Source organism: Plectropomus leopardus, chromosome 12 (assembly GCF_026936395.1).
Source record: "Plectropomus leopardus strain MGB_pleo_1.0 chromosome 12, ASM2693639v1, whole genome shotgun sequence".
In the NCBI taxonomy this organism is placed as follows: Eukaryota; Metazoa; Chordata; class Actinopteri; order Perciformes; family Serranidae; genus Plectropomus; species Plectropomus leopardus.
In genome coordinates, this window is record NC_142187.1 from 12,647,179 (window position 1) to 12,896,246 (window position 249,068).

Consider the following 249,068-nt stretch of genomic DNA (forward strand, 5'->3'; position numbering starts at 1 on the left):
GATTTTCATATAAAGGGAATTGGCTTTGGAATATAAGTGCAAAACATTGACCACATTTTTATAGAAAATACTATTAACAATAAAAGCAAGTATAGCAAATACCAAGACACATCAACCTAACCGACATTAAAATGAATAAATAAATAAATAAAAATACAGGCCCTTCAACATACCTGCATTAAAATGGCATATGCTCAATATTGTAAATATTGTACAAGGAATGTTCAAAAAATACTTTTAGGTGAAAAAAAAGTTGGTCTCTGCAGTGTAAAAAATAACTGATCTAATTCTTTCCCTTACGTTGTCAACATGTGACGATATCTCTGCCTGTCTCGTCAGAAACTTTAGAGGCAGTTGTGTCTGATGCTGGAGACAGGCATTGTGTTGTTTAGACTAGATGAAGAGGCAGAGTTTTGGCGAGTGTAACTGAATTTGAAAGTTCTTGAAGTAAAACTCCACTGCCACCACTGTTGTGCTGGGTTTTTTTTCCCCTGGTAACAGTATTTTAAATAAATGCATTTATTGTATGGCAACAGAAGAGTTATGAGTGTAAAATAGAGACTGACCTGAAAACACAGTTTAATTTAATTTAAATTTAATAATAAATAAATAAATTTAATAAATTTAATTTTAGTTAAATCTCAAAATCAGAAATATTATTTTACAAGAAATCAAGTTGCAATAAATGATCCTTGTTTTGCTCCCAGATATGAGTTATTGATGTAGACAGCTTTACTTCCCCATTCATCGATTATTTTAGATCAGGGTGATAATAGGTTAAAAATTATAGTCATCTATGCAATAGGCAGGTTTTCAATTATATTACTATTGTTGATCTTATGGATGGAATGTCAGTATGTTATGTAGTTTTGTATTTGTTTGTTTTTTTATTGAAGTGTTGAAGTGTTGAAAAGTGCAGCTACTGTTGTTACAGTTGCTAATGGGGATCTAAACAAACAGACAAAAAAACCCCCAAAAACCCTGATCTGATATCAGACGTAGGTTTAAGAACTTTTTATATATATATAGATAAACATCAGCCAATCAAAAAAAGTGGGTATTGTAGTAAGTGTTTTGTAGAAGTGGAATGTAACTAAGTACGCCATTTTTACTCAAAGTCTGTACCAAAATAAAAATGTTAGGCACAATACTTCCAGTAGCCTATTTCCATTTCATGCCACCTTATATTTCTACTCCACTGCAACTCAGAGGGATATTTCATACAAAACATAGCCTATATATAAATACTATAGTAGCCTATACTATAGTTATATATCACTGCAATGGCAATAGTAGCCTAATTTTAGAGAGGCGTTTTTTCTGCATTGATTTATTAAATGCTTAAAGTAATTCCCTAATTATAGTTACATATTTGTATTTCCTTCAGCCTGTTATTATGTTAACCAAAGATTTCGCTGTCCCAAGTCCTATTTTTAATGCAGTCTGGTTTATAAAGAGCAGTTTTCTGAATCCAAGATGAACTATGTTCATGAACTACTACATTGTCTTGTTATTGTCAAACATAGCATTAAGTTTAAGTTTTTGTGTCAGTAATAACATCAGGCTGGTGATAAATAGAATAAAATAGAACAGAATAAAACCTATTCTTTTTACACACAAACACACAGTGTGCTTGTCTCATGACATTATTGTCCTCCTACAGATATTAACGGTGGAATGAAATGTGAGCAATTTAGGTAAATTGAAGCAATCTTGTAAGAATGTGCATGTGAGAGCACACTTCCTTCTCGCTGTCTCTCGGATCATTTTTTTTTTTTTTACACGGATCCGAAACGCGTCGATTTACAACACTCAGTAAAAACAAACCGGTTGTCCGGGGTTACAGCTGCCGTTGCTAGGCAGCGCATACAAATAACCCCAGAGTCTGATGAGGCAGACTTCAGCATTGACAAATATTTAGTATTGTCTGGACCGTGTCGATAGTAACGCTGAGTGAGAGGCTTTAACATGAACATGACGAAATGTTTCTAGTAATAATACTTGTTGGGGGGTTTCCAGAAATAAATCCACTAACTTTCAGTTTAAACGTGTTGGTTAAAGTGAATTTAACATTAAAGGGGAACTAAGTGAATTTAAAGTTTAAAAGTAAAAATTTAAAAGTTTATACATGTTAAAGACAATACAAAAAATGTTTGTAAACAGCAATAACTCTCTCCCAAATCCAAAAACTGGAGTGCTAAAAGTGAGATTTTTAGATGCCACAGCCTATAAAGTCTGGAGCTGCTCTATTGATAATAAATGGTATCAATAACAATAACACTACAATAGAATAAAGCTCATTTGATTTTAAAAAAGAAAGAAAGAAAGAAAAACATTCTGTGGATCCAAAAAATTAGGCTCCCATTCATTTTCTATGGGGCATGGATGTATCAAGAGACCTAGGCTGCCTTCAGCCCCCATAAAATGTAGCAAAATATTTATTTAAACAGAAACAGTGGTGTCTTGGACACCTTGTTGCATTGTGCTGGCACACTGCCTTTTTAATACTGCTGGCTTTATCATTTTAATTTAAAGGGGCTTTATTGACATGGGAAAACTTGCGTCCACATTGCCAAAGCAAGTGTGAAATAAAAGCCAAAAATCTATGTACAATAAGTAAAGAATTTGGTTTTTATACATGTTGCTGTTTACTGAATACACCTCTGGCACATCCAGCAATGGCAGAAAACATACATCAAAGTCTGTTTCACACTGTTGCACATCGTTTTGAGGTAATATTGTTATATCCGGACACCATAGCAAAACAGTGCAAAATGTTGTGAGATTATTTATTCTGTTTCTTTTTTATTGGACAAAAAATGCAGGACATGTTGTTTTTTTTACCTTGACATGTTTCGACTGACAACTGCAGTCTTCTTCAGAAGTGAACTTGCTTTTGAACTCGCTTGATCTAAAATGTTTTGAAATTGAATGTGCCCCAGGAAGGCGGAACCCCGTTCAGAGATGCTCAGTGGCACATGTAGCTAAAAATGCCCAGTTTCTGTAGTATGAAAGTACCCACATCTTTCACATGGGGCCCATAGAGCAGGCACGCGGCAGACTTATGGCCACCGAGCGTGACCGAGTGCATCCAAGTCGCCAATATTTGCTGGCTGAGCAGCTGACTTCTGGTTACACGTTCCATTAACTTGAATGGGGATAAAATTACTAAATCTTATGGCTCTTTTAGACTTTCTGCACTAGTCTATACACTGTTTTAAACATGCCTCTTTCCCAATGTAAGTAAATAGAAAAAAGTTTTTTGGGCCCAATGCCATCAAGTGACAGACCCTGTTTGCAGTACCACTGTTTGGAGGCTATGAAAATTATCTTCAAAGCTTGGTGCTCTTCACAGGGGGCTGCTATGGAGCAGCTCCAGACCTCATAGGTCTAATTTCACAAGTTTGAGACTTACTTTTCTGGTTTCTGGCTTTGAGAGAGAGTGGCTCCTGTTAACAATTGTTAATTGAACTTAGGCAATGCAAATAACATATTTAGGTGGTGTTCCCCCTTTAAGTTTTGCAACAATTCTTAACTTTGCTCATGTCTCTTCATATTTTAGGGATTTAATTCTGGCTTGCCTCAGATTTGCATTAATTATAACAAAATTTACTAAATGTTTTCAGTTGTAGCCTACTGAATTAAAAAGGAGAGATTATAAAAAAAAATCCCAAATGTTTTTCCAAGTGTATGACAAGGTGTTACTAAATCACATTAGATGATAAAAAAAAAAAAAGTTCAATTTTATTTCCCATGACAGGGATGAATACAAAAAGTATCTTTCATGATTAATGCATAAAAATATATTGGCATATACATAGAAGAGCTTGGCCTGTATATTCATAAAAATCTACTTTTCACGATGCAGTCAGGTTAAAAATGTAGAAAACAAACGCAAGAAGTGTGTTTTTTTTTTTTTTGAAGGAGGGTAAACGTCTGCTGCACTGTATTGGGTGTGTTCAGGGTCCTGGGCTGCAGGCTGCAGGCTACAGGAGGAGGAGAATGGAGACAGATGTGAATATCGGTGCAGACATTTGATGCCTAATTTGGTTTGTTGGGCGGGGATCTGCTGCCCTGAGCTGCTGCTCAAGTCAAGGAGCTGAAGAGTTGCGATCTGCGATTCTCCATCGTTGGATGTCCCGGAGACACCAGAGACTATCCGCAGCCAAGTATCATAAAGGTAAGCAACTTTTACATCAAACATAGATAGTTCACAACCTCATGAGGTGATTTCGCGGTAAGGAAACGTGTTCTTGTGTGAGCTCGTGCGAGGAAAAAAGATTCAACTTGTTGCATCTTGCTTACCTGCATGCCTCACGGGGAGAATGTGAGATAATGAGCAGCTAGTGTGCGTCTATTCTTGTTGCATGTTAGAGGACATTTTACAAAAAATAAATCTTTAAAAAGAAAAAAAGTGTGGCATCTTGTGAGTCCACACTTTAAGATGTTTTTTATGTGTACATATAAAACAGAATTGAGAATAGAATGAGCACATAACAATGATAAAATAAAATAATAATAATAATAATAATAACTTTATAACACTTTTTGATTGGTTTATTTTTGTTGTAGTATTTTTGTGGCGAGATTTTAAAACATGAATCACTTGCACTATGTTTTCAAAAAAAGTACTGAAAAAAATAGTTTCCTGAAAAAATATCATTTTGGACATATATTTCTGTGTTTTGAGTCAGTGTCTGTTTAGTATAGGCTGTAGTGTGGTGTGTGTGGTGTGTGTGGTGGGAGTAGGGTGCGGCAGGCGGCACACCCACCTTCACTGTCAAATGAATGAACCTCTGCAGGGGCCTGAAACACAGCTGTCATGCTGGCACACACAGCTTTACAGGGACTTTTACTCTCTTTTTCTGGATTTTGGGTTATTCCTAAATTGTATTGAAGACACAGATTTAGATTCTCACCAACGACTACCTAATTTTTCTTAAATGCAGAACTGTATCCAAGTTTCCCTCTGTGTTGAGTATGTGTGATTGGTCTGAAAAAAGGTGATGACCCTCAAAAAATATTTTCTAGAGAGACATTTAGTATCTTTTGGTTGTTTACATGCTGTTTTTGACTGTTACCCAGTCTGACAAGAAAGGGAATATGCAGTAAATGCTGAATACTTGTTTTTTTTTGGGGGGGGGGGTGAAAAAGGTCAAATGTCAAGTTACATTTTTGCCCCAGCCTTCAAAAACACAACAGTCACACTCTAATATACTGACATGAAGCTATTATACACACACTGGGATGGTTTGCCCACAGAGATTGTCTTGTGCTCCAACACACGGGTCTCCTGTAAGTGGATTATGGGTGAAATCAAGTTAGTGATGTTGTGTCATGACAACCAAACAAGCAGCGCACATGACCTCTCTGCCTGAGAACACTTGTTTCCTGCACATCTTGGCTTTAAGGATTGTGTGTGTGTGTGTGTGTGTGTGTGTGTGTGTGTGTGTGTGTGTGTGTGTGTGTCCTGCTGTCTGTATGACTGTGACTGTGCAGAGGAGCATGATGCTGTCACATCCTGTTTGCTGTCCTGCTGCGAGCCTGATGTGTGAACCTATTTTCAGCGCCTCTTCCATTCGGGGAAGTGCCCCTGTTTGTGTGATGCTGTCGTGTTTTCCATGCTGTGCAGTGAAAAAGACACTTTCCACACTGTGCTCTCATTTCTTTTCTTTCTTTTTTTTGTCCTCCATTTGCCATTTTCCTCCGCCATTTCTTTCCTGACTTGATTCCATAAGCAGCAAAGTAATGGCGGCAGGAGGGGCGGGATTGATTTTTCCATTACGACCCCCTCCGTATACATTTATTTTGAGTGGTTTACATGAAGCATAATTGGTACCCTGACTTTAAAGCTGGAGTGGGAGTATTGAGCTGGGAGGGAGAAAGAGGACAACTGATGGAAAAGAGAGGGAGTAGCCGCCAAAATGAGACTATGAGGAGAGAAGGAAGGAAAGAGCTTGGCAAATATGACAAAGTTACCAGTTGTTCAGCAGCAGCCAGACTGCAACACATCTGGAACGCATCAGTAAGTTGGAAAATCTTACAAGAAATAAGGGAGGAGGACGGGGGGAGGGAGAGGAGTGGTGAAAGAGAGGGGCCCGGTGGTGACTCACATCTCTGCTATTCCACTCCATCACTGTGTTTAAACTATGTGTCCTTCTGTGGCCTGAGACACAGGGCTTCCCCCGTGTACCTCCCTCTTTTCACTCCCTTCCTTCCCCACCACTCCCTCTTGGCTTTAGTCATCCCACAGGACTTTTAGGGGTCTCTTTTTCCATTTCTCTCTCTTTTTTGTTCTATTCATACCTGGCCAGCAGTTCAGCTTTTTCACCTCCATAGCCTTGACTGTTTTATAGGGATTTAATGGGACTAATGTAAACGGGCCTTTTCTCCTTGTTTATAACTGTCTCTCTGTGTAAACTGGGAACAGGGAATGCAGTGCTTGTGGAGCCAAGTGGGTGATGGGTGTCAGGAGAGAGGACAGCCGGTCTGGTCAGAGAGGGTTTCTGCACTGTGAAAATGTGTCTCATTAGATGTGTCTTTGTGGCTGAAAACCTTGTTTTTCTGACAGTCTCAAAAGCATCATCTTGTTTTAAGACTTTTCTTGCAGCAAATAACAAAATATATATATATTGGTACTGGTGTTAAGTTCCGAAATATTTTGTCTAGAGTTTGATATCAGTAAATGAACAGCAGCAAACATCAGCTGTCATCAGTCACAGTCCCTCAAAATCACAGAGCTTTTTTTATATAGAAGCCATTATGCACCAGCATTCAATAGAATTCCACTGTAGAGGAGGAAGAGGATATCTGCACTAATAACAGCATCCTCATTAGACCACAGCACATGCAGCTGCACAACAGTTTGCACTTTGACTAATTTGCATCAATAGGAAAAAACCTTTACTGCAAAGGGGAAAAAAGATGAACGCAACAATCTCACATTTGCTCTTGTGTCTTTAGGGCTTGTTGAAAACATGAAATTACCCATCATTTTCGGAAAGCACGTTATGAAACCTGCAGTTGACTTGGGCGCCATTTTGTCAGATCTTTTGGAGCAAACGTGAGGCTGAAGGTGGAGTGAAACGAGCGATAAACAAGGTTTAGCGTCATATCCTAACTGACGACTGTGAATCAGGCAAATCAGCCAAAATGTGGGCTGAAAAGATCAGTTTAATTAGTGTTTCGGTGGTCAAAAATACTTTTGAAAATGTAACTTAAAAAGTAATTTTTCAAGCAAAAATGTTTTGGTTAAGCTTTGCACATGCAAGGATTTACAGTTTATTTCTGTTTTATCTCATTGTAACTCGGATATTTGTGATTTTGACCCCTTTTCCCTTTGTTTGACAGAGTCTAGAGTCTAGAAGTCTAGAAGATAATGTTTTACCCTATTTTTTTTTAAATTTTATCTTAATGTATTGTTGTCCCTCCTGCTCTTCTGATTAAGATACAACTGTCTAACATTGATCAGTAGACCCATGTGTTTAATTGTTTTAACTACTCATTCAAAGAAACTCTCTTTGGGGGTGATGAAGGGATTAAAGCAGCAAGACTGATCAGAATTGTATTGTATCAGATTGTATTGTTAATTGTCCTATCCAGAGATTCCTATTAACTGATTAGCCCACCCCAAAAACCATTGTTTTAGTCTGGCCTTTGATTCAGTGATATAAAAACCTTGTTCTGAATGTTGATCTTCAGATAGAATAAGACACCTTAGTTGTCAACTTCTGTCCCTACTGTACAGTGAATAAAACTAACCTGAACCAGCCACAGAATTGGACCTGAAAAAATATTCTTTTCTTCAACACAACCAATGAACAATAAATAAAATAATCAAAAAATAGGCAACGGACAAATGGAGCTGTGGCCAAAACACATTCCTCTGTAAGCTCTGTAAGTGAGATTGTGTAACTTTTAAAAGAGGAAATAGCACATTCATTCTCTTACAAAGAAACAGTTAATTTCATAAGCAATAAAACAAACCCTTACTCGACCTGCAGACTCATAGGGTGTGCCACTACACACTCACTATGCTTTGGTGTGACCAGTAGTGGCTTTCTGACTTTTTGAGTCATTCCCCTCTTCAGTTTACTCAATTTACAAAAGAACTTGACAAGATAGTTGAAGTGTAGCGCCCACTCTCTCGTTTCTCGCTGGCTAACACTGTTAGCTCTGTCAGTCTGTTGCCATTTTGTAGCACTGTTTATCGTGTTTGCACTGTTAGTTGCTAGTTGCCGGCTTTGCCATCTCCATGTTGAGAACATAGACTATAATGATGGACATAGCTACCATGATGTGATCTATTGATTTGTAGACTGTTGTTTTGAAGCCTTGAGTTAAGGCATTTGGGCTGCTGCCATCTTGTTTTTTTTGGAGCCAGAAGCAACCATATTTGGATGAAAGGGTAGAGCTGTGGCGGAGGAAGGGGTTGGATCTGACTGGAAATCTGACAGCATGTCACTCGAGCATAACTTTTTTTTTTTAAATTAAAAAAAAATTAAACGGCCGCACAGTTGTCATGAATATTAAGATTAGTAACACAGACCAAAACTTTTTTTTGCACTAGGCTGTAACCATGTTTATTTCTGCTGTAATGTTGGGCTTTTTAACATGGGTGTCTATGAGAATTTACTCCGTTTTTGACCCAGCCTCAAGTGGTCATTTGATGTACTGCAGTTTTTGGCACTTCCACATTGGCTTTATTTTTTAACCTTGGAGGTTGCCGCTTGTGTGAGAACCATGTCCAGTAAACTCGTACACTCTGAATTTTGTATACAGCCCCTTTAATACTCAAAAATATAATAGTTGGCGCTCTGAATTCATCTCTGACATGACATCTATCCAACTGAGCCCCACCCACTTCAAATAGCACTGAAAAACCAGCAGAAAGTCATGTGAAATAACTCAACTGTCTTAGCTTTGGTAGAAAAAAAGGCTCCTTAAGAAGCCCATTTCTTTTAGTAACAAAATGTTATCAGGGCATTAAAAATAAAGTTCAGGCAGTACTAGATTCCCAGGCCTGTTAGATTTCAGATTGTTTTGCAGTGTAGATAAAGTCCATGGGAGTGGGAGTGGATCAAGTGAAGAGGGCCATGTTTAGAGCAAGATGACAGACACACTGTGGGGTCGGCGAAGGTTGCAGCGCCACACCCGTCCGAGGACATGACAGTGGAGGAATGTCAGAGTGAAACAGTCTGCTCTCAGCACAGGAATGCTGTTGAGAAAGCAGTTTGGAGTTTGACACAGGGCAGAAAGAGCCAGAGAAGAGGAAAGGGAGTGTTTACTGGATGATTCGACCAGATGTATATGTGCTGTGACGAATGTGGCCACAGTGCAGTCATTTTTTGTGTTTTTAAATTGTGTTTTCATGGTTTCACTTGTTGTTGCAACCATTCATAAAAACACAATAACAGCATTGTATGTTTCAGAAAAGAGTGTGTAGGAGTGCAGAGCCTGTTGAAGCCCTTATGTGGTTGTATCATGTTCTTCATCCAAATACCATAAAAACTACATAAAATCTTGCTTACTGTTTTTTTCCCATGTTTTTTCTTCTTACAGCTCACTCTTCCATCTCTGAGTTGCTGATGGTAAAAATCTGAGGAGGTGACATCTAATAGGAAGAGACTTCTATCTCACAGTAACCATTCCAGTTTCTCACATCACCTACCACATCATGGCTATTGTCCTCCGCTCCAGCCCCCTCCTATGGACACGGCTGGCAGCATTGGTCTTCGCCTGCGTGGCCTTCTCTGTGGCCGTGCATGGAGGCCGACTCTACCACGGCACCGGAGACTGGTGCATCTTCTGCTGGGCCTTCAGCTTCGCCGGGACTCTGCTCGTCATCCTGGTGGAGCTGTTCGGCCTCCAGACCAGAGCCCCTGTTTCCTGGAAGAACTTCCCCATCACCTTCGCCTGCTACGCTGCCCTGCTCTGCCTGTCTGCCTCCATCATCTTCCCCCTCTACTTCCTCAAGGGCTCCACAGGCCAGAGTGAAGTCCGCGACTACCGCATTGTGGCGACCGTCTTTTCCTGCCTGGCCACTATCGCCTACATGACCGAGGTGAGCATCAGCAAGGCGCGCCCTGGTGAGGTGGCCGGCTACATGGCTACAGCTCCCGGCCTGCTAAAAGTCTGCGAGACCTTTGTGGCCTGCATCATCTTCGTCTTCATCAGCGACCCTGTGTTGTACGAACGTCACGATGCTCTCAAGTACTGCATGTCAGTCTACTGCATCTGCTTCATCCTGTCGGCGGCCATCATCCTGCTCTGCATAGGCGAGTGCACTGGGTGCCTCCCCTTCCCATTTGCACGCTTCCTGTCTGCCTACGCCCTCCTGGCAGTTGTTCTCTATCTGTCAGCGACCATTATCTGGCCCATCTTCAACTTTGATCCAAAGCACGGCGGCTCAAAAACTAGGCCCTACAACTGTAACACTGGGATGGGTCTGTGTGTGTGGGATAAGCTCATGGCGGTAGCTGTGCTCACTGCTGTCAACTTCATTCTTTACCTGGCTGATCTGATCTACTCTACCCGCCTGGTGTTTGTCAGTGCTTGAGGGAAGACTAAGAGTGTTGGGTGAGCAGTACGCTCCAAATAAAACTGATTTTGGCAAGTTTTCAAAGGTTAACAAACTGCTGTCAAATTCAATGCTGCAAGCAAAAACTAGTGTAATGATATTGTTTGTTAAAAGGTATCTGCACCAGCCGGAGGAGCTTTTGCATCATGATGGGAGTAGACTATAGACTTCTCCCACATCTGGTATGGTTTAAAGTAGTGTTTTATACTAGTGTGACTCTATTTGTTGCTTGACAAAAATTTAAGGATTTGATTTCACTCTAATTCTAGTATAAGAAGATGGTAGCCTGGAAGAAATAGAAATGGCCCAAAGTTAATGTATGACCCAGGATGACAACAGACACACTGCGGGCACTGGGGGAAGTAAATAAACATGGATTAACAAGTTCAGCTGGTCAACCCAAGTAATCAAAAGATAATCTTTTTAAATATCAAATGTCATGATATTTTTTTACCAAGAGCATCGATATTGATGTTGCGATGATATTGTTGGGTTGAGTAATGGTGCTTTCACAAAATATTTACACAATGACATTTTTGCTAGATAATCATTAATGTGGAAATTTTACTACTTCACTGTAATGCAGCCTTTTTAACCAGAAAAAGACAACACTTGTGATAATATCTCAAATCTATGATGATATGTTGTCTCATATCACAGTATTGATATATTATAAATATATTGCCCAGCCTAATTTTCCCCAGACTGTCAGTTTCACCTCTGCAAACCTGCCAAATTTGATTTTGTATGAAGTTTACTGCTTCGGATGATACAGAAAGAGAGGACGGAAAGTTGGAGGTCAATGGCTATGTTTACACGTACAACAATATTCCCTGAAATCACTATGGCTCTCTGTTCATGTGTTGGAGGACATACATGTCAAATCTTTCTTCCAGTGACCTGGATAGACTCTAATCTTGATTATGAGAGACCTGAATGTGATTGCTGGATCTTTTCATTGCCCACTGTAATACTCAACATGCAAAATTATTTCATGTATACAGAGATGTTATGGAGTAATCTATTAAAAGACCCCGAATACTATGTGCATGTAAACATAGTCTTGAATGGCAAATGAAGAAAAACCAAAGAAAATGGCGGCTTATTATTATTGTGTTTTTGTTGTGGCATAATGTATATGTCAGTGCTCTGCCTTAAGTTTGTCTTCAATTTGAAGGACAAAATGTAGAAAAACAATGAGCTGTAAGGAACCAGGATTAAGTTGACTGTTGGACAATATATTTGAATGTCAAACAATGGGAAATCTCAAACTTGGGTTTTGTTTTTTGAATATTTCATTAAAGGAATTGACACTTTTCCCACCATTCAGCTCAGCAGCTGATTAGCAGCTCAAATCATTCATGTCATTTTTACACAGCTCTGATGTTGTAAGATCTGAAATTGGCTAGAGCAAAATAGTTTACATGATGTTATCTTGAATGCAAAGCTAGCTTTTTGTATTGATATATGTGTATTTGTATCTGCAAGCTACAATCAATGGCAACAATATACAGTATATATGTGGAAAGAATATATGCAAGATTGTGGATGTAAAAACAAACAAACAAACATGTTTAAAGTGCACTTAATATTAGTATTTTCTATGTGTGTTTAAATTTCTGGTTTTACCCTTTCTGTCTCCAAGTATCAAAACGTTGATTAACACCACATTCACACTACTAAATTCTTGCACGTTGTTGATTGGGTCTATTGGTTTTACACTGCTGTAATAAATACTCTGAGAAAGAAACCAAAAACAGTGCTTCTCTCTCCCTCTCTCTCTCTAGATGATGTTAGTGTTATATTATTCAGCTTTTTTTATAGTCCACTGTTCATGTTTCAATTGTGCATACCACATCTGAGTTGTAGGAAAAAATAATCCAGTGTTTCAATAAAACCACATGTTAAATGGATGAGGGGGTGTGTGTGTGATTGCATTGTTTTACTTTTGGTTTCTTTAAAGGTGCTGTTTTACCAACTTTCATGATTTCTTTCTTTGTTTTTATCCATGCTAGTGGAGAAAGTTAGCTCTGTGGTCCACCACGCTGGTCCAGACTGAAATATCACAGCAATTATCAATTTGACTGCAATAAAATTTTGTAGACATTTATGGTCCTGAGAGGATGAATCTTAATAACTTTGTTGATATCCCCTGACTTTTCCCAAAATGCTACCATTAGATTGACAACTTTGGTTTTAAGGGAAATGGCTCAACAACTCTTGGATGGATTGCCAATTTATCAGGTGCAGGTATTCATGGTACCCAGTGGATGAAGCCTAAAGACTTGGGCAATACTCGTAGTTCCTATTATTAAGTAGCACCAGCATGTCAGTGTTGTTGTTTTTTTTCATCTAATAAAATACCCCAACATCTACTCTGTTAACTTGGTACAGACATTCATGGTTCCCAAACAATTTTCATCAACGACTTGATGTGATCTCGATTTCTCTTCACCGTGAGGAAAAAACAGTAGCTAGCACTAGCACAAGAGCTAAAACAAGTTTGTTTATTTCCTGCCTGGCACCAACAAGGCTAGTGGTCTGTTCACAGGATGACTGAACACCAAAGTGTCAAACCTACAACGTTGCAAGCTACCTTGTCACTGAGTCGCCACTGAAGTGCTGCTCAAGAGCTTGTTGATATAATTGTGTCGTGATTGGGAAATAGTGAAACAAAAACCTGATTGGTTTATGCTTCACTGCTTTATTGGAGTGCTGAAATAAGTCCAGCTCATCATGCATTGGTAGCATGTCACACTCATCACGCAGCAACAGGTGCCGGGCGTCAGTCTGTAGCTTCATGTCAGCAGCCTCTTTTTAAAATAACTTGGAGCATTTTGCCTTGTTACAATCATGCAGCACAAGAGATCTTTAATTGTCTTTAACTTTGCCATATACATGTAAAAACTTTCACAAGGGATATCAATGAACACACGTAAAAAGTGATGGTCAAAGTGCGTATTGTTTGAAAAGAAAGTAAACAGTATAAATCAGCATCTGCTCCATGCACACTATTTATACTTCCCTGTTTACTTTATCTCTCAACACACTTTCCCCACCTCCCCCCTTCACTGCCAGATCCCCTCCAGATCTCTGCAGATCCAAGTGCAACTTACAGGTCTCTGGAGCCATGACTGACAGGAGGAAAAGAGACAGTAATGACGCCCAGCCCGGACACAATGACATGTCACAGTGTTTATTTTGTTTAAGGAAAGGTTGCTACCTCTGGCATGGGAACACAGCTACTACAATAGCAAGCGCAGCCACAAGCAAGTCAGGGGTTAGTGTGCCTGGATCACATGACAGGAACACTATGACTCAACTTCATAACTATTCATGTGCAACAGAACTTGCAGAGTTGTTCTGGTTCACAAAGTTTGGATTAAGCGCTAAAAAATAGAAGGTGTTTTGACTCAGCTTAGGTTTTATTTATCATTGACTCTTTTCTTGCTTTTCTTTGGTCTTTGTGTACAAATGTAGTATCTTGCAATCCTTTGAAGGCTGGACACCTTTAAGGACACAGCACTTGAATTAAAAAGCTCAGGCTACATTTAATGAGCTTGTATACCCCTGGGTTTGAGTTTATGAGTTTGAAGGTGTTAAGCATTGGGATCTGGGAACTTGGAGGTTGACACCTTGAGCTCTTTGTCATGTTCTTCCGGCCATTTCTAGGACCATTGCAAATCTTGGGGTGGCACACCAAAACCAAAAGCCATAACTCAATTTCAGGAATTAAGTTGTTGAAGTATATGGGCTTGTTGATAATTGTCAATATGAGAGTTAAAAAATCGCATATTGATATAATTTCTTTTCTTATTCTAAAGTAATTATTAATAATTATCTGATGTGTATAGACTAATACCAGTCAACATTCTGAATTCCACAACAGCCCTGTTTAATGTGTACATGTTCGGGGATTCATTGTTCTTCAAATAAAAAGACTTATATAAAGCTATAATATGAATGAGTATATTGATTGTAAGGAACAAAACATTTACGGGGAGCAAGCCTTCTCAAGCTAAGGGGAGACTTGTGGGTACTCATAGAACGCATTTTCATTCAGATATCCTGAGGTGAGAGTTCAAGGTTGAAAATGACCATGCCAGTTGTTCCCTTTCCCAAAATTTAGCCTAACTTTGGAGTGTTATTTAGCCCCCTTACCAAAAAGCTATGCTGACATGCTTGGTACCAATGGATGCCTTAGGTTGTCTAGTTTCACAAGATACTTTGCACATAGAACATGAGCATACCACAGGCTCATGAAAAACAGTAATGTAGACCTCCAATTATTTTCACCAGGGGGAGCCACTGGGGGGAGGGGATACATTGTTTATGACAGGCGGGCCACGGCCCCCCGTGCCCTCCCCTTGGGGGCACCACTTCTCCCGGCTAGCTTTGTTTCTCTCGTGCAGTGAAAAAGTCTAGTTGAGTGTGGCCTTCCTACTCTCCTTAAGTAACTAAATTAATTCTTGGCCTTCCCACTCTGACCCATAAAAAGAACAAAGAGCGTAAGTCATCAGCACTACAATAGCTTTATACAAACTCAAATGAAAGAGGCCATAGAAAGAATTCTGTCTCAAACGCAGCGTCTTGTTTCGACTCTTAAAGCGGATGTGTCGTTCTCAACACAACCAAGAGTCAAGTGTGTAACAACAAGCAAATTTAAATGACAACACAATACTTAACTGAAAACATACGACATATTAAAATAGTCGCACAGATGTGCTGAGTGTTTGGAAAGGCTCACCATTCCTCCAGTGCTGAGGCTCATGTATCCTCATCTTCCCACAGATACTTACTTCCCTCTTCTCTCTCCAAACCACAAGAGTCTCAATGACAAACAGCTGTGCAAGCTGTTTTTGAGTAACAATTGGAGTTATTTTGTGGGGTTGTTCCATAATTTTATTTCAACACATTTGCGTCCTCTGACCCTACAGTGACTCTTGACTGTATAGTAAGTCATAGCTTCTAGTAAAAGGTTTCTTGTCATCCTTTTGTTTAAAAGGAGAACTTCATTGATTTTGCACATAAAATTCAGTTTTTATGTCATAGGGAGTACCGCTTAGTCTGTGTAACAAAAAGGCCTGGTTTTATTTGGGGTCATGAGCAGGACTATTTCTTGGTGGGGCAGAGACTTCCCCTCTGCTGGTTGCCACTTCACTTTGACATGGGAAGGAGGTTAATGCCCTAGCCAAGAATAAGTCGTGCATATAATCCCCCCTAAAAAATAAAAATAATTAATGAATAAAAAAATAAGTAAATAACACACTTTTGATATTGTACAAGCAAACAATATACAGTATGTAGTAATTAATACACTTTAGGGGTGCTAGTAGGTTAATTTTGTTACATTTGCACAGAGCCACGCTTAAAGTCTTTATGTTTGGTGTAACAAAATCTAAACGTGAACCATGATTTAATCAGGTTTAAAAGTTAATCCTTGTTGGTGCAATCTAGCTTATGTCATGTTAAATGTGATTTATTAAACAAAATTACATTCACCTCCATTTAATAATTGATGTTAAACTGATACATGTAGCAGTAGTATTATTATTAGTGTTGAAGCATTATATAACATTAAAATTATAATTAGAAGTATTAATATGAGCATAGCATAGAGTTAGCATAGCTTACAGCCTAAGTGTCAGCATCGGCAGCAGTAGGATATTATGGAGGCATTATGATGGTAAAACAGCCTGTAGCGTATCAAGTAGGCGGCAGTAGCCTGACTGCTCTGTATGATTCCCACATACCTCAGTGGCCCTATAGTTAGTTTCTCTTTTGGCACTGTAATGACTGAGGCTATGTTTACCCACATAATGGTCATTCTGTTTTCCCAAAGGTTCTTTGTGATCTAATACAGGCATTTCCATTAAGGGTCCACTTGGCTGTTGTTTCATGAACCTGTTTGTGTCAGTCAGGCTGGCTCAGAGCTCTCACTGTGTGATATCTGAGATTATACCTCCCCCTGGTGACACTCTGAGTGACTCAGTGTGACAAGATAAGTGGATGGAAGAGTGAGTTTTTTTGTTTTTTTTTCTAACTGTACTTGTTTCAAGTTATGAGAAATATTGTGGAGTAGTGTGTCCTTATCAGGGGTGTAGCACCAAATTCTAGGCCCTTTGCATGGGCAGTGTCTGTGGGCCCCCCACTCAAACCATGTCTCTCATCCATTATTCTTTTTTTTTCTTACAAAATCAGTCATACTTCTTTGTTTTGTTTGTTGTTTTGTTTTGTTCTCTTTTTTTGGAGCCCCATCTATGTTTTCTTGTGGAAAGACATGCCAGTGTACAGTATGTCAAGCAAACACTCAATAAAAGTTCTGTCTTCCAACTGACCACCACCACCACCATTGGGGCTCTGGGTAATCAGTCCCACTCTCCTCACCGCTATGAGGCCCTTGGTCCTGATGCAGGAAAAACTGCTAAAGGAGCCACTGAAACAAAATATTTTAGGTCATTTAGCAGCTAAAAGTCATGGTGACCTTGCTTGTCTATTCTTAAGCTGGGAAACTATGCTACATAGATATTATGGAAAATTAAGTTGTGTGTTGTCAAAATACAGAATATATAACTGCTAATTGGGACAGAGATTTTAAAAATCATGAACCAAAAATCACGTAAATGTGGCCAAACTTATGGGCTCCAAATAAGAGAAAGACTGTGCCTATTAGTAAAGAAAACTTAAATATTTGAATTATTACACCAGAGGACAGTTTCTAAATGAATAGAAAGTTGTATTTTTAAATGTTTTTACACTGTAGAAGTTTTTACATGAACAAAAACTTGACAGAAGAGGATGCCAACAATTGGTATCCAAAAATAACTAAAATCAAATTATTTTCAGCAGAGAGGAAAGTAAATGTCAGTGGTGCTTTGTGTTCGGAGTTTTCCGCTCTATTTTTTGCCACATTCACCTCTCTTAAACTTTCCACGTGTAACTACCTTTCCTGAGCTGCTGCCAGAGAGAAATAAAATAGGAGCTGCTGGAAAAGTGAATGTCATGAAGGAATTATGGCTCCAAATTCCAACAGTAAGTTCTTCTTAAAAGATGTTCAAAGTGCTACACCAACTATATCTACCCCTTAACATTAAGGCTTTTTTGGTCTCAAGCTCCCAACATGCCCATTTATGGTTACGCTGAACCATTTAGACCCATAAAACTGTCAAGAAAACCTATAATGTTACTTTAGTGTCTTTTTGTTGGGTTGCTGCATTTTTATTGCCTTTGCTGTTTGCAAAAATTAAACACTTTTTGTCCATCTCTCTTATAGCCATGGTCTTTTTAGTGGAGAAATAGCAGGAAATAAGACCTGTGAAGTTTTACAGCGGGAGGAGTGATTTCACAACAGTTGCTGATTTAGATTTGTTGAGGCATTTCTGGTCCTGAGCCCCCCCAGGTGGCACTGTTCTTCAAGACAAACCTGCTCTGCTTAGAGAGGATCTAACAAGCTATTTCTCATACAAACCTTTCAAACACGTTTTGACAGACACAGCCTGGTTACATCATCCTTAAATGAAGTCAAACTACCTTTTGTCTCAACAGTTAACACCAACCACAGGTTTAGCATCTGCTGAGGGCAGATGATTCAGAAACATTGAAGGTGATTTGTTAAAGTTTTTACCACTTTTTGTCATTTTCTTTGATGATAAGTCACAGCATTAAAGGTTCAGTGTGTAGCATTCAGGGGACATATTAGCAAAAATTGACCATATTAAGTATGTTTTTTTTAATGCATTATCACATGAAAATATGAATTGTGTTTTCATTTTCTTGGAATGAGCTGTTTATATCTACATAAGGGACCTTGTCTTCAAAGTTCACCATGTTGCAGGGCCATGTTTCTACTGCAGCCCAAAATGGACAAATCAAACACAGGCTCTAGATAGGGCTATATGCGGTATATAAAGTTCGTTACTGTAGTTAGCAGCCCCTCTGCAACAAGCAGTGGAACGGGAAAGCAGATTTTTAAACATGAAGCTGCTTTAGTTAGACCGTTCTCTCTCCACAGCACAATAATGCACAATGCAGATAATTTGGCTCCCAATAAAAACTTCCTGAAAATCCTGATCTTAAGTTATTACACATTAGCAGGTGCTGGGTGAGTGGCCTGTTTGCGAAATGCCAAACAGTACCGGAGAAACACTGATTTGTAACATAAAAATGCTTTATTTAGTCTTTTTACTAGTTTTAATGACTTGGTCCAGTTGTTTTGAAGAGTAAGAGACCTATGCGGATAACTCAGCTCCTGGTTAAAATCTCATTAACGTCTGGATCTTAACTTATCAGACCAAATGGTGAGCAAACATTAACATTAACATTTCTTACAAGCTAAACCATGTTTGAGAAACACTGATTTGTGGGGTGAAACTGCTTTATTCAGTGTTTTCAGTTTTAATCACCTGATTTGTTTGTTCTGGAGTAGAAGAGATAATTTGGCTCCTGGTAAAAACCTCCTGAACAACAAACACTGAAGGCATTCTAACCAGGAGTTGATGCTTGGCACATGGGAGACGTTTCATCTGGGTGCAATCTGCAGTCTTTACCAGAAGATGCCACTAAATCTTACATAGTCCTCCTTTAAACTACCATGCCAAAGGAAGGCATTGCAGAAATGCACAAATGAAAAAATCCCTTTTTATATATATTTATATAATAGAGCATCCTAAATCCTGCCACCATTACTCAGAAAATTTCATTTCAATCACATTCCGGATCCTAGCAGTGAAATGTGTCTTTACTGTAGGATAGATTAAGTTCCTGCTAATGCGATCTTAAAATAAAGACATAAGTGCCTCTCTTACAAAACATGTTTATATAGTTACATGGGATTGTAGAGATTATGACATAATATCTTATTAAACCATTTTGTTTTCCATAGTGCCTAAGCCTTTTTCCTTTGGTCCATCTATTCACCTTGTGTGAGTGTTCATTTTTTGAAAGAAAAACACAAGACACACCAAAACCAAGCACTTGTTTGTATAATTTATATTGAAAACATGTTTTCCCTTTATAAAACCACATAAAAACTGTTACCTGTGGTCATAATTACAACAGTGTCCTGGTTATCAAATCCTCCTGTCAATATCACATGAAACAGGAGCGATGCATCTTAATACCAAGTGCATAATGGATTTAAAATGAATATCAAACAGGAGGAAATGAGCTGCTCTGAGCTCAATTTGGCTGGTTGTCCATCTGTGAGCCTGACTGGTAAGACTGGATGTCCTCCCCGATGAACTCCGACACTGTGGAGGGAGGAGAGAAAATCACAATCCTGTTCATCATCCTTTTATCCACCTCTTATATCAATGTCATTGGTACAGTTTGTTTAGCTTTTTGCGAGAATTATACCGACTTGTAAAACTATATGTATAACCTTCAGCACAGTAGTTGCAACATCTCAATAACTTGTCTAAGATGATTTTCACAGTAGCTCAGCAGTGCAGTTTTTCTTTTTTTTTAAAAGACCTTTTGAGACAGGAAAGGTGGGACAGATAAGGGAAAATGACATGCAGCAAAGGGCCACAGGCCAGATTTGAACCCAGGCCATTGCAGGAGCCAAAGGCATATTGGGTGCAAACTCTACCCAGTGAGCTAGACATCACCCCAGTAATGCAGCTTTTCAAAGTTTCTTGCAGAAATGTTTACATTGTTGGCTGACTTACATCAGAAGTCTTCAATGCTGAACAGTTCAAAATTCAGTTGGAGATTGGGAACATTCAAAATGGGAGCAGCTGTTCAGTTTTTTAGTGTATGCCCCAAAACTGCAAGATAACGTCAGCTAATTTATTTTATCACCAATATATCCTTCTCAGTGTACATATTTCAAGAAAAATGCCAAAGATATGTTTGAGGTAGTTTTGAGTTCTTTACCAGAGAACACACATTTTCAACTTTTAGGATCCCACTCAGTGCATCTTATTTTTAAAAAAATGTAAGGGATCTTTATCAAATGTATTTGTTTACTTGTATCTATTGTTACCACAAGGAAGTTATGTTGTTAGTTCAGTTTGTTTGTGTGTTTGTCTGTTTGTCAGCAGGACTGCATAAAAACTACTGGCCCAGTTTTCACAAAACTTGGTGGTAGATTTTTTCTTTTCTTTTCTTTTTAAATTTATTTTTTGTGCCTTGAGCACCACATGCCGAGTGCCATTTAGTTCCATTATATTGGAGAGAAGACAGACATCTTTGCGGCTGATATCTCTAATACTCTTAGTCACACCAAAAACATTTATATTCATAGACAGCACTACAGGTAAGAGGAAAAATATGTATTTTTGACTTTGGGATGAACTGACCCTTTAATAAGAAAAAAAAACATAGGTTCATATATCATAATCAAATATCAAATTTGTTATTGGCTGTAATAACACTGTTTTTACCTAGGCTACACAATGCAGCATTCTGTCATTTTGTACTGAAGGGAAGAACGACTTATAATTAATATCACTTCAAGAATCATGAAATCAAAATAAAGACATAAGTCTTCACTGGTTGTTACTGGGAATTGGTTAAATTTATTCAGACATTAAGAGGGGTTATTTTCCAGGTGGATATCTGCATCTAAGGCTTCACTCCCAACTATGATGGCTGGCTCATGCTTGTAACAATTCAGCTCCACTCTGACCCTGAATTTAATCCCAAATTATGGGATTAAAATTGACATCTGTCAACTCTCTATTTGTTCAGACTTTAACATCATTGACAATGCTTGTGTTTTATAAGTGAAGTTGTTTTATAGTATGCAGTTAAATGGTAATGCAAGCAAATAATATGAACGGAAAAATAGAATTACGCTGTAATTACTCATTAAATTTTGGAACAGATCCTAAGGGGGGCAAGTACATAAAGTATTTTTTCACTTTTATCAACATTACAAGATAGGACATTCTCCGGAGGTCTACGCTCTAAAAGTGCCCTTCTAGTTTAAAACGATATACAGTGTGACTACCGGGACAGGTATGAGGTAAGTATGGAGAGCATTTCCAACTATCATCTAAAGCACCAATGAATGGAAATAATAATTCAATATCATTAAAAAACTAAATTATACATCCTAGTTTCTAAGCCTATGGAGTCTTCACAGACAGAAATTTGGCATTATCTTATCTACTCTAAAGCAATGCATTTAACCATTTATTTAGACAATTGCTGTCTACCTGTCAGTTTATCATTCAACACATTCATTCTGCCACTCATCCAAACATCCATACTGTACATAAAAACATTTCTTTATCACCTCTGTCCTTAAAATGTCTATGTTCTAGTCAATTAGTTCATCTTTTCATCAGATTATTGCACTCAATAAGATAAAGACAAAAGCAACTCACCTTCTTCAAATGTAATGTGGTGCATAGAAGAGCTGGTAAACTCTAGGGGGCACTCCTGGATCTTGGCATCCCTCTCTCCCCCATGTCCCATCCCCAGCACCCTTCCCTGGGGGTCCCAGCCCTCGTAATGGGAGTAGGGTGCCGGGCACATGTCCTGATATTGGCTGGGGTTGGAGGGAGGAGAGGGACACACCTCCTGAGGATAAGCAGAGTACTGGGGGTAGGGGGAGGTGGGGATGGGAGGCAGAGGGGAGGTCGAGATGGGACTGCCGGCAGGAAACGGGCTGAGAGAGGAGGAGTGGGAGGGAGAAGGTGAGGAGGAAAGGTACGGTGAGTCCAGCCACGGGGAAGGAGAGGGGGAGGGAGGCTGCGGGCCGCGGGGGTACAGGGGGGGAAGGAGCTCAGTGAAGCCCAGCTCCAGGTTCTCAAAGCTGGGTTGACGCTCAGATAGGGCTGCCCTGGACCCGCCGGGCTCCTCCACTGCAGCGTCGGGTTTGGAGCAGTACTCCTCATGGTAACCCATAGTGGGACAGGGAGGGGAGTAGGTGGAGGGGTAAGGGGGCAGGTGGAAGCCCAGGCCTCGATCATCAGCCATGGGGTCGCCTCTCGTGTGGAAGCCCCTGTCCATCCTGGGTTGACCCCCAACAGGACACACAGTCCCCCCATCCAGAGGCAGCACAGACGGCCGGGACAGCAACGGGTCCTCCTCTTTGAACATAACTGTGAGGAGGAACAGAAACAGTTTAACTAATATGTGTAATAACATCTTTATGTTTATTATTCAATGTTTTCTAAATAAACATTTAAAAAAAGGTTTTATGTTGTAGCTTTTTTAGTTTAATTCTGCTGCAAAGAAAGCTAGAAACACAGTTCTTTTTATTTAAAATGTATTATTTATTTTAAGAATTTTATATTCATGTAAATGTATGATTCAATTTTTATATTATAAGATTATAATTTTTTGGTTTTTTTAAAGACTGTTGTATGTGAAAACTATTTGTAGTAGAAAATCTCCTAATGAACATAAGGATGATAAATATTTATATAGACTCGTTATGATTCCATATTGAAACAAATCACGAGAAATGGGAATGAAATCCACAGCTGGAGACTTAAGTATTTGCAAGGGCTTGGATTTTGTTTCATCGCTGGGATGAGGCATATGAAACAGAAGGTTTGGGGGTCCTCCGCCAAAGAAATTTGAACATTTAACACTTAATTTTCTGCATTCTTGTGAATTTTCATACACCAATTTGTGCCTTTTTTTTTTTAGAATCATGTACAAAAGTCTTAATTCTCTTTGTCACAAACTGGCTCAGTTAATGTAATGTAGTGTAAAAAATGTATAATTTATTAAACTAAGATTAACTTAAATGGACAATGGAGTGTGTAGATCAGGTCAGTAATGGATGTGTGCCAAGTGTGCTGTGGAGGCTTTGAAGGCTCAAAACCAAAAACCAGGAATGCAGGGTGGATGTGTGCTGGAGGAAAAGAGATCAAGTTGCTACCTTGCTCATCTTTTATAGCCTGCAAGGCCCAGGTGAGCGTAATCAAGGTAACGACCCTCTCATGTCGGCCAGCTGTGTGGTGAGGTTGGTCAGGACAGCCTCCAAGACAGTGGGAGGGGTGTCACATCTTTCTTTATATATATATATATATATATATATATATATATATATGTGTGTGTGTGTGTGTGTGTATATATATATAATGATAAATATAACCTCCAACAGACAGAAGATAGACAGAGGTGAATACGGTGTGATTAGACACTCACTGGGGAGATATTTGAAGCAGTGAGTGCTGCTCCTTTTCCTCTTCCCATTGGAGACGTAAAGACTAACTGACACTGGCCGACTGACGGACAGGTCACTGTACGCCGGCACCCTCACACACAACAAACACTGTCGCAAAAAAGAGGTGTAGAAAAAAATTAGGTCAGATTGTTGCAGAGACTTTTTAAATTCCGATTTTTAGAACCTATATCCCAGACGTAAAATTACCTCATTGCTGTTGTCACGGTCGACATGAGCCTCCTCCTCCCACTGCAGTTTACCATCTAACATTTTAAAAACATTAGGGAGAATTAATTGTAATGTAGATACCCACACACAAACACACACACACACACACACACACACACACACACACACAGACCTACAATAATTTTCCACTGAATGCTGCACAACTGTGCAGTCTGTAAGTGCCAGACAGCTGTTACAAAGTGTTAACGGAAAGACAGAGGCCAGAACACAATGTATTGAGCTGTTGCTGAGCTAATAAATAAAATAGAGTATAACATTAGAATTATCGTCTGTATGCCAGTCAAGTTGCAATAACTGTTCAAAACCATGTCTGTCCACACTCATATGTAGCCATAACAGTTAACATGGCTTCAAATATGATACCAATTCTAAAACATGAATGCCTTACACACATATTCAACCCCACAACACAGAAGATCTACACAATCTGCACAATTTCAGGGTGGACATGCAAGATTAGTGTCACTAATTTGGTATCAGCAACAAATGTTTCCCCTTCTTTTTCTATGTTTGGCAATGAAAAGTGTTTTTGCAAACCTTACCTTTTCGATATAAAACATCATCACTTATCCTATGTGTGTGAAATTTTGTCGCATCTATATAAATTCTTGAGTTATTGCCAAAAACATGTAATGTAATGTAACAGTAGTAGTTCAGAATCTTTACTGGCTCTATATTATCCTGATCAAGGTATTAGAGACAAATGATCAGAAAAACATCATAAGAAACGATTTTGTCTCCTTGATGGACCTTTACCTGTCCCTCTCTCCATGAAAAGGACTCTGGAGATTGGCAGGAAGTTGGAGCCACTCAGCAGAAGCTCCTCTCCTCCCTCCACAGAGCAGGAAGTCAGACTGACAGACTCAATGACGGGCAGCTCCTGAGCTGAACGCTGGGCTGAGGCAGGGAGAGGCGGGCAAATTAAACCACTGATACTCCCAATTTATACCACAAATCTTACACACAACCTGCTTTTGGTAAGTATTATGCAAAGGGGTATTCTCTAGTTCATCTGCCCATTTACTTACAGCACTCGATGGCCAGGGAGGCTACCTGCAGAGCCAGGACTCGACCAGGCGGAGCTACAGGGGGCGCTAGAGGGAGGTGGGTACGAAACACCAAACGGACGCGAGTGTTCTTCCTTCCGACGTCTGTTTCTCCTTTCCTCAGCTCGATGTCAGAGTTCCTCAGCTTCAGAATCCCTGCACAGTCGATGCTATGACACAAACGTTTGTAAATTTATCCACCTAACACCGGTCCAGTAAAAGAAATCTAAATGATTATCCTGGCACTCAAGAATACACAAAATGACTTCTGCACTGTATAAACTGGAGTACACGGCTGAAAAACATGCACTAAAAAGTGGGCTTTAAGAGGAAAAGTCTCGTTAATACTCACAGTGCAGTCATGTTGTTCTCAGGGTTGAGGGGGATGTCCAGTAGTTTGGTCCCCGCCTGGACGCTTTCATGACTGGCAGTACCCACCATCTTCCCTGTCACCCTGAGAAAGCACAAGCAGCTGAGTTTAACAGCCTTACATTTAAAGTTGTTTACAGAATCAAAGTCCCATGATAGACTGAGGCTCTGTCCAAATTTGTGCGGATTAAGATTGACTGTGCTAGAAATTTATCAAGCAAGATTTTCTAAAATGTGCAGGCTACAGCACATAATAGTTTTGCCTGTTTTATTGAATTGTAAATTCGAATATCTTAGGATTTTGGATTTTAGGTCAAATAAAACAAGCCATTGGGCTCCGACATTATAGGAGCATTTTTTTCTTTCTTTTTTTTTTTTAATTTTTACTTTCTAGATCTGTAGAAGCCAGAATGTGTATTAAGTTGGGCTTATGGGCATGCACTGTAGCCATTTGGCTACCAAAGGACTTCATAGTGAGCATAATTGAATGAAACGGTTTTCGGTTTATGCATATATGAATTTATGAAACGAACAAATAATAATGTAGTAGAAAATTGCATAAATACATTGGAATACAGACAAATCATATGCTGTTAATGTCCCCCAAAAAATCTCATACGTAGATGCTGAAACCCTGAGCAAAATAACAGCCAACGCTAGGCCTCAAAGTAGTAACATGTCTTGGCCTTTAAAGATTTTACATCTTCACTACACTGATATTTTCGTCAATAACATGTTACATTGAGAACAAGTGGTGCAAGAAATTTCCTGGAGCAACACTAGAAGCAGCTGGTGGTCACTTATGCAATGGTTAAAGCCACAGTGGTCAGATGACGAATACACACAGTCCCTTGAATATTAATGTAGACTAGAGGGAGTGTGGTAATAAACTTGATTTTAAACAGAGATGCAGTTCAGTACCTGTGTATCTGATAGAAAGGATGTGGCCTGATCGATCGGTCGTCTGCTGTTCCGACGAAAACCTGAAGGGAGAGCGGCTTCCTCTCTGTGTAGCCGCACAGCTGTAGAGAGACACAGTGTGAAGGACGAGATCAAACTGTGATGAGGCCGACAGCGGTGAGCCACAACACGTGTCCTGAGACTTTGCTCCAGCGCTACGCAAACACAACATTCAAACTAAATTTCTACTTTAGCTTCACAAGAAATTACATTCTACAAAAGGACAGTTGCAGTTGTTAAAACTACCTCATTATAAAAGCAAATAAATTATGAGTATATAAGTTTGCAGCATTCCTAAGCAAGATGTGGTTTTGAGAAAAGCTAAGGAATCTGTGTCACTTAAAGCAGCTGCCTCAACCTGCAGTTTTGGGTTTCACCTTGACAATAGGATGTCCTGTTGGTGTGGCCTTGACAGCTCCTCTGCTCCCCTCTGTCTCATAGTGGGCTCTGTGGTGTGGTCGAGGCTGCACCTCAATTCGCAGCTCATACTGGTCAAACTGGGATGGCAGCGGCCAGTCGAGTGGCGGCAGAGCATTTGACCTACACATGGATTATATCAGTAAAACATTAAACACTTTTAGTTGCAGTAGATATTTAAAACAATGCTGAGATGCCAATGAATAAATACTTTGCAGACCAAATAATGAGATTTACATATAATTTACACACACAAACATGATAAACGCAAAACGGACTTGCAGAGACGAGCAAATGCTCAGTAATGTGGATAAAACTGATGTACTGAATGTTTATATATGACAGTTCATAGGGTATCAAGGCATATATTTCCATATTTTTATTTTGATCAAAAGACTTTTTTTTCATCTTAACTTTTCATTAAAGATAAATCATGAGTGGATTATTTAAATCAAGTTAATCTTTTTTTTCTTTCTTTCTTTCTTTCTTTTTTGCTGGAAAACATAAAACCACAGTGACATGCTGCAAGCAAATTTACTGTTGCATTCTCATACAACACTAAGCAGATGTTGTTAAACCCTGAATTATATTCTTAGAGCCAAGTGAGTGCACATATGATGCAGATTTGCAGAGTTCACACTATGTACTGCACAAATTTACTCAGACTCCGTGCATGCACTCACTGATTACTAGAGCCCCAGTAAAATTAATTAAAAGGGGACGTATGCCCATTTTAAAATTTCTACATATTATAGTCTGAGACGGCCCAAAATATTAGTAAAAAGGAAGAATTCTACTCCAAATCAAAAAACTAAAGTGATGAAACTCAAACTTGAGATGTCATAGAGTATAAAGTCTGTCAGTAGACAATGAATTGCAAAAGATGCTCTAGATCAGTGGTTCCCAGCTGGTCCACCCAAGGGGTCCACATTTTTCCCTTGTCATTAGTTCAAGCTCCACTCAATTTAATATATTCAATGTCATACGTGTGTTTAGCCATGTCATCGAGCTAGTTTGCTGTCTCTGTGATGTACATGTCTGTGATTCACTCATATTACAACAGGAATTCAAAATAAAAGCTCTGTGCTGGAAATTCAGTGTACTTCAAAATAAAGTGCGTTTTTTACAAATTTGATAGGTTTGCAAGTCACATGTGGTTGATTCAGAATGGACCTGTAACCCACTTTTGGACCATGACCCATCGGTTGGGAATCATTGCTCTAGATGGCAATCAAGAGTTTCAATTACAGATTTGCGAAAAAATTAAGCAGTATTTTTGAAATCTTGATAAAACACAATTTAGAAATGCTGCGTTTCTATTAAGTGATGTTATACGACTTCTCCTCTGGTGATAACATTCCAAGAAGCGTGGCAATGGATGTTCAAGACATTAGCAGGTTTATTTCTATTGCAGTCACCACACTACCCGTCATTATTTCCCATCGAAGGTGACGATAATGGAAAGGCAAGCCCCTTATACATGGGAGTGGCCACATATGAGGTATTTCTGGGAGGTGATAGATTTCTGGGAAGTGATTTCACAGAGGAACTGTGGATTCAAAAATTCCAGAATAACTGCCCAATTTATGACATGACATATGCAATGCAATAAGACCTCTTGCAGCGCCTGAGGCATCATGCTCGAAGGAGCCACTTCCTACCAACAAGCGCATAGCCATAGCATCATGTGACTTATAAAAGCAGAAAAAGGGTTTCCATTGCAGTTTTGCAAAAACTTTTTTGCAATAAACTGGTGTTTTTTCAAAATTGAAATAAATTGGTGTTTTTTCAAAATTGAAATAAATTGGTGTTTTTTCAAAATTGAAATAAATTGGTGTTTTTTCAAAATTGACGTGTTTCCATTAGGCGTATTTTATATTCACAATTTCAATTTACGCAATTTGAGAGTAAATGGAAACCCGTCTGCAGAGAGCAGCCAGGGGAACGATTGATTATAAAGGTACGTTTTCTGTTCTATTTCACACAGGCTCCACCCTCTACAGGACTCTTTAGGAAATACACTGCACGCATTCGCTTTAACAAAAAGAATAAACGTAGCTGGCCATTCAGGATGTGCCTATACCCAAATAACCCATTCATTGTCCATGGAGCAGCTCCAGACTTGTACTTGAGGACATCTCAAGTTGGACACTTTCCTCTCTGGTTTCTGGCTCTGGGAAAGAGTAGCTCATGTTCACAAATATTGATGAGACTTCTCTTGGCCTCCTTGACCATGGAAAGAATATACTGGAATTTTTAAACAAAGTGCTGTTCCCCTATTATTGATGAAATGTTCCAAATGCTGGTGTGAGCAAGCTCTCTGTGACCAGCCACAGCAGCTGTTGTTGTGGTGAAAAATCACATTTAAAAATTCATTAAAAGCATTTCTTCTTTTAATAGTAATGGAGAGACTATTTCTAAAAAGACACACTGGTAGTCACTTTTTTCAAAATTCAGTGTTTGTTTCTCTTTGTATTTGTATTTGTTATTAGGGTATCCTGTTAACATATCATCAGTACTGAACTTCAAACTGCAACTTTTGATGGATATTATCATGTACGTAGGTGGTGTGTATGCTTGCCTGAACAGAGGGCTGTGGGCACTGGCTCGGGTGCGGCCCCAGGCTAGAGCGGGGGGCACAGAGAGGTAGTCCATGCCCAGCGAAGGGGGCTCTCTCCTTGTGTGCTGGGTCTCTGGCAGCGGGCAGGGGGAGCTGTGGCCTGGAGCCTGCTCCTGATCCACCTCCCTGGGAGACAACTAGAACACATGGTTTACCACTTTAGTGCCAGACAACAAGCTTTAAAGAAACACCATGAAACCATGCTAACGTCTTCACCTGTTCCAACGACGTCTTCCTGGTTTTCTGTGGGATGCTGAGCTCACAGCTGCTGGGCGGAGCTTGAGACTGATTGGTGGAGTCTCCACCCTCAAGGTTACATCCCTGCAGTTCCTCTGAGTAACTACCCCTCCTTGAAGTACAAGGGGAGATCAGGGGAGAATTTCTACGCTTTTTACCCCCAGGGGACGTTGGCCTTGAGGATGGCGAGAGCCCAAAATTGATTGTAGCCTCGTTCAGCTCCTCCTCCTCCACCAGCAGGGAGTCGCAGCTGGAGGCGGGGCTGAGCCAGCCTCGGGAGGAGGGGCTAGAGCCAGGACTGGGGCTGTGGCTGAGGGAGCCCGGGCATCTGTCACGGTAAGTAAAGGGGTCCAGCAGGGGGAGGTAGAGGCGCTCTCGGTCCCACCCGCCACCGCCACCCATGTCCCAGTAACTAGAAATGGAGGGTGCTACGTCATCCTCAGGGGAGATGGTGGTGATCTGGATGCTTGGACACTCAACAACACGAGACTCTGAAACCTGAAGGGAGGAGGAGGGCCAACGAGAGACACCTTTAAAATTGTTTTGACACTCAGTCGATAACACAAGAAATGCCAAATATTTGCTTATTCAAGATTCTCAAATGTAAGTGTTTGCTGCCTTTTTCTGGTTTATGTTTGAGAGAGACAAAGGGGGGTCTCTCTCTCTCTCTTCCAAACACTTTCTGTCTGTGGTATACAAAAATGCAGTATGTATGGAGATCTCGGCACTGGTAAGATGGAGGGAAGTTTACCACAGTTCATTTACACATACTTTGCACATCGTTATGATACAAAGCTGGTTGAAAATTGGAAAGTATCCATTTAAGTTTTCAGGTGCAACACTTAGATTATGAGTGAACAGGACCTATAAACAGGTCATCTCACCTGTACAGAGCGTGCCGGCAAACTCTCATAGGTCCCACTGAATTCTCTGGTGGGGGCCCTCCGTGGAGGTGGGGAATGCATCCCAGCTCGCTGATTGGCCGAGGGTGGCGGGCTTGGGATGCTAATTGAGTGGTGGTTATCTGTAACTGATAGAAAGAATAATTAAACTAAATGTGTGAAGGCATGACAAATACTGGCAGCAAAAAGTAATTCAAGCAAAACCAGGTGGCAAATTCACAGGTTCAGAGCACAGAGTGAGCTCGTATGCCTTTGTTGGCAAAAGTATCAAAACTGTGGACAAAAGTTGGTCTTACTTGCTAGAAAATGCTGATTATGAAATGCTGCTTATAAAGAGTTTACGCTGTGTTCATTTTCCTAACACACACCTTCACTGCCACATGGCAACAATTTATCTTCTGGCTGCTTTCTAGTAAAAAACAACTCTTTTCTCTTTGGTTCAAACACACTTTCTTTTTATATCATATGTTGTGGGTTTTGGGGGTCATGTGACCTCCCATTAATCTTTTTTCACAACCTCAAAATGACAGTAAGCTCTCAGAGCATGCTGTTCTTTTGAATCAGGCACGAGAAATACTCATTACATGTCAATCAAAACACTGTAAACACATTTTGCGGTATGCAGAGATTCATTTTTTTATCATCAGCATGCCTACATCGTTCATTACACATCAATTTTCCTTAATTTACTGATCTGTAATTGATGCCATATGGAAAATGCATGCAACTGGGACTTTTCCTCAGGAAGTGCAGTTAAATGTCTTTGAAACAAGTGCAGTGTTTTGTCACTTCTAACACAGAGGAACTGTTTGACCGTTTGGGAAATATGATGGTTCACTTTCTTGCCGAGAGATGAAATTGATACTACTTTCAGATCTGTATGGAAAAAATAAAGCTGCAGCCGCTAGACGGATAGCGTAGCTTAGCATAAAGACTTGAAAGTGGAGGAAACAGTGAGCCTGGTTCTGTCCAAAAGTAACAAAATGCACCTAGCAACACTTTTAAAGTTACTAACTAACTATAACACATTAAATCTTATTTGTTTGATCTGTACAAAAACCAAAGTGTAAAAATGACACATGGGGTGGTTATATGCAAGGCTGATGAACTACTCTTTTAAATGAAACACATTTATCACAGTTATCTAAACTGTGTTTATTTTGTTATTCTTTAAAGGTTAGCTTCAGTATTTTCCAATGTGGGCCCTGTTTTACCATCTTTTGAGTCTAAGTAACTAATACGAAAAATTATTTTTGAAATTGGTCCAGTATTGAGTAAGAACACTGCTGCAGGCAGCGGCAAATAGGCTGCAATGTAACCACTTGGGTCAATTATGCACCAACAATTTACACTGAAAGTGCTTGTTTTTGCTACCGACAGGCTCAGATTATTATATAGGTGTCTGAAAACATTACGGAAAGGATCCCTACAGAGATAGACTTTTCTGTTATAGAATATGATCATTTTTGTTTACCAGGAACAACCCCAAAATTGCTAATGCTAAACCCACCAGACTTAAATAAACCGTTTTTTTAGAGTGTATAGAGCCAGCATATATTTACATCTAACTGTGTGAATTAAAGATTTATGTAAACCGAACCAACTTTGGTCATTGTTGGAACAGTGGAAAGACGAAAAAAGATGGCTTTTGTGAATTTTATTTTATTCCTGTCCTCTTTGAATAACTTGTGTCTAATTATGTTAATATCACTGTTGGGTTTTTTGGTTGTTGTTTTTCTATGGAGTCTGGCAGATTTAGCAACAGCGATTTTGGGTCTGTTTCTGGTTAAACTAAAAGGATCATACTATATAATAGAAGAGTCTATCTCTGTATGGTTCCTTTCCATTATGTTGTCAGACACTACGTAATTATCTGAGCCTGTCAGTGGCAAAACAAGCACTTTTTGTGGATATACATTAACGGTGTGTGATTGCCTGATAATTACATTGCAGCCAGTTTTGCAGCTGCAGGCTGCAGCAGTATTTCAATACTGGACCATTTTCAAAAACTGCTGATCCCATTAGTCATTTAAGCACAAAAACATGGGAGATTGGGTCCAGGTGAAAAGGTAGTAAAGTTACCCTTAAAGTGTTAGTCTTAATATTGTTATTTATTTCACCTTAAATAGCCAAAAACACTTTTATTCTACAGCAAGGCAACACAGAACATTGTAGTGAATGATTTTGCAATAGTAAATGATACCTTTCTAGAACTCTAACCAGACATGTCAAAAATGAAGATACAGTATTCTGTACATCAGATTAACAAAAATATAGGCTTGTGTCAGGAAAAAAACTACATGACAAAGCAGATTTGGTTTTATGTTCCATAATCTCACACAGACATATGGAAACAATTTACTTAACACCTTTATAAACTCTACTTGAGTGTGAAGAACTATTTCAATCCATGTTTACCATGTATTATAGTCATAAATAGTGCATTAAAGGGTGAAGTGGGAATTGTAACCAAACATTTGGCGCCCTGATCCAAATCTTACATGGCAGAAAGTCGCAAAACCAACTCTGATGCGAATCTCGGCTTTTCTGCATCTCCCTTTAAAAATTTCAGAGAACAAAACATTTCGTTCTTTTTGCCAACTAATCATCCAAATGAGGACACGACCTCTGAAGACCACAGTCCTCACCACAACATTTCCCCAGCGTGGTGTGGTCGGCCTCCACACGGAGCCAAACAGTAGTTACTCTGTAATGAACGAGGCTCCAACTGATCATTGTTGTGCTGCAGTGGCGGCGGGCCCTACGGGCAATTTTTGGGCAACGCCGACACAAAACAGCAACTGCCAACAAATTAAGACTCGGGGTGAAAAATCTCTTCAAATGTTTCCTGGCAACAGAAATATTTCCAAGTGGTTAAAGCTGCAGTGCTGAGGCAACTTCTCTTTTCACATGAAACAATGATTCAGATGTTTGTGTGCAGACCAGCAGAGAAGTTTATGAGGCACGAAAATGTACCTAAGACAATAAAGATCTAACAGATCTAATGTACTGTAATATTTTGTTCTGTGTCCTGAGTTGAACCTTGCAAAAAGTCAGTAGGAACCCCACAAGGGGTCACAGGATGATAAAAAGGAGATCGAAGTAAAATACATATATTTTTGCTACACTGAACAGAAATATTTACTGTAGTTTTTCAGACCTCCCTCAAGCTGTTTTTTTCTCGTAAAATAATTGATAATTTCACCTCCTCTGGATTCTTTTAACTTTTCAGCAAACAATAATGTATTTGTGTGCAGACCAGCAGAAGAGTTTAACCTTACCAAAGTTTACCTGACTGTTGTTGTACACCATCAGTTTGCCACTGTCTTTTGGGATGCCTTATCTTAAAGGGACAGTCAAGTCAAGTCAGTTTTATTTATATAGCCCATTATCACAAAACATGGTTTGCCTCAGAGGGCTTTACAGTGTACGACATCCCTCTGCCCTTAGACCCTCACATCACCCAAGGAAAAACTCCCCAAAAAGAACCCCTGTAACGGGAAAAAAAACAAACGGATTTTTCTTCTCACCTGTAGTGCTCTAAATGAGTCTAGATTGTTTTGGTGTGAGTTGTTGAGTTGTCAGCTGTAGAGATGTCTGCCTTCTCTCCAATATAATGGAACTAAATGGCACTTGACTTGTGGGGCTCCAAGTGCAAAATATGTATTAATAGGCATATATTTGAAAAAATCAACAGCATTGTCTCTTTCCAGAAATCACGACCTGCTTTCTTAAAATAATCCACAGACCACTTTGTGAACAGTTCCATGTAGGAATTATTTTCTATCAACTGAACAATACATGCATCTGTATCACCATGCAGAGGGAAGTGTGCATCTACTGCTTGCTGACTTAGCACCACTGAGCTAGCTAATATTACAGCTCAGCTGAGGAGAACGCCATTAACGTTTACATCTCGTGCTTTCACAAGCACTAGCCTCTCATCCATGAGTAGATACACGCTTCTTTCAGTGCAATTATACAGTTGGAGGCAGGGATGGAAATTAACTTTTTTGTACACCTGCCTACTGTATGTGGCTGGTTCACTCAAAAATCTACCAGCTGCTCAATAGATTACCATTGTTTTTTCGGCTTGTGAGTGAAGCAAATCTAGCAGCCACTTGCATATTTTACCAGCGTTTGGCTGGTGGCTGGTGCTAATTTCCAACCCTGGTTGGCAGGTACAGTTTGATAGAAAGAAAATAGTTCCTCCATGAAACTGCTCACAACAAGATCTGTAGATTATCTTGAGTGACCGGATCATGATTTCTGGAAAGAGACATTACTGTTGACTTTTTCAAATGTATTTATTTGGTGCTTTGAGCTCCACAAGCCAAGTTACAAAATTATGTAATTTTGATTTCAGGGTAAACTGTTATTCGGTCATATTTCATTTTGCAACCTGAGATGAACCTTTCAAAAGGAGTGAGGCTTCCCAACCTGGGGAGCATGACCCCTATAAGGTGTCACAGGATAAATCTGAGTGCTGAGATGATAAGAGAGCAGAACAGACATATTACTGCTTGAAAACTGTTTTTCTTTTTCAGACCTAACATAGATGTTTTTTTACTTGTGAATTACTGAATAATTTTAGCCATGGACAGTCTTTGGTTTGCGGACATGACATGACTTATCCACATTTACTGCAGTTTTTCCATCGTCATTATAAAAATCAGTGGCTCTGTTATAGATTACATTCATTAAGTCACGGCAAACTGCCAACTTCTTAGGACCACAACAGTATTTGGCCTCATGTTACCTCATATAAAACTGACTCCAATGAGCTCTACGCAGCGATATACAGATTATAAATTTGGAGACAATAAAGCACTTGATTGGTGTTCTGTACCCTCAGATGGAGATATTACATATTTCAAGAAAAATTGGAATCAGTACAGCTCTACATTTTACCTCTCCAAAAATCTAAAAGTTACTGAAATAAATAAGAGTGTTAGTTTAAGTAGAAATGTTTACTTGACCTGGTCACAACTGGTAGACATGTCAAACCTATGACATGGAACGGCAAGTCAACATTGTTCTGTCACAAGCCAAAAAAAGTTGTGCTCGACAGGTTTGCATGCTTTATCAAAGATATGGAGAGTTCAGGACATAAATCTGAACACCATGGGTGCCACCAAAGTTGACAAAACTCTCCTGTAACATTCTGAAAAGTAAAAACTTATCACCTTGAGTGAAGAATTGCTCTGTTTGTCCTGCAGTTCACTTCCATGCCTTGGGTGTGGTAATACAACTGTATGCCAGTGTGGGCGGGAAACAAATGAGAGTGGATGTGAGGATAGGAGGTGTGTGTGTTTGTGTGTTTGTGTGTGTGGAGTAAAAAATGGGGGGAGATGGAGGTTGAGTGAAAGAGGGAGGGAGGTGTGTATGTGGTGCCTGTTCAGTACACAGAGGTTGAGGTTCCTCCCCAGATGGCAGCTGTTAACTCTACTCACACGCACAGCTGATTGGAAACACATTGAGTCTGGGGCTGCACGCACACATGCGCAAACACACAAATACACGCACGCAACTGCACTCACTAACAGGCGTACAGTCAGATATGCACACAAAACACGCAAAAACAAATATACGAATGCTCACATGCTTACAGATAAAGGCACGCACACACATCACATGCAAGTTCAAACACACACACACACACACACACACACACACACACACACACACACACACACACACAGACACTTCACATGTTAACGCATACAGATGAAGGCCCTCATTGGAACATATGCAACATGCAGCTGTAAACACACACACACACACACACGCACGCACGCACGCAAACACACACACACGCACGCACGCACGCACGCACACACACACACACACACACACACACACACACACACACACACACACACACACACACACACACGCACGTTCCCATGCATTATAAGTCACACTGTCAGACCGCTCAGACTTCCTCGATCTACTGTGCTCCTTCACTTCAACGCATTCAAACTATCCAAGAAATGACTCTAACCCATGCTGCTGCTGCTGGAGGACTCCAGGTGCAGTAGGGCGCACTCACTCTCCTCCCCGGGAACGGAGCTCTCCGGCTCGGCTGTGCGCACCGGGGATGGCCCCTGGCTCTGCCGCGGCGGCGGGTCCTCCTCAAACACCAACTTGAACTCAAACTCGCCCTCCTCCCAGCCGGAGCCCGGCGCGGCCCCCATCGCCCTCCGGCAGCACGGACAGGATACAGATCGAGAGATACAATCTTATCTCCCTGCGTCGGATACAGCGGCGACTTTAAACGTCCTTGGTGCGCCTCGAGAAACACACTTTCCCCAAAGATATACCCCAAAAGTTTTTGTCTTTCTCCTATGTGCGTGCCATTGCGCAAATATCCCTCCTCTGGGAAGATTTTGATGTAACTTCAGCAACTTTTCCGAGCCACACGATGCTTCTTGCTCGGCAACTTTTTCAGCCTGGATGCCTTGCGGTCCAAATCTTCGCTCTGGATATCTCACAATCTTTTCCGAAACATATTTCCCACATTCAGCCGGGGTCTTTCATTCTAGCTCCATCGCCATCCTTGTAGCTTCTTCCTCCCCGTACAAGACGCAGAGAGGAGAAAAAAAAGTTTATCAAATATTTTTGTCGTCCTTTACCCTTAATTGCCTTTGGGTGGGTTTCCCAGCTCCAGTTGGTCCGTTACTCATTCCCCATAGGACCTTGTGCCTGTCAGTCATGAATCCCCCTGCCCAACCTCCCTCCTCTCCCCCCTCCTCCCCACTCACTCTGGAGGTTTCTCTTTTAGTCAAACTCACTCCACATTCACTTAAACATATCTCAACCCCCTAAATATGGCTTGCCTTTCCAGCTTAATTTTGGTTAACATCATCCACACATTATTTTCTTGCCTTTTTTCCCCTCTAGAATTATCACATCATCCTCAGCATCAATAACATTTTCTCACTTTTAAACCCCAAAACAATGTGCTTACTATTCCACTCATGAGCAAGACTCATGGCAAGCAGCTCGCTGTCTCCAAAACCTGCCATTGTAGGCCGGCTGCACGGCCACCAGGGCTGTGATGTTAACTGTCAGTTAGTGAACATAAGAGGGCCTATTTCCTGTGGCGATGAACACGACAGCCCCCCTTTTTTGGCTGTCACTCTTCCCTCTCCTCCCCCTTTCTTCTTTTTTTTCACTTTACCCCACTCCTCCTTCCTCTCCTCTCCCCACCAACTCCTCCTCGTCCCTCCTTTTCTCCAGTCTCCCCTCCCTCCCCTCTTCCTTTCTACCAAAGATCTGTTTCTCATTATCCTCTGTAGTCTGCTCTCTGTCTGAGTCAGGAGACGAAAAACTTAAATAAACACTCTCTCTGGCTCTCTCCGCCTCAGTCCAGCTCCTTAGTCCTCCCTCCCTCCTCCTCCTCCTCCCCTCTGTCCTCCTTCCTTGTCCTCCTCTGATTCTCACAATCATTATGGATGTTGTACTGGAGTGTAACTGGGGCTTCGCTCTCCCTGTCATCCTCTTGGGGTTGTGTGGGCAGGCCTTGGATCCTGAGCTTAACATGTTGCAGTCTGGTCAGAAGAGGCAAAAGTGCTATACCAGCAGGGCGAATGCAAGACTTTTTGGGGCCTAGAATCTGATAACTCATACCCATACCAAATCCCTGTGACACTATTATTGGGCTTTATAACAAAATTAAGGAGTGTATACATTTCCCTTAAATACCAGTCGTAAAAAATGAATCCAATGAGAGTTTTTTTCATATTCTGAGCGTTCAGTTTGTTTTGAGGCGCTGTGGTGGCTCAGGGATGTGAATTATTGCTTTGCAGTCTACAGTGCCAATGTGTTATACAGAAGGAGATGAAACACACTCCAGGAAGGCATATGCAGTTTTCTCATGCAGTGTGCATACTTTTCGTATATAAATCACGTAATCATGAGACAGTAATTTCGGAAAGACTGCAGTCACATCATCAGTGCATGATGTGAGTAAAGATGGAAGTATCACGAAGACCACAAGTCCACATAAGAAGGAGGGCTGGGGTGGTAGAGGGGTCAAACAACACAGGACTTCCCCCCAGGAGACTGGTGCTTGCCACTGCTTTAAACCAAGTGAGCTTTGAGTTATTCTAACCCTTTGAAACCTGGACTAACAACTGTTTTCTAGAGCTGTATTCAGAGGCCTTTCAAAAGCATTTAAATCTCTGAAAAATGAACAAATTGGTTCGATTTCTTTCCAAAACATAGGAGCAAAAGCAATCAGCTTTTTGGCAAGAAATGTGTAAAAGGTGAAAAATTAGAAAGAGTGAGAGAGAATTAATATACTTTTTCTTCAAAACATATAATTTATGATAATGATGGTGATTCTACTACTACTACTACTACTACTACTACTAATAATAATAATAATAATAATAAAAATAATAATCATCATCATCATCATTATCATCATTATTATTATTATTATGAGTATTTTCCCAGGTCGTTAGAGCTGTCACAGTGTTTCTTCTTCCAAACCTAACCTTTGTAACTTTACTTTCCGAAACCTAACCTTTGTAACTATACTTTCCTAACCTGAAGAAACCCAACCGTGTTTTTTTCCTAAACCTAACCATAGTGACTTAATATTAAGTATGTAATGTCTTTCGTGGGGCACCTTTCCAAAAGATGTCATACAAACTGTTGTATTAGAATACTTTGATTAGATATGAGCGTAAATAAGTGCTTCAACTTTTTAATCCTTTTTTTAATACTATATCTTTACATTTGAACTGTTATCTTTGAAATTGCTTTAATTGCTTATTCTGAGTATTGCTATTGCCTTTTAGACCATTCCCTTAACCTCAGCATTTCACTGCACATAGTGAAGTCAGTGAGTCAATGACAAATACATCTTTGAATCTTGAGACAGGATATTACAACTCTGGAAAGTTATTGCGACAATTATTTTTTATATCCCAACAATCACAAAGTAAACAAAACTGCAGCTTTCATGTTAACGGTGCCATTTACAAGCAATATGTGCCTGCATGCATTTGATTGAGCAACTTTCCTGGATTACATGGCACCGTGTTGTGGTAGAAGTTGAGTCAGCTTCAAGTTTTTTTTTCTGCTGGAGGGAAGTTGGTTTCCTAACTTTGTTACACAGTCTTAATGGTCTAAGCAAGCATACTGTGCATCATTGTTTTGGAAAAGTTAAAGCTTTCTCATCCACACTAAACTGCAAAGGCTGGCGTTTCAGATCTATCCACTCTGTTTTTGCATTGTTTTTGTGTGTGAATCATGTTTGTTTGTTTAGTGTGGAGGAAAAGTCAAAAAATAAAAAAATTAAATAAGTAAATGCAGTTTCAAGTTCTAGATTTAGCGTCATTGTCACTATTTAAATAAAGCTGCAATGATTAATTAATTAATTGATAAGTTGTTGGCTACTATATTGATTGCCAACTAATTTTAATAATCTATTAATTGGTTTGATTTTTTTTTTTTAAAGAAAAATAGTCAGAATTCTCTTATTCTAGCCTCTTTAATGTGAATATTTTCTGGTTTCTTTACTCCGTTGCAACAATCTGAAAATCTGATCGACATTATTATAGACCAAACAACTCATCTCGATTTCTAATAATCAACAGAATAATTGACAATGGAATTGTTAGCTGCAGGCCTATACGCAAAACAGAACCGCACGATGAAATGCAGTTGTAGCATGCCATGCTGCACACACAGGAAATGTATAAACTTTTTAAATATTGTTTCAGGGAATAAAACAATAAGACAGGGGAGAAAATAGAATCAAGTGTACATTTTTTTTGCTAAAGGAAGAAATAAAAAGGAAAACAAAATCATATTTACATGGAAGATATACAGTTACATATATACATATGATTAAAATATGTGTAATACCAGTGTCATGTTTAAGTTATTTTGAGATTTAGTCTTTGACTTGATCTAAGGCCACAGTAACTACAGTAGTCCTTAAATGGGAATCCTGAATTGTAGAAACTTGTTTTAACTATTTTAAGTGTCTACAAATGAAAATCGAATCAAATGAAAATCGCAGTAACTGGTTAGTAAAGCAGAACTACAGGCAGGTACTTTATCTGTGCACATGTCCGGTAGTTGAGGCACAGAGCCTTTCTAGAAATGGAAAGTTTTGGGGGTTGTGAAACTGTGGAGTTGAATGGCTAATAAATTGTTTAAAAGGAGTGCTGCAATGTGATGGATGAGTGCAACACACAGGAGGAACTGCTGAGTGTCAAGTTTATGAGAGGGGAAGAAAACCGGAGACTCCTGTGGACGTGTTGCCATCATGTGGTGAGAGACAGAACAATCTATGGACAGAACAGTTTCACTGTAATTTTCCTCAACAGTCATCTTTCACAGCCTGAGGATACAGAATATTGATATCACTGATAAAAATGTTTTTACAACTCGATCCCTGACACACTCATGTTCTGAGTCACAGAGACAGATTCAAATGATTTGTTGACTGATTGAGTCGATGGTTTATAAGATTGCAGGATTTACATTAAGGATATAGTGGTAGAAACACAATATAACATTCACAATATGTTTTAATTAGTTTATAATCCACTGAAAGTCAGAATCATGTTTTTGTTACTTTAGATCACAAATGCTGTCTTCTTCCAGGAAGTTTGCCATGTTGTTTCTATAGTGGCCAACAACAGACAAACCAAACATTGGATCTACAAATGACCATTTCGTGTTATCATGTTTTTGCATTTTCTTGTCAGCCGCCATTCTTCCCCTACATGCTTGGCACATGGGAGAAGTTTTGGTTGTCTGCAATTTACAGCCTCACCGCTAGATGTCACTAAAGACTACACACTCAAACTTTTAACCGAAGTAATTTTTATGGCGTTTAATATGATCAGTGGTGTTTAATATTACTTTACATATAAATAATGACAATATGCTCAAATGTTGAAGGTAGTATTGATTTAAATCTTTTTGCTCGATTGTTGTTTTTCTTTAAACAAATGAACAGTAAATATAATAGATTCATTTAAAAATAAAAAAATAAAGAGTAATGCAACTTGTAGCACTGATTAACAATACTACAAATATATAAGCACTGAGACAAAGATTTATACATCTAAACTGCCAGTATTGTCACTATTAAGATGATAAGAAATATTATAAAATATATGATAAGCATTTGATCAAATGATACAATGTATTTAAACAAAATGACTTGAACATAACCTATATATTAATGTTAATATTAAATATAAAAATTATATATTCCCGATGTAGTTGTTTAAGAATGAAAATTGAGTTGTTTAATTTCTACAGTCAAATATTAAAATAGTGATTGTAATTGGTGAAGGTTTTCTATAGAACCGTAAAGACCAATGGGCGACAGCTGTCAGACATGGAGACATTTCATCATATTCTACCTCAGCGTTGCTGTGAGGGGTAAGGTTGGATGAGGACCCAAATGCAGAACAAAAAGCAGACTGGTGCGCAAACAAAAAACGTGCATTTAATGCTGATGATGAAGTCCAGAAAAACAAAGAGGGTACCAAAAACACAAAGTACAGAAAAAAACGCAAATAAAAACAAAATAAACTGAAACAGACCAGGATAACAATTAAAGACTCGGGTGAAGGCGGCGGCAGCAACACGCAGGAAAACACAGGGTAGAATTACAGCAAAGGTAACACAAAGGGTAACAGGGCAGGACTACAGCAAGGATTATGGATGAACTGACAAGACGAACAAACGGGAACACACAGGTATATGTACACAGAGGGCACTAATCAAGACACTCACAGCTGAGGTAGGTGGACACAGTGAACTTGGAGAAAAAACAGTGGACAAATGAAGGTGAGGCAGGGAACACAAGGATGGAGCAAAAAAGACAAACAGGACAGGTATGCAGGGAAGACTAACGAGGAGGGACAAATGAGACTGACACAAGACAGGTGAAACTAATCAAGGAAACACAAAGACAGGGGGTAAAACTAGACATGACATGAGAATAGATACTGTAAAGATAAAGCTGGAAACAGAACACGAGTAACTGGAAAACATAAAACCCCAAAACAAAGTCCACAATATAACTCAAAACCTATAACCATGACAGTTGTCAGGTGAAAACCTCATAACTGTTTAACATTTTATAATAATGAATTATTCCATGGTTCTATATGTGTAATGACATTCAATTTAATATCACCTGAATTAATAACTATAACTGAGCTGATATGGAGACACCGAATCTTTAATATTTATTCTGTTGTAGTGATATGTTCTGTATGTGTGGGGTTTATGTGTGTGTGTGTGTGTGTGTGTGTGTGTGTGTGTGTGTGTGTGTGATGACTAAACAGACTTCATTCTTGGACTGTGACATTAATTGCTCAGAAAGTGAGCCACGCCCTTTTTACCTATAGAGACTTAATTTACAGGCGCCCTTAAACAAAGCAATAGGTTAAAATGTACAAGAGGAAAAAAGTGTCCTTTCTACAATAAGTAGAAAGAATATCCATCCATCCATCTATCCATCCATCCATTTTCAACTGTTATCTGGAGTGGGGTTACAGGGTCACAGAGAGATAGGGTTCGCAGGCTGACCGAGGCACTCCAGATATCCCTCTTTCCAGTTCCTTTTGGGCGATCCCCAGGGGTTACCTGACCAGATGAGACAAAGTAAAGCTATGGCCTGAAGGTTGGGAGTCGTGATGAATGATGAATGTAAGATGGGAAAAATGATAAAACATGAATCTGTTTTCATCATATCACAACTGTTTTCATCAAATACGCCTTAAATCAATCAAATCTCTTTACAATTTATCACATCTTACTTCCACCCCTCATAGTTTTGAAATACACTGATCAGCCAAAACATTAAAACCACTGGCAGATGAAGTGAATAACACTGATCATCTTGTCATAATGCAGTATTCTGCTGGGAAACCTCGGGTCCAGGCATTCATGTGGAGGTCTCCTGATACACTCTACCTACCCAAACACAGTTGCAGACTGAGTACCCCCCCTCATGGTAATGTCACATCCCAAAGGCAGTGGACCCCCAGCAGACCAATGCGCCATGCCATACCTCAAAAAATGCTAAAGAATGGCTTGAGGAATGTGACAAAGAGCTTAAGGCATTGACCTGGCCTCTAAATTTCCCAGATCCCAATCTCACTGAGAATTCATAAGACATACTAGTACCCAAACCTTGCAATCCACAGGACTCAAACGATTTGCCGCCAACGCCCCAGTGCCAGACACCACAGGAAACCCCCAGAGAACTTGCACCCATGCCTCAACAGGTCAGAGCTAAGTCTGATCCAAGCAGGCCCCACTGTGGATCAGGGGTACTTCTGGGGTAGCAGGACAGCCCACAGATATTCCATTAAATTGGGATGTAGGTGACTTGGAGACCAGGTCGATGCCTTGAGCTTTTTGTCCATTCTTGAACCGTGGCATGGTGTGTTGTCCTGCCAGGGGGGCCACTGCCTTCAGGAAGCACGTAGTACTTGGGCAGGGTAGAACATGTCAAGTGAATTCATCCACATGAATGCCGGTACCAAAGGTTTCCCAGTAAAACATTTCTTTGTAGCAACATGATCAATGTTATCACTTCATCTGTGAAAGGTTTTAATGTTTTGGCTGATCATTGTAGTTTTGGTGTTATGAAACACAGACCCCATTTATTTCAACTCATCAAGAATTTTCTTTGTTTTTGGGTTCTTAGTTCACAGTGGAGGAATGCAAGAAAGTTTTCCTCAGGAAATGATTGTAACATGGGGTGAATACTTGATACAAGAATGGTAATTTTGGTGGTGGAGTATTCCTTTAAATGCTTTGTTTCAGGAAAAAAAAGCCTCATTAGCCAGGTCCCAAAGTGATCTCCCCGAAGGGTAGTAAGCGTGGTCTGTGCTCTGCCTCTGACTAAACCCCCCCCCCCAGCCCTTTTACTTTTTCACCTCGCAAAATGCATGATGCAAGCTGAAAGTCTGTTCACTGATTTGGTCAAGACTGCAATTTCAATAATGACTGTGCAACAGAGTGCCACACAATGTTGTGCACATATTCATGGTACCCAGTGGATGACATGACTTATTGATCCATTAACTTTTTTATTAATGTCCAAATGCCTGCAAAACTAATGACATTGCCAGAGATGAGGATGTCACTTGAGGCAATCGATTAGATTTTACACCTTCTGAAGCCACAAAAGGCTTTAAACAACGTTCACATATGCAGAACTCTCCACCACATTTAAACACCTGTTTAGGCTGTACTTTGATTAATTGAAACATAGCTTTTAAATCAGGATTTCAAAGTGATAAACTGTTTGGTGTTTGGTGCTTAGTTCATTCTGGCTCAGTAACTAACAGGTAGCTATCACGTAGAGTCGTCTATTGGTGTTCAATGCAAAGTGCATAAATGTGAGCCATGATGTCACTGAACAAGGTTATGCATGTTCAGCAACCCCTCCCGAAATGGATAAAGTCTTCGTCTTTGGACTTCTTCTTGTGTCTCCTTTTTGTCTTTTCTGAAAAAGCAACATTCCTGTCAGAGTCAGAAACTTGTACAAACTGGTGAGTTTGAGTTTTGATGTGCGTGTGTGCTATCTGTATGCGTGTTTGCGCTTGTGTGCCCGACATTCATGACACAGGGAGCTTGTGCAAGAATTTGAATCACCTATACTCCCCTGTGTCTTAAGATTACGCAACATTTGACTCAGAGAGTGAACGAAATGGATACACGAATGTGCATTTTGATACATGACATTGTGACATGTTTTTTCGAAAAAAATGTGCGTTTGTTTATATCAAAAAAGACCCCTAATGCATATCAAAGATACATTCCACATGATTAGAAACTTATATGGAGCTGAACATACAACACTGGAGAAAGAGGGAGGGAGAGAGAGTTTTAAGAAAGGACACACCTCTGTGCCTCCCTCTCTCTAACCACAGCGTGTTACAGCCTGTAGGGCAGGATGTGATTCAGTTTATTATGAACAGAGCTAACAGAGACTGTCACATAGGGGAAACACTGTCAGACAGAGCGGAGAGCAGCAGAGGAATAATTGAATCTGACACAAACCATAGAGAGACATCAAGTCCTGGAAAGGTCAGTCACTTTTGAAGTGGAAAACTTGATTTAGGACTCTTACTAATATTTTCCTTCAGATTTCCTTACTAGCATCTGCCTCTTAGAATAATAATTTACTTTTCTTGACTTGATTATGTACACTTAGCAGATTTATTACAAACCTGTGAGTCATTATTTTAAAACTTTGGACTGCAAGATTGCTATTTCTTTATTGGCAAACAGTTTCTGGCAGGAGCAAGTAATTTGCTGTGTTGTGGTGATTTTCAGATTCTTTCAAAAGTCTATTCAGGTTTTGTTTTGTTGTTTTTGAACCTAAATAAAATAGTGATACAACTTTATTTATATAGCACTTTTCTTAAAAAGGGTACAAAGTGCTTTTCAGACGAGCAACAGATTAAAAACAAGGCAGCAAAAAACAACAAAAGCTTGACAGCTTAATATGCTCAAAAATCATGTCTTTGATGTACTTTACAGTGATAATAATTTGTGTTTTTCCATTGGCGGTTTCTCTTGCATATTATTTTACAGTTCTTTCTTCAGTCTGACAGTTGTTAAATGTTCTATCAAATGTTTTTTCTCCTTACACACACGTGCTCTGAAACACTTTAAATGCTGTGGGGAACCTTTTTATGCTTAAGAACCTCTCTTTGCTGTTTAAGGGAGAACAAATACATCTTTAGGTCACACCTTACAGAACTTTCCACACTTTAAATAACCTTTTTATGTCTAAAAGGGTTTTAAAAGTTTTAAAAGTTTTAAAGTTTTTTAAGAAATTTTTTTACATCAGTGTTTTCTTCAGAGCTGATGATTTAAGTGGAAAAGCATGGAAAACAAAAAAGAAAAAGAAAAGAAAAAAAACCAATCCAGATATTTTAAGAACCTTTTTTTTTTTTTTTTTTAATGTTTGTGATAGAACCAGTAAAAGCTCCTTGGGAATTATGTGCATGAACCTGTATTGGTTTTCTAAAGCTCTAAATTGCATGGGTTCTTCAGAAACCTCGAGATAGAAGGTTCTTTGTGGAACCTTGAAAGAAGAACCCTTAAAGGTTCACAAATAACCTAATCGGGTTCTTTAAACAACTTGAATATAAAAAAAAATAGCACTGCAACTTAAAAAGTGCATATTATTGCTTCAATATTGCTAACATAAAAACACAATCTTAATAGGCCAAATAGTGCCAAGAACAAGGCAATAAAATAGTTGCTGTACTGGAAACAATAGGCTGATGTGATAAATAAGGCCCTCAACAAAGTCTGTAGGTCTGTGCTTAAAAAAAGGGGGGTTTTTACAAACTTGAGGCATTCATGAGTCACTTGTGGTCCATTCAGAATGGACCCGCTTTTGGACTGCAACCCACAAATTGGGAACCACTGCCCTATAGCATCATCATGAAGTCTCACTTTTGGTTCTAACTTGAAACTTCAATTTTAAGGGTGTAGTGCAGTTTGTCCATTAAAGTTGTACTTCAACTGCAGCATAAGTTCATAATTTGCAGATGTTTGTGTTTTTATCTTAACTGACAGGCCAATTTTTTGTCTTTATGACACTTTATGACACCTGGTTTCATTAAAAACTTTAAACAGTTTTATTGTCTAAGAAACAATGTGATCACCTGCCAGCATCAGTTAATTGCTTAGACTCTGCTTTCTGTAGCATTTTTCCACTAGTGACGTAAGACTTTTGTTTACTCATTCCTTCTGGTTCACAGCCATCAGGGGAAAATAAACAGTTAGCTTTAGTGGGACCAGAACAAGGAAATTAGGACTTAATCAGAAAGTAAGGGCTTGATGTTGCGTTCTCACAAATGTGGTTTCGTGGCAATCATATCGTTTCTGAACCAATCAACCTCTCTCCATCCCACTCATGTTTAAAATCTCTTTTTAGTATATTAGTCCATAATGATAATCAGGGTTGGTCTGGGATCTTAAACTATCTTTTCCTTAAAGGTCAACCCTCTGTGACCTCTGCACTGGATGGCATCATTTTCCATGTGAAACGATAGTGAGAGAGAAAGGGACAAGACAAGACAGTAAAATTAAAGATTGTGTTGAAATACTGTTCTTCTCTGACGCAGTGCTTGTAGTGTTTGGCGTGTTTTAGCATGCTGCCTCTGAGCTAATTTGGCTACAGGGTCTGAATATTTTTTAGGCTGCGTCAGGGTGGCAGCCAGCCCCTAATTGTGAAAACAGCTTGTGCATCATTGGTGAATGATATTTTAAAATATTTTATCACCAGTTACTAATGCATTATTTTCTTCAGAACATCACTATCCAAATAAGGTGTCATTTGAAAGAACCACATTACCAGCACAGTATTTTGTAATGGTAACTTCTATCACCCTTTTCTATGTTTTTGGGTTGTCCATCTGTCCATCTGTCCATCTGTATGTTGGGCACATTCTTGTAAACGTAATATTTCAAGACACCTTGAGGTAATTTATTCAAATTTAACACAAACATTCACTTGGCCTCAAGGATGAACTAATTAGATTTTGGTGGTCAAAGGTCAAGGTCACAGAGACTTTGCATTTGTCTCATTCTTGTGAAAGAATGATATCTCAAGAGCACCTTGAGGGAATTTCTTAACTTTTCTTTCTTAATTTTCTTCATTTGTCACAAACATTCGCTTAGACTCAGTGATGAGCTGATAAGTATTTAGTGTTTAAAGGTCAGGGTCACTGTGATCATGCACCTTACATTTGTGAATGCAGTATCTAAAGATGGCCTCATGAATGAACTGATTGTCAAAGGTGGTTTGGACCATAACTCCAGAAGCCTGGGTGCCCACCTTGGACTTGTGATTGTATAGATCTTCTGTGCTGTCGGGGAAAATATGTATGCGAAGGATCCATGTTTTTACAGAAATGTGGTTGCAAACTGCAAGTGCAACTTGACTGTTGGCACGGAGGCATACAACCGTGTGGCATTATATGTAGCTTCCTCTTCAATCACCACAGTTAGCTTCCTTCAAGAGGAAGTTCAATTTTTACCACCTGGCATCACACACTTGGGTGGACATTTGTGAAAACCGTTTTATCGAAGGCTGACAAAAAAAACAAAAAGTGTATCAAAGCAGGTTGTTGAAAACTACAATAGCTATTTTCAGAAAGAACTCAAAAGAGATAACCATCTAATAATATGGAGATATACATTTAATAATAAGTTCTGTTCAGCATACTTCAGCTCAAATCTTATCAGTGTTGAAAGTAGGTCTACATCCGCTATTATTGTGCACTTTACGAAAAAAAAACATCCTGTATCTTTATGAGACAAAGTGTGCAGAAGACTGAAGTGAGAAAATGTCATTTGTGGCAACAAAGATTTCTATCTCTGCCCCAGTAACATTTAATAATTGACAATGATCAACAGATTGTTGACAGAGTGAGTATAAAGTATGCATGTACATGATTTTTTCTTGTAAAAAAAAAAAATCCACTATGTTTGTGTTATCTTTACCCAGAATTATTATATGGATATGTCTAAACAATGAAAAACTTTCCCAAGAGATACTAAAAAGTCATGAGAAAGGCATCCACAAGTTTGCTTGTCTCTATTTAGGGAAAATAAAACTTTAGGGTATTATATTTTTATTTTTGTCAAGACCCATGTCCAAAAACCATTTACCTTGTGCAAAGAGTAGTGATGGGTGAAAATGAACAAACTAAGTCAGAGTGCTCATTATGGCCCTAATTTTCCAACGCACTGTCACAGTAGAGTCCTGCTCATGCTGCCTGCTATGGTGAATGAAATAGAAGCTTTTAAATCTGGAGACCTCGGCCAGAACAAGGCCAATAGTGGATTCATGTGCTCGTTAATAGTCACTCCTCCAATTTTGGTGTGTTCACAAGCTTTAAGTTGTAATATGAAAACAACATTGATGCCACAAAGATATGTTGTATATGATTACACAGAGAACCTGTTGACAACAAACAGCAAAGGAAACTGATCAGGTGAGTCATGTGATGTAATCTGGAACTCATTTTCCAGCACAAGGCTGTGAGGCTAACTGTAGCCCTTTATATGCAGAGATTGCACTGTAGAGCAGCTAACAGGTCCTTGCTTTATGCCTCTGACATGACATCATTCTGCTCCAATGTGTGATTATAGACAGCATGCCAGCATTTTGGAAGCCTCTGTGACACAACAGCATCTGCCTCTAGTGTGACATACACCATATACCCTTTTTTTAAACATTAACAAGACACTAACAATCATTTATGGCCTCTTTTAAATGATGGCTGATCTTGTTCTCTGCTCAGAGATGTTTTCATCATTTTCCCAATACTCATTTCAACTTAATGCCCTTCACATTGCTCGAAAGACATTTTAAGGCCCTAACTTTGTCTCCTGTCCTTAGGATTAAAATTTCTACTATGACCACCGTCAGTTATCTGTCTTCCACTCCTGGCCCAAATAACCTCGAGGATGACAGCGTTGTGAGCAATGACATCTCCACCACCTTGGGTGCCCTCATCCTCGGCTTGGTCTTCCTCCTGGGCGTCCCTGGCAACCTCTTCATTGTCTGGAGCATCCTAGCTCGCATCCAACGACGCTCCGTCACCACCCTGCTCATCCTCAACCTGGCGTGTGCTGATGGCTTTCTCATGGCCCTCACCATCTTCTTCATTGTCTACCTGGCCAAGCAGACGTGGGTCTTTGGCGACGCCTTATGTAAAGGCCTGTTCTACCTGTGCAATTCCAACATGTACGCCTCCATCTTTCTGATCACGCTGATGAGTTTGCACAGACTGGTGGCTGTGGTGTTTTCGAGGAGAGTGTCCTCCAAGGTCAGCAGGAAGATTGTGAGGAGGGTGATTGTAGGCATGTGGGTGCTGGTGATGGTCATTTCTATCCCGTCACTGGTGTTTCGAGACGTCAGAGAGGACAAAGATGAGAAGAACAGAACAAGACTGGTGTGTGCACCCAATCACACACTGGCTCGACATGTAAGTAGACTAGGGCTGCTACTAACATTTCTTTTCACATCTGTATTTAATCTCATTATTTTATATTGTAATTCATCAAAAGCCCTTTGGACTCGTGCATATGGCCACCTGACAAATTCAACATCCACTTTTTGTTTTTTTACTTCTCTTTTGGTCTCCAGACTCGTCACAGCTTTTAGAGCTGGAATCAATGATAAACTAAAAATGTATACATATTGTGTAGGATTAAGGAGGATATATTAAAATAAATGGAAAAATAAAATAAGTATGTTTTCTTCAGTGTATAATGTGTTTTCGTTACCTTAGAATGTGCAGTTTATACCTACATAGAGAGAGGGTCCTTGTCCCTGGAGTCTGCCATGTTAATTCTACAGGAGCCCAGAATGGACAAACCAAGCACTGACTCTAGATATGGCTATTTAGATTTTGAAAGAGTAACTAAACCCCCAAATCAGTTTTTTTCACTTGAAAGGCAAAATCTTGTAAAGTCTTTCTGTTTTATGAATGAACACTCATGTTTTCTCATCTTGCTCTGTCCTGTTTTGTCAGGTTCTGTCATGTCTACTGTAAATCCATGTAATCATTACAGTGAACACAACTGTTTTCCCCTTGTGCAGGTGAGGTTTCAGTATGCCTTAGAGACAGTGGCAGGATTCATTCTTCCTTATGCAGTCATCATAACCAGCTACATCCTCATCCTGAGACGCCTGAGGCAGACCAAGTTCCGCCGAAAGGTCCGCAGCGAGAAACTCATTCTGGCCATTGTGGTGACATTTTGTCTTTTCTGGCTGCCGTACCATGTTATCAACATGATGCAGGTGTGTGAGGGCATTTTCACAGCATCACTTATCACTTGAAATACATTTCTGAGTTTGGAACAATTATCTGATCTTTTGAATAAACAATGAGAATGTTTTGGTCTGTCTAAGGTGGCAGCAGAGTGGTATCCGGAGGATTCACCTGTAAGAGAAAAGTGAGTAACTGAGGATTTTCACCAATTTCACCCAACCTCTCAAACAAAAGTATTTTTCGGTGAAATGTTCATTATTTATTAGAGCTGCACATAAGCAACAGCACTACATCACAAAGTAGTTTTTTGTGTATAATTGTGCTTTTTTTCCCAGAAATGTCAAAGTAAGGCACTAAACCCTAATAATCTAAAACCAGACATTAGATAAGGGTTTTGCCTGATGGCACATTTGAGAAAAGATGATTAATTTACATACATCTGATAAAACCAAAGATATTTTTTTTGACGATTTCTTTCAAGAAACTGCATTTCTTAGAGACTGCAATGCAATTTAAAAAAAAAAAAGTATATGAATCTATACTGTTGGTAATTAAAAGTTGTTTGTTTTTTCACAAAAAGATGGTTTCACAGACAATCAAAAAATAAGTAAAATAGCCATCAGAATAATTATTTTCTACGTTAAAAAGCCAGTACTGATAGATCATACGGTCTCTCTTTGTAGTGGTTTTGCATCTCTTGTTGTGTGTCTCTTAGTAGTTGTTTTTTTTCTGTAGCTTTGCAGTTGCTTTCAGTCTCTTTGTATTTTTTGTCACTTTTTTATGTTTTACGTCTTGTCATTGTGTCTTTTTGTAGTTTTTTGTGCTTCTTTGTATTTTTTTCCTTTGTAGTCAGTCTTTGTCTTTTGTAGTTGCTTTCTGTAGTCAGTTGCTTTGTGTTCCTTAGTATTTATTTTGTGTTTATTGTAATTTTGTCTCAATCATTTTGTTTCTTTGTAGTCAGTGTGTCTTTTGTAGTTGTTTTTTGCATGTTTGTAGTTTTCTGTATGTTTCATGTCTTTTTGTAGTCTGTGTGTGTCTCACTGTTGTTATTGTGTCTCTTTGCCGTAGTTTTGTGTTTATCTCCTTGTAGTTGCTTTTTGTATGTTTGTGTTTTTTTGTATTGTTGTTTCTTTGTAGTTGTCTGTGTCAGCTTGCAACTTTTTTTTGCATCTCTGGCTGTAAATGTTTTGTGTCTCTTTGTTGTTGAATTGTGTCTCCAGTGGTTACTTTTTTGTGTCTCATTTAAATCACTGCATTAGCGACCAGGGGGTCTGCTAATTAATTTCCATTTATTTCCTTATCGTATTTTATGTCAGTTAGTTTAAGAGGAGGATTTTTAAATTAAGCTGTCAAGAATGCTGCGAAACTCAAAGACTACTTTCTTTAAACATATGTTGTAGGTGTGATCTAAAATGTTCTATCTATCTGCAGTTTGGACTATATCACCAAATCCAGTCGCGCAGTGACTTCAGCTTTAGCTTTCATCAGCAGCTGTGCCAATCCCGTCCTCTACACTTTCGCCGGGAAGTCCTACATCAAGCAGAATGGCTTGTCCTTCATGGCTCGGCTATTTGAGGGCACATCATTAGACCATTCAGGGACCAAAAAGAGTAAAGACACTATGGGACTCAGTAATGTTGACTCCACAAACAGCACAGGACCTACAACATTACAAAATGGGAGATAAGCATTGAATGAACTTTGAGCATATGTAAGAGTGCTCTGAGAATTTGTTAAACCAAAAGCCCAGCTAGCAGCTTACCATCAGGTATTGTACTTTGTTGATTGTGTTGAAGAAAGTCTGACTGGAAGTCAGGGGTGCAGGAACAAGAAATTAAACTGTACCTGATATGTATACTAGAATTGTAAATATTTTTATAGCCCATTTTTATTTTGTCACATTTTGTAAAAGTTAGAGAATAACACTCAAAAGAAAAACAGCAACATGTACTTGAACATATTGTGAAAAAAATGTAATTTCTTAACTGGTGTCCCTTTATTTTATGTGCCCCATTTAGCATATATGATAAATGATACAAACATTGAAACATTTACAGCAACTACATTCCACTGAGTTATAAACCTCTTCAATGTGTTTATATAGACTTAAAAAGGGGTCTAAGATGTGGCCCATTTGGCCCTTCACACAAAATACATCCATTTCTACAGCTTAACCAACTCAGTGTTTATCTGGACAGAATCTGGTGCATGACCCTTATTTTTACTAGTAAAGAACTCAAACACACTTGCAATACTTGTGAAGGGCAGGTCACCTTTTCCTCTTAAAACATCTGGAGCTGGCACTGTTGCACCCTCCTCATCCAAGTTCTGACATGTTTGAAGAGTTTTGTACAAACTGCACCCAGATTGGGCCATCTATAATAAACCACATGAAAATGTGAAATCTTGACTCTACAGAGTGTGTCCCTTTGTCAATGTTTAGATGCGTATTAGTCTGTCAACTGTTTTTTTCCTCCCTTCACTTCTGCAATTACTTGACCGTTAACAGCATTTTCATTTGTTGCACAACAGTTCAGTTAGTCAAGTCTTAGTGTTATTGCACTGACAAATTGCTTCTGTAATGCTTCTGCATGGTACTATACATCATTATACACCTTTTCATATTTTAGAATATATTATTGTTCAGTAAAGTAAAAGTGTTTGGTACAAGACTTGAAGTTCTACAGACAAAAAATGTTGAACCACATGCATCATATTATATATTCATTTTTATTTCAGACAGCTTTTAAATCTTTGTAGACCACATCAAATATCCAGTTTTACACAGCTTAAAAAAAAAAAAAAAAAATACTGAAGATGTCATCAGGTGCCTATTTTTTCCAACATAGTAAACATTCTACAATACAGTTCAAGTTAGACACATGAAGCTTTATTAAAAGTGAATTTCAGAGTTTAAATGGTGTTGCACTATATCTATCTATCTATCTATCTATCTATCTATCTATCTATCTATCTATCTATCTATCTATCTATCTATCATGGGACATCCAGAAATTGATGCTGTATTTTCATTACCTGTAAAATAAAAAAAAAAAAATTTGGTGCTGATCGAGAATGTAGAGTGTACAATCATGTTAAACAGTAAATAGTAATGCACATCTTTCATGCATCAAACAATGAAGCAGATACTGACCTTATGAAAATGCATCCAAATCCAAGCTCTTATATCCTACAAAGAAAACACAACAGGTTAGACTTAAGTGTGCAACACAAAACATCCTCACTAGTGTCTGTACTGTCAAACCCATCAGTGCAGTGAAAGAATAATCATGAGGTTCAGGTGAAACACGGACTCACATGCAACTCATCATTAAGGTTTGACCACAGAATTAAAGCTTTGCATTAAAAAGGTGGTGCTTTTCTCAGATGCAGGTAGAAAAAAAAACAACCACAATACCCAGAATGCAATATGGCAGGATGATGGCAGTATGCAGAAGGTGCAAATGATTCCTAGCAATATTATGACACCACACTCCACTGCCAGATAAGTTGATAAATACTCAAACAAAACACTTTTTGAATAAATTCTCACTCCATTAAGATAATAATTTTTTTTTTCACAACACTGTTTAAAGGTTGAAAAATAACCCCTGAAACTCAGTCCTCAAAAAGGGGGTCCCCTTCTCCTGCAATTCCGAGAAGGTGGTCCTCAAAATTGTTTGATATTTTCTCCTTTCAAAAATTAAAATGTGTCTGAAAATACAAATAATTGAAGTTTCCTCTCATCTTACGAAAAAGCAAATACAGGTACAAAGACAGGTGCCGATATGGCCATCTGCCTGACTCCCTGCGCTTTCTCTTCAAAAATCAAAAGTCAAAAATGTTGAAGGCCATGCGTTATACTATTAAGCCTACCCTAATAAATATAAGCGGGATAAACAAAAGAGCACCTGCTGATATGACGTCTCTAAAATGATCCCACAGCTGCATCAACACCTCACAAAAACATGATAACCTTCATGAAAGTAGGATTTATTACATGACTTTTGCATTAATGTTAAATGTGCCGTACAAACAGGCGACTGAGTGCATGATCATGGTAAAATGATTGAGGCCTGCCAGGTGCACACAACTACTTTTCATTTTGTTAATGCACAATCCATGCAAAAATGCAGCACAGCGTGTCTTTAAGAAAAAAAGCAAGAGTTTAAAAACACGTGGTTAATAGTCAAGCTACTAATTAGGTCAGCGTCGATGTGAGCTATATACTGTCGGCCTAACTGCTCATTAGCGCAGACCATGCGGTCTGTTTGTAGCTACTGAAGCCACGATGCTAACAACGGCAATCTGTGCAGGAATAAACGCACCAAACTGCGACACACAGATACATAAACACACCAGCTGCGACATAAACAAGCTACTGTGATACAAAATGTGAACATTTACCGTCAATAAAGCTGCACGCAGGTTGTTTTTTGGCCCTGCGCCGTAGCATGTGTAACCTCCATCACCGCAACAAGGAAGAGAGACTGTTAATGAAGCTGAGGCTCAATTTATCGCCTCATCAAAACCACGTGTCTGCTGTCGGGACACAAACAGCTTCCGGGTCTGGCGCTGAAGGCTGAAAGAGAGCCAAAAGCATATTAAAAACACATGTTTCTAATAGTAAAGCATGATCGCACTAATGCATGAATATCATTCATTTTTTTTCCGCTGAAATATTGCAACGAACGAACATATGTCATTCATCCAGCAAAGGAGCATGGTTGTGCAAAACAAACATTATTATAAACTAATAAAATATAGAGAACAGAAATCAAATATAACAAGAAACTTGTACTTAACAATGACAGCAAACAAATGTTAAATCATTTTATCTAATAAAAGATTAAGTTAAAAAAAATCTTCTTGCTGTAATAGCAAACCCTGAGTTATCATTCTACAATTCTACAATTTCATTTAGCAGACGCTTTTATCCAAAGCGACGTACAACACAAGCAAGAATTTAGACTTAAGGAAAAAACCCTTAGTAAGTGCAAAAAGTGCTTCAGGTGTGATTGGTCACAGGTATTGCCGTCTAGTGGCAGAAGAAGTGCCGCACAGCCCCCCCCTTTTTTTTGGAAACCAGAGTAATAACCAGTAGTGATCTCCGCATCTGAGATTCAACAATCTCAGTATCACTACTTACGATGACAGTCAACATACAACATCACACAACTTTGTCAGTGCTAGATAATCATTAAGTGACTTATCATGTTTGTTATATTCTCTTTTTTGTTTATTTCTGCTGTTTATCCTCCCCATTTTATATCTATTGAGTGTTTTGTCTGTTACTATTTTGGTGGCTGAGTTTTCCCCTACAAATCAAATCAATAAGCTGACAAAAATCTATTAATGTGTGTACGAAAGTTTGTTCCTAAAACCAAATACTATGTTTTAATTAACAAGCCCCTGCATACCTGTCCATAGCTTGTAATAAAGAGTTCATTTTTTTTCATTTTCTTTTATTCTCCTTTACTGATCCACATATATTGCTCCTCTGTATTTTTTAGCCATCTAATGAACAATAGCAATAATTGACAATGACAACCAATATTTGCTCTCAGCAGATGACGCAAAAGTTGTGTGTGTGTGTGTGTGTGTGTGTGTGTGTGCAGCCTGTATAACTGCTGGTGACTGAATTCCACCTGTTCTTTAAAAATAGTTATTTTGAACTATAAAATGACGTATCTGCCGTGTACGGAAACCTTATTGGTCCAAAACAGGCGAGACACAAAAGTCACTGTCACTCGCAGAGTAACGGTGGTAAGGAAACAGTGTGACCTGCAGCGGCTTCGATTTGTGTCAGTCACACGGCGGCAACTGACCCACCATGAGAGTTTTAATAGGTATGCAAGTTATTTAACAATTAAAACTTTTTCAAATGTTGCTTCGGAAAGGTCAATGTGACATACACGTTACTAGCTAACTGCTAGCCAATGTTAGCGTTGCAGGCATAATTTGAGAATGAGTTGAGCAGGTATTAAGTAAGTTACGTGTGCTTAATGTTCGTCCATAAAGTCACAGTCAAAAGGCTTGCCAGCTACGTGATTAAACCCGGAGAACTGTCACTGTGCTGTTTAATTGTTATGCTAAGCTAAGTTTGCTAAAGTCCTGTTTTGTAAGCATGTATGTGGCGCATGCGCAGTGCGCACCATTCAGCGACCAGAAGCTTTTAGTGTGACAACCATAAAGTAATAACAACCCAATAAACTGTGTCAATACATTATTATGCAGCACAATAATTATTATGTATTAGTAACATTAGTTCAAATATGACCTAATCTGTCTTTTCTCTCATCCACAGTTATTATAACTGCCAAAAAATGCAATATGTTATTAATGAAAAGATAAGGTGATCAATGTAAACAAATACTTGTTGAGGGAACTCACCAAAAATCTTCATAGTACAGTGATGTTAGACCCTGACTTCCATAAAGTTTGTCATTCTCCCTTTCTGTTAATTACTTAATGCTTACCATACTCTCCAGTTTATATTTTTTGTATGTCTTGTTTGTAGTGTTTTTGATTTTTCTTTGATTATATTGGCAGCTGTTTTTTTTAAATTCCTGTAAAACCCCAAAACAGATGGGACAAACATTTATCTATGTGTGTATGAAAACTACCAATTGTGATAGTTGCACTAAAATGTAAAGATTTATTGTCGCATTCAAATCTTAGCCACACTGTCCTCACCCCCTTTCAAAACCAAACACCCTGTTTTATGTAACATTAAGTCCTCCTTTTATCCATGACTTGTAATAGAGAGTTATGCTTTTATTTTATTTTTATCATCCTATATAAATCCACATATTTACTCTAGTAATTCTCTAACTCTAGATACTCCAGCACTCCTGGAGCTACAGGGAAATGGCTTCTGTGTGCATCTGTGATTCATCTGCATAAATGTGCTTTTCTTCATATTTTTCTGCCTCTCAGGAGGAGGATCTGGCTTTGTAGGCCGTGAACTGACTCGCATGCTCAGGGACAAGGGTCATGAGGTCACAGTGATATCTCGCAAGCCTGGTCCAGGGAAGATAACATGGGTATGATCTCTGGTTAATGTGGAGTTGTAGTTCAACAGTCAGGACCAAGGTCATTTTTTAAACATGGGAAACTCCTAATTCATCACAGCATTTTTTTACTCTAATGTCTGTTGAATCTTTTTTACATCAGCTTTTTTGGTGCAGATTACTTATCTCTTTATAAACTTTTTTTCCTCTCTATGATTCTACAGGGTGAGTTAGAGTCTCATGGCCTCCCACCATGTGAGGGCGCTGTCAACCTGGCTGGAGAGAATCTGATGAACCCACTACGATGGTGAGCAATAAGTAAACAGCCTGAGTGACAGCTGCATACAGCCAAACTCTTTTCTCCAATCGCTAATACACTAAATAGCCAAAAGGTTTTCTGTAAACCCCTGTTCTAAAATGTGGTGTGTCACTGAGCTAGCTAGTTTTTCTTGATTTCAACTTTGTGGCGAAAATTTGGGGAAAGTTGTTTATCCTGTACTCAAAGCCAGGTCCACTAAGAAAAGGTTTTCCCAGTTTGGCATGGCAGAGCTTGACTGGCCTGCAGAAAGCACTGACCTCAACCCCATCCAGTGCTTTTGGGGATCACTGCGAGATAGAACTTATTGTCCAGCGTCAGACATTGACTTTTAATGCTCATGTGGTTAAATGGGAACAAATCCCTGATAATGAATTTTTTGTTCAGAATGAGGTTGCATGGGTTCTGGATTGCCACCTGATTTGTTTTATTTTTGGGTTTCAGGTGGAATGAAAGCTATAAAAAGGATTTGTTCTCCAGTCGTATCGACACTACAAAAACTTTGGCTCAAGCCATTGCTACCTCCTCCAGTCCCCCTCACTCCTGGGTTCTGGTTTCAGGTGTGGGTAAGTTTCTGCAGAAAAAAATCCTTAATATTCTAATAATTTGCTGCTAATGGCAAGTGATATGTACTGTGTATTTATTACTTTACTTATTTCTTTACTTTTTGACCCATAGCTTGTTACAGGCCCAGTCTGACAGCTGAGTATACAGAAGACAGTGACTGGACGCCATTTGACCTCCTCTCCAAACTTGTGAAAGAGTGGGAGGCTTCTGCACTTCTTCCTGAAAATGTGACTAAAACCACCAAACAAGTCGTCATCAGGCCTGGTATAAGAAACTCACATTTCGTTTGAAGTTACAGTAGAAAGTTTAATGTCCAGTAACCATGTATTTCAGCATCAGAAAGTTACATACAAATTGCTCTTGTGCAACAGATTTACCTTTTTTTCACAGAAGGACAATGACAATGAGAAATGTATTATAATAGTGAGTCAGTTTTTCTAGGGTTGGAGCACTTGCTCACTGCTGTTTGTGAACAGTTTCTACAGCATTTCCCAAAAAATAAGAGTGTATGTGTGGCATTGTTTTTCTTCTAAATACATTTGCATCCCTATTTGTCATTCAGTGTCCCCTCTCTAACTTCAGAGGTTTTTGTGGGTCCATGAACGCAGTGCAGGTTGAGCTCTCGATTAGTTATTTTTTTCCTCAGCAGCAGTTTTTCAGTTGTGGCGTGGATAATTGATCTGTTCCATTCACAGCTAATCTGATCAGATCAGATTGAGGGATAAGAGGAGTTTTTGAGTTAATGCAAAATTGAAAGAGTAACTAAAACCACTTTTAGCTTGAGTGTCTCCTCCCTGGCATGTGGAAAAAGTATCAAAAATGGGACGGGCGGTGGGGGCCTAAGACACACCCAGCCACCCGATCGTGCTGCCTCTTGATCCACAGCACCTCCTTGCCCCCTGCACATGCACAAAGAGAGGGGGAAGCGACAGGCATTACAGGTAACAAGTGGATCAGCAGTATAAGTAGCTGGGAGAACATCACTTGATTACCTTGAATAGCCAGGTTTCAACCTTTAGAGGGCTGTCACTATGCATATTTTATACACAATATGTAAAATTTTAATACTCTGCTCCATCTTTGCTCAGAGTGTGCTCTGCACTCCGACAGTATGATGCTATGAAAAAACAAATTACACACATAATCCTATTGCACTCCTGATGAATAGTCCAGCTAGAAAATAGAAATATCCATTTGTGACAGCAGATGTTTTAATCATGTTGGAACGCCACAAATAAATTAATGTGTGGGAAACCCTGTTATGCTCAGTTTCTAAATGTTAAGGTCTCACTACTGTTATGATGTTCTTTAAAATCAGATATTTATTTTGGTATACATGTTCCTGCACAGTCTTGGGTGATAAGTGAAGGTGTAAGACTGATTCATTTTATTTCTGTTTTTGCATTTGAAAGTAGGAGCTTTATATGCTGGTGAAAACTTTTATTTATCGTAAATCTTTCCTAGTACGGTTTTAAACATTAATTCCTCCCTCCCTCCACCAGGGGCAGTATTGGGCCGTGATGGTGGTGCCATGAAGCAAATGCTGCTCCCCTTTTGGCTTGGCCTTGGTGGCACTCTGGGGTCAGGAAGACAGCCGTTCCCCTGGATCCACGTCTCTGACCTGGCAGGAATTATTTCCCATGCCCTGGAGCCCTCTGCCGACACTCCCTCGCCAGCACCACAAGTGTTAAACGGAGTTGCACCTGCGCTGAACACCAACTATGAGTTCACTAAAGAACTGGGCCGGCTCCTGAGGAGGCCCACTATTTTTCCTGTGCCTAGCTTTGTCATGAACAGCCTACTGGGCTCTGAGAGGGCCGTGGTCCTCACACAGGGCCAGAAAGTCATACCAAAGAGGACTCAAGAGGCCGGATATGAGTACAAGTACCCAGACTTGACCTCAGCCCTGAAAGAGATTGTTGGGAGTTGAAAGCTGACCTTAAATATTCTGTGATTGTGTGTTTGTATTTAATGAATTACAATAATCAGAACTCAAGATCTCAAATGGGTCTGAGCACTGCTTGAAATATCACGTAAGACCAGTTTATGAATGCGGTTTACTGAGAGTTAGATTGTACTAAGCATTGAAATAGATCTGACAAATTAAGAATCAATGGAAGTGAATACAGGTGTGTACATCTAGGTTGCACTGGGATCTGATCTGATCTTCAGTCATTGATGGACTTCATAGCATAACAAAAATGGCAAATGAGTAAAATTTCAAGGTCCACATCAAGATGATCCACTTCTCTCAATGACCACAGATGTATACATAACAGGGATGATGTTTTTCCAGATCGTTAATTTTTACCTGAAGCACTAAAACAAGCAAGAGGAAATGTCTTATCATGCATTTTGTGACTTTTCAAATATCACATTACTGTCCAAATTGCAGCATGCTTGTTACATGAAGTGAACTATGATTTTGTTGAAGGTGGTGCACAATAAAGCTGGGTAAAGTACTTTTGTTGTGACATTTTATTGAAGTTATCAAAGCTTGTCAAATGACTCGGTAACAACTCCAGTAAGGAAACAAAGTTCTACTGAATGAAAAACTAGTGAGTCCTTTGTCAACAGGCTTATCTGAGTTTTAGGGTGTCTCCATTGTTTCAAAAGTCTAAAGAATGCATCTCTTCCTGGCTGAATAATCACTCTGAGTCACTCTGGACGTCGTCATCAACTCTTTCAATCACTGGCAGTTGATCTCCCCAGTCGCTGGTCCGGGCACAGCGGTACACATCTCTGATTGAAGGAGATGAAACACAATTTTCAGTCAAACTGAGAGATGCCACGATCTGAGGATGTGAACTGAACAACCAATGAGCTTAATCCAATAAAAGCAGCATCTGACTATAATGGTCAGAAGGACTGGGTATCAAAACTTTTTTGGCATGGAGTCAGAAATGCGTTTGTGACACCATTTATTAAAAATGACAATACTGCAAAAAATGGCATTGAATGTCTGATTTGTGGTCTTGTTTCCTTATTCTTTGATGCCAATTACAGACAATTTTATTTCAGAAAAGTTTTGCAGTGCTGCTTTTGTTTAAAAACATTTAACATTTCAGAAGTTTGGCTTATTTTGTTCAATTAAAATGTTATTTCCATTTTATATTTATGCACATTTATCTAAAAAAATACCTCCAATAATAAATACAACACATGTATCAGAAGCCCCTTTTAGGCTGCCTGTTCAAGGTGGGAATTTTGTGCTGTTATTTCGCCTTGCTGTTCTTTTTAAAAGGTACTATTGCCAAATGGGGGAATGTGCGTTCAATTTACCTCAAATCCAAATTTGCAGATTAGGATGATGTCAGATCAGAGTTGACTGCGGTCAAGGATAAGTCAGATAACCATGATGTTGTTACCATCAGTTGAGGACAATGCATTACGCTGTATTTTGCACATGCAAACACTGGAACATGTTCACAGATAGAAGCTGGACAGGACTGTGTGTAGGACTTTGTAAGTGAGACACAAATAGGTCTGAAGTGATAAAAAACAGTACAATACTTCAGTTTTCACTTTTGTTGATGTGCACAGCAACCATATTGGATTTTCAGGTAGGGGCTCTCCGACTTCCAGAATCTGTAATCTGACTTCAGAGAGTCCCATATGAAATTTCTGACCGGGACATCAGTATGGACGTCCTTGAGCAAATGGAATGCGCCAAAGTTTGTCTCGCCTTTAAGACAGCAGCGCAGGTGACAACAGCAGGAAATCGATGTCTCCGTAAAATGAACAGCTGCCAGGACGGGACCGTGGATGAGTGTAATGTTTTGATGATGTGCTATGTGTGTGAGACACTGCAGGGAGATCTAGAAAGCAGCTAGCAGCAGTTAACAACTAACTTGAAGAAGAATAGAAGTCGAAAATGTCCGTAAATTGAGGAGACAATGAGGTCCAAAAGCTTGTTACTCTCAGCAACTATATAACAGGGATGGTAAATGGTTGTAATTGCCATGTCATGCTATTGTTATGTTTTATAAAAATACTGCCGACGCATATGTCATACAGTATGTCACACTAGAGGATGGCACTGTTGTGTTTCATACTTGTGCTTCTGGGACGCTGCCATGCCATCTAAAAATCACACACTGGAGCAGTATGATGCTGCCGCTATGTGGTTGTGTGTAAAAAAAGCAAAGGTGTCTTAATGAAGGCACTTTGTTAGAGCCCTATTGTGTGATCTCTGTGTAAAATGGATTACAGGCAAGGTATGAAACACCTGCCACATGCCAAATACTGCTGCCTCTAATACTCCTCATACTGTCTCTTACAGCTCTTGAGCCACATTTCTGGGACAAATTAAACCCAAGCTTTGACTCCCACTTAGAAACTGTATCTGTAATGCAGGACCTTTACCTGCTGTGTTTTTTTGCTGTCACCACCATGTGTTGTAATTGTCCATCAGGGCAGCACATTCGACAGTGGACGTGTCTTGATCTGCGCTGCACTGGCGCGATCAGCCTGGCCCAGTTCACACCTTCTGTTTCTGCCTCCACTGCCTCTGTCCGAGTCACAATCAGATAGCTGAACTTCTCAATCTTCTGCTCACTGTGCTGAAAAATAAACACAGAAAAAGTTGGAATATACTTATGATTTGACTTCCTGGTTTTAAGTAGAAATTAATAAAATTTTTATAAATTTGTCAGCAACTCAGTTGTGATTAAGTTCCTGTTATTATTGTGTTTTGCACAATATCATCACCTCAATCAGTGATGATACTGTGGCTGAGCAAACACAGAAAGTAGCTCCACCTACAGATGCTTGACAAAATGACCGACTTGACACAAAAATATTAATTTAAGATTCACCTATTTGCTTTCTTGGAAATTTATATCAGTTGCAAGGTCTGTAAAAAGCTCACAAATTTAATTTGTGTTGAGATTTTTTGTTAAACTACTATTTTTGAGGTAAAGAGTGACCTTCCTTGCTCAACGTTTGACTTCTAGGACGTATACTGTCTATAGTGGGTAATCCAGAGATTAGTCTTACCCCGGGCAGAGGCAGAGGGTGGTACATCTGCTGGAAGTTGCAGGGTGTGATGGACTCACTGGTCAGTTTAGGACATGTCAGTTCATGAGGACACTGGGAAAAGAAAAAAAAATCTAGAAAAAATGCAAGAAGACTGAGACACAACTGGATAATGTACGGTATTATATTATAAACGAGCTTGGATTTAAATGTACCGGAGCAAACACTGACGGTGGCCTGGTGTCATGAACAGTCTTCTCTTGTTTCTGGAGATAAAGAACTGTAAGTCAACACTCTGCTTCTATTATTTGTGTCAAATAATTAACACAAAAGTACCTAACAAAATTCACCATGGAGATTTTAAAGTACCGTCTTATCTTGCTTTATTTGAATACCTTCAATAAAGTGTCTCTGGCCTCCATAAGCATCTGGTGGCCCTCTTTAGTCCCGTTTTCAACCAGCACCTATACAAAAAGAACATGTCAAAAACATAAACAAATGTAATATTAATATGATAGGGTTTCCTATAAGATAATATGATAAGCAAGCATTATAGTAATAGTAATTTATACACAAAAGATAGTACATGTCCACTGTGTTTGCAGTTTAAAGACGTAAACATCATCTTTAGGTGAAGTTCTGAAATGATTTCAACCAACCAGGTATGAGTTTGTCTTTCTCCACAGAGTTAACACCGCCTCCTCTCGATCCTTTGCGGTGAAAAGCTCTGATAGGGTGAAGGCTGAAGTCACCAAGTCAAACTGCACCTGAAGGGACAAGCGCATGACTGTGGTTGTGAACTTTTAAAAATAAAACTTTTAGTAATATTTGCAGAAACTGTCAGTATATTCACGTTAAAGTATATAAGACAGATAATCTGTGAAATAAATCATGTTGCTCTGCTCTCTCAAACTGCTGATCAAACGCGAGATTATGGATATGATTCTGTAACTGGATTTCCTGTTTCTCTCCTTAAATGTTTTCAGACATATATTTTAGTGTACTTTTTAGCTGTAACATGAGAAAGTTCTGGCAGGTGCTTGGTACTTTGGTTGACTGTGTCCAACATGGTTGGTCACAAACTTTTTCATTCCCCTAAATCTTCCACACTGCTTCTTTAAACATAACTGAACACAGACTGTGGTTTTCTGAAATAAAAACTGAGGGGTTTACCTTCGGGGAGACAGGGAGGAACTGTCTGAAATAGACATGTTTGATGTGAGGCTCAGCGTTTTCATCATCACCTGCTCCACAAACAAAAGACCATGTTGATATTCTGAACTTTTTGACCGAAGCCCGACAAAAAGGTTAGAAATCAAAACTGATATGGATGTTTGTGAGTGCACCTCTGAGAAGTCGCTCTGCCAGGATGTTCATCGGCCCAGAGCTGTCCACACACACCATCTCCTTCAGAGTGTCGCCCCAGCACGAGTGTGACGCCCTGTATGAGAAAGAGAGAGTTGGCAGTCTGGTAATTCACATGAAAACTCTCTTCAAGCTGCAGCAGTGTTTTACACTCACCAGACAACTGTTCCCAGGCCTGATCCAAAATCCAGGAGAGACTGAGGGGCAAAAGAGGGATCCCTCTTTTTTATCTGAAATGACGAAAAGGTAATTTAGGACAGAATAAGGCATCCGGCATGCTAACACTACCAGGGGTCATAACCCTCAGTAATAAAGGCATTTCTTCTGTTATCCTCCCTTGCTTTGCCACTATACGAATAAAAACATGTTTTTCGTGATCTGGGTTAACTGGCCCTGCTATTGTCACCTGATCTCCACCACTCATTCATTACCTCGTTTATAGCTCTCCTCACTGCTGCATAGCCCCCAGCCAGCCGAGCCGCCATGTACACCACACCTAACTCTTCATCATACCTGAAACACAGAGAGTGAGCTGTAATGAAACTCATCCACATCCTAAAATCTAACACCAGAAATCACTAAAAAGCTCCAGAAAGTCACTGCAGAAAGAGAGACAAACACTTTCACTACTCTTCTGGCTTTGTTCAGAGCTTGATATACCAACATAAAATGAAACACTGAAATTAAGTGTCTAAATGTTATCAGAATCAGAAATACTTTATTGATCCCCGAGGGGAAATTGCCTTTAGTTATATAAAGCTGGTGTCAATATGAAAAATGAGTTTCCAACATACATTTACCTCATATAAAAGGTTTATAATGTTAAATTTTAGTCTGCGTTGGCAAAAATAAGACTTGTATCTTAAGTCTTAAGTTGGGTCAATAATGCTCTTTCTTTTTGGATTTTGTAGGCTTAAACATGGATAAGTATGATCGGTAAGCTTACACCTTTCAAATGCATGGTGTGCATATGAAAGGCTTGTTTTCCTTCTGATCCATTAAGGTACACAATACTTTGATAATATTATTCTTATGTTTCAAAAGAAATTATGATTCTCATGGTTTGACTGACATCATACTGTATTTCTATATGCCATACATCTTAACAAAAGGAAAAAGAATGCTCTTTCTCCAACAGAAAGCGGTTAAATTACTTGAGATTGTTTCTGAGCACTCATCATTATATATTCAGATCAAAGAATATGTAGATAAAATTGTTGCTTTATAGGTTACTTCATGGGAGTCCAGTGATATGTGGTTCTTCTGAGCTCTGAAAGCACTTTCTTCCTGATGCGGTCTTCCAGGGCTTCTTCATCTATAACTGTAATATAAAGCACATTTACTTTCCTCAGATTGCTTCTTTATATAATGTCTTCACAGTTATTATGCATCAATTATGTTTTAAAATGTATGTGTCACCCACCTTCTCTCTTCTCCATTGCTTTCTCCCAAAGCTCTTTTTCCATGCTCAGAGCCTTCTTCCTCAGAGTCGAGTCCTCGGTGGCTCGTTTTCTGCTCCACAGGAAGTTTGTGAGGCTGCAAGTGCGGTCAGTCAGCCGAGGCACCTGAGCTCCTACAGGTGGAGGAATTGAGGAGTGGCATGGTGAAGCTACAGAAATATTTTGGAACTGAAAGGCACTTAACTCATAACTTAACATACTGTGAATAATCGACTGTGCAGCCATATGGAGCTCATCAGGTAGGCGCACAGTTTTCAGGTTGGTCACACCTGGGTGCTTCCTGTGTGGTTCTCGTTTTAGGATATCTACCTTGGACAGCGGGTGTGCAGCCATGCTCATTCCCTGAGGATGAAAAGGAAATATTTCTGTAACACCTCTTTACCAGCCTTCTGCTCATCTTTTAATAAAGCAAAAATAAGACAAGAAACTAGGACAAACAAACCATTTGATAGTTTAAGAGCCAATATTTTGGAAATTCATTTGAAATCTGTTGTCCATCTAAGCATTTTTTATTTCTGATTTCTTCACTAATTCACACACTCTGAACTTTTAATAATAAATTAATTCATCACCATATATGTATGATACATATATTGCATTAAATTATTTTATCTTTTTATTTGTCCTCCCCAACAAACATGTGTTGCATGAAGAGCATAGAGAGATCACAATTGCTAACACCAAATAACTAAAAGAAAGCATACCATAGTGTTTCAGAAGCTTGTTTGTTTTGGAGGATGTAGAGTTGTGTTAAGTGACAGAAGGACTGGATTCAGCACTTGCACAAAAGTTAAGGTATCTTTATTTAAAGGTTGTCCCACATTGTAAAAAGTCAGATTCATAGATTTCCTAGTGTAAAGCAGGTAAAGGTATTATAAAAGTACTGTAAGAGTATCAAAACACTCAATACAAAGAGAAATACACACAGTCTAAACTCAAAAACTGTGGCTTTAAACAAGCCGTCAGGATTTATGTGAATTTTAGATGTCACAAGTATACTATAAAGCACCCTCTGTAGAGGGTGAATAACAGGTAAGTGTAGGCAGAGTATGTGAAAAAAATAATGTGTTTTTAAACATTGAAGCATCCAGATATGCCCTAATAGAAACTCCAAACACAAGTATGAACCTGAAAATGAGCATAAAAGGGTACCTTTCACAATAAATTGTTTCAGACAGAAATTCTAACATTTTCTGCCCATAGAGGTGTTTGACGAAAACAAAAAATACCATACAGGCAATCTATCAGCATTATAGTAATATTTTATCAAATAACATCAAATAAATACTAATTTAAATGATATACAAATAGATTTCCGAGTCAAAAACTAGGCAACTGTTACATTGGAGAAAGTAACAGGGACTGAAGGAATGCGATAAATGAATATTTAGTTTACTCTTGACATTATCGAAGTACGCTTTTCTCTATTTTTTCTCAGTTCTGTTTTAACATCATGTCTTTCTGACCTCCATGCCAACGATGCTGCGTTCAATGACAGACAAACCGAACTCACCCTGCACATCATCCTCACAACAACCGCCCTCTGACAGAGGACACAGGCGCCGTAGCTCCGTGAAGCCATATCTTCCGCGACTGAACGTCGACTTCTTGTCTTTAAATGTCTTAGATTTTATTTTTTCATCTACATCTCCACAAGCATGGAGGCACATTAGGATTTTCTCACCGATCCTTCAACAAAATAATTCCGACCAACGGTTAACGCGGAACCGTTGTTCCCGTAGTTGTGTTCCTCACGGTAAAGACACACGCAGGAGGGCTCACTCTGCAGTTTTTTTCCAGTACAGTCCAACAGCTTCGATGTGGCTTATTTCTCAAAAATGTTCAGTTTTTCAACACGGCGCAAAAAGAAGTGAGCGTAGGCAAAAATATGAAATCAGAAGCTAAAGTCTATATATTTGTGATGAACTTTTTTTCAGGTTTTTGATAAATGTAATGTAGCGCGTGCGTTAGGCTCCAGTTTTAACGATGAGGTGATTCATCCTCACGCTTAACGACCTTTAGCGGCACCGGCTAGGAAACTAGGAAACAGTAGGTAGGGAAAGTTAACCGCCGTCATTTTGTCCCTTTATTATTCAGCCTACCTAGTTATTTTTTCCATTAACTACTATGAAGCGTACAAGAAAGTCAAAAAGTAAAAGTCAGAGTGCACAAGAAACCGAAGAAGTCCCGTCAAAAACAGGTTGGTTCTTGTTTCCCGCTGAAAGGTTAGCTTTACGTCACTGTAGCTAGCTGCTGTAGCGATGTCAGCTGAGGACATGTCCGGGCAGAGGAGAGCAGGGACTGTGTCTGAGCTCCATGCAGGATTTACTGTTGTTGCAAAGTGTTTAGAAAAACAGCTAACATTTTGCCGAGGGTGGCTTCTATATCTGTTACAAGTAAAACGTTTGTAAAACCTGTTGATGCTAACAACCATCAAACAAAAAGGCTGGTGTTGAATGCAAATTGTATTGTGTCTATAATTGTAAGTGGTTAAAAAGACCTATTTTGTTTCTACAATTCTACAATTTCATTTAGCAGACGCTTTTATCCAAAGCGACGTACAACACAAGCAAGAATTTAGACTTAAGGAAAAAACCCTTAGTAAGTGCAAAAAGTGCTTCAGGTGTGATTGGTCACAGGTATTGCCGTCTAGTGGCAGAAGAAGTGCCGCACAGTCCCCCCCTCTTGTTTTTTTTTTTTTTGGAAACCAAAGTAATAACCAGTAGCGATCTCCGCATCTGAGATTCAACAATCTCAGTATCACTACTTACGATGACAATCAACATACAACATCACACAACTTTGTCAGTGCTAGATAATCATTAGGTGCTGGGTTTTTCTAATAGAAATTGCACAGTAAAAATAATTTAGGGCAGCTGGTATCAGACAGTATTTAGCAATACATTGGTGCTACCATTGAAGTTATTCCAAACTTGCCCAAGTGATTGAAGACTATCTGGACATTTAGGCAAAGTTGCAAAAAAGTTTATTTTGGTTTTATTTCTTCTCTGCACCATTTGCTTGAGGTAAGCCAGGCTTTCTCACATTTTTTTCTGCAAGGACCTCTTTAAAATAGATTTTTTATGCAATGTTTAACTTAAATTCAGAATTTCATGGGGGAAAAATGCAATTTATAAACATAAAAAAGAACAATGTGAACTGATTCATCATTAACCTTCTATTTATTAATAATGTTAACTGTACAATTAAATTACAAGTTTGTCTTGATATGAAATGTTTTACTGGTACTTTAGGGATCAAGGGTTACGAAACAGAAATTTGTTCTCAGTATTTCAATAAAACTGCTAGAGGTTAAATATTACATTGAATATGTTGGTTCCTTGCTCTAATTGTCAGTTGTTGTATAACTGTACTACATGTATACTAGGGCTTCTTTGTGCTTTTATTTTTGTTCATGGTTAATTTAATCGCTGTTTGTGTAAAATTCAACAATCATTTTGTTTTTAAACCCTGTAAAGAATGACTAGGAAAGAACCTAAGTTCTGCAAATTCGAAGTGCTTTTTTTTTTTTTTTTACAATCAAAGCATTTCAATTGTTACTGCGTGTGTGTGCGTGCATGCGTACGTGTGTGTTATCAGTGTGGCAGTGGAAAGGAGATGAGGGACAGTGGGAGCCATACTCGCCCTCAGCCTGTGCCTTGTTGGACTCAGCCGTCTCTTCAGGAGACACCTCTGTCACTCTGTCTCTGGGCTCTGGGACGTCTTATGAAGTCGACCTAAAGAAGATGGTCCAGATTAATCCTGTCACCAAGTACAAGAGGAAGATTCGCTTCCAGACAGTAAAACCAGGTATGTGTTTTGCCATATTTGCCTGTTGGTCAGATTTATCATTCTCTCTGCTTGGGTCAGTGTCATTTTTATTTCATTTTTAGCGTCTTATTAGTTTACTCAGGGTGTTCTATAGCCAACAAATTTAACTTTATAAATAATGTCTCATTGTCCTATTTCATATTTTCTTGTTTTAATAGATTACCACTAGTTAGCACTTTGTAACTTTTTTTCAGGAAAGGCTTGATTTAGATGTTATTAGTCATAATCGTAATAGAAATATTATAGGAATGTTTAATTGTTTTTGCTCAGCTTTGAATTACCTATTTGTAAATTAAATGTTTCTTCTGTGTCTTTCTTTTTTTTAGAAAGTTTGGTTGACACTGATAACTTGACTGCTCAAAATGGGACGCCAGTTCAAGTTAAAGAGGAAGAGGAGGAGACCGAAAAGCAACCTGTAGCTAAGAGGAAGAGAGGGCAGAGCAAGAGTCAGACAAAAACTGAAGAAAAGCCAAAACAAGAAATAAAAACTGAAGGTAATGTGGATCTTATTGTCATAAATACTGTTGACGTTATGCTAGTAGAAAGGAGTATGGGGTTGTTAAGTTATTGAGGAACTGGTGATTCACAAAGTGTATTGACTATGGTTACATCATCAAGTAATTTCTGTTTTGCATGTCAGATGACCTCATTAATGGTTTATGTCTGATTTTTGGATGCTGAACAGAGGTTGTGAAGACGGTGGTCATGAAGGGAAAAGCTCCAGTGGACTCTGAATGTAAAGCCAAACTGGGAAAGGTACAGTATCTTTTAAGTAATCATATGTATGTGTTGTTAAATATTTGATTTTAAATCTATCAAAACTTTTTTTGGTTGCAGTTTAAACCATTGTATTATATAGTTATTTGTATTTTTTCTCTTGGGAGTTAATTTGTAATCATTATTAAGTAGTTTTTCTTTTACAAAACAGCCAAACTAAGACAAATTAACAATTAGTCAATTAATCATTTTTTATGATTTATTTATTGTTTCAGTAATTTTTAATGCAACAAATGTCAAATTGGCTTGTTCCAGATTCTTGCATATAAGGATCAAGCGCTTGTCTTTGTCTGTTTGCAGCTACTCATTTTGACATGTGCAGCTGCTGAGTAGTAGCTAATGGAGACCTGAAATAAAGAGTAAAGATGATGTGATAGTAAATTAAAAAAGTTCCAACTTTCTTACAGTTGACCAAACAAGCCAAACAGTCACTTTGGGTTCTGGGAATATGTAATGGGCATTTTATATTACTTTTTTTATGCATTTCACAGAAAAACAAATCATCAGATTAATCAATCATGAGAAAAAATGTTATCTGTATTCTGCAAACAGTATTTTTTGTTTTTTTGTTTCTTGTTTATCTAAAGTGCTTGTAGAGCATCTTTCACCTTTGTCCTGCAACAGTCTTATTGTTTAATCTGTGAACATGCAATTTGTTTCTTGTTTTCACACACACACACACACACACACACACACACACACACACACACAGAAAGGAATCTGAAGTTTACATGAACGATGTGATTTCAATTTCTGATATTAGTAACTGTTTTATTTCTGTTTTAGGCTCATGTTTACAATGAAGGAAATGATGTTTACGACGTGATGCTAAATCAGGTAATTAAAAAAAACAAAAACATTATATATATTTACTTGTTGACTCAAATGAATCTGCCAAATGAATTAAGGAAGATATCCTAAAATGTTGGCAGGGAATTTTCTTATACTCCAACCTAAAAGTGCTTTTTAATTAAAATGTAAAAGCTATCACTTTTATTTCTATATTGAATAATACTGACTAACTAAAATACTAACTGTAAATAGTTTAATAGACATTGAAATTACAACAAGTCCTGATGAATTTATAACAACATTTTTGTAACTACTACAACGTCCTGACTATTTTCACCTACACTGCCATGTGGATGTTTGATTTTTAATGATGGCTATAAACAGAAATCAAGTGTAGGTTGTAAAATTATATGAATTATATTTAAATTTTATGTTTAGGTATGTAGAAAAGTCAATTGATTTTTTTACGCTTCCAGCAAACGCCTCCTCTCTCCTTTGCAGACAAATCTCCAGTTTAACAACAACAAATACTACCTGATCCAGCTGCTGGAAGACGACAGCTCCAAGTCTTACAGTGTGTGGATGAGATGGGGCAGAGGTGAGTTTATGTGCCCATGATTCTAAACATATTTAACATATGTTTAAATGTTTGTAAGTAAGCTAGAAGTTAACACAAGCCTGCAGTGTAGAAGATAATTTCTAACATCTGAACTAACCAATTAAATATATTTTTTTGGTTTTGCCATTGATTTTTTTTTGGTTTCTTTTTTAAGTGGGAAAAGTGGGTCAAAACAGTTTGTCAGCATGTGGTGGAGACCTGCTGAAAGCCAAAGATATCTTCAAGAAAAAGTGAGATTGTGCAGTCAAATATATATTTTGTGATGTCTCATACTTAACTGAGTTTAGTAAGATGCTGAAACCTATTTGCTTTGCTGCAGGTTTTTAGACAAGACCAAGAATGAGTGGGAACACCGAGCAGGTTTTGAGAAAGTAGCTGGAAAATATGACATGGTGTTCATGGACTACAGCACGAATGAAAAGGCAAGGAACAAGACAAAGAACCAACAACTTATGTATCTCCCCACTATCATCTATCATTATAAACATCAATGTATTTCCCTGCTTTAGGAAGAGAACAAGACCACAATGGATGCTGCACCCAAAAAGTTGACCTCTAAGCTGGATGTTAAGGTCAAGTCACTCCTCGAGCTAATCTGTGACCTCAAAGCCATGGAAGAGTGTGTGCTAGAGATGAAGTTTGACACCCGAAAAGCTCCTCTTGGTCAGTTTGACAGAATCAAAATCACAACAGAAATGTACCAGAATGTGTCCTGGTACTCTTGTTGTAACATTCCCAGAAACTGATTTGATGTAGAGCACATGCAGCATTTAAATATTCAAGCTGCTACGATGTGATGCATTAAAACAAGTCCTCAAAACTCCCCTTTAGCTTCAATTGTGCCACTTGACTTATAAATAGATTCTGCTGGTGACAAATTGTTGTGCTTAATTTTCAAATTAAGTGTTTTTTTCTACCTGCAGGCAAGCTGACCTCAGAGCAGATCCGTGCAGGCTACACAGCACTGAAGAAAATAGAGGAGTGTTTGAAGAAGAAGGGCAGCAATCGTGAGCTGCTGGAAGCGTGTAACCAGTTTTACACCCGCATCCCTCATGACTTTGGGTAGGAAATATGTGGCTGTTCAGTGGGAGAGATGTGCAAATGCTGAATGATCAGGCAAGCATTGTATTGATCTGTGTTGCTCTAACTCCACAGGTTGAAAACTCCTCCAATAATTCGTACAGACGATGAGCTGAAGGAAAAAATTGCACTGTTAGAGGTAAAGAGGTTCTCCATTGATTGAGGGGTTAAAAAAAATTAAGTACATACTTAAATATCTGTGAAAAATGTTCTGTCCTTCGTATTTTTTCAGGCTCTGAGTGACATTCAGATCGCTGTGAAAATGGTTCAGTCTAGTGAAAACAATGATGAACATCCTCTGGACCGACAGTACTGCTCCCTCAAGTGCCAGCTGCAGCCTCTGGACTCCAGCAGCCACGAGTACACAGTCAGTGTTTTTCTTCTCATAGCTGTTTTAATGATAAAGGACAAGTTTATCAGCCTGGACCAACCCACACTGCTGCTACATTCATGAATGCAGTTTTTATGTGGTGCTAGGGCCGTGAGGATAACAGCATCACGTCTCTCCATTTATCCCATTCTCATTAGCGGGATATCTCATAAACACCTTAAGGGAATTCTTTCAAATTTGGCACAGATGCTCACTAGGACTCAGTGATGATCTGATTAGATTTTGGTGGTTAAGGTCACGGTCATTGTGACCTAGTGTCCATCTCATTTTCATGAACGCAGTATTTCAAGAATTTAATCTGTAACTGCAATTTAGTTTTTTTAAAAAAACTCAGCATAATTAATTAATTAAATAATACGCTACAATGCCTCTGTCTGCATCACCGCTCTGTCGCCTCGCTCACTTTCCTGCCCACAGCATCTAATTGGTTTCATGAGTCATAGCCTATCAAAACTAAAGTCTTCTGCGCCACAGATGTCACAGAAGGACATTGAAGATACTGCTCTAGTGAGGGATTGGACGTAAGACAGAAAAAATTACTGAAGTTGTGAAAGACTTGAGAGCACCCAGTGTTTCTGCTGGTAATGTTCTGCTGTTAGTAATAGTAGTTTCTGCATGTAACTTTAGTTGTGTGAGTACGAGACCTGCAAGAAAGGAAAAAGGGAGGGAGACAGTGCTTGGTTGCAGGTGAGAGATGAGACCAGATTATCAAAGTTACTAATAATGCAGTGAAGCGATGACACAGGCATTTCCTATGAAACCACGGTGAGAAGTTGCTTTTGGACTGTGGTAAGAATAGTAACAGTCCAATTAGAAAAGCCAGGACTAATGAATTCAAGTCAGTCAACACTCTTGGCCCATTGATATTCCCATACTAAGGTAATAGACTTATCAATTTGCTCTGGGTTAGTCAAATTGTACCAATAACATCAAATCATCCAAGGCAATGTAATATGATCCTCATATAAAATGTTGAACTTTAAATATTCAATTTTGTTGTAAAGCTTACATATTTTTCAGTTTGACTGAATATAAGCGCTAAAAGAAATTAAAATTCACTCCAAAATGTTTTTTAGAAGTGAGTTAGTGAAGTAATCTGGGTTATGGTGGCATGTAAAGATGTTTCAGCAGTTATGATGGAGGTGAATAGAAAAAGACTTTTCAGCTATCAGCTATACTTTATTTAAATCTATGTACATCTGTAGCTATTTTACCTGTAATATCAGTGGTATATCAAATAGCAACATTTTCTTTGTAAAGCTGATTTTCTTTACCAACTTCAAGCCATCATACAAGGAGGAAAGCAGTTTTCTTGTATTTATTTATTTTTCTATACAACACAAACACGGTCTGAAAAAATGGATCATACAAAATAGTAAACTCAGTGACACTTGAGCTACAATTACCTGAAGATAGTTTGTGCAGCTGGTTTCCATCTAAACTTTCCTGTTCTCTCCGTGTGAAGGTGATAGAAAAGTATCTACAGTCCACTCACGCTTCCACCCATCGTGACTACACCATGACTCTCCTTGACATCTTCTCAGTGGACAGAGACGGGGAGAGTAACAACTTCATCTCACAGTTACACAACAGGTAACACACAGTGGGCTCACTGTTTGGATAACTTGTCAATACACTTGTGGGCTTTAATAAATATCATTACTGCTTTATGTTGCCTCAGATGTCATACTGTATCTGCTGTGCTGCCTTGAAATCTGCATTGCTATAAAAAGGGTTCGCACAAGGGGCCTAAGGTTCTTGAGGTACTTGAATTTGGCACTAAGAAACTTAAGGACTGGAGTACCCTAAAAATCTGACATTTTTTAAATGGAAAAAAAGTATAAAATTGGTCGCTGTTAGCAGCTAACTCCGCTTGTTTATCGCTGAACCGCAGCATGCAGGCAGAGCGAGCCGCCAACAGACTTATCGCCTGTTGATCCCTGCAGGACTCCGCTAATATCTGTACTATCTCAATAGGGTTTATGGTTTGCAACACTGCTCTCTGCATTCTGTACGCAATTTTCTTGCAACAGATGGCTGGGGAGAAACACTCTCCAAAAAAACATCCTAAACATAAAAAAATTAGTGCCTGGAAAAAAAAATCCTAAATAAGACCTTGAATTTGACTTGTCGTTGTCTGTACAAACCCTTTATGAATACACACATAACCCAGTGTGTGTGTGTGTGTGTGTGTGTGTGTGTCTGTGTGTGTGTGTCTGTGTCTACCAGGACTCTGTTGTGGCACGGTTCCCGCCTTTCTAACTGGGTTGGCATCCTCAGTCAGGGGCTCCGAGTGGCCCCACCTGAAGCTCCTGTCACCGGTTACATGGTAGGCTGGAGGGATGCACAGACAAATACATGCATATATATTTTTTTTACTAAATTCTTTCTTTAAGTTTTTCTCAAACTTGAGTCATCTGCTTCAAAACAAAAGTCACAAGTCAAAAATAATAAAGTGAATACATGACATAAAATGCATTTTGGTATTTATTGAAATAGCTGACAGTTATTTAGGGGATTACACCCAACATTAACGCGGGATATAAGAACCACATGACACAATATTTAGAACAGAAACTGTTGTATTTGTAACTGATGATTATGCTTAACATTTTAATTACATTGTCTATGAACTCTTCAGTGTTTTTCAATGCAGCCCTATGTATTTTTTCCAATGATAAGAATGTCCTTGATTTTCTTTGATCCAGTTTGGAAAAGGTCTCTACTTTGCTGACATGTCATCAAAGAGTGCCAACTACTGCTTTGCTAATCAGAACAACCACGTGGGACTGTTGTTACTGTGTGAGGTGAGTTGATTCACTTTGTGTTGTAGCCAGATTAAATGAGAAAGCTGTGTGCACATCACAACCTATATTAAGACCAGGTGCGTGACAACAGACTCAACGAAGGGAAAAGTATAGTGTCTGCACTCTGGAGTTTAGCTCCTAAAAAATTTATTTGACTGAAAAAGGACCTAAGAACAAATTGTGCCTGCAGTGGTTGCTTACGGTCTGTGTATTTCAGACCCTGCAGAGATGCCAAAGCAAGTCCACATTAACAATAAAAACTACACGATTTGAACATCACAGTGCATGTTTGGCCCAGACGGGATTTAGCAGTGTTTCAGCGTCCATGCTTTGTGTCTCTGTGTGGTTACAGGTCGCTCTGGGAGACTGTAACGAGCTGCTGGATGCTGACTACGAGGCCGACAAACTGCCTGCTGGAAAACACAGCACCAAGGGCCTGGGACAGACCGGACCTGACCCCAAAAACTCCGTCACTCTGTTAGTCTGTCTCATTACACTGATACATTTCATACCGGCCAAACATTGATTAAATTGTGCTTTTTTTTATGCAACAAAAAATCATTACATTATCTGAGCAGGGGAAGTTTGTTAATTACATCAGTAGAGAAAATAAAGCAGGTTGATGAAGGCAGAGAACAATTTACCAAGAACAAGAATAAAAGCATCAATGATGTAATAATAACATTACAAGAAGTTGGTGATAAAGAATCTCTGTTGGTTTTAAATCAGCAACCTGCATATTCCTATAAATAGAAACTATTAGCTGAGATTTTTATAACTTAGCCAGTTCACTGATTACAGGATGGCAAAGCGACATGGAATGGCGTACACCTGCCTTACAATAATAACATGAAATGCCTCTTGGTAATTAGCCCACTGCCTCATTGCCCTTTCCACTGGATGGGAGGTATGCAGTGCTTCACAACATAATACATCCACTTTGGTTATATATTATTCTATAGTCCTCTTGCTATTCTGTGAAACCATCAGTGTTTTTTACAATAGTGCATCATTTAGCAGAGTAATACAAAAGCTCTAATATTCTATGCTCATGTAAACTGTAAGCTTTTTATATTAACTATATAGACTGATTTATTTAGGGTCATTTTCAAGCACTCCATAGAAATATCAGACAGTTTAACAACACAAAGAGGCAATTTGGAGTAAGACCAAACTGAAAAGTCAAAACACTAAATTCTGAACTCTTTTTGGTCTACAGTGACTCATACATTAAAAGACTGACCTCGTTTTACTCTCATTAGTTCTGCCTTCTCTCTCTCGCTCTGCTGCCTTGGCTCTCTGTAGATTTCACAGTCTGAAAAAAAAAGCGTTACAGAGCAGTCTTCTGAGCATGAAATGCACTGCTAATTTCATCTTGTGCCGTCCTTTAAATCCAAATCTGATCAACCTCAGTAGACTGTGCTGGTTGTTTTTAAGGGATAAAGCTAGAGCTGCAGTTAAGGGCAGATATTTTGTTAGTCATTTAGGTCATTTTGGTTTGGATTGTTACAGTCAGTGTTTTATAACCCAAACAATTAAAGAAATAATTGGCAGATTAAACAATTAATGGATGGACAGGGAATTATTTTTTATTGATTTTTCCATTTGAGTCATTTTTTAAGCAAATATTGCAAAATCTTGTGGTTCCAGTTTCTTCAGTGTAAATATTTGCTGGTTTCCTTTGTCTCCTACAATCGTAAACTGACCATCTTTTACATTTGGACTGATGTTCACACAAAACGGGGTATTTAGTGATGATGTCCTGGACACTGAGATAGGCCTTTTTTTTTTTTTTTTTTTTTTTTTTACCATTTTCTGGACCTGATGATTCAGTCAGTTAATGGTTAAAATAAGTGTTGATGTGATCAGTTGAAAAATGTTGTTAATTGCAGCTCCAAGTATGAATTATTACTTCTAAAGTATCATTTTTTCCATCAGATTTCTGACTTTCCTGGTGGTATTAAAATCACCAAGATGGCCTTTTGATAAACACACCTTTTCATTTTATTCCTCTTTCTTTTTCAGTGATGGTGTAACTGTGCCGATGGGGCCGGGGGTGAAGACTGGAGTGGGTAAAAGCAACAGTTATTCCCTCCTGTACAACGAGTTCATCGTTTACAACCCTGCACAGACTCGCATGAGGTACCTGCTGCGGATCAAGTTCAACTACTCTTCATTGTGGTGAGGCTGTGCAAAACGGTATGGGGTTGTGAAATCTGGAGACTTTGGGCGATTCACTCTCCACAAAGCACGGTGATACATCACATTTTAATTCTTCATGTACGGTTTGATACTGGTTCTTGGGGATAGGATGTTAAACCCAAACACACTGCTGTTACTGGGTGCATAACAGAAATGTTTACTTTCTTTGTGATGTAGAGCTGCAACAGTTAGTCGAGGGGAAACTATTTTACTAATAATTTAATAGTTTTTTAGTTCAGTGTCGAAAGTTGTTGCTGCTTTTCATCGTCATATCTGAAATCTTTGGGTTTTGGACTGTGGGTTGAAAAAGAATGAATTTTATTTCTTCACCTTGAGCTGTGGAAGATTCTGGCTGGTGTTTTTCACAGTTTTTTGACATTTTTATAGACAAAATGACTAATGGGTGGGAAAATAACTGGCATGTTAGTAGTTGCAGCTGTACAGTGATATCCACAGAGGGAGTTGATGGGTCCAGAGTTTATACAGCTCACTCAGTATGTTAATGCTTATCTGAATTTGAATTCAAGATAAACACCAACAAAACTTTTTTTCTACAGTGGGTTTTATTGGCTGTTTTATTTGTTGTGGGATAACTGTCGGGTCAAATGTTTCTGTTGGTTAACATGCACTGCAAAACAACAAATACAGTACATGTTCTTTTACACTAAATTTTGTTTATGTGGAACTTAAACAAAGACACGATTCTGTAAAAACACCGATAATCATTTTTTATTGTCACATAAAACAGGAGATAGAGTATATACTTGAAAACAGTAATATTAATAAAGGAAATTTTTTTTTCGTTCATCGAGTTTGGAGTGTATGTCTGTGTGTGTTTTGTGTGTATTTTGTGAACATAGTTTCACCTCCTCCCCAACAGGTAGAGGAAGATAAGGACTATGTCCAGGTAGATCATGAGAGCAGCATTGATGTATTTCTCCAGACGGTAGCTCATCGTCCCCATCATCAGCTGACAGTCCACCATCAGGAACTGAAGGGAGGAGGAAGAGTTAGGACAGGGTGAGAGAGAGCCATCTAATAACTAATAGTAAATTATGACAATTTATTTAAGGTGTTTGCCATGGAAGACCTTGTTACATGTTACAGTAAGAAAAGCTCAGGTGTAAATAATAAAATGAATGATAGCTGAATTCCACACCCTTCTTCACTCAGACTTGGTTGCCTTCACAATTCCTCTGTACTCTATGCTCACTTGCGTTCTCATGTGTTTTGCCTGATCAGATTTCTTTGCAAGCCTGTTGTTTAACTGTCATTACTATTCAACACCAGTTTTCTTGTGCTGTGTTCAGATGCCTCTCACAAGCTATTCGACCCTTTGAAACCTGAGCAAATTGGTATGAAAAGATTATTAGAAAATGATCCCCAAAATTGATTAAAAAATCTCCATAAAACTATAGAAGCAGAATAATTTTATACTTAAAATTATGTTATAGAAAAGTTATACAAAATATAGAATAAATACATTTTCTTTTATTTACAACACTTTCTCCCCAATAATTTTCTTCTTTGTGTTTGTATTTTACTCCCCCTTTTTTTTTTTTTTTTGGCTTATTTTGAAGTCATTTTCTTGTTTTGTTTTGTGTGGTTTTTTTGTGTGTGTGTGTTTTTTTTTTGCTTATATCTTGTTAATTTATTCATTGTGTTCTCCCCAGGTTTTTGAATTGAATCAAACCAATTTGCCTAGGTTTCAAATAGGTAATGAATCTAACAAAGAAACTTATTTTGCTGCTGTGCACTTGTTTGCTCTTGATAAAACAAAGTCATAAGTCTAAATGTAAACACAACCACACAGAGCTTCCTCTTCCTCATGGAAGAATTGTTCATCGCAGCAGAGGCAGACAGGCTCACTTACAACCCTGCTGAGCTGCTTGTGTTTCTGTGGAAAAACATGATGACTAGTGGTGGATGCTTTTACAAGGCATCAGTGACAGCACTGTTTCACCTACTGAGGTGATCCAGACAATAGCTACTTTATAGTCGGGGGAGTGCTGTATAAAGTATTATTATCATGTTCTTTTCTCACCTACCATTCAATACAGCAGAGCACCCAAACATCCATAGGAGATATTAGTTATGCAGGAGCAGTACAATGTGCAAGAACTCAAACATGATCACATCCACAGCCAGAATCAGCAGAACGCCATACCAAACAGTGAAATCATAAGTCTGCAAGAAAAAAAACAACACATCAGTACATGAATTAATATCATGAAACACTTAATGTTTGTATATATTACTGGAGCCACTCAGTCTGACCTGTGCAGTGAATGCAATGATAGCAACAGAAATAGCCAACGTTGCTCCTATAGTGATGATGACATCAGTGGTGTTGTGGAAGGAGGCAATAGTTCCCACCATGTATGACAAGCTCAGAGTGACCACAATCTGCAGGCACATCATTCAACAGATTAAACCTCTCCAACATCATCTGCAAAAGCTTTTGTCCTTAGTTTGCTTCATGGATAGCTTCACAGGTTTAACCTCTTATAACAGAGACAGATTCAGATTGTAGTCTTCTTTATAGTCGTTTATAGACGTATTAAGTGCATACACCTTTTATTTAACCAGAAACTGTGGTAGGCGTGCACTTTGGCCCTGTGCTGTGCTCTGCATAGTGCATTTGACATTCAAAATACAGGATGTCCTAATTTTAGATGCCACCAGAAGTGATGTACGTGTGAACACAACTTTGTATGAAACTGAGGGTTTCATTTGGACATAGTTAAAAATGTACCAGTGTCTCGGAGCCTATTAAAATATAAAGAGAGGTCTCAATGTTTTTTTTTTCATGACTACTTATTTTTGAGAAATGTGCTCTTAATTGAGTGACATTCAGCTGAGACAGCAGCAATATTTAACCTCTCTTCCCAGGATGTGACTGTATGACTTTGGGTGTTCAACAGCTCATATATATTTCCTTTTAACGTACTGATTGTTATATTGGTCTACTATTTAAATGTTTAGCTGTGTATTTTTCCTTATAGTTATCTGTGACAGTATCTGCATCGTGTAAAATCAGATTAGAATTCCTGTCAGACATTTGGGGTTTCATGCCCCTGTATTTGTGACTCACCAGGCCCACGATGTTCCAGGGCTGATGCTGACTGATGGATTTGCAGCAGCTGAGGGCGATGGCGACTATGATGAAGATGATGATGGAGCTGAAGTAAGTCCAGGGGTTGGTCTGCTCTGCCTTACCGTCAGAGAAGGTGAAAACGCACACCACACTGAAGGTGAACAGCAGCTGGAGAGTCAGCATGCTTAACACCTGCACAGGATGTAATGAAGAAAAAGTACTTTTAAAAATAAAGAGCAACTGATTTTACAGGTTTATGTAAATGTTTATTTTTTATTTTTGACCAGGACAGTCATGATCATTTACCATTTACAGATTTACAGATTAAGAAAGTAATTTCCCTTGTCCCAGCAGTCACTAAACTTCATTTAATTATGAGAAATTGCTTGATTAAATCACAGTAAATCACAGCTGTATCACCTCAACACAACTACTGCCATGGTTTTTTGGCCAGAATTTAGTTTTTTAAAAAAAAGCAAGTGAGCATAGCTGTTGAAATAGTTCCCTAAAAAGTAGTAGATATTAACAAAACCTGTTGAAAAATGAATGTCGTGTGGTCAAAAAACTAGCGTAATTATATACATTAATGTAGTTGATACTATTTCATAAGTGTAGTTCAAAGTCAAATCAAACATCAAAGTCATCACGGCACCAGCTATGAGTGTTTTGTTATTGTGATATGTGATTTTATGCTTTTCATTATTAACAGATTTAGCCAGAATTTGTGTAAAACAGGTTTTCCTAACCACTGAAAACAAAACAATTTGTATTTGCGGCTTCTTTTTACAGGTTGCTTATGTCTACAAGTCATTTTTCCTTCTTAAATTGATTTAATTTCGTAATTTTTAAAGGGTTTGAGGAGGTCACATTAGACCGAAATTTAGAGAATAGGAAAGATTGTGGCAAAGTTTGAAAGTAAACACATTGTAACATTTTTTTTTCTGCTTTCTTGTACTGCTAATCAATTTGTGATCGAGGGGTGTGCCATATCGTATTGCCATATATTTTTGTTGTACTATTTATATTTCATACAGAATCTGAATCTTACTCTTGGTTACTGTTCTTTACAAACCAGATAACTGTTAAATCATTCTTTTTCCGTTTTCATTGAATATTTAAAGGTGAACCTTTAACATTATGTTGACATAGAAAACTCTAACATTAATTCTGTTGCAATTGTATGTTCATTAAATTAATCATATTAATATTCTCAGTATTTTTGACGTAGCCCAAAGAATATCGTTATCACAAAGATTCCTTGAAATATCCTGATTTTATTTTAAGGCCCCACCCCTATTGCGATCCCTAAAGGTTTCACTTGCGACCCCTCAGGAGGGTCTCAATGGATAAAGTGTCCATGGCTAGTCTTACAAACCTTTTTAACAAACGGTCTTCTCACTGTCTTGCCATCACAAGAAGATGAGGCTATCGGAGGCGTTGTGTCCAACGAGGCTTGTGGGCTGATGTCCCAGCAAGACTCATATCCAGTGGTAGGCTGATAGAAGCAGCTTGTCTCTGTTCTGGATGTGAGGTAATTTGGTGGAGCTGCACAGTAGGGTGGAGGCTGCTCTCCTCTGTGGGAGTTTAAAGGTGGTGGTGCTGACATTGTGGAGGAATACTGTGAGCCATAAACAGAAGTTTAGCCAAATACAAAGATCAACTTACACAGAAAAGCAAGTAGGTGTAGGATTCTGTTTAGAAGCTGAAGTGGGAAGTTCTTGTTTCACTTAGGATTTAATTATTAACTTTGGTATCTGAACTAAAATGTCTGCTTCCTCAATATCCCTGTCTATCTCTGTTGTTGATTTAATCAAATGAAAAGCTGGTAATCTTTTGATATGTGCCAGCCAGCATGAAGGCCTACTGCGACATACCAATTTACAGGTTAAACCACCTCTATCACGCAGCTCACCCTCCTTTTGTTTCTTGTTTGTCTGGCATCTTGATGCTCCCATCAGATCTTGCTGCATTAGAATGGTATATAAAGACTGAAGTAAAATTTGAGCTGTTTGGCCACTCCTTATATATCCAGCAAACATTTGAGGAAAAACAAGTGTTGTGTAATGCTATTTAGTCTAAAAACTGTGGTCTTGGATTCTCCAATAGTCATTATATCACGTGATGTTATGTAAACCTACCTTGTTTTACCTCAACATATTTGGATAACCTGGTAATTGTTTTTTTAAGAATTGAACCATTAAGTACATGTTCATAGCATTCCACAGTGAATAGATGGATTTTTAAAAGGTTCATTGTTTAAGTTATACTTGCTCTACTTGCTTCCTTTTCAGTATAGATTGCTTAAAGAGTCTGTTCACCCAAACCACACACACAAAATCCAAGCTACCCATAGTGCAATCCAGTAATGAGTAATAATTAGTAGTAGTTATGTTTGGGTTTTTTAGGCAGAGAATCAGTATATGAATGAGTATATAATAGAGGAAGTAAATGGCATTTTTTTTGTGATTCGCGTAAAAGTAATTCAATTTTTCTTATTAAACATATACTGGTTGTCTCATTCAAAGTATCAGTAAATGCTACAAATATCAAAGTCAAGTCAGGCAGGATATTTGCTATCACTTTGTATGCAGAACAAGTTAAGAATAAATAATATAGTGAAGTAAATCCTTTGCTTACCTTTCTGATGGATTGCAGTTGTCTCTGACAGCACACAGTTCTGTCTGGAGAAGACACCACACTAAAATCATAACTTGTGTGACGGTGGGAATAAGTTACTCAGAGAACATGTGGTGTATTTTCACTTCCTGAAAGCATGACGTGAAGGAAAAAAAAATGTTCAATTCAAAGTCTACCATTCTGCCCTACAAGGCCAAAGTGCAGTAACTCCAAAAATGCCAAACTGAAAAAAACAGCTTTTTGTGTTTTTTTGTTTGCCAAATGTAAGTGTCAAATCATATTTAACTACCAAGTATATGATTTATTAGATGAGAGTGCAGTGAAATTCAAGCATATTGTAGTTGAACCTCAGGCTGTCCTTGGCAGATTTATGGCTGATACTGCACTTTGCCTTTGTTTTACTGCAGTATGATTATATAGCCATGAATTGATAAGTTGCAGTAAGTAAGAATTGTGGGAGGAATATCTTAGTTTTAATGTAATTAAGTGGACCAAAAAAGTCTATTCGAAATTGCTATTATTTTATAACTTGACACCAGTCTGTGTAATGCAGACGAGGGCAAATGCCCCTGGGAATTTCTGTTTAAAAATTTGAAAATCAAATCTTATAACAAAAAAAGGATGTCCCCTACAGTGCACAAAGTCTGTGGCAAACGAAGTCCATCCAGGTAAAATTACCTGCCATGCTCTCCTGTAACTGGTCAAAAGTGTTTTAAATCAAAGTTGTTTTTTAGTTTTTCAGTGTTATTCTTTAAAGAGTCTGTCAGTATCTTATGTGGTAGTTGCTTATTTTGGATTTTGGATTATCAGTGTCTGACTTCAACGACACAATGTTATGATTTGGAAGTTCTTATGCAGGTTTTACGTGAGTGTTTATACAGAATAAATACCCAAATTCTACAGATTGTGTCTTGCTTATGCTAAAAAACAGAAATTGTCTGCTTTTATTTGTTTTTGGATAGTTGTTTGCTAAAATGCCTGTGTTGGTTAACATACTTGGAAAAACAATAAATACACCAAAAATACTTTCTTTTAACAGACATTTTTGTTTATGTCAAACTCAGAGACAAGATTCTGTAAAAACACAGATAACCATTTGCTCATTGACACTTAAAATAGGAGTTACAGTTTCTACATAAAAACAATAATAAAAATCAAGGACACATAGTGTGAACAGTTTGGAGTGTAGGTTTATGTGTGTAAATGCATTTTGTGAACAGTTTCACCTCCTCCCCAGCAGGTAGAGGAAGATGAGGACTATATCCAGGTAGATCATGAGAGCAGCATTGATGTATTCCTCTGGATCCAGACGGTAGCTCATCATTCCCATCATCAGCTGACAGTCCACCATCAGGAACTGAAGGGAGGAGGACGAGTTAGGACAGGGTGAGAGAGAGCCACCAGATAACTGGCAGTACATTATGATGTATTTTATATGAGGCGTTAGTCATGGAAGACATTTGACTTCACTGCAGGAAAAGCTTGAATGTAGTGCATTTTGACATTAACTTCTTTGAAAACTTCTTGTTATTGAAGATTTTTTTTCTCTTGCTAAGTGAGCATTTCACTATTTCACAGCTTACAGGTTTATGATTTCACATAAAATGCTGCTGCAGAAGAGGCGTTGTGTGGCATTTGATGAAGAATTCTTCACATCTGTAGTGGCAGACAGGTTCACTTAGGAACCTGCAGAACAGTCTATTTCTGTCTCACGTCAGTAAAAGTAAATGATGACTGTTAGTGAATGCTTTTATAGAGTATCATTGATACAGCTGTTTTTAACCCACTGAAGTGACCAGGCTGCTTTATAGCTTTTGATAATAGCATTATTATCTTATACATTGTTCTTTTTTCCCCGTACCAGTGAATACAGCAGAGCACCCAGACATCCATAGGCAATATCAGTGATGTAGGAGTAGTAGAACGTGCAGAAGAACCCAAACATCATTAAATCCACAGCCAGAATCAGCAGAACACCGTACCAAACAGTGAAATCATAACGAGTCTGCAAAAAACACAAGAACACATTAGTGCATCAGTTAATTTCACAAGCTCATCTTTTGTCCATATTTTTCCTAATACCAGTAATTTTCAGCAAAATTTCCCTTTTTTAAAAAAAATCAAGGGAAGCTTATCACGTAAAAAAACAATAATCACGTAAATTAAATGAAATGTTGATCCATATACATAAAAATTAATTATAAAATTGATTTTAAATTTCATTTTTATATATCATGTAAACTGCACAGCCCACACTGAACCAATATAAACTGATGCATTTGAATATTTTTACTACATATATTTATATTTTTTTATTTTGGGATTTTTATCATTTATCTCCCTTTCTAATTCTTATTTTTACTTTGAATTTATTAACATTTCGTTTTGTCAGAATGAGTATAGCTCATCTGTGTGAAAGTCCACATTTATGATGTTACAAATGTTTAAACCCACTTCTGAACCTCATACTGTCTTTTTATTTTATACTTCAACTTACCTGTTGGAAAAGTGTAGATTACCCTAACTCATTCCAATAACAATATTCCTACCTCTGTATTTGATCTTATGTACAATATGCTACTTATATGCCTTTTTATGAGCAATGCTAAAATAAGAAAAAGATGATGTCCCAAAATCAGTCTGAGTTTTGGTCCAAATGTATCTTGCAAGGTCTTTAAAAGCATTGGATATAAGTGTCTGATACCTGTAGACACCCTGAATAATCTTTGACATTTTTTTCTTATCAATCAATCAATCGTATGAGCTCCCGTGGCATTCTGCCTCTTCTAATACTACTTTCTAGTGCTTGCAACACGTGTGACCCTGAAATCAAATGTGGATTTTCTTTACAAGAAATAGTTGACAGCTTTAAAACTGATATGTTGGGCAACTGAAAAGTCGGCACATTGCTTTGTTCAAAATTCCACAGCACAAGATGTCTGTATACAGGAAGCACTTTGAAATGCTTTGTTGTCTGACCTGTGCAGAGAATGCAATGATAGCGAAGGAAATGGCCAGCGTTGCTCCCATAGTGATGACCACAGCAGTGGTGTTGTGGAAAGAGGCAATAGTTCCCACCATGTATGAAAAGCTCAGAGTGACCACAACCTGCAGGCACAAAATTCAGTGATGAACATCACAATCCCATCAGCCCGATGGCCATAATAACTGTTGGCACTGTACGTTTCTGCAAACAAAAATTATCATGTAGATGCTGTGCTGAAACTTTAGGTTTCAACTTTCTGTTGTGAAAATGCTGTGGTTGATGTGTGGTTAAGTTCAAGCCCAGAGCAAACATTTGGCTCAGGTTAGGAAAATACGTTTTGCCTAACCTAAAATATCCAGTTAGATGCCACAAACAAAAAATACCAGCTTTTGTTGTTTGTTTGTTCTCAATTGGTGATCTGAGCATAGAAGCAATCTTGCCAATGTGTAACACCATCCCCCATCACCTTCTGCTGAAGTGAAACTCAGCTCACTGACATGTAATCTGAACTATGTCACTGAAGAAATGTTGATGGTGTGCAGAATTATACAATGCAATATATACAGAATCATACAATTTTTCTACCAGAAACCCTGATGGCCATGTACTCCTAAACCTGCTTTGTGCTATGCTCTGCATTGTGTGTTTAACAATCGGAATACATGAAGAACTTTTCCTAGTTGAACATGGCAACAAAACCTTACAATAAATGTAAACATGTGAACACACTTTTAAAGGAAATCAAGGTTTTCATTGGGAACAATAAAAAAATGTACCAATTCTCAGCCCCCATTTCAATGTAAAGGCCAAAATGTTTCGTCATTCATGTCTCTTGCGCTGGAATCACTGCAATATATCTGTTTTATGCACACATACTTTTTTGAGTAATAAGATCTAAAACTTTTGCTTCTACTTGGTTAGTTTCTTATAGTTCAAATTATTTCACTTCTCTTTCGAGGATTTGACTGTGTGACCTCTGCTGTTTCATATCCCAAATGTACTTCTTTTTTAACTACAAAGCTAAGATTTTTTTTAATCATATTTCAGGGTGAACTGCCCTTTTAGTCTATTATTTAAGTGTTTTATTGTATATTATGAATAAAGGTATCTGTGACATTATGTATAGTGTGTACAATGTATTTCCCCATCAGACATTTGGGGTTTGATGCTCCTGTATTTGTAACCCACCAGTCCCACGATGTTCCAAGGGTGACGTCGACTGAAGGACTTGCAGCAGCTGAGGGCGATGGCGACCACGATGAAGATAAAGAAGGAGCTGAGGTAAGCCCAGAGGTTGGTTTGCACTGCATCTTTGACTACGCTGGAGAAAGTGAACACACACACCACACTGAAGGTGAACAGCAGCTGGAGAGTCAGGATGCTGAACACCTGCACAGGGAGAAGGGAAGAACAGCAATCGATCTTACAGGTGTATATACACACGTGGACAAAATTGTTGGTACCCTTCGGTTAATGAAAGAAAAACTCACAATGGTCACAGAAATAACTTCAATCTGACAAAAGTTATAATAAATAAAAATTCTATGAAATTTAACCAATTAAAGTCAGACATTGCTTTTCAACCATGCTTCAACAGAATTGTTTAAAAAAATAAAATCATGAAACAGGCCTGGACAAAAATGATGGTACCCTTAACTTAATATTTTGTTGCACAACCTTTTGAGGCAATCACTGCAATCAAACGATTCCTGTAACTGTCAATGAGACTTCTGCACCTCTCAGCAGGTATTTTGGTCCACTCCTCATGAGCAAACTGCTCCAGTTGTCTCAGGTTTGAAGGGTGCCTTTTCCAGACGGCATGTTTCAGCTCTTTCCAAAGATGCTCAATAGGATTTAGGTCAGGGCTCATAGAAGGCCAGTTTAGAATAGTCCAATGTTTTCCTCTTAGCCATTCTTGGGTGTTTTTAGCTGTGTGTTTTGGGTCATTGTCCTGTTGCAAGACCCATGACCTGCGACTGAGACCGAGCTTTCTGACACTGGCCAGCACATTTCTCTCTAGAATCCCTTGATAGTCTTGAGATTTCATTGTACCCTGCACAGATTCAAGACACCCTGTGCCAGATGCAGCAAAGCAGCCCCAGAACATAACAGAGCCTCCTCCATGTTTCACAGTAGGGACAGTGTTCTTTTCTTGATATGCTTCATTTTTCCGTCTGTGAACATAGAGCTGATGTGCCTTGGCAAAAAGTTCCATTTTTGTCTCATCTGTCCATAGGACATTCTCCCAGAAGCTTTGTGGCTTGTCAACATGTAGTTTGGCAAATTCCAGTCTGGCTTTTTTATGATTTGTTTTCAACAATGGTGTCCTCCTTGGTCGTCTCCCATTAAGTCCACTTTGGCTCAAACAACGACGGATGGTGCGATCTGACACTGATGTTCCTTGAGCTTGAAGTTCACCTTTAATCTCCTTAGAAGTTTTTCTGGGCTCTTTTGTTACCATTCTTATTATCCGTCTCTTTGATTTGTCATCAATTTTCCTCCTGCGGCCACGTCCAGGGAGGTTGGCTACAGTCCCATGGATCTTAAATTTCTGAATAATATGTGCAACTGTAGTCACAGGAACATCAAGCTGCTTGGAGATGGTCTTATAGCCTTTACCTTTAACATGCTTGTCTATAATTTTCTTTCTAATCTCCTGAGACAACTCTTTCCTTTGCTTCCTCTGGTCCATGTTGAGTGTGGTACACACCATGTCACCAAACAGCACAGTGACTACCTGTAGCCCTATATATAGGCCCACTGACTGATTACAAGATTGTAGACACCTGTGATGCTAATTAGTGGACACACCTTGGATTAACATGTCCCTTTGGTCACATTATTTTCAGTCTTTTCTAGGGGTACCATCATTTTTGTCCAGGCCTGTTTCACGAGTTTATTTTTTTAAATAATTCTGTTGAAGCATGGTTGAAAAGCAATGTCTGACTTTGATTGGTTAAAATTCATAGAATTTTTATTTATTATTACTTTTGTCAGATTCAAGTTATTTCTGTGACCATTGTGAGTTTTTCTTTCATTAACCAAAGGGTACCAACAATTTTGTCCACGTGTGTACACGTCATTGTGCAAAGCTGCTTTGATTTTAAAAATCATGATCACTGATGATTTATAAAACAATATAAATGTTTATATGATTAGCAGTAATGCACAGATCTAGTTTAAAATCTGTACATAAAAAGAGATTTTGAAGCTTTCAGGGGGAGTTGGTCAAAAGAACTACTTGTTTAGGGAAGACGTCTGTCTCTCATTGCACCAGCCATGTTACAATTCTTTTATTGTGACTGTAAAATTAGACACTGAACCTCTACCTGCTTCCTCAGTCAATGATTTTTGAATCATGGTGATTTTATGCTATTTTAGAAATACTTGAAAAAATAACTAAATTTTGTATGAAAACAACTCATTTATTTCTGCTTTCTTATTCTGTTTATCATCTTGTACTTCATGAAAGTGCTCTTGAGGCCCAATAGGTGTGTAAAAGCTGGTGTAGGATAACATGCCCATGGCAAGAAATGAAGTCAAAGCCCAAAAGTTGAAAGTTAGAGACGTACTAACCTTTCTGACAAACGCTCTTCTCACTGCCTTGTCATCAAAAGAAGACGAGGCCATCAGTGGGGTTGTTTCGGACGAGACTTGTGGGATGATGTCCTGGAAAGACTCGTACCCAGTGGTAGGCTGATAGGTGCAGGTTGTCTCAATTTTGGGCGGAGAGTACGTTGTCGTTGCCTCAGAGTAGGGAGGGGGTTGCTCTCCTTTGTAGGAATATGACGGTGGTTGTGGTGGTGAGGATGCATTGTAACCAGGAGCCTCCTGTGTGTTACTGGGTGTGAGGGAGTCTGCCAAATCTGACATTGTTGGGGGAAACTGTGGGCCAAAAACAGAAGTTTATTCAAATATAGAAATCAACTTACACAGATGAGCAAGAGTACATCTGATGGAAAACATTATGTTTAGAAGCTTAACTGGGAAGTTTCTGTTTCACCTGTGATTTACTCACTAACTTTGGTGTCTGAATTGAAATTTCTGTCTCCAAATTTCCTGTCTAGCTATGTTGTCGGTTTAATTTAATGACACTCGGGTATTTTTCCAAATATCTACCCATCAGCACATACAGGGTTGCTTACATCAGATCTGGATTTTTCAAAACAACCAGATGTGCTGCTGACTTGTTGCCCAAGAATGGAAGTAAAACATGAGGTATGGGGCCACTTCCCTTACACTCAGCAAACATTGTGGGAAAAACAAATGTTGCATCAAAATTAATGAGGTCTTGGATTCTCCAACAGTCATAATATCCCTTAAAAACCTCTATATTTTTCTAAAGGTTGAATTTCCAAAGCATAAATTTATATCAACAAGACAATAACTTTTTTTTTTGTTGTTCAAAGCAGACATTTCAACTTGTCATGGTAGGAAAAGCAAAGGTGTTTCTAATGATAATAACAATGGCTCTGGAATGAGACCTAATCAGTGGTGGAAGAAGTACTCAGACCTTTTACTTAAGTAAAAATATGTAACAATAACAATGGCCTAAAAATACTACATTGGAAGTTTAAGTCCTGAATTTAAAACTTTACTTGTTGCTTTTTTTGTCTTCTATCACTGATACTCAAACCTCAGCAAATAAAGTCAAAACTACGGTATCTTCATGAGTAGATAATAGTAGGAGTGAACAGTCCCTTTAAAAATGTATTATTAACCAAGTGTTTGCTCTCTTGTTAAAAGTGCCATTAAATACTAAAGGCAAATAAAACAGCAGCAGAGTAAACGGCAGGATATTTGCTTTTACTTTACACACAGAACAAGTTGAGAATAAATTAAAGTGAGTAAAGTCGATGTTCTTCTTACCTTTTCTGCTGGGCTATAGCACAGTACCGCACAGTATTGTTTGAGGAACAGACCACGCTAAAAGCATACCTTCCGTGGTTTTGAGTGTCATTTATTCTATGAGACAGTGGCGTAAAGTTTCACTTCCTAACAGCATGACACAAAGTAAGAAAAAATCCCTGACAGCGAGGGCTCAGTGCAGAGATGAGAAACGCCTCTGTTGCGCCATATTTGGTCAGAGGTCATCATAGCGAGGTCTGGGGACCTCCAGGGGTCTCCATGTCAGTAATAGAGGGTCCATGAAAATATGACTGTCAAGACTTGAATACAATGGAAGTAAAGCCTACACATAAATTATGCTTATCATACTGCAACTTCCATTGTTCATGCTGAATGTCACTTTGTACCAGCTTAGTACGAAAACAAGGATGGGACAATTTAGGACACATTATTATCTCATTTACGTTTGGGAATACTTGACCTGAAAATGTTGGGTGTCAGCTGTTGCCTGGCAGAAAATGTAATTGCAGTAATATCTGTGCAGCCTGTTTCAAGACCTCTGAAGCGTTGCCACACATTTAAGATATTTTTTCTCATAATTTCAAAATAGAAATGAAACGAAATGACAATTCGGACTAATTACTGTGTCAGTTTGAGAGGTCTTTTTTGTTTGTGCCAACACAAAATAATTTATTTTAATTGAAAATTCAAGAGTAGGACTTGTAATCTAGCAGGATGGTAGTATTCACAAGTAAATACATATTTAAGATAAAGGTTTTGAAAGATTAACTACATTTCCCACAAGATTCACCCAGTGGCTCTACTGGAGCTTGTATTGGTACCACACAACCTTGGCCAGCAGGTGGAGTTTGAGCAATTGTCATGAAATAGTAGATGTTCAAAATCCCCTTTTCTTGTCCATGTTGGCTTAAAAGTTCAAATACCATGTACATTTTTAAACTTGGAAACAGAACTGCTGATTTCCAAAAAATCTCAATTCTAATCACACAAAAATGTACGTATATTTCAACACTGATGCGTATTTAAAGAAGAAGAAATCAAGTAAAACCAAATACACAATTAGTAGTGCATATTTTTAAAACTTGTCATTTAAAACTTAAAGAATGGTACAATATATGACTTAGAGCTAAAACGATTAGTCAATTGACTGAATGAAAAAAAATCGGTTGGTTGGTTCAAAAGATTTGTGCCATAATTTGGTAATGTTAAGAAAAATTTTAATTCTCTTATTATAATAAAAATTTTAAGGACTGTCCGTCCTGCTTCCAGTCTCACTGAATGGGACAAAAAAACAAAACAAAAAAACACAAACGCGTCATTAACACCAGTGGTGGAAGAAGTATTCGGATCCTTTACTCAGGGAAAAGTAACATTACCACAATATAAAAATCATGGTTAGTGTCCTCAGTCACAAGTCTCTCATTCAAAATCTTACTCGGGTAAAAGTACTGAAGTAATAGCATCAGAATAGAATTTAAAGTACCAAAAGTAAAAGTACTCATCATGTAAAGTGGCCCATTTTAGAATATATAATACTGGATTATAATCTGTGATATATTATAGTGTTCATCACTATAAAGATGCAGCAGGTGAAGGTGGATCTAGTTTTAATTTCTTAAATATTCTCCTGGGTTGCTTAATCTTGAATAATAAATCACATTAGTTAATTCATATTTTGTATTAATAAGTGAATGAGTTTCAAAGTGGTTAAAACTGTCAAATGTATTTAATGAGGTAAAAAGTAATATTTTTCTCTGAGATATAGTGGAGCCTAAATATAAAGTAGCAAGGAAATACTCAATTAAAGTACCTCAAAATTGTAATCAACTAAAGTAATTGAGTAAATTTACTTAGTTACATTCCACCACTGAACTGACACTTACAAACACAAAACAAGACATTCACAAAACATCTCTCACACATATTTATTGTAAAAAATACATATAAAAACAATTTCTGAGACATACAAAAGATCGGAGCTTAGAAACAGTATATTGAACAGACAAAGACCGAGCCATTTCTTGAATTGCATTACATATTTACAATTTAATAAATAAAATTCAATTAATTTTTTTCTTTTATATACCAGAGTAAAGGCAGATTGTCCATATCTTGGGGGTGCAGATACCGCTGTGGTGACTCTTTGAAAAACATTCTCATTTAAAACATTGACCTCAAAGCAAAGGGCAGACAGAAGGGGGGGGGTGTCAGTGCCCTGCGAGTCAAAACCAAGGAGTTAGGGACATTTATACAAAATAATGTCCTTGGTTGGAGAGGGGCTAATTTACACACAGAGCGTTTAGTTAGCATTGGTAAAGATTGAGGTATTGCACCGCACAGCTTAGAGGGGGGTAAGAAAGTAAATTAGAGTAATGTGGGGTTTTCAATTGTCTATTATTTATCGACAACGCAACCGCCACCAACACCCCCCCCCCATACTTCCAAACACACACACAAACACCCCCACCCCTCCCAGCCAAAGTATACATCATAACTTATCACCACAACAAATGTAACATCTAATGATCAATGCAGCTCGCCTACTGCACTCTCTCTCACACGATGCCCCCAAATGCACAGTCAGACTTTTGGCATTATTTTTCTTTTCTCCAATACAAAACATGAGAAACATGCACAGGGCTGCCCTCTAGTGGCCGGACAAGTTGTAGCACCTCAGACTGCAGAACATCAAGGAACAGGGAAAAAAAAGAGGCTGGGGTGAACAAACTAGCCAGTCGAAAACCTGCGCACTAGGCTGATCTCTAAAGTAGGGATGCACGATAATATCAGCATGTAATCAATATCAGCTGATAATGGCTTTAAAATGAATCGGAATCGGCCAACAAAGTTTTTCTTATTTTGTACAATTGATGAATACTACGCTGAAAATCATTGTAATTCGTGTCTCCACAATGACAGGAGTATGCATAATATGATGTTCTTTCCACCACAGAAGAGACTTGCTGATCACTAAAATCAGGTGGGAAAAACGTGGATATATCAATACTGGCATTGGTTATCAACCAAATAAGTTGTAATATATATTGGCATATCGGCAAACAATCCAGTATCGTGCATCCCTCCTCTTAACTGATCCATTGTGAGCGCAGAGATTCAAACACATGGAAAAGGCAGCAAAAGCAGTCACCTCATGTTTTTGTTCTTTCCCCGCGGCCTGTGTACAACCTGCATCAGACAGCATCTGTTGAGCAGCCCTTCTGTTGAGCTTACTTCAGCCCTAAAAACACTACAAATACTTGCTTGCACAAGAACCCCTTCACCAGGCAAAGGCAATCAACACACACAAAAGGCAAAAGAAAGCCATTTAACACATTTAGCAATAATTATGATCATAATGTGATATATCTAAAATCCTTGAAAAATAAGTGGGGGAAAGGGGTGGGGGCCAGTTATGTAATAATTAACCATCAGCTGTCCATAGCCTCCAGTGCTGGGGAGAGAGGCAGATGCCACATGGTGTAAATATGCCCCAGAAATACCGTCCCTTTATCCCTCCTCGATCTGGCATTGATGTAACCAGATGGCGAAACTGTCGCTTGGGGTTTAGTCCAAAAATCCGGAGTACACCCCCAGAGAGTGTTTGAGAATGAGGAGGGAGAGGGGGGGTGTAGTGGGACAATAATAAACCCCAAACTGCATTCAAAGTACACAGGACCACGTGAGCCGCCATGTTGCGTACCAGTGCCACGTGTAACCGGATGTTTGCCAACGTGACCGTTGTTAAAAACTAGCGTAAAAAAAAATAATAAAGAGGGTAACCCGCTTGACCAAGCAGACTTCTGGGCAATTTACAGTAACACAAACACACACAAAGTCACACTTTTTTGAATACACAGTCATGCTCATGTTCCTGGCCGTCATTTGAACACACACACCCACACACACACACACACACACACACACACACACACACACACACACACACACACACACACACACACACACACACACACACACACACACAACCTTATCCCAGACCTTATGTGAAATAAAATAAAATAAATCAGCCTTTAGGGACAAAAGTGCTCAAATTGGTGCCAACACCAGCGCTACTATGGCCCTATGAAATACCTACAACCATCCTAAACACTCAGCAAGTAGCAGCACATTAAACTCAGCACTAACTAACCGACTACAAAAAAACTGACCTACTCAGAAAAACAATTAGCCCCCAAAACTTCCCCTGAAATGTTTACAGGAAATAGAAAAAAAAGAAAACACCTAGTAGCGGCATACCCCATTCACCAAAAACAAGCCCTCAACCTCAAGCCGGTTCAAAATAAAGCAATGAGTTAACAGTTCACGCTTTCGGTGTGAGGTTGGTTCATTTGAGGTTCGCCGAGGAAAGAAAACATTCATTCGATTCATCCAATGTATGACATGGAACAATACTCTTTCTGCAAAATACTTGATAAAATGACCGATCCCATTTGGAGGGAGAAAAAATACACAGGAGAGGATCCAGAGTCACAGTTTAGACAACTTTTTTTGTGTTCCTCCTCGAGTTCAAGATCTTTCTGGGGCAAGCTCCATCGTTCTGGGATGGTAATGTTTATCTGAACTTTTTTTTTTTTTTTAAATACTTTCCACAGATTCAAGCCAAGCACGTAACATAGACAGGGAACTTCCTCCGCTTGTGTTCCAACAAGGGTCTCGACCAGAGGTCAGACAGAGACAGCGTGGCTGTTTTTGCTGTTGGAAATTGGCTTGAAATGCCCTAGACCAAGTTCAAATGGACCGATCCAAACGGAGAGCGTCGGGTTTCGCTAAATGCAGCTTCCTCCTAGGATCGTCTGTTCTCCGCTCAAATATAGCTTCAGGGATTGGGCTTTTATTTGTTCAGTTACACATTTTTATTGGGATTTTATTGGGATTCAGTGTAGTCTCCTGTAAGGACAGAAAAAAAACGTAGACATTAGACTAAGTAATGCATACTATAATGACTGTTCTACTGTTGCAAAATATATAAAACACAACATATCACACTTGTGAAAGAAAAACTTTAATATTAGTGAGTCTTGAGTACATACCTGAGTCGGGTTGGTCACTGTGCAGAATACATGTGACCCACAAGTCAATCAAAGGGATGTTCAGGGCAGCAGGGTTTCACCTTGGACCAGGAATCAATGCAGCTATTGGTAAAAAGGGACAGGCAGAGTCAGGGACACCAAGAAATTACATTTTGATTAGCTTATGTTAATGTGTCAGAACCTCTAAGGTGGGTTTTTAATGTGGCATTTCCCACAAGGCATTATCAACTTACTAATAGTGTGAAACCAAACTAAATGTAATCACTTAAGCAGGTTCTAAATAGAGCCTGAAAAATATATCAGCCAGACTATTTTTTGACCGATATCGGCACATTACAGATATACCTGTATCGGCTTACACGTTGTCTAATAGGCACGATATGAAGAGTTTATTTTTAACAGATCATATAATGCAGAAAAATATGCTTAGAGTAATTTAGCATTATCAAATTCCCAATTAGTTTTACTGTTTCAGTCCACTGATGTCATTTTAGATAATTAAGTTTATTGTTTAACTGTAAAATATCCTGCCTTTTTTTTTTTTTTCTTTTTCTTTTACAAATCTTTGTCACAAGTTTTTATACAAGTATATATAGTTTTTAATATGGAACTATTTTTATATCCAATTTATCATTAAGCTACAGTTGGTAACTTTTATAAATATGACCTTTTGTCATATTTGCTGCAACTACATCCATGGACTCTTATATGAGACTAATAGTCTGTAAAAAAAAAGATCATGTCCTTCTTCCTATTGCCTCTTATGGATTTTGCCAGAATCTACCACAGTGCACCAAAAACAACCAGCCAGAGCAAAGCTGTCAATCATGTCAGTCACTGCTCGTTAACTGCATCCTGACTGTCAAACTACGCAGCGCTGATCAAATATTAATCACAACTCATTGCTCATTGATACTGCATTGCCTATTTCTCGCCTCAAATATCTTCAGAAACATATTTTAGTGTACTGTTAACTGTAAAATGTAAAAGTGTGTGACCCCAGCTGCCATGTTGGAAACAGATGAGCAATGCACCAAGAGCCCCCCACTGGCCAGATCACCTTTCTTATTTAGCTAAACAGTACACTAAAATATGTTTCTGAAAACATTTGAGGCAAGAAATAGGCAATGCAGTAACAGAACCTTGATTCATATTTGACCAGCCAAGTTTGAAAGTTTGACTGAAGTTCAATAAGCCATGATTGACAGCTGCCTTAGAGACTCCTTAGCTCTGATTGGTTGTTTTCATTCATGTGCTGTAAGGCCATTAGAAACGAGAGAGAAGGCAGAGAAACTTTTTTTAGCTGTCTCATGCATTGCTGTGTCGATATAGATAAGCAAATATGAAAATAAATTATTTTTTATGAAAATCACTAGCTACAGCTTTAAAGTCAAAAGTTATTTTTCAAGCCAAAGTGACAAATATTTACCAGTTGTAGCGTCTCAAATATGACGATTTGCTGGATTTTCTTTTGTGTGTGTTAACCGAGTGTGTTTAGGTGTTGGACAGTTTATCTAATAAAATAAGCTATTTAAAGACATGACATTGTTGATTGCCCATCTAATTGTGAGAAAAAAAAATCAGGTTTCTTCCTAATCTCAGTTGCTTGACTGGGTGGAGCAGAAAGTAATTCGACAGCCAAACAGCCACACCTACAAACTGTGGCACAAAACTCAAAGTTTATATGTTCTATAACCAAAACAAAAGATAGAAATGTTGAGTTCTGTATCTGACATGATTTTTTTTTAATTTCAGCTTTCTCTCTGCTGATTATCCACAGTAAAACATTATTTTATGGTTGTCAGGCTAATTTAAGTATAGATTTTTAAATAAATAAGCACTTAAAACTGCTTGAACACAGAATGATGGGAAAAAAAAATACCAGGCGGGAGCTTCCCAATGATGCATTACCTAATCTTGGTAAATTTCAAGTCTAAGCAAGTCCAGTATCATTCTGTGCTTAAATTATGGGAAACAACTGGCTCCTTGTATGTTTGGAAAAACCAAAAGCGTTGAACATCGTTACAGTGCTTTGAATTTAGTAGCAAACAGGCTGAAACATGCGTTGTTCTTTAAAAACCTTTTTTTATGTACCAAAAGTGGCAAAGCCCTTATGAAACTCTGTGGTATATCTGTGACAACGTCTAATTATAATGCAATGATGTAGCGGTTATTTTCACAGGTGTTTAATATTTCTAGCAAATACTTACATCATGTGCTTTTAAAATAAACAGAGGCCTGAGCACACAAACTGTTTATCTTTTCTCTTGCAACATAAAATGAACAGCTTTTCGCTTGTATACTGCCATTTTATCTCATGTTCAAAACAATGATTCAGCTCAGCAGTAGTTGTTAAGAACATCATATCACAGAAAAGGACAATGGGTCTCTGATTATCAGAAATGTGAAGTGATGTGTGCACCAGGACAGAACAACCTTTCTTTCCTTATTTTTGAAAGTCCTAACCCCAGTTACCACATTTTTCAGATCTATAAAGCCAAACACATTTTTTTCTGACATATTCGAGCCGTTAAAAAATAAAATAAAATCTCATCAGCGCTCATTTGCATGTTTTACCCTCTTCAAATCTGAATGTCTGTATTTTATGATAATGCAAATACATTAACTGAACTTTGTTACCTCTTATGGTAGACGCAGAGGCAAGCCAGTCTGGCGATGGTCTCTCCCTGTAACAGATCCTCCAAACAGATGGAGCACTCTCCGCTGTCTTTACTGAGCACATCCGCTGTACACGTACACACACACAAACACACGCATAGCAACCATGAGTGTTTCCAGCCTTAAAAAACACAAGCGTCAGGCCATTTCTGTGACATGATACTTACTATTGTATGGTAGGGGAGGAGACGTGAGGCAGCTCAACAGGTGATCCTCGATCCGACCCCCCGGGAAGGGCTTTGAGCAGAAAGGACAGCGGATATCTGCACAGAGCAGAGACACAACAGAGCTGAGATTAACACACTGTGTCACAGCGAGACATAAATGATAGATGATGAGCACATCACATGGAGCACAAGTGCTTTGTTTGGACATCTAGATTACACAGGCTGACATGACGAACCAATGGGCAGACTGAAACACAATTGGTCAGTCGCTTCCCTGAGATAGTGTGAATGATGTGACCTCGCGTGTAACTGACCCAAAATAGTCTGAAACTTTATTTGAACAGTGACTAGGGGGGACAGTCACGGCCAGAGCTATCCGTGGATGGGACAGACACTGTGCCTTGCTGCCCTACATTCCCCTCCTCCATCTATGAGCTGCTGCCAGCAGTGAGCGGGCATGTGAAGTTGTGACCCATTTCCCTACACTTGCTAGAGGGCTGGCCTGGGAAACCCACCACAATGTTGTGTTTTGGCTCGGAATGCCATGTTTGCCATCACACCACCACCATCTCTGTAATTATCTAATGCCAACCAAGTCTGCATTTTCACTTCCTCTGCAAACTCATGTTCCCATTTTAATGCATTTTAACGAAAAGGTCGTTGTTTACTTAATGTTTTAGACTTGCCTGCTGCAGGATATGCCACTGACAACCACTGTCAACAGGCCTTGTGATGTGAAAGAGCTTGTATGTCACCACTTCCAGTTTTACGCCATAGCTCTGCTTCATACAATAGGGTCTCTGATGATTTTAGTCAGTATGCAAGCACGGGAAAAGAGATTATCTGTTCAGGAATGTAAATTCCCCAAATAATCCATTTTAATTTCAGACTGGGTAGAGTGAGGGTTGCACAATGAGATTTTTTAATGCAAAATCCATAGTGTGATTTAAGACTCTTTCAGTTTTTGTATATCATTGAAATGGTCTTAAATATATTTTCTAGACTTAAAGGCTGTTCTGGAGTGAAGTATTGAAAATTCTATAACTTTATTTTACTTTTATAGCTTTGTTAAGAGGACAGTTAATACTCCTGCCAACAACTAAACTATCATATCTATATTATTACTATTTTCTCTGAACATGTCATACTTTGAACTAAGGTTGCAATGGTATGAGATTTTAATGGCACAATGGCCATCTCACAAAGTATTGCGGTGTCACAATATCACGGTATTACAGAATGATTATCACTATCCGTTACAATAACCCTTAAAGGAATGAAAAAAAGGGCTTTTTAAAAGTAAAACAAATATTTATTTACTACAATTAAAAGGTGAAACAATTTTAAATGAGATTATGAGTAAGTGTCCCTTCTGAAAATAACTAAAATAAAGGTGAGATTATCCCTCCAGTTGCATTTTTTTCAATAGAGTATTTCAGCAAATGTACACGATATGATATCTGTCGATTTTCATATCAAGGTATACCTTAAAACCGGTATATTGTTGCATCCCTACAGCATACGTCTTGTGTTCTGTTACATACCAGGTATTTTTTGAGGCATCAATAGTCATACCCCAAATCACGTCACTTTTTCATGTGGCGGTATTGAGCAACACATCCATAAATTCCACGGAACTTCTGTTAAAAACGTCATGTGCCTGAATGTGTATGTGTGTTGGCTTGACAGTTAAAAAACGACAAGCCAACTACTTGTGGAAATCAGGTATTATAGCATGTGTTATTAATGCGGCATTACTTATTAAATCACATGTATAGAAAATACAACTGGGCTGTGTAATTATATTAACTTACTGCCATGACGGTTGTTAACACGGTATAGGCCGATCCACGCCTCTGACACTGGCCGCTGGTGCGTGCCTCGGACCCGGGCGGATCTTGCGCCCACGCTGCGGGCGGAAGAGTGCCGATTCCCGGGCAGCCGCTCGGAAAAAGTGCGGTGGGGCGTGCGGCCTGTCTCCTCCCCGGACTGATGTTCCGCTACGACAGGAGGCTCCGGGCTAATACTCCCATCTTCCTCAGGCTTCCCCTCGCTGTTGTTGTCATCCGCAGGTGACGCCTGGCTAATGGTAGAGGGGATGCTGTGGTGGTCAGCGGGGCTACCATCGGCGCTCGCCCCATGTTGCCCCAAGTCCGAGTCACTGCCCTCCTCCGATCGGCTCCGGTTGGCCTCCGTGTCCTCGAAGCTCCCTGAGAAGTCGACCATGAGACTGGTGGGCCTGGTACAGCGAGGTCGCCGATATGAATCCCGCTTTGTGCCATCTTTTCCGAAAGCAGAGGGAACCGGGTCTTCCTGTAGGCGACTTGCTCTCGTCCCCATCTCTAGCGAGCTAGCTAATTCAGCTGGCTAGCCGAGCTGCTTCCTCAAACGGACCACCACCGAATAAGGGGGGGCGAGTTAACCTCGAAACGACCCTTAAACTGTTAAATATTCGTCCGCAAACTTCAAATAATAACAACTGCCTGGCAACCGAATTAAATGAAAACGATATATGTAGTTCTGTGTTCCTTCTCTCTGCTCAGTTTGCCCCTACTGTCCACATTTTTCTTTCTTTTTTGATGTGCCCGTTCTCGCTGCTGCAGCGGAAATAGAGCGTTTGCGCTTCCTCCTTTGGAGCCATCCACAAACAGTTACGGTAGCGTCACCATGTCCCCCGAGTTGGTTGTAATGTAAACATTAAACAATATTTACGTGTTTATGTTGTGATTGTGTATTTCTTTTGGCTATTTTTGTTTTCTTCCCGTGCATTGCCGCCCGTATTCGACTTAATATTTGATTATTTTAGGATAGGCACCCGTATATATGCTATTACGGTAAAAAAGTACACAATAATACTGACCAATCAGCGTTCTCTCGCCAGCAGACAAGCAGCTGGTCGGATGAGGAAATTTACGGTAAATCCAGAGCAACATTTAGCTCAATAGATGTCAGGAATAGATGCTAACACTACAGTAAATCACACTGTAACCTTATACACAAGAGGACGCGTTTGTTCAAAGTCAACGTTCTGCCCGTGGAGTTAAATTGTGTTTCTCTCCGGTGAGTTTCCTGCGTATAATTTGGGCGTTCAGTGCCAACCACCACACCTATGTAAAACTCTTGAGTCATTATAATGAAGTAGGCCATTAGACACATTGACCAATGTTGATTAATGTCTCACTTCTGTTCAGTTTTGGCTATTAAATGCAGTGGCTTTCATTAATTGTAGTAGTGATATGTTTATCTTTATACCTGTTCCACACACAGTTTAGTTGTTTAGACGTGACATTTTTAATGAAAAAATTTAATATAGGCGTACTACTTTATTTAAACGAAGAGAGAGCTTGCACTGTACTGAAAACTTCACTCCGGACCAGCTTGAAAATGCTTGGTACCTATGTAACATTTTCTGGAAGGTGTAGTTTTAATTGAACTAAAGCTCAGTTTTTATTGTGCAGCAAACTTTTGCACTGCTTGCACTTCTCCAGAACCTAACTGCATTATACTGCTGCCTGAGGAATTTCTGATTATTATTGTAATTTACTAATTTTTGCACATTCTTTATGCAGTGAAACACTTGAAAAAAGTCTGGTGGGGCGTATGCAGAATGTTTCAGACTTTGTTCCCTTTTTATTGATGCTTTCAACCGAGCAACACACCCTTGACTACAGTAGTACAATGCTTGTTCAAACAGTTAATCAGGAATGCTGCTGAGTTGCTTGTCTCAATACTTGCTGCCATGTAAAGATTGAAAATGTTTGTGTTGTGACAGCCTTTGACCGTCTTATTGATGTGTGTCTGTGTAGGAATGAAGGCGTTAACTTTGCAGCAGGCAAATGTGGCCCAAGGAGAGCAGCAGCAGGTCACATGTGGGAGAAGTTTGTCTTCCAACTATGCTCCTCCAAGACTGGAGAATAAGTTCTTGGCTCAAACCTCCACACTGATGCCCAAGCCCTGCTCTCAGCTCCTAAACTTTGCAGCACAACCTTCCTCCTGCCCCTCTCTCCAGCCCTCCAGCCTGTCATCCACCTCATGCTCCCTTCTCTCTTCCGCTTCCCTCTCACCTTCCCTCACCTCTCCTCTCCTCAGCACAGAGAACAAGCTCCTAAGTGGCCATTTACCCAGTCTCTCTTTTTCCCTCACCTCCTCAACCTCTATCCCTAATGACTCTCTGCTCTCCACATCCCTGGCCAGCAGTGCTCTGCTCAATCGCTTTGCTCATCCTCCTTCATCCCTCCATCCTGCTCTTAGTGGAGAACAGCAGAGGGACCATGGAGGAGATGAAGGCAGAGAGGAAACATCTGAAGTGATGCAGTCCTGTTCTGAAGAAGCAAGTGTGGTACATGAAAGAGTTTTTAGACTCCTTTTCTTTTTGCAAAAACATGAAATGATCTCAGCTGCTAATACATTATTATTCAAAATATTTGATAAACACAATATTAGATGCATCCCTCTGGTGGTATTAATGTTTGAATGTAACTTCTTTTTCATCAGCAGTACTCTGAGGAAGATGATGTTTTGCATGAAGAGGAAGAGCTGGATGCTGAGACAACCATGGAATTACCTGTCCTGGAAACAGAGTTGTGCAACCAAGAACTTGAAGAAACTATGGTCATCACACAAGATGAGTTTGCTGAGATTGATGGAGGAAATGCAGATATTGAAGAAGAGCTGAAAGATAAAAAGGTAGGAGAGGTAGGGGAGGCTCTAAACTCTTCTGAGTTGTGAACACAGAATTCATTGTCTGTCTGTCTGTCTGGCTGTCTGTCCCTCAGTATCTTTTGCTGAACGTGGTGTGTTGCTCCCTGGTCAATAAGAGCACACCTCCAGGCCAGAAGGACTGGGACTCAGAGGAAAGTGTTTGGACCAAGATCATAAGCCTGGCAAAGGACATTTCTGTCTCTGATCCACAGTTTCTTCTCAAGGTGTGTGTACATGTCCGTAAAGAATATGTTCCTGAAGGCATTTCTATTTGTATCCTAAACTGGATTGAAGTCCCTAACCTTTCATTTTAAGTAAACTGGCATTATTTCAATCTTACTGGGACATGATGTTGCTATTATGGTCAACAAATCAATCAAAAAAACACTCAATACAATGCCAAAAATGCATGTATATACTGAAGCTTTTTTTCTTTACTGCCAGTCAAATCATTGTCAGTTGTCTCACTGTAAAGCCCCCTCAATGTATGTGAGGTACATCACAGCACATTTCATTATGTCTTTTATAGTTAAATTAACACAGTCCCTGAAAGGTTTCAATTTAGTGCAACTCCAGAAACATGACTGTGGTTCGCCTCTGGATTGTCACAGAGCCTCAACATGGTTCTTGTTTGTTTAACTGTCTGTCTTTGAGCTGGATGTTCTGAAGAACTGAGAACTGGGAAAATATGAATTTTTCAATTTCATTTGCAACATGGTATAGCCAACATGTGACCTTTTTGTATTGTTGTATGAGTATTTTTTTTTTTTGCCAGAGAAACAGGCCAGTGCAGTTCATTTTCAGACAGATAGTGCAGGATTATAATCATTTGTATCAGTCAAGTACAGTGTGCCTTTTCTTTCTTTTACCATTAAGGTCGCAGTTTACACTCGACAGGAGTTGAACATTCGCATCACAGCAAACTTCTTATTGGCTCTGGCTGCCAATCTGTCCTCCACCAAGCCACATGTCCGCAGATACTTCTGTGCTGCTGTACAGCTGCCGTCAGATTGGCTGGAAGTTGTCAGAATCTACAGCACAGTAAGTCTTTGTGAGCGCAGACTATGTGGTGAAATCTGGATGTGTCATTTCTGTCCAGTTTTTACATCACGTTTGTCTGTTTCTAGTGCTTCAGCCACTCCCTGCCAATGTGCCTGAAGAAGGCAATGGCGGACAAGTTCAAGCAGTTCAACGAGTATCAGCTGGCCAAATACAACACACGCAAACACCGCTGTAAGCACAACCGCAACAGGCGCAAAGCCAAGGTACAGAAGCATTCATATATGCCCCTTTTATTAAGTCCAATGTTAATACTAAGGTTAAACATGCACTGTTTTTGATTTTCAGAAACCGAATGATCAGCAGCTGAAAGAGTGGGCGAACCTTCTGAGATCAGATGCAACAATTCTGAAGAAGTTTGTAAGTCAATAAACCATGCTTTTTTATTGTCACTAAACAAGTATTTTGGTGTTTGGTGTGATGTTTTAACATTTTGAGTTGCTTGTATCTAACTAAGTGTTTTCTCAAAGGGTGGCTCCATCATTTTTTGTAGACCTTCATATTATTTTGTAGCTTTCCAGTAGTGTTCCTTACGTATTCATATCTGAAAATTCAGATTTTCATCTAAGTATGCTTGTTTTAGCGTCAAAATGTTATTTTTCCAAGCCATTTAAAAAACTTTTTTCCACCTGGCCTGATAAAGGATTCTTCATGATGAGAGCTGCTACATATAGACCCATGATCTGCAGTGAATGCCAACTTACTTTGGTTCCTAAAGTCCCCCAAATACCACAAACAAACTAAATGATTGAGTCAGCAGTAAACCAACAACTTCTGTGTGCTGAGAGGTAAAATTGGAGTTGGGTTGCTTTAAGGAGAGTGATGTAACTGCTTCAGTCCCCCATCTGAAAGGGGAGAAAGTAAAACAGTCTAAATATAGTGTACACTTATGCTGATATTGTTTTTTTTTAAGATGGTCCTTTTTTAGTTGGCTAAGACACATTTTGCTGCTGGCCCCCTCCACAGCCAACAGACTCCTTAAACAGACACAGCCTTTGAGTCTGATCGGTTAGTTTGTTTGTATAATTGTGTGACTTTCAGAATTGAACCAACACGGTGTCCCAAACAGTCCATTGCACAGTCTATTGCTTAGCCTCTGTATCTCAGAAATTCTGTCTGCTTCTTTGCGGTGGAAGTGAGCCGACTGCCGTCTACTATAGGTAATATACTGACTATAGATCTATTAACGTATAAGTGCAGTATTTTGTTGAATCTCAACATGTTTTTAGCTGGTTAAATAAAGGTTAAAGGCCTAATTAATGTCACTGCTTTTTGCTAACAGCTGAGTGGGAGTTCCCATTTGAATAAGACTGAAAAGAATGCAGATGGACACGCTCTTTAATTAATGTTTAGAGGTGGGGTTTTGTTACTTTTAGTTCACATCCTTCTCTTTTGTGTATACAGATATGGGTTGAGTACAGATTGTTGAATTAAAATGGCGAAAAAATATTCTGAACATCAAGACCCACCTTCTTGGTGTTATAGAAGAAACGATATCACAGCGGTAACTCGGGTTTGTGTGTGTGTGTGTGTGTGTGTGTGTGCGTGTGCGTGCAGTTGCAGGTAGAGGACAGAAAAGTGGTGGTGGATAAAAAACAGAGTGAGTTCAGTATAAAGAAGATGATCAAGAGGCTTCATATTAAAGAACCGGCTGAACATGTTATGGCCATTCTGGGGAAAAAGTAAGCCACACTTTCACACACTGATGACTCCCAGAGAGGCTCCTACAATACAGGGGTTTAGTATTACTTAAGTGGTTTTCAGACAAAGCCCATAAATAACATTCATATGCTATCTATTATTCATTCACTTTTTGAGAAAATTAAAATTTGAACAATAGTGAAGTTACCTGGATAAAAAAGATGATTACAGGGACACTTAAAGCTCAATATTTAGATGAAACTGAGAATTTACTGACATTTAGCTTTATATTCATTTATTGTTTGGACAATATGAACTCAGAGGTGTAATAGACAGAGGAGAATAAAGAGAAAAGGGTTATATTCAGTCTTAGACCTGACATGATATTGCTGTTGTCCCAAAGGCAAGTCATTTGCAAGTAAAATGTGGTTGTGTCGGTTCCAGGTATCCTGCTGACATGAAAGCGTTCACCAAGAGTGGAATAAAGGGCACATGGGACAGAGAGAAAGCCGGGAAGCGAATGAAGCTCAAAGAGCCGGAGACGTGGGAACGTCTGCTCAGCCTGGAGGGCAACAAGGCTGCCACCTGGGAGAAGCTCATAGGTCTGTTGAGTACACACAGACTGACAACTGTTTCCAAAATCACAAGCTGTTCCTTTAAAGCATGGGTCAGGTTAAACTGTATATATTTGTTGGAATATATATAACCTGTCGCTCAGTTATTTATTGTACACATACTTGGGGAAGCAGAACTTCAGATGCAGTGAAAGTGAAACTTAACCTTTCATTGGTCTTAAAGTTTTCTTTGATTCCTTCTGCAGCAGCTGCTCCTCTTGTCCATCGATCTGATTAGCTATGCTTGAAACAACAGATCAATTATCCACCCCACTACCTTACTCACTGTGTTCAGACCCACACAAAGACTTTAGAGAGGTGATACAGAATGACCCATAGGGATGGACACACATACAGATACACACACAGACAAGAACATACCATGTTTTGCAGTCACAGTAAGATGCTGTGTTCGACAGTAAGGGAGGGGTTATGCTGCTTAAAACCAATGCAAAACAAAACCAAAACAAATGTTGAAGACATAGTCAAAGTTTTTATGGAGCATTTTGAGGAGCGGGTGGGTTGACATTATATTGATATGGCACACTCGTCATATCAAAAAGGTTGCCAACCGCTGCTTTAATGACGTTTTGGTTTGCAGAGGGGTGGGGAGCTTCAGGAGCTGGCAGCCACTCCACTCACTGACCTCCAGGAAAATCTGCAAAGTATCATGTTAACTGATTATTCCTCTATTTGATTACAGTATCACCAGGTCCAAGTGCATGATGATGAGAAAAAGAACTGTCTATCATCACAGAAAAACATTCATCATTTGTTTCTAAGTACTGTTTGAGTTCACTGACCTACAATTTCCAATCTGGTCCAGAATTTCAATACATTTCTTTCAATTCAAAGCCCTTAATCAATCAAAAAACAGTTATTACATATTTCTTAAGCATGGATGAATATTAAGTTTAAACTTGTTATGCAATTCCAGTACAACAAAATTTACATGAGATTTTAGCTTCATCCCTATGTGCCAAAACACTGTATGCATACAACACACCTATAAATACTCAAAAAAAGTCCACAATCATACATATTGATGAACAGTGTCTCTACTGTGCAGACAATAAGTCTCTTCCATTCATGGCCATGCTGAGGAACCTGAGGAACATGATCACCAGAGGCATCAGTGAGGCTCATCACAAAAAGATCCTCAGCAGACTCACCAATAAGGTGAGATTCAACATGCAGCATGTACAGTACTAAATTCTCACTGGAAAGATGTCAGTACAGTCAGTTTACAGTTTGGTTTTTTATCACAGAAAGAGTCATATTTGTGTAAATCTGTTGGTTGTTATGTTTCTTTTGTAACTAAATTTATTAGGTTCTTTCTGTAAACTTGTGTTTTCGATGTGTTTACAGAAAGCAGTTATTCAGAGCCGTCAGTTTCCCATCAGATTCCTTGCTGCCTATAAAGTCATCATGGAGCTTAACACTGTGGGTGAGTTACATAAACACCAAGTGGCACTAAAACTCTTGACTGAAAGTTATATTGAAGAAACACATTTTTAAGACATGGTATTACGTTCCAGTTCCTCAGCGTTTGGGGGAAAAGGCTGAAAGTCTTTTTTGAATTTAGAACAAAAATGCAAAATGAATAGAACTGTATTGCATTGTCACAGATGTATGATTTCTGTTACTATTGTCCTTAAAGGAAGAGTCTTGTGATATGTTTTTTTAACTTATTGTCAACAAATCTCACACAAAGACTAATGATTATTTTCATTATCAGTTATTCTGATGAGTATTTTATTGATTAATTCAACAGTGACAAATGACCACCACAACATCCTACAACAAAAGGTTATGTCATCAAATGTCTAGTTTTTCCAACCAACAATCCAGAACCCCAAAATATTCATGTTATTAGCAACAAATAAAGATATTTAAAAGAAATGTCTATAATTTTTCTGTGCTACATTCATTTAAAAGGTTATAGAAATTAGTTTTAAGCTCCTCTAACACAGAATTTGAAGTCTCAAACTATAATTGGACTACTTTTATACAGCTACTTTACTGCTACTACTTTCAACCCTTGTAGCATCAGTACTATGTGCAAATAAAACTTGCTGTATTGTCCTGATTAATGAAATATGTTTATAAATTAACATATCCATCTAACCTCGTTTCATCAAGCGTACATCTGACGTACTGCAACAAAGAAAATGTACAGTGCCTCTTCTCTGCCTGTCTGTTATCCAGCCTCAGCATCAGAGCAAGCTCTCCCCCCTGTCAAAGAGATCCTGAAGGACATCCTGAGTAAGATCCCAAAGAGCAGGCGCTTCAAACGTCTGGAATGGGAGACAACGCCAAGGAGGAGAATAAGGGTGACGCTTGGAGTGCCGTTTATCTATCGACTATACCGAGCGAAGAAGGCCCAGCTCCTAAAGGCCAAGTATGAGAATGCCCTTTTAGTTTCATCTGATATTTTCTTAATTCATTACATTTTACATTAATACTTAGAATTGTTTTTGTTGTCTGTGGCTGATACAACACTGGGGGAAATATTTCTGGTGCACAGGAAGTAATAGAAGCAACAGCAGTTTGAAATAACATACAGTCTGAAAAGTGATGTTAGGATGTGCAAAAACATCACAACAAACCTTTACACCAAAGATGCAGCCAAGAAGAACTTTCTGAATTAATGTGTACAGTTTTTCGCCAAGATGGAATCATTTGTGTGCTTTGATCAGTTGAAATGACAAGGACAAATTGACTTTTGGATTTATTAAAACAGAAAAGCAAAGTCACTTATATAACGTAAGTGTTTCTTTGTCTGTGCATGTAGTCAGAGGCAGTACACTGTTGCTCTGTTGGAGCGTTACCGCAAAGCTCTGGAGACGGCTGTTCAGCTCTCCTGTCGTTACAATGTGCCCCCACTCCCTGGACGGACCATTATCTTCCTCAGCGCTAACATGAGGAGTGATCATGACTGGTGTAAGAGACAGGACTTCTGCCTTCCACCAGATACTGAGCAAAAGAACGATGAGGAGGAAGAAGAAGACGAAGAGAGTACAAAAAGAAGGAAGAAGAAGAAGCAGGAGGATCAGCTCACTCCTTCTGTAAGGGCCTGTTTTCTTCTGATTAGCAATAACCCAAATAAGTGACATTAATTACCTGACTCTGTCGTAATCACACAACACTTACACAGTTCCCTGCTGATTTTTATTCTCATTGTCTCAGATCACGGAGATGGCAGTTTTGCTCTCTCTGATGATTGGCAGCAGTGCGGAGGACTGTCAGCTCTGTTTAGTTTATTGGAGATACAGTGAAGAAGTCAAGCTGAAGTCTGATGTTCTCTTGGATAATGTCAGGAGTGTGATGAAGCAAATAAAGGTCAGAGCTATTTTCCATGGCACCTTTCTTGTGTTTTACATCATGAAAAGTTCTTTTTTTCCCCTTTAACATCTCATACCAGCATTAAATTTAACTTGCAGAGTGGTTAAAGTGAAGTACGTTCACAAAGAAATAAACTACACACTGTCAATGTAATAAGGATGAACACAACTGGATTATACTGCATTTCTGCATAAGTAGCATAACATAAGAGCTGTATTTGTGTTTATTGATTTTTGGCTGTCTATAAATACTTAAATACTTTTCTGTTACAGGAATATTTGCAACAGGACGATAGGGACAGCCATTGCTTCCCCAGAATGCTCACCAAAAAAAACAAGGTTTGGTTGTCTGTACACATGTACAGTCCAAGTTTTTTTTGTTTTTCTTTAAGTTTGTATATTGCTGTTATGTGCTGCATTGTACAAGTGCTTGCATAGTAAATGTTAACATGCTTAAAAGAGTGCAGCAAATAGACTTTTATGATTTTACAGTTAGTTAAGTGTTATAGGTGCTGTTAAGGAAGAATTGCTATGGTTTATAAAAAAAAAAAGTGGAGTTCATCAGTATGAAGCACCTAATAAAATTGACTTGGAATTAGGTATGAAAAGGTAAGTTGCTTTATTTTTAACTGAGGTCTCTTTCCATGATTTTGAGGTTTTACATCTAACACCAGTGATTTCAATAATACTACAGTACAAGCTAAAATAGTAGCACATAGACAGAACTTAAGAAGTTAACCTAACCCTTCTCTCTGCTGTTAAGTCTAATAAAAATTGTTAAGGTCTCTCTTCCTTTCTTCAACGTAACCACCCACCAAAAATAATCTTTGCACAAGTTTCAGAACTGCATCAACCTTTATAGCCCTGCCTTCCTGGCTTAGTTGTGACATAAAAGCTGGTCTGAAACTGACTGTTGTTCTGCAGTTTAATGACATTTGCTTAGCCACTACCTGAGTTTCAGGTACTTTACATCAGAGACACAATACGTTGACTAAAGGTCAAGTACTTAAGAAGTCAGTGTAAGATCCTTGTTCTCCTGATCTCACGTGTTATTGCATCTTAGGTGGACAACATCATCGTGCTGACTGACCACTGGGTCAATCATGAAATCGATTGGGCCATCAAAAACTACAGGACGGATGTGAACAACAAAGCGCTTGTGGTGCAAATCTTCCTGTCAGACCGGTAATGCTCCAGTTAGCTGCTGTTGCCGCTGGTACTTCTATATCTCACAGGCAGTACTGAAACCTAAAGTTGCAATCAAACCAGTCACTGGTGGACTTAATAAATTTACCAGCTCTGTTTTCTAACAACATTCTTTCAGCATAAACAGGTCCTTTTTAATATTTGTTTATTTGCATAGATGTACAGTAATGTAGTCATATTTATAACCACAAACAAAATTCGCCTAAATATAACTTTCTCCTGGTTTCTGTTTCCCTTCGTGTTTCTAACTTAAACACATTTATTGTTTGTTTCTCTACTTGCAGAGAGTCAGCGTTCATCAATGACAGGAATTCTGTGAATCTGTCAGGCTTCAGTGAACAGATGCTGAGGTAAAACGTGGTTGCTCTTTTTTTGTCCAAAAACAGGTAATTTATGTACTTGAAAGAAATGTTAAGCTCAATGACATTTTAAAGAAAACTCATTGCTTTTTGATTATTATATATTGATGATGGTAGGAGCTTTCCTGGAAAAAGTTACAGGAGAAGATGGATATCGTACTTATATCTCTCTGTTAAATATGAAAGCTGGAGCACAGTTTAGCATTAAGACTGGAAACGGGGAAATCAGCGAGCATGGCTCCACCTACAGAACCTCTAAAGCTCACTAACTAACATGTGACTTCGTTTTATCCATACAAAAACTGTGGGAAAAATAGAAGATGCATTCCCTGCAGAAAATGTGTGTGAATGCTGACCGCTGAAACAAATAACAAAGCATTACTATAAATTCAAAAGTTTAAAATGAATTGCCTGAAAAATATTAAAAAGGCTTAGAGCTGAAATACATTGCAAGAAAAGCTGAAAACTGTTAAAGAGTTTGGAGTTTGAAACTGATCAACCAAAAGGGCTAAAAAAGAAATGTGTTGTACTTTAAAGGCATGTAAAGTATTTAAAAGTAAAATGATCAATACAACTATAAATGCAACCTCTATTGATGGTTTCTGTAGCTAAAAATATACAGTAGTAGTTGATCGAAAAATGTACAGGAGAAGTAGAATTACTTTCTGATTGTCTGTTGATGAAAATGAGAAGAATTTCAAAGTGGAGTAGATTGAAGATTAATTTTTTTTTTCAACTCCGTGGAACTGTTTCGAAAAGGCTTTGATTTGGATTATATTGCCACTAGGGACTTTTATGTTGAAAGTTCAGCACAGACAAAGAGATCGACAGACAGCAGCACCAATCGATGGAAGTCTCATCAGCTGATCAGAATCGGCTGTGTGTCTTTATCCAGGGCATGAATAATTCAAGTTATTGTTCAGTTGCACTGCTGATAAAACACATGTATTACTTAAAGACACCCAAAGTCAAAAACTGTGGGTTGTATTGCTGAACCTTTAGCATCCCAGACTTTGCTGAAGATGAAGATTACATTTACCCTTCATCATGCTGCATCTTTTGAGTTGAAGGATGAGTTGATTAAAAACAGCAGCTACTATGAAGATTCCACAAGTTTCCCTGGTGAGGTTGCTGCTCGTAGCATTGTTCAGTTCCTGCAGTGCATTTTTTTAAAATTTGCATCAGAGTCTTGTGTCCTTATGGCTCCCAACAAGGTCCGCCCATCCCCTGCAACAGCTTGATCCTTACCAAGAAATAGCCTGTCATATAATCCCCCAGTAATTTTACACTTCAATTTCTGTGTGGAGTAAACAAATAAGATTTAACATGTAAATTAGTGGGCTTTAGAGGTGCTGCTTGGTGAATTTTGTTACATTTTGGACAGACCCAGGCCAGCTGTTTCCCTTTGTTTCCGGTCTTTATTCTAAACCAAACTAACCGGCTGCTGGTTGTAGCGTCATAATTATCTCACAGACATCTAACTCTTCCCAAGGAAGCAAATAAACATTTTCCATCATATCCAACTGTTTCTTCATCTGTGTGTCCAGGTTTGTGGCAGAACGAGGATCATCCAGGCTGCTGGACCATGTGGAGCATTTAGACAAACTGTACAATGTGCCGCCACTCCCTAAAGACCCTCAGACCACAAACAATGTCGTCCCTATACCAGCCAGCCCCAAGTTAAGGTGATTGAGAAGTTTTCTAACCTGAGAATACATCTTTTCTTTATTGTACCTCTTCTTAAATAACACTTTCTTCTGGCGTTAGGTGGCAAGGTGTTCGTGTGTTCATCTCCTCCACCTTCAGAGACATGCACGCTGAGCGTGACATCTTGGTGCGAAGCGTGTTCCCGGAGCTTCGCCGTCGTGCTGCAACACACTGCCTATACCTGCAGGAGGTGGAGCTGCGTTGGGGTGTGACGGAGGAGGAGTCGGGGCGGGCCACTGAGCTTTGCCTGTCAGAGGTGTGTCGCAGCCAGATGATGGTAGCGATCCTGGGCGAGAGGTACGGCCTTGTGCCTCCCAAACCTGTCCTCCCTGACCTGCCACAGCACAGCTGGGTAAGACTTGTTATTATAAGTTCATAAAGTTAACCATCTAATGACTACAGCTGTGGACACAATGTGCTCAGTGCTACTAAAATATATACAAATGAAGTTGTTATCTTTTATTCTGTGCAAGACCCTGTTTTATTGAGATTGGGATTTAAATTGTCTCCAGGCAAGTTCCTAATAAAACTCCCCATACTGCAGTGGGGTTTTTTTGGGGTTTTTTTTACAGTTATAATGTTATCCTCATGTTTATAAATAAAATTGAATAATTTAAGATCACTAAAAGTCAGTAAAATATAAAGTAGGATAAGATAAACAATTAAGATTGACATAAGAAAAATTTTCTTAACACAGTCTTGACTGGGCATTAAATAATCTGATATTTACTGTATTTCTAGGATTCAAATTTGGTCTATGAGAGTCTCCTAATGCATGGTATTGTCACTGAAATGTGTAAATAATCACCTGTGGCATCATAGTTCAATGAGAGAAAACAGTACAAGTATCCAGAAATATAAGTAGCAAAAGAGATTTTGTTCGGAGACCGAGTATTATTATTTAAAGGTTTAAATGTCACCGACTGGTGAAGTAAACATTGTGTTATTGTATATTTTGGTAATTTGTAATATGGTGTGTTGATAATCAAACTACCTTTAACAGTTCAAATTTAAAGAGAATGGTGTCTGTTGCAGCCATTAAATTTATAATGAGTGGACATTTACAAAAAACAAAATATATCAATTTTAGCATTAATTATTTTATCTCTGTATTCAGTTTTATATAGGTCAAAAAGATTTGCAGATCATTGCAATCTGTTTTTATTTACGTTTTACACAGTGTCCCTTTTGTTGTAATTGGGGTTGTAGATGAGAATTTAAATTTCAGATATTCTTTAAAATATTGAAAGAAAGCATTATAATTGTTTTGGGTTTTTTTTATCTCTGTGTGCAGCTGGCATCAGCCCCAGAAGGCCTGTCCATAACAGAGATGGAAATCCGTCAGTTCCAGGCTCTTTACCCAGAGACAGTGCGACAGCGAATGTTCTGCTACTTCAGAGATCCAAACATCACCAAGTAATCCATGCTCGCATTCAGTCATCACAATTTTTCTGATTTTTTTTTTTTGTATATTTTTTTAATTTAGTAAATCATTCAATCATCAAAATCATTTTAAAAAGAGGCGTAGGGTTTTTTGTTGAATATTTGTGATTCCATTCACTTGGTTTTTAATGTTATAATACTGCACAGTTTAATGGAAGTTTTTTGTGCTTTAAAGTCATTTTCCTCCGTTGTTTCTCAGATCAGTTCCAGTGGCTTGGAGATCTGACTTTGCTCCTGAATCAAAGGAGGCTGAGTCTAAAATGGCCTCTCTGAAGAGATGGATCCAGGCCAGTGAAGTCAAGGTCACTGAAAAGTTAGTCATCTCTTATATCCTTGCTGCCCTGAAGCTGTAGTCTTAACACAATAGTTCACCATACTTTTAATACTTATTATTTAAGACATTCATTTTAAAACTTGTAGCTGCTAGCTCTGTTTTTTCATTATTAAACACTGAAATACAATATGTTTTGAAAATCTGGCACATAGCTTTCTGAGATTTAATCACTAAAATATAATTTTGAGTGCCTCAGCTTGGCCTTCTTCTCTGTTTTTCTGTCATAGTTACTCATGTGAGTGGGGCAGCGTTGTGGATGGGAAACCATATCTAAAAAACCTTGAGGGTTTTGGAAGGATGGTGCTGGAAGACCTGTGGATGGCTGTAGTAAAGCAGTTTGTGAAAGTGAGTCTCTCTGATGATTAAATCATTTTCATTTCCAAACTCCTCATTAACCAGTAATAAGTATCTGAGCCAGTGGTGAAAGATGTGTTCAAATCATTAACTTAAGTAAAAGTAGCAATATCATACTACAAGTTTTTTTTTTACTAAAAGTGTAAGTGTAAGAGTGATAGTAACAAAATATACAGAAAGGACTCATTGTGCACAATGGTCAGTGTTCTATTATTATATGATTTTTATCATTATTAATAATGTCTTAATATGTTAATATTCTTCAGTTTTGTAGTTTGTTGAGAGGTGGAGCTATTTGTAATTGCTCATATACTGCATAGTATTTTAATCTGTAGTAATGCATCTATTATAAACTGATCCTTGTGTTTGGTATGTAAAATATTAATCTGAAATGTAACTTGTATCTAGAAGTCTTGAATAAATGTAGTGGAGTAGAAGTATGACATACCCTAAGACTGATATACTCAAGTAAAATTGCACTGAAGTACTTCACTTGTGTAAATCTTAGTTACTTTCCAACACTGTAAAACCACTGAATTTACAAAGCGTGAGGGGATTTTCTTTCTGTTCTCAACACTTTAAAGCAACCCTGAGCCTTAATGTATTTATTGGTATTATTTCAAACTAAAGAGCTATCCTGGGAAATTTACCAACACAGCTAACATACAGTAGAGAACAAGTAAATACATCATTCTCCATCTGGCAGGAGGATGAAGAAGCCGATGCTATTTCCGATGTGATGGAGCAGGAGGTGCACCAGGAAGCGCTGCAGAGGCAGTTCTTTGGCAGGGCGAAGCTGCTGTCCGCAGCTGTCGAGATGGTGGAACAGGCCCAGACCAAAGGGGGGGTGATGGTGGTGGAAGGAGGACCTGGAGAAGGCAAAACTGTCTTCATGGTAAAATTTTGATTTATGAAATTAGGAATTCTAAGCTAGTGATTAAACATGTACAATCAGATCAGTCATTTATTCATTGAAAAGTCAAGACATAAAAAAATCCTGCGACAGTGTATCTGAAGCCAAGATGACATCTCAAAATGCCAGATTTTGTCTGACCAACAGTCCAAAATCCAAAATTAAATTTACTGTTTTGTTAAACAGAGAAAACAGGAAAATCCTTACAACACATTTTTGACATTTTTACTATATTTTAAACCTGCCCTAATGGTAGGATGTGTCGCAGGACAGTCATGACCGTGGAACGCATCACATAATATCCTCAGATTAAGTTATTAATTTGCAGCACACTGATATTGGTTAAGCATCAGGATAGACTGATGTACTGTATATGAGAAAAAAAAGGTAATGCCTGCACACTTACTCCATGCCATACAAGTTTATTACAACGTTTCGATCCTTCTTGGATCTTCGTCAGGTCAAGTTACCTTTTTTCCTCATGAAAGTTTTTTGAAAACCTTGCACCTATGCAATGTGCGTATAGCTATCCTTTTTTTCAACTAGCCTGATGTAGAAACATTTTGTTCAGCCAGTTGTGTTTAAATGGAGGGACTCTGAACCATCTGTTGGAGAGTAGAAGTTGGTATTCTAGCAGAAATCTTGTTTCAAATACTTATTTCTCTCCACACAGGCCGCTCTTGCAGACACCCTCAGGACTGGAGTTAAATCCAGGAAAAACCTCGCCTGTGATGTCATCTCATACTCTACAGCTGCCAGCCAATCAGCACACTCTTTGGAAAACCTAGTCCGATGCCTCATTCAGTGGTTGAGGAAGCTGAAAGATACCGAGGAGGAATCACCTCTTCCCCATTCTTACAAGTAGCTAGATTTCCAACATTACTTTAAATAATTTACATGTGCATCATAATGTCAAGGCAACAGCTGTTGACTCTCCTTTAATTTTTTTTTCTTCAGAGATTTGCTGTCAGAGTTTCACTCCAGTTTGAGTAACATGAAGAAGGATAAACCTCTGGTGCTGCTAGTCGATGGGGTGGATCTTGTCCAGGATGGGAGAGGACAGCTTAGCTCTGATTGGATACCACAGCAGCTGCCACACGTCAGTTACATTTATGTTTCTTCAAACTGGCAAAATGTCGATGTTGATGAGTTCACATAATTAGGCCTAACTTTTGTTACAGCCCACCTTCAAGATGTACTTTTATAGTCCTGCCAGCATTAAATATGTAGCGTATCTACAATTTCAGAGCAGAATTTTTTAAATTTCAAAGTTGACAAGGTAACAACATAAAACATGTTTTGACGCAGGACAAAAAATGTACTGTCTACACTGGTTGCTTTGTTTAGTGTTTCATTTTGAAGTGTTGTGACAAAAAAACTTTTTTTTTTCTTGTCAGGGTGTTTGTTTGGTAGTGAGCATGACAACCAAAGCAGCATTGTTGCAAACCCTGGCCAAGAAGAAAAGCACTGTCCTGTTTGCCCTGGGACAGCTTACCATGCTGGACAGGAAAGAGATAGTTCAAAAGGGACTGGACACCTTCGGGAAGAAACTCAGTGACTCTGCATTCAATAATCAGGTTCCTCATAATATGGTTTATGCTGTTGACATAGCAGTTATCACATTTTTAGGGAACCCTGGCTGTTGTGAGTGTCCAAATTGTAGATCCGCAACAATTTGTGCAAGAGTGTTTAATGATTTGTTTATCTGTGTCTGCTCGTCCAGCTCCAGACACTAATTATGAAGAAGGGAGCAGCAAGTCCTCTCTACCTGCACCTGGCCTGTGAAGACTTAAGGAACTTTGCCTCCTTTGATAAGGTTTATTATTAATTTTTCAGAAACTTCCACAATGGTAACAAGGCGTGACTAATAGATCGTACAAATGGTTATTATGTAGATAAAGTATTCCTTTAACTTGGTGCATGTGCATTATCAACTTATGTAAACATGCTTTGTCTTTGTGACTTAGTTGAAGGAAAGCCTCCAGGGCTTGCCTCAGTCTCTGAGCCAGTTGGTTCAGTACAGCCTGGACCGACTCTGTTCGCAATACAGAGTTATGCCAGGACTCCGCTGGGCGCTGGCAACTCTCACTGTCAGCACCACTGGTAAGTTTTTATCTTTTATCATTATATAATTTTTACCATTATTTTTAAGTCTCATGGAGAGCTACGATGGGCAAATTGATAGGTGGTGCAATTTAAAGGGATTTTATAACCAAAGTGGTGATTTGTTAAACTGTCAACAGGCCTGAGGGAGAGAGACTTGTACTCTGTGCTGAACACATGCAATGACTTATCCTCACATGACGGACAAATCACATGGCAAAAAATGCTGCATCTGTCCAGGAAGCCCAAAGGACGCATTCCAATGGCCACTTTCACTCGTATTTTACAGAGTTTACAAAGGTATGAAACCCTATAACCGCAAATCCAAAAAGAAGGTATCCTCGGAAAATCTCCCCAGTTTATTTTGGTTGCTTGTTATAACTCATCTTTCATATGCTGATACAATGATCAAATCTTCTAAGTATTTTTGCACCTTTCAAGAAAAACAGTTTAGTGGGAGTGAAATTATACATAACAATCCTAACGGAGGAAGAGATATAAAACTTTTTGGATTCCTATGTGCAGTCTGGTTGATCCATCTCATTGCCATGGCACTGATGACCTGCTGGCTCTTACCAATCCGGAGGTGAGGAGGGCCTTTGAGGACTTTTTCCTCCAAACAGACAATGAAAAAACCAGAGCTCACCTTGTCCTGGCAGGTAAAGTGCACACAGTCTGTTTTAATACAGTATCAGTATAAGTCACTGTTTAGTTTAATTACTTTTTTTTATCGCTATACTTTGTCCCTGTACAGCACATCTGTGGACACTGGCCAACCCACATGGCACAGATACCTTCATTCACTGTGAGGCCAACTCTGTCATGCACCTGCCCTCCAACCTGGTTAGTCATCTCCCATCACCAGCCACAACATAAATACCTTACAACATGTGCAATGGTACTTTGGGGCTTTAATGTACAAGCTAAATAAGTGTCCCCTTAATTGATCAGAATTTTTTAGTCGGTAGACCTTTATAAGCTATGACTTAAACTTTGTATTTCTTATATCTTAATATTTATTTATTTATTGTATACTTGATTCTGCACATATATGCAGAATCTGTAGGCAATGAGACAAGATTTAATTTTGTAAGAGTTTTGGTTTCCATTTGTTGTCTGAATAGTATTGACCAATCATGTTTGAATGGCAGGTCAACAGTCTGCATGGAGAGGCGTAACGCAGTAGCTGAAATGCAATCTCGGAACCCATCGACCATTGTCAGAGTTTAGCAAGAGAATGTCAAGGTCATCAAAAGTGAAAATTAACTGTTCATATTGTTGGGTCTGAAAATCTGCCTTTGCTCACAAACTGCTCCTCTCATCCATCCATGTGATCCGATCAGCTGTGAACGGATCAACAGATCAATTATCCACCCCACGAGTCACAAACTAGTAGTCTCTTTCTATTTACTAGTAGTAAATAGAAAGAGATGATACAGATGGACACACGCATTAAAAAGACTGCAAAAACAAAATATAACACCCCCCATTCGTAGGCAGATATCACGTAATAGAAATTAGTCAAAATGATCTGCCTACGGAAAAGGAAGTCTTCGCTTGGATATCCTCTGGCTACACCAGATCTCAGAAATATTGGCCCTAATGTGATTTGGGCAGCTGTGGGTTGGGAGGTAGAGCTGATTGTTTACTCAATGGAAGGTTCCCTCCCCAGCTCCTCCAGTCTGCATGTCAAAGTGTCATTGGGCCAAACACTAGACCCCAAATTGCTCCTGATGGTTGTGCCACTGGTGTGTGGCCTGTGAATTGTATGGTAGCCTTGGCCACCAGTGTATAAATGTGCATGTGAATGGGTAAATGTTACTCTGTAGTGTAAAAGTGCTTTGAGTGGTCAGAAGACTAGAAAAGCGATATACAAGTGCAAGTCTATATACCATCCATTTACCCAAGCAGGCTATGATGGATATGACTGAGTTGGAGTTTTAGTTAAATCTAGCTTATCTCCTCTGACGTCCTAGTTTCTTCTCAGTTTAGGCCCCACACACGTGTCATTACGACTTTCTGGAGTTTAAAGAATTGTGATTTTTGAATGCATTTGAACAGTATTTGGGGCCAAAACAAAATGCTCAGTCAGGAAAATTAACTTTGACAGAGATTTGACACAAGTTGGTCTTAAAGTCAGTAACCACAGTTACAAATAATATTTGCTTGAGATTTTAACTCCTTGCTGCTTTTTTTTTGGTTTTGGTCAGATACAAAGTGGCCAGCTGGAGGTGCTTCAATCCCTGCTCTCTAGCTACTACTTCCTGTATGCTAACGTGCGCCACGGCCTCCTGCACCACCTCCTGGAGACCTACATCTTGTATGGTGAGTTTGCATGAAGGTACTGATGGTCTTTCAGCCTGCACTTGTTTTCCTATTCGCACCTGAATGTATTGGAATGCATTAATAGTAGAGTTACGTAATAAACCTTCCCTCGATAAATTATGCCTTTAGCAAAAACATCCTAATGTTCACATCTTGTGAAATTTTGCATTTCTTGTAGATAACAAGCAGAAGTCTGCACCCTCATGTAAGTGCTTAAAAATATGTAACTCACATATTGCTGCCAAGTGTGTCTCATTTCTTCTTCATTCAAGTTTCTTTTTGTGCTGTCAGCTGGCTTCCAGGGTCAACTAGAAGACTGCCGGACTTTCCTGCGGCGTCATGGCCCTCTGCTGTCCTCCTGGCCGGCTCTTTTCATTCAGCAAGCCCTCAACGAGCCTTCTGAGACCTCTGCTCACGCCTGGGCACAAGGCATGGTGGGAAAAGGAGGAGCCCACATAATTGAGTGGCTGAACAATGACAATCAGACTATTCAGGAGTCCAGGTAAGCAGGTTGTCTGCAAGGTTGTTATAAGAGGTGCATTAGAAGTGTTTTTGAAATCCACTGTTTGTAATTAAGAATTATTATTTTATCCATTTAGGCCAACAGTTTGTCTCTTTTTTTCAGTCAGATGTAAAATATCTTCCCTCTATGTGTAGTATTCAATTCAATATTGGTATATAGGAATGTGTCAATGGACTTGTGTGTTTCATTGCAGTGAGCTTGTGTCGACTTTCCCTTCTGAACCATCCTGTTTGGTTGTGAGCTCGGATGAAGAGCTGATGGTGGTTGGTACTGGACAAGGAATGCTGCATTTCATCAACACACTGACTGGACAGGTGCAAACAAATTTTTCAGTAGACATGGTCTTTTTTTTTTGTTTTACATCATCATGTTTTACATCGCATCACTTTTATGTAACGCACTTTGTGGTGTTAGGGGTGGTTTGGTTTCTATTTAGCCTAACAATCCTGACGAATTGTACACTTTATATGTTTAAACATTTAGGGCTTCTCCTTGAAAGTAAGAGATTCAAATCATCAGCTGGACACTGTCGTATACATTAAGTTGAGCAGTCTTTTTTTGGTTTGTTTTTTTGTTTTTGCTTGTCTTGGTGCTTTGCAGTATACTTCTGGGGACAATTTGATCTCCAGATTTTACTGCAGAGTGCGCACTATTAATGTTCACGAACCTCTTTGTTACAAGCTGCCGCAGACAAGATGCAGCTGCACAAAAGAGAGAAACTAAGGCTCTGAGATAACATTATTTTCTCTCCTCTGATTAGAAGTGGTGGATTTAAAGCTCACAGCTATGTAATATGACACAGATGTCACAATGAATGTCCCGCTGAACCCAGTTCAAATGTTATACAGAAAAATAAAACCAATCATCAAATATTCATATAGAACAGCCAAATCTTACTCGACTGACATATTTCTGAGTCCGGTATAGCACTATAAAAGTTATTTATTTTTAGTGCATTTACATGACCTCAAGAAATCAGGTTGCATAAGAAATCTGACAACACTTTTACATTTACTATTATAACTTTGTTACTAACAAACTCAAATGTACATGCAGCAGATTTCTTCCTGTACCCACCCTGATCTTTCCTTTTATGTTGGCATTCTGCTTTCACAGTGATGCTTTACTTGTCTGTCAGAAGTTTTAGGCACATGCACACACATAAAAAGCAGAGTAAAAACCCCAACAGAAATTTAGCTGGTATTTTTTATGATATGTTGTAAATCTGTGAGACATTATTGTTTAGTTGTCACACATACTCCAAAAACGCTTCATAATGTCTGATATGAACTCTCTCCTGTCCCAATGTGAACAGGAAGTGAAATCACTGGTGAGCAGTTGTGACGGCATCTCAAGCTGTGTCTTTCTTAAGGATGGACGTCTTGCTACCACCTCCTTTGATGGACGAATAGAGATCTGGGACATCGGGAGTGGCTGCAGGTGAGCGGTTTAAAGGAAAATATCTCAGACTGTATAAATCCCCTAATCCTGTCCTGATTTTCCTAAGATATAGTACAGGCCAATTATGTTTTAATTTACCTGGTCTGCTTGCAGGACTGCTCTTATTGAGGGCCACACTAATGCGATCACAGCAAGTGATATCACCGCAGACAGGAAGCACCTTGCAACGGTGTCTCTGGACTTCATGCTGAAAGTTAGTTTCAAACAAATAACATTCAGCTTTGCAGAATCAGTTCTTTGTTTTGTGTTGTTTGTGCTTCTTTACTCTGTATCTTTTTTTTATTTGGTATGTGTTCAAGGAAGACTAGAAACTATTTTCTTGCCCCTGATGGGGACCTGAATATCCATAATAGAATTACAGCTATCAAAATATGCTGCCAACTATTTTAGCATGAAATTTGAAATCTTACACATCACTTAACCAGTCAACATTATTCATCCTTCATTATGTTGAATATTTTTCTGCATTCCAGGTGTGGTCCTCTACCAAAGGTAATGAGGTAGCGGCCCTGCCCAGCTCCAGCCCTTTGAACTGTGTGACCTTTGACCCTGAGGGTCACTTGCTGGCTGCTGGTTGCTGGAATGGGAACGTGACTGTGTGGAACTGGCTCCAGAATAAAACACTAGCAGTGAGTTATCAAGATAGTTGTATAGAAAGCTAAGGTCGGTTAAATGCTCACTACTTCAAATTGAAAGTAATGATTCTGAAACTGTAACAGAAAATAATAAAGGAACAACATTTTAGGATTAACACTCTAAAGGAAAATTATTAAAATTATTAAAATCAAAGTCAATTGACAAGTCTTTGGGAATACTACTGCATATATAAAAACAGTTTTATAAAGAGGCCAATATTGGCCCATGACAGATATATTGGTATCAGCTTACAAGTTGTCCAATCTTCATGATATGAAAAGTACATTTTGAACAGAACATAAGGCAGATAAAGATACTTAAGAGTAATTTATAAATATTAAATTCCCAATTAAGTTTACTGTTTCAGTGCACCGATGTAATTTTTGACGATTACATTTTTTGCTAAACTGAAATATCTGAGGGATAATTGCATTGTATGAATGCATATTTACATTGTATCAGCTAATATAGCAATATCCAATTTTTTTCCTCCACGGTATTGTTATCAGTATTTGCACTAGCATTGACCCCAAAAAATCCAATATTGGTCGGGCTCTACATTGAAGTCCCAGAAGGAGCTCTGTAAAATCTGATAGTTGTCTCAAGTGACGCCACTTGAGTCAGCAGTTGGATCTAAAGCAGGCATGTCAAACTGGTCCACAGGGGGGCCGGTGTGGCTGCAGGTTTTGTTTCCAACCAAGTAGCAGCACACCAGACTTGACTCATTTAATCAACTGATCTCCGTCTTCAGACAGTTGATTGGTCAAACTGTGTGCTCTTGGTTGGTTGGCACAAAAACCTGCAGCCACACCGGCCCCCCTGTGGACCAGTTTGACATGCCTGATCTAAAGACTACAAGTTTAGCAATGAAAAAATCTGTGGGTGCGCAGTTAGAAAGAAATGAGCTTACCAGACCTCTGCAGCCCGCTCCTCATATCTCCTCATAGCTTTAAAAAGGTACTTGTTTGACTGTTTAGTCTACTCATCCTGTTTGTGTAATATTATGATGGTATGTGCATGATTTACATGTATTCAATCGGATGAAGCTAGTTATTGCATGGGATTACACAGTAGAGTGATACAGAAAATATGAGATAGGAGAATAGAGGAATATATATATGTATGTATATATATATATATATATATATATATATATATATATATATATATATATATATATATATATATATATATATATATATATATATATATATAAATATGACCAGTTTTTCTCTGTCTGTTCCCTCAGACCCTGTCTGGTCACCAGCGTTCAGTGCGTAGTCTTTCCTTCTCTCCCTCCTCCTCCATGCTCTGCTCCGGCTCTGTGTCTGGAGAGGTAAGGGTGTGGTCGGTGCCCACCTCCACCTGTGTGGGATGTTTCCAGGCTCACTGCGGAGCCACAGAGGCCCTCACTTTCCTGGATGAGGGGAGCAAACTGCTGAGCGCCGGCTCTGATCACATGGTGAGGCATGACTGTATCTACATACCTGAACCTGTATCAGCAAAATTAACCTTAGCTCTGCAGATCTGATTGGTGGGATTGTAGCGAAAGAAATACTCTTCTTCTTTACTGGCTAAATAACCATTTAACTAAAACAAACTACAAAAAAATGATGATATAGAACTTTCCCATGTGAAACGAATAGCCTCCTTTTTATGCCTCCACGGTAGCGACAGCCGTGGGCAGAGGTGTGTCTGTCTGTGTGTCCCATTCTTGTAAATGTGACATTGTAAGAATGCCTTGAGGGAATTTCCTCAAGTTTGGCTTGAATGTCAACTTGGATTCAACAATGTATACCGGTTAGAATTTAGTTGTCAAAGGTCAAGGTCAATGTGACCTTGTCTGTCTCATTTTTGTGAATGTGATTCAACCTTCTGTTAAACAGCTCCAGCTCTGGTCAGGTGGACTTGGACGTTCGGTCACTGCTTTAAAAAGTGATGAAGTAAGCTCCTCATTTATCTTCTTAACTTTCATAATGCCTATCTTTTCCATAGTCTGTGTGAAATGGAAGTGATGATATAGACATGATAGCTGCCATTTGATAAAAAAAACCCTTTTTTTTCCATCAGCATATAATTTTCTCTCTAAATCGATCCTGTCATTTGGTTTTTTTAGTGCGAGCAGGAGCCTCCTCGGAAGAAACGAAAGTCTGTAACATCTGATCCTGCTGCTCTGTGTGTGGCTGTTAATGGAGACTATGTTGCTGTGGGATACCATGGTGACGGCTTCAAACTCTTCAGTCTTGACTCAGGTGTGTTTGTATGCCAGGAATGTTAAAAAAAAATCTGATTTACTAAATTAACTAATTAATTAACAGAACAAATGTTATGCACGCAAATGAAGCCAAAAGAAAAATAAGTAACATGCAACCTTACAAACAAGTTTTTGTCTACATGGCTAAAGCCACATTATTATTCCGAAACATTAACATTTCACAGCATGCTCTTCTAGTTTCCTATTTTTTTTATTTAATTACTTTAATTTCCTAGATTGATATTGTGTATTTTCTCTCTTGATTGTGTGAACTTTAATTACTTACAGTTTCAACAACTTCTACCATCATATTCACAATTTTGCCTTCAGTTTTTTTGTGGCACGGTGATACAGTGACAAGCATTGTCACCTCACAGCAAGCGGGTCCCCAGTTCGAATCTGTTGTAGAGTTTGTATGTTCTCCCAGTATCAGTGTGGGTTTTCTCCAGGTTCTCTGGCTTCCTTCCACAGTCCAAACACATGCAGGTTGGGTTAATCGGTGACTCTAAATTGGCCGTAGGTGTGAATGTGAGTGTGAATGGTTGTCTGTCTCTGTCAGCTCCAGCCCCCCATGACCCCTAAGTGACTGAAAATAAATTAATGAATATTCTACTTAATCAGTTATCTACTGTATAGTCCTCTGTTTCTTCCCTCTAGTCTTTGAATATGAATATTGCACAAAATAAATAAAAATGTTAAAAAAAAATAACAAAATAGATCTGGTGAACAAACAAACCATGAATGTTTTTTTTTATTTTAATTGTAGGTGAGAGGATCTGGGAACCCGAGTTACTCACAGTGTCCGTACAGTGTCTGCTATGGGTCGTTTCGGAGGCAGAGGAGCTGCTGTTGTCTTCAGGAAGTGACAAACTTGTGAGAGTGTGGAAGAGAAAAGAAGAGGAGAAGGGACTCCTGGGAGGCCTGGAAATGAGCGGACTGTTTGGTGGGCAGCAAGGCGTCATCCAGGCATTGGCACAAAACTCCACATACCTGGCTACAGCTTCAGGTGAGTGTTGCTGATAGTTAAGCAAAACTAGTGACCACCTTGAGTGGGATCACACCAGTTGCAACGCTGATCTGCAACTTGAAACGAATGTTGGCCTGGGGCCTAAAGTGGAGGGGCATTGGCTCCTTTCCTACTTCCTGTACCCCTTACTTTCTGCCCTTGCTTGGACCACGCTCATAATCAAACTCAGCCCCTATTGTGATCTCAGCCATGCATCCGTAATGTTTTGTGATTGCATTTTGCACAGTTGTGACACTATCACATTGACAAAATCTGTCCCCAAATCTGAATTTTACCATGGCAACTCACACAGAGACTTACAAAGTGAAAATAATACCAGCCCCGCTGTCGAAGCTGGTAAACATCACTTAGCGTTTTACGTAAATGTACTTTAAATGTCATAATTGTTTCCACCGCAACATACTGTAATATGTTTCTCAGGTAGTCACTGATCCTGTCATCATTTTCCTTTGAATTAGATAACTTCACCATTGCTCTGTGGTTATTGAGCAATCTGGCCGTCGATCCCTGTGCTGAGCCTCATGATCTCCTAAGGGGCCACAGCGGAGGAGTCACATGTATAGCTTTTAGCCCTGATGGTGAACAGCTGCTGTCTGGAGGAAAAGATCAGGTACAATTTGTTTGTGCATGGTTTTGCTGTGTTGGTTGTAAGGTTGGATGATGTGAGACAATATCCACGGTAACTCTTTGTTTAGTATCACTCAGTGCAGCACTTCTTCATGGCAATATTGGATTTATGTAATGAAGTTTGTTAATAGGGTAAGCCTACAATAGTAATTTATGTATTTTTAGTTTATTCAACAACATTTTCTTAACTTATTTTCTTTAACTTAGTTTGTTAGATGCACTTGGCTAAAGCAAATTTTGGCTAATACAACAGTCCTGAAATAGATCCTACCTTCATGAAAGTAATAATGTTTAGTTTTTGTTTAAACTGTTATAAAGAGCTGTTGATTCGACTTTATGTTCAATATGAACAATGTTGTTTGTGGTGCTGTTAAACTCTGTCACATTATACAGAAAGGTGATTCTGTTATATAGCCTACCGTTGATAAAATGAGGTTAGGATTAGACAAAATAATATATGTTTCAGTTTAGCGCAGTACTGACAGGTTACTTTGTTTCAGGCCCTGATGGTGTGGGATGTGAGTTCATCTCCTGCTGTTCTCGCTAAGTCGCTCCCTCACTCTCACAAAGACTGGATCACCGGCTGTGTTTGGACTCAAGACTGTGTGGTAAATCTTCACTACATTAAAGAATAAAAGTAATCTGGCTTACAGGTCTGTCCCCAAAACTGAAATTTTATAAAAGTACATAAGAGCACATAATGAGAATGTTAGAATTTACCTTTGAATAATAGTAATTTTTACTGAATAGACATTGAACGCATCATAGTGTAACTCAATGCAACTTCCATCAGCAGTTAGTTCAGGCCAATAAGCTGATTTAAACACGGATTTGTTGTTCACAATGTAGCATTATCAAGGAAAAAATAGGATGGGTCGTCTGATGCGTAGATAGTAAGTTTACTGCGACCTTTTGACCTTTTGACATCCCGCGGAGGATCCCTGTTCATACTAAACAGGTTTTCTAATATCCCTGGGATGCTGTTAGTTTCGAGCCGTGCTTCTTAGCCTGTGCAAAACTGATGTCACTCAATAAAAGATACATCAGCCACTGCCATTAATAAAGGTCATCTCATTAGCAGAGAGGCCGATGGTAGTCAGTGAGGTGAATGTAACCCTGTCTTCATCAGCTTTCCTCTTCTTTTCTAGATCAGCTCTTCAAACGTCGGGAGGCTTTGTTTATGGGATCTGCAGGCAGGCCAGCGTCTCAGAGAAATCTCCTGGAGAAATCCTCTTACATCTGTCTGCTGTCTGGTGAGCAAATTGTACATTTATCTAGCAGAAAAAAACTGGATGTATTGTTTCCTGTCCCATGAAAAACCTTTATGAATTTAAGTGCTGTATCGATGGAGTGAATGAGCTCTGTGCTGTGTGTATGGGGTTGACATTTGACTGCAGGTCTGTCTTTGTTGTGTCTCTTGAGATTTGCATGTAGTAAACCCTCAGCCTCATTTGGGGATTTTAGTGTTAACATTGTGCTTCTGCGTACAGGGGCAGTATGTGATCGCTGGCTGTGCAGAGGGAGCGCTACATGTTTGGAACTGGGAAACAAACATAGAAATCTGCCACATTGCTGCACACAAGCAACGTATACACCACTGCAGTCTCCTCCCAAATACAGGTAAATGCCCCCGTGTATTTGTCTCTCCCCCTTTATGTCATATGGTACAAAATAATGAGTCATATTTTGATATTAATAGTTCTTTTTTGCTTTGTTTTTAAAGACAAGAACAAAGAAGACAACCCAGAAGAAATGACTGTTTTCACTGCGTCTGATGACGGCAGAGTGCAGCTCTGGAAACCACTACAGGTCCGTCAGTCAAAATTAAATGGAAAAGTGGTTTTAAATGTTTTTCCAATTTGAATGAAGTATTTAGTCATTTTAATGTATGACATTTTGTTCTAGTAATGCTCTTAGGATGTAGTCACATTTTCTTTGATTTCGTCTCATCTTCATCTCTACTCTAGCTGCAGATGACTTTTTTAGGGTTCTTAATCAAAAGGTGGACACTGTCCCTTATGTTTATGTTTCATGTCTCGTCTCTCACTCTCTGTATCCTCACGTACAGGTGGAGCACTTGGCCACCTTCCAGGGTCACAGCGGTGCAATATGTGGAGTTGTTTGCAAAGAAGGACTGCAAGAATTTCTCACTGTTTCCGAAGACTGTTCATTGCGATGCTGGATGTGGGCAACAGGTAATACTGTTGCCTTTTTCTTAAAACCTCTAAGAAACAGCACACAGCGCTAAAAATGAAAGGATAGTGGGTGGTAGGTACACTTCGTGTTAATTAGTCATATATTACATCTTTCTTCTCTGCTCTGCTCACTCACTGATCAGCTCTTAACTGCTTTCACTGTCAGTTTCTCTCTCTGACTTCCCCACACACTGCCTGCACACACACACACTCCACGATAAAGCGTCTTCCGTCAGATGGACATAACATCTCATGTGTTTGTCCCCGTATTGTTACTACTGTTATAACAGCACAGCCATACTGGCAGGTTTCCTTAAGTGTTACTGGGTGTTACGGTGGGAAAATAATGTTACTTTATGTTCCATGAATATAGATCCCTGCTCCCATTCGCATTCAACCTGCCCTCTCTTTCACTGCGTGCATTTTAGCGACCGCTGCAGTTTGTACTTTTTTGTTCATCTGGACAAACATGTCAGAGTAGATTCACAACGTCAATCATTCAATAATCAAATCACAATGTTTCAGGTCACCCACATGATGTGAAACCCCCTTCTTCTGTAGATATCCTAAGTAACAGTTGTCACCTGACACTGCTCTGTAAAGGAGACAATAACCTGGTTACCTGTAGGTTGGATCACTGTTACAATATGATGTACTGTATCGAATATATGATATGTGACCTTTATTGTGAAAACTGTCACTGCTGAACTCTGTGTTCTGTCTTTTCAGAAAGTGCTCCCAGTCTGAAAGGCCCAGTCACAGCTCTGTGCTTCACCCAGAGAGGTGATCTGCTTCTTGCTGGTTACGAGTCTGGTTTGGTGGAGCTATGGCAGAACCACACTGTAGTTGGCCACAAGCAGGTGAAAACATGCACAAGATAACAGGATGTATACTGGACAGGTATGTTTTTGTGTCTGTGTTAATCATGTCTGTTTGTGTGTGTCAGGCTTCAGACAGCACCGTCACAGCGATCTGCTCCATGCCAGATGATCAGTTTGCTGTCAGCTACACTAAGCTCGCTGTTGATGTGTGGAAGGTGGTGTGGAACCAACAACACAGCACTGCAAGGTAAACAACAGAAAAACAGTCACGCAATACAAAGTACTCTTTTTTAATCTTATTTTTTAAACCTTTATTTTTTTGAGAGGTCCATTTACATGCAAGTCCTAGGGAACAACATGAGAAAGCAACAGAATAAAACAATAAATACACTTACAGAAAGAAAGAAAGGACTCTTTATTGTCATTTGAGCCATGAAATATTTAAGAACAAAAAATAAGTACTCATGTTGTGGTGATCATTAAATAATAACATTATGATAAGAAGACACTGGGTTGGCAAACAAATAATTAAATAAATAAATAAAGTGAGCAATGCAGTATGTAATCAACAGTAAAATCTAAAAACAATGAACATGTATCAAAATGCCTTGAGGAATATAAAATATAGAATGCAATGTAAAATATAATTAAAATGGTATAATCACAATAAAATTCCACATTAATATAGCAGCAATTCAGGGTCAAAAGGGCAGTTCAAAAAGGCTGTTTTGTGTAGTTCATCAGTCTTACAGCATCTGGGATGAAGCTGTTGTTCAGCCTATTGGTGGCTGCACCAGTGCTGCACATCCTCCTGTTCCTAATAAATGTGATGGGAAAAATGCAAACACAAACTGAAAGTCATCAGCCTTTCTTGTTGTTCTAAATGTGAAAAAAGTAAGAAAGATATGTTTATTAGAGAGGGTTTTTTTTAATAAAAAGCAGAGGGCTATTCAACTGGTTTCAGTCTACCCTCACAGATAGATGGTACCAAATCCTAGGCACTGCTCCTGAAAGACTCTCTTTAAAACTCTGCACATACATCTTTCTGCACAGGTGAAGTAGCAATAAGCAAAACACATTTTGGGGTGTTTTTTTCCAGTTACAAAAGATATGAATAACTTCATATTTAAGCAATAAAACTCAAAGAGCTAAAAGTTACAAAAAGCACTATAATACACAACAACACGCTCCCTCCTGAGGGTTCGGGTGTGAGCCAAGGCTGGAATGATCTATTGTACTTTTTACTACAAACAGTTTGTGAGAGAAAAAAAAACTGTAGTAAGTTAAGTGTGGGATTGTCAGGTGTGATTCCACACATTAACCAGCTCCTGCTCTGTCCCATGTTTCTGTTGCTCCCAGCCTGGTGAAGGTAACTACCTACAAAGTGGAAGAATCAGTGGTCCGCCTCAACTACTGCTCTGTCCTGATGGGTGTGTCAGTTAACGGACTGATATTTGACATCACAGCAGATGAAGAAAACAAGTGGCGCCACCAAATCTCCAAGTAACACTACATATTATACAGTATATACAAAAATCTTTGTCCAGGTTTTTTTTTTCAGGGTTTAAGCGAATTGTTGGTTGATTGTTAGGTTTTTGAATTAAAGAGGAAAGTCACTCCTTTTGAACATGCCTGAAGTTTTCTTCATTATGTGAACTTAGTTTACATTGTGTTTTTTTGCTTGTTGAATTGAGACAGAGGAAATGCTAATAACAGCAAATCCATTTATAGTGGAAGTGAAGAGAATGTTTTTGAAACTGTGTAGTGTATTACTGGTTAATGTTTTTGTTAGTCTTGTAAGTATTTTAAATTAAACCTGGCTGCTGATATTTGTCACTTTTGAGATAATGTTGGGGTCACATCAGCCCTAAATGACTGCTCCTATGAGTTGAAAGTGGTATATACTGGTCATCGAATGCACCTTCATTTAACAAAACCACACAGGATCGCTGAATCCTGAAACTACTCTTTTCATATAGTTCATCTTATTTGTACAAATGGTGCTATTTATTTTTTTAGTTTCTTATTAAACCAACCATACAACTCTTTTTTTATTTGTGTTTAATTACAGCTGGCACGAATGTGTCCGAATTTTGGGGATGATCCGCAACGACGAGAAAAGCATGTGGCTGGTGGGCGAAGCAGACAGAAAAGTCAGAATTGGCTTTGTTGTGAGTTTTGCCCAACTTTTCTGGAAATAATACAAGCAATATTCTAAGAACACAAAAAACGTTTGTTATAGGGTTAGAGTTTCATAACAAGAAAATACATCATTATCAATTCAATAATACCACCTGGCAAAGAACAATTCTTTTTGGTTGTTTCCTACATTACAATTACAAATGAAGGCAAACCCCAGATTTGGTGTACCGCATACTTTATTTATAGTAAATGATGATTGTTGCCTCTTTCCTCAGTTTGCCCTGGGCCCCAAAAATAGTTTCAATTCAGCTTTCAGCTCAATGGATTTAGAGACTGACGAAGAGGAAAAGAAGAAAGGGAGCCTGATAACAGCTGGAACTCTGGACAAAGGTACTAACATCTACCATTAATACTTTTTGGACAGCAGCTGTTACAATTACCACTCTTACTGTAAGCATACTGCTACTTACCTGCATGCTAGCATTTTGTATGTTGGTTCATTGCATGATCATCCGACGTGTTGTACATTCTTTCAGAATTTGTCGTGTGTGGAGATATGAAAGGCAACATGTGGTTCAACCAGCCTTCAGAGTATTCCCCATGGAGCAGCAGAAAACCTGTAAGCACTGAGAGACTCTGCCACAGAACTAAAAAAAATATAGTGTATATTTTTATCTTACAACACCAATTCAACAACAAAAGTTGGAATACTGTGTGAAACGTGATTAAAAAGAATATGCAGTGATTTGCAAATCCTTTTTAACCTGCGTTCACTGAAAACAGTACAAAGACAAGTTGATGACCTTTATCATTTTTTGTCAAATATACACTTATTCTAAAATTGATGCCTGCATATTGTTCCACAAAAAGTTGGAACAACAAAAGACTGGGAAAGTTGTGCAGTTTTTCCAGGTCATTCTAAGGTTTTTTTTGTTTCATTTTGTTTTTTTCCTTTTTTTGTTTATTTATTTTTAAACTAATTTTCAGGTAATTTTCTTATATTTTGTACTTCTTTTTTTAATATTTTTTTGGTCATTTCTTTAATTGCTAAGCCAATTTTCTTAGATCTTAAAAGGGTAAAGTTACACTCTTGAACATATCATCTGTGGATTCCAGTGATACCAACAAGACCTACATTAAACAAAAAAAGTAAATGAACAACTATAGTAACTCTTTTTAGTGAGGTATTGCATCTACTTTAACAACTGCTGCAACACTGATCATTGATCATCAGCTTGTAAAATGTCACAAAATAGAGAAAAATGCCCATCACAATTTCCAAGGGCCAAAGGTGACATCTACAGATGACTTGCTTTGACCAACCAGCATTCCAAAACCCAAATTTTTCGTTAACAATGAAGGACAACAAAGAAAAGCCGAAGATCCTCACATTCAAGAAGCTGGAACCATCAGAAGTTTTAAATTTTACTCAATAAATCATTAATCAATTTTCGTAATAGCTTTTGTTTAATTTTCTCTTTCAGGTGTAAAAGTAAAAATTTATATCTTAGGTGATTGCAAAAAGAAAACAGGCATCTGACTGCCAGTTACCAGCAGCTGTGTATTTTGGCAGATAAAATAAAGGCAAACATTATTCATAATTTGCTGTTGCTGTAAGCCAGAGCTTTACTTTGTTTTTAATGATGACATTGATGTTTTATCCCCAGGTTCATACTGACAGAATCAGTGTGCTGAAAGTCACTGACAGCACCATCATCTCAGCCTCCTACGACAGGACGGTGAAGTTGTGGGACAGAAACACCAAGAAACAGGTACGACAGAGTCTCAAGAAAACAATTTGAAATTTTTGGAAATTACACTTACTTGCTTTCTGGTAGATATTTGGATGACAAGATCTTCTCATCACATTCTTTGCAAGAAATCGAATTATCATCCTCTCAGAGATTTTTTCTCTTCTTATGCAGCATGCTGACTAATTTCATTCCGTCACCTTAGATTTTAAATAATTGCAAACTGTCTTTCTTTTTTTTTTTTTTTTTTTTTAATTTTTTATTATTGTGTAATATGACATTACAGTGACAATACAGGACAGACAGAAAACAGGTGTGAACAACAAACAGCAACAGATTTTGTGTGTGTGTGTGTGTGTGTGTGTGTGTGTGTGTGTGTGTGTGTGTGTGTGCGTGTGTGTGTGTGTGTGTGATTTGAGAGTAAGAAAGACAGTAATATATAATATAATAGTAGTAATAAATATTATAATCGTCAGACATGGAGATGGATATGAGTATACAGAAGGAAAAAAAAAATAAATAAATACATAAAGAAAATAACATAAGTAATAGCTACAACAATAATAATAATAATAATAATAGAAATAACAATAATAATACTAATAATATTAATGAGAGTGGAAGAGAAGGGAGGAAAAGGGTGGGGGTCTTTATGAGATGAGATGTGATGCGTCATGTCCCTACCCTCCCACACATGACCAGCCTGCAGCCCCAACACCCCTGGACCCCCAACCCCAGCGTGCCCCGGACTGTATGTGGCACAACGCCTTACCCTATGTCTAGATGTATATGTAGTCTTTACCATTTTTATTTATTTTTTATTTTTTATTTTTTATTTTTATCCAATGTATTTATTAATCTATTTTATTTATTTATTTGTATATTAATTTATGTATATATATATATATATATATATATATATATATATATATATATATATATATATATATATATATATATATTTAATTTAATTTATTTTATTTTATTTTATTTTATTATTTATTTATTTATTTATTAATTGTTTTTTTTGTTTTTTTTTGTTTTTTTTAAATTATTTATTTATTTATTTATTTTTTAATTTTAATGAGATAGTCTTTTAAGTGGTATGTGGTGCATTAAAACCGAGGAGATGGGTTGTTATGAACTGACATTGTGTCCCCTTTCCTCTACCTAAACTAGTGTGTTGTGCATTAAAAAAAGGTGATGTGCCACCTGAAAACAGTCCAGAGCGGGGATTTTGGGTTGGGTGGGGTGGAGGGACCACAGGCCATGGCCCAGCAAGCGTGACCCAGCAGGGACCAGAGTAGTAATTAGTAAGTATAAATAAATAAATATATATATATAAGTATAGTAAGTAAGTATATAAGTTTATAAATATTAATAAATGTTAATCATGTGAATCATAATAGTTATAGTAATAACGATAGTTGTATCAATTACCCCCCCCCACCCCAAATAAATAAATAAATAGATAAATAAAAAAACAAATATATAAATATTGATCACAATGAATGGGAGTGAAGGTTACAGAGGCTGTAGTAATTGATGTAATAATAGCTTGTTGTAGGTGATGATTGTAAGAAAGTGATGAATGGTTGCCAGATAGTGTCATGATTATTGTCGGAGGAGTTTGTATTTTCTAAGGAGATATAACAGTTTGTAAATATGTGTCCAGTGGTTATTGGTCGTCAGGCAGAAGAAGAAAGATAAAAATAAATAAACATATGCATTGGTGGTAATTACTAAGGATGGGAATGAAGGTGTCAGAGATCTGGGGCGGATGATGTGACTGGTTTGTGGCAGGTTATGATTGTAAAAAAGTGATGAATGATAGCCAGGTAGGGTTATGATCATTGTCAGAGGAGTTTGTACTTTCTAAAGAGATGTAATCTGTGAGCAGGTTTTTCCAGTGTGTGATGTGTATGGAGTTCCGAGACTTCCAGTTCATGAGGATAGTTTTCTTGGCGACAGTCAGCGCCACTAGAAGTAAACGGGTGTGTATGTTGTCAAGTTTTAATGTGGATACGTCTCCTAATAAACAGAGGGAAGGGGAAAGTGGGATGTGGCAGCCCATAATCTGGGATAAAGTTTCTGTGATGTTTCTCCAGAAGCGGTGAACAGGTGTGCAGTGCCAGGTTGCATGAATGTAGGTGTCAGTGCATTTTAGTGAGCAGTGTGAACAGTTTCCAGAGGCTGAGAAGCCCATTTTTTGCATTTTGTGTCCATTCAGATGAGTTCTATGGAGGATTTTGTATTGTATGAGTTGTAAATTGGCATTTGTTGTCATGAAGAAAATGTTCTGGCAGATTTGGGGCCAGAAGTCAGCATCAGGAGTAATGGAGAGATCAGTTTCCCATTTTTCTGAAGGTATGGAGGGTGATGTATCGGCCTGTGATAACAATTTGTATATTTTAGATAAGAGTTTTTTTGAGGAAGAGATGTTAATGAATGTAGAGGCTGGGGGGGGGAGGTCTAAGATTATATTCTTGTTTTTCATTGTTGATTGGATGGATGATGAAACCTGTAGATATTGTAGAAATTGATGGCTCCTGATGCCGAACTTCTGGACCAGGAGGGGAAATGGAACCAGGATGTTATTGTTGAAGATATGTTTGAGGTGAGTAATCCCCTTGTCTACCCAAGTGCTGAAATATAGTGATTGTTTATTGCTGATGAAGTCCGGGTTATGCCAGATCGGGGTGAAAAGTGAAGGTGCCAGAGTGGAGTTAGTAATGTTGTAGAGTTTCCACCAGGCTGTCAGAGCTGATGATATTGTGGGGTTTTGGAAACAGGGGTGTTTTTTGATAGTTTGACTGAGGAATGGTAAATCTGAGATATGGATGTCTTTGCTAACTGTTTGTTCTATGTCTAACCAAATGCTATCTGACTGAGTGGGGTGGGTCCATTTGTAGATGTATTGAAGTTGATTTGCTAATGAATAATATTGAAAATTTGGAGCATTGAGTCCGCCTAATCTTTTTGATTTTTGAAGAGTGGCCAGTTTAATTCGTGGGGTTTATTTTTCCAGTAAAATTTGTTGATGGATGAATCGAGCGAATGAAACCAGGTGAGAGGTGGATGAGTGGGGATCATTGAAAGGAGATAATTGATTTTGGGGAGGATTGTCATTTTGACTGTTGCTATTCTGCCTAGAATGGATAGTGGGAGGTTCATCCATCGTTGGAGATCATCTTGAATTGTTTTTTGTAGTGGAGTGAAATTCAAGTTGGTCAACTCTGACAGCCTGGGGGAAATGTGGATGCCTAAATAAGTGATGTGACTTGTGCAGAAGGGGATGGGTGTTGTAAGGGCTGCCACATCTGGACTGTTGGTGCTTAATGGCAGTATGGAGGATTTGTTCCAGTTTATTGAGTAGTCAGAGAGAAGAGAGAATGATTTGATGACCCTGATTACTTCTTGTAATGATGTTTGTGGATTCTCAATAAAAAGTAATATATCATCTGCATACAGGCTGATTTTATGGTGCATGTTGGGGGTTTGGATTCCTGTGATGAGGGGGTTCTGACGGATGGCTGCTGCTAGGGGTTCAATGAAAATGGTGAACAGAGAGGGAGAGAGTGGGCAACCTTGCCTGGTCCCCCTGTGAAGAGTGAAGCTTTGTGAAGTTTGCCCGTTAGTAATAACTGTGGCTGTAGGTGAGGTGTAAAGTGTTCTAATCCAGTTAATAAATGATTCCCCAAAGCCAAAACTGTGGAGGGTGTGGATGAGGAATGACCAATTAACTCTGTCGAAGGCTTTTTCTGCATCTAAGGTGGCTATGATTGAATTATGGTTATGTGTGGTTGAATGGTGCATTATATTGAATAGTCTGCGTGTGTTATTGGCTGAGTTTCTTCCTTTGATAAATCCTGTTTGGTCCGGGTGAATAATGAATGGAATTATTTTTTCTAATCTGTGGGAGAGTGCTTTGGTGATAATTTTTATGTCGACGTTGAGGAGTGAGATGGGACGGTAACTTGAAGGCAGGGTAGGGTCTTTGTTTGGTTTGAGAAGGAGTGAGATGGATGCTGTATTCATGTTGGATGGAAGTCTGGAGTTTTGTTGTATTTCAGTTAACATTCTATGGAAAAGTGGAGCTAAGATGGACCAGAAGTGTTTGTAGAACTCAGCAGGGAAGCCATCAGGACCGGGTGCTTTATTGTTAGGCATGCTATTGAGGGCAGATTGGATTTCTTCAGTTGATAGGGGTGTGTCTAATGTGTTTTTTTGTTCAAGGGAGAGTTGGGGTAAATTGAGGCTGGTGAGAAATGGTCTGATGTCTTCTTCCTTAGGGTTGTTATCTGAGGAGTACAGGTTGGCATAAAATTCTCTGAATATTTGATTTATTTCATTGGGTGAGTTTGTTGACTTCCCTGCTGAGTTCATGATGGTGGAGATTGTGGATTTTTCCTTATTTCTTTTGATTTGGTTTGCGAGATATTTACCGGATTTGTTATTGTGATGGAAGTTTTCCTGTCGGAGTCTGCTGATCATGAAGTTAGTTTTTTTATTCAGGATTTCATTTATTTCTAGTTTATATTGTTTTAATTTCTTCTTTTTGTCTTCTGTTGGGTTGGTTGCATTGATGGATTCTAGCTGTTTGATTTTTTCTTGAAGTTCAGATTCTTGTTTGTTTTCTTTCTTTTTCTTATAGGCTGAATATGAAATGATAATACCTCTGATGACGGCTTTACCTGTTTCCCATAGAAGTGTGGGTGATGGCTTTGGAGAATCATTTATTTCCAGGAAGGATGCCCACTCTCTTTTGATGAGGTCGTTAAATTCAGAATCTTTCAGGAGGGATGTGTTAAAGCGCCATCTGGTGGCTGGTTTGTGTGGTCTCGGTGGGTTCCATTTGAATGATACTGGGGCATGGTCACTGATGATGATAGGGTGGATTTGATGATCAGAGATATTTGGGATGATTGAATTGCTGGTAAGGAAGAAATCGATGCGTGAATATGAATGATGAACTGATGAAAAAAAAGAGAATTCTCTTACAGTTGGGTGTTGTAGGCGCCAACTGTCACCAAGACCAAAATCACTCATGAACTGGATTATTGTTTGTGTGGATTGCCAGGTGCGTGTATTACTTGATGTGTTGGATCTATCTATTGATGGGTTTATTACTGTATTAAAGTCGCCCCCAATTATTATTGGGGAGTCAGAGAAGTTGGATATGGATGAAAAGAAGTTATGAAAGAAAGATGGGTCATCGGTGTTAGGGCCATAAAGATTACCAATTGTCAGTGGGCTATTGTTGATTGATATGTTAATGATGATAAAACGTCCCTCTGGATCTGTGATGGTAGTGTTATGGATAAATGATATTGATTTGTTGATTAGAATACAAACTCCTCTTTGTTTTTTATTGAAATGTGATGAAAATGAGTGAGTAAACTGAGATGATTGCAATTTGATGTTGTCTGTTTCTAAGAGGTGTGTTTCCTGTAGTAAACAAATATCTGCATGAAGTGAGGTGAGATGATTAAATACTTTACTTTTCTTAGCCTGAGTACCAATGCCACAGATATTCCAAGAAACAAATTTTATTGCTGACATGTTGGGTGACTGTGATCAAAAGGAGAGGGATTCATTATGCTGAGTGAGTGAGTGAGTGAGTGAGTGTGTGTGTGTGTGTGTGTGTGTGTGTGTGTGTGTGTGTGTGTGTGTGAATGTGGACATATACAGGTGTGTGTGTAAGTATGTGTGTGTGAGTGTGTATGGGTCTGTGAGGGAGTGACTTGCAGGGCTCGACATGTGATTACAAAACAAAAAGAGAAATATACAGTAAGGTTTACACACAAAAAACACAGGAAACACGACAAAAACACTTAACAATAAACAACATAGAGAGCGCTGCGTATCAGGGCACATACGGAGCGAGACGTTGGTGCGTAAATGTTTATGATTGTCCTTCTGAATTATTGTAGATAACGGCGGGAAGGGGACGGGGGTCTGTGTAGCGGAGGGAGAGAGTGAGAGTGTATGTGTAAAACAGAGGAAAAGGGAGAGAGTTTGTTTATGAGAGAGAGGGGGGGCTAATATAACCAGGGGGTGATGTCCTTGCTGCGGTATAACTGTCCGTTTATGTAAAGTTTGTCCACTGAGATGACTGCTTTCTTTCCTTCTGAGATCATTTGTTTGCGAATGGGGAAGAGTTTTTTGCGCCTGTCCATGATTTCTTTCGGGTATTGATCGCAAACTGTCTTTCAATAACGTACCCTCTGCTGTCTCTGTCTCTCTTCCCTCAGGTGGGAATGTTTGTGTGTGGAGGTCCTGTTCTGCATTTGGAGGTGAACCCTGAAAACCCCACTGAGCTGGTTTGTGGTGACGGACAGGGAAAGCTCTATTTTCTCTCCTGGAAAGAATAATTATCAAGATATTACACACTAAATTCAGCATTTAGGAAAAATGCTTAAACCCTACACTAGCCAAAGATTACCGGGAATATTTTGCTTCCTCTTTGCTTCGTTGATGGTGAATATGCACTACATCAATATATTATACTCAAAGACGGTGAAATGTTTACACCCCATACAGGGATTAGCATCTATGTAATAGTTGCAAAGATATGTTTGCGTGTGCCTTTAATTTAGATAGCAAAAGAACTTGCAAATGTAACAAGCACTTCAAACAGCTTTAAAAAAATGTTATAAGTTGTAGTTTTGTGCAAACTGAATTAATTAAAGTTATCTTGTTTAAAAAATTATAAAGGAATGAAAACAGTAATGTGGGTAAAATAAACAGAAATGTTCTTTTCTTTGGCAATAAATTATGTTCAAATCTGCACGTTTGATATTTTTTCTTATAAATTCTGGGGACAAGAACAGCGGTGGGGGACAGTCTTGTTACGGATAGATTTTTTGTGATTGATATGAAAAGTTGAGTGTTGAATCTCTGCGAGAGACCCTGTTGTGCGACATTGATTGCAGATGTGTAAACACACCTTATCAGCTAATTCTTTTACAACTCTGTTATCAGCAGTGAATTGCCTCTGTTGTATGACAAAGAGACACATTTAGCGCAATAAAGCGTATTGAGTAAATAAATCTTTACCCAGTGCTGCACACCATAAAATGAATACCAATATGAATCTGAACCCCATCAAATACGGACTTTCTGATGGAAAGGAGGGGCTTTTTTAAATTGGATGAAATATGTTTAAATTTCTGGTTTCTGGTTTCTTTTGAAATGTAATAGATTACACATTACTAGATACCTGGTTAAAAATGCTACAAAACTTTTCTAACTGTGTCATCAATGTAATGTCAATTATTACATTCGATCACTTTTCTAATAAATGTTTTAAACATGGCAATTAAGCTGAAAAGACCTAAAAAAAGATGGAGTGATTAAATGTCGCGCTCAAATTTGTCTCAATGTCTTTGCTGCCTATGTTTTCCAAAAATATACCAACAGAAGGCATTCCTGCACTTTGAAAAGATGTTAAACAACATAATGAATATTTTATTTAACATATAAACTTTTTGGTAATTTTTTTTTCATATCTAATGTTTTGTAATAACCAACATTTTGATTGCTAACTTTAATTTCGTTACACACTTTTGTTAGTAGCTGTAACTGATCACAGTTACTTCGTAATTTAATTACTGGAACAAGTAGTAACTCCTTTACACCAATTATGGATAAGTACCTCATACAACCCCACTTAAAAAAATCTGAACTATCTCTTTAAGATTTGAACTGCAGGACTTGTAGTTGTACCAGAGTATTTTTACTCTATTGTGTTTCTACCTTTACCTCTGATATGTAAGTACTCCGTCCGTCCCTGTCAGTATGCTTAACACTTTGAAACCTGAGCAAATTGGCTTGATCTCTTTCAGGAACATGGGAAGAGGACAATAAGCAACAACAGAAAAATGACCCAAAAAAATATGCAGGAAATTAGTAAAAAGTACAAGAACATAACCTGAACCTTAAAATGGGGGGAAATGAACTTAAAAAGGGGAAGTAAGAAAAAGCAAAAAGTGCGTAAAATTATAATTCTGTAAAATAATTTAAAATATGTCATTATGATAAATAGTTTGTAAATCTACCAATTTCTTGCAATTTGTGAAACATTTCTTACCAAGATGCTGATTGCCTTCTCTCCCGTGTTTTTGAAAGAAATCGCACCAATCTGCTTGGGTTTCAAAGATTTATTTACTCGTGAAAGGCATCTGAAAGCAGCACAAGAAAAGAAATGTCTCCGGGTTTCAAAGGGTTAATGTGAAAGTGGACTCGAGCGTCAGTGACGTCTTTATAGCCTAAGGACAGTCGAAAGCCCGAGTTTCCGAGCAGCACTTGAATGCAGCATGAGGCTGATGTTTAGCTCCCAGGTGAAACAGTCACACCCTCTCCTGGATAACAACACACAGGTAAAAGACAAAAATCTGGCTCCACCGGTTTCAGCAGTGTCTGCTTAATGAAAACACTCACACAAGTCACAGAGATCTGTGGGAAGTCTTTGAGCTCTAGTCTGGCTCTTTTTACTTTTTTTTTTTTTTTAAAATAATTATTTCCACCGAGGAGGGAGGATCTTAACTTCCCAGCTTTAGTGAGTGAAAACAGCGCCCGGTATCAACACGGGAGAGACGGAAACTAACGCTGCGGACTGAAACATTTCGACAAATTAATACCGATATCGATTATCCAGCGGAATAACCAAACATTAGCTGTGAGCGAGGGCAGACGAGGCGTCGCTGTCATGGTGAGTTAAAACGGACTTTTTTTTTTTAAGTAAAACTGCCCACGTTTGTGTTTCTTTCGCTTATCCTCGAGACAAACTCATTGACGTTAGCTGTTTAAAATGTCGATGAATTTACGTTAAAACGACTGTTGTTAATGTAACGTGACGTCTGTGTGACAGGATCGATACGATAACCTGGATTTGGATTTGGAGTGTGAAGGAGGAGGTGTAGCTGTAAGTAACGTTAGATATCGCTTCTATTTTTTACTTTAATGCAAATAGTGAGTTTTTTCTGAGATGAAGTTAGTAGTTTTGTCTTTGCTAAAACGTTGGTAATGTTGGTAAATCTCCATGTTTGTTATTTGAGTCAACCGACTTCACCCACGTGACCTCAATCAGTGTGTGGACAGCTAATGTGAAATGTAAGATAACTAAGCAGAGTTATTTGAGTACTGAACTTAGTCATCATTTTGTTACTTTACTTTACTTGACCATTTCCATTTTTAACCTTAATCTACTTCATTTTGGCAGCAAATATGGCACTTTAAATCAGTCAAACCTGAGCAAACTGACCAGATTTCTTTCAAAAACATGAGGCAGTTTAAAGAAGAAATGGCCCAGAAATGAGCGAGAAATAAGAAAAAGATACTACAAAATTACTTGAAAATTTGCACAACAACAAACAGATAATATTAAAAAAAAGAAAAAAATGGGAAATGAAAAGCAACAACAACAAAGAAACAGCACAGAAACAGGGGAATTACATAAAAGAAGAAATATAGCTCTCTGGAAACTTTTCGCTAGCTTAAAAACAAATTTCAATAATTTCTTGCAATTTTCTGGACATTTCTTACCAAGTTGCTCATTGCCTTTTTCCCCATGTTTTGAATATCAAACTAATGTGCTCAATGTTCAACTACAGTTATGTAGGGACTGTTCTTTATTTATTAGAGGAGGGAGGTGGCCTTGCGCTTTTTTAAAAAAAAAATTTAATCTTGACCCTCCCCAAAGCTACAAGTATTTTTCCTTGAGCCTTCTTGATGGACGTGGGGAAAAGCATGGCCCTCCCTCCACCACAAACAGCCTAACCATGACTGCATGACTATGGTGTTATGAACACCCTGTTGTGTTACGCAGGCGCACAGCCTGCTAATACTGCAGGGTTTATTCTAATTAAATTCAATGGAGCTTCATTAGCAATGAAAATCTTGTGTCTACATTGCCAAAGCAGCTGTGAAATAAAATCAGAAAATATATGTGCAATAAGTAAAGATCCACCAGCTTTGCTTTATATGGCTACATGTCACTGCTAAATGGGTACATCTTCAACACAACTACCAAATGAAAGAAAACATATCACAGAGCCACATGGTACCACACTGTTCCACACCATTGCACACAGTTTGGAAGAAACAAATTGTTATATCCGGAAACTGAATCAAAACGTTGTGCACAGTTTTGTGATTGAACGTGCTTTATATTTTTTGCCATAGCTGAAAAAAGGCTTGGTTTTCACTGTTGTCATGCATGCAGGAGCGCAGAACATTTTTTTAAAAACTTCATTTATTATTTTAATTATTTTTTTTATTTAATCTTTATTGAGTATTTCCAACAGCAGGGCAGTGCATGAGAGATTGAGTCAAACTATAGTGCCCATGTTAAGTGTAGTACATGTCATGATTATACTCCTACGAAAGATTTATTGTTGGATTTTATAACAAATTAGTTGCTATATTTGCTTTTTCAAGTTTAATTTTCTCTTTTATTTTTACTCTTCATTCAGCAAAAAGCAGCGTTATTTGGTGGGATGTTTAAAAGATCCACCAAGTCTGCAGAACCACTTCTCCCAGCACAGGTGATGTTGTTGTATGAACTTATTGAATGTTAATGACTGATGTTTAATATTTAATACTAATGTTTGTGGGCTTGTATGAGATACTTTTTCATAGTCAATTTGTTACCCACAGTAGATGGCGGTTGTCACGCCCCCAGTTTAGAGAAGGAGGCTTGAGATCAGCAAGGAAGCTATGTACTGGTGTGGACGGGTCAGCAGCAAAAAGTATTGTAACCACCTCAAAAAAACATTGTACTGGGATTATTTTCACCCCTTTACTGTAACATCACACAGAGATTTCCACTGAGGAACTGAAGCTGTCATATCGCTTTCTTTAGAGCCAGACTCCATTGATGAAATCAGTGATTTTACATCGCTGAACGAAGGAGCTACTGGTCTACAGCTGCCTCAATCAGTTATACTTTTTGTGTTGTTGTATGACTTTGGTGTTTAATGTGGTTAGTTTGGATTCACCAAAGTCACACAATGACACAAACTAACTGACTGATCAAAGCAGCAATAGAACAGCAACACTCCTGTGTTCATCAGAATAAAATAGCTGTTTTTGTCAATGGAGTCTGGTGATCTTGATGGGGAAGTGAAGCAATTTACGGCTCCCTCATTTGAACGGACTGTCTGATGGAAATGTGAAACTACTCGTAGTTTAGCGTACACTTAAACTTTTTTTCCCCATCCACATCAGCACATTGCTTAGCTTTTTGTTGCGCCAAGCTGGGAGCGTACTGAGAGATATTTACTGTAGTACACTGCCTATGGATAAGTACCCCTACAACCCCACTTAAAAAAAATAAATAAAACTACACCTTTAACTAAACTAAACTATACCTTTAAGAGGCATGCTCATATTGTAAAAGTGTGCAGCAACATCTGCTATTTCATGACATAGGCCCGTTTAATTTAGATACGAACCTTAGAATATAACCGACTGTAGTGTAATCACGGAGTTACACTTTTTGATGCTGCATCTACTCACAGAGACTATGTTGGCGATGTCTGTGTTGACTTTACAGGACAGTTTATCAGTCAGCAGTGAACTTTCGAAGAGCAACGATAGTCTGACTGACAACAGCAACAAGGTGATGCTCAGGATACATTTGTGTATCATCACTTACTTATGTAAAATGAAGAAACATACGTTCTCAATAAGTGACAGTGATTTTTTTAGCATATAGAATGACCTTATCTTGTTTTTTTGCATTTTAGGAGAAAGGAGGTGTGTTTAAAGGAATGTTTAAGAAGACGACCAAAGCTGCCAAAGAAGACCAGCCACAGGTGTGTAACAGCCTTCTTGAACTTACTGTGAACTGTGTTACTGTTTTGAACTAGAACTGAAATAATACGTTGATTTATCAATTAACTGCTAAACAAAAGATTACTTTACAATCAATTTTTAATCACTTGGTAAATTAAAAAAATGTTTGCTGCCAGCTTCTTGAGGAAGTATGTCAATGTTGTAAAGACAGCCTTCTCGTAAAACTGGGCTGTCCAAGCAACAGAAAAACACGAATACTTTTCAAATTGGTGCTATATGACCAGAGAAAACAGAGAAAAGGGCTGTGACATATGCTTTTGCTCAAAAGGTAGAAATCCAACAATTAATAGTATGCACGGCACAGCACCGGACCAACAAACGCTTTCGCTGGTGGGTCTTTTAATGTGAGCTTGTCTGCTTTGACACAAGAAACAGTATGACGGCCGGCTGGTAACAAACAATGTGGAATTATATTTAAATAGTACAATCAATGATGTCTCTGAAAACATTTAAGGTGAGAAAAATGCAAGGCAGAAACAAAATCTTGGTTCATATTTGTTTTGGCCTGTTTGACAGATGATTTATAGATATCACCTTTGACTCCTGGAATGTCTGGGCATTTTTCATTGTTTTCTGACATTGTAAAGACTAAATTTATTTATTTATTGAAAGATTAATCAACAGATAAATAATAACAATAAATTAATTGTTGTTTAACATTGTTCTCAGCAAGTACCACATGTGCAGCCAGTGGTCCTTTAAGCTCATAGAAAAATCTAAATCTATCTCAGGTTTACGTAATTTTTGAACAAATTTTGAATTGAAAATTGTGTATCAATTCATTTGCATGTTTTATTTTTGGCATGCTTTCTTACATTATATTTCTGGTTTTAAATTAGTTTTGTAATTCCCTAGAACTCTATTGTAATCACTCTAAAAATCTGTCCCTAAGTGTGTTGCCCTGTCAACAAAAATGAGTGAAACTTTTTTTAATCTTCTCTAGGGTTCCCTCTCAGTAGCAAATCCTGAACTGTCCGTCAGTAGTGACAGTTTAACAGAAAACAAGTCATCAAAGGTGAGTTTTTTGTGTTCTGTCATATTTTTCCCACACAGAAGATTCTTCATCGAAGATTCATCTTTGAAACTAAACCTTTCCCTGCACTTTTCCCTTCAGGAAAAATCAGGCGTGTTTGGAGGGATTCTGAAGCGACCTCCTAAACCAGGACATGCCCGGAGGCCTTCACTGGTGAAACACAATCTCCTATTACATATCCTGCACACAGTGATATGTCAGCTAAAAAAGACAACTATCTTTTTAATGCCTGACATGTGAAATGCCGTGTTGTGTTGTTTCAGAAAGGGGCTGACAGATGATCTTGTGTGTTTCAGGATTTTTTGGACGTGGAGTTTACAACCAGCAATGACAGTCTGTCTGAGAACCCAACAGCTAAAGTGAGTATTATCAGCCAAATCAGTTTTAAAAATGTAAAAACCTTTAAAAACACAAACAACCGGAGACAAATATATGGATATTACAGTCTTTTATTAATAAAACCAAGTGTATATTAATGAGAGACCACACCTTGAACAAAATGTTGGACACATATATGCCAGAATAAGACTCATGATTAATGTGAAACAGTACCATAAAAATACAATAAAAAATACCTTAAAAATATTAAAGTAAAAGGGGGGTAATTTAAAAACAGTATGTGGGCCACGATTGGCCCCTGGCCCAGACTTTGGACACCTTAAATTAATCCATAATAAGAATATTGCCACATTAGATTTTACTCTGAGAGAACATCCAGTTCTTCCTCAGTGTTAACTAGTAATAGATGTTGGTGATGTGATTTAACCTACAGTAGGTGTGTAGACCTCGACTCATTGGCTGGTGAGTTAGAGCGTGTTTTGTTTGCGTGTGTGTGTTTGGAAGCTGAACCTGCATGCATCAGCAATTTGAAAGAAGGGGCCAGTGTGTGAAATCCCTGTCTGTTCATCTGACTGCTGCATCAGCTCAAAATACAAAACAGTTGGGTTTATTTTATTGCATTTCGAGTAACATATATAATTAACCATTATGTGATTTTTTCTTCTCCAGGAGACAGGAGGGATGTTCAGTGGGATGTTTAAAAAACCCTCAAAAGCTTTTGGAGTGAGGACGCAATCTCAGGTGAGGGTTTAGCATCTCACTTTCCTTTACCTGTGTTACATGATCGGGAGGTGATAAGAATAATTACGAGATGTTTGTTTGTTTCTTTTAGGAGGATTTGTCTGCACCCAGCGAGCTATCAGGGAGCAAAGACAATCTGTCTGTGAATAGCAACACTAAGGTGAGGTTTGTGAAAGCCAGAAATAACAAAGTTGCTCTTCATCCACTGATGCTGCTGCTCATGTTAACCCACTCCTTGGGCTCCTTCTAAACTGTCTTAGTACAACTCTGTCCTGCTTATATTCACTCCATCGCCCATTCACTGCATCTAAAGTTTTGTACAACTGATTTAAGCATGTGTTTCCTGTTTTGGTACAATTTCCAGATGTCCCTCATGGTCTTTGTTCAGCTTTGGCCTGTGAATTTGCACAATCAAACCAGTAGAGACACTGATGCACCGTGTTTCGAAGTAGAAAAGTCACTATACTTTTATATGTTTTTGTTAAGCAATTCAGAAATGTGACATCAGATCCTCTTTGGGAGCTAAGTGTTTAATTAAGCTGTGGAATAATGTGACTCGCTGTTTGTTTAGAGCTCAACTAAGTGAATGGAGAGTTTACAAAATGTGTCTGTTTGTGTATATGAGTTTGGACGTGTGAGGCGAACTGGCATGCATCAGCTTTTAGAGGAGAGTGTAGGCTGCTGTTTGAAGTCTGTGCCTATCCATCTGACATCTGTAGCCAACACCTCCATTATAGGCACATTTTTGCAAACCATTGTTATGTGACTTTTTTCTTCAGGAGACAGGAGGTGTGTTCAGTGGGATGTTTAAAAAATCCCCAAAGCCTTCTGGAGCAAAGACACAATCTCAGGTGAGAGTGGAGCATCTCACATTTACCTGCTTTACATTGTATTGCACAATACTAATTAGGGGTTGCTTGTTTTTTTTCCTTCAGGAGGATTTATCTGCAGCCAGCGAGCTCTCAGGCAGCAAGGACAGTCTTTCTGTGAATAGCAACACCAAGGTGAGGTTTGTGAAGGACACTAACCTTTATAAACAAAGATTTTGGGGAATGCATGTTTCTGTTTTGGTCACTTCTGTTTTGCAGGCTGCTGTGTAAAGTCCATCCTATCTATCTGAGATCAGAGGCATACATCGCTAAATTCCTCTATTGTGGGCAAAATTTTGGGAAATGCATGTTTCTGTTTTGAGCACTGATGTTGTGCAGGCTGCTGTGTGAAGTCCGTGCCTATCCATCTGAGATCAGAGGAATACATTGCTGAATTCTTCCATTGTGAGCAAAATTTAAATCATTTCACGTGACTTTTTTTTTCTCCAGGAGACAGGAGGGGTGTTCAGTGGGATGTTTAAAAAATCCCCAAAGCCTTCTGGAGCAAAGACACAATCTCAGGTGAGAGTGGAGCATCTCACTGTTACCTGTTTTACATTATTATTGGACAATAGTAAGTTTGGGATTTTTTTTTTCTTTTTAGGATGATTTATCCGCAGACAGCGAGCTCTCAGGCAGCAAAGACAATCTTTCTGTGAATAGCAACACTAAGGTGGGGTTTGTGAAAGACACTCACCTCTATAAACAAAGATTTTGGGGAATGCATGTCTCTGTTTTGGTCACTTCTGTTTTGCAGGCTGCTGTGTAAAGTCCATCCTAACTACTGTATCTGAGATCAGAGGCATACATCGCTAAATTCCTCTATTGTGAGCAAAATGTAAACCATTTCACGTGACTTTTTTTCTATCCAGGAGACAGGAGGGGTGTTCAGTGGGATGTTTAAAAAATCCCCAAAGCCTCTTGAAGTGAGGACAAAATCACAGGTGAGAGTTAAGCATCTCACTTGTCTCACTTTTACCCGTGTTACATTATTAGGGGATGATGATAACAATTAGGTGATGTGTTTTCGCCTTCAGGAGGATTTGTCTGCCGCCAGCGAGCTCTCAGGCAGCAAAGACAATCTTTCTGTGAATAGCAACACAAAGGTGAGGTTTGTGATTGCAGAGGAAAACTGAAGTAATCCTCTAAGATGGGCAAAATTTTGCAAACCTTTCTTGTCTCTCACCAGGAGACAGGAGGGATGTTCAGTGGGATATTCAAAAAGCCAAAGCCTCTTGGAGCAAGGACAAAATCTCAGGTGAGAGTTATGGAGTGTTGCTTCAGTTTATTCATCTTACCATTAAACCATGTAACCATACATTATTAGGACAGAATTAATATCTGTTGCTCAACACTTGTCTTTCACATTCAGGATGATTTGTCTGCAGCCAGCGAGCTCTCAGGCAGCAATGACAATCTGTCTGAAAACACTAAGGTGAGGTTTGGTCAAGCCAGCCGCCCTTGACCTTCAAGTGACACAATACTGCAAGATCAATCATAACACTGCATGCAGTAAACATGAACTGTTGTAATATTATTTTCTCAGGACAAAGGAGGAATCTTTAGTGGTGTGTTCAAGAAAAAAATCGCCAAATCTCAGTCTCAGGTAAGACGATCAAGATTGTCAATGGCAAATTTTCAGTCCAAGAAGTAAAGTGTCGTGTTTGAGAAATGTCTTTGTAATGTGACACGGAACCAGAGGGAACTGGTTTTCATTAAATTTCACATCCATCTGTTTATTAGATTTTCAAGGGATGTTTTCAGGGGAATTTTGCTCCGTGGTTTATCTAAAAGCCACTAAGTATAGAATTTGAAAATTCCAGAAAAAGTAAAAACCACTGAATAGTTCGCTCACATACTTACATCAACTTTCAGTTATCTTTGGGGCAAAATGATCACTTTTATTTGTAATTACTGCAAACACTTTACAGACATTTCATCAGCTGATGTGCAGTATTCCTCTTAAAAGTGGTATGCAACAATATTGATCGATACAGATCTTATATTTCCGCTAAAAGAGGAACAATCAACTGCATAAAGCTTTTTTGAGAGTATTTTTCTGTCTTGGTTGTTACATTCTGATTGTGTGCTGTGTTCTTCTCTTTAGGATGATTTGTCATTGGATGGTGAACTCTCTGCCAGCAGTGAAAATCTCGTTGAAAAGTCTTCAAAGGTGAGGGATAGACCTGCACTCTATCAGTACTAACAGAATATAGATAATATCAGTTTGTAACTTGAACTGCTTAAATTGTCTGTCAGGGTGGGGCACCAGCAAAGACCCGCAGGAATCCTTTCACCTCCCAATCTCAGGTCATTTAATCTCACACTTAATTCTGCATCAGATACCCTACCAGCCAGTGCCTTACACTGTGGGCCATGTTTTGAGATGAATGACATGCTTGTAATCTGTATTTTAACAGGATAAAGAAAAGACTGAACACTCAGGAGACTCAAATGAGAATACCTCGACTACAGAGAAGCCCAAAGCAAAGCAGGTGGGTTGTTATGGTGTAGTCTCTCTTACTTGTAAAGAGTTTGGACTGTACCGAAACATCATGGTGTGAATATCAGCTTTGTTATATAAGTAACTGGCTCAAAGACATTTGTTGTCTAAATGTTTAGGAACAAGATCTACTGTGAGATTAGGCTAAAGATTATGGCTCTAGTCTGTTTTTATGCCTTTGCGCCGGTGATAGATCTCTTGAGATATCTTGTGAACATAATATCTCAAAACATTTTTTTTTTTTTTCAAATTTGGCAAAGTGTCTACTTCATCTCAAAAATGGACTTATTAGAATTCTGTGGTCGTAGGTCAAAGGTCAAGGTCACTGTAACCTTGTGTGTCCCATTCTTGCAAATGCGAACACCTCGAGCGAATGTTCTCAGATTTGGCACAAATGTCTTCTTGGACTCAAGGATGGACTCATTTGAATTTGGTGTTTAAAGGTCAAAGGCCAAGGTCATTGTGACCTCACAAAACATGTTTTTGGCCATAAGAAGTTATACACTATTATCACAAAATTTTGCAGAAAAGTCAATTAGAATAAAATTATGTAGTTATGACATGTTATATCCAAAAGGTCAAAGGCCAACTCCACTGTGTCATCATGATGTTTTGCAAAAACACTTTTCAGGCCATTGTGAAACATCAAACTCAGGTCACTGGTCAGATACTGAATGGGTGACACTAATCTTAGGTGTAACTAAACTAAAAACCAACTAAAAACTAAAAACTGTGCTGATTGTAGAGATCTGTGTGAAACAAGCAGATTTTCACAAAAAAAATGGGTGTAAACTGTAATTGCAACTTGATTGGTGTGCATAGGCATACAGCCTTGAGGTTATTCTAATTTTGGGGTGTATTTGTCTTATTTTAGAATGGTTTTAGTGCGATGATGAAGAGCACATTTTACACTGACAAGCAGGTAAGACACTGTGCTCTTTATTTACTGCATGTCATCAGTTCTTCTTTGCGTTAAAGCCCAAAAATATATATCTTTTGATGTATTTAGTAATCCACAGGCGTGTAAAGCCGATTGCACTACTACTAATACTACTGTTGTTTGTATTTTGCGCTAAACATTAGCTCTGTTTGCAGGAGAAGAACTCTGGCTCTGACTCTGAGGAGATATTGGACAGCGGAGAGACCCAGCCCAGCAACAAACAGGTTTGTGTGGTTTTTGAAATCTTTTTTTTTTTGTTGTTTTTGTCAATAATTTAATATCTGTACGTGGTCCATTGGTCCATTTTATGTTTCAGAACAAATTTTCTGAGGCGATGGAAAAACTGAACCCATTTCGATCTGCAAACAAAGTAAGGAAGGGTTAGATTGTAATCTTTTGAAAGTGCTCAAGAAGTTTCTTTTGAGAAACAGATGTATTAAAAGGGGATTGTTCCTCCTCATTTCTGTGGATTATGCAAAAATGATGATTTCTATCTTTTCTCAGCAGCATGAAAAACATTCAAGCTCAGATGACGAGGATCCACCTGCGAGCAGCGAGAAGTCATCAGGCAACAAACAGGTGCTTTTACATATACTTGTTCCCGTTAACTTATCCATTTGGCGGAACTGTTTTGACATTTAACTGGTCATTATTATTCAGTAGACACTTGCCTCGTTGAGGGGTAGAAAAACATCTACATGTTTAACGAGAGGCATTGTGAAGCCTTCAATTCTGCTTAGGTAGGAAAGAGGAAAGTCAAGAGACAAAGGTTTAAGTTTTTGAGAGGCATTTTACCCACAGGCTCTATCTGCAGTCCACCTTAACTTGACTTGCCTGGTCTTGTTGAGAATGTCAGACCTTTTAGTAACTGGCAGAGGGAAGAGCTTTAAATATCTGTTATCAGCTTGTCTTGCAGACTTGTTGTGCACAGACCAGGCAAAGTTGTTTCTGTGTGGCTTGAACCAGCCCCAACAACAACCTCTGAGTCACCAGGTGACCTCAAGCTAGGCAAAAGTGTTTGTGCTTGTAAAACTAATTTTCATTAGGTAATTAACATGGACATCTGAGTGGTTTCTTACAGTGTGATGGCATATTATAGTGCATGCACGGTTGCTATCCTGAACATGGCTTGTCAGTTGTCATAGCATAACTGATTTAAAACAGGAGGCTAAGTCAGCTGCTAGCCTCTGATCATCTGTCCATCCCCTTGGTTTTAATTGAGTCAGCTAATAATGCTAACAGGCCATTTTATTAAAACTACATGACCATTTAACTCTGGATGACAGCTGCAACGATACTGGATTTTTGAGGCTGATGCTGAAAACTTGTATTTTTGAGTTTGAAAAATTCGATTAGAATACAAAGGCTGATATCATTTTTCTCACTGTGTAATATTTCTAAACAACCTCTGACTGAGTTTGGCATTCCTGCTCTGCTGTTACTTGTTATGTATTGGTTGACATATGCACCAGTACTGAAATACTGTAAGCTCATATTGGTCAGTATCATCCTTGCTTATTTACCCATCTAACTTTGAACCCAATGTGGCCGACAAAGCAGATCGAAATCTAAAATGTTGAGATATTCCCTTTATAATCTTTTGATGATGTGTCCGTCCCTCTCAGAGCTCTATGGCCGGAGCCATGTCTAAACTGAATTTTTTCCACTCTTCAACTAAAGTAACTATGCTGTTGATCGTTGTTTGGTCATGGTGGAGGTGTGGAGGGAGATCATCATGATCATGATGTTTTAGGTGGCAGAGAGTCAGTGTAATGGTGACTATGATAATGGTGATGGTGGTGACGGTTGTTGGGATTTTTGGTCGATTTTTGCAAGTAGTATTGATGTGCTGCAAACTTAAAGCACCATACCAGTGACTTTACAAGTTATACTCTATTTACTGTAGACTACTTTTACTTTACACCATTTTTCAAACAATGCTGATTTGATTTAGATTGTGGGTGTGTTTTTTTGCACCACTCTATGTAACCATTGCTTTGCATTTATTTCTTGTACTTGATTAAAAATCCAAAATATTTTGCAATTTTGGCAAAAAAATAATACAGACTGTGATGAGTAACAAACTGCACAACTCAAACAAGTTCAAGAGTCGTTTGACTTTCATGCCTTACAGAAATGAGTGGAAAGCGGTGGCTGTATGGAAAAGTAGGAAAAATACATCTGAAAATCTAAAACGGCCTATTTAATAAGTTCTGGTCAACAAAAATGTAAAGTATAGAGTACATGATTTGCAGTTCATGAGTCAAACTTAAAAAAAACTCTGGTATGGTCCTTTAATCATTGCACATATAACCAGATGTTGATATTGATGCAGTTTAACAACAAACATTTTATGCATGTTCAGAAAGACGCCGTAGATGCGGAAAAGCTCAAGGACAATGAGAAACAAGTGGAAGAAAAGCCAAAACCGGTCAGTTTCTTTTTCGCTTCTGTTGTGATTCATTACTGACTACACACACACACACACACACACACACACACACACACACCACACAGCTTATCAACTTCTCTTTTTTCTTTTTTTTTCTTTCACTCTTGCGGACCTCTACCACATCCTCCTCATCCCCTGACCTCCCTTTAAATACTGTCTTCTCTTAATCAAACCTCCCTGTCCTCCCGCTCCACCACACTTTGTGACTGTGTGTGTCCTTCTCAGGTGAAGAGCCACATGACTCAGCAAGAGAGGAAGGAAAGAGGTGAAACTCCAACTGTCCCACCCAGACCTACTAAAGAGGTTTGCAAGCAATTGAACACCATTCTGAGACTATTCTCTGCTATACTACTATACTACGCAGTTTATGTCAATTTGGAGCTGATATGTATCAGTGTGTATCAGTGCTGATTTATTTGCGAACTGCTCTGGTTTAATTTTAGGAGCAGGGCAAAACAGTGAGACAAAAGCAGAGGAGCAGCCATCAGGTACTGGTATTTACACACAGTCACAACAATTAGTTAACAACAACAACTAGTTGTCCAACATGCAACTTATACATGTGATGAGGATCTATAATATCTTTATTATATCGGTATAATGAAAACTAGATAGTCCTTTTTGGATGTCATTGTTTGAAAATTGTATATTTGTTTTCTCTTCCTGATTTTAAAGGCTTCATTACAGTAAAGTCTTACCAGACTCTTCTAACTGCAACAATAATCAATTTTACAATTTTGTCACAATAATAATATTTAGGTATTTGGTCAAAATATCATAATATATTTGATTTTTTTTTTTCCATATCATCCCCCCCTATGAGGAAACTTACACTTCTGGAGCATGTACACTTAAAATGAATTTTGTCAGTTAAATAGTTTTGAAATTAAAAAATATTAGCATATTCACAGATTTTTAGGGGGAGTAGGAATATATGTCATTTTAAGAATTTTTAACAAGGCACTTGATTTTCTACTTGAAAACCACACATCACACATTATTAATATTATTGTTAGTAGTAGTAGTAGTGATGATGTTGTTGTTGTCTAAAAAATATCTCTTTAAAATTTAAAAGGAATTTCAAGTTATCTTAAAAAATACATTTGTGAGAAACCCAGAAAAGTTGTCAAATAGCAAGATTAAATATTGGCCTAAAACAGTTGCTGTTAACCGCTTAAATTCAATAATATCACCATTTGCTTTCACAAGACTTCATCATTCAAACTCAGTCACAGAAAAACAAAGTGACCTAAAAAAGTGACTACAAAGTTTCCATTTAGCACATTCAATTTTCATTTTCAGCTTTTCATTACCAAGAAAACAAGCATGTTATTAAAGCTACCGAGCCGCCTGCTGTTCATTTATATGTCAAATCTCTTCTTTGTTTTTACCAAAATCAAAATAAACCTTAATGTAATCCCCTACAGAGCCAATCGGACAATGAAGGCCCCAAAGAAGGAGACGAGGGAAGCCCTCAAGAAACCAAAACTGTAAGTTTATTTCCTTGTTACTGTCGCTCAGACTGTACTGATCTTAGTGTAATTAATAGTGTTAAGTTAAAAAAAGATTTGTACACCCAGTAACTTACATAAAGACCGACTGATTGACCTTTGGCATGTATGAGTCTGAGAATTATGTGTGGAAGAAACCCTCCTTTGTTTCAACATGCAAATGAAAACAAACAAAGATTATTTGTTGCAGGTATGCTACCAGGATCTAAATGTTCTAGTTCCTGCTTCCTTCTTATCAGTTTTTGCTATGCACATGACACGTGTCCCCTCCAGCCTATTATCAGTGTGAGGTTTATAGAAAAAAAATCACATGTTTATTTTTAGTCACAAGGCACTCAGTTTTTCCACTTTACTTTTCCCTTTAGTAGCTTATAGTTGTAAAAAGGATCTTATTCTGTACTCTGATGTTACATATTCTTCATCATATCGTTTTATCTCCTCATGGAAGCTCTATGATGTTTCAAACCCAAGACTCGAGTAGATGGTAGTGAGATGAGACTGCAACTATTTTTGATATACTGTAAACAAAAATATAGTTCCTTGTGTATTTGAAGGGAAGAAATGGACATTTGCAGAGTGAGTTAGATCTTTTTTACACGAAAGCGCACATGAAGAGACAGAGGCAGCTCAATCATTCAAATTCAGGTCACCAACAGCTGGAATGAAATGAAGTTCTTCCAGTTATTGCTTCACATGTCATCTGTTTACACATTGTCATTTTCATTACATTGTCACTCTGACATTTTACTTTTTTCCCTTTTTTTGTTTGTTTTACAGACCAAGGTGAAAAAACCCAAACACCCTAATCCGTTCATGCCACGTACTGGACCCAAGGTACTTTCTTTATTTTGCAATTCATGTAGAGTCAGCACAGTCATGATGAGATTTTAGCTTCTTTGCACCTACTTCAGTTGCTTGTATACGTGTATACCATACATATATATTTATTAATCCTCAAATTTATTTGGCAAAGGCCACACGATATTAGAAATTTCAATTAAAATAAAAAAATGTTTTGTTTTGTTTTTTTTTTTCATTTTTAAGAAAGAGGGTTTATATGCAGTCTTGTGTTCCTTAGCTTCAAGCTCCGTCTGATGATGAAGGGCTGAAAGAAGAAGACGATGATTCTTCATCCAAAGAGGAACAGAAAGATGAGGAGGGCACGGACAAAAAGAAGGTATTTTAACAACTAAATGCTTATTGAATTATTGAACTGTTTGATTTTTACAATCATAGTCAATAGGAACAAATGTTCACTTCAATGCAATCACTGCTAAAGGAAAATTTTAATATCTTCTTTTGAATAATGCTGCAATTCTCCTTTTTTATATATTTTTTAGACCAAAGTCAAGAAACCCAAGAGACACAATCCTTTCATGCCAAGGGTCAAGGTAACATTCAAATAACTGACGTGTTCAAACTTGTTTCCTCCCTTGTTGACAACGCTGCCAAAATGTCTGTAACACCTAATTACATTACTTCCAAAGATAATGCTGGTGTAACTGCACTTTACACTCAATGACACCATCATTGAGGAAAACACTAGAGTCACATTCTGCACATTCTTACATCCTAAAAAATAATCAGATGCTTTTAGTGATCGGTATAACAATGACAAAGAGTTTCTGCATGTCACTTAAGTGGAGACACTTTGAGTAGACTGATCCAGGCCTACGTCATACTGTACACCACATCCACCCATTTCAGGCATTTAGTCATGGCTGCTCTGTGCTAATTAAGATAAGCAATAGTTCACTAAATGCTGATTTTATGACCTATTAGGGAAAAAAAACAACTTGATATCAAAGGGTGTTAACTGACAAAGACAAAATGAAGCTGTAAGGAACACTGACCTAAAATGACCTTTGTCAGAATGACACAAAGCCATCACTTTAACAGATGGATGAAAACAACTATTTTACAAATTCCATGACTTAAAGCGGGCTATAGACTGCAGATATTGGCTTCTGGTCACTAGTGGCACTACTATCATGCTACATATCACAGAGATAGAATCTGCACAGATTTGACTTGGAATTAAATTTCTCAGGTCCAGAACAGTTCTGAAGATAGAAATATCAAACTATTTAAATATTGAAGGGTGTGGTTTATCCTTGACAAAGATTGTAAAAAAAAAAAAAGGAAATGCTATTAAACTTGAAGGTAAGTGACAGGTGCATAAGGTAACTTTGTAAGGTTCCACCACAAACAGCTTCAGAGCTCCTTGTTATAAATTATGAAATCATTTTATTAAGTGTCCACCATTCTTTTAAAAGATGCTCCCTCCTTTGCTGTTTTAACGTTGAAGAGGACTGCCAGACAGATTTCGCCAAAATCATCATATTAATCACCAGAAAACTGTGTCATTACCTCAACAAAACAGGCTTCGTTTTCCCGAGATAACGAGATAAGTTAATCTGTTATCACGAGAAAACCAGCTTTGTTTTCCCAAAATAAGGAGAAAAATAAGTCTATCATGAAAAAACGAGCATCATAATCTCGAGATAACGGCATGAATAAGTTGTGATCTTGAGAAAACAACTGGAAATATGTTGTTACCACGAGAAAACTGAGAAAATAAAATGTATAGAAAGACCAAAATGAGCCCAAAAGCAAAATTTTATTTGATATAATATAATAAATGATTTAACTGTCTGTTTGATTGGGTGTGTGTTTGTGTTCGTTGGTTTCAGGGCAGAGTTATGCAGAAGAGAGCACAGGACGGAGCTGCGGGCAACACAGCAGAGGTAGAAAAAATAAACTGTATGAGATCATTTGTATTTGATGTTTCCTTTGCGTCTTTCTTTGCTCTTGAGCTTGACATTTAAAGTGACTTATATCCCTTACCATCCTGTCTGTGTCAGTATATTTGTCCACCAGACTAACGAGTCGCAGTCTTACTCACTGTGGTTAGGGATTACAAAAGCTCTGTTTCAGTCACCTGACTCTTCCCTTAAAACAACCTCTTTCTTAAGTCTGTCTCCAGGGGGTCTGACTGCTCCCAACGGAGACTATTATAGTCGACATCGGTTTTGTTTTGTTTTTTCCCCTCCACTGTCAACATGAAACCCACCTCTGCACTACTTACACTTTGTTTGTGCATGTTCTTTGCCTGGAACATGAGATGAGGTTAAAATGTGCCCAAACTTGTTTCTCTGCTCTGCTTCCTTTTTCAGTGTGCCCAAGATTTCGGCCTACTTTACTTCTGCAAAAATAGCACATTCAGAATTGCTTTTACTATTACTTCTGCCCCTTCGTCTGAGAAGATACAACAAAACAACAATGTATATATATATAATTGTTATCCTTATATATATATATATATATATATATATATATATATATATATATATATATATATATATATATATATATATATATATATATATATATAAAGGATAAAAATAAATAGATACATTCTTTCAACTTTGATAAATCATGAGAAAATAAAGCACTGGAGGTCTCATATTGGATCAAAATTTACATACAGAATCAATAGGGGACTTGGTCACTTTAATATGTTTCTAATGCTTAGTCACTCAAAGTCCAGTCTAATGTTTAAGACTTACAATGATGTAATAATTGTAGGAAATATTACATCTGTTTCAGAATGAAGGAGGAAACAGATCTTTGTTTGACCAGCTGGATGACTTTCGTACTGACCCATCACAGCCTGAGGACGAACGGGTTGGTTTCTGAAGCAAATATGTTCCTACATTAACATTTCAATATAAACTGATGCTTCATCATTAAACCTTTGCAATCACAGCTATAAACATGCAGACCCATACAAATGTAACTGTGTCTTTCAGGATGTGGATCTTATGGAGTGGTGGAACACAGTCGAGTGTAAGTCACAAAAAAAGTCTTTTTCACTATAATTCACTTAAATTATCAGTTTCTTCTTGTGCCACTTTCACAATTTGACCTTAAGTATGCGGACACCCCTGTTTACATACTTAAGTGTGCTGTTTGTGTCGTAAATTATTTTTAGATGGTATTGGTGCAACTTTGAGGCTACAGTTTGCAGAAGAGCATTTTCTGTTTCAACTTTACAGTGCCTCTGTGCGCAAAGCCAGGTCCATAAAAAATGCTTTATTGCAAGGGTCTTCAACTTTTTTTCAGTCCAGGGACCATTTAGCTGATAGAGAGATGGAGCTGGGAACCCCGTCTACATATATCATATAAAACTGAGTTGCATATTTGAAATTGAGCCTACAGTAGTGTGTTAAAGTGCCATAAATAAACATACCCTTTTATGGTGCATACAATACTATGCTGTGAAAAAGTCATGATTGGCAGATTCACATACTTCCACATCATGTTTGTTTATGAGGTGTGTGGTATTTCAGAGTGTCTTGCTCTAAAAGTTAAAAAAGAGCCATTGTGGGCCATGTCAAGTATGTGTAACTGTTAGCTGACTAGTGTGCCTTGCTGATATGGACAGGTGCTACAAAGACATACACTGTGTTAGCCAGTGTTATGTACTTTAATTGAATGCTTCTGTTTTTTATTTTTTAAGAGATAGGCTGATTCATCTTTGTTAAAAAAAAATATATGTTGGATTCGTGTAACTGTTTATTTTTCAGATATATTTGAATTTTTGGGAAAAAAAAACGTTTTTGAGTCACAATTTTAATTAAAATACCAAACAATAATTTGGTGGCCCATCTGCACTAACTTTGAGGAATCCATAGGAGTCACGGCCCTCCTGGTGATGACCCAGGGTTTAATGGATTAACTGTGCTAAACTTGCATGCACAAAGCACTGACCTTAACCCCATCAAACACCTTTGCGATGAAGTGAAAGTGCGCCTCGTGCCAGGCCTCTCATGTGGCTTAACAGGAACAAATTCCTGCTGAAAGGTTCCAAAATCTTCTGGAAGACCTGAACCAGACGACTGGAGGCTGCTTGCAGCAGATCAGTGCCCATGCCTTTGTAATAATATGTTTTGGTGTGCACTTACTTTCAGCCATGTAATGTATGTAACATTGTGAGGAAGTTTACTATCATACTTTCACATTGCATTTATTCCTCAGCTTGGGAGGACACGCCTCAAGATGATGACATGACAGAAAAAGAAGAGGCCAAGTAAGTGAAGGCTCAAATTAGTGTTAATATGATATTTCGTTGCCTTGTGTTTTTCGTCTCTAAACCCTTTAAAACCTGAGCAAATTGATTTGACTTTTTTTCAAAACATGGGTAGAAAGCAATGTGCAACTTCACAAGACATGGCCCAAAAATTAGCAGGAAATCAGTTTTAAAAGTGATAAAAATTACATGAAGTTAAGCGCAAAAAGAAAGAAAAGTAAAATTTTGAAAAATATATGTATACTTTTTTCCCCCATAAGATAAATTTAAATATATGGTTATTATAATTATACATATAGTTTTCTTGATAATTTTCCCTAGAATCTTTACATGCATCAGTGTCATTTTCATCTTTTACTAATTTCTTGCAATTTGCAGGATATTTCTTGCCAAGTTGCTCATTGCCTTTTTCCTCGTGTTTTTGGGAGAAATCAGACCAATTTACTTAGGTTTCAAGGGTTAAATAGCTTGTGAAAGGCACCCCAACGCAGAACAATAAAACCGATGATTCAGGTTTCAAGGGTTTAAAGGGGCTGTTCAGCATATGTGTTTTATCTTATTTCTGGTGGATTTTGCCATGCAGATAGTTTTCCATACATGCCAAAGTTGTGAGATATCCATAACCATCATGTCTTCCATCACCCTGATATGTTGGAGAAAAGAATTTCATTTGTGCTGCTGAAAACACTGACAAATTACACTTCAAATATAACACAGAAGCACTGTACCAGAAACAGTGCCACCATTACTGACAAGACATGATGTTTGCAGTTTTCATAGGGACAGTTTCTTTAAAATTGCTGACATCAAGTTGTTCAATGTTTTGTGCATTAGCCAAAAGCAAAAATGTTGACAAAAATGTCGAGAGGACTATAGATACATCAAAACTTCAAAACTGTGGCTATCTGAATGGTGACAAACACTAAGTCAGAGATACAGCGATGTGGCTCTTCGTAATCACCCTTTAACTTGCTCCTCTCAGGGCGTTTACTGTGACGGCAGAGAAGGTGCAGAAAGGCATCCGTGTCTTCAACAAACTTTTCTCAGAGCGCGCGGAAAGCCTCTGGCAGCACGTCATCGACCTCAATGGCATCGCAGACGGTCTGGACAAGTTCAGCAAGAACACAAAGATCGCTCAAATCACCGGCGGCTCCACAAGCGCCATTGGGGGTGTAGCCACCATTGCCGGCCTCGCTCTGGCCCCGGTCACCATGGGAACCTCCTTGATTGTGACAGCTGTGGGACTGGGTGTTGCCACGGCGGGAGGACTGACATCAGCAGGCGCCGGCATCTCCAACCAGGTCAACAATTCGATGGACCGCAAGAAGGTGGAGAGGATTGTGCAGGATTATCAGGATAAGATGGTCGACCTCAACAAGTGCCTTAAGTTCATCAAGCAGGGTATCGAGAACCTGAAGAGGTTCGACCTAATCAAGATGAAAAATAAGGCCTACAACCGTGACTTTCCTGTGCTTAATAGTAATTTCTATGAAGACGGCGCCATGGCAGGAAAGGCAATCCTCATCAGTGCTAATGAGATTATGCGTGTGGTGCAGATCGCTAATGTGGCGGGCAGCACAGCAGCCAGAGCGGTCCAGATCGCCAGTATGGCCACAGGTGTTCTCACCGGACTGTTTGTAGGTATGGACATCTACTTTGTAGCCAAAGACTCCAAAGAACTCAAGAAAGGGGCCAAATCAGAGTTTGCAGCCAAAATCAGGGAGGTGGCGACGCAGCTGCACGACGGCCTGGTGGAGCTCAACAGCATCCGAGAAGAGCTGCAGACCACGGCACCAGAAAACAGTTCAGCACAATCCAACACAGCTGCTCCAGACACTGACAAAAAAGAGAAAGAGGACAAATATGACAGTTCGAGTGACGATGAAATCGCCCGCATTAAAAAAGCCATCAAAGAAGAGTATGAGAACCGAGAATATGTCTGAATCAAAAACTCAAAAACTGGAAAAGGCCTTGAACTGTGCTTTAATTCCAAGGTCTCGGAGCATGGTCAGTTTCCTCTGCAAAATGTTTTCAAGTTTTTTGAAAGTACAGGCTCGAATCTCAGGCATACTGCTGCAATATTTGCATCGTTGGTTTTGAGTTGTTGTTTCCTCAATTTCCTCAAAATAGAAAACTACTATCAGGCCTGTTTTGAAAGTCCAAAGAGATAAATCCACGCTTGATGAAAAACGCTACTTTCGAAAACTCCTGGGCTTTTATTTTAGGGACCTGACCTCTTAAATCTGAATAGCATTTACACTGCTGGGAGGAACTGAGGCTTTGCAGTAGATAAAGTATCATAACTGTGTCTTTGGCTGTGGTGCCAGCGTGTGAAACTACCATGTTGTCTTTGAGAAAGGGCGTTTAAAGGTTAACCGAAATCATGTATTCTGATAGTAGATTAATTAAAGACACAAGTGCAAAGTATTTTGTCATTTTTATAAATTAGACTTTAAAGTGTTGCTTAGAGTTTCATCAAAGTGCATGAGATAATATTGAGACACTTTTACTGGCCAGGTGTAGAGATTGTGTATATTCACTGGGAACAAGTGCCTTAATTATTTATAATGCCTTAGAAATGCACTAAGATGCAATGTAGCATTAGTCTGTTTACTCTGTTTTGTTTTTTGTTTTTTTCTTTTTTCCGGTGTCAGGGCTGCAGCGAAACCACCCACCTGTTACCTTCTGCTCGAGGTTTTGGATCTGATGTAGGATATTTTTAAGTTTTACTAGTCTTGATGTTGGTGTCATTTTGAAAAATGTTAATAGGCTTAGTTTTAGGTTATTTTTACAAAAGAGCCAAAAGAATTAAAAAATTATGGTCGGAAAGAAGCAGGATGGTGTTCCAACAGTTGTTCATATAAAAGTTTTCACTAGCTACTAGCCAATAAAAACAAGTAATTCAGGAAACTGGGAAAGTTAAAGGTTCTGTATGTAAAGATATAGTCGAGGTGTCCTGGCAGAGAATAAAGTCATTTGCTCTCAGCCACCCTCATGTTGAGAACCGTGTGCAGACAACATACACTGAATTTCATCAACTGGAGAAATGTGTATATCAATCTGTTGAGTTTAGTCATTAGTTATCATGGTCATGTCAGTTGTATTAGATGTTATAAAGGTTTTCCAGGTGCAAAATAATCTCTTGCTATACCACTGGACGGACACTGGACTGTAAAAACCAGCTATGACCGTACTGATGTGTCCTGAAAAGAATCATTTGCTATTTCTTTTGAGTATGGCATTAATGTTTTAAAGATTTATTTCAAAGTCATGAGGTGTGTACTCTTTGTTTGTTTAATGAACTTAATATTTATTTTTCTGGGTGGAGTTGTCCAATCGATACTGCCTTTTTACGTGCAATATATTGTAGCACTATGTGTAACAAATGAAAAATTGACAAATAAAGGTCAGAGAAATATTTTATGCCAATCTAGTGCTTTTTATGTCTATATGCAAGTGGCCAAACACCTAAATTCCTTGTTCTGACTGCCGTGCTCTTACTGAGTTGGTATTTGCTCCGTTAATGACTCAGATAAATGTGTTTGTCAAAGTTCTCTTCAGCCTTATTTTACTTTGATTCATTTCCATGCTTTTCTGTCACCCTTTACACTTACAGAATGACCTTGTACCAGAACAGTTATGAGACTAGGTTTAGATTTGTGCTGCCACACAGAGCGTTTGATTGATGTTGGCAGAAGTCACATGTGAATTTTGAGAATAGATGCAGTGGAAACCCTGCAAACCGGTGTAAACCTGCACTGTGCTGGTCAGGTTGAATCACACCTGGTTACACCACACCCAGTGGTGACCTCACAATGTACTGACCACACCCTGGAGTGCACTCCTACAATACTGAGCCAGGGCAAGAAGATAAAGCACTGGAGGTGTGAAAAAAGATGTTTCGCCGGTGTTAAGTTGCTTTTTACTTTGACTAACCAACAATGGAATTCTTGCACACCAGAGTCCCAGTGATGGATGATCAGATAAAAAAAGAACCCTAACACTGTAATGTAAAAATGTAATATAATAATAATAATAATAATAATAATAATAATAATAATAATAATAATAATAATAATTAATAATTAATAATAATAATTAATAACAACAATAATAATTATTATTCTTATATATATACACATATATGATTATTTGCTTTTATGTGATGTTTTATTATTTTTTTATTTTTAGCATCATCATCATCATTAGGTACAAAGCTTTTTTTATGAGGTCTCATGGTTAGTGATGTATATCAGCAAAAAACAGGCCATGGTATCTGAAAAAAATTCTGACTGCACTGTATATATTTTCCAACATTTAGAGAGACATTTTTTTTTTTTTTTTTTTTAGAAAATATTGTTTAACTAGAATAATAATGAAAAATAAAAAATATTGTCAAACTCCTTGTTTTTATTTCACAATGTGTTTACGGTTGGGACTCCTTCCAAAATGATTACTTCACTGTTTTCTATTTTTGGAGTAGCTCTCATCACGTTTTGGATTTTCTTGAAACTAATGAATCACACCGTCTGGGAACCGCACTTCTCTCACTCCCACAGCTACAGGTAGACCTTGAAGTGGCCACGCCCAACTCCCAGGTGACCGACAGCCATCACAAAGCCAGAGAGGAGACAACCGTCTAAGAGCTCTCGTTTTCTTCAGCAAAAACCAGGTGAGACGTTGGACTTTTGCCCTTTATCTTTGGAACAATTATCAGGTGTGGATTTTGGGACTGAGATCTCTTATGTGGCAGGAGGTCGCCTCATTGTGCAACAGGTGATTTCACTGTTAGCATTTGTGGCACAGAAGCTCTCGGGGCGTGTTAAGGTTTGTTTAAGATGCTTTGTTCGACTTGTAAGTGGTGTTGCCTTTGGGTGGTGTCGGAAATATTTGCAATTCCTCATGTGGAGGTAAATACTCTCGTAAAACAAGGGGGCATGAGATCGGCAGGTAGTGTGCAGTAGCCTAAATGAGTAGCTGAGATGTAAAGGGAAAGAGGAAGGAAGCTATATCAACAATTAATGCTGAAGGTGGTGTGCATATTATTGTTTTGCACTGCATATTTTACATTCATGCATATCTCTAAATGTTTGTGTGTTTTGCTTGTGTAGTTTGACATATTTGCGGGTTAAAAAGGATGTTGACACTAGGGCTGGTTATTTAAAATGTATGAATAGCAAAGCCAATATGATCAATCACTTTTTTTTTTTTTTACACAGTAAAATTAACTCCCTTTTTTTTTATGAAGCCCAACTTCTGAAATGTATCAAGGTTTTAATAAAACTGTAAAACATTTATATGTTGTCTCAAGAAAAACTGCATGAAAGAATTCACCTATAAGCAGAATTATTATCTAGAATGTAACCAAACGAAGATAAGATTTAACTAAATGTTATCCATTTAAAAAAATGTGTGCCAAAGATGATCAATGTACAAAGTAAAAAACATATATATATATATATAAAGATCGAATAAATTACGTAGACTTTAAGAGAATAGTAATTAATATAAACAAAAACAATAAATAAATAACAAAAATAAATAAATAAGAAGGTAAAATCTAGAATGAAGGAAGATGCAAAACAAAAAATTATACTGCATGATGCATGTGCATGGTAAATTATACTGTTTATTTATGAGCAACAGGGAAAAAAAATCTATTAAAATTTAAATAAAAATAAATATGATAACATTACCATGAAGAATTAGTTTTTATATCCTACAACACCTACCTGGGCTTCTCCAATTTTTAGTAAGAAAAGAAGAGGGCTAAAAGTGCAGTAATCAAGCTCATTCTTTGGTGTAAAAGTAATGATACTTTTTTGTGGAGTTTTGTGTGAAACGTATTAAATAATTATGCATCATAAATATGGAACTAAAGTTGGAGTGGATATTTTTTAATACATAATTGTCAGGTAAATATATCCAGTTCCACTTACGGTGTTGGCTACATAACAAGAACAAACTGAAGCGCTTGAGTCGGATGTGAACTCAGATGTCGGAGGTTTTTCAGGAGCTCGTGAACGCCTCGTGAGTGCAGATGTTGTTGTGCGGGTGCGGTGAAGTTTTAAACTCCTGGGAATATTGTGACAGTGAAGGAGCCGTCCGTGCTCTCTGTTTTGATGATATTAGCTTAAAACGAAATGTGAAGTGTCTCTGAACTGTCTTCAGATACTTGGTAGGTGAAACCGCTCAGTCTGGCATCAACGAGATTTGGTCTTTTGTTGTTTTCAGCGTTTTAAATTTATGATTCACCGTCCGTTTAAATGACGAGTTGCTACCTTTTTAACGGTTGTTAGCTAACGTTAGCTAAAAGTTTTTGTAGCATGCAAGCTAATAATCAGTCACCTAAAGAGTTCCGCACAAACAGATTACGCTTTTGGGAAGCGTGTATTGAAATGTCAGTACCTCTTTAAATGGTTCAGTTAGTGACCACTGTAACTGTAACATGCATTTCCTCCTGTGTTTTAATGGTTGTTTGACTTTTCCACTCTAGTGGCAGTTGTAAAGTAATGTTTGATTGTGTTAGCAATGAAAAACAGAGGTGGAAAAACCAAAACGTTCATTAAAAAGAAGTGTTGTACAATTTGGAGGCACTTGTACTTGAGAGTTATTCCGTTTTGCCTTATTATATTTCGTTTCTTTTTATTGTATCGTTACTGCATACCACTGCTAATATTGTTTTACAAGGAAATGTTTTTCTAGCGAAATAGTATATGCTCATAAATGAATTTCTATTTAGTACAGAGCTGCTAAGGGATTGTTCTTTATTGGGGGGCTTCTGATACTGGAGTACTTTTGAGTGCTTTTGAAAACCATAGTTTTACTCTTTTGTTTTGGTTTAAAGGGGTACAACTGATTATTTTCTCAATTAGTGGCAAAAGATTCACTTTTGATCTAATAAATGTCATTAAATAGTGACAATTGTGAAAAAAAACAACCCAAACCCAAAATGACATATTTAAATGTCTTGTATCATCTAACAAGTCAGAAGCCAAATATATGAAATTTGCTATCACAGAGGGCTACAAAAATCATCCAGTGAAAATAATGACACAGCTACACTATGAAATGTCAAAATGACTGTCATGAAACATGCCCGTAAGCTGAATACTCCAAGTGTGTTATGGGACAATCAGGGCTGCAAAAGATCCAAATTTAGGCATTAGAAAACAGTATTTAAAGGACCAATATTAAATAGGCCTCTTTCACAGCATTCATTTTAACTTATGGCAGTAAGAAAATCATGCCTGTTACTTGTAACATTAATGATGCCTATGTTAAGTGCACTGATCAGCCAGAATGCATATTAATAGAGCTGTAGCTATAGGTAAATGTAGTTTATTTATGCTAGATGGGTGAAAAATGAAGTGTATTGAAAAAAAGTCATAATGCACATTAAAAAAATGCTTGATTTTTTAAATTGAAATTGTTGATGCACAATAATGAACTGCATAAAGGAGTCGAGATAAAACAACAAATTGCGGATGGTGGTGACAGAGGTTAAGGAAGTTGAATCATAGAAAATAAAAACAAGCTTTTCCCAATCTTCCTGATGGGTGATAAAAAAGGAAAAGATTCCCATTCTCATGATGGTTGTGATTGCAGAGTTGGTAGTGTGTGTGTTAAACATTACTGTGCATTTACAGTATGACACCATATCCATCAAATATGAGTTTCTTTACATGGAACAATGTGTAGCGATTACAGGAATAAACTAAAAGTCACTGAGACTGAGGCTGTGCCTGGTCTATTGTTTGGCACACCAACAAAAGATTGGCTGAGATCCAAAAATAGGTAAATTATTAATAAAAAGGAATCAGCTTATTACAACATGCACAAACTTAGAGTCAAAATAATCACAAGTGCGCTCAACAAAAAATACAGTGACCCACTTCCCTCTCTCCTATCAACTCGACACATGTGAAAGGCCGGTATATCATATAGATAATCAATGTCACCACTCATGTTCATGTGACCCAACTCTCCGAATAACCGTAATAATGAAACTTATAAATAATGTCCACAAAAGCCAAAAAAAAACATGTAACAATACGAAAATATAAACCCTCTCAAATTAATATTTATGTCACAAACTTTTCTTCTTTCTAAATGAATACATGGCTCCTACACGATGGATTCTGGCTAATTTTAGGTGTCTATATTTATTTGGCTTTCAGTTATTTAAGTATTATCAGGCTCCAGGTCAGATAAAATGTATCTGAGCTAACAGAAAAGTCTGAAGTTGATGTAAAACTCGTAAAAGAATTACGAACTAGTACATATACTGTTAGTGTGTTGTTTGGGACAGGTCCATAGTACTTGGCCTAAGTGAAATCCAGGTTTTGCCATTGTTATTAATTACACCTTTTTCTCTTCACTGTTACGGCTTGTCACACAGTATGCTGTGACATTAACGAAGTTGATGAGAGTGTTTGTCTGTTACTTCCGTTTGGTCCAGTTTGCATTCAAAATGTAAATTCTTTGATCAAAAATCAGCACAAACCAACGATTTGTCCTTTTATCTCACTTTTTGTCATTCTTTCAGAGAGGATGGAGGCGTGTATGATGAAGCCAGAAGTAAAAAAAAAGAAACCAAAGCCAGTAAGAATATTCACATCTGACACAAAACTCTTCATTTATACACAACACAGTCTTATTATCTCTAATACTGATTTTGGAGAGTTTAAAGAATCCCCAAATCACCACTGATAAAAATCTTAACTAACGTATCATATAAATGATACACACCCATGTTTTCTTCTCTGTTCACAGCCTAAACCTCCTCCAAAGCCTGCCGAGGTACCTTAATAATAAGCCCAAACCTTTGATTTGCTATGTGACAGAGAATCATGTGTGCATGGTAACGTGAGTATGTTTTTTAAGAATTACTGCAGGGTACATTCACACTTAAGTAAATTGTCTTCACAGAGAAAAAGAAATGACCCAGAAAGACTAGAGAAACCAACTCCTGTGGTGCCTCAACGACCAACAGACACTGTAAGTCCAGCATGAATAATATTTAGACCTTTGGTTTTTACTCATAGCAGAGTAGCCAAGACAAAGGCATGCTGAAGACCAGACCAGTGCGAGTCCCACACTGTGTGACACACTTATCATAAAGTGAGGAACATGCAAACCATAGAAGCTCCTCAAATTAATCTGAAAGATACACATTCCCAATAAAACACCCAAAGATAGCTAATATATGTAGATTTCTCTTCATTCACCTCTTTATTGCCATACTGTCTATATATGTGTATGTGTCATGAGAAATAATCAAACGGCATTCCAGAGGTGAGGTTGAGTCAGAGACAAGACCCTCAGAAAGTGGTTTTGACTCCGTTCTCGAGACCAAGACCAATCTCAAGAGCTGACATTGGCATACAGAGCATGAATAATAATATATGGAACTCTAATACCTGGAAGGCATTTCAAATCTTTTTCAGACAAGAGAGCTCTGATGTGATGCAGTTTCTATAATCTGATTGTTTTGTGTTTTCCTTCCACTGAGCATATGTGGTGGGCAAACATTTCGTAAACATCTGCTAACATTTACATGGATTTAATCAGTAAGGGTTCTAGTGGAGATGTTGTGGATTTTTCCACTCTGTGAGGAAGAAAACTGCATCAGTCACATCATTTTTATAACGCCAAATTGTCACTTTTCAAGATCATTATATTGATAAAAGCTAGTTAATATTATTAGCCAGCAGCAGCTTTAGCTTAATAATAACAGAAATTGTATGTGCCTCACATAACTATTTGAAAAATAATAAAAAGAAATACCTTAAAGTTTTTTTAAATATGTATTTATTTACATCTGTATTTGTAACATCTTTTGCAATAGTCACAAACTTAATAGGAGTGGAAATGAGGGGAATGGGTTACTTTTTAAAACAGATGTGTATTTTCTGTGCAGGAACTGAGTCAGACACAATACCAGATGAAAATATCAGCAGCATCAAACAATGAGGTATTTACTTTTTTAATTTTGTTTTGGCGTTGCTTGCCCTTATTCATGTTTTACTAGACAGACAGAGAGAAATTAAAAGTGGGACATGTATGATATGTGTCAGAGGTCTTAAGATTGAACCCGCATGTGAGATTATTGTGGTAAATGTAGGAGAAAACTGTACTTTATTTATATATATATGTATATAAAGTCCAGTTTTCTCCTAAATTATAAATAAAATATATATATATATATATATATATATACACACACACACACACACACACACACACATATATATATATATATATATATATATGTTGTGTTTCCTGTCTTTCTGTCTGCATCTCTACTGTTTCCTCTTAAAAATGCCACAAAAATAATATTAGGTAAAAAGAAGAATTATGAAAGATTAGTTCATTACGGTGTCTGTAGGGGAACATGAGGGGGAAAAAAGTAGACGGGTAAAAAAAAAGATGAATACTTGCGTTCTTCTTTGAAACTTTGGCGTTCTCTTGCAAAACATTTTTGCATTCTCCCGAGAAATATTTTGACTCTCCATGTGCACCTCCTACACTAGTATAACATGCAAAAGGCTTGCTGAGGGTGAATATAGGCCTGATCAGTGGATGTGGTGATTGTAAGATACACTATCAATCAGTCACATCACTGGTATCATGGCTGGGAAATAGCTGTGTCACTGTTAAACTTGATAACAAGCTCTGCAAATGGAAAGCTTTAACTCAGGAAATGTCTTGATGGTTTAGAGAGTCACGACATGAGCACATATCACAACAAATCTGCACCAAAAGACAGATGGGGTATGATAGTAGTAAGTCCAACACATCTCAGCTCGTACATGGTTAAACAACAGCATTTGCACTGCAACGTCTTTCAAGAATAATACATTAGACACTTAGACACTATTAGACACTATCAAGTTGTAACTGACGAGTCTGATGTCTGTAAAGGTCTGTATGGTTACACTGATATAGCCTGGGTTTGTTTTCTTGTAATTTAACGAAGCTGAATTTATCTGAGGTAAAGATTTCTGTTAGCTGAGATCGTCATTATCTTTTTTCACCCGTCATTTGTTTTTCTCAGGATTTTTTAAAACCCATCTCCTTTTTTTCTCCATGTCCTCTTAAATGTTGCTTTTTCTTACCTTTATTCAGTCATTGTGCATTATTGTCCAAATAGCCTGATTTCATTTTTTTTAGATCCCCTTTTTTATGTTTCAGGCTAATGGAAACTTGATACAAGCTCCTGCTGTTCCCCCCAGACCTACAGAAAAGGTGCAGTACACCAAAATACTCCAATCTCTAAAATCATTTGCATTGCAAATCATTCTGCCAAAATCCATTTCAACTTCGACATAGGAAATGTGTTTCATATTTAATGCCAAACGCGAAGCAATTTGTAACATTTACTTCCTAGGCAGTGCACACACTTGCATGAAAATGCCAGCTAATCTTAGCTAGTCCGCCGATAATTGAGTATTATGTGAACATGTGTGTTTGTTTCATGTCAGCATAGATTTGTTATTGATACTAACGTTAATCATCAACCTTTGAAGACTGCAGTTTAGCCTGAGAACAGTTTGCAGTAAAGAACATACACAAGGTTTCTTGTTTCCTGTTCCAAACACCTTTTGTTGTTCCCCTCTGAGCATTTTGTGTCTGTGTGAAGGAAGTGAACGCTGCGACCAGATATAGCCAACGCAGAAGAGTACAGGCTGAGGACACACAGGTATATGCACACACGCACAATGAAACATCATGTTCCTCTGTTTTTGTTTTCCTAAATTTCAAAGTGATTGTCTTTTCTTTTCCCCATCAGAGCCAGTCGGAAGTTCCCAAAGATGAGGCAGACTTTAAACAGGTATTTTAGCTGAAGCTTTTAACTCGCAGCTCTGACCTAATTTATAACCAGTTCGTAAAATGTCTTCCTCTTTATTTTCATATTCTTTGTTGTAGAGAGATCAGTCGGCCTTCAGTGGAATGTTTCGATGGAGCCAAAAAGAGAAAACTCCTTCGTTCACTGTAAGAAATGCACCTGCAGCTCTTCTCCGCTCAGGAAATTACTTAGTAGGCAGGCAGGCAGGCATTTGTATTGTACATTTTTATTTTCATAAATTTATATTTTGTATCATTTTTTGTGTTGTGTCCATCTTGTATGCAATAATGCACAGCATGGTGTTACCATAAAAGAGTTGGGTAGAAGATGAAATCATTATTATTTGAAGCAGAGTTGTGTTGAGTCGGGCATCTTATCGTATATATCTGAACATCTTACATTGAAAATAAATACAGTAAACTGTACTTTGAACACTGACCAGTTAAAAGCAAGAGGCCCCTATCTAAACGTCACCTATTTTTCAAAATGTTTTTGTGGTCAGTTTTACACAGTTTAATTTAGTTTAAGGTAACTGGTGAAGCAAAAAAAAAAAGTGCCATCGTTATCTGGAGATTTGAGCCTTTTTCTCCCCCTTTGGCAGTGACAGTAATTACACAAACACCGCCAATGTGTGTTTGTGACCTGAGCACTGAGTTGGCTAGCTGCATCTCCCCTGCCTATCCCTTTTATTTTTTCACTGCTCTGTAATGAGGAAAACTACACCAGTGATAATTCGCATTTGTTCTCGGCATTGATCGCTTTCTTCTTTTGACATAAATCCTTCCTCTGAACTTTTTGAGCTTTTTTTTTTTTTAATCTGGAGCATCCACTCTGGAAACCTTTCTTGGAAAACTCTTAGGATTTTTCGCCATCACCTCCTGTTTGCCACTGCGAAAATGTCCCCAAAGACACCAAAACTTTGTTATATTGCAAAATAATGTTGCAAGTCTGTTTTGATATTCATATCATCTTATAGATGTTGAAACAAACTTTGCAGATTTTGCATAAATATAAGTACTTATATATGTATTTATGCTAAATTATACACTAACTGGATGACTGACAGCTCAGTCAAATCCTGAACAATACTGGCTTTTTATGACCTCTGCCAAGTAATTAAGTACATGTGAAAATTGAAGCATAAAGATATCAGTTAAAAATATATATAGATATACATATAATATAGATACAAAATTAATACGTGTGTGTATAAAGGTTTTAAAACAGTGCCTGGCTAAACAGGTTCCTGGTGGTAGGAAGGTGTGTGTGGGTGTGTACACGTATGACGCATAAGTGTGTATTTAACGTATAGTAGTTGTTTATCAGCATGTGTAAGCTGCTGTTTATGACTCGGGTCAGTGTGGTACAGTTGTTACATAAAAAAGAGTCTTATGATTAATGAATAGAAGAAAAACAACACATTAAGCATCCACATGTGTATTGGGATGAATAAAATAAATGGTGTTTTAGAGCCTGTTTGTACAGGAGGTTATATACCGGAGGCAGAATGTGTTTTACGGCAGGTCATTCGAAACAACAGTTGTTTAGTGTTTGCTTGATTTTTCTTTCCCTGTCAGACTTACATAACCCATGACCTAGAAGAAAAAACTGACGATGTCCTAGTCAAACAGGCTCCTGGCAGCAAACTGGTATGTGCACGTGTTCATATGTGTGTCCCACTGTTGATGTCATCAGCTGGTTTGTGACATGTGACCGTGATTGACAGGGTGGTCTAAAGGGAGTAATGAAAGGTTTGCAAGTCAAGTCATCACCAAAGGTATGAAGCACTGTGTGGTTTAGTGTGTTCTGCTGGTTGTGGCTGCACTACTTTACTTCACAGTGTTTAACGGTGACTTTGTACAGGGAAGTATTGTTGCTTATCAGCTGGTGGTGGTGTCGATGGGGCCGCATATATAATTTTTTTTTTTGGGGGGGGGGAACCTGGTTTGGCTTGATTTTGAAGATATTTAAATGTGCTGTTGGTGGTTGAAAAGAAATGCTTAGACTACTTGGGTAAATCCTTGTGAGCGGTTTGATCTGTTATTATTTGTTATTAATTGTCACATTAATATTCACTGTAGGCATTATTTGGTCTCAGCTGTGTTTTCAAAAGTTCTCTGATAAAGACTAAATGAAGTTTAACCTCTTTTTAAAAAAAAAAAATAAAAAAAAAAAAAAAAAAAAATTTATAAACGTCACGTCTTTTTTGTTGTTGTATTTATAATGTTTACGTCATGACATACTACAAGGAATAGATCAAAGTCCCAACATGATTATCTGACTGTTAGGGTGCCCAGCAAGTTATCTGAATTTCTTAGGACTTAAACACATCCTGAGTCCCTGTAAAACTTTACTTTTGTGTAAATTTTACTTATTGTATTCATAAAGCAGCTGCAAATGTAGATGATGAGGTTAACAGTATTTGTAATCCTGTAGAATTTCTAGTGTCCTCTGTTGTGTGGTTCTATTCATAAAGATGTTTTTAGACTGATCATATAGTGCTGAAGATAGTTCCTCTGTTAGGTCAGCCGAGAGCCGAATCCAGATGCCAGCGCTGAGGAAGCCGGCTCAGAAAAGGAACAAACCGCCGAAAAAAGCAAGCAGGAAAGGACTGCAGAAACCAAACAGGTGAGAGACAAACAACAGACGGCCTCCGCTCATTTTAATAAACCAGCTCTGCTTCTGCTTTCTCAAACGAAACAAAACCATTTATTGTTGTGTTTTTAAGCGACAGAAAACGACTGCGTGGAAATGTATTCTATTGAAAATCAGATTTAAAAAGCTCTCAAATGAAAACCACCATTGACATTTCCTTTTAATGCACAGTAATCACCTGTGAAGTGTTTTGTTAAAGAGTTTTGTTCATTTTCAAATTATTTACACTTAAGACAAACAGGAACAGAGAGTATTCAACTTTCTCACTTTTAATTGAAGGAACAGGCAGCTTGTCATCACATGGGTAAACTTGTGTTTTCTCTACCTTTCATTCAGGACTTCGGAGGTTTGATCACTGGAATGTTCCGGAAAACTCCCAAAGAGAAATTGTCGTTACCTGATGTGACAGTAACTTAAGCTCTTCTGCTCATTTTCTGATTATAAACTTTCACTTTTAGTCTCTTGTTGCCTCATCTCATTGTTTTGTCATTTCACCGCCAGCTCAGCAAATCTGACAGTGATTCTGAAAATACAGAAGAAGCAGAAGATAAAGTAGGTATTTGTTCTGTTGTTTGTTTTAGTGGATTTACAGGATGTATTTCAGTTTTTTCCCCTTATCATTATCTAGACAGACAGCTTGTTAACAGCATCTTTAGGGTTGATCGAGGCCCCAAGTGTCAGTACAGATTTCACTATAGTTGGGAAAATAAATGAATAAATAAAAACTTTTTGGAATCACTTTTGATAGGGAGTTACTACAGAGTTGAGAATAGTTTCCTTAGCTGCCAGAAAGTTTTTGTTTCCAAACATCCAGCTGCTTTCATGAAATGATCTCTTATTTGAGAGATGTGTCTAAAATATCTGAAGAGATCTCTGTGTTCACACGTCAAAGTCGGGGTCAAGAGGCTTTCATCCCTTTCAGTCAAAATGTGTTTGGCAGATGTTGCTGCTCCTATACCACTAGAAAAAAAAGATGTATGGTTTGATTAAAAAAAATGCACACAGGTTTCAGATGACTTGTTTTGTGTATATGTATTATCACAAACTGTTACATTTTTACAGGAAGAGGGGAGCTTCTTTTCTGGCATCCTTAAAAAATCCAATAAAACAACAGATGAGACACCTGCACAGGTGAGTGGCAAAAATGGTTCCTTCCTCTTTAAGAAAAGGTCCAGTGTGTAGGATTTAGGGGTATGTATTTGCATAAACAGTATAATATGTATCATTATGTTTTCATTAGTTTAGAATCATCTGAAAATAAAAATGGTTGTTTTTGTTATTTTAAAATGAACCCTTAACTATATACAGAGTGGGTCTTTCACAGAGTCCCCCATGCTGCTACCGTTGCTCAGGACAGCCAAACCTAACACTTGCTTTAGATAAAGCCATTTGTGTTTTTGCATTTGTATGTCAGTCACTATAGTTCTCATACACGGTTGGCACACAGGAAAAGTTTGAGTTCTGCAACCTCACAGCTACATGTCATTAAATCCTACACAATTAATTTATTTTATATTTGTCTTTTTTGTTTTTTTCCACTTTTCTTTGACATCATGTTGGTGTTATAGGACAATCTGAGTGTTCATAGTCAGCTGTCCGCCAGCAGCGACAGTCTGTCTGAAAACAGCAACAAGGTGAGCCGCTCTGTGTCGCAGTATGACAACAGAGATAAAGTTATCTTGAATTTCAGTGTAAACACAGACTAGTAGATTGTTTGGCACAAATGCCCCTCATTTATCTGACCTTGACCAAAAAAAATCTGCCATAGCTGAGCCATATGTGTAATTTCCTTGTGTCTGTTTCAGGAAAAAGGAGGAATATTCAGTGGGATGTTCAAGAAGTCTCCGAAACCAACAGAAGCTGCTCAAACTGATGAGGTGATAGCATCTCACACATGATCGCTTTATGTGTTAATACAGAAGGTCACAAATTTATTATGAAACTCAATTCAAACAAAACCAGGAGAGTGTTGTATTAGTTTAATCCAGTGACCTGATAATCATATTGAAACAGTACATCTTCTGTTTTAGGACCAAAAGTCTCTACATGATAGTCTATCGGGCAGTAATGATAATCTGTCTGAAAACACAAAGGTGAGCTCAGGAGTTTTCATCTGTGAAGTGATTCAGTTTTAACTTGTGCATTATCATTATTATCATTATGTAACAGTAATTAACGGAGTGAATGGTCAACAGGAAAAGGGAGGATTTTTCAGCGGGATTCTCCGAAAGTCTCCCAAGATCCCTGGAGAGGGAACACCTGGGCAGGTAACGTCACTAAATATTTCTGCACACAATTTAGATGCTTTGGTATTGGTTTTGAAAATTTGTGGCAGCCTACAGAATAAATTTTTTAACTCACCTTATTAGAGAAAATGAATTATTGTCAATAAAACTCAGTGTGTGAAAATGTTGGATAGTACATAAAATAATTAGGGAGCAAAAAGGAAATGTGATGGCCACCACCTGATTAAAACATTCACAGAAAAAAATTAAAACACATTTGGTCTTTCAGTGTTTTTTTATTTTTCAACAACATACTCAAAACCTGTATGTTCACCTAATGCTAGCATTCTTTTGTGAACATTTTTCCCTGCATTTTTTGTTTTCTTGAAATGTTTAGTAACACTTATTACCTATTTAGGATTTATAAGCACATATGCATTTAAATGCACGTTTGATGAAAAGTTTATAACACAAATGTAGTTGCAAGCAGATAAAAGGACCTTTGTAAGTGTTAAAGGTATAATCTGCAGGATTGTCTGTTACTGTTTGTGAGAGGGATTCCTTCTGTATGAGTCTACACATTGTTTTTTAGGAAAATCCTACATAGTATACCTTTTAATTAATGGAATATAAAAAAATATTAACTTATAAAGGTGATAACAGAAGTTTAACACACAAACCAAACTGGGTGCAACTTGTAACCAACTAAATGTATCCTTGTTGGGAATCCTCTCTAGTTGGATTTCTGTTCACTGATCAGATCACGTGTTTATCTTTATCTCAGGATAAACAGTTGCTGCAAACGGACCCATCAGACAGCAGTGAGACTCCGTCTGAGAAAAACACCACTAAAGTAAGAAAGAAACTGCATAAAAACTACTGGGAAGGCTGAATGCTTTGTTTCCTTGGGACCCTCTGCTGCACTAAGAAAAATGTATAACATCCCAACATAACCTGTGTTGTAATGGAATTATTATTTTTCCACATAATGCAAATTAGACATTTGGAGTGGGATTAGTATTTCCCAGAGTTATGGAAAACATTAGAAATTGAGCTTCCTGTTTACCATCACCATTGCTTTCTATTTTTGAACCAAGAAAAAAAACTATGTCCTCTTAAAATCCTTTGGACATGTATGCACCACATTTGGAATATGCATCTCAGTTGGATCTTTACAACACACACGGCCTCTTGCCTGTTTATGGTCAGTTCTGTGCGTTGTACACAAACCAACTAACCAGCAGTGTGCAAGGCTGTGGGGTAGAGATTCATGCCCAAAAGAAAGGCCCACATTTCTGGTTGGTAGGAGAAAAACACCTACTTTAAACAATACGAAATCAGTAGGTGTTTGGAAAAACTTGGTGAAAAACTTTTAAGTTAATTGGCACAAGCAGCTATTCCATTTTTCCTCATTTTGATGTGAAAAGCAACATGTTTTGGCACATTAATTGGAGTGTGCATGGCTGCATGAGATCACAAATATTATTGTTTTTACAGCTTTGAAAACAGCTTATAAGGAATAATGTCTTTTTCATAAGAAGGGCGAAAAACAGAGTATTTTGTGCATGTACACAACAATTTAAACTAGAAATCTTGCTCAGACTCCCCCTTACTCTTTCAAAACAATCAGACTGCTATGCCTTCAACAATAACAACAAATACATAATCCTTCCTCTTTTCTAACCCCACAGAAAAGAGGTTTATTTAGCCTTGTTTGAGTTATGTAGATTTACACATTTCTCTTGTGTATCTCAATGAAACAATTTTAGCCAAAGCATTCTCACAAGGAAACCAGTAACTCAAAGAAAGAAAAGGTGCTGACATTAGTTTCATCTTTTTTTTCATGCAGCAGGAGAAAGGAAGTGTTTTCAGTGGAATGTTCAAGAAATCTCCCAAATTGTCTGAAGCTCCTCGATTGCAGGGGGTAAAACATTTACATACTTTACTGTCACTTCTGAATCTAAGGAACTGTGGGTTCAAGGCATCATTGAACTCTGTGCATAGTCAGGCTTACTTCATTTGTTTACTTAATCTTGCAAAACAGGTTTCTTATTGAACATTTTATGTACTTGAATAAAGAAATATGATGGGTGTCCACAGTTTTATTGTTCATGTTCGCACAGGTTGAGTAACATTTTTGTTGTGTTTAGGGCGCAGATTCGATGCACAGTGAGCTCTCTGCCAGCACTGACAGCCTGTCTGAGAACAAGGTGAGTCTTCATCATCAAACTGTCAGATCCTTCCCACGCACCTAATGAAACTACATGAGTCACCATGTGGTAACCACCAACATGTAAACAGATGTGAGATAAAATATCTGCAGCTCTGTTTGGCCAAAGATAAAGTTCCCTAATTCTGAAAATAAAGAAAATAAGATGTTTTCTGCTTCTCTGTAGGAGAAAGGTGGTTTGTTCAGTGGACTCCTCAGAAAGACTCCAAAAACAACTGGAGAGGTACAGCTTCTCAAACAAGTCTAGTTTCCATGTAGACACTCTAAACAGATTGTAAAGTGCAGTCTAATCTTCAGAAAGAAAAGACGCTTTGTTGTGCTCAAGCCAGTATGATGCATGTTCCCTGTTTGTTAGCCAATGTGCTCAAATGCTGTAATCCAGGAGCAGAAAAAGTTTTTGTAATATGACAGACATTGTTATATTTAAGCACATTTGATTTTCTCTTAACCCTTTCTACCATTTCGTACAGAGCTGCTCTCTGTTTCTGACAGTTTTCAGTTCTTGTTTTTTCAGGGGAATCTCTCAGCTCAGAAAGACCTTTCTGCAAGCAACGACAGTCTGTCTGAGGCTTCCACAAAGGTCAGTTTGGTTGTTTGATTTGAGGCATCACCCTGGACTCCAGGAAATTACTGTTTTTACTATTTCACTTCAATGCAGTTTTCCCCCCTTTTATTGTGTTTTTTGGAAGTTGTTTTAATGCATGTCTTATTATGTAAAGCAGCATTATTATTAATAAAAATATGTTATTTTTCTGTTCTTTGTTTCTTTGCAGATACATACATTGTATTTGGGTTATGTTAGGTTATGTTATGTTTTCATTTCCTGTCTTTCTCATTGTTGTTGTATGTAATGTCTTTCATGTATTTCTTAATTAATTAATTAAAAAACTAAATTAATTGATCCAATAATCTTTGTTGGGAGGGTCTAGGAGTGGTAATGTAAATATTAAGTATTGAAAAAATGTCATCTGTGTTGCAGGAGAAAGGAGGTGCTTTAAAGGGAAAACTCAAGAAGTCTTCTAGACTTGTCGAAGGTCCTCCTACAGAGGAAGTAAGGACTGTTTTCTTCAGGTCTCTTTCAGTTATCCCATTGATGTAGCTCCCCTTTAAGCTGAGGCATTAGTGGTTAAAGAAAACATCTGTAGTGTCTAACAGTTTGTGATTTTTTTTTTCAGTTCCAAGACAATGAACTTTCAGGCAGCACTGAAGCTCTTTCTGAGAACAACACTAAGGTGAGTATTTTTTATTATCATTCAAAAACATTCCTAAATAACTTCACATTAAAAGAAAGCATTCATTGTCTGAATATTCACAATTTAGGAAAAGGGAGGAATATTTGGTGGAATATTCAAGAAAACTCCCAAACCTGCAGAAGATGGTCAGCCTGAGGAGGTAAAAATATCATCTGTCAACCTTTTTAAACTATTTTAAATGAACTCCAACTCTTGAATGTAACATTTCTATTTTCAACATTTTAGGTATGCTTGAAAGTCTTAATGATCATGTCAGTGATTTTATTGATTAAAGGATGGGGGGTGCGCATCGTTAAGCCCTAATTACCTCACTACCAGGATATCTGAAAAATTGTTGACAGATTTGCATTAAATTTGGTGAAAGATTTTGAATGAAAATTATTTGTTGTTTGTGCAGGTTCAGTATTTCTTTTAAAATATTTCTTAACATTGTGAATTTTTGAATGATTTTACTATTTTAACATAACAATCTGGCACATGCATCCCATGATAATCAATTATTATGTGGGTAGTAATGCAAAACCATGCACATATATGTTCATGAAATATTCTCTATTACTCAATACTGATAACAAGAAACAAATTCTAACAGAGGCTTGCAAATTATTTATAATTAAGGTACCACACATCTTGAATATTAAAATAATTTATTAACTTAGTTTCCTCACAAAACATTTACTTTTCTGACTTCTGAACCCCTTTTATAGGACGAGTCTCCTGGCACCAATCCCTCAACAAGCAATGAGAATTTATCTGAAAACAAACAGGTCAGTGGGTTAAAATCTAAGATAATTAATGTCAACAAAACAGCAGTGTGATTTCTAAATACTTTCCTAAATACTTTTTCCTTGTGTGTGTCATCAGGAGAAAGGTGGAGGGTTGTTCAGTGGACTCCTCAAAAAGACTCCCAAAGCGTCTGGAGAAAAGACTGAGTCACCGGTGAATCACTGTTTCCTGAATGTGCAGTGAGTTTTTAAACCTGCAACACAATGTCACCTGTTCATTAATTTCTCTCTTTCAGGAGCAAGAGGCTCAGAAGGAGCTGTCGGCCAGCAATGATGACCTATCTGAGAATAGCGGCACTAAGGTAAGTAGTATAATGCAACAGAAGCTTGTAGATAAATTATGTTTGAAAAGAAAGTTCACCAACAACCAAATTATGTTTCAGGAGAAAAATATTTTCAGCAACATGTTTAAGAAGCCGCAGAAACCAGTAGTGGATGCAGCAGGAGACAAGGTACTGTGATTTGATTTAACTGATTAAACCATCCATCCATCCATCCGTCCATCCATCCATCGCCCACTTATCTGGGGCCAGGTTGGGGGGGGCAGCAGGCTGAGTAAAGCACTCTAAATGTCCCTCCCTGCAGCAGTGCTTTCCAGCTCCTCCTTGGGGATCCCTGAGCACTCTAAGATGAGACAATTGGTCAGATCCTCCTTTCCAGCACCGTAGAGTAAACTTTCCCAAGGACACTGAGCAGTGTGGTACCCCAGTAATAGGCACACGTTCCAGTCCCCTTTTTTAAAAAATGGGAACCATCACCCTGGTCTGCCAGACAGAAAGTCTTTCCTCGTAGCCTCCCTGAATTCCTCCCACACCAAAGTTTTTGCTTTAGCAACCACCTCAGCTGCAGCCCCTCTGGCCAACTGATACCTGTCTGCTGCTTTAGGAGACCCCTGGCCAACCAAGCCTAAATGGCCTCCTTCTTCAGCTGGTGTCCACCAGAGGGTTCTTCGATTGCCGCTGCGACAGGCACTGCTGATGACCTTCTGACCACAGCTTTTAGCAGCCGATCCACAGTAGAGGCCATGTAAATGGACCACTCAGATTCTATGTCCCCAAACCTCCTCCTGATGCACAAAAAGTTCTTCTGGAGGTGTGAGTTGAAGACCTCGCGGACAGGAGCCTCCGCCAGACGTTCCCAGTTCACCCTCACTACAAGTTTGGGTTTACCAGGCCTGTCTGGCAGCCTCTCCCACTACCTGATCCAACTCACCATCAGATGGTGATCCCTCCCAACGTGTCTGAAAAGACAGTCACTAGTGAATTACCCTTTAGTGGATGTGCAGCGAGTTTCTGAACCTGCAGCACAATACCACCTGTTCATTAATTTCTGTCTTTCAGGAGCAAGAGGCTCAGAAAGAGCTGTCGGCCAGCAATGATGACCAATCTGAGAATAATGGCACTAAGGTGAGCAGTAAAATGCAACAGAGGCTTGTAGATAAAATGTGTTTAAAAAAAAGAAAGGTTCACTGACAAGCAAATGTTGTTTCAGGAAAAAAACGTATTTAGCAACATGTTTAAGAAGCCGCAGAAACCAGCAGAGGATGCAGCAGGAGACAAGGTACTGTGATTTGATCTCTCAGGCCAGATGAGACAATTGGTCAGATCCTTCTTTCCAGCACCCTAGAGTAAACTTTCCCAGGGACACTGAGCAGTGTAGTTCCCCGATAATAGGAAAGCACCTTCCAGTCCCCTTTTTTAAAAATGGGAACCACCATCCTAGACTGACCTTCATGCAACACTGAAAAGGCGTGTCAGCTGATATAGCCCAACAATGTCCAGAGCCTTCAGCTTAGCAGGGCAAATTTCATCCACACCTGGAGCCTTGCTGCTGAGGAGCTTTTTCTTCAGCTAGTGTCCACCATTGGGTTCTTAGGTTGCTGCCGCGACAGGCAGGCACTGACCACCATTTTCAGCAGTCGCTTCCACAATGGAGGCTTTGAACATGGACAACTGAGGTTCCATGTCCCAAACCTCCCCCTGGATGCACAAAAACTTCTTCGGAGGTGCTAGTTGAAGTCTTTGCGGACAGGAGCCTCTGCCAGACATTCCCAGTTCAACCTCACTACACGTTAGGGTTTACCAGGCCTGTCTGGCAGCCTACCCTGCTACCTGATCCAACTCACCACCAAATGGTGATCACGCCCAAAGTGTCTTGAAAAATGACGGAGTCACCGGTGAATGACTGTTTCCTGGATGTGCATTGAGTTTCTAAACCTGCAACACAATGTCACTTGTTCATTAATTTTTATTTATTTTTTTTTTTTTTAGGAACGAGAGGCTCAGAAGGAGCTGTCGGCCAGCAATGATGACCTATCTGAGAATAGCGGCACTAAGGTAAGTAGTATAATGCAACAGAAGCTTGCAGGTAAAATGTGTTTGAAAAGAAAGTTCGCCAACAACCAAATTATAATTCAGGAAAAAAACATATTTAGCAACATGTTTAAGAGACACTGAAGTAGACCAGATTAAAAGAAGTTTTAGCTTTTGCTTTTGATTTTTTCTTCTATTTTTGAATGTTTTCATCTGAGAAAAATTCTGTTTTAGGAGAAAAAAGGTGGACTGGCCAGCATTTTTAAAAGATCAGCCAGCATTGACGACCTGTTTGACGAGGTCAGTGTCCGCCCTGTGCAAACACTCACAGCAGCATCTTCCCAAGAGTTTAACAATAATGTCTCCTTAGTGTTGCCTCACACATTAAAACAATGTTCCTTTGATTAAAACAAAAAGTTGCAAAGTCATGAGTTACCCAAAGAACCTACAGCACGTTTACAGCTGTAGTTACTTTTCAGTTCAAGATTTTGGGTGTTAAAGATATGATGTGTTTAGAAAATGTTGTGGATCTGTTATAAATGTAACTACACCAGTATAATAAGGCAGGATGTCTGCAGGTCTTAAAATGTTTTAAATTCAATTTTTATTAATATTAGGCCTTAAACATCATTCAGTAGTCTCACATTTGAATTTATGAGGTCTTTATTGCCTCAAAGATTTGATCCTAACTATTTATCAATTATTTTCTTCTTGTCAAAATTAGTCAAGCTCTTTGGCATGAACATCCACATTTCTGATTTAACAAATGTTTAAACCCACAATGACTCTAATACTGTTTTTTTTTTTTTACTTTATACTTGCAATTACCTTTTGCTAAAATGTAGAACCAAACTCCAAATAATTACCATATTTCAACATAAAACCTACCTCTGCACTTGATTACATATATATTCCTTATCTTTATATTAATCTGCAATGCTTGAATAAGAAAATGATTTGCGCAAAATTAGGCTTAAGTTTGGTCCAAATTTTTAATTGGAAACAGCCACCTGTTTAGCCTTTAGTCTCTCTTCAAGAACCAGTTGAGAGAAGATTGTCAACAAAATGTCCAAAACTGAACTAATCAGTTCAATGGAAACACTTTGCTCTAAAACTTTGCTCTAATTTGCATTTCCCTCATCAGGAAAAAGGGCTGTTCAGTGGACTTCGCAAGAAAACACCCAAAGCGTCTGGAGACGAGGCAGCTTCAGAGGTCAGCGTGTGACTCGTTACACTGCTGGTATCACTGTCTGCGCATCTGTTGTTGTACATACTTATAAAACATCTTTTTCTCTTTTTTTTCAGGACAAGGACTTGCTGTCAACAAGTAATGACAGCCTGTTTGAAAACACAAAGGTAATGTTCAGTTCAGACAACATTATTGGTTTTATCATTATTGGTATTAATTCATTTGCAGCTTTACCGATTCCACACCGTACATAGAACATACAACATTAAAAAACACTCAGGTGAGGCAGTTATATGTCTGAGACACAGGTTCACATGGGCTCCATAGATGGATACCAGGTAACACTGAGCAAAGAAAATAAACAATTCTTATAGTTTATGTAAATAATTAAGTTTAAAAGTCATCAATGTACATCCTTTAAATACAAAAACAATATGTAAGTGGTGACAGCTATTTGTTTTTCTGAGGGGCACATCATAACACTGGCCTGGCAGCTTTACAGCTTTAATTCACTGGACAGAACATGGTCAGAATGGCTGATGATTGGTTTTGAAAAACATGTTTCTTCCAAAGGGAACGCAAGTCTCTTTGCAGGGTTCAAATTATCTTGGAACTTTGTGTAGAGAAATTTTTATTTATTCTTTTTTAGCCAAAAAAAAGGATAATCAACACAAAAAATACTGATAATTGTTTACTTTATTGTATTTAAACATGCAGTTAATCATGTGCATTTAAAAATGAATATTTAAATGTTTTTATCTTAGGTTTGTGATTTTTTTTTTAAATTCAGCCCAAGCTTAAAAAATTTAATTCTTAAACATGCTAGTACTGTTAAATGTTACTCTTAACTACAACACATTAGACATATGCCTGATGTAGTTTCATTGTCACTTACAGTGTTTATGTGTTTGCAGGAGAAAAGTATTTTCAGCGGCATGTTTAAGAAGACTAAACCAGCAGAGGGGACTACAACAGATGAGGTACAGTAATGACCGTTTGGTACAAAGTTTACAGTATATCACACCACTTTACTGAACTTTGTATGAGTATTACTCTTTTTTATGTTTTATGTCTTTTGTGTGCTTTCAGGAACTAAATGAAGATAAACAGTTATCTGGCAGTAGTGAAAATCTGTTAGAAGTAAACTCATCAAAGGTACAAATGTTTGACGGTCGCAATCTCAGCTCGTTTTTCTTTGTTCGATTAATATGATACTAACATGTAAATGTTTCGTATGTTTAAGGAGAAGACTGGAGGGCTGGCAGGGATCTTCAAAAAGTCTCCCAAACCAGCTCCACGCTCGATCGCGACTCAGGTGACCAAATGAACTCATTTTGTTTTTTTAAGATACTCATATTGTGGATAATGCTTCTTCCACAAGTAAAAACAAACCCAATTATCCACAAAATATTGAAATTCCTTTTTGTTTTCCAGGATCCTCTCAGTGGGATGAAGGAGCTGTCTGCCAGCTGTGACAGCCTCACAGAAGCTGATGAGGTGAGAGCCACTCCCAGTCAGTGGATATCAGTCTTATTTATTTAGCACAGTATTGCAAATCACAAATTTGTCTCAATTGGCTATATGATTTGTGAAGCATATGACACCCTCTGTATTTGGACCCTTGCTTCGTATAAGAGAAAGTGTACGCTAATGACATTTGAGTGTTTACGAGGCGTTGACCACACTCACAACACAATGCTTAGGTTTAAAGCCAAAAACATCAAATAAAAGAAATGAAGTCTCTGCACAATGACTTGCGAAATTTTAAAATATTTAAGCCAACCTTTATTATTTTTTTATTAATTCTCTCCCACTAAACATCTGACATAGATCTTCAATCCCATAATTTTTACTCATGATTTTACTTTTGTTTGTTGTGTCATTTTTAAGGGTGATCTTTCAGCACCTCGTGAATTGTCGACCAGTAACGATAATCTTTCTGAAGCTACAAGCGACCAAAAAGTGCGTCTTGGTGTAGAGTGTATTATTCTTTTTGACTGTATCTTGACTTTTTTGAGTTGAATGAATGCTTCATGTTATTTTAACAGGAGAAAAAAGGAGGATTTGCTGGAATATTCAGGAGGACGCCCAAAACAATTGAAAAGCAGGTATGAATATCATCGGCACTGAGAGGCGTAAGATATGTTTATCAAGACTTGTATAATTTGTTCAATCAGTAGTAGTTATAACTTCAGACAATCTTCGATGGGATCTCTTCAGTTGCATACATAAATGTGAAACTGAAAATGAATGTGGACCAGGGGCTTAAAGTTGGGGGTCAAAGGCCCCTTCCCTACATCCTGTTTTTTGGCATTGTATATGTTGAGACCACACTTGGTCTACTTGGTTTAATAATTTGAACTTTAGTGTGCCTAGGTTTTATATTTGCTAAATACTTTATTTTACATTTGGAATATATTTGCATTTTTTTGTTATTTTATCCATTGTAAATTGCACTTTTTGCATCTGCACTCCTCCAACTTTGCATTGCAGCTGTGGCAGTTATTTGCCTCAGGATGAATTAAGTTCTGTTTCATCTTATCTTATTTTAACTTGTTTTCTTTATACCCCTACTTCCAGCCCTCTTCTTCAGGTCATACCCATCTTTAAACTAGCCCTTCATTTTGATCTTAACTACACACCTGTAAAGTGTAATGAAAGTAAAGTTATAGTCGGGCTATTCAGAATTGGGGTGTTTGATGTATCAATCTTTTTATTTGAGATAAAGCAACTGAAGATGAATTAAATAGATAGAGAACATATTTAGTGATTTGATTTGCATATTATGAACAACAACAAAAAAACCCAATGTGAATAATATGTGTGTGTGTGTATATATATATATATATATATATATATACAGAAGCACCAAAGCAAGTTAGATGACCCCTATGAATTTCCTGATTTTGTGTCATGTGTCAGTCATCTCTGTCTTAAATTCCAGGAAAGTGAGGACACGGTGGAACAAGGCGGAGGTGGTCTGAGACGCAGGAGAACTATCAAGAAAAAAAGACGAGTGAGTTGTTGAGAAAGCAGCTGGAGCAAGAACAAAAGTGTATCAAATGATATATGGCAGTAATTTTTTAACACCTTCATGGCAACAGTAGCCAGACTTTTGTGGATTATTTTGCTCTTTTAAGTTTTTGTTTCTCATTGAAAATGTTTTGTTTTCTGTGTTTTGTTTTGTTTCTCAGGTTGTGTCATTCCGAGTCAAGAAAACTCTTCCCGAAATACCTAAGCTTAATCTAACCTCAAAGGTATGTGTTGATCCCCGGGTTGTGCTGTTTTAACCCTGAGCCTGTTCTTTAATTACTTTGTACATTACCACAAAGGGATCTGAATAATTGCACAGTTGTGTTTTGTTAATATGTGTTAATGCTTATCACTAAGTTAATGACATTAATCTTTCTCTTTCTCCTCCACAGAGTTCAGAGAAGATGCCTCTGATTGAGGAGACTGTTGAGCTGCAGGAGCTGAACCCAGCACAGGTTTGCATGACAATATTATAAAGTAGATATTCTGAAAGAAAAGGAGAAGAAAAAAACATTTTACTGGGGTTCACAAGTATCCAATCCACAACACAAAAACCAAGTTTTTATCCAGATCTTCATGCAGCTGTTAATTGAAAAGTTAAAGTCAGTCTTTGGTTTACAAACATCTGCTGCAATGAATAATTAAATGAACCCCAAATAAAACTGTAACAAGATAGTCTGAAGATTCAGGAACACGCTTGTAACCCCTCCCCGCCCCCCAAAAAAACAAAGAAAAGTTCTAGTTCATGAAAATGGAAGTAAAATGATGCAGTTCCGCATTTTTAAGTATAGCCGACACAATAAAAATGTTACAAGTAGTGTATAGTTATTTTAAACTTGACAGAGTTTATAACATCGTGTCAAAATAATGATGTAATGAGACGCTTGACTACTGAGAAAATGCAAATTGAAACAGTAATGGAAACTTAAGTGCTTCTTATAAAAGTTTCAGACTGTGTAAAACAGTATGATTATTACAGTATATCTTTGTAGTACTATGCATATTTGTAATAATATTTTTGTTCGTGTGATACCATTACAGTTTCATTTGATTGTGTATTTTGTTTGTGAAGCACAGCCTCACTGGTACCACTGCAGCAAGCAATAAGTAGTAGGACAAACTGCTGTTCATCACCATAAAGGCATGTTAGTTTGTGATGTTAATTACAGGGGAAATTAACCTTTTGCTGTATGTCAACTTTACAAAACTGCACAGACCAGTGAGTATCAGTGTCCTCATGATGCTGACCGGCACACAGAAAAACGGTAGTGACAGTTGTTAACACTTTAAACTGAGTGTCTCAAAGTTGTGTTATTGTGTGTGTTTTCCAGGAGAGCATAGTGGAGGTCCAGCCTGTGGAGATGGCAGCTTATCCTACTGAAAACAACCCTCTCGAAGCTCAGGAGGTCTGTTTTAGGGTGCATGCGTAGATTCATGCACATAGCTAGAAGTATGCAAATGCATCCTTTTCATCAGATTTATAAAGCCGTCCTTACCCGTTATTCAGCTTTGCAAATCTTGGCCACTATGGCTACAGTCGGGTGTATGAAGCTGTTTCCATGGTTACCAAAGTATTTAAGTAAAAAATTATATGTAAATTTATAATTAAATCATTTAAATACTTTTTCATTGACAAAGGTCTCTGTTTTCAGGAAACTGATGAATTGATGGAGTGGTGGAACACAGTCAAAGGTCAGTATGAGTGTCCATACACACACACACACACACACACACACACACACACACAAAGAAAGTTTCTTTAAATGTAAATATTATATTTAAAATCACCAACAAAAAACAGTTTTATGTATTTGCTTCATGGACTAATTGTATCGGGGCTGGTTTCCAGGTTGGGCAGAGTGGAACGAAACATCAAATACCCAAGAGGTTGATGAGGAAACGTAAGCATAGTCTCTCTCCTTTTGATAGCTTTTCATTTTAATTATCCAGAAAATAATATTTTGGCATTCTGCGGACATTTCTGGGGCATCATTAAATTATAGTTTGAATTCTATTTCCTTATCCAGGGAATCTATCAGATCTGAAGCAAGCACTCACACTATTACTAGCTACAGTAGCTACAGTGTTCATTGTCTCATGATTTCCAAGTGTTTTTTTTTAGCAAAAACTGTAATTAACTAGAATGAGCTTGCATTAATTGATGCTTTTTTATGGGTTAATCCATCGATCAGATTTCTGCTGCTAATAGTGTTGTGTATATTATTAAAAAGTTTTTAACTTTGTGGAACTTGCAGAAACCCTATGGTCCAGTGTTTATTATGTTTGTGGTTCAAATGAGGAATTATATATATGTGTGTGTGTGTGTGTGTATATATTTATATATTGTGTCTCTTTAGGGCGATGGAGCAGGCAGCTGACCGTGTCTACATGGCTGCCCGTCTGTTTGTGCGTCTTTTCAACCAACGGGGTGCATCCTTACAGCATCGCATCCTGGAGCTTTTGGCTCTGGCCGATGCTGCGGATGAATTCCACAAAAAAACTACAACAGCCGCTGTGGGTGGAGGGGTGGCCAGTGTCGCAGGCAGTGTGGCAACAATCACAGGGCTCATTTTGGCTCCTTTCACTTTTGGTGCCTCTATTATTGTCACAGCGGTGGGGATCAGCGTGGCGACCGCAGGTAGCATCACCTCAGCGACGGCCAATATCACAGATACAGTTCACTCCAACATGGATCGTAAGAAGCTGGAGAAGATGATCCAGGGCTACCAGGAGGAGATTAAAGACATCAGGGAGTGCTTGGAGTTTGTGCAGGTGAGGACATTTTTGAGTTTGTGCTTTAGAACTTTTGCTTAATCTCACACAGACTTTGCAGATGTGTCACAAATCTCTCAGCAGTTACTGCTGAAGACACTCAGCAGGTCTAGTGGAGACACGGTGATGCAAAAATACTTAAACTAGATCAGAACTAGGTTCCTGAAAACATGTTTTTGCTTTGTAGATAAATCTACCAATGACTTTTAATTAGTGAGATTAAATGGCCATATCATGTCTTCAAATTTTTTAGATTTAGATAGCAGCCAGCTCAGAAATATTACAGTTGAAAGTGATTATAATTTTTTTTAAAAAATGTCAATGTGTATCCACATTCAGATGTAGTTTTGATAACAAGAACATGACCATTTAATTGACTAGACCAATACTATATTTGTGAATTAGTTGGCCAGTATCTCAACATAGAATATCAGTATGTTCGAGGTAACTGGTTGCATTGTTACAGTTAGGGATGCACTGATTTAACGTTGTTACCCGCCAATATTCACTTTGTTGACTGCCATTGGCCGATCGGCAAATAAGCTGGCATTCACTGATTGCAGTGACCCATGTTTTTCTGTTGTGTCACATCAGTTGCAGTAAAAAAGGATTGCTTGACACTAGCGGCGTCCTGTCATCCCAGAGACAATACAAAATGTGTTTGAGATCAACAGAGATTTTCCTCGAGATGCTGTCAGCACAAAAGAATGCAGTAAACTCACTATTAACGTGTCAGAGGTCGCACCCCATTGTTTCCCTGATAATGCTTCATTGTGAACAACAAATCTGTGTTGAAATTAGCTGGAGGAGAGCTAAGTATTGGCTCTCCTTTATGAGACAATTCTTACTCTCCTTTTTTGTCTCTGTGTCTCTTTTAGGCCGGTATGGACACCCTTGAGGACTGGGACTTTGAGAAATACTCAGAGAGCGCTGCAAAAAAGGCTCTGAACCACAATCTCAAGCATGTGATGAAAGAGGGCGGCCGTGCTGGAAAAGCCCTGATGATCAACACCGATAAGCTCATCAGCATTGCGCAGATTTTAGGCGCTGCCGGTGGCGTCGCCAAAGCTGCCAAGGCTATCAGCGTCACCACAGGCGTTATGTCGGCCCTCTTCCTCGCTCTGGATATTTTCTTTCTTGCCAAAGACTCCCACAAACTCCGCAAGGGCGCCAAAACTAAGTTCGCCACTAAGATCAGGGACGTATGTAAAGAACTTCAAGACGGCTTGCTGGAGCTGAACAAGGTGAAGACGCAGCTGCAGAAAACCATGGACGGCATCGAGGTGGAGGAGTACGAGGAGATCCAGGAGGTGGAGGAGGAAGTTGAGGACGATTTTGAGTCTGATCCAACGAAGCTGGCTGAGCTGGAGCAGGAGCTGGACCTCATGGAGGAGAAACTGGACAAGAAGGTCGAGGAAGAGAATAAACGGATTAAAGAGATGGAGAAGGAAAATATGAAAAGTAAGGAGAAAAAGGAAGAGAAAATGAAGGAAAAAGGAGAGCCAGAGGAAAAGAATGGCAAGAAGGTAACGGTCACAGAGGATGCAGAAGCAGAGGGAAAGAAAGAAAATAAGCAGGTAGAGGGTGAAGGAGAGAACAAGTTCCCTGATGAGGAAAAAGAGAAGAAAAATGAGAATTTCAAAGAGGTAAAAGAGGAAGTTTTAAAAGAACAATCTCAGAAAGGAAAAAAGCAGAACAAAGAAACTGAGAACCGCATTACTGCTGAGAAAGAAAAATGTGAGAGCAAGAGAGACCAGTCAAAAGAAGACAATGGTGCACATAAGACAGAGGAGAAGGAGAAAGAGAGCAAAACTGACAAAATGGAAATTAAGAGCAGATCAGGCGATTTCAAACAAGAAGATTGGAGTGGGAAAGCGTATTCTGAATGGGTCAAGACAGAAAGTGAAAGAATTAAGAGCAGCAGAGAAGATGAAAGAGAGATGAAGACTGAATGGAGATCAATGAATAAAGAAAGAGAGGCAGAAAGCAGGAATACGAGGAGGCACAGCAGCAGGAGCGACAAAGATAGGCCTCACGAGAGTGAAAGAGGCAGCAAACACGAAATAATAGAAACCGACAAGGAGAGAGGCAGCAGCAGGGATGGAAAACAAAGTGAGCGGAGGGAGAGCTGGAGGAGGACAGAGGAGGAGAGAGGAGTGAGGGACTGGAGAATTGAGATAGCAAAAGGTAGAGAAGAAAGGAGAGAAGGAAAGGAGTCAGAGAGAGGGACCAAAAGGGAAGATCATGGAAAAAGCGATGCGAGGAAGGAGTCGCATCGAAGTCACGAAGGGGTGACAAGAAGGGAACATTTGGAAAGAGAGTGGGAGCGCAGGTGGGAGGAGTCTGACTCAAAGAGGAGTCACCACAGGAGAGCTCCACATGATGACCACAGGGAGGGGGGAGATGAGAAACGAGGGAGCAGGATCGAGAGCGCACGGAGAAAGTTTGAGAGAGCAGGGGGTGAGGAGGAGGAGGAGAGGGGGAAGAGGAAAGAGGACCGTGAGAGGAGAGGGAGTGACAGAGAGAGGAGAGGGAGTGACAGAGACCGAAGGCATGAACACAGCCACCGAGGATCTCGACCTCGCTCCAAGGCCATACTGGAAGACGGTTTGAATATTTAGTTTTAAAGAAGTTGTTCATGGCATTTTTAAACCTTTAACGCGTCATTGACGCGTTAAAGGTTAGATTTTCCTTGATTTTAACTGAAATTATGTTGCCAAGTCAAAGTGTCTACTGGGTGAAAGGTCAGTCAATCTGATTATTGATTAATTCAGGACAGGAGAGAACGAGGAAAACTGGTGATGCTCGTCAAGCCAAATCTGATATGAGGAAGTCTGTCTTCATACTCACTCTTTACAGAGCGTTGTATTCAATTCCAATTTCCCAGATCCAGTCTTTCTGCTTTGACTGTTCTCATTCACTGAAACAAACACCACGTCCTGCTTTGATGACATAGTCCATGTCGGGGACACATCAGGACGCTGTAGCATATACATTACCAAAGACGTGGTCAAATGCCCCCCTGGCCACCTCGGGAAGTGGTTTGACTGATCAGATCAGATCAGATCAGAAAAAAGCTGGCGGCTGCTTGGCCGATGAACTTGCAACAACAATAACTCTGAGCGTACACACGGGCATGTCAGTGTGCATGCACGTCAGCGGCTGCCAGGAGGAGTAAAATCTGAACCCCTACCTTGTGAGTGATCTTTGGTAATGGTGCTAACTGTTCCAGGTTCACTGCTCCTTGCTAAAAAGAAATGTTACTTGATTATGACCTCTTTCTTATTATTTTTCTGACATTGTACTGAAACAAAATTTCTGGAGGGCAATAAGCTGCATTATCCATTTCTGTCTTTTTGGATATTACCACTAGGAGTTGCCAAAGTCAGTCATTTTACACTCTACATCTGCCTTTTCTCTTTTTTACAACTAAAATTAACATGTAAAGCAAATTTCCTGCAAAATCAGCTGCTAGTAGTTTGTTAATGACTCATCTATTCATGTAGTGATAAACTTAGCACATTTAAAAATACATTTAAAACCTTACCGTGTTTCTGAAACACGGTGGTGTCTGTTACTTTTTATAGTTGTGGTGTTTCAGGGTAAAAAGACATTTTTTATCTATATTGTGCTTTGTTATATGTGTATTTTATTTTCTGGTGGACCTGTGATTTTATTTCACTAAAAAGCCCAATATGACAGGAGAAAATTTCAGATAGTACAAAAACTTGTTTTTTTAACTCACCTGTAAGAATTCTCGCTCAGTGCACTTTAACCAGGCTTTGCCTTCTTCAGGTCAAGTTTAATGTCACTTAATGTTTCTGAAATATTGTGCAATGGTTCACTTTTCTGTTTTCATTACTGGTGTCTTCTTTTGTCTGAGATTTTATATGTTCACTCAATGTATTTTTATATGGGTAAATATTATTTTATATGGTGCTGGTTTCTTATTGAACAAATAAATTATTAGTTATTTGAATATGTTGCTGTTTTAGCTTTTTAATTTAGAGTGACACTCTATTTTGTTCTGCTCCTCACTCGATCGCACAAGGATGTTTTTTGCCTCTGAACTTTAAACCCAACCGTTTGATGAAATCAGTCAACATTTGTCTGTGGTGCTTTGGGCTATGATAGCTGATCACCACTGGGGTGTGACAGAGAACGTAACCAGGAGTTGATAGAAAGTCTGCAATCTTGCAGCATCATCTGGTACAGAGACTCCCAACCACAAATCCTCACAGGTTTATTGTTGCCTTATATCCACAAATGTGAAAGATTTCAAGGAGACTGGAGAATATGCGAGTAATGTGCATAAGAAACTACTGACAGCCATTCTAAAGAAATTGTTCCAAAGAAATTCTCGATCTTTGATCATTACTTATGCTGTGTGTAAAACATTTATTAGACATAACATATCTACATATCTTCTAAAAGAGCTTTTTCATATTTACATTTAAAGTTTGGGTTTTTTTGTCTTTTTTGGAATGCCTAAAATGCACAGATCAAGCTGCATACATCCTGATCAAAAGCAAGAGTAGTGACGAAGAGACAGTGATGGATTCTTCTTTTAGGCTACATTCCTCATTCATTCATCCGTCCGAGTCAAAGTGCATTTTGAATCCCACTGCATTACTGGCAGTTAACTGGCGAAGAGAATAGCTTCAGATCAAAGATCTCGCCTTTAAATTGAGCTTATTGAAGATCATAAAAATGTCACATCGTCCTGTGACTCCACCCAGCACCACTGAGCATCGTAGCCCAGCAAAGATGTCTCTCTGGTAGGTGCACTCTCTTCCTCTTCCATTGTATTGTTCTGAGAGGCTCTGATACTCTCCTGAGTTTGGCGCTCTGTCTGTGTCTCCCCTGACTCTGTAGAGAGAGACAAACTACCGTGATCTGCTTTCACTTCTCTTCTTGCCCTGTTAGATCTGAGGAGAGCTCTTCTGATGGCGTCTGCACCGGCTTTGATGTCTTGCAATGGAGCTGCATCCGAGTCCTGTGGATGTGACTTTTGTAATTTGGCACTAGCCAAACCGTCGTCAGGACGAGATGATGCCTGACCATGCCTGAAAGGACTGGGAGGTCTTTCTTCAGGACGCTCGGCGATCAGCATGTCAAGGTAACTCTTATGCTTTGAATTACCATCATCAGTGTGTGGTGGGTGATCGGCTGATCCATCAGCAAAGGTTTCAGTCAGATCCTCAGTTGGACTCTGGCTTTCTCTGTGGGAACAACAAGAGAAATACTTAGCCACATTTGTACCTGAGCCCTAAAAATGACTGCCCTAAATCTACATTCAGCTTGATCCAGCTATTAATAGAGCCCTCGTCCAGTCCAATGGAGATAACTTTTCTAGGATGTCTTGATCAATGATCACTGTCAACTGACTCTAACCTAATGCACAGATTTGTTTGATGGGGTGTCTGTGAGCCAGTCACAATGTTCCACATCATCTAAAGTGGACGGCAGTAGACAGAGGCCCCCCCCCTTTTTTTAACAAGCATAGCTTACCATGAGCCCAGGAGAAAGCACAAGGCACATTTCAGTCTAAAAATCATACAGGTAAAGGTCATAATTTGTTATTAAAGAGATTTAAAGTAAACATGAGATGTTATCTAACTTTTTATGGTCAAAAAAATCATTAAAGAAAATTTAAATATATTTAACTCAGGATTTTTTCAAAAATATATCTTGATTGGAGTGGAAATGATTTGGGGAAATACTGTTTAAATAGGGAAATACTACGATACAATCATCTTATATTTGCCCGATATCAGTCAGAATTGTCAGCTTCTTACACTCTGTTTACATATTCAGAGTCAGTCAACGCGAACAAAGTTGACTGGGTTGATTCGAAGGTCCAGACTCAGGCAAATCTTATAATGCATCCTATGGATTATGTTCACTGGATATAAAGAATTACTTGAGTCACTAATATGCATGTGCACCCAAGATTAGTGTCACCAATTCATTATCTGACCAACCGTCTCCCGTTGTGTTCCTGAGATATGATGCTGTGTAATGGACTGAAAAGTGTTTTGTTGAATGTTATGATGTCACTGTGAATTTAGCCTTTGACCTTTTGGATATAAAATGTCATCACCTTATCATTAGACATTTGTGTGAAAGTTTGTCATAGTTATCGTATGAGTTACAGCCAAAAACATGATTTGTCACCGTGACCTTGAACTTCTACCTTTGACCACCAAACTCTTATCAGTTCATCCTTGACTCAGGTTTGTGCCAAATTTGAAGTCATTTCCTCAAGTTGTTTTTGAGATATTGTGTTCGCAAGAATGAGATGGATAAAAGGTCACACTGACCTTGACTTTCAACCACTACGTCTAATCAGTTCATTGTTTAGGCCAAGTGGATGCCAAATTTGGAGAAATTCTCTGAGGCAATCTTGAGATATCACATTCTGGAGAACTGGACGAACGGACAAACCAAAAACATACTGCCTCTGGCCCCCGTTATTGGTGGTGAGGAGGCATTAAACTTACTTCGATTGTCATTGCTTCAAAAGTAGTAAGTTACATTGCTTTTTCTTTATTTACTTAGGTATTCAAGTTTTCCACGTTGGAAAATTTGAAATGTAAACTAAACTAAATTAAATCTGATACTGGTGTGTATAAACAATAAGTGCACATTTTCCATTTGAACATGTTCCTCAACCTGCCAAACTAATCACTGACTGTACCTGCAGGGGGACATGGAGGGCCCGTGCTCCTCAGCTGTCACCAGGCTGCTCAGGCTGCCTGTCAAACTGCTGCCATGGCTGGCTAAGGCTCCCCGCTCCTCCATCAGCCAACGCATGGCCTCGATCCCCTCGTGCACGGCCACCAGCTGACGCAGGATCCTCACATCAGCACAACGCAGCCACCTCTGCAAGAACAGTGAGGAGTTAGATGAGTGTGATGTGGAAACTGGTGTGTGTATGTGTGTGTTACAGGGAAAAAAAAACTTCTTTTCAACTTTTAACTTCTTGTAGCATATTTTTAGGCAATTTTCTTGTAACTTTCTTCTAAATTTTAGCTCATTTTTGGGCCATTTCTTGTTAAATTGTTTGTAGGCCTCATTCCATGTTTTTGTAAGAAATCTAGCATATTTGCTCAAGTGTCAAAGGTTAAACCTCTAACAGGGGGCCGCAGATATAAACAAAACGCTTCCCCCACTAGTGAGGCCCCATGCACTCATTTGAGTAACAACAGAAACAAACAGGGGAGAGGCGCAAAATGATGCAGAAGAATGAGGTATGATCAGTGGTGAGGAGCAGAGAATGAGCAGAGGAATCCAGTCAGAATGTGTAAAATGAATGGAGGTGACTGAGAGAGAAGCAGGTGAGGGGTGTGGTGGAGAGACAGGTGACAGTGTCTGTCATGAGGAATAAAAAATGAGCAGGTGAAGTGGCTGAGAAAGGAACTCTGTGGTTTTGACATTTCTGCAGTTGAGAGAAAAGCATGTCATTAAAACAAACACAGCAGCGATTGCTGAAACAAGTTGTGCAAGTTGTGGCAGTGCCATAATACGGAAAGATGCATAGACGTGCAGACTAGCGCGCAAACAGCACAAACTCATGATGCGTCACTGCAAAACAGAACAGTTTGTCCATTTAGAAACATGGATAAACTTACAGTATATATGATATGATACATTTATCGCTAAGAATTTTTTTTTTACCATCTCTTGTTTTAAGTTGCGTATTTTCTCAGAAAAGCTATCGCTGGAGGCGGAGCCACGGTCTCCGCTGTTGACCACATCAGACCTCCAGACGTCCTCGCAGTCCGCAGCATCCCTCATCCATATCAAAAGACTTTCCGGTGTTTTCCTGCCAACCTTGTTTTCCACTTCTTTAAGATCTGGGAAGGAGTCGTTGAGGATTTCCTCTGCCATCCCACCGCGCAATAATTACTCCGAGCTCTTCAATTGGTGGCTAATTTGGATGGAACTTGTGCGTAAAGCCACCTCAATCCACTGACAATTCAGACCCGCCCGCTCCAGAATCACGCAAACATAAATCTCCCACACCTTTCGACAAAAAGTCAAAAACGTTTCATTCCTGAACCGTCCACCATAAACCTCGATCACAAACGACAAAACTGCCACAGAGGCGCGGAATTACCCATGAAAACGCTGGAAGTGTGAACGCGCATATCACCTGCCCCGCTGACTGCTGTCACTATTCACGCCACAGAGGTATTGATGGTATGCGGCCCAGAATGTAATGCTGGAAAGTGGAAATGTTCTTTGTGTAGTCCTCAAACAATGGCAGGAGTGTCATACCGGCTGTCACATGGAGAGGCTTCTGTAACAACTGCGTGCATCAGGCTGTTGGTGATGTAGTAGCAGCAGTGGAAAAAACACTACCAAGAGAAATTGTCAAGAAAAAGTCAAAGTAGGCTATACTATTTCCAAAAAAGGCATAGTATTGTATGTCGAAAAACATCAAAGTAGATCAGCTTCTCTAACAAAAGTCACAGTATAGTCTATCGAAAAAAAGTCATATTATAGTATGAATGAATGAATGAATGAATGAATGAATGAATGAATGAATGAATCTTTATTTCCAACCTGTAAAAACAACACACACAAAAAATGCAAACAAGCCTTACAGCAATGAAAAAAACAAAAAGACACACACAAAAGGAAAAGGCCATTCCAAAACCTATTCATTTATCTCAATAACAAATAAAGCCACTTTGACTTAAATATTGCATGTTCAAAAGGGAGCAGGAAGAAGTACACACATATTTAATTCTACCCCTATATATACATTCACAGTCTACATAAACAACTTATATATACAGTATTAGTGTATAAGTGTTGTATACAACCCATTACAATATAAACAGCTATCCTATTTTTTATGCTCAATGCAATACAATATAAGCAATATAAACACCCATACTAGCAAATAATACCAGCAGCAATAAATGATGGTAAGACCACCGTGTTGGAGTTAGAGTAAAATCACAGTATGCAGAAAAACAAACAAACAAAGTGATAGTATAGTATGTAGGAAATACAAAAAAGAAAAAAAAATATAGTCTAGTGTGCTCCAAAAAGTCACCGTATTCACTATATAACATATCAAAAAAACTTTGAAAAGTTTTTCAAAAGAAAACAAAATGAAGAAGAAGCCAATTCATAGCATCCGTAGAAAAATTCATATCGTAGTATGTCTAACCATAAGTCATAGTTTATTGTGACCAAAGATTTTTAGAGAAAAAATCAGAGCACAGTTCAGTTTAAAGAAAAAAAAAAAAGTCGAAGATGTATTTCGAAAGAGATAGCTTGTACTACATTTTGGTCCAGGTACACTTATCTAAAAAACAAAATGAAAGTCATTGCATAGTGTGTTGGGAAAAAAAAACTACTAAAAAAATACGGTGAAAAGTCATGGTATTGTATATTGTCGAAAACGGCATAAAAAAGTGATACTAATGTATGACCATCCATCCATCTATAGCACCGGATGTTGCAAAAATGGCCCTCAACACCATTAAATAGCACATCTAAAAATTGACCAAAACTGCCATACTAAAGAATGGCCAAAAATATCAAAATATGACATGCTCAAAAAACAGCTAAAAACAGTATTAAACCATGTAAAATAGCATGCCATAACCAGCCTTAGCAGAGGATGTTGCAAAAACACCATAAAATAGCCTATAAAAAAATGACCAAAAAAGCAATGTGAAGGTATGGCAAAAATGTCAAACTATTAAATGACCAAAAACAGCTGAAAACCACATAAAACCACACTGAATACCATGCCGACCCTACCATGGCACAGAAATTTGCAAAAATGGCCAAGACACACCATGAAATAGCATGTTGAAAAAATGACCGAAAAGGCAAGGCTATAGTATGGAAAAAATGTCAAAATATGACATGTCCCAAAAACAGCTGAAAAAACTTCAAAAAGCATTAACTAACATGCTAAGACACGCCATAGCATAGACTGTTGCAAAAATCGCAAAGGACAATATAAAATTTCACGTTGAAAAAATGACCGAAAAGGGCAAGGCTATAGTATGGAATAAACATCAAAATATGACATGTCCTAAAAACAGCTGAAAACACTTCAAAACAGCATAAACTAGCGTGCCAAAACACGCCATAGCATAGGATGTTGCAAAAATGGCCAAAAACACCATGAAATTACACATTGAAAAAGTGACGGAAAAGGCAAGGCTATAGTATGGAAAAAATGTCAAAATATGACATGTCCCAAAAACAGCTGAAAACACTTCAAAACAGCATAAACTAGCGTGCAAAAACACGCCATAGCATACAATGTTTCAAAAATGGCTAAAAACACCAAAAAATCACATATTGAAAAAATGACCGAAAAGGGCAAGGCTATAGTATGGAATAAACATCAAAATATGACATGTCCTAAAAACAGCTGAAAACACTTCAAAACAGCATAAACTAGCGTGCAAAAACACGCCATAGCATAGGATGTTGCAAAAATGGCCAAAAACACCATGAAATTACATGTTGAAAAAATGACGGAAAAGACAAGGCTATAGTATGGAAAAAATGTCAAAATATGACATGTCCCAAAAACAGCTGAAAACACTTCAAAACAGCATAAACTAGCGTGCCAAAACACGCCATAGCATAGAATGTTTTAAAAATGGCCCAAAACACCATAAAATTACATGTTGAAAAAATGACGGAAAAGGCAATGCTATAGTATGGAAATATGTCAAAATATGACATGTCCCAAAAACAGCTGAAAACACATCAAAAAAGCATAAACTAGCGTGCAAAAACAAGCCATAGCATAGAATGTTGCAAAAATGGCTAAAAACACCATGAAATTACACGTTGAAAAAATGACGGAAAAGGCAAGGCTATAGTATGGAAAACATGTCAAAATATGACATGTCCCAAAAACAGTTGAAATCACTTCAAAATAGCTTGTACTAGCGCCCAAAAACACGCCATAGCATAGAATCTTGCAAAAATGGCCAAAAACACCATGAAATTACATGTTGAAAAAATGACGGAAAAGACAAGGCTATAGTATGGAAAAAATGTCAAAATATGACATGTCCCAAAAACAGCTGAAAACACTTCAAAACAGCATAAGCTAGCGTACCAAAACAAGCCATAGCATAGAATTTTTTTAAAAATGGCCAAAAACACCATAAAATGACATGTTGAAAAAATGATGGAAAAGGCAATGCTATAGTATGGAAAAAATGTCAAAATATGACATGTCCCAAAAACCGCCTAAAACACTTCAAAACAGCATAAACTAGCGTGCAAAAACAAGCCATAGCATAGAATGTTGCAAAAATGGCTAAAAACACCATGAAATTACACGTTGAAAAAATGACGGAAAAGGCAAGGCTATAGTATGGAAAAATGTCAAAATATGACATGCCCCAAACACAGCTGAAAACACTTCAAAACAGCATAAACTAGCGTGCCAAAACACGCCATAGCATACAATGTTTCAAAAATGGCCAAAAACACCATAAAATTACATGTTGAAAAAATGTCCGAAAAGGCAAGGCTATAGTATGGAAAAAACGTCAAAATATGACATGTCCCAAAAACAGCTGAAAACACTTCAAAACGACAAAAACTAGCGTGCCAAAACACGCCATAGCATACAATGTTTCAAAAATGGCCAAAAACACCAAAAAATCACATATTGAAAAAATGACGGAAAAGGCAAGGCTATAGTATGGAAAAAATGTCAAAATATGACATGTCCCAAAAACAGCTGAAAACACTTCAAAACAGCACAAACTAGCGTGCCAAAATACGCCATAGCATGCAATGTTGCAAAAAAGGGCCGAAAACACCATAAAATTACATATTGAAAAAATGACGGAAAAGGCAAGGCTATAGTATGGAAATAATGTCAAAATATGACATGTCCCGAAAAAAGCTGAAAACACTTCAAAACAGCATAAACTAGCGTGCCAAAACACGCCATAGCATAGGATGTTGCAAAAATGGCCAAAAACACCATGAAATTACATATTGAAAAATGAGAGAAAAGGCAAGGCTATAGTATGGAAAAAATGTCAAAATATGACATGTCCCAAAAACAGCTGAAAACACTTCAAAACAGCATAAACTAGCGTGCAAAAACACGCCATAGCATAGAATGTTGCAAAAATGGCCAAAACACCATAAAATTACATGTTGAAAAAATGTCCGAAAAGGCAAGGCTAGTATGGAAAAAACGGCGTAATATGACATGTCCCAAAAACAGCTGAAAACACTTCAAAACAGCATAAACTAGCGTGCAAAAACAAGCCATAACATAGAATGTTGCAAAAATCGCTAAAAAACCCTTAAAATTACAGATTGAAAGAATGACAGAAAAGACAAGGCTATAGTATGGAAAAACGTCAAAATATGACATGTCCCAAAAACAGCTGAAAACACTTCAAAACAGCATAAACTAGCGTGCAAAAACAAGCCATAACATAGAATGTTGCAAAAATCGCTAAAAAACCCTTAAAATTACAGATTGAAAGAATGACAGAAAAGACAAGGCTATAGTATGGAAAAACGTCAAAATATGACATGTCCCAAAAACAGCTGAAAACACTTCAAAACAGCATAAACTAGCGTGCAAAAACACGCCATAGCATAGAATGTTGCAAAAATCGGTAAAAAAACCCTTAAAATTACAGATTGAAAAAATGACAGAAAAGATAAGGCTATAGTATGGAAAAAATGTCAAAATATGACATGTCCCAAAAACAGCTGAAAACACTTCAAAACGACAAAAACTAGCGTGCAAAAACACGCCATAGCATTGAATGTTTTAAAAATGGCCAAAAACACCATAAAATTACATGTTGAAAAAATGTCCGAAAAGGCAAGGCTATAGTATGGAAAAAACGTCAAAATATGACATGTCCCAAAAACAGCTGAAAACACTTCAAAACAGCATAAGCTAGCAGGTAAAAACACGCCATAGCATAGAATGTTGCAAAAATGGCCAAAAACACCATGAAATTACATGTTGAAAAAATGATGGAAAAGGCAAGGCTATAGTATGGAAAAAATGTCAAAATATGACATGTCCCAAAAACCGCCTAAAACACTTCAAAACAGCATAAGCTAGCGTGCAAAAACACGCCATAGCATAGATTTTTTTTAAAAATGGCCAAAAACACCATAAAATTACATGTTGAAAAAATGAAAATGAAATGACAGAGAGGATGTTTCACCATTCCTTAGTATCTTTTTATATTGCCCTGCAATACTGTATATCTGTTTGTGTGCCTGTGTGTGTCTTGTCCGTACCTACATCCTACGTACAGTAGGCCCTATGGGCGCAGGCAGATCACCACTTGGACTCCTCCTACTCCCCTTCCACTCCAAATTTTGGTCCTTAACGCTGAAGCCAAAAAGAAAATGAAGAAACAAAACAAAGAAGGAATATCTTCCAACAGTGCAATTCTGCGTGTTTTGTATCGATGTACGCTCCAATACACTCTGTCTCGTCTTTTAATGATGATGATTTTACCAAAACAGTATTTATAATCTGAGAGGACAAAGACAGGACAAAGAGTACTCTTTGTCCTCTCAGATTATAAATACTGTTTTGAGAGGACAAAGACAGGACAAAGAGTACTCTTTGTCCTCTCAGATTATAAATACTGTTTTGAGAGGACAAAGACAGGACAAAGAGTACTCTTTGTCCTCTCAGATTATAAATACTGTTTTGAGAGGACAAAGACAGGACAAAGAGTACTCTTTGTCCTCTCAGATTATAAATACTGTTTTGAGAGGACAAAGACAGGACAAAGAGTACTCTTTGTCCTCTCAGATTATAAATACTGTTTTGAGAGGACAAAGACAGGACAAAGAGTACTCTTTGTCCTCTCAGATTATAAATACTGTTTTGAGAGGACAAAGACAGGACAAAGAGTACTCTTTGTCCTCTCAGATTATAAATACTGTTTTGAGAGGACAAAGACAGGACAAAGAGTACTCTTTGTCCTCTCAGATTATAAATACTGTTTTGGTAAAATCATCATCATTAAAAGACGAGACAGAGTGTATTGGAGCGTACATTAATGTCGGCTCTTCCTATCATTGTGAAGCAGAATTCACCAAGCGTTGGATTGTTCACCCACTAATAGGGAACGTGAGCTGGGTTTAGACCGTCGTGAGACAGGTTAGTTTTACCCTTCTCGAATTTTGATCGAATTTCACAGACAGAAAGGAATCGAGATGTTTTTTTTACAGTGCAAGTAGAATAACGAGTGCTGTGAGCTTCAACGTCTAAAATGCAAAATGTTCAGTAATAAAATTTAGAATCCATGAAGTGAAAAGAGTCGGTTATTTCTCGTCTGGATGAAATGAAGAGAAGGAGTGAGGCTTCAAAATATGACATGTCCCAAAAACAGCTGAAAACACTTCAAAACAGCATAAACTAGCGTGCAAAAACACGCCATAGCATAGAATGTTTTAAAAATGGCCAAAAACACCCTAAAATTACATGTTGAAAAAATGACGGAAAAGGCAAGGCTATAGTATGGAAAAAATGTCAAAATATGACATGTCCCAAAAACAGCTGAAAACACTTCAAAACAGCATAAACTAGCGTGCCAAAACACGCCATAGCATAGGATGTTGCAAAAATGGCCCAAAACACCATGAAATTACACGTTGAAAAAATGACGGAAAAGGCAAGGCTATAGTATGGAAAAAATGTCAAAATATGACATGTCCCAAAAACAGTTGAAAACACTTCAAAACAGCATAAACTAGCGTGCAAAAACACACCATAGCATAGAATGTTGCAAAAATGGCTAAAAACACCATGAAATTACACGTTGAAAAAATGACGGAAAAGGCAAGGCTATAGTATGGAAAAAATGTCAAAATATGACATGTCCCAAAAACAGCTGAAAACACTTCAAAACAGCATAAACTAGCGTGCAAAAACACGCCATAGCATAGAATGTTGCAAAAATGGCCAAAAACACCATAAAATTACATGTTGAAAAAATGATGGAAAAGGCAAGGCTATAGTATGGAAAAAATGTCAAAATATGACATGTCCCAAAAACAGTTGAAAACACTTCAAAACAGCATAAACTAGCGTGCCAAAACACGCCATAGCATAGAGAATTGCAAAAATGGCCCAAAACACCATGAAATTACACGTTGAAAAAATGACGGAAAAGGCAAGGCTATAGTATGGAAAAAATGTCAAAATATGACATGTCCCAAAAACAGCTGAAAACACTTCAAAACAGCATAAACTAGCGTGCAAAAACACGCCATAGCATAGAATGTTGCAAAAATGGCCAAAAACACCATAAAATTACATGTTGAAAAAATGACGGAAAAGGCAAGGCTATAGTGTGGAAAAAATGTCAAAATATGACATGTCCCAAAAACAGCTGAAAACACTTCAAAACAGCATAAACTAGCGTGCAAAAACACGCCATAGCATAGAATGTTGCAAAATGGCCAAAACACCATAAAATTACATGTTGAAAAATGACGGAAAAGGCAAGGCTATAGTATGGAAAAAATGTCAAAATATGACATGTCCCAAAAACAGCTGAAAACACTTCAAAACAGCATAAGCTAGCGTGCAAAAACACGCCATAGCATAGAATGTTGCAAAAATGGCCCAAAACACCATGAAATTACATGTTGAAAAAATGATGGAAAAGGCAAGGCTATAGTATGGAAAAAATGTCAAAATATGACATGTCCCAAAAACAGCTGAAAACACTTCAAAACAGCATAAACTAGCGTGCCAAAACACGCCATAGCATAGAATGTTGCAAAAATGGCCAAAAACACCATGAAATTACACGTTGAAAAAATGACGGAAAAGGCAAGGCTATAGTATGGAAAAAATGTCAAAATATGACATGTCCCAAAAACAGCTGAAAACACTTCAAAACAGCATAAACTAAGCGTGCAAAAAACACGCCATAGCATAGAATGTTGCAAAAATGGCTAAAAACACCATAAAATTACATGTTGAAAAAATGACGGAAAAGACAAGGCTATAGTATGGAAAAAATGTCAAAATATGACATGTCCCAAAAACAGCTGAAAACACTTCAAAACAGCATAAACTAGCGTGCAAAAACACGCCATAGCATAGAATGTTGCAAAAATGGCCAAAAACACCATAAAATTACATGTTGAAAAAATGACGGAAAAGGCAAGGCTATAGTATGGAAAAAATGTCAAAATATGACATGTCCCAAAAACAGCTGAAAACACTTCAAAACAGCATAAACTAGCGTGCAAAACACGCCATAGCATAGGATGTTGCAAAATGGCCCAAAACACCATGAAATTACACGCTGAAAAAATGACAGAAAAGGCAAGGCTATAGTATGGAAAAAATGTCAAAATATGACATGTCCCAAAAACAGCTGAAAACACTTCAAAACAGCATAAACTAGCGTGCAAAAACACACCATAGCATAGAATGTTGCAAAAATGGCTAAAAACACCATAAAATTACATGTTGAAAAAATGAGAGAAAAGGCAAGGCTATAGTATGGAAAAAATTTCAAAATATGACATGTCCCAAAAACCGCCTAAAACACTTCAAAACAGCATAAACTAGCGTGCCAAAACACGCCATAGCATAGGATGTTGCAAAAATGGCTTAAAAACACCATGAAATTACATATTGAAAAAATGAGAGAAAAGGCAAGGCTATAGTATGGAAAAAATGTCAAAATATGACATGTCCCAAAAACAGCTGAAAACACTTCAAAACAGCATAAACTAGCGTGCAAAAACACGCCATAGCATAGAATGTTGCAAAAATGGCTAAAAACACCATAAAATTACATATTGAAAAAATGACGGAAAAGGCAAGGCTATAGTATGGAAAAAATGTCAAAATATGACATGTCCCAAAAACAGCTGAAAACACTTCAAAACAGCATAAACTAGCGTACAAACACGCCATAGCATAGGATGTTGCAAAATGGCCCAAAAACACCATGAAATTAAGTGTTGAAAAAATGACGGAAAAGGCAAGGCTATAGTATGGAAAAATGTCAAAATATGACATGTCCCAAAAACAGCTGAAAACACTTCAAAACAGCATAAACTAGCGTGCAAAAAACACGCCATAGCATAGAATGTTGCAAAATGGCCAAAAAAACCATGAAATGACATGTTGAAAAAATGAGAGAAAAGGCAAGGCTATAGTATGGAAAAAATGTCAAAATATGACATGTCCCAAAAACAGCTGAAAACACTTGAAAACAGCATAAACTAGCGTGCAAAAACACGCCATAGCATAGAATGTTGCAAAAATCGCTAAAAACACCATAAAATTACATGTTGAAAAAATGACGGAAAAGGCAAGGCTATAGTATGGAAAAAATGTCAAAATATGACATGTCCCAAAAACAGCTGAAAACACTTCAAAACAGCATAAACTAGCGTGCAAAAACACACCATAGCATAGAATGTTGCAAAAATGGCTAAAAACACCATGAAATTACATATTGAAAAAATGAGAGAAAAGGCAAGGCTATAGTATGGAAAAAATGTCAAAATATGACATGTCCCAAAAACAGCTGAAAACACTTCAAAACAGCATAAACTAGCGTGCAAAAACACACCATAGCATAGAATGTTGCAAAAATGGCTAAAAACACCATGAAATTACACGTTGAAAAAATGACGGAAAAGGCAAGGCTATAGTATGGAAAAAATGTCAAAATATGACGTGTCCCAAAACAGCTGAAAACACTTCAAAACAGCATAAACTAGCGTGCAAAAACACGCCATAGCATAGAATGTTGCAAAAATGGCTAAAAACACCATAAAATTACATATTGAAAAAATGACGGAAAAGGCAAGGCAATAGTATGGAAAAAATGTCAAAATATGACATGTCCCAAAACAGCTGAAAACACTTCAAAACAGCATAAACTAGCGTGCCAAAACACGCCATAGCATAGGATGTTGCAAAAATGGCCCAAAACACCATGAAATTAAGTGTTGAAAAAATGACGGAAAAGGCAAGGCTATAGTATGGAAAAAATGTCAAAATATGACATGTCCCAAAAACAGCTGAAAACACTTCAAAACTGCATAAACTAGCGTGCAAAACCACGCCATAGCATAGAATGTTGCAAAAATGGCCAAAAACACCATGAAATTACACGTTGAAAAAATGACGGAAAAGGCAAGGCTATAGTATGGAAAAAATGTCAAAATATGACATGTCCCAAAAACAGCTGAAAACACTTCAAAACAGCATAAACTAGCGTGCAAAAACACGCCATAGCATAGAATGTTGCAAAAATGGCCAAAAACACCATAAAATTACATGTTGAAAAAATGACGGAAAAGGCAAGGCTATAGTATGGAAAAAATGTCAAAATATGACATGTCCCAAAAACAGCTGAAAACACTTCAAAACAGCATAAACTAGCGTGCAAAAACACGCCATAGCATAGAATGTTGCAAAAATGGCCAAAAACACCATAAAATTACATGTTGAAAAATGACGAAAAGGCAAGGCTATAGTATGGAAAACATGTCAAAATATGACATGTCCCAAAAACAGCTGAAAACACTTCAAAACAGCATAACCTAGCGTGCAAAAACACGCCATAGCATAGAATGTTTTAAAAATGGCCAAAAACGCCATAAAATTGCATATTGAAAAAATGAGAGAAAAGGCAAGGCTATAGTATGGAAAAAATGTCAAAATATGACATGTCCCAAAAACAGCTGAAAACACTTGAAAACAGCATAAACTAGCGTGCAAAAACACGCCATAGCATAGAATGTTGCAAAAATGGCCCAAAACACCATGAAATTACATGTTGAAAAAATGATGGAAAAGGCAAGGCTATAGTATGGAAAAAATGTCAAAATATGACATGTCCCAAAAACAGCTGAAAACACTTCAAAACAGCATAAACTAGCGTGCCAAAACACGCCATAGCATAGAATGTTGCAAAAATGGCCCAAAACACCATGAAATTACACGTTGAAAAAATGACGGAAAAGGCAAGGCTATAGTATGGAAAAAATGTCAAAATATGACATGTCCCAAAAACAGCTGAAAACACTTCAAAACAGCATAAGCTAGCGGGCAAAAACACGCCATAGCATAGAATGTTGCAAAATGGCTAAAAACACCATAAAATTACATGTTGAAAAAATGACGGAAAAGACAAGGCTATAGTATGGAAAAAATGTCAAAATATGACATGTCCCAAAAACAGCTGAAAACACTTCAAAACAGCATAAACTAGCGTGCAAAAACACGCCATAGCATAGAATGTTGCAAAAATGGCCAAAAACACCATAAAATTACATGTTGAAAAAATGACGGAAAAGGCAAGGCTATAGTATGGAAAAAATGTCAAAATATGACATGTCCCAAAAACAGCTGAAAACACTTCAAAACAGCATAAACTAGCGTGCAAAAACACACCATAGCATAGAATGTTGCAAAAATGGCTAAAAACACCATGAAATTACACGTTGAAAAAAGGAGAGAAAAGGCAAGGCTATAGTATGGAAAAAATGTCAAAATATGACATGTCCCAAAAACAGCTGAAAACACTTCAAAACAGCATAAGCTAGCGGGCAAAAACACGCCATAGCATACAATGTTGCAAAAATGGCCAAAAACACCATAAAATTACATATTGAAAAAATGACAGAAAAGGCAAGGCTATAGTATGGAAAAAATGTCAAAATATGACATGTCCCAAAAACAGCTGAAAACACTTCAAAACAGCATAAACTAGCGTGCCAAAACACGCCATAGCATAGGATGTTGCAAAAATGGCCCAAAACACCATGAAATTAAGTGTTGAAAAAATGACGGAAAAGGCAAGGCTATAGTATGGAAAAAATGTCAAAATATGACATGTCCCAAAAACAGCTGAAAACACTTCAAAACAGCATAAACTAGCGTGCAAAAACACGCCATAGCATAGAATGTTGCAAAAATGGCCAAAAACACCATGAAATTACATGTTGAAAAAATGACGGAAAAGGCAAGGCTATAGTATGGAAAAAATGTCAAAATATGACATGTCCCAAAAACAGCTGAAAACACTTCAAAACAGCATAAACTAGCGTGCAAAAACACGCCATAGCATAGAATGTTACAAAAATGGCTAAAAACACCATAAAATTACATGTTGAAAAAATGACGGAAAAGGCAAGGCTATAGTATGGAAAAAATGTCAAAATATGACATGTCCCAAAAACAGCTGAAAACACTTCAAAACAGCATAAACTAGCGTGCAAAAACACACCATAGCATAGAATGTTGCAAAAATGGCTAAAAACACCATGAAATTACATATTGAAAAAATGAGAGAAAAGGCAAGGCTATAGTATGGAAAAAATGTCAAAATATGACATGTCCCAAAAACAGCTGAAAACACTTCAAAACAGCATAAACTAGCGTGCAAAAACACACCATAGCATAGAATGTTGCAAAAATGGCTAAAAACACCATGAAATTACACGTTGAAAAAATGAGAGAAAAGGCAAGGCTATAGTATGGAAAAAATGTCAAAATATGACATGTCCCAAAAACAGCTGAAAACACTTGAAAACAGCATAAACTAGCGTGCCAAAACACGCCATAGCATAGAATGTTGCAAAAATCGCTAAAAACACCATGAAATTACATATGGAAAAATGAGAGAAAAGGCAAGGCTATAGTATGGAAAAAATGTCAAAATATGACATGTCCCAAAAACAGCTGAAAACACTTCAAAACAGCATAAACTAGCGTGCCAAAACACGCCATAGCATAGGATGTTGCAAAAATGGCCCAAAACACCATGAAATTAAGTGTTGAAAAAATGACGGAAAAGGCAAGGCTATAGTATGGAAAAAATGACAAAATATGACATGTCCCAAAAACAGCTGAAAACACTTCAAAACTGCATAAACTAGCGTGCAAAACCACGCCATAGCATAGAATGTTGCAAAAATGGCCAAAAACACCATAAAATTACACGTTGAAAAAATGACGGAAAAGGCAAGGCTATAGTATGGAAAAAATGTCAAAATATGACATGTCCCAAAAACAGCTGAAAACACTTCAAAACAGCATAAACTAGCGTGCAAAAACACACCATAGCATAGAATGTTGCAAAAATGGCTAAAAACACCATGAAATTACATATTGAAAAAATGAGAGAAAAGGCAAGGCTATAGTATGGAAAAAATGTCAAAATATGACATGTCCCAAAAACAGCTGAAAACACTTCAAAACAGCATAAACTAGCGTGCAAAAACACGCCATAGCATAGAATGTTGCAAAAATGGCTAAAAACACCATAAAATTACATATTGAAAAAATGAGAGAAAAGGCAAGGCTATAGTATGGAAAAAATGTCAAAATATGACATGTCCCAGCTGAAAACAATTCAAAACAGCATAAACTAGCGTGCCAAAACACGCCATAGCATAGGATGTTGCAAAAATGGCCCAAAACACCATGAAATTACATGTTGAAAAAATGACGGAAAAGGCAAGGCTATAGTATGGAAAAAATGTCAAAATATGACATGTCCCAAAAACAGCTGAAAACACTTCAAAACAGCATAAACTAGCGTGCAAAAACACGCCATAGCATAGAATGTTGCAAAAATGGCCAAAAACACCATGAAATTACATGTTGAAAAAATGACGGAAAAAGGCAAGGCTATAGTATGGAAAAATGTCAAAATATGACATGTCCCAAAAACAGCTGAAAACACTTCAAAACAGCATAAACTAGCGTGCAAAAACACACCATAGCATAGAATGTTGCAAAAATGGCTAAAAACACCATGAAATTACACGTTGAAAAATGACGGAAAAGGCAAGGCTATAGTATGGAAAAAATGTCAAAATATGACATGTCCCAAAAACAGTTGAAAACACTTCAAAACAGCATAAACTAGCGTGCAAAAACACGCCATAGCATAGAATGTTGCAAAAATGGCCAAAAACACCATGAAATTACATGTTGAAAAAATGACGGAAAAGGCAAGGCTATAGTATGGAAAAAATGTCAAAATATGACATGTCCCAAAAACAGCTGAAAACACTTCAAAACAGCATAAACTAGCGTGCCAAAACACGCCATAGCATAGAATGTTGCAAAAATGGCTAAAAACACCATGAAATTACATATTGAAAAAATGAGAGAAAAGGCAAGGCTATAGTATGGAAAAAATGTCAAAATATGACATGTCCCAAAAACAGCTGAAAACACTTCAAAACAGCATAAACTAGCGTGCAAAAACACGCCATAGCATAGGATGTTGCAAAAATGGCTAAAAACACCATAAAATTACATGTTGAAAAATGAGAGAAAAGGCAAGGCTATAGTATGGAAAAAATGTCAAAATATGACATGTCCCAAAAACAGCTGAAAACACTTCAAAACAGCATAAACTAGCGTGCAAAAACACACCATAGCATAGAATGTTGCAAAAATGGCTAAAAACACCATAAAATTACATGTTGAAAAAATGAGAGAAAAGGCAAGGCTATAGTATGGAAAAAATGTCAAAATATGACATGTCCCAAAAACAGCTGAAAACACTTCAAAACAGCATAAACTAGCGTGCAAAAACACGCCATAGCATAGAATGTTTTAAAAATGGCTAAAAACACCATGAAATTACACGTTGAAAAAATGAGAGAAAAGGCAAGGCTATAGTATGGAAACAATGTCAAAATATGACATGTCCCAAAAACAGCTGAAAACACTTCAAAACAGCATAAACTAGCGTGCAAAAACACGCCATAGCATAGAATGTTGCAAAAATGGCTAAAAACACCATAAAATTAAATATTGAAAAAATGACGGAAAAGGCAAGGCTATAGTATGGAAAAAATGTCAAAATATGACATGTCCCAAAAACAGCTGAAAACACTTCAAAACAGCATAAACTAGCGTGCAAAAACACGCCATAGCATAGAATGTTGCAAAATGGCCAAAACACCATGAATTTACATGTTGAAAAATGACGGAAAAGGCAAGGCTATAGTATGGAAAAATGTCAAAATCATGACATGTCCCAAAAACAGCTGAAAACACTTCAAAACAACATAAACTAGCGTGCAAAAACACGCCATAGCATAGAATGTTCCAAAAATAGCCCAAAACACCATGAAATTACGCGTTGAAAAAATGCGAGAAAAGGCAAGGCTATAGTATGGAAAAAATGTCAAAATATGACATGTCCCAAAAACAGCTGAAAACACTTCAAAACAGCATAAACTAGCGTGCAAAAACACACCATAGCATAGAATGTTGCAAAAATGGCTAAAAACACCATGAAATTACATATTGAAAAAATGAGAGAAAAGGCAAGGCTATAGTATGGAAAAAATGTCAAAATATGACATGTCCCAAAAACAGCTGAAAACACTTCAAAACAGCATAAGCTAGCGTGCCAAAACACGCCATAGCATAGAATTTTTCAAAAATGGCCAAAAACACCATAAAATGAAATGTTGAAAAAATGACGGAAAAGGCAAGGCTATAGTATGGAAAAAATGTCAAAATATGACATGTCCCAAAAACAGCTGAAAACACTTCAAAACAGCATAAACTAGCGTGCAAAAACACGCCATAGCATAGAATGTTGCAAAAATGGTCCAAAACACCATGAAATTACACGTTGAAAAAATGACGGAAAAGGCAAGGCTATAGTATGGAAAAAATGTCAAAATATGACATGTCCCAAAAACAGCTGAAAACACTTCAAAACAGCATAAACTAGCGTGCAAAAAACACGCCATAGCATAGAATTTTAAAAATGGCCAAAAACACCATGAAATGACATGTTGAAAAAATGATGGAAAAGGCAAGGCTATAGTATGGAAAAAATGTCAAAATATGACATGTCCCAAAAACAGCTGAAAACACTTCAAAACAGCATAAACTAGCGTGCAAAAACAAGCCATAGCATAGAATGTTGCAAAAATGGCTAAAAACACCATGAAATTACACGTTGAAAAAATGAGAGAAAAGGCAAGGCTATAGTATGGAAAAAATGTCAAAATATGACATGTCCCAAAAACAGCTGAAAACACTTGAAAACAGCATAAGCTAAGCGTGCAAAACACGCCATAGCATAGAATTTTGAAAATGGCCAAAAACACCAAGAAATGACATGATGAAAAAATGAGAGAAAAGGCAAGGCTATAGTATGGAAAAAATGTCAAAATATGACATGTCCCAAAAACAGCTGAAAACACTTCAAAACAGCATAAACTAGCGTGCAAAAACACGCCATAGCATAGGATGTTGCAAAAATGGTCCAAAACACCATGAAATTACAAGTTGAAAAAATGACGGAAAAGGCAAGGCTATAGTATGGAAAAAATGTCAAAATATGACATGTCCCAAAAACAGCTGAAAACACTTCAAAACAGCATAAGCTAGCGTGCAAAAACACGCCATAGCATAGAATTTTTTAAAAATGGCCAAAAACACCATGAAATGACATGTTGAAAAAATGATGGAAAAGGCAAGGCTATAGTATGGAAAAAATGTCAAAATATGACATGTCCCAAAAACAGCTGAAAACACTTCAAAACAGCATAAACTAGCGTGCAAAAACAAGCCATAGCATAGAATGTTGCAAAAATGGCTAAAAACACCATGAAATTACACGTTGAAAAAATGACGGAAAAGGCAAGGCTATAGTATGGAAAAAATGTCAAAATATGACATGTCCCAAAAACAGCTGAAAACACTTCAAAACAGCATAAACTAAGCGTGCAAAAACACGCCATAGCATAGAATGTTGCAAAATGGCCCAAAACACCATGAAATTACACGCTGAAAAAATGAGAAAAGGCAAGGCTATAGTATGGAAAAAATGTCAAAATATGACATGTCCCAAAAACAGCTGAAAACACTTCAAAACAGCATAAACTAGCGTGCAAAAACACACCATAGCATAGAATGTTGCAAAAATGGCTAAAAACACCATGAAATTACATATTGAAAAAATGAGAGAAAAGGCAAGGCTATAGTATGGAAAAAATGTCAAAATATGACATGTCCCAAAAACAGCTGAAAACACTTCAAAACAGCATAAACTAGCGTGCAAAAACATGCCATAGCATAGAGAATTGCAAAAATCGCTGAAAAACCCTTAAAATTACATATTGAAAAAATGACCGAAAAAGATAAGGTTATAGTATGGAAAAAATGTCAAAATATGACATGTCCCAAAAACAGCTGAAAACACTTCAAAACAGCATAAACTAGCGTGCCAAAACACGCCATAGCATACAATGTTTCAAAAATGGCCAAAAACACCTTAAAATTACATGTTGAAAAATGACGGAAAAGGCAAGGCTATAGTATGGAAAAAATGTCAAAATATGACATGTCCCAAAAACAGCTGAAAACACTTCAAAACAGCATAAACTATCGTACAAAACACGCCATAGCATAGGATGTTGCAAAAATGGCCCAAAACACCATGAAATTACACGCTGAAAAAATGACAGAAAAGGCAAGGCTATAGTATGGAAAAAATGTCAAAATATGACATGTCCCAAAAACAGCTGAAAACACTTCAAAACAGCATAAACTAGCGTGCAAAAACACACCATAGCATAGAATGTTGCAAAAATGGCCAAAAACACCATAAAATTACATGTTGAAAAAATGATGGAAAAGGCAAGGCTATAGTATGGAAAAAATGTCAAAATATGACATGTCCCAAAAACAGCTGAAAACACTTCAAAACAGCATAAACTAGCGTGCAAAAACACGCCATAGCATAGAATGTTGCAAAAATGGCTAAAAACACCATGAAATTACATATTGAAAAAATGAGAGAAAAGGCAAGGCTATAGTATGGAAAAATGTCAAAATATGACATGTCCCAAAAACAGCTGAAAACACTTCAAAACAGCATAAACTAGCGTGCAAAAACACGCCATAGCATAGAATGTTACAAAAATGGCTAAAAACACCATAAAATTACATGTTGAAAAATGACGGAAAAGGCAAGGCTATAGTATGGAAAAAATCTCAAAATATGACATGTCCCAAAAACAGCTGAAAACACTTGAAAACAGCATAAACTAGCGTGCAAAAACACGCCATAGCATAGAATGTTTTAAAAATGGCCAAAAACACCATAAAATTACATGTTGAAAAAATGACGGAAAAAGGCAAGGCTATAGTATGGAAAAATGTCAAAATATGACATGTCCCAAAAACAGCTGAAAACACTTCAAAACAGCATAAACTAAGCGTGCAAAAACACGCCATATAGCATAGGATGTTGCAAAATGGCCAAAAACACCATGAAATTACACGTTGAAAAAATGAGAGAAAAGGCAAGGCTATAGTATGGAAAAAATGTCAAAATATGACATGTCCCAAAAACAGCTGAAAACACTTGAAAACAGCATAAGCTAGCGTGCCAAAACACGCCATAGCATAAAATTTTTTGAAAATGGCCAAAAACACCATAAAATTACACGTTGAAAAAATGACGGAAAAGGCAAGGCTATAGTATGGAAAAAATGTCAAAATATGACATGTCCCAAAAACAGCTGAAAACACTTCAAAACAGCATAAACTAGCGTGCAAAAACAAGCCATAGCATAGAATGTTGCAAAAATGGCTAAAAACACCATGAAATTACATATTGAAAAAATGAGAGAAAAGGCAAGGCTATAGTATGGAAAAAATGTCAAAATATGACATGTCCCAAAAACAGCTGAAAACACTTCAAAACAGCATAAGCTAACGTACAAAACACGCCATAGCATAGAATTTTTGAAAATGGCCGAAAACACCATAAAATGACATGTTGAAAAATGATGGAAAAGGTAAAGGTATGGAAAAATGTCAAAATATGACATGTCCCAAAAACAGCTGAAAACACTTCAAAACAGCATAAACTAAGCGTGCAAAAAACACGCCATAGCATAGAACGTTTTAAAATGGCCAAAACACCATAAAATTACATGTTGAAAAAATGACGGAAAAGGCAAGGCTATAGTATGGAAAAAATGTCAAAATATGACATGTCCCAAAAACAGCTGAAAACACTTCAAAACAGCATAAACTAGCGTGCCAAAACACGCCATAGCATAGGATGTTGCAAAAATGGCCAAAAACACCATGAAATTACACGTTGAAAAAATGACGGAAAAGGCAAGGCTATAGTATGGAAAAAATGTCAAAATATGACATGTCCCAAAAACAGCTGAAAACACTTCAAAACAGCATAAACTAGCGTGCAAAAACACACCATAGCATAGAATGTTGCAAAAATGGCTAAAAACACCATGAAATTACATATTGAAAAAATGAGAGAAAAGGCAAGGCTATAGTATGGAAAAAATGTCAAAATATGACATGTCCCAAAAACAGCTGAAAACACTTCAAAACAGCATAAACTAGCGTGCAAAAACACACCATAGCATAGAATGTTGCAAAATGGCTAAAAACACCATGAAATTACATATTGAAAAAATGAGAGAAAAGGCAAGGCTATAGTATGGAAAAAATGTCAAAATATGACATGTCCCAAAAACAGCTGAAAACACTTCAAAACAGCATAAACTAGCGTGCAAAAACACGCCATAGCATAGAATGTTGCAAAAATGGCTAAAAACACCATAAAATTCCATATTGAAAAAATGACGGAAAAGGCAAGGCTATAGTATGGAAAAAATGTCAAAATATGACATGTCCCAAAAACAGCTGAAAACACTTCAAAACAGCATAAGCTAGCGTGCAAAAACACGCCATAGCATAGAATTTTTTAAAAATGGCCAAAAACACCATGAAATGACATGTTGAAAAAATGATGGAAAAGGTAAGGCTATAGTATGGAAAAAATGTCAAAATATGACATGTCCCAAAAACAGCTGAAAACACTTCAAAACAGCATAAACTAGCGTGCCAAAACACGCCATAGCATAGAATGTTGCAAAAATGGCCCAAAACACCATGAAATTACACGTTGAAAAAATGACGGAAAAGGCAAGGCTATAGTATGGAAAAAATGTCAAAATATGACATGTCCCAAAAACAGCTGAAAACACTTCAAAACAGCATAAACTAAGCGTGCAAAACACGCCATATAGCATAGAATGTTGCAAAATGGCAAAAAACACCATGAAATTACACGTTGAAAAAATGACGGAAAAGGCAAGGCTATAGTATGGAAAAAATGTCAAAATATGACATGTCCCAAAAACAGCTGAAAACACTTCAAAACAGCATAAACTAGCGTGCAAAAACACGCCATAACATAGAATGTTGCAAAAATCGCTAAAAAACCCTTAAAATTACAGATTGAAGAAAGGAGAGAAAAGGCAAGGCTATAGTATGGAAAAAATGTCAAAATATGACATGTCCCAAAAACAGCTGAAAACACTTCAAAACAGCATAAACTAGTGTGCAAAAACACACCATAGCATAGAATGTTGCAAAAATGGCTAAAAACACCATGAAATTACACGTTGAAAAAATGAGAGAAAAGGCAAGGCTATAGTATGGAAACAATGTCAAAATATGACATGTCCCAAAAACAGCTGAAAACACTTCAAAACAGCATAAACTAGCGTGCAAAAACACGCCATAGCATAGAATGTTGCAAAAATGGCTAAAAACACCATAAAATTCCATATTGAAAAAATGACGGAAAAGGCAAGGCTATAGTATGGAAAAAATGTCAAAATATGACATGTCCCAAAAACAGCTGAAAACACTTCAAAACAGCATAAGCTAGCGTGCAAAAACACGCCATAGCATAGAATTTTTTAAAAATGGCCAAAAACACCATGAAATGACATGTTGAAAAAATGATGGAAAAGGTAAGGCTATAGTATGGAAAAAATGTCAAAATATGACATGTCCCAAAAACAGCTGAAAACACTTCAAAACAGCATAAACTAGCGTGCCAAAACACGCCATAGCATAGAATGTTGCAAAAATGGCCCAAAACACCATGAAATTACACGTTGAAAAAATGACGGAAAGGGCAAGGCTATAGTATGGAAAAAATGTCAAAATATGACATGTCCCAAAAACAGCTGAAAACACTTCAAAACAGCATAAACTAGCGTGCCAAAACACGCCATAGCATAGAATGTTGCAAAAATGGCCCAAAACACCATGAAATTACATATTGAAAAAATGAGAGAAAAGGCAAGGCTATAGTATGGAAAAAATGTCAAAATATGACATGTCCCAAAAACAGCTGAAAACACTTCAAAACAGCATAAGCTAACGTGCCAAAACACGCCATAGCATAGAATTTTTTGAAAATGGCCGAAAACACCATAAAATGACATGTTGAAAAAATGATGGAAAAGGTAAGGTATGGAAAAAATGTCAAAATATGACATGTCCCAAAAACAGCTGAAAACACTTCAAAACAGCATAAACTAGCGTGCAAAAACACGCCATAGCATAGAATGTTTTAAAAATGGCCAAAAACACCATAAAATTACATGTTGAAAAAATGACGGAAAAGGCAAGGCTATAGTATGGAAAAAATGTCAAAATATGACATGTCCCAAAAACAGCTGAAAACACTTCAAAACAGCATAAACTAGCGTGCCAAAACACGCCATAGCATAGGATGTTGCAAAAATGGCCAAAGACACCATGAAATGACAAATTGAAAAATGACGGAAAAGGCAAGGCTATAGTATGGAAAAAATGTCAAAATATGACATGTCCCAAAAACAGCTGAAAACACTTCAAAACAGCATAAACTAGCGTGCAAAAACACACCATAGCATAGAATGTTGCAAAAATGGCTAAAAACACCATGAAATTACATATTGAAAAAATGAGAGAAAAGGCAAGGCTATAGTATGGAAAAAATGTCAAAATATGACATGTCCCAAAAACAGCTGAAAACACTTCAAAACAGCATAAACTAGCGTGCAAAAACACACCATAGCATAGAATGTTGCAAAAATGGCTAAAAACACCATGAAATTACACGTTGAAAAAATGAGAGAAAAGGCAAGGCTATAGTATGGAAAAAATGTCAAAATATGACATGTCCCAAAAACAGCTGAAAACACTTCAAAACAGCATAAACTAGCGTGCCAAAACACGCCATAGCATAGAATGTTTTAAAAATGGCTGAAAACACCATGAAATTACATATTGAAAAAATGACGGAAAAGGCAAGGCTATAGTATGGAAAAAACGTCAAAATATGACATGTCCCAAAAACAGCTGAAAACACTTCAAAACGTCAAAAACTAGCGTGCAAAAAACACGCCATAGCATAGAATGTTGCAAAATGGCTAAAAACACCATAAAATTAAATATTGAAAAATGACGGAAAAGGCAAGGCTATAGTATGGAAAAAATGTCAAAATATGACATGTCCCAAAAACAGCTGAAAACACTTCAAAACAGCATAAACTAGCGTGCAAAAACACGCCATAGCATAGAATGTTGCAAAAATGGCCCAAAACACCATGAATTTACATGTTGAAAAAATGACGGAAAAGGCAAGGCTATAGTATGGAAAAAATGTCAAAATATGACATGTCCCAAAAACAGCTGAAAACACTTCAAAACAGCATAAACTAGCGTGCAAAAACACGCCATAGCATAGAATGTTGCAAAAATGGCCAAAAACACCATGAAATTACACGTTGAAAAAATGACGGAAAAGGCAAGGCTATAGTATGGAAAAAATGTCAAAATATGACATGTCCCAAAAACCGCCTAAAACACTTCAAAACAGCATAAACTAGCGTGCCAAAACACGCCATAGCATAGGATGTTGCAAAAATGGCTTAAAAACACCATGAAATTACATATTGAAAAATGAGAGAAAAGGCAAGGCTATAGTATGGAAAAAATGTCAAAATATGACATGTCCCAAAAACAGCTGAAAACACTTGAAAACAGCATAAGCTAGCGTGCCAAAACACGCCATAGCATAGAATTTTTTGAAAATGGCCAAAAACACCATAAAATGACATGTTGAAAAAATGACGGAAAAGGCAAGGCTATAGTATGGAAAAAATGTCAAAATATGACATGTCCCAAAAACAGCTGAAAACACTTCAAAACAGCATAAACTAGCGTGCAAAAACACGCCATAGCATAGGATGTTGCAAAAATGGTCCAAAACACCATGAAATTACACGTTGAAAAAATGACGGAAAAGGCAAGGCTATAGTATGGAAAAAATGTCAAAATATGACATGTCCCAAAAACAGCTGAAAACACTTCAAAACAGCATAAGCTAGCGTGCAAAAACACGCCATAGCATAGAATTTTTTAAAAATGGCCAAAAACACCATGAAATGACATGTTGAAAAAATGATGGAAAAGGCAAGGCTATAGTATGGAAAAAATGTCAAAATATGACATGTCCCAAAAACAGCTGAAAACACTTCAAAACAGCATAAACTAGCGTGCAAAAACAAGCCATAGCATAGAATGTTGCAAAAATGGCTAAAAACACCATGAAATTACACGTTGAAAAAATGAGAGAAAAGGCAAGGCTATAGTATGGAAAAAATGTCAAAATATGACATGTCCCAAAAACAGCTGAAAACACTTGAAAACAGCATAAGCTAGCGTGCCAAAACACGCCATAGCATAGAATTTTTTGAAAATGGCCAAAAACACCATAAAATGACATGTTGAAAAAATGACGGAAAAGGCAAGGCTATAGTATGGAAAAAATGTCAAAATATGACATGTCCCAAAAACAGCTGAAAACACTTCAAAACAGCATAAACTAGCGTGCAAAAACACGCCATAGCATAGGATGTTGCAAAAATGGTCCAAAACACCATGAAATTACACGTTGAAAAAATGACGGAAAAGGCAAGGCTATAGTATGGAAAAAATGTCAAAATATGACATGTCCCAAAAACAGCTGAAAACACTTCAAAACAGCATAAGCTAGCGTGCAAAAACACGCCATAGCATAGAATTTTTTAAAAATGGCCAAAAACACCATGAAATGACATGTTGAAAAAATGATGGAAAAGGCAAGGCTATAGTATGGAAAAAATGTCAAAATATGACATGTCCCAAAAACAGCTGAAAACACTTCAAAACAGCATAAACTAGCGTGCAAAAACAAGCCATAGCATAGAATGTTGCAAAAATGGCTAAAAACACCATGAAATTACACGTTGAAAAAATGACGGAAAAGGCAAGGCTATAGTATGGAAAAAATGTCAAAATATGACATGTCCCAAAAACAGCTGAAAACACTTCAAAACAGCATAAACTAAGCGTACAAAACACGCCATAGCATAGAATGTTGCAAAAATGGCCCAAAACACCATGAAATTACACGCTGAAAAAATGACGGAAAAGGCAAGGCTATAGTATGGAAAAAATGTCAAAATATGACATGTCCCAAAAACAGCTGAAAACACTTCAAAACAGCATAAACTAGCGTGCAAAAACACACCATAGCATAGAATGTTGCAAAAATGGCTAAAAACACCATGAAATTACATATTGAAAAAATGAGAGAAAAGGCAAGGCTATAGTATGGAAAAAATGTCAAAATATGACATGTCCCAAAAACAGCTGAAAACACTTCAAAACAGCATAAACTAGCGTGCAAAAACATGCCATAGCATAGAGAATTGCAAAAATCGCTGAAAAACCCTTAAAATTACATATTGAAAAAATGACCGAAAAGATAAGGTTATAGTATGGAAAAAATGTCAAAATATGACATGTCCCAAAAACAGCTGAAAACACTTCAAAACAGCATAAACTAGCGTGCCAAAACACGCCATAGCATAGAATGTTGCAAAAATGGCCAAAAACACCTTAAAATTACATGTTGAAAAAATGACGGAAAAGGCAAGGCTATAGTATGGAAAAAATGTCAAAATATGACATGTCCCAAAAACAGCTGAAAACACTTCAAAACAGCATAAACTATCGTGCCAAAACACGCCATAGCATAGGATGTTGCAAAAATGGCCCAAAACACCATGAAATTACACGCTGAAAAAATGACAGAAAAGGCAAGGCTATAGTATGGAAAAATGTCAAAATATGACATGTCCCAAAAACAGCTGAAAACACTTCAAAACAGCATAAACTAGCATGCAAAAACACACCATAGCATAGAATGTTGCAAAAATGGCCAAAAACACCATAAAATTACATGTTGAAAAAATGATGGAAAAGGCAAGGCTATAGTATGGAAAAAATGTCAAAATATGACATGTCCCAAAAACAGCTGAAAACACTTCAAAACAGCATAAACTAGCGTGCAAAAACACGCCATAGCATAGAATGTTGCAAAAATGGCTAAAAACACCATGAAATTACATATTGAAAAAATGAGAGAAAAGGCAAGGCTATAGTATGGAAAAAATGTCAAAATATGACATGTCCCAAAAACAGCTGAAAACACTTCAAAACAGCATAAACTAGCGTGCAAAAACACGCCATAGCATAGAATGTTGCAAAAATGGCTAAAAACACCATAAAATTACATGTTGAAAAAATGACGGAAAAGGCAAGGCTATAGTATGGAAAAAATCTCAAAATATGACATGTCCCAAAAACAGCTGAAAACACTTCAAAACAGCATAAACTAGCGTGCAAAAACACGCCATAGCATAGAATGTTTTAAAAATGGCCAAAAACACCATGAAATTACACGTTGAAAAAATGACGGAAAAGGCAAGGCTATAGTATGGAAAAAATGTCAAAATATGACATGTCCCAAAAACAGCTGAAAACACTTCAAAACAGCATAAACTAGCGTGCCAAAACACGCCATAGCATAGGATGTTGCAAAAATGGCCCAAAACACCATGAAATTACACGTTGAAAAAATGAGAGAAAAGGCAAGGCTATAGTATGGAAAAAATGTCAAAATATGACATGTCCCAAAAACAGCTGAAAACACTTGAAAACAGCATAAGCTAGCGTGCCAAAACACGCCATAGCATAAAATTTTTTGAAAATGGCCAAAAACACCATAAAATTACACGTTGAAAAAATGACGGAAAAGGCAAGGCTATAGTATGGAAAAAATGTCAAAATATGACATGTCCCAAAAACAGCTGAAAACACTTCAAAACAGCATAAACTAGCGTGCAAAAACAAGCCATAGCATAGAATGTTGCAAAAATGGCTAAAAACACCATGAAATTACATATTGAAAAAATGAGAGAAAAGGCAAGGCTATAGTATGGAAAAAATGTCAAAATATGACATGTCCCAAAAACAGCTGAAAACACTTCAAAACAGCATAAGCTAACGTGCCAAAACACGCCATAGCATAGATTTTTTTGAAAATGGCCGAAAACACCATAAAATGACATGTTGAAAAAATGATGGAAAAGGCAAGGCTATAGTATGGAAAAAATGTCAAAATATGACATGTCCCAAAAACAGCTGAAAACACTTCAAAACAGCATAAACTAGCGTGCAAAAACACGCCATAGCATAGAACGTTTTAAAAATGGCCAAAAACACCATAAAATTACATGTTGAAAAAATGACGGAAAAGGCAAGGCTATAGTATGGAAAAAATGTCAAAATATGACATGTCCCAAAAACAGCTGAAAACACTTCAAAACAGCATAAACTAGCGTACAAAACACGCAATAGCATAGGATGTTGCAAAAATGGCCAAAAACACCATGAAATTACACGTTGAAAAAATGACGGAAAAGGCAAGGCTATAGTATGGAAAAAATGTCAAAATATGACATGTCCCAAAAACAGCTGAAAACACTTCAAAACAGCATAAACTAGCGTGCAAAAACACACCATAGCATAGAATGTTGCAAAAATGGCTAAAAACACCATGAAATTACATATTGAAAAAATGAGAGAAAAGGCAAGGCTATAGTATGGAAAAAATGTCAAAATATGACATGTCCCAAAAACAGCTGAAAACACTTCAAAACAGCATAAACTAGCGTGCAAAAACACACCATAGCATAGAATGTTGCAAAAATGGCTAAAAACACCATGAAATTACACGTTGAAAAAATGAGAGAAAAGGCAAGGCTATAGTATGGAAACAATGTCAAAATATGACATGTCCCAAAAACAGCTGAAAACACTTCAAAACAGCATAAACTAGCGTGCAAAAACACGCCATAGCATAGAATGTTGCAAAAATGGCTAAAAACACCATAAAATTCCATATTGAAAAAATGACGGAAAAGGCAAGGCTATAGTATGGAAAAAATGTCAAAATATGACATGTCCCAAAAACAGCTGAAAACACTTCAAAACAGCATAAGCTAGCGTGCCAAAACACGCCATAGCATAGAATTTTTTGAAAATGGCCAAAAACACCATAAAATTACACGTTGAAAAAATGACGGAAAAGGCAAGGCTATAGTATGGAAAAAATGTCAAAATATGACATGTCCCAAAAACAGCTGAAAACACTTCAAAACAGCATAAACTAGCGTGCAAAAACACGCCATAGCATAGAATGTTGCAAAAATGGCTAAAAACACCATAAAATTACATATTGAAAAAATGAGAGAAAAGGCAAGGCTATAGTATGGAAAAAATGTCAAAATATGACATGTCCCAAAAACAGCTGAAAACACTTCAAAACAGCATAAACTAGCGTGCAAAAACACGCCATAGCATAGAATTTTTTAAAAATGGCCAAAAACACCATAAAATGACATGTTGAAAAAATGAGAGAAAAGGCAAGGCTATAGTATGGAAAAAATGTCAAAATATGACATGTCCCAAAAACAGCTGAAAACACTTCAAAACAGCATAAACTAGCGTGCAAAAACACGCCATAGCATAGAATGTTTTAAAAATGGCCAAAAACACCATAAAATTACATGTTGAAAAAATGACGGAAAAGGCAAGGCTATAGTATGGAAAAAATGTCAAAATATGACATGTCCCAAAAACAGCTGAAAACACTTCAAAACAGCATAAACTAGCGTGCAAAAACACACCATAGCATAGAATGTTGCAAAAATGGCTAAAAACACCATGAAATTACATATTGAAAAAATGAGAGAAAAGGCAAGGCTATAGTATGGAAAAAATGTCAAAATATGACATGTCCCAAAAACAGCTGAAAACACTTCAAAACAGCATAAACTAGCGTGCAAAAACACGCCATAGCATAGAATGTTTTAAAAATGGCCAAAAACACCATGAAATGACATGTTGAAAAAATGATGGAAAAGGCAAGGCTATAGTATGGAAAAAATGTCAAAATATGACATGTCCCAAAAACCGCCTAAAACACCTCAAAACAGCATAAACTAGTGTGCAAAAACACGCCATAGCATAGAATGTTTTAAAAATGGCTAAAAACACCATAAAATTACATGTTGAAAAAATGACGGAAAAGGCAAGGCTATAGTATGGAAAAAATGTCAAAATATGACATGTCCCAAAAACAGCTGAAAACACTTCAAAACAGCATAAACTAGCGTGCAAAACACGCCATAGCATAGAATGTTGCAAAATGGCCAAAAACGCCATAAAATTGCATATTGAAAAAATGAGAGAAAAGGCAAGGCTATAGTATGGAAAAAATGTCAAAATATGACATGTCCCAAAAACAGCTGAAAACACTTGAAAACAGCATAAACTAGCGTGCAAAAACACGCCATAGCACAGAATGTTGCAAAAATCACTAAAAAACCCTTAAAATTAAAGATTGAAAAAATGAGAGAAAAGGCAAGGCTATAGTATGGAAAAAATGTCAAAATATGACATGTCCCAAAAACAGCTGAAAACACTTCAAAACAGCATAAACTAGCGTGCAAAAACACGCCATAGCATAGAATGTTGCAAAAATGGCCAAAAACACCATAAAATTACATATTGAAAAAATGAGAGAAAAGGCAAGGCTATAGTATGGAAAAAATGTCAAAATATGACATGTCCCAAAAACCGCCTAAAACACCTCAAAACAGCATAAACTAGCGTGCAAAAACACGCCATAGCATAGAATGTTTTAAAAATGGCCAAAAACACCATAAAATTACATGATGAAAAAATGACGGAAAAGGCAAGGCTATAGTATGGAAAAAATGTCAAAATATGACATGTCCCAAAAACAGCTGAAAACACTTCAAAACAGCATAAACTAGCGTGCAAAAACACGCCATAGCATAGAATGTTGCAAAAATGGCTAAAAACACCATAAAATTACATATTGAAAAAATGAGAGAAAAGGCAAGGCTATAGTATGAAAAAAATGTCAAAATATGACATGTCCCAAAAACAGCTGAAAACACTTCAAAACAGCATAATCTAGCGTGCAAAAACACGCCATAGCATAGAATGTTTTAAAAATGGCCAAAAACACCATAAAATTACATGATGAAAAAATGACGGAAAAGGCAAGGCTATAGTATGGAAAAAATGTCAAAATATGACATGTCCCAAAAACAGCTGAAAACACTTCAAAACAGCATAAGCTAGCGTGCAAAAACACGCCATAGCACAGAATGTTGCAAAAATCGCTAAAAAACCCTTAAAATTAAAGATTGAAAAAATGAGAGAAAAGGCAAGGCTATAGTATGGAAAAAATGTCAAAATATGACATGTCCCAAAAACAGCTGAAAACACTTCAAAACAGCATAAACTAGCGTGCAAAAACACGCCATAGCATAGAATGTTGCAAAAATGGCCAAAAACACCATAAAATTACATATTGAAAAAATGAGAGAAAAGGCAAGGCTATAGTATGGAAAAAATGTCAAAATATGACATGTCCCAAAAACAGCTGAAAACACTTCAAAACAGCATAAACTAGCGTGCAAAAACACGCCATAGCATAGGATGTTGCAAAAATGGCCAAAAACACCATGAAATGACATGTTGAAAAAATGATGGAAAAGGCAAGGCTATAGTATGGAAAAAATGTCAAAATATGACATGTCCCAAAAACAGCTGAAAACACTTCAAAACAGCATAAACTAGCGTGCGAAAACACGCCATAGCATAGGATGTTGCAAAAATGGCCCAAAACACGATAAAATTACACGTTGAAAAAATGACGGAAAAGGCAAGGCTATAGTATGGAAAAAATGTCAAAATATGACATATCCCAAAAACAGCTGAAAACACTTTAAAACAGCATAAACTAGCGTGCAAAAACACACCATAGCATAGAATGTTTTAAAAATGGCCAAAAACACCCTAAAATTGCATATTGAAAAAATGAGAGAAAAGGCAAGGCTATAGTATGGAAAAAATGTCAAAATATGACATGTCCCAAAAACAGCTGAAAACACTTCAAAACAGCATAACCTAGCGTGCAAAAACACGCCATAGCATAGAATTTTTTAAAAATGGCCAAAAACACCCTAAAATTGCATATTGAAAAAATGAGAGAAAAGGCAAGGCTATAGTATGGAAAAAATGTCAAAATATGACATGTCCCAAAAACAGCTGAAAGCACTTTAAAACAGCATAAACTAGCGTGCCAAAACACGCCATAGCATAGAATTTTAAAAAAATGGCCCAAAACACCATGAAATGACATGTTGAAAAAATGATGGAAAAGGCAAGGCTATAGTATGAAAAAAATGTCAAAATATGACATGTCCCAAAAACCGCCTAAAACACTTCAAAACAGCATAAGCTAGCGTGCAAAAACACGCCATAGCACAGAATGTTGCAAAAATCGCTAAAAAACCCTTAAAATTAAAGATTGAAAAAATGAGAGAAAAGGCAAGGCTATAGTATGGAAAAAATGTCAAAATATGACATGTTCCAAAAACAGCTGAAAACACTTTAAAACAGCATAAACTAGCGTGCAAAAACACGCCATAGCATAGAATGTTTTAAAAAATGGCCAAAAACACCATGAAATGACATGTTGAAAAAATGAGAGAAAAGGCAAGGCTATAGTATGGAAAAAATGTCAAAATATGACATGTCCCAAAAACAGCTGAAAACACTTCAAAACAGCATAAACTAGCGTGCAAAAACACGCCATAGCATAGAATGTTGCAAAAATGGCCAAAAACACCCTAAAATTGCATATTGAAAAAATGAGAGAAAAGGCAAGGCTATAGTATGGAAAAAATGTCAAAATATGACATGTCCCAAAAACAGCTGAAAACACTTCAAAACAGCATAAACTAGCGTGCCAAAACACGCCATAGCATAGGATGTTGCAAAAATGGCCCAAAACACGATAAAATTACACGTTGAAAAAATGATGGAAAAGGCAAGGCTATAGTATGGAAAAAATGTCAAAATATGACATGTCCCAAAAACAGCTGAAAACACTTCAAAACAGCATAACCTAGCGTGCAAAAACACGCCATAGCATTGAATGTTGCAAAAATGGCCCAAAACACCATAAAATTGCATATTGAAAAAATGAGAGAAAAGGCAAGGCTATAGTATGGAAAAAATGTCAAAATATGACATGTCCCAAAAACAGCTGAAAGCACTTCAAAACAGCATAAACTAGCGTGCCAAAACACGCCATAGCATAGAATTTTAAAAAAATGGCCCAAAACACCATGAAATGACATGTTGAAAAAATGATCGAAAAGGCAAGGCTATAGTGTGGAAAAAAATGTCAAAATATGACATGTCCCAAAAACCGCCTAAAACACCTCAAAACAGCATAAACTAGCGTGCAAAAACGCGCCATAGCATTGAATTTTTTAAAAATGGCCAAAAACACCCTAAAATTGCATATTGAAAAAATGAGAGAAAAGGCAAGGCTATAGTATGGAAAAAATGTCAAAATATGACATGTCCCAAAAACAGCTGAAAACACTTGAAAACAGCATAAACTAGCGTGCCAAAACACGCCATAGCATAGAATGTTTTAAAAATGGCCAAAAACACCATAAAATTACATGTTGAAAAAATGAGAGAAAAGGCAAGGCTATAGTATGGAAAAAATGTCAAAATATGACATGTCCCAAAAACCGCCTAAAACACCTCAAAACAGCATAAACTAGCGTGCAAAAACACGCCATAGCATAGAATGTTTTAAAAATGGCCAAAAACACCATAAAATTACATGTTGAAAAAATGACGGAAAAGGCAAGGCTATAGTATGGAAAAAATGTCAAAATATGACATGTCCCAAAAACAGCTGAAAACACTTGAAAACAGCATAAACTAGCGTGCAAAAACACGCCATAGCATAGAATGTTGCAAAAATCGCTAAAAACACCATAAAATTACATATTGAAAAAATGAGAGAAAAGGCAAGGCTATAGTATGGAAAAAATGTCAAAATATGACATGTCCCAAAAACAGCTGAAAACACTTCAAAACAGCATAACCTAGCGTGCAAAAACACGCCATAGCATAGAATTTTTTAAAAATGGCCAAAAACACCCTAAAATTGCATATTGAAAAAATGAGAGAAAAGGCAAGGCTATAGTATGGAAAAAATGTCAAAATATGACATGTCCCAAAAACAGCTGAAAACACTTCAAAACAGCATAAACTAGCGTGCAAAAACACGCCATAGCATAGAATGTTTTAAAAATGGCCAAAAACACCATAAAATTACATGATGAAAAAATGACGGAAAAGGCAAGGCTATAGTATGGAAAAAATGTCAAAATATGACATGTCCCAAAAACAGCTGAAAACACTTCAAAACAGCATAAACTAGCGTGCAAAAACACGCCATAGCATAGGATGTTGCAAAAATGGCTTAAAAACACCATGAAATTACATATTGAAAAATGAGAGAAAAGGCAAGGCTATAGTATGGAAAAAATGTCAAAATATGACATGTCCCAAAAACAGCTGAAAACACTTCAAAACAGCATAACCTAGCGTGCAAAAACACGCCATAGCATAGAATGTTGCAAAAATGGCCAAAAACGCCATAAAATTGTATATTGAAAAAATGAGAGAAAAGGCAAGGCTATAGTATGGAAAAAATGTCAAAATATGACATGTCCCAAAAACAGCTGAAAACACTTGAAAACAGCATAAACTAGCGTGCCAAAACACGCCATAGCATAGATTTTTTTTTAAAAATGGCCAAAAACACCATAAAATGACATGTTGAAAAAATGAGAGAAAAGGCAAGGCTATAGTATGGAAAAAATGTCAAAATATGACATGTCCCAAAAACAGCTGAAAACACTTCAAAACAGCATAACCTAGCGTGCAAAAACACGCCATAGCATAGAATGTTTTAAAAATGGCCAAAAACACCATAAAATTACATGTTGAAAAAAATGACAGAAAAGGCAAGGCTATAGTATGGAAAAAATGTCAAAATATGACATGTCCCAAAAACAGCTGAAAACACTTCAAAACAGCATAAACTAGCGTGCAAAAACACGCCATAGCATAGAATGTTGCAAAAATGGCTAAAAACACCATAAAATTACATATTGAAAAAATGAGAGAAAAGGCAAGGCTATAGTATGGAAAAAATGTCAAAATATGACATGTCCCAAAAACAGCTGAAAACACTTCAAAACAGCATAAACTAGCGTGCAAAAACACGCCATAGCATAGGATGTTGCAAAAATGGCTAAAAACACCATAAAATTACATGTTGAAAAAATGAGAGAAAAGGCAAGGCTATAGTATGGAAAAAATGTCAAAATATGACATGTCCCAAAAACAGCTGAAAACACTTCAAAACAGCATAAACTAGCGTGCGAAAACACGCCATAGCATAGGATGTTGCAAAAATGGCCAAAAACACCCTAAAATTGCATATTGAAAAAATGAGAGAAAAGGCAAGGCTATAGTATGGAAAAAATGTCAAAATATGACATGTCCCAAAAACAGCTGAAAACACTTGAAAACAGCATAAACTAGCGTGCAAAAACACGCCATAGCATAGAATGTTGCAAAATGGCCAAAAACACCATAAAATTACATATTGAAAAAATGTCGGAAAAGGCAAGGCTATAGTATGGAAAAAATGTCAAAATATGACATGTCCCAAAAACCGCCTAAAACACTTCAAAACAGCATAAACTAGCGTGCAAAAACACGCCATAGCATAGAATTTTTTAAAAATGGGCAAAAACACCATAAAATGACAAGTTGAAAAAATGACGGAAAAGGCAAGGCTATAGTATGGAAAAAATGTCAAAATATGACATGTCCCAAAAACAGCTGAAAACACTTCAAAACAGCATAACCTAGCGTGCAAAAACACGCCATAGCATACAATGTTGCAAAAATAGCTAAAAACACCATGAAATTACAGATTGAAAAAATGCGAGAAAAGGCAAGGCTATAGTATGGAAAAAATGTCAAAATATGACATGTCCCAAAAACCGCCTAAAACACTTCAAAACAGCATAAATTAGCGTGCCAAAACACGCCATAGCATAGGATGTTGCAAAAATGGCCCAAAACACCATGAAATTACATGTTGAAAAAATGACGGAAAAGGCAAGGCTATAGTATGGAAAAAAATGTCAAAATATGACATGTCCCAAAAACAGCTGAAAACACTTCAAAACAGCACAAACTAGCGTGCCAAAACACGCCATAGCATAGAATGTTGCAAAAATGGCCAAAACACCATGAAATTACATATCGAAAAAATGAGAGAAAAGGCAAGGCTATAGTATGGAAAAAATGTCAAAATATGACATGTCCCAGCTGAAAACAATTCAAAACAGCATAAACTAGCGAGCGAAAACACGCCATAGCATAGAATGTTGCAAAATGGCCCAAAACACCATGAAATTACATGTTGAAAAAATGAGAAAAGGCAAGGCTATAGTATGGAAAAAACGTCAAAATATGACATGTCCCAAAAACAGCTGAAAACACTTCAAAACAGCACAAACTAGCGTGCCAAAACACGCCATAGCATAGAATGTTGCAAAAATGGCTAAAAACACCATGAAATTACATATCGAAAAAATGAGAGAAAAGGCAAGGCTATAGTATGGAAAAAATGTCAAAATATGACATGTCCCAAAACCAGCTGAAAACACTTGAAAACAGCGTACGCTCGTGTGCCAAAACAAGCCATAGCATAGAATTTTTTAAAAATGGCCAAAAACACCATAAAATTACATGTTGAAAAAATGACCGAAAAGGCAAGGCTATAGTATGGAAAAAATGTCAAAATATGACATGTCCCAAAAACAGCTGAAAACACTTCAAAACAGCATAAAATAGCGTGCAAAGACACACCATAGCATAAAGTGTTGCAAAAATGGCAAACAAACACCATAAAAATGCATGTTGAAAAAATGAAGGAAAAGGAAAGGCTATAGTATGCAAAAAATGTCAAAATATGACATGTCCCAAAAACAGCTGAAAACACTTCAAAACAGCATAAACTAAGCGTGCCAAAACACACCATAGCATAGAATGTTGCAAAAATGGCTAAAAACACCATAAAATTACACATTGAAAAAATGACGGAAAAGGCAAGGCTATAGTATGGAAAAAATGTCAAAATATGACATGTCCCAAAAACAGCTGAAAACACTTCAAAACAGCATAAACTAGCGTGCAAAAACACGCCATAACATAGAATGTTGCAAAAATCGCTAAAAAACCCATAAAATTTCATATTGAAAAAATGAGAGAAAAGGCAAGGCTATAGTATGGAAAAAATGTCAAAATATGACATGTCCCAAAAACAGCTGAAAACACTTCAAAACAGCATAAACTAGCGTGCAAAAACACGCCATAGCATAGGATGTTTTAAAATGGCCAAAACACCATGAAATTACACGTTGAAAAAATGACGGAAAAGGCAAGGCTATAGTATGGAAAAAATGTCAAAATATGACATGTCCCAAAAACAGCTGAAAACACTTCAAAACAGCATAAGCTAGCGTGCAAAAACATTCCATAGCATAGAATGTTGCAAAAATGGCTAAAAACACCATGAAATTACATGTTGAAAAAATGAGAGAAAAGGCAAGGCTATTGTATGGAAAAAACGGCGTAATATGACATGTCCCAAAAACAGCTGAAAACACTTCAAACAGCATAAACTAAGCGTGCAAAAACACGCCATAGCATTGAATGTTTTAAAAATGGCCAAAAACACCATAAAATGACATGTTGAAAAAATGATGGAAAAGGAAAGGCTATAGTATGGAAAAAATGTCAAAATATGACATGTCCCAAAAACAGCTGAAAACACTTCAAAACAGCATAACCTAGCGTGCAAAAACACGCCATAGCATAGAATGTTTTAAAAATGGCCAAAAACACCCTAAAATTGCATATTGAAAAAATGAGAGAAAAGGCAAGGCTATAGTATGGAAAAAATGTCAAAATATGACATGTCCCAAAAACAGCTGAAAACACTTCAAAACAGCGTACGCTCGTGTGCCAAGGCACGCCATAGCATAGAATGTTTTAAAAATGGCCAAAAACACCATAAAATTACATGTTGAAAAAATGACAGAAAAGGCAAGGCTATAGTATGGAAAAAACGGCGTAATATGACATGTCCCAAAAACAGCTGAAAACACTTCAAAACAGCATAAACTAGCGTGCAAAAACACGCCATAGCATAGAATGTCTTAAAAAGGGCCAAAAACACCATAAAATTACATGGTGAAAAAATGACGGAAAAGGAAAGGCTATAGTATGGAAAAAATGTCAAAATATGACATGTCCCAAAAACAGCTGAAAACACTTCAAAACAGCATAAACTAGCGTGCCAAAACACGCTATAGCATAGGATGTTGCAAAAATGGCCAAAAACACCATAAAATTACATATTGAAAAAATGACAGAAAAGGCAAGGCTATAGTATGGAAAAAACGTCAAAATATGACACGTCCCAAAAACAGCTGAAAACACTTAAGAACAGCATTAAATCGCATGCCAAGGCACGCCATAGCATAGAATGTTTTAAAAATGGCCAAAAACACCATAAAATTACATGTTGAAAAAATGACGGAAAAGGCAAGGCTATATGGTAAATGTCAAAATATGACATGTCCCAAAAACAGCTGAAAACACTTCAAAACGACATAAACTAGTGTGCCAACACAGGCCATAGCATAGAATGTTTTAAAAAATGGCTAAAAACACCATAAAATTACATGTTGAAATAATGACCGAAAAGGCAAGGCTATAGTATGGAAAAAATGTCAAAATATGACATGTCCCAAAAACAGCTGAAAACACTTGAAAACAGCATAAGCTAGCGTGCAAAAACACGCCATAGCATACAATGTTGCAAAAATGGCCAAAAAACACCATAAAATTACATATTGAAAAAATGACAGAAAAGGCAAGGCTATAGTATGGAAAAAACGTCAAAATATGACTCCTTTTTATGGAGGAAGAAGACATTTTACAGATATGCATTCGTACATATAAAGAGGATAATACAAAGGAAGGTGTCTGGACCTAGATCATCTGTTATTATCGGCTTCCCTCTCACTATGTGCATCTATCCTCCATTTTTTCTCTTTTTTTAAAAAAGTCTCAATAGAGTTTTTGCTCAATAACTGTGTTTTAAGTGTGTTACAGTTTTCTGCTTGAATATGTAGAGAGACAGTTAAGCAGGTTCTTATTTTCAGAAGACTGTTATGACTCTTTATATTCAGAATTTTTTTAACTATAGTGCTTTCATATAAACTCTCCCAGAGCCTTTTTTTTTCATTCATCACAATTTAAAGTCTTTTAGGTGAGCAAGAACTCATCCCATTGAAGTAAACCCCGAAGCTAAAAAACTTTTTCAGCATATTCGCCAGGCGAGCCACTCCATAGGTATGAATACGTGCCATTTCTGGTCTGTGGTCTTGTTATAATTAATCTGTTCAGTAGACGCACGTTTCTGTCTGTGCAGTGATATGGCTGGCATGTGTAGCCTGGTAGAGGGAAAGAAGTCCTCACATGTAACTGCTCACAACAAGGTCTGTGGATTATCTTGAGTAGCCGGGTCAAGGTTTCCTGGAAGAGACATTTCTGTTGACTTTTTCAAACAATTTTTTTGGGCGCTTTGAGCTCCACAAGCTGAATGCATTCTTATTCCATTACGCTGAAGAGAAGGCAGGCATCTCTGTTCTCTACAGCTGATATCTACAACACTTTGCAACTCAGACCAAGCCCATCTAGATTGATAAATAGTACTACAGGTAAGAGGAAAATTATGTATTCTTGATTTTGGGGTGAACTGCCCCTTTAAGACATTAATATTTCTTAAGATAAATAGATTTGAAAGTGTCCCTGTATTGTTCTGGCTGTCGACAATGATTTAAACTTTTTAAATTGATTCCCTTTGACTTCTAATGGACACAATATGTAGCACTGACATTTTCTCCATGCTCTCTGTATTTTGCAGGATGCAGCATCAAAGTTTCTAAGAGAGAGTGGTCATCTGCTCACTGACTTCTGGTCATAACGTACAGCTTCCTCCGATGTGATCTGTGTTCACATCGGAGGAAGCTGGAGGAAGCTGTACAAAACAACACAAAACAACTTGATTCAAAAATCCTGGTTACCCTGGAAAGACCAGTAGATGGCAGCAGACTTTCAACATTTCTCAATTCTCAATCAAGTCTGATTTTTGCACCTTTGGGATTTCACTCATTAGCTCTCTTTTCCTAAAAGTACAGATCTGGTTTCACCAATGAGGCTGTGTAACCACAGCAAGCCTGAAAACTGAGCCTAAGTCAACACTCTGAGGTCATCCCATCTACTTCGCAATCGTAAAGAATATGTTTTCTGTAATTTTATATGAGAGTCTCAGCCATTAATTTTCCATGTTTCCAGACAAATATGTTTGACTGCTGCAAACACATTCCATGATTTCATCAGAGAGGCATAATACTGACAGCAAATATGTCATACTTGACAAAACATACTTGTAATTTCCTTGGAATGAAAAAGCGAGTGGGAAGTTGGAATGACAACTGGTTAAAATTTGGTTACATCGACCCCAGGGGGCAGCTGTAAAACATTACCCACGCATAAGCAAGTGTTTTCAGGGCAGTTTGCAGTGACCCTGAGGTCAGCGTTACATGAGGTAGAGGGCAAGCATAAAAATGTTACACACAGAAAGAGTTATGTTTTTTACGAGTCGGGGCCTCTTACTTCCAGTTTTAGGGAAATCATAAACTTACACAAACATTAAAAAATGGTCAAAGTGTGTGTGTCATTGAAAGGCCAGCATTATGAGCAGATAGGATTTTATAGCACCTGTCAGAGCAATCAAGTGTGATTTACGATGAATCGTAAAGAGGATGTGGGGGTTTATTAGGGGAGTTGCCCTAAATCTTTTGCCAAACCACCTGAAACATGAAGAGTAGAACATGAAACTACTCAATCATGTGACTTTGACCTGAAGTCTCTCACACATTGAGAACATGTTGATGGGAATAAAGGAATAGATATTTTACCATCTTCGTGGTGTTGGCTTACTCTCTAGTGAATATGCTTGAAGTGTGGCATGCGTCTGTTTGCATGCAGTGAGTCAAGGGTCAGAAAAACAGCATAACAACTGAGGCCACTGGGCCAGGAAATCCTCCAGGTTCCCATGGTCTGTGGAAAGACCCTCACATGCAAACAAAGCCAATCAGGGTGGGAGGGGACCTCTGGACTTAACAGCACAATTAGGTCAGAAAACATTCAACAGTTCATATAAGATTCCCAAGAAAAACAAGCTCTCAAGTGTGGAAGTCCTCAAATGTCAAATGTACAGTAAACAAGAAACTTGAGGGCTGTAGAGGTGCTGGTATGTGGATTTTGTTGCCTTTAGACTAGTCTCGCATAGCCAGACGTATCTCGCGCTGTGCCAGGGCCAGAGAAAGGTCTGGTTGAACCCATAATAGTTCGGCTCTGTATGAACAATCTGGGATGTTTGTATTTCTTTAAAGGAGCAATGTGCAGGATCTAGCGATTACAGACTGAAACCTTTTAAGACTTCTGCCATGTGCCAATCGTGTACCCCTAGTTAAGCTTCCTTCGGTGCTCATCATTCAGGAGGTTTTTATCAGGAGCCGAATTACCCGCAGAGGTTTCTTTCTCTATTAAACAAACAGACCCAATGATTTAAACTTGTCACAGTCCAGTATTTTGTACTATTCCCCTGGTTTCAAAACGGTAACACAAAAAGCATGTTACGCTCTCTAAAAGATAGCTAACTACAGGCTTTATACCCACAATGTACATCCTGTGAAGCAGACTACCTTTGGTCAGAGCCAGGTTAGCTGTTTCCCCCGCAGTCTTTATGCTAAGCTAAGTTAGCCAGCTGCTAGCTTTAGCTTCCTATTTACTGTACAGATACAAACATGGCATTAATCTTCTTATTTGACTCCCTGTAAGAAAGCGCTCAAGCATATTTCCCAAATTGTCAAACTCTCCCTTTAAGGCTCTAAATGCCATATTTAAGAATCATGAAAAAAAGGCCTGAGATTAAAAGAGAAACAGTTAGTTAATAACTCCTGCTGCTTGAGAATTTTTAGTTAGTTGATCATGCTGCTCTGTGGCATCTGTTTCCATTTAGGAACCTACAGAGAGATTAAATGAGTGTGGAAAAGTAATGGATCTCATATGTACGGAGAGAGGCCCATTTACATCCTGTAATTGTGTTTACTCAAACCATGACATAAAGCACAGATCCTGGAGCTGAGACGACACATAAATACAATGTTTACAGTGCGTGAGAGCAATACCAAGATGTCAATTAATTTCCACTGAAAGGCTTGTAACACCGACATCCAAAGTGCATATTGCAATGTCAGATTGTGGCAAAATAGCAACAGAGACGCACGTTGTGTGAATGCACAAACAAATAGATCACGCCGTCTGTCTGCAGGGTCATCAATAGATTCCTGCTGCATCAATCTTTGTTGTTTAAACAGATGGCAGCAGCACCAAAGAGCTTGTGCTGTGCCTGATCGAACGCTTGATAGGAAAGCCCAGAGGAGCCCGTGTCAGAGGCCACAGGGGCCAGTAGATTCTAAGCACATTAACATTCCTGAATAAATAACCCCAGGGAATGTTATTGTGGAGACGTTAAACAGGATTTTCCTCCCAGAGCCCAGGAGAACAGCCAGGCATCACTCTGGCATCTCCATCGCCTCAGGTTAGGAGGAGCTAAAGCATCCAGTGCCAAAAAGAAGAGCTTTTTAAACTCATACTTAGAAAAAAAATGCAGCAAATTGCACCACATGTGAGGATTCTGGTGATTCAGGTTTAATTTGCTTCCTGGTACAACCTCAACTCACAACCTTTTCTTCTTTATTGTTCATCTTTGTGTGTACATCCAAACATCTTTGACTGAATTTTATGCCTGAAGATATTCTTAAATTATAATTTATAAAACAAAAACAGGAACATTTGTACACCCAATCTGGGAATGTAAACCTGTAAACCCATTTTGGGAAATAGTTGTGGATCACATAGGGAAGTGGTTGGTAGGACAGTACCTAAATCACCAAGGTTTTGCCTTATGGAGGACTGAACAGAGGCACCAAATGTATCAAAACATGACTTTGTTGAGATAAATGTAGGGGTTGTCACAGCTGTTCAAGTGATCCTCAGATTTTGGAAAAATACATCCCTTCCTCATTTTGAAAAATGAAGGAAAGCTGTGTTTTTCTTTTATGTATGCCTGTAGGTATGTCGAGTTCCAATAACAATATTGTCAATTTGTTCATGTTTGACTAAATAAATAAATAAATAAAACTTTTAATTATAAACAGTCATGGATGACATACTTTACTATGACATTTTTCTGCGATTTTGGACCACATACCATAATATGATATTTTCTGTGCGATTTTGGACGGCATACTATAGCATGACTTTTATTATGCTGTTTTGGACAACATACGACTATTGCATGTGATTTTGGGCAACATACTATAATATGACTTTTTTATATTGTTTTGAATTCAGATATTGCGCTCACAAGAGTGGGACATATGCAAGTTCACAGTGACCTTGACCTTTGACCACCAAAATCTAATCACTTTATTCTTGAGTCCAAGGGGATATTTGTGCTTAATTTGAAGACATTCTCTCAGTGTTCTTGAGATATTGTGTTTACAAGAATGAGACAGATGAGGTCTTATTGACCAACAAAATTGAATCAGTTCATTCTATTATTCAAGTGGCAATTATGCCAAATTTGAAAAAAATTTCTCAAGGTTTTCTTGAGATATCGCGTTCACCAGAACAGGACAGGCGGACGGTTCGACGGCCAGACAGATGGACAGGATGGACGGATGGAAAACATAATGCCTCTGGCCCTGGCTGTCGCCGATGTGGAGCCAAAAAAAGAAAAAACCTACATGAAACTTCTCACAACAAGGTCTGTTTATCATCTTGAGTAACCGTGTCTCTGGGAAGAGACATTGCTGTTGAGGTCTTTAAATGTATTTTGGAAAAAAAAAGTGAGTCAACAACTATTGCCAAATATGTCGCCAACTCAGCATTTAGAGTGTGATTTAGAATGGCATTCACCACCACGTCAACAATGATGAAAGTTAATATGACCAGTCAAAAAAAGGTGTCGAGTTTGCCTTCAAAAACATTTGACTTGTCAAATGTCATTGTCCTGCAGAACAACAACACTAATGGATATGACTAAGCAACCACTCTGTTCTACAGTTTTCCAGTCTTACAAAAACAGGCTTGTTGGATCTGACTCTTCTCTCTAATCACCATTAAACGGCCTGTCAAAAAGCTGACTACTGGATCCAAACGGAATGCTACACAATGAAACCCCCTGCGATTTCATAGACCCACTTCTACACAAAAAGGCTGTTATTGCCAAATCCTTGACGATCTCTCCCCCTCACACTCTCTGTGCATGTTGTTGTGTTAGAGATTCCTGAGAGGAGGATAGCTCTGGATCAACCTGTAGCTCTGTTATATTGCAGCTTGGAGAAAGCTAGATAGGAGCAGAGTCCACCCTTTTCCTCCCTCGGTGAATCACACATTCCTAATGTTGGAGATCAGCACTGACGATAGACTACGGCTCCAGACACATTGATGACCGCGTGAAATATAGCATTGTTGATTGGGTGATTTTTCTCTGTAAGGCCCAGTAAGTGATCATTCTCTTGAGACGTGTATTCATTGCCTGAAAGGTCACAGCCAAGCGCCCGCCGAGTGACGTGAGAAAGAAAGTGAACAAGGTCAAAAGCCTCTGGCCAGGTGCCAAGTGAAATACAGGTTTCAGTGAGAGTGAGTGCCGTACCTGAGATTTAAAGTTAATCACACGGGAAAAGTTATACCCCGTCTTACTACTTGCTCCTTTTTTTCTCCATTTTTCTGTCCTGTCTTATGCTTCCCCCTGTGTCGTTTCTCTGGTTACTAACTGAAAACACATGAGGCCCTATAGAGGGGTACTGGGATTTCGTTCACTTCCGTTACGTTTTACGTATGAAGCATTTACATTTAACTGACGCTTTAAATTTTTATCTCTCAATTACCTCATCAGTCGAAGGCCTGATGAAACACAAACCCTCCTGGACACAATGACGTGTTGCCTCATTGGTGATAGCACCTGGCATGACCAGCCTCCATCCACCTCCTTGTCTCAGATACGAAACAACATGTGGCATAAGAAGATAGAGGGCCTCGCTGGTGAGATGTTGCTTTGCTGTCAGCAAATGGCTGTCGGTGCCAGGTGAGCATATGGAGAGCATCAAAGCACGCTGCTCGCGATGTTTGATGAAGTCAATGTTTGTGTTCTGTCAGCAGTATATTCTTCTTGGCTCCTTTCCCATGGGGCTCCTTCAGACACATATGGAGGTAATTTGTTCAAATTCTTCAGCAGAGAAAGAAATAAGAAGGGGGAAAATGGCCTTGGGATTTGGGGTTGGAAATCAGTTTGAGAGGTTGCAAGAGTTGGGGTGTATATTTGTGGGGGTACAGGGGACAGGGGGTTCTGTGAGAAATGGCTTTTAAAGAAATTGAAGTAAAATGCTTGTGTGCATTTAGAGATTTTATGGAAGTCGCTATATGACTGTGAATACAAAACAACAGTCGAAAGCCCCACATGCAGAGCATTCATTTGTCATTAGTCCCCAAAAAACCAACACAGTCTCTTCGGCTTTTTTTTTCTTGCTTTTGGGTGAGCTAACACTGTAAACTTGCATGTCAATAGAAAACGAAATAGTGGAAAAAACACTGTTTTACAAGAATGCTCAGGACTTAAACTACATCAGCACAGAAAGAGAAGCACTCTGGTTTCATTTAAAGGCATTTCAGGGACAGATGCTAATATTTTTTAGCACTGGCCCAAATGGCCACCAAGCCCCCAAATTTACATTTTTGATGGCCCAAATGTAAACTATTTAAAAACAACAGTCCAAAGAACACAGCCTTCTTTAGCTAGGATACCTCAATCAATAAAAAGACATACACAAACTGAAAATATCTTTGTGAACATATGGTGTATTCTCTAGGTTTCCGATGAATTAATTTATTTGTGGTGGCACTCCAAAATGAAAACATTTGCCGCCACATATTGATTTTTCTACTTCAGGAGCTGGACCATTCATCAGGCGCTCTGCTGTATATCTATTGTTAGGTTACTCATATTCTCACAGCACAAAGTGTACTAGTGGGCACAGATGGAGCAGCATAACCTCAGATGCAATGAAAGTAAAACTCAACTGTTCACTGTGTTGGATCTAAAAGTTTGCTTTCACTCATTAATATCTGCTCCTCTCATCCATCTATCTAATATGATTAGGTATGATCAAATTGAACCACCAATTATTTAACCACAGATTTAGATCTAAGAATATGTGCTCTTTTAGCACATTCAAGCACAACAATGGACATTGGATACATTGAAATAAAGGGAAAACCATGACCTGATGGGGAAAGCAGACAAAATGTCATGGCAGTCATGAGGAAGAACATGAATATCCATAGCAAAGTTTCCTAGATGTTGTTTCTGGTTGTTTTGACTGATCAATAGACTGGCCGCCATCATCATCCTTAGGCTGCATCGCTGGCAATCAAAGATGCCACGAAGAAGGAATGGTTTTGATCTTTGGCTCTGCATCCATGGTGCGACTTGCATGGCAAACACTTCAAGGGATGTCGTCAAGAGCAAATGGATAACTGAAATGTTGATGTTGAGCTGGAAAGGCTCTTGGATAGGGTTACACTGTCAACAAAATGTTGCAGCATCAAGATCCAAACACTAATCACACTTCACTTTCTGTGTACATTAGACCATTTCAGGCTCAGACTCCCGGTCAGTGTAGCCCTGTCTCGATATCAGCTGTAAGAACAGTTGTGATGGCAGAGATTTGGCCTCCCTCTTGATGTTTACATTCTCCAGACACAGGGGAGGATGAGGAGAGAAAGAGGGAAAAAGAGAGAGAGAGAGAATTACTTACAGCTGCAGCACTGCAACCCAACGTCTGAGGGCTTCTGGGCACGGACACAACATATTATGGGTAACATTAGGGTTTAGAGTACTTTTTATGAGGGGTGTTTGCGTGTACTGTGAGTGGATGAGTGAGGGGCAGATAAAGGAGACTTACATAACATGTTTAAGGCCTGCTGTCTTCGCCTCACTTTTGTTTTAGTCCACTAAAACAGAAATTTGCAAATGATGAATGTCCTTGTAAACAACTAGTGAACATGTACAAATGGAGTAGAGGGATTAAAGATGTGGTGCATTGCCATGTGTTTTAAGTTTTTCAGGCTGATAGAGATAGTCCTGGAAATTGATTGTGTGCCATGAGCCAAGTGAAGAAAATCTCTCAGAAAGTCCAAAAGCTTGGCATGGCTCAAAAGCCAAGGTCTCCTGGGGAGCCAGCCATCATCATGGTGTTCTGTGAATAAGAAAAACAAGCCCAGTGGAGCCGTAATGAGGTCACTTATCAGCCGGGGCATTTGGAGGGTGTGCCTCGCTTCCTCTCAGCATCCCTCCATCTGTCAGGGAGAGGACAAATGACCTCAGCGACTACTGCCAATAATGTCATGTGGCGTCAGACTCCATGACAGGCTTCAAGTTGACTGAAAGAGCAGACAGGCCAAACTTTCTGAAGTACAGCACTTCTAGAAGAATACACAAGGCCAGATTGCTTGACTTAGCTTCTAACGCGGGGTTAACATTGCACAAGAATCAAGCCAATTCGGGCTTGATTTCACGCTCTCGAAAATGGTCAGCAGAGCCAAGATTTTTTGATGGCTCGAAAAGGCCATCTTGCTAGATTTTCTTGTGGTATGATGTAAAGAGTGTTTCTTTTTACATCTGACAGTCTGGTCTGAAGTCCATCCGGGCTGGACAGATTTCAACTTGCAACTATTAACACTCAGCAAACATTGAGACGTTTAGTGGCTGTTGTTTGAACATCCAACCAAGGCTTCATGTCATGGTTCAAAAAAAGTTACAAAAAGAAACATCCCCGACATTACCTGGCCATTAGATGGTAGTTCTAGTGCTGTGTACCAGGTTGTAAACAAGTTTACTTCTGCTGCATTGTTGGGCATTTTAGCAAGAGGGTCTATTTTGGAGCCAGCCTCAAGTGGCCGTTTGATGAACTGCAGTTTTTGGCACTTAAACATTGGCTTCAGTTTCCAGCCTTGAAGGCTGTTGCCTCAGTAATACCAGTCTTTAGATGTAGACTGGACATCACAGTTTGTTTTACACAAATAAATTGTGAATAAGATGTTGTAATAAAACAAACAAAAAAAAACCAACGATAAATCAAGAAAGTAGCAATTATATGATCAATATTTCATGGTTTGTAAGACAGGGTTGGACTGGACTATTATTGGATGTGGAAACAATGTCACCATCTGGCTGTCTGCCTCATAACCACGTGGCAGTTTTAGGCATCCTCAGGGATCATTTTTGGCCAGGGAGTGTTGGGGCAGGGTCTTGTCCATTCCTATGAAAGTTGGTCAGAGGTGGATGAAAAAAAGTTCTACTTTCTTGTGTAAAAATACACATATTTTCTGCTGTGCTTACACATTACTGGGCACATAGAGCAGGCACACTAGCAT

General features: G+C 38.0%; 12 protein-coding genes, 1 long non-coding RNA gene and 1 pseudogene across 27 annotated transcripts; 7 read left to right on the forward strand and 7 right to left on the reverse strand.

The window, feature by feature from the left end:
• Nucleotides 1-4,038: 4,038 nt before the first annotated feature.
• On the forward strand, nt 4,039-12,492 carry myadmb (myeloid associated differentiation marker b). The gene is made up of 2 exons (XM_042498315.2): nt 4,039-4,180; nt 9,562-12,492. Exon 2 carries the CDS (start codon nt 9,677-9,679, stop codon nt 10,556-10,558), a length of 882 nt encoding a protein of 293 aa, XP_042354249.1. The 5' UTR covers nt 4,039-4,180; nt 9,562-9,676; the 3' UTR covers nt 10,559-12,492.
• Nucleotides 12,493-19,544: 7,052 nt separating this feature from the next.
• nfatc4 (nuclear factor of activated T cells 4) lies at nt 19,545-37,185 on the reverse strand. Its single transcript, XM_042498482.2, has 13 exons — nt 36,513-37,185; nt 30,491-30,636; nt 29,586-30,104; nt 29,331-29,506; nt 26,710-26,872; nt 26,294-26,394; nt 25,356-25,457; nt 24,986-25,173; nt 24,714-24,854; nt 23,916-23,971; nt 23,690-23,816; nt 21,913-22,632; nt 19,545-19,827 (listed from the first exon to the last, which is right to left on the reverse strand). The coding sequence occupies exons 1-13, from the start codon at nt 36,703-36,705 to the stop codon at nt 19,757-19,759; spliced, it is 2,703 nt and encodes a 900-aa protein (XP_042354416.2). The 5' UTR covers nt 36,706-37,185; the 3' UTR covers nt 19,545-19,756.
• Nucleotides 37,186-45,444: 8,259 nt separating this feature from the next.
• On the forward strand, nt 45,445-53,730 carry ltb4r2b (leukotriene B4 receptor 2b). Its single transcript, XM_042497912.2, has 5 exons — nt 45,445-45,598; nt 49,938-50,526; nt 51,144-51,344; nt 51,456-51,499; nt 52,747-53,730. The coding sequence occupies exons 2-5, from the start codon at nt 49,954-49,956 to the stop codon at nt 53,000-53,002; spliced, it is 1,074 nt and encodes a 357-aa protein (XP_042353846.2). The 5' UTR covers nt 45,445-45,598; nt 49,938-49,953; the 3' UTR covers nt 53,003-53,730.
• A 296-nt stretch (nt 53,731-54,026) lies between these two features.
• LOC121951546 (uncharacterized) lies at nt 54,027-55,861 on the reverse strand. The gene is made up of 3 exons (XR_015778152.1): nt 55,723-55,861; nt 54,470-54,505; nt 54,027-54,351 (listed from the first exon to the last, which is right to left on the reverse strand). It is a non-coding gene; the product is annotated as an uncharacterized LOC121951546 (long non-coding RNA).
• A 1,146-nt stretch (nt 55,862-57,007) lies between these two features.
• sdr39u1 (short chain dehydrogenase/reductase family 39U, member 1) lies at nt 57,008-61,673 on the forward strand. Its single transcript, XM_042498323.2, has 6 exons — nt 57,008-57,164; nt 58,255-58,361; nt 58,553-58,635; nt 59,089-59,210; nt 59,323-59,475; nt 60,714-61,673. Exons 1-6 carry the CDS (start codon nt 57,149-57,151, stop codon nt 61,139-61,141), a joined length of 909 nt encoding a protein of 302 aa, XP_042354257.1. The 5' UTR covers nt 57,008-57,148; the 3' UTR covers nt 61,142-61,673.
• Nucleotide 61,674: 1 nt separating this feature from the next.
• Nucleotides 61,675-68,728, reverse strand: mettl17 (methyltransferase like 17). The gene is made up of 14 exons (XM_042498324.2): nt 68,527-68,728; nt 67,214-67,355; nt 66,977-67,126; nt 66,787-66,874; nt 65,985-66,066; nt 65,710-65,783; nt 65,535-65,629; nt 65,362-65,432; nt 64,848-64,955; nt 64,584-64,652; nt 64,404-64,454; nt 64,210-64,302; nt 63,577-63,773; nt 61,675-61,953 (listed from the first exon to the last, which is right to left on the reverse strand). The coding sequence occupies exons 1-14, from the start codon at nt 68,593-68,595 to the stop codon at nt 61,860-61,862; spliced, it is 1,383 nt and encodes a 460-aa protein (XP_042354258.2). The 5' UTR covers nt 68,596-68,728; the 3' UTR covers nt 61,675-61,859.
• A 177-nt stretch (nt 68,729-68,905) lies between these two features.
• Nucleotides 68,906-80,317, forward strand: parp2 (poly (ADP-ribose) polymerase 2). The gene is made up of 17 exons (XM_042497310.2): nt 68,906-69,213; nt 70,614-70,823; nt 71,171-71,338; nt 71,530-71,600; nt 72,408-72,458; nt 72,915-73,011; nt 73,187-73,262; nt 73,352-73,454; nt 73,542-73,695; nt 73,956-74,094; nt 74,188-74,251; nt 74,345-74,479; nt 75,969-76,096; nt 76,733-76,832; nt 77,212-77,310; nt 77,663-77,787; nt 79,336-80,317. Exons 1-17 carry the CDS (start codon nt 69,141-69,143, stop codon nt 79,493-79,495), a joined length of 1,953 nt encoding a protein of 650 aa, XP_042353244.2. The 5' UTR covers nt 68,906-69,140; the 3' UTR covers nt 79,496-80,317.
• On the reverse strand, nt 80,215-85,522 carry LOC121951093 (protein lifeguard 1-like; annotated as a pseudogene). The gene is made up of 6 exons (XR_015778108.1): nt 85,247-85,522; nt 83,985-84,227; nt 82,607-82,801; nt 81,790-81,918; nt 81,561-81,699; nt 80,215-80,503 (listed from the first exon to the last, which is right to left on the reverse strand). The product of XR_015778108.1 is annotated as a protein lifeguard 1-like (transcript).
• Nucleotides 85,523-86,418: 896 nt separating this feature from the next.
• Nucleotides 86,419-93,252, reverse strand: LOC121951092 (protein lifeguard 1-like). The gene is made up of 6 exons (XM_042497311.2): nt 93,102-93,252; nt 91,809-92,117; nt 89,421-89,621; nt 88,226-88,354; nt 87,108-87,251; nt 86,419-86,603 (listed from the first exon to the last, which is right to left on the reverse strand). The coding sequence occupies exons 2-6, from the start codon at nt 92,103-92,105 to the stop codon at nt 86,469-86,471; spliced, it is 906 nt and encodes a 301-aa protein (XP_042353245.2). The 5' UTR covers nt 92,106-92,117; nt 93,102-93,252; the 3' UTR covers nt 86,419-86,468.
• Nucleotides 93,253-95,012: 1,760 nt separating this feature from the next.
• Nucleotides 95,013-103,632, reverse strand: LOC121951792 (uncharacterized). The gene is made up of 5 exons (XM_042498270.2): nt 102,813-103,632; nt 100,999-101,094; nt 100,793-100,898; nt 98,153-98,254; nt 95,013-98,009 (listed from the first exon to the last, which is right to left on the reverse strand). The coding sequence occupies exons 1-4, from the start codon at nt 103,336-103,338 to the stop codon at nt 98,197-98,199; spliced, it is 786 nt and encodes a 261-aa protein (XP_042354204.1). The 5' UTR covers nt 103,339-103,632; the 3' UTR covers nt 95,013-98,009; nt 98,153-98,196.
• Nucleotides 103,633-103,866: 234 nt separating this feature from the next.
• tep1 (telomerase-associated protein 1) lies at nt 103,867-143,328 on the forward strand. Of its 2 annotated transcripts, none has more exons than XM_042497393.2 (56): nt 103,867-104,058; nt 104,805-105,337; nt 105,493-105,684; nt 105,774-105,923; nt 106,576-106,740; nt 106,827-106,964; nt 107,047-107,118; nt 108,316-108,440; nt 108,844-109,001; nt 110,083-110,192; nt 110,382-110,460; nt 111,222-111,414; nt 111,808-112,081; nt 112,203-112,355; nt 112,631-112,696; nt 113,421-113,542; nt 113,848-113,913; nt 115,470-115,607; nt 115,690-115,981; nt 116,924-117,045; nt 117,272-117,385; nt 117,634-117,751; nt 118,467-118,655; nt 119,347-119,534; nt 119,631-119,772; nt 120,071-120,250; nt 120,397-120,489; nt 120,641-120,776; nt 120,917-121,076; nt 121,302-121,435; nt 121,531-121,619; nt 122,987-123,101; nt 123,280-123,306; nt 123,393-123,603; nt 123,818-123,938; nt 124,940-125,064; nt 125,179-125,278; nt 125,559-125,714; nt 126,971-127,183; nt 127,608-127,664; nt 127,838-127,973; nt 128,742-128,981; nt 129,461-129,612; nt 130,130-130,237; nt 130,778-130,882; nt 131,120-131,249; nt 131,353-131,438; nt 131,698-131,824; nt 132,554-132,684; nt 132,771-132,892; nt 134,005-134,148; nt 134,717-134,816; nt 135,063-135,177; nt 135,324-135,406; nt 136,455-136,559; nt 142,793-143,328. In XM_042497393.2, the coding sequence occupies exons 2-56, from the start codon at nt 104,807-104,809 to the stop codon at nt 142,910-142,912; spliced, it is 7,818 nt and encodes a 2,605-aa protein (XP_042353327.2). In that variant the 5' UTR covers nt 103,867-104,058; nt 104,805-104,806; the 3' UTR covers nt 142,913-143,328. The 2 variants fall into 2 exon arrangements, with proteins under 2 accessions (XP_042353327.2, XP_042353328.2); XM_042497394.2 differs by having other exon boundaries at nt 105,496-105,684.
• A 1,526-nt stretch (nt 143,329-144,854) lies between these two features.
• apol1 (apolipoprotein L1) lies at nt 144,855-167,300 on the forward strand. Of its 5 annotated transcripts, none has more exons than XM_042498132.2 (39): nt 144,855-145,251; nt 145,411-145,464; nt 147,014-147,085; nt 148,096-148,161; nt 148,289-148,357; nt 149,341-149,412; nt 149,512-149,583; nt 149,727-149,789; nt 150,439-150,510; nt 150,602-150,670; nt 151,290-151,361; nt 151,446-151,514; nt 151,830-151,901; nt 151,984-152,052; nt 152,252-152,323; nt 152,417-152,485; nt 152,569-152,637; nt 152,752-152,814; nt 152,926-152,985; nt 153,487-153,552; nt 153,639-153,689; nt 153,800-153,874; nt 154,757-154,804; nt 154,978-155,046; nt 155,139-155,192; nt 155,327-155,401; nt 156,448-156,501; nt 157,188-157,253; nt 157,500-157,577; nt 157,718-157,762; nt 158,702-158,764; nt 159,563-159,619; nt 159,864-159,962; nt 160,126-160,176; nt 161,479-161,532; nt 162,395-162,472; nt 162,598-162,634; nt 163,826-163,877; nt 164,860-167,300. In XM_042498132.2, exons 1-39 carry the CDS (start codon nt 145,249-145,251, stop codon nt 165,818-165,820), a joined length of 3,360 nt encoding a protein of 1,119 aa, XP_042354066.2. In that variant the 5' UTR covers nt 144,855-145,248; the 3' UTR covers nt 165,821-167,300. The 5 variants fall into 5 exon arrangements, with proteins under 5 accessions (XP_042354066.2, XP_042354067.2, XP_042354070.2 ...); XM_042498133.2 differs by having other exon boundaries at nt 155,330-155,401; XM_042498136.2 differs by lacking the exon at nt 156,448-156,501.
• Nucleotides 167,301-168,430: 1,130 nt separating this feature from the next.
• On the forward strand, nt 168,431-198,161 carry LOC121951372 (uncharacterized). Of its 9 annotated transcripts, none has more exons than XM_042497665.2 (51): nt 168,431-168,549; nt 172,426-172,481; nt 172,653-172,679; nt 172,809-172,877; nt 173,800-173,853; nt 175,074-175,127; nt 175,522-175,581; nt 175,672-175,713; nt 175,809-175,874; nt 177,306-177,377; nt 177,455-177,505; nt 178,252-178,356; nt 178,720-178,791; nt 178,885-178,935; nt 179,446-179,514; nt 179,952-180,017; nt 180,189-180,260; nt 180,414-180,476; nt 180,579-180,650; nt 181,393-181,461; nt 182,458-182,532; nt 182,759-182,818; nt 183,005-183,061; nt 183,353-183,418; nt 183,818-183,889; nt 184,014-184,070; nt 184,159-184,230; nt 184,799-184,858; nt 184,956-185,030; nt 185,113-185,178; nt 185,260-185,328; nt 186,217-186,282; nt 186,368-186,436; nt 187,147-187,212; nt 187,423-187,488; nt 188,333-188,401; nt 188,494-188,544; nt 189,292-189,357; nt 189,467-189,532; nt 189,621-189,692; nt 189,812-189,874; nt 190,268-190,339; nt 190,426-190,485; nt 191,322-191,393; nt 191,572-191,634; nt 191,803-191,865; nt 192,742-192,816; nt 193,063-193,102; nt 193,260-193,311; nt 193,768-194,182; nt 195,061-198,161. In XM_042497665.2, the coding sequence occupies exons 2-51, from the start codon at nt 172,431-172,433 to the stop codon at nt 196,801-196,803; spliced, it is 5,223 nt and encodes a 1,740-aa protein (XP_042353599.2). In that variant the 5' UTR covers nt 168,431-168,549; nt 172,426-172,430; the 3' UTR covers nt 196,804-198,161. The 9 variants fall into 9 exon arrangements, with proteins under 9 accessions (XP_042353599.2, XP_087941262.1, XP_087941261.1 ...); XM_088085136.1 differs by lacking the exon at nt 168,431-168,549 and adding an exon at nt 168,597-168,653; XM_088085135.1 differs by lacking the exon at nt 168,431-168,549 and adding an exon at nt 168,632-168,704.
• A 113-nt stretch (nt 198,162-198,274) lies between these two features.
• LOC121950952 (uncharacterized) lies at nt 198,275-204,259 on the reverse strand. Its single transcript, XM_042497093.2, has 3 exons — nt 201,863-204,259; nt 200,883-201,067; nt 198,275-199,404 (listed from the first exon to the last, which is right to left on the reverse strand). The coding sequence occupies exons 1-3, from the start codon at nt 202,073-202,075 to the stop codon at nt 198,885-198,887; spliced, it is 918 nt and encodes a 305-aa protein (XP_042353027.2). The 5' UTR covers nt 202,076-204,259; the 3' UTR covers nt 198,275-198,884.
• Nucleotides 204,260-249,068: the final 44,809 nt, after the last annotated feature.

Excerpts from the sequence above, each read along its gene's own strand:
- myadmb (XM_042498315.2), top strand. The coding sequence starts at position 9,677 with ATGGCTATTGTCCTCCGCTCCAGCCCCCTCCTATGGACACGGCTGGCA.
- nfatc4 (XM_042498482.2), bottom strand. The coding sequence starts at position 36,705 with ATGGGGGCCGCGCCGGGCTCCGGCTGGGAGGAGGGCGAGTTTGAGTTC. Across the intron at positions 29,507-29,585 it reads GGAAGACGTCGTTGGAACAG|TTGTCTCCCAGGGAGGTGGA; the intron begins GTGAAGACGTTA and ends CATGTGTTCTAG. Across the intron at positions 23,817-23,915 it reads ACCGTGACAACAGCAATGAG|TGTTTGTTGTGTGTGAGGGT; the intron begins GTAATTTTACGT and ends TTTTTGCGACAG.
- ltb4r2b (XM_042497912.2), top strand. The coding sequence starts at position 49,954 with ATGACCACCGTCAGTTATCTGTCTTCCACTCCTGGCCCAAATAACCTC. Across the intron at positions 51,345-51,455 it reads ATGTTATCAACATGATGCAG|GTGGCAGCAGAGTGGTATCC; the intron begins GTGTGTGAGGGC and ends GGTCTGTCTAAG. Across the intron at positions 51,500-52,746 it reads GATTCACCTGTAAGAGAAAA|TTTGGACTATATCACCAAAT; the intron begins GTGAGTAACTGA and ends ATCTATCTGCAG.
- sdr39u1 (XM_042498323.2), top strand. Across the intron at positions 58,362-58,552 it reads GTCCAGGGAAGATAACATGG|GGTGAGTTAGAGTCTCATGG; the intron begins GTATGATCTCTG and ends ATGATTCTACAG. Across the intron at positions 59,476-60,713 it reads ACAAGTCGTCATCAGGCCTG|GGGCAGTATTGGGCCGTGAT; the intron begins GTATAAGAAACT and ends TCCCTCCACCAG.
- mettl17 (XM_042498324.2), bottom strand. The coding sequence starts at position 68,595 with ATGGCTTCACGGAGCTACGGCGCCTGTGTCCTCTGTCAGAGGGCGGTT. Across the intron at positions 65,433-65,534 it reads GGCAGAGCGACTTCTCAGAG|GTGATGATGAAAACGCTGAG; the intron begins GTGCACTCACAA and ends TTTGTGGAGCAG. Across the intron at positions 64,303-64,403 it reads CACCGTCAGTGTTTGCTCCG|TGTCCTCATGAACTGACATG; the intron begins GTACATTTAAAT and ends TTCTTTTCCCAG.
- parp2 (XM_042497310.2), top strand. The coding sequence starts at position 69,141 with ATGAAGCGTACAAGAAAGTCAAAAAGTAAAAGTCAGAGTGCACAAGAA. Across the intron at positions 73,012-73,186 it reads GTGGATGAGATGGGGCAGAG|TGGGAAAAGTGGGTCAAAAC; the intron begins GTGAGTTTATGT and ends TTCTTTTTTAAG. Across the intron at positions 73,263-73,351 it reads AAAGATATCTTCAAGAAAAA|GTTTTTAGACAAGACCAAGA; the intron begins GTGAGATTGTGC and ends GCTTTGCTGCAG.
- LOC121951092 (XM_042497311.2), bottom strand. The coding sequence starts at position 92,105 with ATGTCAGATTTGGCAGACTCCCTCACACCCAGTAACACACAGGAGGCT. Across the intron at positions 89,622-91,808 it reads GAAGAGCGTTTGTCAGAAAG|GTGTTCAGCATCCTGACTCT; the intron begins GTTAGTACGTCT and ends CTCCCTGTGCAG. Across the intron at positions 87,252-88,225 it reads TCATTGCATTCTCTGCACAG|ACTCGTTATGATTTCACTGT; the intron begins GTCAGACAACAA and ends TGTTTTTTGCAG.
- LOC121951792 (XM_042498270.2), bottom strand. The coding sequence starts at position 103,338 with ATGGGGACGAGAGCAAGTCGCCTACAGGAAGACCCGGTTCCCTCTGCT. Across the intron at positions 100,899-100,998 it reads TCCTCCCCTACCATACAATA|CGGATGTGCTCAGTAAAGAC; the intron begins GTAAGTATCATG and ends GTACGTGTACAG. Across the intron at positions 98,255-100,792 it reads CTCTGCGTCTACCATAAGAG|CTGCATTGATTCCTGGTCCA; the intron begins GTAACAAAGTTC and ends TTTTACCAATAG.
- tep1 (XM_042497393.2), top strand. The coding sequence starts at position 104,807 with ATGAAGGCGTTAACTTTGCAGCAGGCAAATGTGGCCCAAGGAGAGCAG. Across the intron at positions 115,982-116,923 it reads ACCTGCCACAGCACAGCTGG|CTGGCATCAGCCCCAGAAGG; the intron begins GTAAGACTTGTT and ends CTCTGTGTGCAG. Across the intron at positions 130,238-130,777 it reads TTTGGACTCAAGACTGTGTG|ATCAGCTCTTCAAACGTCGG; the intron begins GTAAATCTTCAC and ends CTTCTTTTCTAG.
- apol1 (XM_042498132.2), top strand. Across the intron at positions 149,790-150,438 it reads CTGAGAACCCAACAGCTAAA|GAGACAGGAGGGATGTTCAG; the intron begins GTGAGTATTATC and ends TTTCTTCTCCAG. Across the intron at positions 152,324-152,416 it reads AAGTGAGGACAAAATCACAG|GAGGATTTGTCTGCCGCCAG; the intron begins GTGAGAGTTAAG and ends TTTCGCCTTCAG.
- LOC121951372 (XM_042497665.2), top strand. The coding sequence starts at position 172,431 with ATGGAGGCGTGTATGATGAAGCCAGAAGTAAAAAAAAAGAAACCAAAG. Across the intron at positions 187,489-188,332 it reads TTGACGACCTGTTTGACGAG|GAAAAAGGGCTGTTCAGTGG; the intron begins GTCAGTGTCCGC and ends TTCCCTCATCAG. Across the intron at positions 191,394-191,571 it reads CTATCAAGAAAAAAAGACGA|GTTGTGTCATTCCGAGTCAA; the intron begins GTGAGTTGTTGA and ends TTTGTTTCTCAG.
- LOC121950952 (XM_042497093.2), bottom strand. The coding sequence starts at position 202,075 with ATGGCAGAGGAAATCCTCAACGACTCCTTCCCAGATCTTAAAGAAGTG. Across the intron at positions 201,068-201,862 it reads GCAACTTAAAACAAGAGATG|AGGTGGCTGCGTTGTGCTGA; the intron begins GTAAAAAAAAAA and ends CTGTTCTTGCAG. Across the intron at positions 199,405-200,882 it reads CCCTCCATGTCCCCCTGCAG|AGAAAGCCAGAGTCCAACTG; the intron begins GTACAGTCAGTG and ends TTGTTCCCACAG.